General features: G+C 35.5%; 2 protein-coding genes across 2 annotated transcripts; both read right to left on the minus strand.

The window, feature by feature from the left end:
* Positions 1-476: 476 nt before the first annotated feature.
* Gclc (glutamate--cysteine ligase) lies at positions 477-163,129 on the minus strand. The gene is made up of 15 exons (XM_090392798.1): positions 162,903-163,129; positions 147,116-147,225; positions 125,945-126,064; positions 115,987-116,052; positions 110,172-110,285; positions 105,155-105,213; positions 93,394-93,611; positions 87,427-87,543; positions 80,167-80,305; positions 60,006-60,118; positions 41,927-42,019; positions 31,736-31,840; positions 26,881-26,962; positions 19,476-19,697; positions 477-1,571 (listed from the first exon to the last, which is right to left on the minus strand). Exons 1-15 carry the CDS (start codon positions 163,050-163,052, stop codon positions 1,333-1,335), a joined length of 1,947 nt encoding a protein of 648 aa, XP_090248924.1. The 5' UTR covers positions 163,053-163,129; the 3' UTR covers positions 477-1,332.
* A 53,343-nt stretch (positions 163,130-216,472) lies between these two features.
* LOC150106892 (sialin-like) lies at positions 216,473-231,437 on the minus strand. Its single transcript, XM_090393497.1, has 9 exons — positions 231,330-231,437; positions 229,765-229,995; positions 226,584-226,767; positions 225,975-226,108; positions 225,363-225,512; positions 221,073-221,205; positions 220,822-220,977; positions 218,879-218,964; positions 216,473-216,709 (listed from the first exon to the last, which is right to left on the minus strand). Exons 1-9 carry the CDS (start codon positions 231,435-231,437, stop codon positions 216,473-216,475), a joined length of 1,419 nt encoding a protein of 472 aa, XP_090249623.1.
* Positions 231,438-280,758: the final 49,321 nt, after the last annotated feature.

Raw genomic sequence — 280,758 nt, forward strand, 5'->3', positions numbered from 1 at the left:
TGAACCTTAATCTGAAACAAATCAAATATTTATAAGTGGATAATTAGTATTATGGAGAAGAAAGAATAGAGAATGCCAAACCTTCAAGGAATGCCCCCCCCCCCTTTTTTTTTCATTGCCTATTAAAAACAGGTTCATAAAATAATTATACGTATTAAAACATGGATAAATATGTTTTTCCATAATACTTAGGTTCACAAATAACGTAATTCATACTTATCACACAGAAACTAATCAATCAAAGTTTAATTTTTAAAAATTTAAACATTAGAATTAACACTTTTGAATAAAATACCTTCCCTTATTTAGACAGTGGAATAAATACAAATGACTAACAAATCTCCTTTGTAGGGAGAAAAAAATTATAGATGCTGCAACAGTTGTGACTGAAACAATAAGATGAAATGAACAATCTTGGGAATGAAGCATAAAAGAAACATCTCTGCAACTGAGATAAAACATAATATCTGATGAAATGCAACACAAATCTTTATATTCACTGCATTAACATTTTAAAGTGACAACCTAATAAAAAAACAAATGTAGTCAGTTATTGAGGTGAAAGAAAATATTACATACTGAAGTGGAAATAACAGCTCAGTATCCCTAATATCAATATTTCAAAACAGAGAACCATGGCGGCTAGATTAACTAGAACCCATTTGTAACATTTCATCTTATTTTGATGATGTGTACATGCAAAATTCATAAAATATCAGGTAGATTTAAAATCTATAAATAAATTGATCTCATGACATGTGCTTTACTAAAATGCCAAATATTGATATATATACAAGTATACAAATAATCATCTTCCATTTAGTAGGAATGAATCTCATTAGAAAGTTAATCTAAATTACAACTTACTAGGATTTTAAATTTAGAATTTAATCACTGAAAATAAAATTAAACTAGCGCTACGTCTTCTTTAGAAAAATAAATTATCTTAAATTATCACATATATTATTTATCTCTTTGCTATATTTTTCTCATACAATTTCCAAATAGATAAAACTTAAATTTACATAGGCACATCATTTATCATATCTAAATTAAACCACTAATTAACAAAGTAAAAAAAAAATTCATTTTTACAGATATGTAGGATATACTGATGTTACGTGTATATTAATGCTTACTTTTATACGTATATTTTAAAATGTGAAACAAAGTATTATTCCACGTGTCTTACAATAATCTAGTAGTCACCTTAATATTGTTTCAAAGAATTCCAGAACTCCAGAAAAAGAAATCCTTCATTTGTTCATAATAATGAAAGACCCACCGGCATTGAATCATACATTATATAATTTTAAATCCCATTCTAATTCTTCATATATTTAATCCAGAACTTTGTTCTTCTGCTTTGCTTACGGCATTTGGAATGTGTTCATTTGTTTTAGAACTAGGATGGCCTATCAGTTCAGGACATTTTTCCAACCCTCTCTGGATACTATCAGCAAGAGTCAGAAGATCATAATTTATCTTATCTGATACAACTGAGTCCTTTTGATAACATGGATGATTTTGGATGAAATTCCTTATCCACTTAGCAGTAGTAATAAGTTCACCTAAATAAACAACCAAATAAAATGAAAATTATTTTATTCAGAGATGCATATCTCACATAACATCAAAATAACTTTAGTAGTGCATGCATACAGCTAATGCTGCAATCACTACTTTGGGAATGAAATAGCAAGATAATCAAAGTAACTGAATGCTGGGGTGGGGCATTTTTGAAGAGTACAGTAACATCCAGATATTCAATGATGGCTGAATGTTATTTAAATATATCTGTAAACATAACATCTCTCTCAATGTATAAATAAAAACAATAAGGTAGAATATTAGGTTTACTAGATTAAGAGTTTATTAGTAAAATATATATCCACCAAGGCCATTATTTTCAATATTTCATCTAGATAAATTCTTAAAGCAAGAGATTACAACATAGACATCAGATTAAAAAAATTAATAATCAAAATTTTAATTTTATATCAATGAATTTAACTGAGAGTATTACCTACTGATTATTATTATTATTATTATTTTTTTTTAAATACAGGATTCCTAAAAATGCATACACAATTCAGGTGAAAATTGGTCTTTCTCCAGTCTACTGAAAACTCTTGACTCTTATTCAAGCTCGAGCACTCCCAATTGCACCAAAGCAGTTCAAACCAAAATTCAGCATGTCTAAGATTTAAGTTAAAAACTCTAAAAGTTCCCAGTTTCTCACTCTTGTTATAGGTTGTAGTGTAACCTGCAAAAAAAATCAGCAAATCCTGCCTAAACAACATTCTGGTCCCTGCCAAGACTGTGGGAGCAACATCTGTCCTTCCACATTTCTATCTCTCTCCCTCAACCTCATGGTACAATACAAATGTCTCCTAAAGATAAGGCTGAATTCTTGGCATCAGCTTTTTTCCCTCAACTCTTGTACAGATGACCGCGACAGATTTTTTTCCCACTATTTCACAAGCTACCCATAGTATGTCTCCTCTGAACTTCTGCCAGATGGACAGCAGAAAATGCTCAATGATTTTGATCCTAATAGGTCTCCTGACCCTGATGGTATTCCTCCAGTTGTACTAAAAAGCTTGCTCTCCAGAACTAGTCCCCATTTTGTATTGTCTCTTTGCTCTTATACTCATCTGGCATCATCAACAACTTAGAAGCAAGCTTTAATCTGGCCTTTTCTCTAAAAAAAAGGCAGATAAAAGTCACTGATCAAACTATCAACCTATTGCTCTGACTTCAATACTCTCAAAAATAATAGAAAAGGTCATCAACAGCCAGCTTCACTACACGGAAACCCATCAATAACTTTGTGATCACCAATATGGACTCCACCATTTTTGTTCCATACAACTCTCCTAGATAATCTCAGCCACCTTTGGACACAGGTTATGGCAAAGTTTGGAGAAACTCAAGTGGTTGCTCTTCATATTTTCCAAACCATGTGATCAAGTCTGACACTGTGGCTTTTTCATCAAGCTACAATCTTAGAGCATTTCTTCTACCCTTTGTGAGTAGATTACCAACTTCTTCAATTATTCATTGCAGGTGAATGATTTAATTACTGCAGAAGACCATGCTTCACTCTGCCTCATTTTTGAAAATACACTCTTGCAAACATTGGCTTTTTCTCTTCTTGAGTTACTGACCTTTCACATCTAGTCTATCATGGCACAAAGACATTATGTCCACAGCCTCTTCAGTTTCAAATAAGGCTGGTATTATTTTTTTTTGTTCTGAACAGTACTTCTCCTGCTTAATTCCTGACACAAAATAAATCTAAAATCCACCTGACCTTAGAATATTGTTCTCACATTTGGTGTGTGGTGCACCTAGGACCTCCCTCAGAATGCTTGATTGTATTGGAGAGAGCTAATCACTAATTAATGATCCTCCCATCTATTTTTTTCACCTAACTCCCTCCAGTTGCTTTCTCTGTTGCTACTTTACTGAACTGGCCACTACTGTCTATTCCTTAAATGGATGACAGTGGCACTTTCCTTAAATCATGTACAAATATAAGAAGTTACCGCTGGTCAACACCCATATAAAGTTCAGCTACAAACATAATGAACTAACTTCTCATTCTCCTTCATTCCCCATATCTCTGATATTTGGAATACTCTTCCCTATACTGTATTCCCTAATGATTAAAACCTTCAGCAATTCAAGAAACACATCAACAAATTCCTTTCTTCTCTCTAACCACTTCACATGGCACTCTCATGTAATAGGACCTCTTGTGTATGGAGCCAATTAAAAACCAGTTTAAAATATTACATTTTATGAAAACCAAAGACTGAAAAACCACATTCATCTCACACCAAGAAAACCCAAGTATTCATCGCCCAATCACTGTGCCAATAAATTTGTGACTATTACATGAAGTAGTGCTTTTAAAATTATTCTACATCTTCTATGCTAAATTATAACTTTCAACACCAAATTCCAAGAATTTCAAAATATACATTTAAAATTTTGCCTTCAAATTTGAGGGAAAAAAAATATTTTTGACAGTTATTTCAAGGTAGTTTCTACAGAGATAAAACTGATACATGAAATTGGCAATAATTTTGAAATACCATGAAAAAAAAATTGCTATTTTTTTTTTTTTTTTTTACTATTCAAATACAAACTATTTTTATTTTTGAAAATCTCTGAAACCCTTACTTCATGACTGATATTAGTGACGTTGTGAGCCACTATAACAGATAAATAATCAAATTACTGAATAACAAAAACTTATCTCTATATGAAACAAGTGAATTTAGAACAGCTTCTAGCTTCAATTTTTTATATAATACTTTACACCATTCACTGAAAATATTTTTTGGTAACTTCCACAAACAAGTTCTCTGATGTGAGGCTACCAGCAAGTGAGCAATCATAAATTGATCTTTGAGCAATGGTGAAAAAAACTTAAAAAGATTTTAAACAATCATAGTTTTAAAAGAGATTAGAAATTAAACACAATACAAAAATAGTTTAGCATTTAGAAATTTATCAATAGTAATGTGATTTGCTCAACTTGTATGAATATGAAACCACTTTATTATGAAAAGATCCATTCTTTCTTGTTTCACACATCATGTGAATAAGGGTATAACCTGAAGTATCTAATAATTTGGTTTGCATTTATACAGTTTGCATTTAACTACAGAAAAATGCTATTATAACAGACTACTGAAAACTCCCAACCAGCATAGCATAGATATATGCTGAAGGTTTTTCCACTTGGTTATACTATAAATTAATGACGCCAAGATATTATATATTCTTGGTTGCTCAGTCCTGAAGTTACTTCAGGCACACTGTTTGCTTATACTTGGATAAAGGACTAAACCAAGAATATAATTTCTTGGAATCTTTAATTTAAACATAGACTTTAAAGGAATATGGAGAACCGACCAGGGCTTCTGACCTAATGTCCAATCCTCACCTTCTCGTGGTGCACCCTGTTGGGTATCTACTTGAATACTGAACGAACGAGGCTGGGCTGGCAATTTGGGATTTAGCTGACCAAATTGTATTCTTATTGGCTTAAACCAATATACAAAATGATCGTACAACATGACAAAATTTCATGTTGTACCATGAAATTTTGTCATGTTGTACCATCATTTGTCTACCCGTACCGCTGTCATGTTGTACCGCTTTGTCTAACCAGGTGATGCCGGCTGGGGCATCACCCGGTTAGACAAAGCCCTCGTTGTTTTCGCCAGGGAACGAGGGCGAACAGCAGAAAGTCAGCTACTGGAACAAATCTGATAGCACACCCCCAACTCAACATCACCAGAGTTAAAGATTGGTACTATCAACATAAGAAGCCTGAATGGCAAAGAAATGGAGCTAGCTGAGGAATTAGATAAGTACCATATTGACATAATAGGGGTGATTGAAACAAAAAAGACAAAAACTGGTGAGATTTTTCTGAGCAATAAATACAAAATGTTATATTCAGGCAATGACAATCAAGGAAAAGAAGGAGTAGCCATAGTATTCAACACAAAATACGAGGCTAATCTTCTTGAATAGCAGGCAGTCTCAAGTAGAGTGATATGGGCTAATATCAGAATGGGGAATTGGACAATGAGATTTATTTGTGCCTATGGTCAAACAGAAGGTTCTACTAAGGTAGAATTGGAGGAATTTTTTGATGCTTTAGAAAAAGCAACGGACACAATGAAAAAGGAAAAGTTGGTCCTCATTGAGGATCTAAATAGCAGAGTGGGAAATGATTGTGAGACATATAAAAATATTTTGGGAAAAGAGCAAAGCTAATAATAATGGCAAATACCTGTTGGATTTCTGCTCAGGACATGGACTGGTTATTACTAACACCATGTTCCAACATAAAAATGTGCACAAATTCACATGGAGAGAAGAAGCAAGGAATAAGAAAAGTCTCATTGACTATGTTATTGTTGATAGTGATGTTTTCTCACTGGTGCAGGACACCAGAGTGTACAGAGGATTTGAAATTGGAAGTGATCACTATTTAGTCTTGAGCAGGATAAAATTGAATGTCATATTGAAAAGAATAACATGTAGGAAAGTTTTAAAGCAAATAAAAGTTGAGCAGCTCTCAGATGTGAACTGTAGACTAAAATACACAAAGATTATTGAAGAAAAAATGAAAGAGTTTGAGAACAGGAACCAAACTTTGGAGATTCAGTGGCAAGCCTTGAAGAAAACCCTGATTGATTCAGATGGAGAGGGGATACCACTGATGATAGCAGATGAAACTACAGCTAAAAAGAGATCACTAGAGATGTAGAAGGCAGTGCATTTGAGGCAATTTGGAGACAGAAGCTAACAGGAGATACTAAAAATACAGTTGGCTGCTACTACTATAGACTTGGGGGAAGAGATGTGAATGATATGCATAGGCAAATTATGCATGATGAGTGCAGGCTGAGTAATTACTATGGGGACTTTAACAGGCCAACATTGACTGGAAGGAAGAAAAACATGAATTTTTCATTTAAGAAAGGATCACTACAGGAGAGGTGATTATGACAAGCTTAAGAGGCTGCTTGAAGCAGTGATGCGGCATAAAATCTACAATGGAAGATGGTCAAGGAGTCTGAAGAAAGCAATATCAGACTACACTTAAAAATCAGAAGATAAATCAGGTAGGAGCTGGACTAATAGTATCATTAAGTAGGAGCTTAAAAAAAAAAGTGAGTGTATACAGGGAGATTAACAAGCTCACAAAAAGGCACAGACAAGAAGGGCAAGGAAGATGAGAGATATTAACCAAGTAAGCCATAGAGTTCTTTCACTATGCAAAAAGTAAAAAAGAAGAATGACTATGGAAAGATAACTTTAACGAATGCTTATAGTAAGAAGTTGAAAGACACACAAAAATATGCATTACCAAGTGACCTCTGTGAAGATCCATCATCCAAGTGAAAAAGCATAGTGACAGATAGGAACTGATGTGGGAATAGAAGATTTACCAAAGAAACTTAATGTGAATAGTCATGGGATCAGATAAGATACTGGCTCAAGTAATAAAAGAATATACAAAGGAATTGTCATTACTTTGCATTGTCATGACTAAGTTGTTTACGTTTCAGCTGGGGTAAAGTCCCAATACAGAGCAAAATGGTCCCACTACAAAAAAAAGAGGCTCAAGACAGCCATGATGCACAATATATGGCCTCTCCCAGTGAAGTCAACCCTATCTTCTCAAGGTGTGCACTGTTTTCACTAAAAGGGCTCTGACAACTTCAGTAAGCATTATGGCTGTAAAAAGATATCTTCCTAAATTGGAGGGACACATTAGATGGTGGATAATCATTGCTCAGTGAAAACACACCACCTTACTTACTGAGGACTTGAAGCAGCTGTTGCCACATTTGGGTTCCCAGAGAAGGGTATCAGTACCCCCCCCCCACTATCTTTAAAGAAAGATGTGAGTTTCAGTATACAATGAAACCCATAACACCTGCAAGTCCATCCTTAACAGGGCTAAGTAACTGAAAGAGCTAAATGTAGAAAACTCACCCCTTGTGCCATTGGTAGGCGTGCCTTCTGGTCCCACACAAAAGATCTTGACTGTAACTTTTGTCCATCTGTGCTTCCACCTCTTTTACCAGATGGCATACTGCAATATCATCTAATGATAAAGCTGATCTCCTGGCATCGTTCTTCTCATCCAACTCCAGAATAGATGACAAAGGCAAATCAATGCCTTTAATTGGATCACTGCACCACACTCCTCCTGTGACCTGCCAGAAAGACATCAGAAGAATCTTGAAAAATCTGGATATCAAAAAGGCTTCTGGTCCTGATAAAATCTCACTGCTGTGCTGCTGAACTAACACTCGCTCTTTATAATTGATACAACATGTTATACTCAGCTGGCGTCTACCTTACAGCAGGGAAGTAAGCCTATATACAACCAATAAAAAAAAAAAAAAAAAAGGGGGGGGAGGGGTGGATGATGATGAATGCCAACCATTCAACTATTCTTACCTGTATTGTCTTGAGTAATGAAAAAGGTCAAACAGCAACTTCTTTGACTCCTAGAGAAAGTCGACTAATTATTGACCATCAATATGGATTCTGCTAATCAAGATCTACAGCAGATCCCCTCACCTACATCACCCACCTCTGGACATGTGCCATGGAAAGGTCTGGAGAAACCTGCGCTGCTGCATTTAAAATTTCCAAGGCATTTAATAGGGTTAAGTGCTGAAGAGTTCTCAGCCAACTGCCATCTTGTGGTGTCTGTCTTCTTTCCTTTACAAGTGGAATCATTCACTATGTATAATGGTGTAAGGTGTTCCTGAGGATGCTCTGTTCTCACACCCACCCTCTTCCTCATTTACATAAAGGACTTGCTCTCATTGACCTCAAATCCTCTTCCTCCCTATTTTTGTTGATAACTACTCAATTCTCCACATATCTTACTCAGGCATAAAACCCTATAGTGCTCAATCATGTCAAGCTGCAATCATCATCTATAATCATGTAGAATTTCATTGTTCAGTGTAAGACAACTGCCATGCTATCAGAGGTCTGAAGATGGCTTGAAAAAATTCCATGTTTGGTCTCTAGTTCCTGGAGTAAGTAAAAAAAAAAAAAAAAAGAAAAAAAAAGATAAATAAATACAAAAAATTCTCACCCTTACAATACTCATGTACTACAGATTTACATACGTGTGTGTATGCATATGATACACACACACACGCACGCACGCAAGACAGTGTTGACTTGCAAACCCAAAGAAAATTAAGGAGTTAATAGATGGCATCAATGGTAGAATCACATTAAAAATGGGGATATTATAAAAAAACTTGATACTGTTAGCTAAGAACGTGCGAGTAAAGTTAACGTGGTCACTAAAAGAAAATGGAAGAGCAAAGATTAGTAAAATAGATGTCTGAGGAGGATGGCACAAAAAAGACCCAGAGGAAGTAAACGATTTAGGTTGATGGATGCAGTTAGTAGTGCCTAGATGAGTGAAATGTTAGACAGATCATATAGATAGATACAGTAAATAAAGACTAATTTAGAAGAAAACTATAAGTAGCAAATAATAATGTAAACTTAATCATGTGTTACAGGTATTTTTTATGTATGTTCTTTGGTATTAATTGATGTACATGTGCATGTGAGGTATCTAAATTCTTGTTCTGTAATTATCCTTAAATTGTACTTCTTTAGTTGTAATGGAAACACTACTTGTACCTCTCTTTGTAGTATGCCTACTCAGTATCTCCTTTTTGCTCTGTGGCCGTCACTTAGATTGATCACGTGTGTGAATTAGATTAACAAGGGGATTGCCTTTGGCTAGACTAATTCCCTTGATACAAATATCTGGAGTTACCTCCTTGTTAGGTTCTTGAAAATTTATTTGTTATTGCTGTGCCATCCAGAACCCTTAGATTAGAAAAGCTTCTTAATCAAGGAGTTAACTCTCAGACAGACACACGATTAATCATTCTATTAAAATTCTTAGTTTCAAATTAGCTAAATTTCCTGTATCAATTCTAGTTTGCAGTCGTGGTCTCCGTTAAACAATTAAATTCCACTCAGGTTCTAATTAATAACTGGTGCATTGGATTCATTTATCAGGCAACTAAAAGTACAAAGGTTCATTTATTAAAACTTATGCAATACACTTTCACCAAATATACACTCAGCTAAGATGATCACTTTCTTAAGTTACAGAACTAAATATAACAAACTATAATTTATATAGCTGAATCTTGTCATCAGACACTGCTATCAAATCAATTAATTCTCTTTGTATTCTTTGATCTACAATTCCGTCCAGGCATTAATTCAATTAACTTCACGTACGATTATACTATAACATACTAAACATAATCGACATTCACAACACAATAGACTATACTCCTGGAGCTGTAACACTTTGCTATTAGACTAAATACTAAAGTCCTGCCTCTTACATAATATGAGCTCTACTAATGAATGTTCCTGTTCACTATCATCATCATCAAATTCCTGCCATGTACCCTCAAGGGGTGTACAGGATATGATAGTACTACATAAAAAAATTACATCATTATTAATTTCCTATCTACAATTTTCCTCCAAATCAGTCTGTTACTTGTCAAGACTCCAACATTATCAGCTCTTATATTTCTATCGTCTAAAGCACCTTGTACCGTATCAATCCACCTGTATCTCGGTCTTCCTCTGGGTCTTTTCGCTGCCAACCTGGCAGAGAACACTTGTTTTGCTAATCTTTTCTCGCCCATTCTGTTTAAGTGACCATACCACCTGAGATTAGCTCTGCTAACACATTCCTGGATGCTGACAATGTCAAGTTCTTTCCTAATATCGTCATTTTTAATACGATATTGCCATTGATGCCATCTGTTCACGCCTATAATCTTTGTCAGGACTCTCATATCTGTGGTCTCTAGTCTTTGGTCAAGTGTTTTACTTCTGACCCAGCTCTCAGATCCATAAGTTACAACTGGTTTGAACACTGTCTTGTATATAGCTAATTTAGTGTTCTGACTAATTTCTCTCTTATTCCATATGAATTTATTCAATTGACTTCCCACCATACCAGCTTTGCTGATTCTGTTGCCTATTTTCATATTTAATTTACCATCTTCACTAAAAATCGTGTCTAAATAGCTGAAATGTTTTACTTGTTCCACAGGTTCTCCATTCACAACAGTTGACATTTTCAATGATTCTGCCTATTTTCATTGTCTTTGTCTTTTTATTGCTGACCTTCATACCATATCTATTACAACAGCTATTCAATTTAGTCAGAGAATCTTGCAGACTTGTAGCGGATTTATTTAGAAGTATAACATCATCCGCATAAAGCAAAGAGCTGACATTAACATCTCCAATTTTGATATCATGTTAATACCACTTTCCTTCATAATGTGATCCATATAGATAATGAATAATAGAGGGGATAATGTACATCCTTGTCTCACACCAGATTTAACATTATACCATCTCTTCCTGTACTTCTTTCAGTTCTAACTGCTGACTTACAACTCAAATAAAGACTAAGTATTGCTTGATATAATGCCCCATTGACACCATATAACTGCAGCGTATTGAATAGCTTCTCTCTTTTCACCTTGTCATATGCCTTTTCCAAATCGACAAAACTTAAATACAGATCTTTCTTATATTACCATGCTTTCTCAACTATTTGTCGTAAAGTGAAGATCTGATCCTGACAGCCTCTATTTGGACTGAATTCAGCTTGTTCTTCAAACTTTTCTTCCACAATTCTTCTCAACCGTTTCTCAAGTATACTTGCATAGATCCTGCCAGGAACACTCAGTAGGGAAATACCTCTGTAATTCTCACATTCAGTTTTATTTCCCTTTTTATATATTGGTACTATGAGAGCTCTACTCCAATCATCGGGAATTCGTCCCTCTGTCCAGGCTTTCTGAACTATGCAGTGCAGCCACTATAAGACTCTTATACCACCATACTTCAGCATTTCTGGTAGGATATCATCTATTCCTGCTGCTTTTCCACATTTCAAGCCTTTGATGGCTTTTTCTACTTCAAGTATGGATATGTATTCCTGACTGCATGCCTGGTCAGTGTTTTTTTACCACTGTGCTGTCATCACTGCTTGTTTCATTTAGCAGTTTTTCAAAGTAATTACTCCATACTTCAAGGATATCTTTTTTTCTCCCGTTTTCATGTCACCTTTATCATCTCTAACTCCTTTTACAGCACTCTTTCCTCCATCCCTAAGTTTCTTCAACAACCTCCAGAATGTTTTGCCACCTTCTTGATATTTATTTTCTATATTCTTGCCAAAGTCCTCCCATGACTTTTGTTTAGCTAGTTTTACACAGTGTTTAGCATTCTTGCATTTGTCTCTATATTCTTTAAGAGCACAAGCTGACTAATTTGACATGAACTTTTGATATGCTTTCTTCTTTTCCTTCACTGCTTCTTTAACTTCCTGTGTCCACCAGGGAGTTCTGATTTTTTTTATCCTTACAGACAACCTCACCACATGCCTCTCTGGCAGAATCAATCAATGTTTTCTTCAGAGTTTGCCAATGAATCTCCAAGGTTTGATTCCTGTTCTCAAACTCTTTAATTTTTTCTTCAATAATCTTTGTGTATTTTAGTCTACAGTTCACATCTGAGAGCTGCTCAACTTTTATTCGTTTTAAAACTTTCTTACATGTTATTCTTTTCAATATGAAATTCAATTTTATCCTGCTCAACACTAAATAGTGATCACTTCCAATTTCAAATCCTCTGTACACTCTAGTGTCCTGCACCAGGGAGAAAACATCACTATCAACAATAACAGTCAATGAGACTTTTCTTATTCCTAGCCTCTTCTCTCCATGTGAATTTGTGCACATTTTTATGTTGGAACATGGTGTTAGTAATAACCAGTCCATGTCCTGAGCAGAAATCCAATAGGTATTTGCCATTATTATTAGCTTTGCTCTTTTCTCCAAATTTTCCCAAAATATTTTTGTATGTCTCACAATCATTTCCTACTCTGCTATTTAGATCCCCAACAATGACCAACTTTTCATTTTTCATTGTGTCAGTTGCTTTTTCTAAAGCCTCAAAAAATTCCTCCACTTCCACCTTAGTAGAACCTTCTGTGGGACCATAGGCACAAATAAGTCTCATTGTCCAGTTCCCCATTCTCATATTTGCCCACATTACTCTACTTGAGACTGACTGCCATTCAAGAAGATTAGCCTCATATTTTGTGTTGAATACTATGGCTACCCCTTCTTTTCCTTGATTGTCATTGCCTGAATATAACATTTTGTATTTATTGCTCAGAAAGATCTCACCAATTTTGGTCATTTTTGTTTCAGTCACCCCTATTATGTTGATCTTTTACTTATCTAATTCCTCAGCTAGCTCCATTTCTTTGCCATTCAGGCTTCTTACATTGATAGTACAGATCTTTAACTCTGGTGATGTTGAGTTTGGGTTTGTTTTCAGATTTGTTCCAGTAGCTGACTTTTCGCTGTTCGCCCTGGTTCCCTGGCGAAAACAACGGGGGCCTTGTTTAACCGGGCGACGCCCCAGCCGGCATGAAATTTTGTCATGTTGTACCATCATTCTATATTTTGGTTTAACCAATAAAAATACAATTTGGTCGGTTAAATCCCAAATTGCAAGCCCATCCTCATCCGTTCAGTATCCAAGTAGATACCCAACAGGGTGCACCATGAGAAGGTGTGGATTGGACATTAGGTCAGAAGCCCTGGTCGGTTCTCCACATTCCTTTAAAGGCTATGTGGAGGTCTCCTGTCAGTTATACAGCTTTGACCCTTAAGCACCCCTTCCTGTTCACTATTGTATAATAATTCTTTCTTTCTTCCACAACAAAAGAGACTAAGGTTTGTACATTACCGGATCTTTAAGACTTCTTCAGGTCTGTCCCTCAAACTTCAATTCCCTTCACAGCTTACTTATTCTTTATCCTAACGATCGTCTCACCTACTCCTGGTTTTGAGCTCACTATCATGATTTATCCTCTCCGATGTGGATGAAAAACAACTCTGCTTAAGTTGGTCCACGTGGTCTAGCATGACGGTCAGGTTGTGTAGGTTTTCTCTGTACGCTGACAAAATGCCCACACCTGGCTCGCTACTATGCCACTTATCTCCGTCGAGACATCGTTCCATTGGCTGGGGTCACCTACACATCTCCGGGAACAACTCGAGCTGGGGCCCTCGAGCGATGGACGCTGATGCTGAACAGGAGAGCACGAGGAAGAACTGGAATCCAAGAGAAAAAAGTAGCTGACTGGGGGAGCCAAGCCTTTTTATATTGTACCTATAGCAGCACCCCTTCTGCGCCACAGCTTTTCACCCGTCACCATTCTTTTGCACGCAGTTCTGTTCTTCTCTTAGCGTCTTCCGGAAAGCGCGTGCACACATGCTCCATACGTAAGTGACTGCCGTAGGCTCTGGTGTAATCCGAGTGTCTCACTCGCATTCCTTGGACTCATAATTTTACACGCTAACATATATTTCACAAGTTATCCTTCCCTTCTTAAACATACTAAGATAGGTAATATTCCTTTATGTCAAGATACAATATCTTTAAGGCTTTCCAGTAATTTACAATTCTACTTATATACAAGTATATCCTTGTTGGTGTGTTAAAGCTTGTTAAATCCCAAATGAAATATTTCTTAGTGAAATCTCTTCATTCCATATTTAACACATGTAGTGGTACTGTAATACTATATCTAGAGGGTACTGATAATAACAGTGAAGGTACTATGCAAACCCTATCTTGCACCTGACAGTACAAGAATTTGGAAATAAGCGGAAACCAAAGCATAAGATGCAGAAGTATAACTATGCTGTATACAGCTCCATTTACAACGTGCATTTTGTGTTTGAACAGTTCCCTCCCCCACCCCAGAAAGGTATCTTATCACATAGCTTTTTCAGATCAACAAATTTAAATATAGGTCCTACTACACTCCCTTGATTTCTCAAATATTTGTCATTAAATAAAAATCTTTACAATCTATGAGACATAAACCAACTTGTTCTTTTATCCATTTTCTTGGCATTTTCTAAAAGTATGTTTGCATAAATCTTTGCTCAGCAATGAAATTTCTCTATAAATTGGTATGATGATAGCTCTGTGCCAATCTCCAGAATCTGAATTTCTGACCAAGGCATGTGAACTCATCATCATCATCATCATCAAATTCCTGCCATGTACCCTCAAGGGGTGTACAGGATATGACAGTACTACATGAAAAAATTACATCATTACTAACTTCCTATCTACAATTTTCCTCCAAATCAGTCTGTTACTTGTCAAGACTCCAACATTATCAGATCTTATATTTCTATCGTCTAAGGCACTTTGTACCGTATCAATCCACCTATATCTTGGTCTTCCTCTGGGTCGTTTTCCTGCCAACCTGGCAGAGAACACTTGTTTTGCTAATCTTTCCTCTCCCATTCTATTTAAGTGACCATACCATCTGAGATTAGCTCTGCTAACGCATTCCTGGATGCTGACAATGTCAAGTTCTTTCCTAATATCCTCATTTTTAATATGATATTGCCATTGATGCCATCTGTTCACGCCTCTAATCTTTCTCAGGACTCTCATATCTGCGGTCTCTAGTCTTTGGTCAAGTGTTTTACTTCTGACCCAGCTCTCAGATCCATAAGTTAAAATTGGTTTGAACACAGTCTTGTATACAGCTAATTTAGTGTTCCGACTAATTTCTTTCTTATTCCATATGAATTTATTCAATTGACTTCCCACCAAACCAGCTTTGCTGATTCTGTTGTCTATTTCTATATTTAGTTTACCATCTTCAGTAAAAATTGTGCCTAAGTAGCTGAAATGTTTTACTTGTTCCACAGGTTCTCCATTCACAACACAGTTGACATTTTCAATGATTCTGCCTATTTTCATTGTCTTTGTCTTTTTATTGCTGACCTTCATACCATATCTATTACAACAGCTATTCACTTTAGTCAGGGAATCTTGCAGACTTGTAGCGGATTTATTTAGAAGTATAATATCATCCACATAAAGCAAAGAGCTGACATTAACATCTCCAATTTTGATATCAGTTTTAATACCACTTTCCTTCATAATGTGATCCATATAGATAATGAATAACAGAGGGGATAATGTATATCCTTGTCTAACACCAGATTTAACATTAAACCACCTTCCTGTACTTCCTTCAATTCTAACTGCTGACTTACAACTCAAATAAAGACAAAGTATTACTTGACACAATGCCCCATTGACACCATATAACTGTAGCATTTTGAATAGCTTCTCCTCTTGGCACCTTGTCACATGCCTTTTCCAGATCTACAAAACTTAAATAGATATATCTGTTATATTCCCATCATTTCTCAACTATTTGTCGTAAAGTGAATATCTGATCCTGACAGCCTCTATTTCGCCTGAATCCCACTTGTTCTTCACCAAGCTTCTCTTCCACAATCCTTCTCAACCGTTTCTCAAGTATACTTGCATATATCTAACCAGGAACACTCAGTAATAAAATGCCTATGTAATTCTCACATTCAGTTTTATTTCCCTTTTTATATATGAGTATTATGAGAGCTCTATTCCAATCATCTGGAATTCGTCCTTCTGTGCAAGCCTTCTGAACTATGCAGTGCAGCCACTGTATGACTTTTATACCTCCATACTTGAGCATTTCTGGTCGAATATCATCTACTCCTGTCGCCTTTCCACATTTCCGGCTTTTGATGGTTTTTTTCTATTTCAAGTATGGATATGTATTCCTGACTGCGTGCCTGGTCAGTGTTTTTTTTTCCTCTGTGCTGTCATCGCTGCTTGTTTCATTTAGCAATTTTTTGAAGTAATTACTCTTTTTCTCTCCAGTTTTTATGTCACCTTTATCATATCTAATTTCTTTTACAGCACTCTTTCCTCCATTTCTGAGATTCTTGAACAACCTCCAGAATATCCTGCCAATTTCTTGATATTTATTTTCTATGTTCTTAAAAAAGTCTTCCCATGACTTTTGTTTAGCTAGTTTTACACAGTGTTTAGCTTTCTTACATTTGTGTCTGTATTCTCTAAGAGCACAAGCTGACTTATTTGCCAGGAACTTTTGATATGCTTTCTTCTTTTCTTTCACTGCCTCTTTAACTTCCTCTGTCCACCATGTAGTTCTGATTTTTCTATCCTCGCAGACAGCCTCACCACATGCCTGTCTGGCTGAATCAATCAGCGATTTCTTCAGGACTTGTCACTGAATCTCCAAGGTTTGGTTCCTGTTCTCAAAGTCTTTCATTTTTTCTTCAATCATATTTGTGTATTTTAGTCTACAGTTCACATTGGAGAGCTGCTCAACTTTTATTCGCTTTAAAAAACTTTCTGACATGTTCTTCTTTTCAATATGAAATTTAATTTTATCCTGCTCGAGACTAAATGGTGATCACTTCCAATTTCAAATCCTTTGTACACTCTGGTATCTTGCACGAAGAAAACATCACTATCCATAATAACACAGTCAACGAGACTTTTCTTATTCCTTGCTTCAGAATTTGTGCACATTTTTATGTTGGAACATTGTGTTAGTTATAACCAGTCCATGTCCTGAGCAGAATTCCAACAGGTATTTGCCATTATTAGCTTTGCTATTTTCTCCAAATTTTCCCAATATATTTTTGTATGTCTGACAATCATTTCCTACTCTGCTATTTAGATCCCCAACAAGGATCAACTTTTCCTTTTTCATTGTGTCAGTTGCTTTCTCTTTAAAGCCTCAAAAAAATTCCTCCACTTCTACCTTAGTTGAACCTTCTGTGGGACCATAGGCACAAATAAGTCTCATTGTCCAGTTCTGCATTCTGATGTTTGCCCACATCACTCTACTTGAGACTGCCTGGCATTCAAGAAGATTAGCCTCGTATTTATGTTGAATACTATGACTACTCCTTCTTTTCCTTGATTGTCATTGCTTGAATATAACATTTTGTATTTATTGCTCAGAAAGACCTCACTAGTTATTGCCTTTTTTGTTTCAGTCAACCTATTATGTCGATCAGGTACTTATCTAATTCCTCAGCTAGGTCCATTTCTTTGCCATTCAGGCTTTTTTTATGTTTAATAGTACTGATCTTGAACTCTGGTGATGTTGAGTTATTGCCTTTTTTGTTTCAGTCAACCTATTATGTCGATCAGGTATTTATCTAATTCCTCAGCTAGGTCCATTTCTTTGCCATTCAGGCTTTTTTTATGTTTAATAGTACTGATCTTGAACTCTGGTGATGATGGGTTTTAGGATTTGTTCCAGTAGCTAACTTTTTGCTGTTTGCCCTGGTTCCCTGGCAAAAACAATGGGGGCCTTGTTTAACTGGGCGATGCCCCAATCGGCATGAAATTCTGTCATGTTGTAACATCATTTTTTTATTTTGGTTTAAGCCAATAAGAATACAATTTGTTCGGCTAAATCCCAAATTGTCATCCCATCCTTGTTCGTTCAGTATCCAGGTAGATACCTAACAGGGTGCACCATGAAAAGGTGAAGACTGGACATTAGGTCAGAACCCTGATCGGTTCTCTAATTCCTTTAAAGGCTATGTGGAGGTCTCCTCTCAGTTATATAACTTTGACCCTTAAGCACCCATCATTGGGTAGTGTACTAAAAACCTTCATAAAAAATTGCTTGATGTTATTCAGAAGAAGGTAGTCTGCTTAATAGCTTACTCTTCTCTCATGCTAACTCTAATTGTTTTCTTGTAGAAGGTGTTTCTGCTTTATGTCTTATCTTTAGGAATTCTCACTAGTACTGTTTCACTGAGCTGGCCACCACAATTTCTTTGCTTTCCTCTGATCATGTAAAAACAGCAACTACTCACCAACATTCACATGCAGCTCAGATTCAACATTATTGAATCAACTTCCTCTTCTTTCATTTCATTTACATCTGTACTTTAGAACAACTTTCCCAGATAATTTAACCCTTAACTCATCAACAGTACTTCATTTTTCAGTGACTATATCCTTCAGCTGTTCAAGAAACATATTACATTCACTCACTCTCCCTAAACACTTGCCAACTCACAGAACTATTGTTTTGTAGTTTTGCAACTTCTCATGTGTGTGTTGAGTAATGTAAAAAATTAATAAAAAATTTTCCAGTTTCCCCATTGAGAAATTTCTCCAGCTTACAATTAAAACAATTTTCATTCAAAAGTTATCATTTTAATTCAGTATTTAAATTAAAAAAAAAAAACTTTACTTCATTTTTAATATTGCACATAGCTATCCTCCTCCTTTCAATAATAACTAGTGTCTGAATAAATCACCTGTTTTCAACTTTATTTGAATAAGATCAATTTTATTAACAAGTTATTTCTGAAATTCTTCTGTTTGCACCAATCTGCACATAAATGAAAATACTTAATTTTGTTGAGGTTGTTTCAGTAACCACATTTCAACCAGAATGACAATTGTGCTGTATCATCAGATATGTTATGATGGATATGAATAATTTTAGGAGATAAAGAAGAAAATCTAGTCAGCAAAGTGTCAAATTTACAAATCCATCCTCACTTTTTCAGAATCCAAACAAACATTCAATAACAATTCACATAATGGGAAAGTGAAATTTGGATATTAGGTGAGAAATCCCTTCCTCCAAGACAGTCTTCAGCATTCTTTATAAGATTATGAAAAGGTCTCCTCTAAATTATCTAGATTCTTGAACAACTCCAATAAATAAATAAATAAAACATGTTAACAAGGTGAATAGATTCAATTTTTAAGCAGTAAGAAACGTACACACACAAAAACAATTGGCAGGACAAATAACTAGTGCAGGTAGTAGATAGTGTAACTCCCTATATCACAAATATTAGTAATTCTTAATTCATTAAAATTTATTTTATCAAAATAAATTTATTTAAAAACAACAATTTAAAATATGTACTCCTTTTTAGTTTTAAAAGAAATACCTGATGCCCTTCCTTCAATTAATCGAAGATACTGTTGAATAGTACACTGAGTATCAACATCCACATCAACACTAGTGAGGAATTTTTTGATTAAAGGAATCAATCCAGGAAACTCATTGTCTTTCCCATTGATAATTTCATTTATAGTCATTAATGTATATTCACACTGCTCACAGCTACCACAGCCTGCCATACATGCTGCTGCCTCTGGAGGACTGCAACCTACAAGAAAAAAAATGTATTAAGAGAGGTAAAATACTGGAAATGGGGTAGTTTAGAAATTACCAATTTTTAGTGAGTTGTTATCACAGACTGCCATATTAGTCAACCAGTATTTGCAAATGCAGCACAATTAGAGCATTCAAGTTAACAATAACGACGTATCACACATCAAGAATCCTGATGGAAAAGAATATGAAAAGATTTGCATATTCCTCCCATTGTGCATTAGTGGCTTTTTTCCTAAGAGGAGTTCTTGGGCATTTACTAAGTAATAATTTATTACTCAATAAATACCATCCCCGCATTGTGATTGTGGAGCTCAGAGACAAACTGTGAACCATGTTGTTACTCAGTGTTATCTCAGAGCATATTCAGGAGACAAATTGGACTTTTTAAGTGCTACACCCGAAGCTATGAACTATCTGACCAATATGGATGTAACCTTTTAATTTTATTGGGTTTTAAAATTACTTTTGACTTTTAATTTTATATGTTATTAAAGTGACAGTGTATTGTACTGCATGTTTTGATATTCATGCCATACGAATAAATAAATAACTCAATAAATTATTAAGTAATAACTTTCTTTTAATTCAGTACAAACCAAAGTATAAACAATGGCAAGTAATAGCTTGTTTATACTGTGAAGCACTGTCATGGTGGAACATGTTAGTAATGACTAATCCATATTCTGACAGAACTTTTTTTTCCTATTTTTTTTTTGAAACTAGTTCTTTAACATGATTACTTTCAGTCAGAATATAAATAAGTCTCATTTTGAAAGTCTTCCATTCAATAAATTTATCTTCATGTTCTGTGTACTATAGCCTTTTGTTGAATGGCTATAGTATGCATGTTTTCTGTTGTCTGATTAAGTTATCCTAGTTACTATTTGAAAATCTTGCTTTTTTTTTTTTTTTTTTTTTTGTATTTGCAATATTAATCATATACCTCTAGCCATATCTTCTGTTCGATGCTTTTCATGTTGAATTCCACTGAGAACTTTTTCCTTGTTCCTTAATTAAGACAGCAACACTTTTGTTAAAACAGGCAGTACCCAACTGACATGACATTTTATTATGTTGTACCATTATATTGCACACATGGTTTCAACCAATAAAGAATGCACTTTGCCTATGTTTCAATTTGCCAACCTATCCCAATTCATTATCTAGATGGATATGTACTAACAAGGGGAGCTGCAAGATGGTTGGACATTGATTCAGAACTTCCAGTATGTTTTCACATTTCTTCTGTACTTCCACAAGTCTCCTCCTTATCTACCTTTGATACTTAAGCAACTTTGAGTCTGAAATAATGAGTATAATCTCAAAACAAATATTTGGTGAGAAATAAACTGAAACTTAAGTATTCCTATCAAATAATTAGTCACATGCTGCATGATTTCTTTTACTTCATGTGTACATGGTCATTTAAGCAAAGATAAAATGTCATGAAAACTGGTATGTCTAGTGTTTTGCTACTTATTAGAGTAAACCTTTTCATTTCAATAAAATTTCTGGCATATTACAATAGAGTTTCCCAGACAGACATTAGAAACTGCACCCAACCTGGGAATCACATAAAATCCCCACACTCCTCTCTGTCCATCTCCACACACAATATTGCCTAGACAAATTGTCACAAATCACTGGAAAAATATTTATGTTAAAAGAGTTAAAATTTCTATGGCTTGTTGTATCCATGTTTTGTTAATTACTGACAAAAACAGTGTAAAAATTGAAGCTTTTCATCATCATCATCAAATTCCTGACATGTACCCTCAAGGGATGTACAGGATATGATATACTACATGAAAAATTTACATCATTACTAACTTCCTATCTACAATTTTATTCCAACTGTCTGTTACTTGTCAAGACTCCAACATTATCAGATCTTATATTTCTATTGTCTAAGGCACTCTGTACCGTATCAATCCACCTATATCTTGGTCTTCCTCTGGGTCATTTTCCTGCCAACCTGGCAGAGAACACTTGTTTTGCTAATCTTTCCTCGCCCATTCTATTCAAGTGACCATACCACCTGAGATTAGCTCTGCTAACGCATTCCTGGATGCTGACAATGTCAAGTTCTTTCCTAATATCCTCGTTTTTAATATAATATTGCCATTCATGCCATCTGTTCACACCTCTAATCTTTCTCAGGACTCTTATATCTGCAGTCTCTAGTCTTTGGTCAAGTGTTTTACTTCTGACCCAGCTCTCAGATCCATAAGTTAAAACTGTAATAAATTTAGTTTAATCCTTTATCCACTTCTACCTTAGTAGACCCTTCTGTGCGACCAAAGTCACAAATAAGTCTCATTGTCCAGTTCCCCATTCTTATATTTGCCCCCATTACTCTTGAGACTGACTGCCATTCAAGATTAGCCTCGTATTTTGTGTTGAATACTATGGCTACTCCTTTTCTTTGATTGTCATTGCCTGAATATAGCATTTCGTATTTATTGCTCAGAAAGATCTCACCAGTTTTTGTCTTTTTTTGTTTCAGTCACCCCTATGTCTATCTGGTACTTATCTAATTCCTTAGCTAGCTCCATTTCTTTGCCATTCAGGCTTCTTATGTTGATAGTACTGATCTTTAACTCTGCTGATGTTGAGTTGGGGTGTGCTCTCAGATTTGTTCCAGTAGCTGACTTTTGACTGTTTGCTCTGGTTTCCTGGCGAAAACAACGGGGGGTCCTGTTTAACCGGCGATGCCCCAGCCAGCATGAAATTTTGTCATGTTGTACCATCATTTTGTAAATTGGTTTAAGTCAATAAGAATACAATTTGGTCAGCTAAATTCCAAATTGCCAGCCCATCCTTGTTCGTTCAGTATCCAGGTAGATACCCAACAGGGTGCACAACGAGAAGGTGAGGATTGAATATTAGGTCAGAAGCCCAGGTCGGTTCTCCACATTCCTTTAAGGCTATGTGGAGGTCTCCTCTCAGTAATACCGCTTTGACCCTTACATTTTAATAAATTAATTACTTGTTTTGTACAGTACTATTATGTACTTCAGACAGGGCCAGAACACAAATAAAAAGCAGTATTTATAAAGTGATTTCTGAATTAGTTCATTCAGCATGGTTTACTGTTCAAGATATGGTATATCATTAATACGTGTAGATCCTTGATGTATGCTGTCCAGAGTTGATTTAATAATAGTCCTTGGTTTTTCATTACACTGGGTGAGACATCTTATCATCTCAATTGACTCCTGTGTTCAGTCTCAATCTGAAGACACACACACACACAGTAGTATTTACAGTTTGAGGGCAGATGGCCCAAGATTTTTTTCCTTTTATAAGTTTGTCCAATGGAAAACACATTGGACAAAATGTCAACTGACATTTCATCCAATCTCAACTCGCCGGTCGGACATTTTGTCCAATCTCAATTTGTCCCATCGATGTCAACTGACTATTATTGTCACCTGTGTCAATTGACTAACCTAGTATGCCAACTGACTAACCTGACCAACCAATGTGTCAACTGACTAATCTACCATAACATGTGACAATGGACCATGCATATTGTCTTGCGCCCTTCTCTTTTGTGTCAACTGACTATTATTGCCAGCTGTGTCAAATGACTAACCTAACACATGAGGGTGGACCATGCATATTGTCTGGCGCCCTTCTCTTTTGTGTCAAGTGACTATTATTAATAATCACAAGTTACTTATAACTCTTTGGACTAATAGGACTGGACGAAATTCCTTCTAGACAAGAAAAGTAATAGGATCGGACGAATAACCTCAAACTCAGGTGCTTTCAGCGCATTTCGTCCAATTATTTTCCACTGAACAAATAGCATTGGACGAAATGTCCTACTGGATGAGAAAAGTAATGGACGAGATCTTGATTGGACGAAAATAATTGTATGAACTGCCCTGAAACCATATTTAATTTATTAAATACGTGTTTTTTGGAAGTAATTAACCGAAAAATGTGTTTAACAGATCTGATGCTTTTGTCTGAGACCACTGTGATAGCAGCAAGAGGTCTCCATATTTTCTGAATTAGTATTTATGAAAGTGGCTGCACATTCTTATAATTTAAGCTCCTTTTGGAAGTTTATTCTTCATAGTTCTGTAATCAGGCATTAATTAATTAGGATCTCTTTTTTCTTTTCTTTATATATGATTTGATAGCTAAATCAACTTAAGTAGAACTGCCTTTCAGAACAAATGCATAAGTGTATTGTGATTATTATTATTGTATGGGCACCTCCACAGAGTCTGAAGACTCATCATGGGAGACCCAAACAATCTATCATACTGATCCTTGAACCCAGACAAAGCGCTTACAACTGATTCTGGCAACCCATTCCACTCATTCACAACTCTCCAAGCAAAAAATCTAGTCCTCACACCCCTACTAAACACACCTTTATTCACCTTCCAGGTAGGGCTTTTTGTTCTGACCCCTTTAGCCAAGTGCTGAAACATTTTCCCTGCATCAATAAACCCTTTAAGTTTTATAGGATTAATGTAGGACTGACAAAATCCTAAATGTTTCTATCACATTCCCTCTTTTATTCTTATAAACTAACTTCTGCAATCCACACACCCTCAATCTATTTTCATAGGAAACATTCCACAGACCACTCACCATCTTGGTTACTCACCTCTGAATCTTCTCTACTACCTCCTCATCTCCAAGAAACCCAGGAGACCAGACCCAAACACAGTATCCACACGTGGATGTATCAAGGCCTTATGAAGTGGAATAACAACTTTCTTATCTCTACTTTAAGTTAAAGATGACAAGAAATTATACTCTTGGTTTCATCCTTTATCCAAGTGTAAGCAAACAAAGTTTGCATGTAAAGTAACTTCACAACTGGGCTACTGGAATATAGAAGCTAATGACTTCACATCAAATTGCCTTAGTATCCCGTAATGCAAAACACATATCATTATAGACAAGTATAATGCTATGCATTATGGGAAGAGCCACTATCCAGACTAGTTTAGACCTTTATTGAGGTCTCATCAGTAGGGGCCAGACCCAGAAGTAACAGTAAGGTTGAAGTAATGCAGAAGTCATACTTCCATATATAAGTAGTCAAAAGGTGTCACACCTCATTACTGTGAAATACTTTGGATTAGAGACAGATGTTGAAAGTTTTTTTCACTTGGTTTCATCCTTTATCCAAGTGTAAGCAAACAAAGTCTGTGCATGAAGTAACTTCACAACTGGACTACTTGTATATAGAAGCTAATGAATTCACATCAATTGCCTTAGTATCACTTCTGGGTCTGGCTCCCACTGATGAGACCTCAATGAAGGCCGAAACTGGTACGGGTAGTGGCTCTTCCCATAATGCATAACATTATACTTGTCTGTAAAGATATGTGCTTTGCATTATGGGACACTAAGGCAACTGATGTGAAGTCATTAGCTTCTATATACAAGTAGTCCAGTCATTAAGTTACCACGCATAATCAGTTAATCCAGACTGACCTTCTTGGAACATGATGTAATGTATCAATTTCCACAAAGTTGCTACTGTCAAGTTCCATGAAGCATGATTAGCTGACCACACCTTTAATCTTCCTTCACTGTAATTTATGCAAGTCCACCTGGCTTTTAAATAAATAATGTGAGTGTCTCTTTTCACAGAAGTTGTCATTAGGAATCATATATTTCATTTCAACAGTATTAAAAAAAATTGCCAGATCACTTATCAGTAGGACTTGACCACAGAAAGTGGACTTTGCAAGCTGCCAAGTAGCTGAAGACTGGACAAAATAGAATAGAATCAACAATAACGTCTTATTATTCTTAATTTTTCATAAAGACAAACTATGAAAATAGGTAAGAGATTTTCTGGGCATTTTGCATGCAAGACTGAGGAAGTTTGATTGCAGAACTGATTCTAGTAATTCAGTCCTCCCTCTCTTCAACCACATAATGGATCAACACATCAAATTAAAAGCCACTGGTTAAATAGCAGACTATATAATGACAGATTACAAACACGGCTCAACAAATACGCTTGTCCATGGCAAGTAAATTTTGTCAGTTAGTAAGTAGTTGCAGACAGAACAAAATAGAATATTTTTATTGAATAACTATTGTAATAAATTTGATACAAAAATCAACAAGAATGTCTTATTATTGTTTTTTGATTTTCATAAAGACAAAAACTATGAAAATAGGTAAGAACACTGAAAACACCAACTGACTGAATGAACAATTCAGTTCATTCAGTTAAATTAAAATTAAATTTAAATTTTAAATACTTCAAGCTGTTTAAAAGCACAATTTTTAGTGAAGATTGGAAACTAAATATGGAAACAGACAACAGAATTAGCAAATCCAGTATGGCAGGAAGTTAAATGTATATGCAGTAAGAGATAAATTAGTCAAAACACTAAACTAACTGCATATAAGACATGTTCATATAAGACATATCAGGAAATCGATAATGATGAATATGAGAGCTGGGTTAGAAATAAAATTTGAACAAAGACTGAAGACCACAAATATGAGAGTTCTGAGAAAGATTAGGGGAGTGAACAAATGGCATCAACAATAGGATCATATTAAAAATGAGGATATTAGGACCTTGTGTGTTAGCTACAGATCATAACTGTAAAAAACATTAACAAATTCAGCACAAACTGCAGAAGGACCAAAAAAGCAAACCATTTTTCTGGTCCCTTGTTACAGCAAACGGGAGAACTTCTGCCCTTCCTTGTTTCCAACTCTGAGTAATCCTGATTATACTACAGTAGCATCATCTAAGGATAACATATTTTCATGCAAATGCCTTCACATTATAATCACGAACTTCTCACAGCATGGTCTTCTCTGATCTTTTCCCAAAAAAGACATCCAGCAGTCCTTAACCCTTAGCAATTTTAACGCTAATACTAATATACAATATGTGTAAAAATGATAAAAGAATATATACTTCCATGTTGTGTTTAAATCTTTCATCATATTATCTAATATATAAGGTTGCAACATATTACAAACAATGAATTGAAATCTGAATATATGCATATCCCTTTCATAAATACTGTTTTTTTTTTTAAATGAAAGTGCTGCAAATATTCAATATTTATAGTGATTCAAGTACTTGCATGCCCTCGTCAGTTTCTCACTCTGTCATCTTGTCTTCATAATTCCAATTTCTACCTAAACTTACGAATGAAACTTACTAGTCATTAAATCCTTCCTAAACCAAAACCGTCCATTTTGCACAGCATCACGTTTTTGAGCTTCTTGCAAATTTTCATCCACCTGAAATATTTAAATAAAGACAAATGATGAGAAAATATGAACAATCTAGAAATACAGACACTAAACTAGTAAACAAGGTTAACCATTTTTGAAATAGGAATACTAAAGAATCTAACTCAATTATCAGCAATCTCTCAAATCGTTAGGACTGTAATAAGGAAAATTGCATTTTTCTTACGGCAGTTCATGAATTTTTTTTTTTCTTCCCAAAAATACACTAGCATGATTTCATAGCATGTAGTCAAGTGTGCTGAATGACCTCATCTTCCTTTTACACGTTAGGTTCAATGATCTATTACAGATAAATAACTTGGCTTCCTGTAAACTTAATTTCTGGTAATAATAGGACAGTTAATCATATCTCCACAACCAGCCTGTTGATGCATGTATTCCCTGCATGGTTTGTTTTTTGGTAAGACTTGAGTTTCTGAAAGGCAAAACATTGTTATCTCCACATGAAGGCAGCTAACTTGCCTTCAGTTAAAAAGACCTTTTGTTGTAGATGGGATATGATTTGCTTTTCAACTAAAGGGTTTCATTAGTATTGACTATACTCTCATTTGGGCAGTATATCAGTAGGGGATATAGCCCAAATTAGTGATGAGTACCTAATACTTATAGAATTTCACTCTGTTTCATGGCTAAGGTTTTCAAAGGTAATCTATATCCCAGATAAAACAGATTTATCTTCTCAAGAAGATAAAGTTGCATGAAATTTTAAATATTTTACAGATTACAGATTAGCACGAGTGCTATGAGAGCTCTATTCCAATCATCTGGAATTCAACTCTCTGACCAAGTCTTCTGAATTATGTAGTATACACTATAAAAAATTTTATATCACCATATTTATAAGACAGATAATGTGGAAGGAATACCAAGTGCATAAGGATGATGTCCATTATGAAAATTATAAGCAGGAGGCCAGAAGAGTAACAACAGTTGCACAGAAAGCTAAGTGCAAGTATGAAAGAAAAAAAAACCAGATTTGCAAGCTAAAGACAACCCCAAAGAATTCTATCATTAAACTGCAAGTAAAAGAAAGAACAAATATGAAAGAATAACTACTGAATGCAGATGGTGTAAGAATGACACAGATGCAGAATGAGTGATCATTTTGCTAAAAGCTATTAATCTGGTGTGTGAGGAGGAGGTATTAGAGCTGTTGCACAAACTGAATAAGAATTCAGCAATAGGGACTGATAGGATATCAGCACAGGTGCTAAAAGAGTGTTCAGTTAAACTGGGCTATATAATTTGAGTCTCAGAACAGGAAAGATTCTGCAGGAATCTTTCCTGTTCTGAGCAGAGATTCACTGTCAGCCCATTTCTGAATGCAATCCCTAACCAGTTTTTCCAAAATCTTCACCATCACTCCTGAAATACGAGTGATGGTGAAGATTTTGGAAAAACTGGTTAGGGATTGCATTCAGAAATGGATTGACAGTGAATCTCTGCTTTGCAATTAACAGCATGGGTTTGGAAGGTCATGTTTTAGCAACCTGCTCACATTCTATAATATTTGAGAATAATGTTACCAATGAAATAGACCAGGGGAATGGATACACCAAGATAATTTAGAGTTTTGCTAAGTTTTTGACAGAATACAGCATGGCCGACTGTTGTATAAATTAGAGAATATAGGTTTGGATTATAAAATATTAGTGGAGATAAGAGGAAGTCTGACTGAAAGATATCAAAAATTTGTTTATGAGGGATGTCAGTCTGCAAGGATTTAAGGTAACTAAGGTAGTGGTGGTGGTGTACTACATGGATCAATCTTTGGTCCACTGCTATCCAATCTGTACATTGACATTGGGAAGGATTTGACAGGTGACATACAGCTATTTGCTGATGATGCAAAGATAGGTAGGATATACAGGCCTGATTGGCCTAGCGGTTAGCGTATCTGCTCTCCAACCAAAAGGCTGTGGGTTTGAATCCCACCGTGGGCAGATGTTTGCGATTATCTGTGGAAAAATTAGTAGTGGTGGTCGGCAGTAGATGGCATTGGTGGAGGAGAGAGCTGTAGAGCAGGTGCCTCTCTCGATGAGTCTTTGGCCTCCCTGCAGGTATCAACAACAATAATAATAAGGAAATGTGACTGATATGCAGTACTTGCAGAATGATTTGAATAAACTGGAATTGTGGGTATGGGAAAATGGATGTCAGTTCAACGTCAGTAAATTCAAGTCATGCACTTTGACATAATTAGATATCCAATGCCGTATTATATTGGTGAGATTATGCTAGAAGAAACTGATCAGGCTAGGGATCTTGGAGTGTTAATATATAAGATGTTGAAGTTCAGGGGCCATGTAACAAAGACTGCAAATAGAACTCAAAAGATAATTGCAATGCTGAAATGAACTTTGACATATAAAAATAAGGCTGCCATTTTGTCTCATTACAAGGCCTTGATAAGACTTCAACTTAGACTATTGTGCACAAGTCTGGTCTCCTGGTTTCCATTGCGATTCTGATACAGTGGAGAGAATGCAAAGGAGCGTGTTAAAAGGATATCAGATTTGTGGAATACTATTTATGAAGACAGATTGAGAATTTCTCCTGTTTACTGTCTACAGTAAACAGGAGAAATAGAGGTGATATGATTGAGACTTACAAACTTCTGAAAAGGTCATATACAGGATTTCGGTTGATGGAATTTTTCATTTTATGGAGGGTGGAGAAAGGATGATTCTTGGAAGCCGAGAATGAATGCCACTAAGAAGGGGATAAGATCTAGATTTTTCTCTCATAGAGTGGTGCGTGATTAGAATGGATGTTGTGTGTGCACAAGTAGTGTAAATGAATTCAAGAGCAAGTATGATAGCTGTGCATGCAGTATGTGGTCTCCCCTGAGTCCCTAACTGCCTGGAGGTCTCTCTCTGAATAATAATATTTAAACATTTCTGGTTGAATATTATTTGCTCTAGCTGCCTTTCCATATTTTTTGATAATTTTTTAACTCAACTACTGTATACACTCTTGATTGCATTCCTCTTGAATGCTTTCTACCAGTGTGCTATTACTGCTTGTTTCATTTAGCAATCTTTGAAAAAGATACTTCAGATGCCTGGAGTAATTACTATCTTCAGTTTTCAAGTTACTTATCTCCAATTCCTTTCATAATACTCTTTCCTTGACTTCTTTTAATGCAAACTTGACACACACACACACACACACACACACCATACCCTTATAAGACCATACAAATGCAACTTCAGATGTGTCAACCCTTCGTACAACATATAAGCAATTATACCAAATTGCATTCTACAAGGTCAATTTTAATGTGCACTGGTTAATAGATACCAACCAAATGCTGAATCACATACACGTAAACATGGCCGTACTTATGCACAAGGCTCTAGTTGGGAAGGGGTGAAAAATTAGAGCCAATTTAAGGGCCTCAAAATAACAATCAGATCAACATTTTGTAATGTGGAAACAATACTGAAAATTTTTCTAACAATGTCCATTAGTAATGACAGTGGAGAACATTCATTTTCTGTTCTTAAAAGGGTGAAAAATTATTTACGAACCTCTTTGTTTCGGTATAAAATGTTAAAATTTATCACTATTATTTATTGAAAATGACGTGAATAATTTGAATTATGATGTTATTGATACATTTGTGAACCAGAAGCCTAGGAAAAAACAGTTGTAGTGCCTTTACTTAGCACTACTTTAATATTTGTGTTTGATATGTACTGTCTTTAATTAGTATAAGTTTTTTTGTATATAGTAATAGTTTTTATTTGTCTTTATTCATTTTGTAAGGAGGTGAGTGGAACACTCTAAAGCCTTGGGCCCTGAGAAGTGTAAGTATTGTCCTGGATATGAAACAAAACATGACATTTAGAGTGGTCACCATATCTCCTCTCACCAGACAGTAATGCATACATGTGATGTGATGATATAATTCTTGCAGAGCTGCATGTCCTAGAAAATACTGACCCTGAAATGACTCAATACAGCTCAATGCCGATGGCTGAAAACAAGTTATTTTCCTAAGTAAATCATGTGGGTGACAGAAAAATATGTATGTCATTTTTGTAATCGACTGCAGTATTATATGACAGTGAAATAGGCAAATTTCAGTGTTTATTATTATAGTATTATAAATTACAGTATTACAATTCTAAATTAAGATGGATTTGTTTTTGCCCTACACCCCTGACACTTTCTTTTCCACAATTTTTTTCAGTGTGGGGATGGAGATAATGTCCTAATCCTTTCTTCTTACTACTTCATCATTTTCATTTGCTGCACAATTATAATTTCTTTCAGTACTGCCTTAACACACACATTTAGCATAATAACATCAGCTTTAAACAAATTCATTAATATGGCTTAACTGCTTAACTAACAACGGGAACCAGAACAGCATAAAGTATAATTGAATGTATTGAATATTTTCAAACTACTCATAATATAAAATCAACATTTCTCAGAATTAATCTGCAACTTAGCTGGGAAAATAGAGAAGGAAATTAATAATCTAATAAAACCCATAAAAAAAAATTAAAATTAATTTAAGTGTTATATTTCTTATAAATATTTTGTTCTAAACTGTGTACAAAAACAAAGACCTAGCACTTGCAGAATAATATCTGAATAAGGGCACTAATAAGTAATTTAAAACAATTTGCATAGAATTTAATGCTGATATAGCAATGTAAAATATCATTTACATGAGAACAAAAAACATGATTCTTATTGATAAGAAAAAAACATCTTCATTATTAAGTAAAGATAAATTATACTTACTTTAGATATTGGAATGAGAAAATCTAACTGATATGATAATATAACTCTTGTTAAAAGAACAATAAACACAACAAAGGCAGCATTTTCAAATTCAGTCATCTGGACCTGAAATTATTTGAGAAATGAGAAACTAGAAGTATCTTATTCCTTATTTATATCAAATAAAGATAAATAAATAAATCAAATATTCCATTTTAAGTACAATACCAATGAAAAGTGCATGAAAACATTAGTTCTTATATTTCACAGAGATGTCATGATAATTAACACTTTAACTGTCATGATACTAATTTTTTTTTCCATCTTCACAAGAACTGAGCTTAATCATCATATTTGCTATTCTAGTGATTATTTCACTTAACTGCACTGTGCAAATAAAAACAAAAACAATTTTTTGTTTTTGTTGAAGTGTTTATTCAGTGTGACGCATGTACATTTCACATGGCCTGCTGAGCAAAGTAAGACTGTGCCAACAATAAAACACCATGTGAGGCATGCACGTTTCACATATAACCTATCTACCAAGTTTGGATTTCTTAGTATATTTGTTTACGAGTTGTTGTGACTTTGTTTTGTTTGTTTTTATCGCTAGCTAAGTGATATAGTGAAACAAAAAACACGTACTTCTTTTCATTAGGTAATTCTGAGTAAAATATCGAATGTTTCGAGAACGTCATTATTTTAGTAATATGGGTGACTACGAGAGACAGAAGCAAAGATTGCCAAAACTTTTGGATGAATTGATGTCCAAAGAAGAAGACTCATCTGATGATGCAGAGTATGAGCCAAGTGAAGCAGGTGGCTCATCACCATCAGATAGCGAAAGACCGCTCTTGAAAAAGAAAAAAACATTGCCAGATGTTTTTCCATCTTGTTCCTCATCCACAAATGTGCCTACCAAAAACTATTTATAGACGACCGCATCACAGAAGCTATTGAGAATGTTGTGAGTAATTCCTACCTAAATGATTCCTCAGAAAAAGAAAATGAATCACCTTCTCTGGTGTGGGGCAAAGTAACAGGAAGGTATTTGAAGGAATTTCTTCGAAGGTGAAAATGCAAGAATACTTGAACTTTCTGAAAATATGTTTGAAAAGTCGCCCATCGATTTTTATAGATTGTTCTAAGATGATCATTGGTTGGAACTCATGATTAACGAAACTAATCGTTATGCTTCTCAGAAAATAAATGCAAGTTGTTTGTCCAGTGTGAGAATCAACAAATGGGAAGATACCAACATACAGGAAATGAAGACTTTCATTGGATTGAAGCTTTGGATGGGTCTTTTCCGTTTGCCTCACCTGTCTGACTATTGGTTTAAAAAAATAATGTATTCAAATAAAATTAGTAATGTCATGTCACAAAATCGTTTCGAGCTGCTGCCAAACTGGCATTTTTTGAATAATGAAAATGCAGATGTTTCCAATAGACTGTATAAGCTCACACCACTAATTTCAAACGTTATTTCACACCCAGAGAACGAGTCTGTATAGACGAGACATTGGTCCCCATATCGAGTCAGGATAATATTCCTGCAATACATAAAAAACAAATGACATAAATTCGGAGTCAAACTATTCAAGTTATGCATTGAAGGTGGCTATACCTATGACCTCAGAATTTATTACGGGAAAGAGGAAAAATTTGACAAATGCCAATGAAAATGTCTCAACTACTGTTGTTGTGAAATTATGCGACCCACTGCTGGATTGTGGCAGAACAGTTTATGTAGACAATTATTACACGAGTGTAGATCTCGCCCATAAGTTACTTGAAAGAAAAACACACCGCGTCAGTACTTTGAGGAAAAACAACCAGGAGAAGTAATTAAAAAAAAAAAAAAAAACTAAGAAAAGGTAAATGTATCTCTATGGAGAGCAATACAGGAATTGTGGTCACGAAGTGGCAGGACAAATTTGATGTCCTAACTCTTTGTACAAAGCATGTTGGTCAGATGATGATGGTCAGCCCCGGTTGAAATTCTGAAGTAAATAAGTCTGATGCCGTAATAGAGTACAACAAATCTAAGACTTTCATAGATTTATCTGACAAGATCAAATCTTACTCAACAAGTTTGAGAAAGGGTATCAAATGGTACAGAAAAATTGTCATCGATATGCTTCCAGGGTCGTCTGTCGTAAACTCTTATTTCCTCTAAAGGTGTGACTGGTAGAAACATATCAATAACTGCTTTTAGAGAGCAAGTTGCCAAATCTTTGTTAGATCTGTTTAAAAATAATCAAGAACATCAATCCCAGAAGATGAACAAATTAGAATACTGATTATAATATGATTGTCGTGCATGTGCACAAAATTACTTTGAGTAAGTGACATCTCATAAATTTGATACTTACCAGTAATTTGGTTTGCAAAAAAAAAAAAATCTGCATTTAGATATTAGTGTTCTGTCATGAAGCATTGTGTATAATATGGATTGCTAAGCACTACTTTCTGTTTAACACTTTGACTGCCATATGCAACAAGTGTTGCATACGGCAGTTATATTAATATTTGAAATTAATTTATTCATTTTTAATTCATCATCATGCATATCAAGGATTTAGGCCTAGCATGGCCTGTTCTGGCATTAGAAGTCATCACTGAATCTTTTAAGAGGACGTCCTGGTTTTCTTTTTCCTAATGGCTTGTACTTTAAGGCTTGTTTTGGTAATCTTTCTGTTTTCATTCTTTGAACGTGTTCCATCCATTTATGTTTATATTTTTTAATTTTTTCTATTACTGGTTCTTGGTTTAATTCTTTCATAATTTCTTTTGTGATCAAATAGGGTATACTTTGCAGTTTTGCTCATAAACTTCATTTCTGCTGTTTTTAATCTTTGTTTGTCTTTTTGTTTTATTGTCTAGATTTCGCTTCCATACATTAAGACTGGTAGGGCTAATGTATTGTATACTTTTAGTCTGGTTTGTTTTTGAACTAAGTTTGGTTTAAATATAGAGTTAATTACACCTGTTATTTTTAAATATTTTGCAATTTTTATGTTTATATCTTTTTCATTTTCATATGTGATCATACATCCTAGGTAGTTAAATGAATTCACCTGTTCTAAGATCTTGTTATCTATTACTATTTTAGTTCTTGCTAGATCTTGTCCTTTAAAAGCTATAGTTTTTGATTTTTCTGTTGATATTATCATACCATAATCTTTGGATATCTCATTTAGATCTAAAATAGCTTTCTGTAGTTTATCTTCAGAATTTGTAATTATTATTTGGTCGTTGGCAAAGAGGAGAGTGTTTAAGTTCACTGTAGGAGAAAGTTTAATTCCTTGATGTAAATTTTTATTCCATTTTATTATTATTTCATTTAAGTAGATATTAAAAAGAGTTACTGAGAGGGTACATCCCTGTCAGACCCTTTGGTTTATCTCTCTTGTATATGATAGCTCGTGATTTAATCTTATTTGTATTTGATTATTGTCGTATATACTTGTGATAGCTTTTAGGATATTATTTGGTATTTGTCTTGCTTTTAATATGTTAAATAACATGTTTCTTTTAACTTTGTCAAATGCTTTTTTAAAGTCAATAAATGCAATATGGGTTTCTAAATTGTATTCTCTTCTTTCTCTATTATTAATTTTAGGCAAAAGGCAGGGTTTATACATGATCATCCTTTCTCAATCCATTCTGTACTTCTAAAATAAAGTTTTCAGAATATTTCATTATTTTGCTATTTAAGATTTGCTATATATTTTGTAACAGGAATTTAGCATACATATACCTCTAGAGTTTTTAGGGTCATCTCTATTACCTTTTTTAAAGATAGGAATCACAATTGCTTTTTTCCATTCTATTGGGGGGATACCAGTTGAATAAATTTTATTTAAAAATAATAAGTCTTTCTTCAAATCTAGTTCCTGCATATTTATATAGTTCTGAACCTAGTTTATCTTCTCCAGGCGATTTTCCGTTTCTTGTTTCTTTCAGGCTGATTTCTAATTCTTCTTTAGTTATTTCCTTTTCATTTTCGTTAATTGTCTGCCAGTTGTCTTTTTTAAAATATTTGTCTGTCCACAATTCTGTGTAGTAATTTAGAAATTCTTCTAATTTCAATTCAGTGTTTAATTTTATGTTTTCTTTGGTATCTGCATTTAGGTGTTTCAAAATTTTATATACATTGGGTCTTATTTTATATAAATCATGTTCTAAATTAGAAACAAATTTGTTCCATGATTCTCTACGTCTTTTTCTGACTTCTCTTTTAGCTACGGCTCTTATTCTTTTATATTCTATTTCCTCTTCTAATCTTTTACTGCTTAACCATTTGTGATAGGCTTCTTTTTTCTTTTTGATTATTTCTTTCATTGTATCATCGCAGATCTTCAGTTTTTTCCTTTTATTGAATTTTTTGGTCTTTCCTAAGCTTTCATTTGCTGCTGCATTTAGTATCGTTCTTATATTAAGCCATTCTATTTCTATTTCTTCATTTTGTTTTATTTTATCTAGATATTGGTTAATTCTTTGTTCATATAGCCATTGTACATTTGTGTCATTCAATAGTCTAGTTTTATAAACAAATATTTTAAAATTTCTTTCTGTTCTTGTTACTTGTAGCCATTTAGGTGGTAATCTTAATTTTATTTTAAAAAGGAAGTGGTCACTGCTTATTTCATATCCTCTGTGAACTCTAACATCTAGTGAAAATTTTGATGTCATTTTTTTTAGTATAAAGTAATCTAATATTGATTTCCATCCTCTTGCTGCCCAAGTATATTTATGTATGTCTTTATGTTTATAAAAGGAATTCATTATTTTTAGGTTATTATAAACTACGAAGTCAATCAATTTTTTACCATTCCTGTTTAGAGTATGTTTTCCATGCATTCCTATATTATTATTAATTTTCATGTTTCCAATTCTTGCATTTAAGTCTCCTGCTAAAATTATGTAATCATTTTTATTTATTTTATTATATATGTTTTGTAGCTGATTATAAAAATCAATATCTTGTTCTCTTCCCTCTTCTGGGGCATATAAACCAATTATTGTTAAATAGCCTCTATCTCTTTTTATTCTAGCTTCTATTATTCTTTCATTCCATAATTTATAATGTTTTAACTGTTTGAAAGGGAGTTATGAATCCAAATCATGACTCCTGCTTGTGCTCTTTGGTCTCTGTCAACTCCACTGTATATCATATTAAAATTTTCAGTTCTCATGGTTCCTTTTAATTTCTTTTTTGTTTCAGTGATTACTGCTATTTTAAAATTTCTTTCATTTAATAATTGGTCTAATTCTATTTCTTTATATACTATTCCTCTTACATTCCGATTTGCTATGTGTATTATATTCTGTCGTTTCCATTTTTGTTTTACCTTTTCCATTCCAGGGTCGTTTCCTATAGATTCAATCTGATTATCTTTTTCTGTCAGCTTACTAGTAGAATTATGTTCTCCATGTCAGGGGACTAGCCTGACGATGGAATAGTTCAGTGGCAGGGCTGCTACCTTAAGGCTTCTGAACTAGCCTTCTTCCGAATTTAAACCCATAGACGGAATAGGGTATATTGAAGGGGGAAAGAGTAGATTATAGAAGAATTATAGTAAGGTTTATAGAGAGAGCATAGTTGTAAGACCAGAAATGAAAAGACCCCATGGCCCTCGAGTACTCTAATAGCATAGGGGTCATAAAATAAGAAGAGTTGGCTGATAAGGCCTTACAGGAAAGATTAAAGTAAGTGGATCTTCCTCAAAGTAGTAGAAGGAGAGGATTCATTTAATTAATTAATTTTTAATTAATTCATTAGGGGGTACTTGGTAATAATGAAAATTTAAGAAGGGGTATGCGGATATCTGAAGTTTGAGAAACACTGACCTAGAGATTCACTCCATTCATCACGCTTTTAGAAAATCTGTTTATCTTATTGCTTCAGTAGGTATTTTCATGGTTTTGCTGAACTTGCCACCATTTCTCCACACGATAGTAAGACTAAAAAAAAAATTAGACTGCTGGTCAACATCCATTTACTGTTCAGCTTCATACCTACCAAACCAAATTCTCTTTCATCTTTTTCATTCTATCTACACCTCTGTTTTTTTTTTGGATTAGTTATCCGTATATCTTCTTTAAAGACAATTCTCTCCAACTGTTTGAGATACACATCAACAGATTGCTACTTTCCTCTAAACCTTTTCTAATGTTCTGTAGGTTTTACAATGTTTTGGGTTGATATATATATATATATATATATATATATATATAATATATATATAATATATATATATACACACACACACACACACTCATGAGCTGTTGAGTTAGAGATACCTGCCTAGTAGCGGGTAGCACCCCCTTTCGCCTTGATGATGGCAGCGATGCGGCATGACATGGACTCCACAAGGCACCGGAAGCGTTGGTGAGCCAAACTGATCCATGACAGCTGCACAGCCTCCCACAATGCACAGAGATTGGTTGGAGCAGGGTCCAGGGCATGTATATCTCTCTCGACAGCATCCCAGATGTGTTCAATAGGATTGAGGTCAGGGAAACTCGGGGCCAACCAAGCATCCTCATGTCCATGGAGCGTTCATCCACCCACAATTCGGGAGTGGTGGGCCGGTGCATTGTCTTGCTGTAGGTGCAGAAATGGGTGCACATGATCTGGCAGCAGGTCCCTGTATCGTTCACTGGTGAGGGACGATGGTAAATGTACCAGGGGACCCATTTCATCCCACGTAAAGTCCCCACACAAGGATACCACTACCACCACCGGCCTGAACTGTAATGATCCCTGCTGGCACAAGGGATCCATCGCTTCATGTGCTTGGTGATGCACTCGTACCTGCCATCGGCGTGTACCAACGTGTACCTTGACTCATCAGTCTAGGCGACCTTTTTCCATGCATTGAGGGTCCAATGGTGGTGTTCCTATGGCCATGCTAATCGTGACGTGCGGTGAGCAGAGGTACCCTAGTCGGGCAGTGGCTTCTGTACCCCATAGCGAGGAGATAGTTCTGGATGGTGTGGCTGCTCACACATTGCTGTTGTCCAGCATTGAATTGGCGAGTGTTCTGCGGCACTGTGGCTTGTCTATCTGCTCTTACCATCCGAGCTAGCCGACAGCATCCCATGTCATCGACACGTTGTACACCAAGGCAGTTTTCCCTGGCAGCTGTGGTTTTACCCGATTCCATGTACTCACGGTACACTCTTGACACAGTGGTCCGTGAAAAGCCCAGTGCCTGCATGACTTCGGAGATGGAGTGTCCCATACATCTGGCTGCGATCGAATTCACTGAGATCTCGAGTCTTCCCTATTCTGTGCTCGACTATTACTCAGACGGTCAGTACAAGGTCTGACGACATCTCTGTCATGCACCATTTCGCCAACATGGCAGGTATCTCTAATTCAACTGCTCATGAGTGTATATACATGCAATCCTTTTTATTATTATTGCTGTTCCCTTTCATTCTTTTACCTTATAGCTATATATTTAAGCTTACTTTCACTTAACTCGTTCATCTCTACCCTTCATTTCATTGTCAACCATCTAATCCTGTACTTGTTTATATAACTGCATGCACCTGCCATCATCACTTCTAATGTCAAGATACTTAACTATGGTGTGTGTACACACACCATAGTTAAGGTTTGGTTGTAATTACAATTCCAAGCAACTAAGGATATAAGACTAGTAAGTATGTTTGCTAATTATGAGTATTCTCTATCTGTTTTGCAAGATGAAAAATCCAAATTTTCCCTTTGCTAAATCATGTCATATCAGACTGAGTAACAACTTCAATTTATTCATAAAAAAAACCCTTAGAAAAGGTTCCTTTTATCCTAGAGAGGTTCAAATGTAGGTTTTTTTTTTTTTTGCCAACTTTGGTTGGTAAATGAGTCATCCCAACAATGAATATAGTATCAGTACATTATCATCCAGTTCCTGATATAGATACTCTCAAGGAATGTACATACTCATTTCACAGGCTAAGGACTGATGCTGTACATATATATCAAATAGATTCTCATACTTTCCATGATAGGATATCCACCTTTTTTTGCTATTTACTTTTGGTATTCAATCTTGAGTAAGAAGTGGGATAGGAAAGAGGATGAACAGTCCACCATCATAACATTTATTCAAAATCTGAAAAACTGCAGTAACATGCGAACTTGGATTTTTTTCCTCTTGTTCGTAGCACAATGGCATGATCTGCAAATCTATGTACCCACACAAAACAGAATAAAATAGAAAAAGTATTGTACTGGCAAGTTTCCATAAGGACTAAGAGCTACAAGCAGAAAATAATTCAAGTTAGATCTTCTGAACAGAACTCAATGAATAAAGTCCTATGGAACAGAAAAGAGGTAAGACTGAAGCATGGCAAATAGAGAACAGATACTAGAAGAGGCATTCAGTGATTACTTCGGGGTCGGTGAGTGGCCTGCAGCAAATAAACAATGAGACAAAGGAAAAAGAAAAATCTAGAGTAAATAAAAATTATATACTACAGGAGGCAGAAATGGGTTAAAAAAAAAAGCACATTCCATGTTTCTAGACCTGTCAAACAATAACAAGTCATTAGATTAGGACAACTTGAGAAAAGTAAAGTAAAAGGAAAGATTCATCTGTCAACAGAAGACAAAAGAAGTCGATTGGTCTATTACCATTTGGTAGAATTAACAGAATTTTAATTTTTAGTAAATGAGAAAAACTTCATTCCAACTGGATCAGTTTGCCAATTGACTTCATTTTCCTTTGTAGTCAGCGTTTCAATGTCTTTTTTGTAATTTGCATTCAATGGTTCTACTAAAATGGCATAATTTTGAAATTCATATTCAGTCACTATTTTCACGCCCATCATCCCCAGAATCCAGTAGGAAGTCCAAATCACTGTCAGAGTTCTTTAATATCTTTAGTAATTTGTCAGTCATATAGTATTTTTTTCTTATGCTTTTTTTTTTTGGTTCAGATGGACCAGACAAGACCGAAAAGCCTCATAAAAGTTCTTTTCATCTTAAATGCAAATTCAGGCCTTTCCAACCAAAGACCTGTGGTTACTGACAGGAAATACTGCAAGTTGACCTAATGAAAAGAATTATAAAACAGAGAAAAACTCGTATAAAACTTCATTAATGTAGAATTTTCACCTAAGTATCAGAAAAATCACACATTCTTGAATGCCTATGATACTTGGATAAAAATTCTACATTAATAAAGTTTTTATGTCAATTTTCCTCTGCTTTTATAATTCTTTTGATTAAAATTATTACTTTAAACAGAAAGAGCCTCCATCACCCTTGTTAAGGTATCATTAAACTTCACAGGCTTCTGTACACAGGGAACTTTTTTTTTTTTTTAAAGCAGTATTTGTTCCACATGGAAAAGGTTGATAGAACATTTTTATTTAGATCTTTACTAGTTTCACATATCTTTATTGTACATTTCATCAGGAGTGAATTATGTAGCTGAATTTGGCAACAAGCAAAAAATTCCACTTAAAAAAAAATTATACTCTCAAGTCTAGTACACATCATCTAATCAGGAAAAGCCAATACTCAGGCTTCTATTTGAGATAGAAGTGGTCACCAGAGGTCAGAGGATACTAAAAAGAAAAAGACACTCAAAATATCTAGGACTAAGGAACAAACTTTTGTAAATAATCAACATTTCCTGAAAGCTACCTTCAAATGATGTGCAGGTTGCCATGGTAATACCACATAATCAAGTTTACATTATGGCTCACTTTCTATCAACAATGTTCTTCCAAATTTATTTGCTACTCACTGAGTCTCCAATATTATTAATCTTCCATTTCAATCCTCTAAGGATACTACCACCTGCATTGATTATGTACTTAGTCTTCCTTCGAAGGATGAAATCGTCCATCCAGAAGGGGATGGACGATTTCACTAATCCTCCATCCCCTTCTGCTCGCTCACGCATTCTTCAATGTTAACAATGTCAAGATTCTTCCTACCATCTTCACACTATAGAAATATTAGCTTCAATAACTTTAAAGTGTTAACTAATTCATGTTTCAACTGTTAAGTCTATTATAATATTTTAATGAGGGCTTGTAGATGTATAGCATGTACCAAAGTGGAGGGAGGGCCTTAATACTATTATAATAAATGCAAGACATTTTTTGTCTTTAATAATATTAAAATAACACTTTAGAAGAATTATTACTTCTAATGTGTTATTTTATGCGAGTAATGCATACCTCCATGGAACGAAATTCAACTCTCCAGCCTATCCCACTTTGAGGTGGAGGTGGCTTGAACCTCATAGTCTGCCAGTTGGTTGACTGAATATTCTGAAATAAAAACTTTTCCTTAAATAATGTACTGCAGTTGTTTAAAAAAAAAAAAAAAAAGAATTAATTACAATAATCTTTATAGGATGATTTCCTAAAACAGAAACCTGTTGGTGGTGAAGTTAACATTTATTACTGATCATTACTTTTGACCACTATACCTTATTCTAGTAAACTTCATGCAGAGAGAGAGAGAGAAAAAGAATACATTACCCATTGCCATGAGCAACATGTTGAAATACGTTTGACTCAAACAGCATATAACCAGGATAATCATACAAATTCACCCATCACTACGATTTTTTTCAGGGGGGGGGGACTATATTTGTAAAGACATGGCTTTTGATTAAATTTACCATAGTTCACTCTCATTATAAGAAAACTTAAACCATCCAACAGACTTAAGACTTTTTGAAGGGTTAGGTTTATTCTGAAAATAATATTTACTATATCCAGCTATCAAATGTACCACTGAAGCTTTTCTATGCTTGTTATATTTTCTTTAACTTAATTTCATTCATACATAAAAGAAAAAACAATTCTTCTGAACATTATTATTATTATTTAACTTTTATAATCTCTACTAGTGTATTACAATAATTATAGTACACTTCTGGAAAATGAAATAAACTAAACTGATGTTATGTTAACAGTTAAGTAACAAGCAAGTTAACAGTAACATTAATACAGAATATTTGAAAAACTAACAATTTTGCACAAGTGTGACGTGATGCACAAGGTTTTTGATCAAAGATGATCAAACCTGTCAAAGGATCATAACTCGTTTCTTGTTCAATGATTAGGGTATTTTTTTAACATTTCTAATGTTTTTAATGCCCTGATGAAGAAACGAGTTTCCAGTTCTGATTTATATTTTTTCTCTCCATGTCCTTCATGTGTTCTGACATGCATAGCTCTCTTGACAAGTCTGTTCATTCCCCATAGCAAATTTCACAAAAACAACTATCTTGCATCCTCTCAGTTTTGAGTTGTGAGTGAGAAAGTTTTGGAAGTTAAAGACTCGAGATTATGTTTAGCAGGGAAAAAGCCATTTTTATTCCTTGATAATGCACTATCCAAGTAAAGATTACCTTGAGATACTATCCAAGATTGATTGCATGTAAGGTAGTGATACTGATCCTTTATATTCCTGTGTTTTTCCCTCCCTTTTCTGTCCATGGTCTATAAGCTCTTTTAGAATATTCCTGACCATTTTTTTTTTTTTTGGAAGAACAAGACTGAGTTCTTTGGTTTCTTTTCTCTGTACTGATGAAATGTTATAAGCCCTGTCTCATAGTATTTTCATAACACAAATTTTGTGATGGATGGTGGTGCAAGACTTTGCATGAAGGAATCATTCCATGTGCACTAATAGTGACCAACTGCTTAACTTTCATTTGGCTCACAGATTTTTTAAAATTGAAAGAACATATTATTGATGCAGTGTTTGAATAACATCAGTGTCCAGTGAAAGGAGTTCTTGTACTAATCCTATGGTCTCTGTTCATGGTGCACTGGTGAACAGCTTGATGTCCGGGCTTCCAAGTAGACCAGAGGACCCCCCCCCCCCGGCCTACAACACTTTTTAACAAAGTGTACAGAGTTCCTTACGTAGATATCTGGTTTGCATGTAATTGGGACTATTAGTTTGTGAGATATTTAGAGATAAGAGGTTGACAAGGTCTTTAATTAATGACCCTGTCAAATGACCTGAAGATATCAAGAAGCACCTCACATCTATATTCTACTCATTCCCAGAATTTAAAGAGCTCTGAAAATAAGCAAGCAACTATTTCCGCAGTGAAAGCAAGATATTCATTTTCACACTTTTTTAAGTATCTGGCACAGTAGTAGCACTTATAAAACAGACATCTATATAAGGAACTGCACATGCTTCACTGAAAAAAAACATTAAAGGATTTCATAATAGAACTCTCTGATCTAATAGAAACCTGGATTTCATCAACCTGTTCTCCAAAGTACCTTGAACATAAACTATGTGAACTACAAGAATTATTTCCACTGGACAATGATGCTATTTGAACACACAATGCATTCTCCCAATAAGCCTGTCACTATTTCTCTGTTTTTAGACAACCTGTTTATAGAATCAATTGAAAAATAGGCCATGGGGAACAAATGGTGATCTAAACTTTGCCCATGCCATAGATGATATGTTCATCACATAAACTGGTTCAGCAAAACTAATTGATCCTATTAACAATATTCAAAATCCATGCCTTTAGACACGCTTTCCTGGGTGTCTTCAAACAACATAAAAAACTAATAAACCTACAGAATCAACACACTTGGGAAGATACCTGCATTTGATGTTACACCACAATGCATCACAAAAAAGTTGGTATAATAAAAAACCATGAGACAGAGAATAACACTCCAATAGCACAAAGAAAAAAAAAGCCAAGAATTGAATACCTTATTCTTATCCTTCAAAAAAAAAAAAAAAAAAAAATGGACACAACAATAATAAAAAATGGTAGAGAGCACCCTAAAGGAGCAACCCCACACAAGGATGGATAAACTGCCTGCTAGCTAGCCAAGTAAGTTTAAATCCTCCCATGGACATGGATGTTTGTGAGTCTTTAAGTGGTAGATGAATTTCATCATCCAGTATGAGACTACCATGCTGCTTACCAGAGGCATGAAAAAGCGTCATATTCGGTCTGTAAAACAGGGTTTCCGGAATATGTAAAAATAAATAAAAATGCAAAAAAAAATATTAATAAATTAATAAACATAAAAAAAATAAAAACAAATCTGAAAGCACACCCCAACTCAATATCACCAGAATTAAAGATCGGTACTATCAACATAACAAGCCTGAATGGCAAAGAAATGGACCTAGCTGAGGAATTACATAAGTACCAGATTGACATAACAGAGGGTGACTGAAACAAAAATGACAAAAACTGGTGAGATCTTTCTGAGCAATAAATACAAAATGTTATATTCAGGCAATGACAATCAAGGAAAAGGAGTAGCCATAGTATTCAACACAAAATACAAGGCTAATCTTCTTGAATGGCAGGCAGTCTCAAGTAGAGTGATGTGAGCAAATATCAGAATGGGGAATTGGATAATGAGACTTATTTGAGCCTAACAGAAGGTTCTACTAGGGTAGAAGTGGAGGAATTTTTGATGCTTTAGAGAAAGCAATAGACACACAAAAAAGGAAAATTTGGTCCTTGTTGGAGATCTAAATAGCAGAATACTAAATGGTTGTGAGACATACAAAAATATTTTGGGAAAATTTGGAGAAAAGAGCAAAGCTAATAATAATGGCAAATATCTGTTGGATTTCTGCTCAGGACATGGACTGGTTATTACTAACACCATGTTCCAACATAAAAATGTGCACAAATTCACATGAAGAGGCTAGGAATAAGAAAAGTCTCATTGACTATGTTATTGTTGATAGTGATGTTTTATCCCTGGTGCAGGACACCAGAGTATACAGAGGATTTGAAATTGAAAGTGATCACTATTTAGTCTTGAGCGGGATAAAATTGAATGTCATATTGAAAAGAATAACATGTAAGAAAGTTTTAAAGCGAATAAAAGTTGAGCAGCTCTAAGATGTGAACTATAGACTAAAATACACAAAGATTATTGAAGAAAAATGAAAGAGGTTGAGAACAGGAACCAAACCTTGGAGATTCAGTGGCAAGCCTTGAAGAAAATCCTGATTGATTCAGCCACAGAGGCATGTGGTGAGGTAGTCTGCAAGGATAGAAAAATCAGAACTCCATTGTGGACACAGGAAGTTAAAGAGGCAGTGAAGGAAAAGAAGCATATCAAAAGTTACTGGCAAATAAGTCAGTTTGTGCTCTTAGAGAATACAGAGACAAATGTAAGAAAGCTAAACACTGTAAAACTGGCAAAACAAAAAGTCACCAGAGGTTTTGGTAAGAATGCAGAAAATAAATATCAAGAAGGTGGGCAAAATATTCTGGAGGTTGTTGAAGAAGCTTAGAAATCGAGGAAAGAGTGCTGTAAAAGGAATTAGAGATGATAAAGGTGACATGAAAACGGAAGAAAAAGATATCATTTAAGTATGAAGTAATTACTTTGAAAATTTGCTAAATGAAACGAGCATTGATAGCACAGTAGTAAAAAACACTCAACAGGCATACAGTTAGGAATACATATCCATACTTGAAGTAGAAAAAGCCATCAAAGGTTTGAAATGTGGAAAGGCAGCAGGAGTAGATGATATTCGACCAGAAATGCTGAAGTATGACGGTATAAAAGTCTTACAGTGGCTGCACTGCATAGTTCAAAAGGCCTGGACAGAGGGATGAATTCCTGATGATTGGAGTAGAGCTCTAATAGTACCCATATATAAAAAGGGAAATAAAACTGAATGTGAGAATTACAGAGGTATTTCTCTACTGAGTGTTCCTGGCAAGATTTATGCCAGTAAGTATACTTGAGAAGAATTGTGGAAGAAAAGCTTGGTGAAGAACAAGCTGGATTCAGGCCAAATATGACAAGTAGCTGAGAAAGCATGGGAATATAACAAAGATCTGTATTTAAGTTTTGTCAATCTGGAAAAAGCATATGACAAGGTGCCAAGAGAGAAGCTATTCAATACGCTACAGTTATATGGTGTCAATGAAGCATTATATCAAGCAATACTTAGTCTTTATTTGAGTTGTAAGTCAGCAGTTAGAATTGAAGGAAGTACAGGAAGATGGTTTAATGTTAAATCTGGTGTGAGCAGGGATGTACATTATCCCCTCTGTTATTCATTAATTATATGGATCATATTTTGAAGGAAAGTGGTATTAAGCATGATATCAGAATTGGAGAAGTTAATGTATGCTCTTTGCTTTATGCGGACGATGTTACAAGTTTACAAGATTCCCTGACTAAATTGAATGACTGTTGTAATAGATATGGTATAAAGGTCAGCAATAAAAAGACGGAGACAATGAAAATAGGCAGAATCATTGAAAATGTCAACTGTGTTTTGATGGGGAACCTGTGGAACAAGTAAAACATTTAGCTACTTAGGCACAATTTTTAGTGAAGATGGCAAATTAAATATGGAAATAGACAACAGAATCAACAAAGCTGGTATGGTAGGATATCAACTGAATAAATTCATATGGAATAAGAGCGAAATTAGTCGGAACACTAAATTAGGTGTATACAAGACAATATTCAAACCAGTTTTAACTTATGGATCTGAGAGCTGGTTCCGAACTAAAACACTTGATCAATGACTAGAGACCACAGATATGAGAGTCCTGAGAAAGATTAGAGGTGTGAACAGATGGCATTAATGGCAATATCATATTAAAAACGAGGATATTAGGAAAGAACTAGACATTGTCAGCATCCAGGAATGCGTTAGCAGAGCTAATCTCAGGTGGTATGGTCACTTAAACAGAATGGGCGAGGAAAGATTAGCAAAGCAAGTGTTCTCTGCTCGGTTGGCAGGAAAATGACCCAGAGGAAGCCCAAGATATAGGTGGATTGATATGGTACAAAGTGCCTTAGGCAATAGAAATATAAGATCTGATAATGTTGGAGTCTTGATAAGTAACAGACTGATTTGGAGGGAAATTGTATATAGGAAGTTAGTAATGATGTAAATTTTTCATGTAGTACTATCATATCCTGTACACCCCTTGAAGGTACATGTCAGGAATTTAATGATGATGATGATAAAAATAGAAGAAAAAAAAAATCCTTAATGCACTTATGTAAAATACTATATGCTAACAACTTTTTACGAGTGGGAATCACAAAAAAAAAAAACACAAACAAGAATATGGAGAAGTGGTATCATTCCTTGCAAAGCAACAATCTCATGGATAAAGTTTGAAAGATACGTTTTAGCAAAGTAAGGAATAAAAGTAGCTTTCTCCTTCCTAAGCATGATCTCACATCTCCTTAAACCTCCCTACATTCACCACTCAAAAAACTGGGACATGGTACAGAAATGGCTTATGTTGATTAAAACTCCTCTGTAATTCAAATTTATTTAAATTATTTATTCACATTCAAATTAATTTGAATTAACTTTAGCAAGGAATGATAACAATATCTGCTTTGTCTTCAGTTTAGAATCTTATAGCCTCACACTCAATACATAGTCTAACTGTGCAGTCGAAAAAACAAACAAATTTGTTAGACGAGCATGAGCAAAAATAAGATATAGTAGAATATAGTAAAATGGCGGCAGCTGATATTTAAGGCAGTCGACATTTTAAGACACTTAAAGAAATAATTGAAAAAAAGCAAGATCATTACAGTATTCTTTCTATCTGTTTCTGATTTCCAGCTCTTCAGTTAGTACTGCTCCATTCCTGTCTTTGATGGAATTTTGGACTTAAACTTGTGCTTTAGGTCCCAAACTAAACGAAACCCTATTTTATAATTGTGCCTCCTCACCTGGAACCATCTCTTCATATTTATTAGTATAAAACTTTTCCTTGTCCTGCCTTCTTTATGTAATCTCTTATATTCTTCCGTCCTTGTGTCTGTTTCTCCAAAGCTTCTTGGCTATATCCTGTATAGCCAAGAAGTATTATAACCTTGACTTCCCAAAGCACTTCCACTGACTCCTCCTCACTAGTTTCCAAAAATCATCCAATCGAGTATTTTCTGACATCCAGTCTAGTGGGACATGCTTGACTTGGAAGGTTTTGGAGTCTTAGTCTTACTTTGGCTCTTACTATCTGCCACAGTGTGCTCCAGGACAAGTATACACATCAGAGATGCTTGTCTTCCACTGTTAGAGAGCCAGGATGCAATCAATCTGGAGCTTTGACCTATCAATATTAGTTATCAAGTATAGGTCGGTCATGGGTGCTTCTAGAAGTAGAGTATGCAATGTACTAACCGTAAAACTTTCATACCTCCATAATTTGAGCATTTCTTGTCCAATATCATCTACTCCAGCTGCGTTTTCACATTTCAGGTTTTTGACGGCTTTTTCTACCTCAACTATTGCTATGCATTCCTGTTGAATGTTTTCTATCACTATGCTGTCACTGTTTGTTTCATATAGTAGTCTTTTAGAGTAATTACTCCATACATCTAGAATATCTATCTTCAGTTTTCATGTCACTCTTTTCATCTGATTCCTTTTTACAATAATCTTTTGTCCATTTCTAAACTTTTCAAATTGCTTCCAGAATATTTTTCAACCTTCCTAATATTTATTTTGTATGTTCTTACTGAAGTGTTCCCATGGCTTCTGATTAGCTAGTTTTACACATTGCTTCACTTTCTTACATTTTTTTTAATATTCTCTCAGAGCACAAGTTGACTTACTTGACAGGAACTTTTGATATGCCTTCTTCCTTTCCTTGACTGCTCCTAACTTCCTGATTTCACCATGGAGTTCTGATTTTTCTATCCTTGCAGACAACCTCAGCACATGTCTCTTTGACTGAATTAATCAATGTGTGTTAGTGAATTTCCATGGTTTTGTTTTCTTTTCAAAATCTTTTTTTTTATTATTATTATTAATAATATTTGTATATTTGAGTCTGCAGTTCACCTTAGAAAGCTACCCAACTTTGATTCTTTTCAAAAACTACTTTAGAAAGGCACTTTGCTGTTCAATATGAAATTCAATTTCATTCTGCTCAAAACCTGATTGATCACTTTCTATTTCAAATTCCTTTGCATACTCATGTCCTGAACCAGTGTGAAGATATCACACTAAGAGAAGGTACGACAGCTGGTGTTGTGTGTGTGATATAGCCTCCTTCAATGAGTCCTTGACTCCGTGGAGGTCTAATAATACTAACAATAATCGCAGTTATGAATATTTTGTTGGTTCATACTTTTTTTTAAACAGCTGGTTCAGCCAGAAGAGCAAGGTTGGTAGAGTAAGGATTAGAAAGAAGAGGGTTATTGACATTTCTTTTAAATAGCTGCAAAGTGTACTGGTGTTAATGTTTTTGCTGGGTTTGAGAGTGACAGAAAATTTTCTTCTTTTTCGGGAATACCATCTACAAAATGTTATGACCTAAAATATGTTAGTACTGTGGTTAGGCTAAAGATTAGATAACTCAAACATTTCTCTAAAGATCAAACATGAAGCTTTCTCAAGCTATTCACACCTCCAATAAGCATGAGTAATTGGACAGCAAGATTATGTTCTTATGTTCTCATAGAGAACATAAGCACATAATCTTGCTGTCCAATTGCCCTTATGTGCTTATGATCTCATAGTAAGTTCTATTAAGGAAGTGTAGGAATTTTCCCAAGTCACTAGAGAAGGCAGTGAACACAAAGAAAAAGTTGGTTCTTGTTGGAGATCTAAAGAGCAGAGCAGGAAATGATCATGAGATATAAAGATACGTTTTGAGAAGATTTGGAGAAAAGACCAAAGCTAATAATAATGGTAAGTAGCTACTGGATTTCTGTCCAGGACAAGGACTAGTCATTACTAACACCACATTTCATCGTAAAGATGTGCACAAATTTACATGGAGAGAATCTGGACTGCATTGTCTGTACTCCACGTATTCTCAATCTATCTTCATAATCTACATTCCATAATCCCGATATCATCCTGGTAATCGTGCCATACTTCCCAGGTCAGTATGGCATGATCACTATCGCCAACTAGTGGCAAAGTCATGTTCTAAACTGAGACACCTCATACTAAGAACAAATCTCACATTCTTTGTCCTTGAGGTGATTCTTTCATATGCTGCTTTAGAAAGCTGTCATGCAACAGCTCAATAAATTCTCCTTTGTTCTTGTCATAAGTTTACTCTACTACCTAATCAATATTTGGATAATTTAGGTCACCCATAATAACTACTTGTTTAGTACTCACCGAAATAATTTGGAGAGGCATTTCTTCATCCTGAACTAATGAACAAGCAGGTCTGTAGTAATACCTCACCATATATTTCTTCTTATTAGTCTCCACTTCATTCTAGATAGCTTAAAACTCAATGTTACATGGGACATTATTACCATTTGTCCTTCATGCGCTTCTAATCCTAATTGGACTCAAAAGTTATCTGATATCATTAGTAGTACTTCCCCTTCACTCCTATCTCTTTCTGTCATTCCTAAAAACCGCCATAACCTTTGTGCTCAATTCAGTTTACATCAGAATCTGAGAGCTACGTTTCACTAATGCCAACAATTTTAGGCCACAATATATTCACCAAAGCAACAAACTCAACCACTTTGTTTCTAATACTCCTGGCATTTGTGTATAGACATATCTGTACAATCTACAGTCTGCTTGGTCCAGTTGGGCAACTTTCTAATTTCCCTTCCTACACAAATTCAAAATACCCAACCTAAAGTGTAGTCCATAAAAATATTTGTGTGTGTGTGTGTGTGTTTGGAACCGTTATAAAAATTTTCATAAAAAATTATTGGAAAGTAAATTATGACAATAGTGACATGAAAATATTTTAGTCAAGAAAACATATGATATAAGTGATAAAGCATAAGTGCTTCAGAAATAAGTCAATTTAATAAAATATTTTCCCTACATCAAATTCAACTTACATGCTGTTTCATTCAAAAGGCCATTTCCTGTGAATTTTTACCCAAACTTTATAAGGGATAAACTGGTCTTCAATTTTTTTTATTGTTATGACTGAAGAAAGATTTCCCAACATATATTCTTCATTCATAAAAAACACTTATGCTGTTTACTCATATCAGTAAATAAATTTCATAAATACAACTAGGTTGCAATTAATGCAAGTTTAAATGATGCAACATTTGATTATTTTGGAGCAACTTTCACAACATCAGGTCACATTTAATGCAAACCTAACATTAAAATTCACTTAATGTGAGGCTAGAGCATGAGAAGTTGAGGTAACTGGATTACTGTTAGGGTTTTAGATGCTGCTACTCCAGACTGTATGTTAGTTTTTGTGATTTGTTTTAATCGTTTTAAGAAGTAAATGGACAAAAAGAAGATTCCTTTAGATAAAAACTCTATGAGCACAAAAAAAATGCTTGTTATTATTAGAGCAAAAATTTGATGCGATTGAATGATATTTCATAGCAACTTTAAAATATGATGAGATGTCAAAAAGCCTGAATTTACAATATGGAATATTTTAAAATATGCAGGGGAAATAAATGTATGGATTGAGGATTGCAATTAAAAATGCATTCCCCCTTAGCTGAGCAGCCATTCAAACAAAAATAATGTTGCAGAAGAAAATGTTTAATGCAAGTTGGTTGGTTACTTCGATTCAATTTAAAAATAGAGTTTAGCTGCATAAGGTTAAATATACTGGTGATGCAGCAGTACAAATGAGGACATGGCATCTAAATGTCCTGATGAAAAAGCAATTCAAGATGGTGAATACACTGGATCAACAAAAAGATTTAACTGAATGAAACCAGTTTATTAATAATAATATTTTTGGTTTACAGATCAAGCGTTGATCAATTTTATTAACTTAACCAACTAGTTTCGCCACACTTTAACTGTTGTCGTCTTCAGGGCACTTACATATAGGCTGAAACAATCTCACAATTATGTGTAACTATAAAACTGACAAGAATAACTGTAAAAAACTGACTAGAATAATTACAAATAAAATATTATTATTATTATTGTTCCGGGCAACTCCAAGGAGTCAACAGACTCATCGAGGGAGGCCCTAACACCATGTCAAGAACAACTATTCGACATTCACACAGTATCTATCATACCTTGCCTCGAACTCATTCACGGTCATAGCACCCACAACAGACTCTGGAAGCTCTTATTCCACTCATTCACTACTCTCCAAGTAAAAAACCTAGCTCTAACACCCTTGTCAACCATGCTCTTGCCCAGCTTCCATTCATGGCCCCTAGTCCTCCCACCACCAGTCATATTTTCAAAAATATCTTCTGGATCAATCTTATAGAAACCCTTCAGTAATTTGAATGTTTCAATCATATCACCCCTCCTTAGCCTATCGACCAATTTCTGCAACCCACAAATCTTCAACCTATTCTCATAAGGTTCATTCCACAGACCTGCTATCATCTTGGTCACTCGTCTCTGGATCCTCTCCACTTCCTCCCCATCACGAAGAAACCCTGGTGCCCATAACTGGGCACAGTAGTCCAGATGGGGTCTTATCAAGGCTCGATACAGAGGAACAACAACTTGTTTGTCTCTGCATGTTAAAGTATTTTTCAGAAGCCAAGTGATTTGGTGAGCTGTTTTAGTCACTTTTGCAATGTGCCCCCAAACTTCAATTCCCTATCCACCAATACTCCCAAAACCCTGGCCTCATCAATCTCCTGGAGTATGGTTCCACCAATGCGATATACTGCTGCTATTCTTTTCACCCCAAAGTGCACAACCTTACACTTTGCCACATTAAATTGACATCCATTTTTCCTAGCCCAGTCCTCCAAACTATCCAAATCATCCTGTAAAATTTTGACATCCTGTGCACTCATAATTGCTCTACCCAACTTTGCATCATCAGCAAACAAGTGAACACTTCCTCTCAAATCCTTTCCTATATCATTGATGAACAAATTGAAAAGCAGTGGTCCAAGAACAGAGCCCTGTGGCACTCCACTAGTCACAAGCCATCTTTTAGACTCCACTCCTGAATAAACCACTCTCTGGTATCTCTCCTTCAACCACCCTCCTCCATCTCAGCATCCCTATATCTATCCCCATCTGCTCCAGTTTACTGATTAGGGTTCTATGTGGTATCCTATCAAAAGCCTTGGCAAGGTCCAGTAGTATTACTGTAAACCCATTACCCCTATCCAGTTCAGCCATCACTGTGTTATAAAACGTGAGCAAGTTACTGAGGCATGATCTACCCTTCACAAAACCATGTTGTCCCCCATACAATATCCCATTTTCATCTATCCAATCCTGTATTCTTTTCTTGACTAATTTCTCTAAGACCTTGACAATGATTCCTGATATGCTAATCGGTCGGTAATTTACAACAGCAGTCTTGAACCATCTTTATGCAGTGGAACTATTTTCCCCTCTTTCCACCCCCTCGGGACTAACCCAGACCCGAGACTCAAATTAAACAAAATGGTCAAGGGTACTGACAATTCTTTAGCTGCTTCTCGTACAACACGAGCTGGTATACCATCCAATCCCACAGATGTATTAACATTGAGGTTGATATATTCTTGCAAAGTGCTCACTCAGTAACTCAACTATATCAACTAATTCAGTTACCTTCCTACCATCGGCACTCTTTAAAATCATTCTGCCATGTACATTTTCCCTTTTACTTGCTACATATCTAAAAAACTGTTTAGGATTCTCTTTAGCCTGCACGGCCAATGTTCTTTCGTAATCCTTTTTTGCTTTTCTAACCACACTCGTTACCCTTCTGGCCTGCGCTTTATACCGTTCATGTGCCTGCTGGTCACCTTTCTCCTTAAATTCCCTCCATAGTTGTTTCTTTTTTCGCAGCTCAAGCTTAATGGTGTTATTCATCCATTTAACCCCTAGTTGATTTATTATTTGGACTCTAGGTATACAGTCCGCCATTGCTTCATGCAAACACTTCTTAACTACCTCCCATGCACTATCGACTTCTAGTCCTTGCAGTTGTACATGCCATGGCACTGAACCAATCAAACTCCTAAGCTTGTCATACTTTCCAGCCCGATAATTCCACATGTACCCTGTCTTAATTGAAAATTCTACACCTTTAGCCACCTCCCAAGTCAAGACCCTATGATCACTCTCACCGATTGGTGGCAATGTGGTCATATTTGTTACAGCCAAATCCACAGATGTAATTACTAGGTCAAGCACTCTCTGACCCCTAGTATTTTCCATTGCATGCTGTCGCAGATAGTTATCCCTTAATAACAGCATAAAATCCAATTCCTTCCTCCCGTGTGTCCTCTCCTCACTCCAATCAATGCGACCATAGTTGAAATCTCCCATAATAATCACCCTCCTTCCACTCATTTCTTCTATTTGCTTGTGCATACTGTTACCACCATCTTTTCCATCACCTGGTCTATAGCAGCACCCAATTGTATATTTAGTTCTGCTAGCCACAATCTCACACAAAATGGCCGCAAATGTGCTCTTTTCTCTATCCTGCAATTCAACTTTTATTCTTTTTGGCTGCAGCTCATCAGTTATCATCAACAATACTCCTCCCCAAATAGTATCGAACATGCGTGAAACACGTATTGTGTGTACAAGATTAGCTAGCTGTTGCTAAGGAACTTTCTGTAGTTTGTATTAAAGTTCATTTCTTTTGTTTTTAAAGATTTGATTAGGGTTTTCCATATCTCTGGGAGTATTAGGCCTTGATTTCTGTTAAGGTTGACAGTAGAACGGGCGACTGTGGCTGCTTCTTTGAAAATTCTTGAATGGTAATCTTCCTCTAAGTAAGGGGAACAACTTTTGTCCCACTCGATGACATGAAACGATAGGCCAGAAATATCCTGTCTGTTGTTTTTGACATAGCCAATGTGCTCTTTTTGCTGATTTCAAGGCTTCTCGAAGCCTGTCTGATGTAACTTGAGCCACATGAGCATGGAATATTATAAACTTCAGCATATTTATAGAAAGGCTGGTTGTCTTTTGAAGATCTTAGTAGTTTACGAATAGATTCTATTGGTTTAAATGTTACTCTTATTTTGTGTTGTTTGAGGAGGCTGGCTAGCTTGTAGGAGATGCAACTTACAAACGGAATTGCAATAGTTTTTATATATTGAATATCTTCTTGTTCTCTTTGTGGTAGTTCAGAAAAAAGGACTTTATTGACTAGTCTTCTCGGATAGCCGTTCAAGTACAGATTGTTGGAAATAAATGTTAATTCATCTTGAAGGGTCTCGTTGTCTGTTGTGATGCGAATCGCTCTCTTCTTTAACATGTGTACAAAGTTGAGTTTATGTGAGATGTGGTGAGAGGAGCTGAAATGTAGGTAGCGACCTGTATTGGTCGGTTTTCTCTACACCGATAGATTTATACTGCCATCAATTTGTTTTTTGATTAAGATGTCTAGGTCTAAAAACGGTAGTTGTTTTTCTCTTTCATGTTCCAGAGTAAATTTAATAGAATGATGGAAGGAGTTGATCTTTTTGAGAAAATCATATAGGTCATCTTTGTTGTTGTTCCACACAATGAAGATATCGTCCACATATCTGAACCAAATTTTAGGTTTGGGAATAATTTGGGATAGGATTTTATTTTCTAAGTCTTCCATAAAGAGGTCAGCACATGAAGGTGAGAGTGGGCTCCCCATCGCCAAGCCTGTTAATTGTTGGTAGATCTTATTTTTCCATGAAAAGTAGTTAGAATTTAGGCAGTGAGCAAACAATGAGGTTATATCTTGTGGGAACAAGGTACTTAAGATGTCAATGACCTCAAAATTCAGGAATGTTTGTAAAGAGAGAGGTGACATCTAGGCTGGCTAGAAGATCATTATCTGATATGTTGATGTTTTTTTAGCTTTTCCATAAATGTTCGGAGTTTTTAATGTAACTCTCTGAGTTGTGGATGTTGTTGTTGTAAGAGTTTCGAGAGATGTTTTGACAATAAGTAGGTAGGAGAGTTTATTGCATCAATGACTGGGTGTAAAGGAATACCATCTTTGTGCGCTTTTGGAATGCCATAGAGTCTCGGAGTTAAAGGATGCATGGATTTTAGTTTTTTAATTAAGTCTGTTGGCCAGTTGGATAAATTGCGTAGCAATTCATCGGTATCATGGTGGTTTTTTAATGTCAGATCTTTCGTTAAAAGATGGTAAAACGGACAAGTCAGATAGTAGACGGTTTACTTTGTCCTCATAGTCCTTTGAGTTCAGTATTACAGTACTGTTTCCTTTATCTGCTTTAAGTATTATGATGTCCTTGTTGTTTTTTAAATTACGAATAGTTCTTCTATCCAATGAGAAGTTTTGTTTTGTGGAATAGGGAGAGGAAAGTATTATACAACTTTTTAGTCTTAGATCATTTGCTGAGTGAGGCAGTAATAATGAGATTCCTTTTTCTAAACTACAGATGAAATCCACCTTAGGAATCTGTTGAGGAACTATTGCATAGTTGAAACCTTTCTTGAGAGTAGCGATTTCAGGTTTCTTTTAAGATGTGGTTTGAGAAATTAAGAATAACTTGGTTGTCCGGTAGAGAAGGTTTAGACTCATTGTGGGTGGTATAAAGGTAGTTGAATTTTTTAACCTGGGTCTGTCTGCTTTTGTTGAAAGCTTTGGCGAAACTGGTATTAATCATTCTATCTAAGACTTGCCAAATTTCCTCATCTAAAGAGCTGGAGAGATCCATGAACAGTTCATAACATTGTGAGTCAATTTGACTAAGCAAATCTTGTGTGATGTAACCTTTCAGGAATGAGTAACATCGATGTCTTGAAATAAATATTTTTAGTTTGTCTAGTATTGAAAAGAGGTTTAAGAAGTAAAAACTTAGGAATTATACAGTTATCTCGGCAACATTTTAAAAAAGTGAGATGGTTAAGTAACCTTGCCTTTTTACATTTTAGGATTTCAAAATGGTGTATCTTGATTTTCACGTCACCATTGATCTATTCATAATGAAGGTTTATTTTCTTGATCATGAGAATTAATAATATTTTTGGTTTACAGATCAAGCGTTGATCAATTTTATTAACTTAACCAACTAGTTTCGCCACACTTTAACTGTTGTCGTCTTCAGGGCACTTACATATAGGCTGAAACAATCTCACAATTATGTGTAACTATAAAACTGACAAGAATAACTGTAAAAAACCGACTAGAATAATTACAAATAAAATAGTATCGAACATGCGTGAAACACGTATTGCGTGTACAAGATTAGCTAGCTGCTGCTAAGGAACTTTCTGTAGTTTGTATTAAAGTTCATTTCTTTTGTTTTTTAAGATTTGATTAGGGTTTTCCATATCTCTGGGAGTATTAGGCCTTGATTTCTGTTAAGGTCGCTACCAACATTTCAGCTCCTCTCACCACATATCACATAAACTCGGCATTGTACACATGTTAAAGAAGAGAGCGATTCGCATCACAACAGACAACGAAACCCTTCAAGATGAGTTAACATTTATGGCACTAACAAATGAAATTGTTATAGAGCTGATGTCTTTGCGGTATGTCACCAAAGAGAATCTTGTTGATGATTCTTGTAGGGTAGCTATTTAGGGATAGATCTTTGGATATTTTCATTAATTCTTCTTGTAGGTTGCCAGGGTCTGTGGTACACTGTATAGCTCTTTTTTTCAGCATATGGATAATGCTGAATCCCTAAATGGCTACCCTACAAGAATTATCAACAAGATTCTCTTTAGTGACATACCGCAAAGACAACGAGATGAAACCCAATTCATCAGCTCTATAACAATTCCATTTGTTAGTGCCATATCCAGAAAATTAGCTCTTCTTCTAAAACCATATAATATCAGAGTAACCTTCAAACCTATTGAGACCATTCAAAAGTTTATAAGATCCCCGAAAGATAGCCATCCTTTCTACAAGTACTCTGGAGTTTATAATTAATACCTTGCGGTGTTAATTACATTGGACAGACATCTAGAAGTTTTGATACAAGAAAGAAAGAACACATAGGCTATGTAAGGAATAACAGACAGGATATATCAGGCCTTTCTTCACACTTTGCCTCTACCAACCATAATATTGAATGGGATATGAGTCATATGCCCTACATAGAAGACAACTACCATTCCAGAACATTTAAAGAAGCTGCTACAGTCGCCCGTTCAACTGGTAACTTAAATAAGAATCACGGCCTAATCTTACCAGATATATAGAAAACTCTAATCAGATCATTTAACCAAAAAGAAATGAACTTTCATGAAAATTACATTAAATATCTCAACAAATAAAACGTTGCGCTTGCGAAATAGTATTATATCATTGTATTACGTACAGTGATAACTTTATATAATTTTTAGAATTGTCGGTTAGTTTCCTAGTTTGTTACTTTCTATTGCTTACCAGTGTATTCCTTTGAAAATGCTGACAGATATCAGTCAGTGAAACGTTCAATATTAAACTAATATTTACTTGACTAACATACAGAATTAAGTCTTTAATTTATTAATACTAGTAGCCAAGAAAAAAAGGTCATAATAAAAACTTATGTTTGAAATATTTTACTGCCTATTTCAGTCGAGCTAGAATCGATTACCATATTTTACTTATAATTATAAGTTCGAATAGGACGAATTCAAATAATATGAACACTTCATGGGATTCATTATCTGCACTAACATTAATGCATTCACTGCCTTGTAATATCTGGTGGATTATATCCTAGCAATGTCAGACTGTCATACACATGTAATCCCACCAGACAATTTCCACATTCATTGAGGGTGTTACCCCCCCCACACACACATGCTCTTGGGAAACCCCCTACAAGTTTTTTTCAGAATCCTCGGGTTCCATGGAACACTTCTGAAATAAACACTGATCTAAATATGTGCATTATTTTTATATAATTAAATAAATATATATATAAAATCATTTATTTAGTTTTTACCTATCTGGAAAATATCACACATCCATCAGACAAAAATCTTATCAGGGGATAAACTGTAAAAACATATTTTTCAATTTATTCTTTGTATAATTAAGCTTTAATTTATTTTTGTAAATTAATCTTTTTAATGTAGTTTGGGAAAGCAACTGTATTGGCATAGGTCATAAAAGTTCAAGAGGAAAAATAAAAATAAAAATTCATTACCTTTGGTAATGAATATATCACAGATTAAATATGTTTAAAGAAAATTTACCATACATAATGATTTTTTTATTCTTTTCTTAATGATGGATGAATTTAACGTGCTCACAAGTTTTAGTTAGAATGACAAAACTTGAATAAATAACAAATTTACAGTTAATAACATACTCTCAAATCAGAAGAATGTCTATATGATTGACATAACTTAAATTTTATGAAGTGAACTAAAGTTCAGTATTACAGATAAAGAATTTAATACCATTTTACAAGGAACTTTTTAACTACTTACTTCAAAATGGTCACTGTCTTCATTATCATTTTGGTTAATCTTTTCACTAAATAGAGCTATAGGATCTCTTATAAATAAATGGGCAACATGTTGGGATAACAGATGATCAACTCCTACAAAAAGTTATCAACAAATTTATAAGTTTTTCAACAATTTTTTCATTTTTTCCCCAATTAATAGCTTATAATGTGCTGTTTTGAACATGTAAATAAAGGAAAGAGAATTCAGCAATATTATTATTATTACATCCTCCATGGAGTTGGCAGATATCATAGGAGGTTTTTATTCAACTGACAACATATTTATTATACTAAATCTTAAAATCAGTAATAATCCCTGCATTAACAACATATTATGATAATATGTTCCATTCACTCACAATTCTCCAAGTAAAAAATCTATTCCTCACATCCCCTCCTCTTTACCACACTCGTAGGTAATTTCCAGGGATGGTGCCTGGTTTTTCCCCTCTCACCTTCTACTCTTTTTATAATCCCTTCTGGATTAATCTGATAAAATCCTTTCACTCACTTAAGCATCTCTATCATATCTCTTTTTCTTCTATCCACTAAACTCTGCAATCCACATTTTTTCAATACCCAATATTCCAGAGTCCTGATATTGTCTTAGTCACTCACCTCTGGACCCTTTCCAATGTTTCCAAATTACAATGAAAACCAGGTGACCAAATCTGAACACAAATAGTACAAGTATCATCTGACCAGTACTTTATGCAGTGGCACAACCACCTCCATATCCCTGCATGTTAGTGTAGTTGAAATATGCCCTATAAACTTCAGTCTACTGTCAACCATCACTCCCAAATATCAAATCTCATCCACTTTCTGCAGTACAGTACCATTAATATAGTAGACAGCCTTATATTTCTTCTTCTTCCCTTCACGTATTAGGCCTAGTGGCCTGTTACAGGGCTAATCTTAGCTCTTCTAAGCCGTACCTGTCCCGAGGATTAGGTGGCTAGCCCTATACCTCCCAGTGTGTCCTATGTCTGTAGATGCATGTTCACACCTATTTCTGCACTCCCAAATGTAACATCTTGCACTTATTAATATTAAAACTACAATCCTAATAATTTGTCCAAGTGAAAAGTCTGTTCAAATCTTCCTGAAGGGAATTAATATCAGAAGTGCAACTAATAATTCTTCCCCACCTTGCATGATCAGCAAAAAAATGGAGAACTCTAGTCACTTCTTCTCTTCATGTATTAGGCCCACATATATATAATTTACAAACAAGTTAAACAGCAGAGGCCCAAGAAAGGAACCCTGGATCATGTCACTGGTTAATCTACCTGTTTTGAGACACTACTCCATCATACACAACTTGCTGGTATCGTTCAGAGAACCAATCTCCAATCCATCAAATCAATATACTATCCATTCCCATCCTCTGCAACTCATACACCAAATTATCATGTGTTAATTTTTATTAAACACTTCTGCAAAGTCCAAGAATATAACTGAATATGATTCTCCCTTATCTAACACTCGTTACCTCATCATAAAATGCAAGTAAATTGCTAAAACAAGACCTACCCTTTACAAATCAATGCTGACCATTATAAAGAATGCTATGTCCATCAACTCAATCTTGTATTCTATTCATAACCAATCTCTCTCTAGCACCTTGACTACAACTGCAGTTATAAAGACTGGTCTATAATTGGAAACCCCTGTTCTAAAATCATGCTTGTGAAGTGATAATATTAGACTGTTTGTCAAGGGTATATCTAACTGTTGTGCACATTCCTTAAAAATACATAGTGATATCCATTCTTAAAAATACATAGTCATCCATTCCCACAGTTTTATTAAAATCTAACCTAATCAACCACTGATACATCCCTGATTCTTTCACTTCCTCTACCTATGTTCTCCCCAGGACCTTTTGAATGGGCAAACCACCTGGCTGGTTTTAATCACCACCCGGCTAATTAATGTTGTGAATTGACATCGCTCAATAATGAGCAAGAATGGAAAAATAGTTTAAGACATTTTTTAATTAATAGTGATGAGAAACCAAACTGGAGATTCTCGATACTCGTGAGACCAGCTCAATTTCTTGCATTGCAAGCCAATCTCGAGAGCTTCGGATATTCACTTTGATGCACACCAATCCGTATGCGGAAGAAGACAAAAATCAGGATCTTGATTACAACAGTATCGGTTGCAAAGAAGATCTTTTACGAAAATGACATAATTTTGATGTTTGAAAGAAATAAATTGAGAAAATTGAGAGAATTCGAATCGAAACAAATTTTTGTCTTCTTCCGCATATGGATTGATGTGCATCAAAGTGAATATCCGAAGCTCTCGAGATTGGCTTCCAATGCAAGAAATTGAGCTGGTCTCACGAGTATCAAGACTCTCCAGTTCGATTTCTCATCACTATTAATTAAAAAATGTCTTAAATTATTTTTCCATTCTTGCGCATTATTTCATCATCATCATCATCAAATTCCTGCCATGTACCCTCAAGGGGTGTACAGGATATGATAGTACTACATGAAAAAAAATTACATCATTATTAATTTCCTATCTACAATTTTCCTCCAAATCAGTCTGTTACTTGTCAACACTCCAACATTATCAGATCTTATATTTCTATCGTCTAAAGCACTTTGTACCGTATCAATCCACCTATATCTTGGTCTTCCTCTGGGTCGTTTTGCTAATCTTTCCTCGCCCATTCTGTTTAGGTGACCATACCACCTGAGATTAGCTCTGCTAACACATTCCTGGATGCTGACAATGTCAAGTTCTTTCCTAATATCCTCGTTTTTAATATGATACTGCCATTGATTACATCTGTTCACCCCTATAATCTTTCTCAGGACTCTCATATCTGTGGTCTCTAGTCTTTGGTCAAGTGTTTTACTTCTGACCCAGCTCTCAGATCCATAAGTTACAACTGGTTTGAACACTGTCTTGTATACAGCTATTTTAGTGTTCCGACTAATTTCGCTCTTATTCCATATGAATTTATTCAGTTGATATCCTACCATACCAGCTTTGTTGATTCTGTTGTCTATTTCCATATTTAATTTGCCATCTTCACTAAAAATTATGCCTAAGTAGCTAAATGTTTTACTTGTTCCACAGGTTCTCCATTCACAACACAGTTGACATTTTCAATGATTCTGTCTATTTTCATTGTCTTTGTCTTTTTATTGCTGACCTTCATACCATATCTATTACAACAGCTATTCAATTTAGTCAGAGAATCTTGCAGCGTATTTATTTAGACGTATAACATCATCTGCATAAAGCAAAGAGCTGACATTAACATCTCCAATTTTCATATCATGTTTAATACCACTTTCCTTCATAATGTGATCCATATAGATAATGAATAACAGAGGGGATAATGTATGTACATCCTTGTCTCACACCAGATTTAACATTAAACCATCTTCCTGTACTTCCTTCAATTCTAACTGCTGACTTACGACTCAAATAAAGACTAAGTATTGCTTGATATAATGCCCCATTGACACCATATAACTGCAGCATATTGAATAGCTTCTCTGTTGGCACCTTGTCATATGCCTTTTCCAGATCGACAAAACTTAAATACAGATCTTTGTTATATTCCCATGCTTTCTCGACTATTTGTCGTAAAGTGAAGATCTGATCCTGACAGCCTCTATTTGGCCTGAATCCAGCTTGTTCTTCACCAAGCTTTTCTTCCACAATTCTTCTCAACCGTTTCTCAAGTATACTTGCATAGATCTTGCCAGGAACACTCAGTAGGGAAATACCTCTGTAATTCTCACATGCAGTTTTATTTCCCTTTTTATACATGGGTACTATGAGAGCTCTACTCCAATCATCGGGAATTCGTCCCTCTGTCCAGGCTTTCTGAACTATGCAGTGTAGCCACTGTAAGACTCTTATACCACCATACTTCAGCATTTCTGGTAGGATATCATCTATTCCTGCTGCCTTTCCACATTTCAAGCCTTTGATGGCTTTTTCTACTTCAAGTATGGATATGTATTCCTGACTGCAAGCCTGGTCAGTGTTTTTTACCACTGTGCTGTCATCACTGCTTGTTTCATTTAGCAGTTTTTCAAAGTAATTACTCCATACTTCAAGGATATCTTTTCCTCCTGTTTTCATGTCACCTTTATCATCTCTAACTCCTTTTACAGCACTCTTTCCTCCATTCTTAAGCTTCTTCAACAACCTCCAGAATATTTTGTCACCTTCTTGATATTTATTTTCTATATTCTTGCCAAAGTCCTCCCATGACTTTTGTTTAGCTAGTTTTACACAGTGTTTAGCATTCTTGCATTTGTCTCTATATTCTCTAAGAGCACAAGCTGACTTATTTGACACGAACTTTTGGTATGCTTTCTTCTTTTCCTTCACTGCCTCTTTAACTTCCTGCGTCCACCAGGGAGTTCTGATTTTTTTATCCTTACAGACAACCTCACCACCACATGCCTCTCTGGCAGAATCAATCAATATTTTCTTCAGAGTTTGCCAATGAATCTCCAAAGTTTGGTTCCTGTTCTCGAACTTTTTCATTTTTTCTTCAATAATCTTTGTGTATTTTAGTCTACAGCTCACATCTGGGAGTTGCTCAACTTTTATTCGCTTTAAAACTTTCTTACATGTTATTCTTTTCAATATGAAATTCAATTTTATCCTGCTCAAGACTAAATAGTGATCGCTTCCAATTTCAAATCCTCTGTACACTCTGGTGTCCTGCACCATGGAGAAAACATCACTATCAGCAATAACATAGTCAATGAGACTTTTCTTATTCCTAGCCTCTTCTCTCCATGTGAATTTGTGCACATTTTTATGTTGGAACATGGTGTAATAACCAGTCCATGTCCTGAGCAGAAATCCAACAGATATTTGCCATTATTATTAGCTTTGCTCTTTTCTCCAAATTTTCCCAAAATATTTTTGTATGTCTCACAATCATTTCCTACTCTGCTATTTAGATCCCCAACAAGGACCAACTTTTCATTTTTCATTGTGTCAGTCGCTTTTTCTAAAGCCTCAAAAAATTCCTCCACTTCTACCTTAGTAGAACCTTCTGTGGGACCATAGGCACAAATAAGTCTCATTGTCCAGTTCCCCATTCTCATATTTGCCCACATTACTCTACTTGAGACTGACTGCCATTCAAGAAGATTAGCCTCGTATTTTGTGTTGAATACTATGGCTACCCCTTCTTTTCCTTGATTGTCATTGCCTGAATATAACATTTTGTATTTATTGCTCAGAAAGATCTCACTAGTTTTGGTCTTTTTTGTTTCAGTCACCCCTATTATGTCAATCTGGTACTTATCTAATTCCTCAGCTAGCTCCATTTCTTTGCCATTCAGGCTTCTTATGTTGATAGTACCGATCTTTAACTCTGGTGATGTTGAGTTGGGGTTTATTTTCAGATTTGTTCCAGTAGCCGACTTTTCGCTGTTCGCCCTGGTTCCCTGGTGAAAACAACGGGAGCCTTGTTTAACCGGGCGACACCCCAGCCGGCATGAAATTTTGTCATGTTGTACCATCATTCTATATTTTGGTTTAACCAATAAAAATACAATTTGGTCGGTTAAATCCCAAATTGCAAGCCCATCCTCATCCGTTCAGTATCCAAGTAGATACCCAACAGGGTGCACCACGAGAAGGTGAGGATTGGACATTAGGTCAGAAGCTCTGGTCGGTTCTCCGCATTCCTTTAAAGGCTATGTGGAGGTCTCCTCTCAGTTATACAGCTTTGACCCTTAAGCACCCCTGCTCATTATTTAGCCATGTCAATTCACAACATTAATTAGCCGGATGTTAAAAATCTACATTTTTTCTTAATAATTCTTTTTTGTCCGAAGATTGTGAGTCAAGTATTTAATATTTTATTTTGTAAAAGTAAATAGGCCTGCACATTAAATATAGTTGTGATCTCGGGGAATTCTCAAAACTCTCGAGGACTATGACATCAGTCTCTAGTGATACCAATTCCCATTCCTAGTAATTAATACTTATAAATAGTAAAATTGCGACATAAAGAGTGTTATATGTCTCAGGTATTACTGCCAGTGCACAATTCAGTGATTTGTTCTGATTAAATTAATAACAATGATATTTTGTATTTATTAAATTACCCCATAATGAGTGCAAAGTCAAGTCAGAAAACCACACTCTTAAGTTATTTTAAGAAAGATAAAACCGATAAACATAGTAGCGAAGGCACCAAACCAACAACAGAATCGTCGATTTCAAATGTAAAACGTGTGTCTAAACACCATCGCTTATTGGGTATTAACAATAAGTAGTTTAAAAATTTCCATTGGTTAGTTGTGAAAGATAATGGAATGATGTGTTCCACATGTATGCAATACGGAAAGAGACGACCCACAAACAAGGAAGTGACTTGGGTAACTATGCCATGCACAAGACTTTGAAAAGAAAGCTTGGTTGACCATGAACAAAGCAAGTTACACACTGATTCTTGTTCAGATATTATTGAAAAATGTATACTAGAAGAAACTGGAATAGGGCAAATTGAAAAATTAATTTCAATTTTGAATAACTTGCAGAGAGATGCTTTTCTGGGAGCTTTAAGATCTATGTATTGGTTAGCGAAAAATGAGTTGCAATATCATTGATGGCAAAGCTGAGACTATAACAAAGTAATTGAAAACCTTGACAGTCTAGGCTTATAAACTTGTAATCTGGTGGGCCTAGGATCTGATGGAGCAGCTGTCCATGATTGGAAAGCAAAAGGAAGTTGCAAAATTGCTCAAAGATAAAACAGATGGACTCATGGTCAACTGTCATTGTGTAAACCACCGACTGGCTCTTGCTAGTGTCCAAGCAGCAGCTGAAGTGCCTTATTTAGTCATGTTTAATAATATCTTAAGGCAATTGTTTTTTCTTCTTCCAAAATTCCTCAGTCAGGATGGCTGGTTTAACCCAACTCCAAAATATACTGAACAGTCCTCAGATTAAACTTAAAATGGCTAGTGACACTAGATGGCAGTCTCATGATTCTGCAATACAGTCTCTAAGAGAATGCATGGCAAGTGTTACAGCTGCATTGGAAAGACTACCGAACAAAATGATATCACAGCTGAAGGTTTAAGTAAATATATCAGAACAAACAATTTCGCAGCTTCACTAATGATGCTTTCAGATGTATTACCGCATTTATCTAACTTGTCTAGATCATGGCAAAGGCAAAATGTTGACTTAACTGAAATAGAGAGTCTTAGAAGCCAGAAAACTATTCATCACAGAATTGAAAGACACTCCTTGCAGTCATTTTCAAAATCTTCATCAGCATCTTTCAGGTGAATAGTCAGACCTTCACAATATATGATAAATACATAGGCACAGTTATTCAACACCTAGAAGCAAGATTTCCAGATATGACAATCATTTCTTGCTTTTCAAGACTTTTCAATGCAGAAAGTCATGATCAACGTGAGGCTTCTCAGATTCTTTTTAATTATTATTCTAGAAATGGAAGTCCTGCAGTTTTAAACTATGAAAGTACTAAACTAGAATGGCAGTTGCATCAAAAATGATTAATGGACAGTTGTACAAAAATCTGGATCCAAGACAAATACTGCTGAAATTAGCAACAACATCTGAGCTCAAAGAGTCTTTTCCAAATTTAGCAAAACTAGCTGCTGTTGGACTGGCCATACCTGTGAGCACAGCTGAATGTGAAAGGGGTTTCTCTGCACTAAAAAAGAAAAAAACCTGTATGAGGAATTGCATCAGTCAGAACACTCTAAATAATCTGATGCTGATTTCATTGGAGGGACCAGATTCAACAGATTTTAATTACGAAAAAGCTGCTGACAACTGGACTTATAAGAAGAGAAGAATTAATGTATAAAAATTTAACCTGTGAGCATTACAAGGTTTTTCATTACTTAATGAGAAAATAAGAAAAATCCTAGTCTTGTTTGTTATAATTACTATATAAAATATTATCCTTGTTTGAAGTAATTTCTAATAAAATTACTATTTTAATTTGTTATGAAAGAGGGTCTTTCTTAACTAATTCAAAATTTTTGTACGCCCAGCTAGGGAGGGACCAAACTAATATGAGGCTATCAGGATCTCCCTATCTAGATGTCCAAAGGTTGGGCTGCATAACACAACAGCAGGGCATTAGATCTCAATGACGATGATGGTCTAGAAAAGAGCACAGTGAAAAAAGACTCAGGACAGTTGTACAAAAATTTTGGAGAAAAGTGAAGAATATTGGAAGAAAAGAATAGACAAAGGACAGTTACACACTTCTGCCAAGAACAAGTGCCCCGCATGGATATTATTCTAAGGTTCAGTGAATTTGGGATTTACATGGTGTTAGTAGTTGCACAGGTTAGAAGTAATGTCTTGAATAGAACAGGATACCAAGTTTTTTTTGGAGGTGGAAGAGATTATGGATGTGACATGCTTGTGCCAAGAAAAGCTAGAGGTGTAAGTCAGCCCAAGAAGAGAAACCTGATCCCAAATGGAGAATTGAATATTACTGAAAAGTATAGGGAAGTGAGATGAACCTTCATGAGAAATAAGACAGGACAGTGTTTTGGTAACAATCAAATTTACTATCTGAAACTATCTATTTTTTACTATCAATTTACAAATCTGAAAACGCGCCCCAACTCAACATCACCAGAGTTAAAGATCGGTACTATCAATGTAAGAAGCCTGATGGCAAAGAAATGGACCTAGCTGAGGAATTAGATAAATACCATATCAACATAATAGGGATGACTGAAACAAAAAAGACAAAACCTGTTTAGATCTTTCTGACCAATGAATACAAAATATTATATTCAGGCAATGACAATCAAGGAAAAGGAGTAGCCATAGTATTCAACACAAAATACGAGGCTAATCTTCTTGAATGGCAGGCAGCCTCAAGTAGAGTGATGTGGGCTAATGTCAGAATGGGGAATTGGACAATGAGACTTATTTGTTCCAATGGTCCCACAGAAGGTTCTACCTTCTGTGGGACCATAGGAACAAATTCCTCCACAATTTTTTGAGGCTTTAGAAAAAGCAACTGACACAATGAAAAAGAAAAAGTTGGTCCTTGTTGGGGATCTACAATAGCAGAGTGATCTACAATCTACAATGATCGTCAGACATACAAAGTATTTTGGGAAAATTTGGAGAAAAGAGCAAAGCTAATAATAATGGCAAATATCTGTTGGACTTCTACTCAGGACATGGACAGGCTATTACTAACACCATGTTCCAACATAAAAATGTGCACAAATTCACATGGAGAGAAGAGGCAAGGAATAAGAAAAGTCTCATTGACTATGTTATTGTTGATAGTGATGTTTTCTCCCTGGTGCAGGACACCAGAGTGTACAGAGGATCTGAAATTGGAAGTGATCACTATTTAGTCTTGAGCAGGATAAAATTGAATTTCATATTGAAAAGAATAACATGTAAGAAAGTTTTAAAGCGAATAAAAGTTGAGCAGCTCTCAGATGTGAACTGTAGACTAAAATACACAAGGATTATTGAAGAAAAAATGAAAGAGTTTGAGAACAGGAACCAAACCTTGGAGATTCAGTAGCAAGCCTTGAAGAAAACCCTGATTGATTCAGCTAGAGAGGTATGTGGTAAAGTTGTCTGCAAAGACAGAAAAATTAGAAATCCATGGTGAACACAGAAAGTTAAAGAAGCAGTGAAGGAAAAGAAGAAAGCATATCAAAAGTTCCTGGCAAATAAGTCAGCTTGTGCTCTTAGAGAATACCGAGACAAATGTAAGAAAGCTAAACACTGTGTAAAACTAGCTAAACAAAAGTCATGAAAGAACTTTGGTAAGAACATAGAAAATAAATATCAAGAGGGGTGGAAAATATTCTGGAAGTTGTTGAAGAAGCTTAGGAATGGAGGAAAGAGTGCTGTAAAAAGAGTTAGAGATGATAAAGGTGACATGAAAATGGGAGAAAAAGATATCCTTGAAGTATGGAGTAATTAATTCGAAAAATTGCTAAATGAAACGAGCAGCGATGAGAGCACAGTGGTAAAAAAACAATGACCAGGCATGCAGTCAGGAATACATATCCATACTTCAACTAGAAAAAGCCATCAAAGGCTTGAAATGTGGAAAGGCAGCAGGAGTAGATGATATTCGACCAGAAATGCTGAAGTATGGTGGTATAAAAGTCTTACAGTGGCTGCATTGCATAGTTCAGAATGCCTGGACAGAGGGACAAATTCCCGATGATTGGAGTAGAGCTCTCATAGTAACCATACATAAAAAGGGAAATAAAACTCAATGTGAAAATTACAGATGTATTTCCCTACTGAGTGTTCCTGGTAAGATTTATACAAGTATACTTCAGAAACGGTTGAGAATTGTGGAAGAAAAGCTTGGTGAAGAACAATCTGGATTCAGGTCAAATAGAGGCTGTCAGGATCAGATCTTCAGTTTAACAAATAGTGGAGAAATCATGGGAATATAACAAAGATTTGTATTTAAGTTTTGTCGATTTGGAAAAGGCATATGACAAGGTGCCAAGAAAGAAGCTATTCAATACACTACAGTTATATGGTGTCAATGGGGCATTATATCAAGCAATACTTAGTCTTTATTTAAGTTGTAAGTCAGCAGTTAAAATTGAAGGAAGTACAGGAAGATGGTTTAATGTTAAATCTGGTGTGAGAGAAGGATGTACATTATCCCCTCTGTTATTCATTATCTATATGGATCACATTATGAAGGAAAGTGGTATTAAACATGATATCAAAATTGGAGAGATTAATGTCAGCTCTTTGCTTTATGCAGATGATGTTATACTTCTAAATAAACCCGCTACAAGTATGCAAGATTCTCTGACTAAATTGAATAACTGTTGTAATAGATATGGTATGAAGGTGAGCAATAACAAGACAAAGACAATGAAAATAGATAGAATCGTTGAAAATGTCAACTGTGTTGTGAATGGAGAACCTGTGGAACAAGTAAAACATTTCAGCTACTTAGGCACCATTTTTAGTGAAGATGGTAAATTAAATATAGAAATAGACAACAGAATCAACAAAGCTGGTATGGTAGGAAGTCAATTGAATAAATTCATATAGAATAAGAGAGAAATTAGACGGAACACTAAATTAGCTGTATACAAGACAGTGTTCAAACCAGTTTTAACTTATGGATCTGAGAGCTGGGTCAGAAATAAAACACTTGATCAAAGACTAGAGACCGCAGATATGAGAGTCCTGAGAAAGATTAGAGGCATGAACAGATAGCATCAATGGCGATATCATATTAAAAACGAGGATATTAGAAAAGAACTTGATATTGTCACCATCCAGGAATGCGTTAGCAGAGCTAATCTCAGGTGGTATGGTCATGTAAACAGAATGGGAGAGGAAAGATTAGCAAAACAAGTGTTCTCTGCCAGGTTGACAAGAAAATGACCCAGAGGAAGACCAAGATATAGGTGGATTGATATGGTACAAAGTGCCTTAGACGATAGAAATATAAGCTCCAATAATGTTGGAGGTCTTGACATGTAATAGACTGATTTGGAGGAAAATTGTAGATAGGAAGTTAGTAATGATGTAAATTTTTCATGTAGTACTATCATATCCTGTACACCCCTTGAGGGTACATGGCAGGAATTTGATGATTATGATGTTTACTATATATTCCTTATCCCACTGGAAGTTCATTGTTTAAGGCATTGGTTATGGAAGGTCTCGAAGCATCAATCACTTCAGCAAGGTGTATCACATAAATGACCAAAACTATGAATAAAATTTGTGTCCAGTGATAAAAGGTTGTTAATGTGCATGAGGCAAGATATGGGTGATGGCACAGAGCCCTTGGATATCCAAGCAAGGACAGGGAAAGCCACAGAGAGGAAATGGGCAGATTACAGATGGAAGCTTTGTAATGGCATTCCCAAATCAATTGAATGCCCTGGAAATGTCAACAGCAACCATGAGTTTATGCAAATCTTTTCACGGATTGGGTCCAAAGGTTAACAGTTGGCTAGGAGATCTGCAGAATAGCAGAATCCATATTCCATTCTCCTTGCATGTTAGATTCATTGGTTTTCATTGTCAAGTAATGGCATCATAGAAATCTAGTTATTGCTGTGATAGGGCAGTTCATCTTATCTGAAAAGCATGCCATGTCTGTCAATTGCACATATTCTTTGACTGGTTTGCATATTTTGCAAGATAAAATACCCTGCCAACCATGTATGAATAACTAACTCTGATTCAGATGAAAAGCCTAGTGAGGGTTTTTCACAGCTCACATGGGATTGGAAGCTGAGTCTTTACAACCAAAGGACATTGCCAAAGTGAGATATGGACTTGGAATCCAATTGGCAATCATTAATTAATTGTTTAATAACATGTAATTAACAGTTTAATAACCAACCCATCTCCCTTTTTAAAGATAGGCTGGATAAAGATTGTTTCCATGCTGTTTGGTAGCTACTAGACAAGTATGATAACTTGAACATGGGATATAGAATTGGTGTTAATTGTAGTGACATTTGAGAGGGGAGAAGATAACATCTGAAACAGGTTATTTATTGATGTCCAGACTAACAAGGATTTTTCTGATATCTTTCCAGTGAAATATGAGAGGAAGTACACATGGGATGTATAGTATAGCAAGAGGTTACTTTCTGATTACCTATAAGCATCATCTCAACTGGATGTGAGAGACAGAGGCATAGAAAGGCAAAAGTTGCAGATTGTAGTGTAGGCTGAATGTGAATCTAGGGTTTTTGACTTAAGCCATTTGAGATATGCTGAAATTCACTTTAGACAGTAATGGGACTCTGGGTGAGGAATTTATGTCGTGTGAGAAATTAATGCCCTAATTCTAGGATTACATATGGTTGGAGTAGATGATGGGGAGAAAACAGTAAACAGACTATGAAAAAGAGATAAATCATGCAGGTATTACTGAAGTACTAAAGAACACAGAGCTATGAGCAACTGGGTGAAGATTACTTCACCCAGCTGCTCTCAAGAAGCAATATGTAGAATGCTCCTTTCAGGGAGAAAGAAGTTTTCTAAAATACAGTGCGAGTGTGCATTTTTTCTCAATGAGTAATGACTAGAAAACTGTTTAGGAATAAAACGTCTGTTATTTTCATTTGATTATGTCCATTATTACTATAAGGGTGTTTTTTTTTTTTTAATGAATACTTTGAAATTATTATTATTATTACATGACACCTCCAGAGAGTCCAATGACTCATTGAAGGAGGGCACCTACTCTACAATACTCTGCCTTCATCATTCAATTCACCAACCAACCGCAACTACAATCATCACCTACCACCCACCACAACCACCAACACCACCACTGGTCTTTTTACAGACAATCACAAACATCATGCCCATGGCAGGATTCGAAACCACAGCCTTTTGGCTTGAGAGTGGATATGCTAACCAGTCCGGCATTGTAAAGACCATTTAATTTATTTCATGCTCGCTCATTGATCATGTTAATATGTATATTCTCGTAGAAAGGCTTATACATTATTATCGTTGTGTCCTGAATAAGCATTAAAAAGGTTTATATTAAAATATTCAGGTCACAACATTATTTCTACTCAGGCAGAGAACATGGAACGTTGGCAATAGAAAAAATAAGTTGTTTGTGAATACAAGTCAAGATAAAGTTTAAGGAATTGTATAAAATTGTATAAAATGTTTAAATATAATCTGTATTTTGTGTGGGCCTGATAATAGAAATCCATGTAACCTGGCAAAATCCATTTGTAAAAAACCAGCCTCTTGCACTGAAATAGTAAAGCCTGTGAGTCAGGGTTCAAGGGTCACTTTTACCGTCCTGCATTATGAAAGTACTGGAAAGGGAAACCTAAGCGTCTTCCAGGAATAGGAGGCAGACACACGTGACCGAGTTGGCGCGTATCGCAAATATCGAGATTTAACGAGAGGAGAAAATTGAACAAAAAGGCCTTGCATGAAGATTCGCTATCTTATCTTTTTTCTTCCTGGATTCCTGATCTCTCGGAGTGGTCCTGCTCGTCGTAGGAGGGAAGTCCCTGGCCAGTCGCGGAAGGCACTTAGTTCATCCGTCGTAGCGTTCGTATTGGGCCAAGCTATGTCCGTGTTCTAGGATAGCTGTGATGTTGTCGTACGACGGAGGGACTAAATTGAGCTGTCCATTCAAGGCGACGTTACTGTGCCACCTCCCATGTTTCCCTCGGATATTCTACTTGCACAGATCTACGGAAGATTTCCTCCAAAGCGATTACATTTGAAGGCCTTGATGATTAGACAAGGCAGGAACAAGTTTTAAGAGTTCAAGGACAGAAATGGTAATGTAGACTTTTGAAATACTAATTCCAGTTGTAAGAAGAGTGTGAATTTCCTGTGTGAACGTTTAAATTGGACTGAACTTAAAGAACTGTAAGAGTGACCTACAACTAGATACGTGTCCGAATAGATACAAGATTATATTAAACTATAAGTGTAATTGTGCTGATGTGTTCACTGATAGCCACGTGTATCCGAATGGCTTAATGATAATCTATGAATTGTATTTAAGGTTATTAAGATTTAGTATGTGTGATAAGTACAAGCCTTTGATCTGAGTTGAGTGCAACCATATTATCCTGTTTTGAAATGTATTATAGTGTATCACCTTAAAGCTAATTAAATTGTTTCACTCATGTACTTGCCTGATCTGCCTATATTATATGAATTCAAAACTACCGCTCATAAAAATAACAAACGAACCAAGTGGGATAAACCCATGAATACTAATGCAATAAGTAAGCCGCAACTGTAAGAAAGAAAAGGACAAGCGGGGGGGGGGGGGAGATAAATTTATGCTTGATCAAATAATCATTAACTCTCTAAAGGGGTCACCCTGAACAAGAATCCTTTCTATACCTAGGTATTAGCTGGCGCAGCATAAATATAAATGTGTTAATACTTATAGGGTGAACTTCTTCAGATTGTTTGTTTAGGACATAGAGAGGCCAATAGGACTGCAAAGCACTGATTGAGAGAATATTTGATTGTAGAGTTTAAATTATAAGGGATAAATGTGTATAAGTAAGGTACAGTGTTAGACGAGTTTTGAATTTAAGAAAGATAGAATATTGGATTAGTTAAGAAAGTATAGAAAAAGGTTAAATAACTAATTAAGTAAAGAAAAGGCAAACAAGATAAGAAAAGGGCAATAACGGAGTCGAGAGGATAGTAAAGACAAAGGATAAGAAAAAGTCACAACATAAATTGCGCAGGTGGTAGGATAAAGGAAAGATATAAAACAATAGAAGTTAATCTAAACGATTAGAGTACAAACATATTATAACAAATAAATAATATAAAGAAAAGAACCAACATAAATGGTGAAGTCGGTAGGATTATAAAGAATAAGGAAGTTAACCTAATCGAATATAGTATAAACATCATAACTTAAATTGCACAGCCAATAAGGCTAAGATAGAAAAAGGTTTAGGTTAGAAAAGATTGAATAAAATACAACCATTGTATAAATAAAAACAAGAAAACGCATAACATTATACATGATTATTAATAACTTAAGGAATTCACAATGTACACTAGAATGTAAATTAAATTTTAATATATATTTCCAATATTTTCCAACCAGTAAACTGCAACCCCCCCCCCCCACAACAAGGATTAGTCCAAATCCATCACCATTCCCTACATCTGAGGCACCTCGGAAAAAATTACCAAAATCTTAAAAAAACATAACTTGACCTCTTGTTACAGATTATATAGAAAATTGGCATCCCTTATCGGCTCCACTAAAGACCAACCACATCCCCTAGACCTACCTGGTGTATACCAGGTCCTTTGCAGCTGTAAGCTGTCCTACTTTGGTCAAACAGGCAGGACAGCGAATATCAGAATTTCAGAACACAAGGACTACATCCGTTTTCACCAGTATAGCCACTCTGGTCTTGTGGATCATGCTCTGGATACACGTCACAGAATATGGTGGAAGAAAGCCACAATAATATACCATAGCAAGTTCAAATTTGAAAGACTTTTCATGGAATCAGCCTCAGCCCAAAGAAACATGCCAAACCTCAACAAATTTGGTTGCATGAGACTGCCCCAAATTTGGGAAACATACATCAGAAGACCAAAATAAAGACTTATTGTTACATAGATCATATATTTATAACGTACTTGTGTTCTTACAAATTGCCTACTGGTTTCGCTAGTAACTGACTAGCTTTCTCAAGGCTTGCATAGTACAAAAAAAGGTAAATGCAAAAAAGGTTTAAAAATACAAAGAATCGTTAGTATCTGTTAGGTAGCTAGGGTGACACGTTCGCGTGATATGATTATTTGCGTACTGTAGCTCTGTTGAACTGAGGGAGTTAATTAGATTTTTCCAGGTATCGTTCAGAATGGCCCCTTGATTTCTGTTTAGGTTACTTCCTGTATGTAGTACAACTGCCGCTTCTTTAAATACTCGATGTCTGTAATCCTCGTCTATGTAGGGCATGGAGCTGTTATTCCAGTCTATAGTGTGGTTCAAAGTTGAAAAGTTTAACACTATAGACTGGAATAACAGCTCCATGCCCTACATAGACGAGGATTACAGACATCGAGTATTTAAAGAAGCGGCAGTTGTACTACGTACGGGAAGTAACCTAAGGGGCCATTCTGAATGATACCTGGAAAAATCTAATCATTAGCCTCTATATACAAGTAGCCTAATCGTGAAGTTACTTCACAAGCAAACTTTGTTTGCTTACACTTGGATAAAAGATGAAACCAAGAATATAATTTCTTGGCATCTGCAATTTGTAATTAATAATAGTTAATCATAAAAGGGCAGTTCATAACAGTGCTTCACCATATAACATTCCTTCAACCTTAGTGATACTAAGGTTGAAGTAATGCAGAAGTAATACTTCCATATACAAGTAGTCAAAAGGTGTCACACCTTATTACTAAAATACTCTGGATTAGAGACGGATGTTAAACTGATGAGACCTCAATAAATATTGAAACCAGTCGGGGTAGTGGCCCTTTCCATAATGCTTGGCATTACACATATCTGTAAGGTTATGTGCATTGCATTATGGGATACTAAGGCAATTGATGTGAAGTCATTAACCTCTATATACAAGTAGTTCAGTCATGAAGTTGCTCCACATGCAAACTTTGTTTGCTTACATGTGGATAAAGGATGAAACCAAGAATATAATTTCTTGGCATCTCCAATTTGTAATTAATAATCATATTACGCGAATAATCATATTATACGAATAATAAATATAGAAATAGACAACAGAATCAGCAAAGCTGGTATGGTGGGAAGTCAATTGAATAAATTCATATGGAATAAGAGAGAAATTAGTCGCAACACTAAATTAGCTGTATACAAGACAGTGTTCAAACCAGTTTTAACTTATGGATCTGAGAGCTGGGTCAGAAGTAAAACACTTGACCAAAGACTAGAGACTTCAGATATGAGAGTCCTGAGAAAGATTATAGGCGTGAATAGGTGGCATCAATGGCAGTATCATATTAAAAACGAGGATATTAGGAAAGAACTTGACATTGTCAGCATCCAGGAATGCGTTAGCAGAGCTAATCTCAGGTGGTATGGTCACTTAAACAGAATGGGCGAGGAAAGATTAGCAAAACAAGTGTTCTCTGCCAGGTTGGCAGGAAAACGACCGAGAGGAAGACCAAGATATAGGTGGATTGATACGGTACAAAGTGCTTTAGACGATAGAAATATAAGAGCTGATAATATTGGAGTGTTGACAAGTAACAGACTGATTTGGAGGAAAATTGTAGATAGGAAATTAATAATGATGTAATTTTTTTCATGTAGTACTATCATATCCTGTACACCCCTTGAGGGTACATGGCAGGAATTTGATGATGATGATGATGATGATCATATTACACGTGTGCATGTAACGCGTGTTCATGATGCTGAGTAGTTATGTCAAGCGAACGTGTCACCCTAGCTACCTAACAGATACTAACGGTTCTTTGTATTTTTAAACCTTTTTTGCATTTACCTTTTTTTGTACTATGCAAACCTTGAGAAAGATAGTCAGTTACTAGTGAAACCGGCAGGCAATTTGTAAGAACACAAGTACGTTAGAAATATATGGTCTATGTAACAATAAGTCTTTATTTTGTAACACTTTATGACCAAAAACATGTACAATTTACATCAGAAGACCTTCAGCTCAACAGTCAAGAATACCTACATAGCCTGCTAGGGGGACACCATCAGGACTTTTAGGAGAAACAATAGCTTCCGTGCTTCGTCCTCATTTACTGTGTGTAGTGCCTGCGTGCACGTGTCTTTATTTAGAGTTCCTTTGAAGATGGCAACGTGACGTTGCCGAAACATTGGAAATATATATTAAAGTTTAATTTATATTCTAGCGTAGGTTGTGAATTCCTTAAGTTAATTAATAATCGTTAATATGTATAGATAGGCTTAGGTGTTGGTGGTTATTCATAACAGTGCACTTCACAATATAAACAACACCAGAAGAAAATAAATAGTACAGCAAGTCAGAACTGGCAGACCATGCTCTGAATACACCTTTATAAGGTGTATTCAACTGAATCAGACAACTGTGCTATATGAAAGTTGCTAGTTTGAGAGGCTATTTTTAGAAGCAAGAGTTATTGAAACATCCCCTAAACTCAACAAGTATGGCTGCATTAATTTGCCAAAGATTCTGAGAGACAATCATTCTAAGACCACATTTAGCCTGACTTCTCTGAATTAACTTCATTTGGATCTGGTCAAGAGAGTACCTTGATAGGACATTATTCCTCTACAATTACAATATGAATACTTTCTACAACCTAATTGAGCAATGTTTATGTTTTAAGACAGTTCTAATTTCTGCTCTGAAGATGCTGGCTAGAGATCCAACAAAGATAGTATAATGTTGAATCATAAGAAATGATTTTCTTCGTGTGATGTTTATATGGTGAAGCACTATTATGAACTGCCCTTTCATGGTTAACTATTATTAATTACAAATTATAGATGCCAAGAAATTATATTCTTGGTTTCATCTTTTATCCAAGTGTAAACAAACAAAGTTTGCGCATGAAGTAGTAACTTCACAATTAGGCTACTTGTATATAGATGCTAATGACTTCACATCACTTGCCTTAGTATTCCATAATGCAACACGACTTTACAGACACGTATAATACTATGCATATTGAGAAGGTCAACTACCCAGAACAATTTCGATCTTATTGCAATCTCTTCTGGGTCTGGGTCCCACTGATGGGACTGCAATAAGATCGCAACTATGCATATGCATATGCATATAATACTATTCATATTGAGAAGGTCAACTACCCAGAACAATTTCGATCTTATTGCAGTCTCTTCTGGGTCTGGGTCCCACTGATGGGACTGCAATAAGATCGAAACTGTCCTGGGTAGTTGCCCTTCCCAATATGCATAGTATTATACATGTCTGTAAAGTTGTGTTGCATTATGGAATACTAAAGCAAGTGATGTGAAGTCATTAGCCTCTATATACAAGTAGCCTAATCGTGAAGTTGCTTCACATGCAAACTTTGTTTGCTTACATGTGGATAAAGGATGAAACCAAGAATATAATTTCTTGGCAACTCCAATTTGTAATTAATAATAGTTAATCATAAAAGGGCAGGTCATAACAGTGCTTCACCATATAACATTACTTCAACCTTAGTGATACTAAGGTTGAAGTAATGCAGAAGTAATACTTCCATATACAAGTAGTCAAAAAGTGTCACACCTTATTACTAAAATACTCTGGATTAGAGACGGGTGTTAAACTGATGAGACTTCAATAAATATCGAAACCAGTAGGGGTAGTGGCCCTTTCCATAATGCTTGCCATTATACATATCTGTAAGGTTATGTGCATTGCATTATGGGATACTAAGGCAATTGATGTGAAGTCATTAGCCTCTATATACAAGTAGCTCAGTCATGAAGTTGCCTCACATGCAAACAAAGGGATAAAGGATGAAACCAAGAATATAATTTCTTCGCATCTCTAATTTATAGCATAATCAAGTGAAAAAACTTTCAACATCTATCTCTAATCCAGATTATTAATTAATAAATAAAATAGTTTCAAGAAGGATAATGGGAAACAACTCACCTGCTTCACGCAGCCTTAAGTACAAGTCTTTATCATAAACTAGGTCAATATCATTGAATTTTTCCCCTGCAGGGGATAGGTAAGAATCGATTGAGTCATAGCGAGATTTATAAATGCGAAATTTATTGGCCTGCAGGGGCTGTAAACAAAAACACCAAATTACTGTAATGTGTGCATAAATAAAGGAATCCTGTTCAAACAATCCACTGAAATTTAAAAATAAATATAATTAAAATGATATTAAAAGGGAAAAAAAGCCTGTACTGAAATATCAGAGATTTTATTCTATATTCCCAATAATGATCAAGAACAATAAACAGGCAGGTTGCTGCAGAATCTGCAACCACATACTTATTGTTCCTGCTATTCTGATAAATCTTATGAAAATTAATTTCTTGTAATTTATAGTAAAATGAATCATTTTAATAATACTGGAAACCTTGACATTATGTAGTCTGCAAACTTGATGTACTTTAGAAAAAATAATCACCTTTTTTTTAGCTCATTTAGCTCTAACTTTTGGAAATCAGAGTAGGGAATAGGAGTCTCCACCCCAATCTTTATTTTAGAGGCATCTAGATGAGAGTACAGCAAAGTTCTGCTATCACATGATCTGAAAACTTGCCACTCATACTTGTAATAATACATGTTTTTACAGTCAATTTTTCTGAGATAAGGAATTAAAAACTTGAATTTCCATATAACAAGCAGGAAAAACCTCTGATTAACTCAGGAAATAACTGAACAAGTTCTACTTGTTATAATGGTCAACTATAATAGTCTTTCTGTCAGTTGGCATTATGATGCAACATTACCATAAGCCGCACAGGCCTTTGTGTTTTATTTTAAAATTCAAATAAGTTACTTCCACTAATAATTTATTTATCATTTAAATGAAACTGATTGAAAGTAACTTCACTTTATATAACAAAATGAACTCTCACAGTTCGTAGATAATCTTCACTGTCCAGTGTGAGACCACTGTTTCATGTTTATACACATACCAGCCACTGAAGTAGAAACCTTTATGCAGATGTACGTAATCACTTACACAGTGTGCATGCAAACTACTTGATCAAGATCATCACCACCACATGTTCTAGGCAACTATTTAAGAATGATGCTGGTCAGCAATTGTCAATAGTGTTGATCACAATGGAAAAAAGAATGGAAAAAAAAGTCTATTACTGAAAGATTACCCACAATAAGCCCATTACATTCAGTAATGGGCTTATTGTGGGTGCTTGGTTGGGTGGAACCATGATTTTGAAAACAGCATAGCTGACTGGTTTTGCAATAGGTGAGATATCCTGGATGTTTAATCAATGGAAAAATAACCCACATCACTTGTTTAAAAGGCGTAACTATGGTCATAAGACAGTCTATCAGAAATGAGATCGCAGTGGTCTAAGAAGGCTTGTGTGAGCAAACAGAACTTCCTGTGTGCAGCAATTGAATAAAACATTTAATGAAGGCTATACCCAACCCATATCTCACCTAACTATGCACAGGGAATTGAAGAGGATTGGTACTGGCAATCATTAAAGGAGGTCCAACATGGTATTAAATAAAAGTTTTGAATTCAGTGGCCAGTATGTGTAGGTTTATCCTTTTGTTGGAACAACTCATAAAGTGGAAGCTTACATTGAATTCATGTCATTCAATAAAGTCTTTATGCATAATCTTCAGGTAAAGAGTACTGTATTTGGAAACTTTTTTTTCAAGTGAATCCCATAACCATGAAAAGTTGTAAAGCAACAGTAGATTAGTAACATACGCAGACAAAATAGACATCCCAGAATTCCTGATCTACAGACCATACAAACACAGTCAATATAATTCACGTATAAAAGATGAATTACACTGATTCCATGCCCATATAGAGACTGTATGAAATTGTATAGATTATATCCTAATTAGAAATAAATGGAAAATCTCAATCAAAAACATAAGAACATTCAAAAGCCTAGAGCTGGATACAGACTATGAACTCCTCTCTGCAACAATGCAGATAAAGTTCAAAGTCAACTACAAAAGAAATCGAATTGATAAACTCCACATGGAAAAGTTAAACAAATAACCAAATCAGATTAGACTACACTATGAAAATTGAAGAAATAAATAGGACTCAAACAGATGAAACCAAAAATCTTTGGAAAACAGGAATCGAAATATTAATTAACTCAGCAAGGGAAATTTTAGGAATTTATAAGAGACCCAATAATACATGGATAACATCTGAAATTTTAGAAAAATGTGAAGAAAAAAGAAAACTAAAAATAAAAAATAAACAGACATACCTCAGAAGAAAACAAGAAGAAATACAAACAACTCAAAAACAAAATTGCTAAACTCTGCAGACAGGCTAAAGAAAGCTAGCTAAACAAAAAAGCTGATGTAAAAAATGCAATGAGGCATATAAACACCATAACTCAAAAAACATTACATAACACAATCAAAGAAATTACAAAAAACATTTCACCACTACCTCTAACAATGATCAACCAGGAAATTCAAATATGATAAAAGCAATATGGATGGAATGCTACCAAGAAACCTTTAAGAATGAAAGCAATAACTACCTAATAACAAGGCCCCACACTAACTTAAGACATGAGCCTTAATGATCCTTTCATTGGAAGTAGAGAATGCTCTAAAGCAAATGAAATATAACAAAGCACCAGGGATAGACCAAATTCCACCAGAACTCTGGAAAGGAAAGAAAGCAAACAATTTTAAAATTCCTTACCACACTTTTCAACAAAATCATTAAATCAGGAGACATACCAGAAGATTGGAGAACAGGAATTATCATACCAATTTACAAGAAAGGTGATAAGAAAAACTGTAAAAATTACAGACCAATCGCATTACTCAGCCATGCTTACAAAATATTTACAAGAGTATTACAGAACAGAATAAAGAGCACATATGAGATCATTCTTAGTGAAGAACAGGCAGGCTTCAGAAAGAATCGTTCCACATTACATCAGATCTTCATAATACAAAGACTAACAGAATTATACTGGGAACATAAAAAATATATCTATTACTGTTTTATAGATTTTAAACAGGCATTTGACTCAATAAACAGAGTAACTTTATTAAGAATATTAAAACAGAAAAAACATAATAGAAAAGATCAAAAGAAGACAACTTCAATGGTATGGACATGTCAAGAGAATGCCATCAAAAAGGCTATCCAACCTTGCTCTGTATGCAAGATTAAAAGAAAAAAGAAAAAAAGGAAGACCAAGAACTAAATGGATAACATCAATAAAGGTCAACTCCTGATTACAAACATATAGACAGCTCACCAGCCACGCAAGAAACCGAGACTCCTGGAGGTTGTTGTGGAAACATGGAGGACTCAACCCATCCCCGACAGAAGAGGACAGTAAGTAATGCTATCCACTCATCCAACCATGTTGGTTTAAACGGCATTGTTGAAACAAAGGCATATTTTTGTAGTTGGAGGAATGCCAAGTAGACCTCTAGATGATAGATAACTTTCATCACACATAGAAATATCATCTTGTTTATTGGAGGCTGGAAGTAGCTGCCGAACAAGGGCTCCAGTTTCTCTCTGTCTCCTCTTCTTTCTCACATGCAGTATGGTGAAACTCCTTCAATGAGACTGAACCTGATGATAATGAATCAGAAAGTTCCACAACCAGCTAGCAAATAATCCTGCTTCCACTTACTCTACCAGATCATACCTGCATACAGTGGTATACAGAGAGAATTGTCAAGACCCCACATGGGCTAGAGATTATGTGGGCAGCAAGTTACCTCTGATTGCATGTTTTATTCTTGATTCGATTCTTCCTCCCCACACCACTGAAAGACAGCACATTCAAATGAAGTCAACCAGAAACCTACAAACAGTAATATTTGCAGAATTTTTCATATTTGTGTTACCAACATGCATCTTAACAGCAATTTAAATGATGTGCACCCAACAGAATTGTCATTCCTAACAGAACCACAGCTGGTGACAATTACTGTATGAGTACATCTAAAATGCCCATACTAAACCTTCCACAATTCCTTCCGTCACAATTGCAGCATATGTGCATTCATCACAACTGATATCATAAGTCAGAGAATGCTAAACTATGAATCCCCACCACCACCACCACCACCACATCTGATCCTCACTGGATCAAACTTTCCTAATTAAACTTTGTTGCATTCATTTTTCTGTCTCTATCACTCTTCAAATTATAATAATCAATCTGAATTTTTCAATTAATTACCTCAATCTTTTTATGCAGTCAAAATGCCTAAGCAATGAGGTCATCTTTGCTGGGGAGCTTTAATGCTGACAACTCAAATTGGTTTCCATACTCTTATTCCAGTGAATAAGCTAGAACAGATATTGACGTATGGGTTAGCAAAATCCAAACACAGACAGTCCATCTACCTACAAGAAGATAAGATAATCCTCAAAAATGCTCCATTCTCACTCCTGTCCTTTGGCATTATAAAGGTGCCAAATAGAATGACCTCCTCCGTTACAGTGGATTACTGGTTTTCTCTCCTGATCCAAACAACTACTTAGATTCAAACTTTGGTTTTCCAATACTTGAGCCAAGGCAGCAAGAAAGAAATTTAGTATATCATAAGTGAGAATGAAATTCCAGCTTATACAGCAATTCATAACAGCCAACAAATCTAAATGGGATTTCAAAATGGGAGAATGCAGAAAGCTTGCATCTTGTTTAAATGGCAGTTGAGCCACATGGTCCCTTGCCAAAAGGACCATGTGGCTCAACTTGCCACAACTTTTATCCACCCATTTTCTCTCCCCTCTCTCTCTCTCTCAACATCCAAATGGTACCGCTGCTATTCTCCTCCTTCAATACTAACTGCTGACTTAAAATACAGATTGTGCATTTGTGTGGTACAATGTTCCATTTACACTAATGTGTTTTAACTTTTATGATGGAACCTAGTCATATGCTTTTTTCAGATCTATAAAACTTAAATACAGATTCTTGTTATATTTCCAAGATTTCTCAATTATCTGTCTTAACATGAATATCTGATCCTGAGAACCCATTTGGGCCAGAAAGAGCTTGTTGTTTTCCAAGTTACTGACTTTTTTTTATTTATTTTGGTCTCTTATCAGTCTTTCCAAGACCTGTTTACTTTTAGACACTGCTTTGATTTCTTGCATTTTTCTCTATATTTTCTTGGATTATCTACTGATTATTTGCTAAGAACTTTCAATATGCTTTCTTCTTTTCCTGGACTGCCCATCACTTCTTGCATTCACCATGGAGTTCTGATTTTCTCTATCCATGCAAACAACTTCACCTCGTACCTCTCTAGCTGCATCAATCAATGTTTTTTCCAAGGTCTATCAGTGAATTTCAAAGGTTTGGTTTTTGTTTTCAAAATCCTTCATTTTTCTTACAATAATATTTCTATACTTAAGTTCACCTATTAAAGATGCTCAACTGATTCATTTTTTAGAAATTTATCCCCCCCACCACCCCCGATATGCTATTCAACTTCATTCTGCTCAAACCTAAATGGTGATTCACTTCCTATTTCAAATCCCCTATACTCTTGTATCCTGAACCAGCATGAAGACATCGCCATCAACAACATAACCCGTGAAGCCTTTTGACTCTCTATTTTAGTAAATAGCCCATGACTTTTCTTATTTTTTATGTCTTCTCTTCATGTGAATTTATGTACATTTTTATACTAGAACATGGTATTAGTAATGACTAGTCCATGTCCTGAAGTGAAGTTCAGCAGGCACATACTATTATTTTTAGCTATGCTCTTTTCTCCAAATTTCCCCCAAACACATTAGTATGTCTGGTATTTACTCCTTATTCTGCTGTTAAGATCTCAAACAACAACCAACTTTTTCTTTCTCATCTCATTTCGCTAATAACAATAATAATATGGGACTGCAGGCATAACTAAATCTTATTCTTGAATTCTCCATTTTAATTTGCCACATCATTTTGCTTGTTATTTCCTGCTATTAAAGGAGCTTATCCTTGTGATTAGTGTTGAACACTATAGCTACTCCTATCCTTTCCCTGATAATTATTGCCTGAATATAACATTTTGTAACAGTCATTCAGCAGAATGTCACTATTTGCATTCTTTGTTTCAGTAATATCAATTATGTGGAGTATTTTTTTTTAAAATTCTTCTGAGTTTCACTCCTTTTTCATCAATATTTCTTATGTTCATAGCAGCTATCTTGATTCTGTTGAATTTGAGTTTGTTCAAGTAGCTAACTTTTTTTTTTGCAGTGGTTGGAAGATGAAAACTGGTGGTTTGCCTTTTAATCAAGCAACATCCCAGTCAGCATGACTTTTCATCTTGCATAATAATTGTATTTTGGTTTAAGCCAATAAAGAATACAATTTGATTAGCTACACTCCAAATTGCCAGTGTATCCTCATTCATTCAGTAGCCAGCTAGATACCTACTACCAAAGTGACTGAATTTTGAATAGACTAAGCAGCATCTCACATCAAACAATGAATGGTTTGTATCTAAAGACATTCATAAACATCTATGTCACAATAGGATATGAACCTGTGATCTATAGGTCAGAAAGGGAGACTATCCATTTGGCCAATTTGTTTAATTATATATAACCCCTCCCCCTCAAAAAATTTTAATCAGGTGTTTTCCTCCACAAACTATTAATAGCTATTAGATTTCCTAGTCAGAGAGTAGTGAGAAACACTGTTCTAGCAAGATGAGACTTAATAGAGCTGAACGACTTAACATAGAAATTAACTTGCAAAACATGCCTTTGGGTCTAATATGCTAATTGAAGATTAGATGTTTAACATTCAAAAAATTTAATTGCAAACATTTATAATATTTAAATCTGTAAGCTGAACATTTTTTTTTAACTCACATAAAACAATCCAGCTGTTCAAACTTCTAGCATATTTATTTTGAAGGTTTGTAGAGTTTGCAGCATTTCCTGTTTGATTTTTTTTTTTTTTTTTGAACCAAAATTCTTGTGTTAATTAAACACATACACACATTAGTTCTAAGGATGGAATCAGTAAGCTGAGTGTCTCCCCACCAACAGAAATGGTATGAATATGTTATACCACCAGAATGACAGGAATTTAAGAATATGACTTAACACAGAAATTAACTTACACCACTCCACCATGCAATGTACATTATTATTCAAAAAAAAAAAAAAAACATTCAGCTTAATAAGATTTACAAATTATAAAATAAAATCTGTTTTATTTTTACCTGAAGCCCACACTCTTCATCAGTTCGGTCATCTACAGAAGCAGCAACAATACTCCAGCGGCAGTCTTTATCTGTCAGATAGCCATGATGCACAGGTGATGCAGCACTCAGTGCCAACTTAAACAGATAAAATAAACTATATCACCATTAAAATCCGGATATACAAGGCATCCACACAGAAATGATAAACTTTGAAGAAGCTTTAGAACTTTTTCATGAAGAATAAAAAAAAAAAAAAAAAAAAAAAAAAAAAAAAAAAAAATAGAACATTCACATAGAGCATACAACTTCAGTTTCATATGATATTATGGGAACATAACATCCAGGTATATTAGAGTACATAATATAATGCTTATGATGGCTGAACAATATATGTGTGTGTGTACACGCGCACAAGTGCATCATTTCGTTCAATACATATATAATTTCTGGAACAGACTAAGTCATAATTGGATTCAGTTTCTTTTCACACAATAATAATCATGGAATGTCTTGTGCACTTTCACGTAAACAATGTCCTTATCTTTGTGGAATACCCCCCACCCATCCACCCAAAATTAGTGGGGTTAACATCAGGTGATCTGGAGTCCAAGGAATTGGTCCATCTCTACTCTTCCACCAGTCCAATACAATGCATCAAGGAAGGTGCATCAAATCAACAAGGAAAACCCACGTTCTGCGGGAATACTAGAGTACATTAGCAGTCCGCGAACTCTGGTACATCTATAAGTATACAAGATGTCACTTTTTTTTTTTTTTTTTTGCAAATAATGGACAATACTGTTACATATGAAGCCACACCAAACATTAATTTTTGGACTGTTTCCTTCAATCCTTATAACTCAATCCACTAAATTATTTTGTATTAAATGTTCCTTTGTCAAAGAACACGACTTGGCTCAGGTGGAACTCTATATTGTGATCCAACCTGTCCAGCATATGCATTGAATAACTTTTTCTTTGCTATAATCATCATATGTTACCTACTGAATCAGTTGATGCTTATATAAATAGAGCTGTGGCCACTTACACAAAACATTATGATAACTGTGTGCATGTGTAATATGCTCATTGATTTTCTAGGTACTGTTCTACTTTCCTGTTTCAGAACACTGCATTTTCGCTCAAATTTCTTCATCCATAGATTCAGGCCTCTTCAGGTTGGTGGAATCTTTGCCAAACATAATGGAATCGTTGTACTAAGAGTATCGACTTTAATTCAGGCACCCAAAGAACACAGTTGTTTGTCTTGTTGAGATCACTATAATTCATCATCATAACACTAATTACGGGTATAGACCATATTGGTCTGTTCGGTCTTATTATCCATCCAATATCCTTTTTTGAGGACCATAATTCAATTTGAAATATTATATAAAATAACATACAAACAGAAACATATCCCCTGAAGCAGCCACCAATGTACTAATTTCATCCATTAACATCTCACCATAATCATTCTTTCTTCCTTCTACCTGCCACATATCATCATCTTCTTTGAGTGCCATCTATCAGAGGTCGACGACCACCATGGTAAATTTTGAGTGATCATCAGCCACTCTGAACAGTCCCTCAGAGCTCATACCAGTCCACTGTCTGATGTCTGCCAGCCAAGATTTTCTTCGTCTTCCTTGTCCTCTTCTTCCATTTATTTTCAGTTTTATAATCAAATATTTTTCATTACGAAGTAAGTGACCAAGATATGCAGTTTTCCTTCTTTTTATGGTATCTAAACGTTCATGTGATTTCCCCATTTGTTCCAGTACTTCCTGATTGGACGTTTTTGCTGTCCATGGGATTTTTAACATTCGTCTGTATGACCACATCTCAAAGGCTTCAAGTTTTTTTTTATTGACATTGTCTTCAAAGTCCAAGTTTCTGCACCGTACAGCAGAACAGACTTGCTTTACTTGCTTATGACCATGAATTTAGTTTTGGTGATATTTATTTTTAATCCCATTTTTTCACTCTCTTTGTTCACTAGTTCCAGAAGATTTTGAAGATCCTGAATATTGTCAGCCAGGAGAGCAGTGTCATCAGCATATCAGATGCTACTGATGATTTCACAATTCACATTAATCCCTTCCTTTTAAGATTTTTTTAATGGCTTCTAAGTATAGGTTAAAAAGAGGTGACAGCACACATCCTTATCTTACTCCTCATTTGATGTTAATGGAGTCTATAATAATGTCATCAATTTGAACAGATGCCTTTTGGTTCCAAAATAAGTTTACAATGATTCTGATGTCTTTTCCATCTAATCTAATTCTTTTTAATAGTGCAATCACTTTAGCATGTTGGACTTTGTCAAATGCTTTCTTGATGTCAATAAAGCAAATGAATACTTACTTCTTTTGGTCACTACATTTTTGGAATAAGATTTAAGAACAGAAAAGGGCCTCTCTCGTTCCCAAACTGTTTCTAAAGCCGAATTGGGTATCACTGATGATGTCTTCACATTTTCTGTATATTCTTTTTTTTTTAATTATTTTCAGAAACATTTTGAGAACATGACTCGTTAGGTAGAGAGGCATGTGGTGAGGTTGTCTGCAAGGATAGAACAACTCCATGGTGGACACAGGAAGTTAAAGAGGCAGTGAAAGGAAAGAAGGAAACATATTAAAAGTTCCTGGCAAATAAGTCAGCTTGTGCTCTTAGAGAATACAGAGACAAATGTAAAAAACCTAAACACTGTGTAAAACTGTCAAAAAAAAAAGTCACTGGAGGTTTTGGTAAGAATGCAGAAAATAAATATCAAGAAGGTAGCAAGATATTCTGGAGGTTGTTGAAGAAGCTTAGAAATGGAGGAAAGAGTGCTGTAAAAGGAGTTAGAGATAAAGGTGACATGAAAACAGGAGAAAATGATATCCTTGAAGTATGGAGTAATTACTTCAAAAAAACTGCTAAATGAAACAAGCAGTGATGAGTGCACAGTGGTAAAAAAACAATGACCAGGCATGCAGTCAGGAATACATATCCATACTTCAAGTAGAAAAAGCCATCAAAAGCCTGAAATGTGCAAAGGCAGCAGGAGTAGATGATATTCAACCAGAAATGCTCAAGTATGGAGGTATAAAAGTCTTACAGTGGCTGCGCTGCATAGTTCAGAAGGCATGGACAGAGGGACGAATTCCAGATGATTGCAGTAGAGCTCTCTCATAGTACCCATACATAAAAAGGAAAATAAAACTGAATGTGAGAATTACAGGGGTATTTCATTACTGAGTGTTTCTGGTACACTCAGTAACATTCAGTAATGAGTGTTACTGAGTGTACCAGGAACACTCAGTAATGAGTATTCCTGGTAAGATATATGCAAGTATCAAGAAAGATTGTGAAAGGGAAGCTTGGCAAAGAACAAGCTAGATTTAGGCCAAATAGAGGCTGCCAGGAGCAGATTTTCCCTTACGACAAATAGTTGAGAAATCATGGGAATATAACAAAGTTCTGTATTTAAGCTTTGTAGATCTGGAAAAGGCATATGACAAGGTGCCAAGAGAGAAGCTATTCAAAAAGCTACAGTTATATGGTGTCAGTGGGGCATTATATCAAGCAATACTGGAGTTGTAAGTCAGCAGCTAGAATTGAAGGAAATACAGGAAGGTGGTTTAATTTAAATCTGGTGTGAGAGAAGGATGTACATTATCCCCGTTGTTATTCATTATCTATATGGGTCACATTAAGTAAAGTGGTATTAAACCTGATATCAAAATTGGAGGTGTTAATCTCAGCTCTTTGCTTTATGCAGACGATGTTATACTTCTAATTAAATCCGTTACAAGTTTGCAAGATTCCCTGACTAAATTGAATAACTGTTGTAATAGATATGGTAAGAAGGTCAGCATTAAAAAGACAAAGACAATGAAAATAGGCAGAAACATTGAAAATATCAACTGCATTGTGAATGGAGAACCTATAGAACAAGTAAAACATTTCAGCTACATAGTCACGATTTTTAGTGAAGAAGGTAAATTAAATATGGAAATAGACAACAGAATCAACAAAGCTGGTATGGTAGAAAGTCAACTGAATAAATTTATATGGAATATGAGAGAAATTAGCCAAAACACTAAATTAGCTGCGTACAAGACAGTATTCAAGTCAATTTTAACTTATGTATCTGAGAGCTGGGTCACAAGTAAAACACTTGACCAAAGACTGCAGATATGAGAGTCCTGAGAAAGATTAGCGGCATGAACAGATGGCATCAATGGCAATATCATATTAAAAACGAGGATATTAGGAAAGAACTTGACATTGTCAGCATCCAGGAATGCGTTAGCAGAGCTAATCTCAGGTGGTATGGTCACTTAAACAGAATGGGTGAGGAAAGATTAGCAAAACAAGTGTTCTCTGCCAGGTTGGCAGGAAAACAATCCAGAGGAAGACCAAGATATAGGTGGATTGATATGGTACAAAGTGCCTTAGGCGATAGAAATATAAGATCTGATAATATTGGAGTCTTGACAGGTAACAGACTGATTTGGAGGAAAATTGTAGATAGGAAATTATTAATGATGTAAATTTTTCATGTAGTACTATCATATCCTGCACACCTCTTGAGGGTATATATCAGGAATTTGATGATGATGATGATGACTCATTATTCTGATCATTCTATAGTCATTACAAGTTTTCGTGCCATATGTCATAAGAACTACAATTTTCCTTGACCATATTTGCTAATTTCTGCTCATGTTGCACTTTTGCTATCCTTACCGAATCATCTTCCTGGCTTGCTCTTTATACACTCTTCATGCAACTGACTTATCATTATTCATCTTGTGTTGTCTCCATAGTACCATATAGCACGTTATTATTATATATTAGTCTTGTATATACACACATACAAGAGTATATACAATTCCTTTTGTATATAGTGTGTACATATATAACTTCATGCAACTGACTTACCATTGTGTTGGCTCCACAGTACCACAGTTAACTCAGAGAGAAAACTCACATCACCTCTATGCAAAACTGACTAACTCACCTTCTGTTGAAAAATCTTTATAAGAGTTCCTTACATCACTAGTAATACACTATGAAGGCACTCTAAATTATCATATCACAAATTAACTGTTTATCAATGTCAGTAAGTGCAATTTAAGGAAATAATAAGCCCTAGATATTATATGGCTAATAAGCAATAAAATTTTATCAGACTTTTATATTCTCTGAGAATGAATTCGAAGCTAACTTTTGGAAAATGGAAAACCGATGTTTGCTTCTGAATGAAACTAGAAATATCAGAAATATAAATTACATTTTATATAAAGACAGTAAAGGATTCCTCTTGTATCAATCTTAATTCTTAATTTTTTTCCCTGATAGTGAGCCTAGATGTCATAAAAGTATTGTGAATGCATAGTCATTACTTTTGAACCAATCTTTTGATAACTTTTTAATTCAGCCTGTCTATGTAAGTGACTCATTAAAAGACCAAATAAATATCACTTGAAGCTCAGCCTAACCTATAAGCTGTATATACATGTGTTTCACATGTACACAAATTGTGAAAGTTTCAAAGTCAGAGGAGCAGTATGTGGTCTAGCATTTTTGCAATGTAAGTTTATCTGAGAATTACATTAGCCCTCCCCCCCACCTCCCTAATTTCACAATGTTTATTCTTAATAGTATTACCAAAATTTAAAATTTGTCAATGTTTGCACTATGCCAAATGATATAACCAAAATTTTTGATCTGACTTAGAAAGTGTTTTTTAAGACTCTGTGTGGTATGCCTTTTCTACAGACATTGTCTGTCAGACTATACAGTATTAATAAAGTTTTATTAATACTGTATAGTCTGACTTAATAATACTGTATAGTAGTTATTAATACTGTATGGTAGGCATCTATTAATCTTTATTAATAGATGCCATTCTATTAATATAGAATGACAATGCTGACACAGATAGCTTCTATTTAAAATTTAATTTATCTAAAATTAAAAGAAATAACTTACCGCTATAGCACTAACAGGAGTAAGCTGATCATACAATACCCTTGCTTCTGTGATATTACAAGCTTGGAATGTCACCTGAAGACAAGAACATCCCATTCCAAAACCCATAGCATCCATATATACATGGTCAGGTAAGGCAGCTTTTGCAGCTTCCCCATTATCTCCAAGATGTGTATAATCATGAACAAAAGGAGATGGTGTTTTGATGTCCCTGAAAACTAAGGATTCTTCTTAGTAGAATTCCTGTTAGTTTTTATGATTAACAAAAACAATGATAAGAATTACACATATCACAAAGGGAGGGAGGGAGATTCATTGAAATACAGCTGAATTTCACTACAGTAAACACCACTGTAACAAGCTCACCCACTAAAACTATCTAATGGTCACAATCTACAGTATGTATAGTAAAGGAAATTCACTACAGCAATAACAAGCTATTGCTGTAGTCCCTGGACATTTGCTACAGTAAGAGTTGACTGTATACAGCAAACAGCTGAATATTATTATTATTAAGAGAGAGACCAGGAGTCAGGGTCTCATCAAGGGAGCCCACATACTACATGCACCAGCTATCATACTTATTCTTGAATTCATTCACACTGCTTGCACACACAACCCAAAGGTAATCCATTCCAATCATGCACCACATAAGAGAAAAATCTAGCCCTCAACCTCTTTCTTAGTGGCATTCATTCTCAGCTTCCAAGGATGCCCTCTTGTCCTTTCCCCACCTTCCATAAAATGAAAAATTCCATCAACTGAAATCCTGTATAACCCTTTCAGAAGTTTGTAAGTCTCAATCATATCACTCCTCTTTCTCCCGTTTGCTAGTGTCTGAAGTCTACAAATTCTCGATTTGTCTTCATAATCAGTATTCCACAATCCTGATATCATTTTTAACACTCACCTTTGCACTCTCTCCACTGTATCAGAATTACAATGAAAACCAGGAGACCAGACCTAAGCACAATATTCCAAGTGATGTTTTATCAAGGCCTTATAAAGAAGCAAAATGACATCCTTATCTTAACTTAAAATGTTAAAATTCGTTTCAGCATTGCACTTATCTTTTGAGTTGTATTTGCAATCTTTGCTACATGGCCCCTGAACTTCAACTTCCTATCTACTAACGCATCGTGACCCCCCCCCAACCCGATCAGTTTCTGATAGCATAATCCCACCAATATAATATGACATTGGATATCTAATCATGCAAAAGTGCATGACTTTGCATTTACTGACATTGAACTGATGTCCATTTTGCCATGCCCACAGCTCCAGCTTACTCAAATTATTCTGGAAGTACTGCGTATCAGTTGGATTCCTGATTATCCTACCTATTAGCAAATAGCTGTATGGCACTTGTCAAATCCTTCACAAAATCATTAATGTACAGATTGAATAACAGTCGACCAAGCACTTGTTAATATTTATTGAATTTATTTATCCTGTAGGCGACTGCGCCATTGTTAATATTTAATGATTTATCTTATATCCTATATAGGCTGCGCCATTAGTTATTTATAATGTGTATTATAAATAATATTTCATTTACTAACAATTATTTTTATTTTTGACTCCGAGTGTCCCTATATGTTATTATATTTGCACAAAGAGTTCACTCCAATTGGTGCAATGACTTTAACTCACTCTTTCAGAATCCAACTAATCATTGACTCAATACCAAGTACAAAATAAACACATTTAATAAAACTTAAAACAATATATATACACTTCTAGTAAAATACATAACTACAAATACAGATTATATGGATCCAAGGCCTTATTAAAAAAATACAAACTTACTCTTAAGACAAAACACTTTTTCTTTACAATCACAAAAAAATGTTCATAGTCTTATTCTCTTCCTGTTAAGGCTCTTTTCAAGATCCCTTTAAAAATTCTTTTTTACTGCCTCACACAAAACAAAATCAAGTTCCTTCCTACTTGAATATATCTTGGCCAGTTTATAAAAACTTAGTTTCAAGATTTCCTTTTTCTTCTGTACTTATTCCTTCTTGAAACATATTATTTCCACTATTCCTTTTTCGGAATACAATATGAAATTTCCTTTTGACTGCCGCACACAAAAAATTCAAGTTCCTTCCTACTTGAATATATCTCGGCCAGTTTATAAAAACTTAGTTTCAAGATTTCCTTTTTCTTCTTTACTTATTCCTTCTTGAAACATATTATTTCCACTATTCCTTTTTCGGAATACAATATGAAATTTCCTTTTGACTGCCGCACACAAAAAATTCAAGTTCCTTCCTACTTGAATATATCTTCGGCCAGTTTATAAAAACTTAGTTTCAAGATTTCCTTCTTCTTTACTTATTCCTTCTTGAAACATATTATTTCCACTATTCCCTTTTCGGAATACAATATAAAATTTCCTTTAACTGCCGCACACAAAAAATCAAGTTCCTCCCAACTTGAATATTCCTCGGCCAGTGTTCTAAAAAACTCTTCGAACGCTCTCTTGTTTACCACTGTAACTTGGATACGCAACGCTTTCTTGTCAGCTGTCAATCAAACATCAAGTTCACTCCGGGAGCATGCGCACTTCAACAACGTCAGAAACTACGCATTGTAATAATATGGCTGACTCGCTGTATCCACCAGCGCTGAAGAAAGTCTTTCATAAACACAAAATTCAACATTTAAAATACAACAAACTTTCTTATAAATAATACAAATAATCAATTAGTAAGTACTTCAATATTTTTACTTCTTTACATGTTATTTCTAATATAATATTTTCATAACGAGCACATCACAAGTGCAGACACTGCGTGTATGAAAACAAAAACTAACAAGCAAAATTAATACGTAAAAATATTCAGAATTTTTAATATGATTATTTTTACATCAGTTTCATTTTTCTGTGAAAAAAAAAATTTTTTTTTTTTTTTTAAAAAATTTTTTTTATATTTAACTTGCATCCAAACAAATTTTTAATATTTATTTCTAAATCGTTATATTTTAAGTTCTAATCTAATTATCTAATCATTATGTATATCTTCTGAATCACTAGTTTCAGAATCATCTGACACTAGAGATAATTCTGAACTTTCTTCTTCCAAATTAGTATACTTAAAAATTTCATTTTTATACCTTTCAAACACTTCATTTAAACTACTTGAATGATGTCCTAAATCTATAGAATCATCACTATCAGAATCAGTTTCTACGGGTTTTTGTGATTCTAAAAGTTTCTGGGATTTCTTATCCTTACTAACTAAATTTGAGGTATCTTTAACTTCCCTTTTCTTATTTAATCCTATGTTTATCAACCTATGAAATTCCGCTATACTTTCATCAATATTAGAATCAATTTGATTATCATTTTTCCTACATTGTACATCATCTGAAATGTGTGTCTTGGGAATTCTAAAATTTCTTGTATTTTGGTTCACTTTACCAAAGTTTAATTTTTTCTTTCGCTGCATATTTGAATTATGAATATTAGATCTATTCCCTTTCCTATCATTTAACTTTGAATAAGATTCACAATTAGTATTAGGAAAACTACATTCATCCTTCAATATTTTATTCATATTATCACCTAAAGTAACTAAATTTTTATTTCCCAAAAAGTACCTTTTTAATCTATCAGAATGTACATTTAAAATTTTACTAGGATTATTGACATCTTGAATTCTGAAATTCACAGGAGAAAAATTGTCTAAAATTCTAAATGGACCTAAGGCTTTCTTTCCTAATTTCCCAACTCTTTTAATACTAGATTTATCATCTAACAATACTAAATCACCTGGTACAAAAGATTTATATTTTCTAAAGCGATTTATATATTGTCTAGTTTTCTGAGCACTTAATTTACTTATCTCACCTACTAGTCTATGAGTAGTGGAAAACTTATCTATTACTAATTCTAAATATTCATTTATATCACTGTATCCTGTATTTGGAATAACTGAAACAAGTTCATTAGGAAAAACTGGATCAAAACCATATAATGCAAAAGATGGTTTTTCCTTGATAGCAGAATGAAAAGCAGACCTACATGCAAATAATGTTTGAGAGATATGTGTATCCCAATCATTCATTTTGGTGTTTGCCAACTTTGAAAGTATTTGCTTTATGTTTCTATTTAGTCTTTCACACATACCATTACATTGCGGATGATAAGGTGTTGTAAAAATCTTCTTAACATTAAGCAATTTACATAACTGTAATAATAGTTCAGATGTGAAATTTGCTCCTTGATCTGAAAGTAAGGTCTGAGGAGTTCCATATCTACAAACTATCATATTCAAAAACTTTCTTGCAATAGTTTTTGCAGATTGGTCTTTCATTGATACTGCTTCAGGAAATCTAGTTAGCATGTCTATGACTACTAGAATATACTTATTTCCTTTTTTAGTAATTGGTAGAGGACCTACTACATCAATAGCAACAGCTTGAAATGGTCTAGTTGGAATTGGAAATGGTTGTAAAGGAGCTTTTCCTCTAAAAGGGGATCTTATTTGGCACTTATGGCATGACTTGACATACGTGAGTATATCACTCTTCATACCTTTCCAGATGTAACGATCCTTTATTCTTTCCAAAGTTCTAGAAAACCCTTGGTGTCCTGCTAAGTCAGAATCATGGAAAGTATACATAATCCAAGGAATCATTTCAGTTGGTGCCAATATTTTCACCTTCAACTTTCCATCTTCCATTTGTCTAGATAAGAGTAACCCATCTTTATCTAAATACAAGTTTTCCAGATTCAAAAATGTATCTAGTTGAGTTTCCTCTTTCAATACTGCTTCATAAATAGTTTTTAGTATGAGATCATCCTTCTGAGCTTGGATAATCTTATCCTTTTCCCAAATTTGTATACTAGGATCTTTATTCTTTGGAGTTTCAATATTAAATACTTGATCACTATCACTAGTATCTAGAAAAATTTCAGGAGACTGCTCTAATTTTCCACTGTCACCTGAATTCCTATCCAAACAGCATTCTACTCCACACAATGATACTGTATTATCAACAAAATTACACACAAACCCATGACTTTTCAGAAAATCAATTCCAAATATTATTTGTACATTTGGATTTGAAGATTCTGGAAGAACAATTAATGAATGAGAAACTTTTAATGGAAAACAAGGAATTGAAATAAAGACATTAATTTGCTTATAAGCTGAAATTTCAGATTCAAATATTCCTTTTAACTTAATTGGATTGCTTAAAACTGAAATATCATTTGGAATTAGAGATTTAATTTTGTTAAATAAGCTATAAGAAATGAGTGAAATGTGTGCACCTGTGTCAAGTAAGATATCACAAGGTACATCTTCAATAAATCCTTGTAATACTGTTAAAGGATTACTTTCATTAGCATAAGGAGCTAATGCTACATCAAACTTTCTTTTATGGTTATAGCTGTCTTTGGCTTTACCCATGTTTAGTGAATAGTTTGACATTTCTGTCCTTGCCAGTATAATATTGGAATAATAACTAATTCCAGATTTACTTTTATTCTCTGATTTCTTATTTTGAAAACAAGATCTATCTCTAACATAACAATCTTTAGCAAAATGACCCTGTTTATTGCATCTAAAACATTTTGGAATGTATCTTCTATGAGATGCTTTATTCCTATCAATGCCATCAGATTTACAAGAAAAAGATTGATTATCTGTAAGATTTTTGGATAATGTTAAATCCGACATCATCTTAAACAGAAGTTCCTGTCCTTGTATTATGGGTCTCTGTTGTCTTTCTATTTCTTCACTCAGAAATGTTTTCAGTTCCTCATATTTTTCCAAATCATGTAATTTTACCCTGGAATCAGATTCTGGAATATCTTTAGTAAAATTCACAGAAGTTTCCTTAGACTTTTTCTTTTTATTTTCAGCTTTACCCTTTTGATGCTTTTCTTCTCTCATTTTATCAGTACCCACAATGCTAGAAGAATGAGTTTGATTATGCTGAAAAGAATTTACTTGCTTATTGCTTGAGGAATGAAAAATATCTCTTAATCTTTCTTCCTTTTCTTTAACAAGCTCAAAACATTGTTCAAGATTTCTAACTTTTTTCTTATACGCTGTTTATTTTAAATTATCCTTGAGGCCAAGCCTAAATTGATTAAAGAGCAACCATTCTAAAGAGGATTTCTCTTCAGATGAAATATTAAATCCATGAGCAATGGTCCACAATCTATGATAATATTCAGAAACAGATTCCTTATTACCTTGGATACACTGTTGAATCTTCCAAATGTTAGGCCCTAATTCTCTTACATTTGAAAATTCTGATATTAGCAAACTTTTAAAGGTTGCATAATTGTCAGTATCTCTTAGTAAAGGAGATGTATTTAAGAATGTTTTGGCTTTTCCCAACAATTTATTACGCAGTATAATTAACAAGTGAAAATCTGACCAATTTCCTAAATCTTTAATTTTTTCTGCATACCTAAAAAATGTTTCTATGCTTTCACTACTATCACCTGAGAAAGAAGGTATTACTAAGGTTGGATTTATTAACCTAAAAAATTCTTCATCATTAACTGAAGGAACTTTACTACTAATATTACTATTTTCTGTAGCCATTTTTTTTTTTTTTGATTTGAGTCAAGATTTGCCTTTTGGATTCTAAAATAGTTTAGTCATAACCAATTATCCTGTCGTCGACTGCGCCATTGTTAATATTTATTGAATTTATTTATCCTGTAGGCGACTGCGCCATTGTTAATATTTAATGATTTATCTTATATCCTATATAGGCTGCGCCATTAGTTATTTATAATGTGTATTATAAATAATATTTCATTTACTAACAATTATTTTTATTTTTGACTCCGAGTGTCCCTATATGTTATTATATTTGCACAAAGAGTTCACTCCAATTGGTGCAATGACTTTAACTCACTCTTTCAGAATCCAACTAATCATTGACTCAATACCAAGTACAAAATAAACACATTTAATAAAACTTAAAACAATATATATACACTTCTAGTAAAATACATAACTACAAATACAGATTATATGGATCCAAGGCCTTATTAAAAAAATGCAAACTTACTCTTAAGACAAAACACTTTTTCTTTACAATCACAAAAAAATGTTCATAGTCTTATTCTCTTCCTGTTAAGGCTCTTTTCAAGATCCCTTTAAAAATTCTTTTTTACTGCCTCACACAAAACAAAATCAAGTTCCTTCCTACTTGAATATATCTTGGCCAGTTTATAAAAACTTAGTTTCAAGATTTCCTTTTTCTTCTGTACTTATTCCTTCTTGAAACATATTATTTCCACTATTCCTTTTTCGGAATACAATATGAAATTTCCTTTTGACTGCCGCACACAAAAAATTCAAGTTCCTTCCTACTTGAATATATCTCGGCCAGTTTATAAAAACTTAGTTTCAAGATTTCCTTTTTCTTCTTTACTTATTCCTTCTTGAAACATATTATTTCCACTATTCCTTTTTCGGAATACAATATGAAATTTCCTTTTGACTGCCGCACACAAAAAATTCAAGTTCCTTCCTACTTGAATATATCTTCGGCCAGTTTATAAAAACTTAGTTTCAAGATTTCCTTCTTCTTTACTTATTCCTTCTTGAAACATATTATTTCCACTATTCCCTTTTCGGAATACAATATAAAATTTCCTTTAACTGCCGCACACAAAAAATCAAGTTCCTCCCAACTTGAATATTCCTCGGCCAGTGTTCTAAAAAACTCTTCGAACGCTCTCTTGTTTACCACTGTAACTTGGATACGCAACGCTTTCTTGTCAGCTGTCAATCAAACATCAAGTTCACTCCGGGAGCATGCGCACTTCAACAACGTCAGAAACTACGCATTGTAATAATATGGCTGACTCGCTGTATCCACCAGCGCTGAAGAAAGTCTTTCATAAACACAAAATTCAACATTTAAAATACAACAAACTTTCTTATAAATAATACAAATAATCAATTAGTAAGTACTTCAATATTTTTACTTCTTTACATGTTATTTCTAATATAATATTTTCATAACGAGCACATCACAAGTGCAGACACTGCGTGTATGAAAACAAAAACTAACAAGCAAAATTAATACGTAAAAATATTCAGAATTTTTAATATGATTATTTTTACACACTGATCCTTGTGGTACACCACTGGTTACCTTAAACCTTGCAGACTCACATTCTCTGTATACCACTTTTTGATATCTGTTAGTCAGCCATCCTCATATCTACTTTAACATTCTATAATTCAAACACATATTCTTCAATTTATGCAAAAGTCTACCATGCTTTATTCTGTCAAAAGCCTTAGCAAAATCCAAAATATGGTGTATCCATTCCCCTTGTCTAGTTCAATGGTAACATTATTACAGAATAACACGCAAATGTGTGGAAAGGCTTATGTGTTCGTTGTACATGTTGATTGAATTTTAACGGTATATATGCGAACACAGATTGATAAGAAAATAACCATTTTCTGACTTAAATGCTAATATTTCGCTGGTATTCTATCCAGAATCTTCAGATCACACAAACAACGTTTGTTACAGTAGCGAGACAACCACAATCCGGTGTAACAGTGGGATTAATATGAGCAATTGTAGTGTACAACACAAAGACTAAAGTCCTAATTAGGTGCCATGTAAGTTGGTAAAAAATAAAAATAATAATAAAAAAAGCAGGTATTAATTTGGTCTTAGGATGATTGTCTCCCAAATCTTTGGTAGATTTATAAAGCCATACTTGTTGAGGTTTGGAGTACGTTTCAAGGCTTCTGCTGATTCCAGGAATAACCACTCTGACTTGTAAAAGCTTTTGTGCAGCACTTTTGTTTCTTTACAATCGATCCTGTGTGCGGGGGTATCCAAAGCATGGTCTGCTAGACGTGACTTGCCATAGCAAAAATGCCAGATATATTTTTTGTGTTCACTGAGGCGGATGTCCACAGTTCTTCCCGTCTGTCCATAGTAGGCTCGATGACATGAACATAGCACTTCATAGATTCCTGGATGTGATAAAGGAGAGAATCTGCCTTTAGGTAAACATATGAGAGTTGCCAATTTCACATAATTGGCGTGGCAACTGAACAGGTTAGCCTTCTTAAAAAGGTGCAAAGACACCAACTTAATACCAAACTGTGTAAAAATTAAGAATGAGTTTCACTGAGCCAAAGCTCAACATATTTATAAACGAGTGAGTTTAGCACTATTACAGGAACAGTTAAATGCAGCCAGGAACTATCTAAAATAAATTCTTTCATCAATGCCCTATGTGATAAACTATTTAACATTTTAAACCCAGAACTATGGGATATCCTGGACAGCATCTCCGACTCTACAGCCAACAAAGTATTCGCCAAAGTTAAAAACCAGCACCATAAGAAATTTGAAATCCTCCAGCAACGCATTGCTATGCAGCAACCACAATTACAACAATATGGTGTCGTTGTGAACTTATCATCGATAACCTTAACCAAAGAAGCCACGAGTGCATTAAGTCAGGGACACAAGTTTACCGTTACTCCCAAAGAAGTTCCAAAAGCCAAAATAATGGCTTGCATTGAACGCGAGATACACGACCTGCCTCCAGCAATAGCCAATAACATTCGGTTAGACGTGGCCAACATCCTAATCCATTCTAAGCCTTCCAAAAATAATATAAATATAAAATAATATAAATAGTATGAGCAATTGTAGTCTGCAACACAAAGACTCAAGTCCTAATTAGGCACCATCTAAGTTGGTAAAAAAAAGAGAAAGCAGGTATTAATTTGGTCTTAGGATGACTGTCTCCCAAATCTTTGGTAGATTTATACAGTCATACTTGTTGAGGTTTGGAGTATTTGCAATCTTTGCTACATGGCCCCTGAATTTCCTAATCCATTCTAAGCCTTCCAAAATAATATAAATCTAAAATAATATAATATAAAAGAGCTATGCAATAATAACCACATTACCATAACCAAAGCAGACAAAGGAAACGCAACTGTGGTGATGGATACAACAGAATATGAAAGCAAAATGCACACACTTCTCCAAGACCAGTCAACATATCAAATTATAGATAGGGATCCCACCAACTCACAAGAGAACAAGGTGTGCAAATTATTGAACAAAGTCACTTCCTGGCCCAAATAAACAGTCAACAAACTCAAGCCCTTCCACATAAAAACACCCAGAATATATGGTGCTCCAAAAATTCACAAACAAGGTACACCTTTATGCCCTATTGTAGATAGTATAAACAGTCCTACATATAAACTTGCTAAACATTTAGCCAAACTACTAGCCACTTTCACAAACAATTCTCCCTCTTTTGTTAAAAATTCTACCCAGCTAAAAAGTATTTTAGAAAACCATACCTTAAAAAGTTCAGACTTAATGGCAAGTTTTAATATCACCTCACTATTCACGAATATACCATTAACTGGAACCTTTAATTTACTAAATTCACAATTTCCCTCTGATATATTTCAACTATTTAAATTCACAGTACAGGCAGGTTATTTTACATGGAAAAGGAAAATACACAAACAATTAGATTGGACAGTTATGAGATTCCCCCCCCCCCCTCTCTCTCCTTAGCCAACTTTTACATAGAACTGGAAAAGCTAGCTATCAATACAGCCACTCTCAATGTGTCTGGGCCATGTGACCAAATATCAAACACATCATCAACATAGCGTAGCCAGAAACTAGGTCACGTGGCCCAGACACACTGAATACATTTTTAGTGCATTTAAATAGCCAGCACCCAAAAATCCACTTTACAATGGAGCTAGAAGCCAATGAGTGTCTGCCCTTCCTGAACACACTAATCACACATCTTCCAGAAGGTTCCTTATCATTCTCGGTTTACAGAAAACCCACTTATTCAGTTTGTGCAACAGCTATGATACTGCCTCTTCATACACCCCAAGTTTCTTCATCCAGTGAAGAGGTAGTGAACTCAATGTTGTGTACACAAGGTTGATAGCTTCTATCAAAATGGGTGCTCATTAGTTGAACAACCTTTTTTGCATCTGTCAGCTTCACACCATCCACATTCAGCAGAATTATTCTTTTTCTTTCTTTTACTTGCAGAGCCAGTTTCTTTTCATACTCACACTTGGTTTTCATACAACAGTTGTGACTTCTGGCCTTCTGCTTATAATTTTCATAACGGACATCATTCTTACATGATATTCCTGCCACATCATCTGTCTTACAAATCTCTTACTTAATAGGATTATAGATCCATTTGACTCCTACCCTATTTAATCTTTGAACTCTTGGGACACATTCTGATATTGCATCATTTAAGTATTTTTTAAATGCTTCCCATGCACTGTCAATATTCTTCCTATCCAGCAACCAATTCGAATTCATTGAACTAAGTATACTCCTCAGTTGGTCATAATTTCCTGCGTTGTAGTTCAGCATGTGACCTTTTAATAAACTTAGTCACTTCCCATGTGAGTACCGCATGATCGCTGTCACCAATCAGAGGCAGAATAGGTACACCTTTAATTGAAACACTCTCCGACGCTATAATCAAATCTAACATCTTTGATACTGTTGCAGATACAATATCATAAATTTGTTTTTATTGAAATATGTCATTACAAAAATTGCACTTTTAATAATATCTAATAATTGAGCAAAAGTAATAACAGAACATCAATAATTATGCGATAGTGATAAATCACTCATAGTAGTAAAAGCAGTAATGCTAATTTTATTTTTCTCCCTTAAGTTTTTGAGGACCAATGTGTAATATGAAGAAATTAAAGCAACTTACTAGGAATGTTAATGGAAACTTTTTTCCCCCTTCTTTCTCTGATATTACGAGCCAAAGTCCTGTAAATAAATAAATAAAATAAATTACTAAATACTACTGAACTTTTCTGTTTTTTTTAAACATATATGTACATATGTGTGTGTGTGTGTGTGTAAACCTGTAGACTATGTGATGAATTTGAAACCCAAATCGATAAAGCCACATACTGACTATTGAGTGGCCAACCATTCTCACTTTATTATATGTCACAACAAACCTGGAAATGGTCTCTAATCAATCTGACTTTGTTACTCATATTCTAAATTTTGTACTAGTTGGGTACATTGCATTGTTATTCTTATTTCTGTTTCCTTTCATCAAGTTTCATAACTTTTCCAAATATAATTTCAACTGCAATCTTACAAATAAGCATTTATACCATCTGACACTAAACTCTAACATATGTTTTATATAAAAGTAATACAACAGCCAAATTTCTTCTCCTCTTAAGGGGAGAAGCTAGATAACCAGGAGGAGGCTTCCATATAGCATGCAAGAAATGTGGAGAACCAAACCAGGGCTTCCTATCCTCATCTACTTGTGTTGCATCTTGTATCAACCTAGATACTGAATGAATGAGAATGGGCTAGCAATTTAGGACTTTTTCCAACTAAATAGTATTCTGTACTGAATTAAACCCAAAAACAAAATGATAGTACATGATGCAATTTCATGTTCACCTGATGTTGCTGGTTAAACAAGGCACTCCATTTTCAACAAGCAAAAAGTCAGCTAATGGAACAAACACATCAGCAGAAATGAAGATAGCACCATCACTGCAAGAAGTATCACTGGGGAAAAAAAAGCAGAGCTCACTGAAGAATTAGAGAAGTATCATGTTGATATAATTGGTGAAACAAAGAAGCCTAAAACAGATGGGATGTCTAAATAATAATTATCAAAGTTACATTCCAGCAATAATGCTGATCATTATTGCTGGAATTACTGTTAAAAACAAACTTTTTAAATGGCTGGGAATTTCAAATAGAGTACTGGGAACAAATTTCAAGATGAGATTGGACAATTAGATTTGTGCCTACGGTCCCACAAAAGGTTCTCCTAAGGAAGATGTAGATGACTTTTTCAAATCATTAGAGATGGCAGCTGACAAAAAGAAAAAGCAGGTTCCTGAAGGAAGATTCAAATAGCAGAGTAGGAAATGAATAACAGACATTAGCCTATTTGGAACATGGGTTAATCATTACAAATACAACACTGCAACATGTGCACAAATTCACATCACATCAGCAAAAGACCCAATATTAAATGTTACAGTTAATAGTGATATCTTCAGACTTGTTCAGAACAAGAGTATACAAGGGATTTGAAACAGAAAGCAATGATTTAGTTTTATGCAGGATAAAACTTTCAACATATTAAAAATATGTTGAAAGTTTTAAAAACAAACCCTCATTGATTCAGTCAATGAGGCATGTGAAGTTGCATGCAAAGAATAATGTTGTGGTAGACTCAAGTTAAAGAGGCAGTCCTACAAAAGAAGTTCAGAGAAACACATTATACAGAGTTATATATAATCTTACAATTTTAAATATTTAAAGTTGTAAATCAGAAGTTAAAGCTGATGTAGATACAGGAAGCTAGTTTGATGGAAAAATCAGCTATAAAATCAGCATACTATCTCCACTGTTATTCAAAATCTATATAGACCATGTTATGAAAGAAAGTGGCAATAAACTGATTTCAACATTGGAGATGTTAACCTCAGTTCTTTACTTTACACAATATTATATTCTTAAATAAGTCCGGTACAAGTCCATAACTAAACTGAATAACTGTTGTAATGGATTTGGCACAAAAACAAGTAACAAAAAGACAAAGTATGAAAACAGACAAGAATATATAAAACACGAACTGCATACTGAATGTAGAATCTACAGAACAAATAAAATCTCTAGTAAAGATAAATTAAATCTAAAAATACATAACAGAATAAACAAAGCTGGTATGGTGAGGAACCAGATGAATAAATTTATATGAAATACGAGAGAAATTAGCCAAATCACTAAACTGGCAGTATACAAGATGGTATTCAAACCAATTTCAGTTTATGGATATGAAAGTTGGTTTGGAAATAAAACAGTTGATCAAAGACTAGAGACCACAGATATGAGAGTTCTCAGAACAATTAGAAGAGAACTGATGGCAGTATCACATTAAAAGTGAAGATATTAGGAAAGAACCTGACAGAAATTAGGATTGTGCGAGCAGAGCTAATCGAAGGTGGTCAAAGTATGGATTTAAACAGAATGGGAGAAAGGTAGCAAAAAAAAAAAAAAAAAAAAAAAAACATCTGATGCTAGAATGCAGAAAAAAGACAGAGGACAACCAACCGAATCAGTTAAAAGTGCTTTGAGAAAGGCTGAAATGTTAGATGTGACTATACTGAAGACTACAGCTTTCTTTAACAATTTCTCTTTCTCAAATTCATATATCAAAAGTATTAAACATATGCTGCTTTCTTATGTTAGTATGCTTAAACAAGTGACTCCAGAAATTTCAAAAACATAGAAAAACTGTTCAGCATGCGATTTTTAAACACAGATACTGGTTTCAAGGATATTTGCTGAGGACAGCTTGTAGACTTTTATTATGGCTTGTGTGCAACTGGTCAGTTAATGAAAGAATAACAGAAGTCCAAAGTGACACTGTAGGCTATAATTAGGCATTTCCAAGAATCAATAATCATGCATAGAAGACAAAGCATATCCCACTTTATCAAATTAATTTGTATAAAATGGCTATACAAAATAAAATGTAAACTAATTTATTTATATTTGCTGTATGTTAACAGAGAGAGAGAGAGAGAATTTATTATTATTATTAAGAGAGACCTCCAAGGCATCAGGAACTCATCGAGCGAGGCCATACTATTTGCACTAGCTGTCATCATACTGTTCTTGAAATTCATTCATGCTACTGCACACAAAACATCCAAAGGCAATCTATTCCAATCACGCACTACTCTACGAAAGAAAATTCTAACCCTAATTCCCTTCTTGACAGCATTCATGTCCTTTCCTCACCTTCCATAAAATGAAAAATTCTGTATAGCCCTTACAGAAGTTTGTAAGTCTCAATCATAACCCTTTTCTTCTTCCTGTTTGTTAGTGTCTGCAGCCTAAAAATTCTCAAACTTCTTCATAATCAGTATTCTGCAATCCTGATATAATTTTTGACACTCTCTGCTATATCAAAATCACAACAGAGACCAGACCTAAGCACAATATTCCAAGTGAAGTCTTATCAAGACCTTGTAAAGAGGCAAAATGACAGCCTTATCTTTACATGTCAAAGTTGATAGCCAAAAATGAGCAGCCATTTTTAGCAAAATGGCTGCTCATTAGCCAAACAATTACTTCTGCATCAGTCACCTACATACCATCTGCATTTAGAAGAGCTATTCATCCATATTTATACTTTCTTTTACTTGCAGCATAACAATAGAATTCTTTTGGGTTGTCTTTAACTTGCAGAGCCACTTTCTTTTCATCTTTTCATACTCAGACTTATCTTTCCATACAACAGTTGCAACTCTTCTGGCTTATAATTTTCATAATGGACTTTATCCTTATGCACGTGATATTCCTTCCACATCATTTTCTTATGAATCACTTGCTTTATTAGATTACACATCCATTTCATTCCTACTCTATTTATTCTTCAAACTCTAGGGACACATTCTAATATTGCATCACTTGAGTATTTTTTAAATGATTCCCACACACTGTCAATATCCTTCCCATTCAATAACTGATACCATGGCACAGAATGCAGCAAGCGTCTCACATGATCCAATTTCCTACTTTGTAGTTCAGCATGTAACATTTTCTGAATGGAACATTTATAAACTTCGTCACTTCCCAAGTGAGTAACTCACGATCACTATCACTAACCAGAAGCAGAATAGTTATGCCTTTAACTGAAACCTCCTCTGACAATATAATCAGATCTAACACTCTTTTATCACAAGTTCCTTCTGTCATATGCTGCTTGAGGAAGTTGTCTCGCAACAGCTCAATAACTTCAGTTTCATTCTTCTCGTGCGATTCATAGCTACCCAAATCAATGTTAGGAATAATTAAAGTACCCCATTATGATTACTCTTTTCACACCCATTGTATTTATTTGGTGATGCATTTCTTCATCACTAGCAATTGATCCACCAGGTCTGTAACAATACCCAACTACGTATTTAATCTTGTTAATCTCCACTTCACACCAGATGGTTTCAAATTCACTGCCACATAAAAAATTGTTACTAATATTGCGGTCAGAGATCTCAACTCTAACTGGATTCAAATCATCTAGTACCATTAGCAGCATGCCTCCTCTCCTACCCTATCTATCCTTCCTAAGAATACTGTACTCTTTGTACTTCATACCAGTTAGTATGTCTGCTTCTGATAGCCAGGTCTCATTAATGCCTACAATATGAGATCCCAGTATATTAACCAAGGCAACAAACTTTACTCCTTTGTTTCTGATACTCCTGGCATTTGTGAACAGACAATAAATTATCTGCATGATCTTTTGTATACACTTGTCTGCATGACACAGTTCAACAACTTGCAGATCTCTGTTTTTATCTAATTCCTTACTTATGCAGACATTGTTACATATGCTTGATAGGTCTGAACTGGATGAACACAATGTTTCTCTCTTCATAATCATTACCATACTAATAACCATCCCCATCATTAACAGTTATCTAACAATGTTGCTCTTACACACAGATTCTCACGATTCCTCCCATCAGAATTCCGTTTTCCCAACTTTGTGTTAGGTCTTATATCAATTAATAATTATAATCTGATTTATCAAATAAAAGTCAACAAGCTCATACAGAGATAAAAATATATACAAACACTGGCTATAAACTAATAAGTTATGAGCAAATTTTTTGATCCAGACAAAGGATATTAATTTTATAGGCATTTTTAAATTAATTTAAATATACCTGAATCGAGGATGGGCATTAAACACAGCTTCATCAGGAAAGAAAAGAGATTGTAAGGCACCTTCCTTGGGATTAGGCTTATATGGTGGACTGGTGAAAGTGTTGCAACCTAGTCTTGGTAAATATTAAACAGAATTAATTTTCACAATTAAGAACATATCTATTTCTTTCTAAATATTGAACACAAAATAGAGAAACATCATTTTGAATTGATATTTATAATTTTTCAAAGAATGAATATGTGTGTGCATGAGAGGAAATAGAATCCTACAAAGCCACATGAAAAGTTGTTTCAAAAATTTCTCAAATGTAACAATCTAGCATTGCAGATCAAAATTCAAAATTCATTGCAAAGGATTCAAACCTTGGATGCAGATTTGAATCCTTTCTGTGGGGATGGATGTTAGTGATTGTCTTTAGGTGGGAGATGAATTTAATTGCCCAGTGTGCGACCATCACCCTACTTATTGGAGGCCTGAAGTGGCTTGAAAAAGTTTTTCAAGCTCCAAATTATGATCAATTAATCTGGAGGATGTATATATATCCTCCAAATTAATATCATCCAATACCTGATATAATGAGGATATATGTCACATACTGGATGAAATTCACATAAAGAAGAAGATTAAAAAAAAATGAAACTCCAAAAACAACCAAAAGATTATATGGTAAAATCTGAAGAAAACAGTGATCTACCAGGGAAGCATGTGAAGTGAGTTGCAAAGATGGACAAATACCTTATAGTGGATAAAGGAAATTAAACAAATAGTCTTTTAAATGAAATATAAAGTCCTGGCAAGTAAATCAGTATGTGCTCTTTGAAAATTTAGAGAAAAAAAAATGCAGGCAGGAAATATAATCATGTAAATAACTATACAAAAGTCATGGGATAATTCTGAAGAAAATAACACAGAAAGTACATATCAAAAGTGGTAAAATGTTTCAGAAATAATAATCCAGAAAGCTTACAAATGAAGGAAAGAGAACCACAAAGAAAATCAAAGATCATAAATGTAGCATAAAAGCAGAAGCTAAGGATATTCTAGTTGTCGGAAATGATTACTATAATTCCAGGAAAAATTTATGCAAGCATACCTTCAGAAAAGAATAAGAAAAACTCAAAGAAACTGGGGAAGAACAAGATGACTTTAAACAAAACAACAGTTGCTAACACCAGATCATTTCCTTTACAATAAATAATCAAGGAATCATGAAAATATAATGATTTGTATTTAAGCTTTGATGATCTTGAAAAAAAAAAAAGCAAGGTAAGGTAGCAAGTTAAAAACTATTCAAAACACCCTATTAGCATAAATCAAAGTTTAAGAAATATATATGTACTTTACAAATCTGATATGGCTGTATATTTCATTATTATTTATATGAACACATAGATCTAATAATAGATTTAATATAGATAAATCTGTATAGATATATCTATATTAAAGGAAGGTGATATCAGCATTATCAAATTCTTGATATGTACCTTTAAGGTGTGCACAGGATAAACTAATTTGGGGAAAGATTATACTATCTATAAACTTATATTTCAGTATTCTTAAGCACTTCTAAATGCATCAATCCTACTAGTTTTTGTCTTTCACTGGATATTTTGCCTTCCATCTTAGCATCAAGCACTTGTTTGCTAATATTCCTCATCTATTCTATTTAAGTAATCTTATCACCTCGCTCACTGATTCTTGAATGCTAACATACTAAGTTTCTTTCTAATATGCTTAATATTTAATATGATTCTGCTACTGATGTCATCTGTTCATTTTCCCAATTTTGTTCAAAATTCTTCATATCTATGGTGTCCAGTCTTTGATTAAGAGTTATTTATAATTTTCCAACTTCTCTAAATTTTATGCTTAAAACAGAAACACTTTATTTGTTCTATAGATTTATTTACCAATAATGTGTTATATATCTGTTAATGAGTTTTTTTTTTTTTTAATATTCTGAGTATTTATTATTACACACGGGTTCAATTCTGATTGGTGCAATAACTTAACTATTTCTTTTAGAATCCAGAAAATCACTGGCTCAAGACCAAGTAAAAAAATATATACATTTAATGAAACTAAAACATTATTATACATTTAAATAAAATTACATAAATAACTCCAAAATTAACTGGATCCAAGGCCTTCTAAAATAAATATACCTTTAGAGATTTTATTATCCAAAATATTAAAACCATTCATTCTTTGACTCATTCTATTACTGGATTGTTTGACATATACTTAATCACATCTACCAGTCTAAACAACTTTTTTACAACAACAAAATGTTCAGAGTAAGTTTCTTTGTTAAGCTCTTTCCGAAAATACAAAACTTTCTTTTCTATGGAATCCCTTTTTATCTCCCTTATGTAGCATATAATATTATTCCTCCTGTCTCACTGAAGCATAAATATTCTTAGCTCTTGAAGTTCTATTTGATGCACAATTTACCAAATTTTGTACCAGAGAAAGAAATTTTTTCTACTACTTCATAAACAATATATCTAAGTTGAGCTCTTCATGCTAAGCCACTTCACCAATTGCCTTTTGCATAGTAATCCGGTGTCCTTAAAACCGAAGATGAAACTTTCCATTCAGCGTTTCCTCAAACATTCGATTAAAAAAATCGACTGCAATATATTTTATTATTATTATTATTCGTGACACTTCCAAGGAGTCCGAAGACTCATCGTGGGAGGACACCTATTTTACAACTCTCCATCTCTACACTGAACCTCTACTACCAAACATCAACATCAGTGCCATCTACTGGCCACTACTAACCACTACCACAGCTAGGTTTTTTTTTTTTTTTTTGTCTGTAAATTGCGTGTATTCTGAAGGGCCAATTTGTCTGTATGCAGGATGAAAAACCCGAGTTTCCAGAAGGAAAAATCCTGCTATCTCTCTGTGAGATTGGCTGACTCACCTTCGACTGAAAAATGTCCACATAACGATTCCTCCCGTCGTGACAAGAATCGAACTTAGGCCTTTTTTCCAATCGAAGGGCGCAACGTACAATTGTTCTTCCAATTGCGCTATGGAGGTGCTTACACAGACAATGTGTTCAGTATCAGGGTAATGAGAAAAACAATGACAGTCTCACAGTCCTTGCTGACAGTCAGTCTCAACTCCTCCAGTTTAAAGACTCACAGTTCAACGATTCCTTTTTGGAATCTTCTATTAATATTCTCCCAACTGTCATGTAAAACTTAAGCTTCCTAAGAACAAAATTCGCTAGTTGTCGTTCTCAAAATTTCCCTTAGCTCTTCCTCGTTTTTCTCATTGCCCTGATAATGAACACATTGTCTGTCAGCTGTCAATCACCCATCAATCTCCTTGGCAAGCACACACTTGTAAATGGCAAGTGAGAAGTTACATGTAACCACTGACACGTTGTCTCCATGACAATGAGAACTTCACAAAACACAACAAATATCTCAACACTTACCAATTTTAAATTACAATAAAAAATTGAAAGTAACACAATTATTAATTACTAATAAGTACATCAATTTTCAATCTGTTTATATTTAATTTTTACAATAATATCAATAACTGGCACATCGCAAGTGCTGATATACCATGTTATGAAGATTCATAATTGTAAATTATGACTATTTTTACAAATGGACTTTTTTTCCCATGTTTCTGCTTATTTTCATAGTTTGTCTTTTTAACTGCTGATTTCACATTCCAAATTTGCCACAGCAACCATTCCGTCCAGCAAAGGAGTTCTGAAGCTTTGAACTGGATTTATTCAGGAATATAATAGTACTCGGGGGGAGAGAGGAACTGAGCTGAATATCTTCTGCTTTGATATCAGGCTTAATGCTACTTTCACATCTGACCATCTTCCTCTACATTCTTCACTTTCCTCTGAATTACAAGGCTATAGATAATATATAGCATTGTAAGTTTTATACTCTGTGTGTGTGTGTACAGCTTTAAGTAAAGGCTATGCATTACTCTGTACAATGTCCTATTCATCCCCCTCTCTCTGCACAGGATGTAGAAAACTTACAAATTCTTGTTATATTCCCATGATTTCTCAACTATTTGCTTTAAAGTAAAAATATGATATCCTGATAACTATTTCTCTGAATCTAGCTTTTTCCCTAAATTTCTTTTCCACTTACTCAAGTATGCGTGCATAAATTTTACCAAGAATACTCAGTACAAAAATTCAAATTCTCATTGTTTTACTTTCTCTCTTTTTTTTTTTTTTTAACAGACAAATGCTATTAGAACTCAAACTGTCCAGAAATCAGCTTTCTGAATAAGATAGTGCAGCTACTGTGAAACTTTTATACCTCCACATTTAAATATGTTGGATTGAATATCACCTACTCCAGCTGCTTTTCCACATTTCACTACTTCTCCCACATCTCAAGTAATGGTAATTGGTATGTATTCCTGATTGCATTCCTCCTGAATATTCGTCACCACTTATGAGATTTAGCAATCTTTCAAAGCATTTACTCCGGATATTCAATATCTGGATCCTCCATTTTTATGCCATCTCTGATTTTATTAACAGTACTTTTTCTTCCCATTTCCAAGCTTTTTTCAATAGCCTCTCAGGACATTTTGATCTTCTCGATACTCATCTTTTATATTGTTACCAACTTAATCATAATTTTTTGTTTAGATATACAATTTTTGAAATGGTTTTGCTACTTCTTGTGTATTTTGTAAGAACAACCTTTTCACTTATTGTTAGGAACTTTTAGTATGATTTCTTCTTTTTGAGGAGTGTTTCATGAACATTGAGTCTACCATGAAGTTTGGATTTCTCTGTCTTTGTAAACAACTTCACCACATTTCCTTGGCTGAATCAACTAATCCTTTATATAGATTTTGTCAGCATGAATTCGTGTTTTTTGTTCTTTTCAATCTTTCAATTTTTCTTCAATAATGGCAAATGTGAGTCTTCTAACAACATTTCTAAAAGCAACTCACCATATTCTTTGTAAAACTTTAATATACATTTTTCTCTTCGTGATATTTATTTTTATCCTGCTCAAAACTAAATGGTAGTCCTCTACTATTTAACTCCCCTGTTACACTCTTGTACACTGAACCAGTGTTTAAGATATCACTATTAATTAAAAAATGCACTCATCAACTCAAGATTAGCAAGTTATATGGATTCTGAAAATGAAATATTTATTTAGCACAAATTCACAAATGATAATAGCTTACCATTTATAAATTTAACAATAACTTAATGATGATTATTATAAAATTTATTCAATCTGAGATGTTGTTTTCTTTAAGTAGTTTTTTGTATTATTATTTAAAAATGCATCATATTTTATACTGTTCTGTTGACTGATTCATTCCTCTACTCATATATATCTGTATGTGTGGGTAGAGAAATAAGTCATTCAAACACAGAAAAACATAAGATATGCAATTTTTAAAATAAAAATATCTACTTAAAGAAAACATTTTAGCTTGAATAAATTTTCAGTAAAAATAGAACTAGAAAAAGTTTTGTAGAGAACCTTAGATTTTTATTTCTTTAAGAGGAAGCGACTTTATCAATAAAATCCTACTAAAAATAAAGATGACTGTTGTATATATTAATTATACTCTCAAGATATACATTTTAAGAGTAGTAACATGTTTACATATTACTGAGACTGCATTCTTTAGATGAGTTAAAAATAAATGCATTACATTTTTGCAAATATAAATCTTTGTAAAACATTTAAAAAATATATTTAAAAACATGTATTTCTAACAATCAAATGTTTCTTATAGTCTTATTTGCATTCAAAATAATTTAAATTCAGAGGCCCTACCGAGGAAAGCTAGTCAAACACAGTAGGCTTTCTCCTGGTTCCAGAAGTTCCTGCACTTCTTCTCTCCTACAGGAAAAAAAATCATTATGATCTCTAAACCATCTGACTCCTAATTATTAGATACTATTATTGAATAGTATGTTTTAAATAATGGCTTTGCACATGTATGAGAAAACTAAATAGAATTTATTACTCCTATATATTTCACTCAATATAACATGAGCTTCATTCATGGAGGAGGCAGAAGACTTCTGCCTTCTCCATGAATTCTTCATAATTTAAATGCAAGCATTTAAATTATGAATACAAGAATGTGTCATGCAGTATGCATATAATATCATGTGTCTCGGTTGCAGACGTACAGTAAGAGGAAATACTATTAGGGTTCAGAGAAGTGGATATAGACATACCATTAATTAAAAAAATTATAAACAATTAACAGCAATCACTTCCCAAAACTTAGAGAAACAGTCTGTCTGATTAAGAATAGAACGGTACGCATAAGGCTTCACAAGATTCAAAAAATAGACAATCAAATTTGAACCTACTGTAGTAAGCATCTTGGTCCATGTGATATTATATGCAAGCTGTATGCCTTGTTCTTGTATTCATAATTTTAATGTTGTTAACAATTCTTCTGCCTTCTCCCTGAATGAAGCTCATAACATATTGAGCAAAATATATAAGAGTAATAAATTCTATTTAGTTTTCTCTTACATGTTGTGTGAAGTCATTTAAAACATTATACTATGTCTAATGTACATGTCTCAATATCAAAGCTTACTGGGAATAGAACTGTACTAAAGTTATCAACTCAATATGAGTAATAAATTTTAAAATTAAAGATCATCTTTGATGGATCTTCTTTTAAATAATATATGCCAGCATACAAGGCTATTGGGCATATAAGATGACACTCCTCCCCACATCCCAAAAAATGTCTTTTCAAAATGTTTTAGTGGTGCTATATTTGTCATATAAGGTCACCATGAACACATTACTTTTACTTTAATACACTAAGCACAACATCAAATCAGCTGATTTTCTTCACTGTAATTTATAAAAACGATGTCTTCTCATATGAGATGATCAGCAAAACTGTTATGTTCACACTTTCAGTTTCATATACCTATGTAATTCAACTGATCATCAGGAAGGTTTTGTTGGAATTTAAATAAAAATACTACATGCTTGTCCTACTGAATATACTTACTAAATATAAATATTTATATATAAAATATATCACCATGGAGAACCTGCAGAACAAGTAAAACATTTCAGCTATTTAGGCACGATTTTTACTGAAGATGGTAAATTAAATATAGAAATAGACAACAGAATCAGCAAAGCTGGTATGGTGGGAAGTCAGTTGAATAAATTCATATGGAATAAGAGAGAAATTGGTCGGAACACTAAATTAGCTGTATACAAGACAGTGTTCAAACCAGTTTTAACTTATGGATCTGAGAGCTGTGTCAGAAGTAAAAAACTTGACCAAAGACTACAGACCACAGATATGAGAGTCCTGAGAAAGATTATAGGCGTGAACAGATGGCATCAATGGCAATATCATATTAAAAACGAGGATATTAGGAAAGAACTTGATATTGTTAGCATCCAGGAATGCGTTAGCAGAGCTAATCTCAGGTGGTATGGTCACTTAAACAGAATGGGCAAGGAAAGATTAGCAAAACAAGTGTTCTCTGCCCGGTTGGCAGCAAAACGACCCAGAGGAAGACCAAGATATAGGTGGATTGATACAGTACAAAGTGCGTTAGACGATAGAAATATAAGATCTGATAATGTTCGAGTCTTGACAAGTAACAGACTGATTTGGAGGAAAATTGTAGATAGGAAATTAATAATGATGTAATTTTTTTCATGTAGTACTATCATATCCTGTACACCCCTTGAGGGTACATGGCAGGAATTTGATGATGATATATATCACCATAATGCTCAATAAAGATATAGATCTTATGTCTGTTCCAATCTTCATTTTAATCTAATAATCCTCATTTGAGATCTATCCAGCCTTCTCTTTCCAATTGATTTATATTTTATTAATTGTTTAGGATATCAGCATCGGCCATTCAATTTACATGTTTTATCTAGTTTTGTTTATATGTGTTTAAATTTTCTTCTATTGATTTAATTTTTAGTTCTTTTAATTTTTTTTAGACCAGATCGACATAATAGGGGTGACTGAAACAAAAAAGACCAAAACTGGTGAGATCTTTCTGAGCAATAAATACAAAATGTTATATTCAGGCAATGACAATCAAGGAAAAGAAGGAGTAGCCATAGTATTCAACACAAAATACGAGGCTAATCTTCTTGAATAGCAGTCAGTCTCAAGTAGAGTCATGTGGGCAAATATGAGAATGGGGAACTGGACAATGAGACTTATTTGTGCCTATGGTCCCACAGAAGGTTCTACTAAGGTAGAAGTGGAGGAATTTTTTGACGCTTTAGAAAAAGCAACTGACACAATGAAAAAGGAAAAGTTGGTCCTTGTTGGTGATCTAAATAGCAGAGTAGGAAATGATCGTGAGACATACAAAAATATTTTGGGAAAATTTGGAGAAAAGAGCAAAGCTAATAATAATGGCAAATATCTGTTGGATTTCTGCTCAGGACATGGACTGGTTATTACTAACACCATGTTCCAACATAAAAATGTGCACAAATTCACATGGAGAGAAGAGGCTAGGAATAAGAAAAGTCTCATGACTATGTTATTGTTGATAGTGAAGTTTTCTCCCTGGTGCAGGACACCAGAGTGTACAGAGGATTTGAAATTGGAAGTGATCACTATTTAGTCTTGAGCAGGATAAAATTGAATTTCATATTGAAAAGAATAACATGTAAGAAAGTTTTAAAGCGAATAAAAGTTGAGCAGCTTTCAGATTTGAACTGTAGACTAAAATACAGAAAGATTATTGAAAAGAAAATGAAAGAGTTTGAGAACAGGAATCAAACCTTGGAGATTCACTGGCAAACTCTGAAGAAAACATTGATTGATTCTGCAGAGAGGCATGTGGTGAGGTTGTGTGCAAGGATAAAAAAATCAGAACTCCCTGGTGGACACAGGAAGTTAAAAAGGCAGTGAAGGAAAAGAAGAAAGCATATCGAAAGTTCCTGGCAAATAAGTCAGCTTTTACTCTTACAGAATACAGAGACAAATGTAAGAAAGCTAAACAGTGTGTAAAACTAGCTAAACAAAAGTCATGGGAGGACTTTGGCAAGAATATAGAAAATAAATATCAAGAAGGTGGCAAAATATTCTGGAGGTTGTTGAAGATGCTTAGGAATGGAGGAAAGAGTGCTGTAAAAGGAGTTAGAGATGATAAAGGTGACATGAAAATGGGAGAAAAAGATATCCTTGAAGTATGGAGTAAATACTTTGAAAAACTGCTAAATGAAACAAGCGGTGATGACAGCACAGTGATAAAAAACACTGACCAGGCATGCAGTCAGGAATACATATCCTTACTTGAAGTAGAAAAAGCCATCAAACGCTTGAAATGTGGAAAGGCAGCAGGAGTAGATGATAGATTTGACCAGAAATGCTGAAGTAGATGATAGATGACAGCACAGTGATAAAAAACACTGACCAGGCATGCAGTCAGGAATACATATCCTTACTTGAAGTAGAAAAAGCCATCAAACGCTTGAAATGTGGAAAGGCAGAAGGAGTAGATGATATTCGACCAGAAATGCTGAAGTATGGTGGTATGAAAGTCTTACAGTGGCTGCACTGCATAGTTCAGAAGGCTTGCACAGAAGGACGAATTCCAGATGATTGGAATAGAGCTCTCATAATACTCATATATAAAAAGGGAAATAAAACTGAATGTGAGAATTACATAGGCATTTTATTACTGAGTGTTCCTGGTTAGATATATGCAAGTATACTTGAGAAACGGTTGAGAAGAATTGTGGAAGAAAAGCTTGGTGAAGAACAAGCTGGATTCAGGCCAAATAGAGGCTGTCAAGATCAGATCTTCACTTTACGACAAATAGTCGAGAAAGCATGGGAATATAACAAAGATCTGTATTTAAGTTTTGTCGATTTGGAAAAGGCATATGACAAGGTGCCAAGAGAGAAGCTATTCAATACGCTACAGCTATATGGTGTCAATGGGACATTATATCAAGCAATACTTAGTCTTTATATGAGTTGTAAGTCAGCAGTTAGAATTGAAGGAAGTACAGGAAGATGGTTTAATGTTAAATCTGGTGCGAGACAAGGATGTACATTATCCCCTCTGTTATTATCTATATGGATCACATTATGAAGGAAAGTGGTGTTAAACCTGATATCAAAATTGGAGATGTTAATGTCAGCTCTTTGCTGTATGTGGATGATGTTATACTTCTAAATAAATCTGCTACAAGTCTGCAAGATTCTCTGACTAAATTGAATAGCTGTTGTAATAGATATGGTATGAAGGTCAGCAATAAAAAGACAAAGACAATGAAAATAGGCAGAATCATTGAAAATGTCAACTGTGTTGTGAATGGAGAACCTGTGGAACAAGTAAAACATTTCAGCTACTTAGGCACGATTTTTACTGGAGATGGTAAATTAAATATAGAAATAGACAACAGAATCAGAAAAGCTGGTATGGTGGGAAGTCAATTGAATAAATTCATATGGAATAAGAGAGAAATTAGTCAGAACACTAAATTAGCTGTATACAAGACAGTGTTCAAACCAGTTTTAACTTATGGATCTTAGAGCTGGGTCAGAAGTAAAACACTTGACCAAAGACTAGAGACCGCAGATATGAGAGTCCTGAGAAAGATTGGAGGCGTGAACAGATGGCATCAATGGCAATATCATATTAAAATTGAGGATATTAGGAAAGAACTTGACATTGTCAGCATCCAGGAATGCGTTAGCAGAGCTAATCTCAGGTGGTATGGTCACTTAAATAGAATGGGAGAGGAAAGATTAGCAAAACAAGTGTTCTCTGCCAGGTTGGCAGGAAAACGTCCCAGAGGAAGACCAAGATATAGGTGGATTGATACGGTACAAAGTGCCTTAGAGGATAGAAATATAAGATCTGATAATGTTCGAGTCTTGACAAGTAACAGACTGATTTGGAGGAAAATTGTAGATAGGAAGTTAGTAATGATGTAATTTTTTCATGTAGTACTGTCATATCCTGTACACCCCTTGAGGGTACATGGCAGGAATTTGATGATGATTAATTTTTTTTTTTTTTTTGCCTAATGTGTATTTTTCATGAATCTCATTTCACTTGGTTTTATTCTTTATCTTGTTTATTGCCCAATTTCACTGCCATATTAAAATGTAGATCACAAAATATATTAATATGCTAATATATCAGTATACTAACATGCCAAAAGCTTAGCAGAAACAGTACATTACTTTATCTTTAAAAATAAACTTTAATTTGTAATTTTATAATAACCGATTGGCCAAGACTAATAAAATAAGTTATTAGCTTTGGCAGCCAATAAATAACCTTGGAAACTTTAGGACAGCTTCATTCCCAACAAGTTTTGCTATTCAATAGTGGTATATCATAAATACGTATTCTTGCTATAGTGCTGACGATGCATTATTACTTAAACTTTTTGCAGTTTCAAGTATGCCTAATTTACTTTAATAAACACAATGCAAAACTGTCTTTATGCTGATATTATTTATCAATTTAAAAAATTTTAAAAAATAAACTGATTAAATTTAGGTGGCAGATGAATTTCATTACCTGGTGTGAGACCACTGCCCCACTTTATTGGATCCTTCAAGTGGCTTGAAAAAAAATGTTCTATATTTGGTCTCAAGAGCAGTGTTTCTGGACCAGATAAAAATGAATAAAAAATACAAAAAAAAAAAAAAAAAAAAAAAAAAACCTTAGTTCACTCTCAGTACTAATGTACTACAGGTTTAGAATCTTTTGCAGTTGGGAGTCATAAAAAAATGATAAATACTAATTAGTATGTCTATGAATATTTAAAGCCTAAAACTGATACAGTAATCCATGTATACTGAATTCAATATGGAACATCTGACAATCTTTTGAAGCCTTTCAACTTTTTTCAAAAAGCTTATGCTGAGGATTATATTTATCCATATATTATTGATATTTTCTGAACTTTTAGTAGATTCATGTCCAAACTACTGACTAATAAATATATATTTTGCAATCATAAAATCATTTTCAGGCGTTTTACATATTCAGATTTTTTTTTTTTTTTTAACAGTCATATTTCACATACACAGGCATTATTCTCTAGCAGGGACAGTTCCTGCATGACTTCTGAATAAGTCTTAAAAAGGAAATGATTATTTCCTTTTTAACTAATAAGAGTTCTTATCAATACGGTCAACTCTAAGTAGCAAACTTATAGGGATGAGTAGAATAGCTTGCTATTAAAGAATAATTTCCTATAGTGAATTTTTCATTAGAACAGCAAAGTATGGATTTTTTAGAAGTTTGTTTAGGGAGTATGTATGATTGTATACGAGGTCTAGCATAAAAGTAATTGTTTTTTTTATTGCAACAATTAGTTGCACTATGAAATCGACAATGAAGTAATACATTAGAGTGATTAGAGTTGGAGACTTCATGTCAGTAGGGTAAACTGCTGTCAAAGTATTGTGGTTTTACTAGGCATGTGTCAGGTGTGTTTGTCACGAAATTGGAGAAGTGAAATCGTGAACAACATTGTGTGATTAAATTTTGTGTTAAACTGAATGACAGTGCTACTGAAACGTTCGATAAAATTAAGTGAGCATGTGATAATGATTCCTTATCATGTGCTCAATGTTGAATGGTACAAGACGTTTTTTTGAAGGGGAGAGAAAACATGGAAGATTACCATCAAGAATTTGTACCTCCTGAAGGACTGTCAATCAAATTTACTACAAATGATCCTTAAACAGTTGCAAAAATGTGTGTTATGGGTGCATCCAGGAGATTGCAAATGAATGTATCTTGCATCATAATGTGCCTTCTCATTCTGTGCTGTCAATTCATAAGTATTTAGCCAAAAAATGCATTTCAGTGTTAGAAACCATACTAGCCCAACACTTGAATCTGTCTGGTGTTTTTATTTTCCCTAAGCTCAAGAACCAGATGAAAAGATACCAATTTTACTGCATAAAACATCCAAAGAGCCATGACAAAAAGCTAATAGATATGAATTGTCTCTGTTAGACCTTGTATGCTATGGTGAAAGTCAAGTGTAACAAGGTTCCATGAATACATTAAAAGTTCCTGAATGCTAATATGAGTGAATGGAATGCATTGCTGGAATATGTTATTAATGTAGGGAGTGTTAAGGATTTTAAGATTCAATATGATAAATATGTTACCAGTTGAATGAACTTCCCACGATGAGTATGCTGACTCCATGGAAGTTGTAATGATAAGTTTCTATAACACCAGTACTGGTTTTGAAAGGTTAATGCAGTCCTAAAATATAGTACATGGATATAGAACAGAAGTTTGTATTTTAATTAATGTAATACCAGGGCAGCTTATAGTAAACTGGCTTTAATAACATGGATCAACTTCATCATTTTTATAGCTTATCTATATTCTAAGATACTTATACTTATTACTACTTTACTGTATGGTATACTCAGTAAAATTTGCTTCAAAGATGCTTATCCTTTCTAAACTAAAAAATTAAATTCATACATCTACAAACTTTTAGCTTCAACAAATATCTACATGATTTTAGAAAACACATTGATGGATTTATGAATACTTCCAGATACCACTGTAAAGAAAAATGTATTAATATAATAAAAACATCACAACATATCATTTACTTTTCATTTAAACAAATATTCAAAGGTTTTATATAAATATAAGTATCAGATTACTATATCAAGACTTCACGTTAGTCAGTACTCACTGGTATTTTCCTCTATCACCCATTCACAAAAATACACCCTACTGAGCCTAGGCTGATCAAGGAACAAAGAAAAATTATCCCTGGTTTTCCACATGCCACATGATAGCACTTTCATTCCTCCTACTCACATGACAAATCTTGCAGTGTTCAAACATCAAGTCTGAAAGAGTGGCCTAAACTATGATTTTTATTTCATCCTTCAGTGAGGATGATAAGTCACATCAAATGCTTCCAAAACAAAACAAGGTCTGTCTGATATTTGTTCCTTGCATCTTGTGTTATAAACACTTCAATTACATCCTCAGCTTCCAAAATACTTAATGTTCTTTTTCATTCAATCTAACTCCATATAAATCACAAATCTGCCCCCATCCTCAAATATTGTTTTCACAATTGGGGTGGTATACCAAAAACCTCTAAAAATTCTTGCTGCTATCCAGAAGACAGTAGTTTAATTGGCAATCCCCCTCTTCCACTGACTCTCTTTTTCCTGCCACTCTCATAGTTTCTGCATTGTCTCTCTTCTACAGATATATCCACAAATACCGTTCAGCAGAACTGTTCTGTCGTGCCCTTGCATTTCTGTTTAACTCATAAGAGAACAAACAACAGCATATATTGAGTAATTATCACTGTTGTGGCCATACCAATGCACATAACATGAGATTCACCACCTCAAGGTATAGTGTGAGATGTGTATATTTACAATGTTTATCTTCTCTCTCTTCTTCACTCTTGCATTTTAAAATATTTCTTGGATTATTTTAATGTACATAATTTATATACAAATACACAATAAAAAAAAACAAATATGTTCTGTAGTGCTACATCAAATAATCATTATGCATAATTTTTAATTAACATATTCTCTAGTCATAAAAGCTATCTAGAATTCATTTTTGAAATTGCATAAACTTACTTTATCCTATGCTGAAGGCCAATCAACACAGTTTGAAATCCTCTGACAGTAAAAAACAAAACTCTACAAATTGGTATTGGTTCTAACTCTCTTCACTATCTTTTATGATACCCTCTAACAGAGACTGTTACCACAACAAAATCCTGCTATCTTACATATGTCCTGAATTAACTTTTAAAATGCCCAAGCAAAGCTTCACAAAATCGAATCTATAATCTGCTAAATTTTACCAGCTACCTGAAAAATATTATAGTTTTAATCCATGAACACACGACTGTATACGTAAAGGAATTCCAATTTAAGTAAATGCCCTACTGTTTTTTTTTTTTAAATTCAATTCCTATTGTTGTTCGATAATTGTACTGATGATGTCTTATGTACATAAGACATCATCAGTACAATTTACATAATAAAAAAGTTATTTACTATGGCATACGTGTTTTTCTATAGTTAATATAACATTTTGTATTTGTTAATCAGAAAGATCTCACCTGTTTGTTTTCTTTGTTTCAATCACACCTACTATGTCGATCTGGTATCCAATTCTTCTGCATCAATGGAAAAGAAATGTTTAAATGTTTCATTTCTTTTCCATTGATGCTTCTTACATTGATAGTACCTGAGTTGGGGGGGGGGCTAGATTAACTGGACAATGCCCCAACCGGCATGAAATCCTAACAGGGTGCACCACAAGAAGGTGAGGACTGGACATCAGATCAAAAGCCTTTGTCAGTTCTCTGCATTCCTTAAAAGGCTACATGGAAGTCTCCTCCCAGTTATACAGCTTTGATCCTTATAATGATCTTGATAATAAACTTTAACAAGATTTAACTGCACATACACATCATGTACATGCAGTTTCATTGCATGTATATGATGTGTATGTACATGATATATATTCAACAATGACACATTGCATGTGTCATTGTTGAATATATATCAGTTTCTGTTCTTGTTTAATTTAGAAGTTATGCAGAAGATGCCCTTGATACTAGGGCAAAAATTTTATACTAATAAATATATCTGTAGTAATCTGTTTTATTTTATTTATTAAGTGAAATCAATTCTGTTGTATTATTGCCACGTAACTGTAATAATACAAGATAGAAATATGTAAAAAAATAACTTTCTGTTTACCTAGTTCTCATATTAGCTTCTACTATATTAAAATGCGATGTAAGGCCACCATAAGGTTTTCCTGGTGTCCCTTCTATCATATAAGCTCCAAATTCAGGTCTCCACAATGCTTTCACTTGACTGAAACAGAAATTTGTCGTTATAACTAAAATTATAAAACTTATTATGTTAAAGAATACAACTATATCTGATGAATTTTTATTTTATAAAAAATATAGCAACTGTGCAATATTTTTCTTGTTTGCAAGCTGCAATTACAAACACACCATATTAACATATTTAAAAATAACCTTGACTAAGGTAAATTCATGTCCTTGATGAGAATGAGTACTATCATTCCCATCAAAGATTCATTTCCATGGATTGAATTTTCATTTCAATGGAATGAAACTTTCAAGTCCTGTAGTTATGGCATTAGAAATATATTGTCAAGACCCTCTGTGGGTCCTTTTAACAAAAAAAAAAAAAAAAAACTTCTTTGACCCTGTTATTTAACTTAATTATTAGTGATATTTTATATCTTTTGCTTGACAAGGATATTCAGTTGTTTGCTGATGATGCACAGCTGAGGAGAGTTATAAGGAGTAATGACAATGTTAACTTCCTTCAGGAAAATTTAATTAAATCTTAAACTTAAACATTCTGAGTGAGTTGCATACTTTTAATGTTAAATTGCACTTTGGAGTGCAAAGATATAAGGCTTTTTTTACAGGTACTGGTGGAATTATTCTTCAGAAGATGAACTAAATTCAGGGTCTGAAGTTCAGAGGACACATTACAAGTTACAAAGCTTACGCAGTTCATTGCTATTATGATTGGAAATGGTTCTGCCGCTGTATAAAGCAGGGGCCGGCAACCTTTTCAGACTCACAGGCCACATTCAACTTTTATTTTTAATAATTGGGCCACAAGTGTAGCATGAACAACGGATTCATTATCAATACTTTGCATCTTAAATATGTTTCGCTGAGCAGTCAAAGAAACTTGTAATTTATTAATTTGATTTTTTCAAAGTTCACAGTTCAAATCCTTGTATTGGCTTTCAAGTTGATTCTCGTAATGAAGTCTGATATTATATTCTTTCATAACATCAACACTTATGTTTTCATAACGGCAACATTAAACCTTCTTCCTTTATCTGTAATTTTACATTTTCTTGAACACATTTTTGAAATTATTTTTTAACTATATATCTGAAAATAATAGTTGATGTAGTTGATGTTATTGAATTATATTAAAAGACGGACAAGGGAATGCGACTGTAAAAGTGCGACAAAATCTCAGTTGAAGTCGCATTTGGTATCCCCACTCATCATGAGTGGGGATACCAAATCATGGTTGATCGCACCAAGTTGAGATCAACCATGTCATGAACTATAGGTATAAAATTATTTTTAATTTACTATTCATATTATAAAATGTATTATTTAAATAATTCAACATGTCATGTAAGTATGGTCAACCTTTTATGGGCCACCAAATGGGCCGTCGGTTGCCGACCCCTGGTATAAAGCATTAGACCACAAAGGAACCATTATGCTCAAATTTGGTCACCAATTTTTCCTGTGATGTGGGAGTTCTGGAGAAGTGTCAAAGATGAGTAAGACAATTGAAATGTTAAGGCTGCAGAAATGTAAATTGCAAAGTTTGGTGGATATGTAAATAAGAGGTGATATGATTTACAACCTTTTATGGGTAGGAGTCATAAAAATTTAATAGTTCATTTTTTCATTAAAAATCAACAAAATTATGTTAAACGCAAGCTAACAAAAAATTAGTACAAAAATATATGGAGTTATCCTCCTGAAATCTAAGCATTTCAATCTAGATTTCAAGTGCAATTCTAATTTTTCTTTTTTCATTTGCATTCATTTTCATTTGAGGCTTGAGAAACTTCCTCATTTAGCTTCTAGAGAAAAATTTCAAGATTATCTAGTCCACCAGTGGGAATGTCTAATCTTTGCAAAATGGGATTATAAGTTTAAATATATTACTTCATTAGCTATTTCATAACTATTAATGGCTGCATAACAACTTTCTATGGGTGCAAAATATATACAATATATACTGAAATCAGGATGAAAAATATTATAATATTCTTTTAATACTAATTTAAATAAAATGATTATTTGAAATCAGTAAGAAACATATCTTTAATATGTCATTTAACCTTCCTACCAGTCACATGGATGAAATAGAGAGACCAAATTGCACTTCTCATCTATGTTATTCAATAGGTGTTACAGAATCGTATCCAGATTTAGCTGGACACCTATAAACGTCATGGCCGGTTGGGGTGTTAATCATACAGAACAAAAAAGTGCTCCTACAGTTTCAAACTATCAAAATACAAGTCCATCAGGCGAAATTGTGTCTTTTGCTGTAAATTTTTAAGTGCAAACGTCTTGCAGAAACATTATTATTATATTGTATCTCCATGGAGTCTCACCAGAGATGACCTAAACTAAATATTTTAATAAACTAAATACTCATTCACCATCAGAGAACTCACAACCAATTCTAGCATATCATTCCACTCATTCACCACACAAAAAATCTAGTCCACACACCTCCACTAACACACTTACACAATCTCCATGGATGGACCCCCAGTTCTCTATTTCTCATATATTGAAAAATTTCCTTTGCATCAATTTTATAAAAACCCTTTAATATCTTATAAGTTTCTATTGTCCTCTCTATCAACCAAACAGTTTGGTTGATAGATGGAAAAGAGAGGACCACACCTTCAACCTATCCATATAAAGCATTCCACAGACCTGTCACCAGCCTAGTTACTTGTTCTCTGAATCCTCTCTACCACTTACTGATCTCCAAGAAACCCAGATGACCAAATCAATGCACAACAGTCAAGATGCAGCTGAATCAGTTTTATAAAGAGCGATAACTTCCCTAGCTTTACTTGCTAGCATGTTTTTTAACATTCAAGTAATCCTTTGAGCTATTTTACCAATGTTCACAATCTGCTCTCTGAACTTCAACTCTCTGTCCACCATTATTCCTAAGGCCCTAGCCTCATCAATTTCCTGCAATATGATACACTGCATGTTACCCTTTCAACCCAAAGTGTCAACAATCATTATCCTTTGCCCACAATGTCAATTTATTTAAATTATTCTGCAGTATATCTACATTACCTTTATCAATTATTACTCTCCTCAGTTTGCATCATTAGCAAAAGCAAACAACTGAAATCCCCCCCCGCCCTTAAATCTTTCCTATATCATCGATATATACATTAAAGATAGTGGCTCTAGTACAGAACCCTGAGGTACTCCCTAGTCATAAATAATAATTCTCATTGATTCCACTCCACCATATACTACTCTCTTGTGTCTGGCAGCCCCCCCCCCCCCCCCCCACACACACACATCCTTGCTACTAGCTTCATGTCCATTCACATTTGCTCTAACTTTTGTAAGTTTTTCCATGTGGTATTCTGACAAATGCCTTCAAAGTCCAGCACTAACATGGTGTAGCCATTTCCTTCATCCAATGCTATTTTCACCTTATTATAAAATGTGAATAAATTACTAAGACAGGATCTACAAAGTCATGCTGCCCACTACAGAGTTCACATCCCTATCTGCCCGCTGTTGAATTTTACCTTAAACCAACTTTTCCAATACTTTAACAATCACTCCTGATATATTAATGAGTCTATAGTTTGCTGTCTTGGAGCCAGCAAACCATCTTGCTCTCTTTCCACTCCCCTGGAATCCTGCCGGAGCTGAGACTAAAACTAAACAATTTCATCAGAGGCAATACCAATTTTCTTGCATATTCATGTACTACACAGGCTGACATGCTATCCAGTCCCACTGCTGTATTTTTTTAATTCTGATATTTTTTAATATGCTGAACACTTTCTGTTCATCCACCTCAATTTTGATATGCATCTGTCACATCTGCAACTGCAAAATCTCCACCTGGATGGTACATCTTTGCAATATGATCACTCAACTCAACTATTTTTTCTGCCTCTGTTGCCTTCCTACCATATTCATTTTTCCTCTTACTTACTACATAATGAAAAACCTGGATTTACTTTGGCCTGCTTAGTTAATTTTCTCGCATAATTTGATTTGGCCATTCTTATTACATTACTCACTCTTCTTGCTTGCACTATGTACTGCCCATGAGTATGCTGATCATCTTTTTCTTTATATTCCCTCTATAGTGTTTTCTTTTTTGGCAGCTCTTGCTATATATCTCTGCTCATCCACTTAATCCCTACTTAGTTTACCCTCCTGACCTTGGGTATGACATTCTTTCCTTGCAGCTTCTCAAGCCATGGACTGATCGAAGATACCTCCTAAGTCTGTCACAATTACCAGCTTTATAGTTCAACATGAACTCTTTCTTGACAGAGAATTCCACATGTTTGGCAACTTTCCAGAATAAGACTGCATGGTTACTCTCCCAAGTTGGAGGCAGAGTGTCTACTTTGATTTTGGACATATTTTGTAATGATATTATCAGATCCACTCTAAAACCCCTGGTCCCCTCTATAACATAGTTTGAGATAATTATCCCTTAGCACCTGTATAATTTCCACTTCCATCTTGCCTTGCCCCGTTTCCTTTCTCTGGTCTATGCCTCCGTAGTTAAAGTCCTTCATAATAATTGCTTGGCTTGCACTCATTGTGCTAATCTGCTGATGTATAGCAATCGACATCTTGCTGTGTATCCCCTGGTCTATAGCAGCAACCAATAATTTTGTCCTATAGGCCTATTGTATCTCACACTAGACAGCCTCAAATGAACCATCTCCCCAGACCTAAAATCCTCCAACTTCTAATTTTGTAGGTTATAGGTCTTCAGCTATCATCAGCAATACCCCACCTCCATTCCTATTTCCTCTATTATCCCTAAAAATACAATACCCTTTACAATCTATCCCTTTAACTATATCATTTTCTGTCATGCAAGTCTCACTGATGCTTATAATTTTTGGCCAAGTCGAGCTGACCAATGACAAAAACTCCTCTCCTTTATTCCTGATACCTGGCATTCGTGTACAAGCATTTCAACATCCCCTTGTACCAACAATTACCCATGTGGAATGTCATTACCAACCTATTTGAATTGGAAACCTGTGAAATGCATTCAGCATTGAATAGTCATTTCTGTACACATGCTCATTTATCCCAGGGATAGCCAGACACATGCTTGATTTCCCCCCCTCCCTCCCAAATATCTATCATTTCCCTGGTTTCACAGTTCTGAACTCTCACTAAACAACACCAACACTTTTTCCAAACATCGAACTCCCAACATGCTTCTCTTACAGGTACTCCGTCTATTGCTATTACAGTGGTGCCTTGTAGTTTGTGTTTAATTCGTTCCAGAAACCCGTTCAAACTATGAATCATTCGAAGTCCAAATCAAGATTTTACATAAGAAATAATGGAAAGCGAAATAATCCGTTCCCATATCCAAAAAATTTCAATAATTTTTTTTATTTCATCTATTTTAGGATTTTAATGTTAATAACTTAGAAAAAATTAAACAAAATAATCTTATATTTATTTTATTAATTTTAATTATTACAACATAAAAATAACAGTGAAGAATTTTTTTTTAACATAAAAATCACAAAGACGAAAATAATGCTCCTGTTGTTAAGCATCTGCTTTCTGCTTCTTAGCTGGAGTTAAGAATGCTGATTCATGTTCTCTTTTTTCTGCAGAGAAGAATCTATCTAATGTTGTTTGGCACAGAAGATTTTCTTTGATATTTTTAAAATAACCCATCACGTTGTCATCAAATAAGTTGATATACCTGGTCACTACTGTCTTACTAAGGTGCCATTTTTCCACAATAGCTTGTGTTCTAACCAAAACAGAGAACAATTCTTGAAGGTCAGCATTGGAAATGCATCCTTTGGTGTCCTTCTCTTCCATAAAAATTTCTTTTTCCACTTCTTTTTGTTATTGATCGTGAAGATGTTGAAGTTCTTCTGTGCTGAGTTTGATTTTATGATAATCTATTACTCCTCTATATCCTCATTACTCACCTCTAATCCCATAGCTTTACCCAAAGACACAATTTCATTTACAACACACTCTTCTTCACAGCTTACTACTTTATTGACTGAAATACAATCTGGCCAGAGTTTTTTCTAAGCAGAAATCATTGTTTTAATGGAAACTTCTTTCTATGCCTTATCGACAATCCTTAAGCAATGAAGAATATTGTAATGCTCTTTCCAAAATTCTTTAGGAGTCAGTTCACTTTTGAAACATAGCCTTAATATACAGTATTTTGCAGTTTGAAATCACTTGCTGGTCCATGGGTTGTATGATAGAAGTGGTATTGGGCAGCAAAAACTTTATCTTGATGAAACTGAATTCACAAACTAAATCCCCCTCTAAATTTTGGGGATGAGCAGGAGCATTGTCCATCAGTAGAAGAGCTTTTAATGGTAGATTTTTTTTCAGTAAGATAAGCTTTTAGAGTGGGAGCAAATTCTTGATAAATCCACTCAGTGAAAAACTCTGGTAACCCACGCTTTCGTGTTGGTCCTCCACATAACACCGAATTTGCTCTTTATGACATGGTCTTTTTAAAAACGTGTAGATTTTTAGAATGGCAAACGAGCAAAGGCTTTATCTTACCATCTCCACTAGCATTACCACAAAGCAATTCCATCTTTCATAGGTTTATATCCTGGTACCATCTTTTCTTCTTTTGTGATATAGGTCCTTTTGGGCATTTTTTTTCCAAAAAAGACCAGTTTCATTGCAATTAAAAACCTGTTGAGATACAAATCCCTTATCCATACTCCTTAAAGGTTTTTAAAATTTGTCCGCTTCTTCTACATCGGCACTCGCAGCCTCTCTGTGCATGACAATACTATGGATCCCAGTTTGTTTTTTGAATTTATCAAACCAGCCTCTACTTCCTTTAAACTCCCCATTTTCAGTACTGGTCTCAGGTGTGCATTTCTTAAGTTCACTATGCAGATGTTTGGCTTTCTCACAAATAATTCTCTCAATAATAACGTCACCATGTAATCACTTTTCGTTTATCCACACTAAAAGGAGTTTTTCCATCTCTTCAATAACATGTGATCTCCTGGAGGTCAACATTGTCACACCTTTAGCCACATTTGCTGCTTTTATTGCTTCATTATTCTTAAGAATGCCACTTATCGTTGACTTTGACATTTTAAACATCGTAGCCAGATTCGTCAAACGTGTACTGCTTTCGTGTTTCATGATAATTTCTTTTTTCATCTCAATTGTCAATACTATAACTTTTCTTTTAGGTTTTGTTCTTTCTACATTCTTGGATGCCATAAGCAATAAAAAAAATACCCAAAACCGTTAAAAATTCTCTACACAAACATATCACACAATGACTAGGCTGTGTAAAGTAAGGGACAACACACAACGGACTGAGACAGACACACACTGCAGGGGCATGGGGGAGTGAGTGAGGGAAATTAGTTGGGGGAATGCCCAATGGCGTGCCGAAACTGTCTAATGCTATATGACTGAGTACCTAGACTATAGTTCGAACTTAGAAACACCATTCGAATGGTGGTTCAAATGGACGTTCCATAGTTCAAAGGGCTTGCGTTCTCAAGCGTTTGAACTCTGGAACATCCGAAGTTAGAAGTGTTCGAACTACGAGGCACCAAGGTACTTTGCAATTAAGTCATCATCATTGTTAACTTTCACTCACTGATGAACTTTTTTGTCTGAGGAGAGAGAGATTAGATATTTTCACTGTGAGGACTGATTCATTTTCAGTTTATAATTCTGCTTGTTGGTCTTCTGCCAGCTAGTATAGAGCAAGCCCTCCCCTCTCCCCCAAAAAAAAAAATTTTCAGTCAAAATTCTGAAATGTTTGCTCTTGTAATTTCATCACATTCTGAAATGATCTTCTTCCAGCAGGTCATTGATAATAAATAACAACTGATGCATAATCTATAGCTATCAATGGCCTACCACTTACTGGACCATCTTTAATACTGTCCAGATAACAGTCATATTGCTATCTAGACAGTACATGTGACATCATTGATTAATACAACAGTTGTATGCTTCAGGAATCTAACTGCTTTCAGATTTTTTGTAGTATGATAATATACAAGAATCATTTCAAGACTGTACACCATGTATGTGTACAGGTTTCTTTCCATCCTCATGTCATTTCTAAGTCAGACTGAATAAAAAAACCATATGCTCATATTTTGGTATTCTTGTTCCATGAGACAAGACTTCAAAATGGAGAAAAATCAGATTTATGATGTATTTCACATACTGATCAGCATATCTAGATCAAAATTAAAACCTTATTTGGAAATAACCATACATGACGGTCAGACAAGTATTAAAGATAGCCCAGTAAGTGGTAAGCCATTGATAGTTATAGATTGTATTGTATATAGATAGTGATAGATTACATAGATTGTATGATTGTATAAATTGTATGCATCAGTAGTTATTTATTATCAATGGCTTGCTGGAAGAAGATCATTTCAGAATGTGATGAAATTACAAGAGCAAACATCTCAAACACATCTATTTTCAGAATTTTGACTTAGAAATGACTGTGCAGAAATAGCCATCCCTGAGGCAAATGAGTATGAGTGCAGAAATGACAGTGAACAATGGATGCAGTTACCCAGGATTCAAATTTGAATGGGCTATAATCACATTGTACAAATGGCAATTGTGGGATAGGAAGATATTGAAATATCAAAAACAAAGGAAAGGAGTTTTTGGCACTGATCAGCTGGACTTCGCCAAAAAATATTGCAATCAGCGACACCTAGTTAACAGAGTTACAGAGATAGAATGTAACTGGGAATTGTATTTTCAAGGATAGAGAGAACAAGACAGGAAGGAGTATTGCTGAAGAATTTCAACAAACAAAAATAAAAGTTAAGGAGGATTTTAGTTCTGAGGGGAGATGGTTCGTTTGAGGCTAACTAGTGTGAGACAGAAGCCAACAGGGCAAAAACTATTGTTAGCTGCTGTAGACCTGGAGGTCCAAAGGAAGATCTGGATGCCAATGCATCAGCAGTTTTGCACAATCAGTGCATGCCAAGTATCTACTGGTATGGCTCACTCACATCTCATGCACTGCTGCGGAGTAGCAGTGTACGAGATGTCATATAACTGCTGCGGATAAAGAATTTAAAAAAAAATAAGAGGTCAACATATTAAAAAATTTGAGAATTTAAAAAAGAACTTGACCTCCGAACCAAAACTTCCTACTAACACTGTAGTCAACCTTTCTTCAGTTAATTTGAAGCCTGAAGCACACAACGCTCTCTCACGTGGCCAAAACTTCGCCATTGCTCCCAAAAAATTACCAGCTGAGGATATAATGATCCAAATTGAACGCGAGATCCACCATCTTTCAAACCACGTCGCCAACAATATTACACTAGATGTAGCTTGTGTTCTCACCAAAGCAAGACCACCAAAAACCAACATATCCAATAAGGAATATAAATCTCTATAGGAATTGAAGAAAAAAAAAGAAATAGTAATCACCAAAGCGGATAAAGATAACGTCACAGTAGTACTTAACCAAACGGATTATGCAGGTAAGCTTAATATTCTATTATTAGATCGGGCTACTTACCTCCCTATTGAACACAATCCCACCAACTCACAAATTAGAAAACTCCACAGGCTCCTTAAGAAAGTCACTTCTTTGTCTGTAGAAGTCACTAACAAATTAAAACCATTTAACTCCATACCCCCCCCCCCCCATATATTTGGACTCCCAAAAATATATAAAGAAAATGTGCCATTACATCCCATAGTGGATGGCATTGATTCCTCCACATACAAATTAGCTAAACATTTGGCCAAAGTGCTCACACACTATACTGGCAACACACCATCACACATAAAAAACTCAGCCTACTTCAAAGCCAGCATTGAAAACCTTACACTCCAAAATACTGACATAATGGTCAGTTTTGACATCTCCTCCTTGTTTACAAATGTCTCACTAAAGAAACCTTAGAGCTAATCCAAGCTAAATTTCCTTCCGATATCTCAGCCCTATTTCAGTTCACAATGAGCTCAGGCTATTTTGTTTGGCAAGGAAAATTCTACAAACAAATAGAGGGGACAGCCATGGGTTCACCACTCTCCCCACCCTTGGCCAACTTCTTTATGGAGACTTTTAAAGAGAAAGCCTTAAACTCTGCCCCACAAAAACCAACCATATGGCTTCGCTACGTTCATGTTTTTGCTTTTTGGCTCCAGAATCAAGTTCACCCTGGAAAAAGAGAAAAACAACAGCCTCCCTTTCTTAGACACACTAGTCACTTGCCAGCCTGATGGAACCTTGGTTTTCTCAGTTTATAGAAAACCCACCCATACAGGCAGACCTTCACCAACAATTCCCCCCCCCCCCCAACAACAATATGGAGTTAAGACACTACACAACAGGGCTAAACTTATCTGTTCAAATGACAATGCCCTAACCACAGAACTAAACCACATCCTCAACACTTTCTCAGCCAGTGGCTATTCCCCCCCCCAAAAAAAAAAATTCAAAAAATATTGAAACCAGTAACTCCCCCCTTCACAACAAGGATGATTCTAAATCCATCACCATTCCCTACATCTGAGGCATCTCGGAAAAAATTACCAAAATCCTAAAAAAACATGACTTGCCCTCGTGTTACAGACCATATAAAAAATTGGCGTCTCTTATCCGCTCCACTCAAGACCAACCACTTCCCCTAGACCTACCTGGTGTATACCAGGTCCCTTCCAGCTGTAAGCTGTCCTACTTTGGCCAAACAGGCAGGACAGCAAATATCAGAATTTCAGACCACAAGGACTACATCCGGTTTCACCAGTACAGCCACTCTGGTCTTGCAGACCATGCTCTGGATACATGCCACAGAATACGGTGGAAGAAAGCCACGGTAATACACTGTAGTAAATTCAAATTTGAAAGGCTATTCATGGAATCAGCCTCAGCCCCTAAGAAGCATGCCAAACCTCAACAAATTTGGGAGACTTACACCAGAAGACACCTTCAGCCCAATGGCAAGAATACCTACATAGCCAGCTGGGGGGGGGGGGGACGATCAGGACTTTAAGGAGAAACAATAGCTTCCTGCTTCTTCCTCATTTACTGTGTGTAGCGCCTGAGCTCACGTGTCTTTATTTTAAGTTCCTGTGAAGATGGCAACGTGACATTGCGAAATATTGGAAATATAGATTAAACTTTAATTTATATCCTTTGTACGTTGTAAATTCCTTAAGTTATTTAATAAGCATGATATCACGTTTCTTTATAATGACTGTTTATTTTTTTGTTTAGTTTATAATGACTATTGTCGATGACATGTTCTGTACATGACGTATGTCATATCCCAGGTCTTTATAACAGTTTTAATAAAATAAACAATATAACCTAACAAGTTTATAAGTTGTCAGACTTACATCATCAGGGATACTAAAACTTATATTTAAAAAGACTGGAAAAATTAATTACATGTGACAAATGTTATCAGAACTTCAAAATTAGAGATTAATTCAAAATTAAACCAGAAAACTGTTGTATTAATCATTAATCACTCTATACTATATCCATTGGAACAATGACTGTTGTTGATGACATGTTCTGTAGCATGACACATCATATCCCTGACATGACACATCATATGCAGTTGTTAGATGTTTGATGAAAGCAGACCAAACTTGGTGTAGGATTAACCATTGCTTTTTATTATATTGTGTGGGGATCCAAAGCATTTCTGAAGCTTCTTTGAACTTTCTTGTAAAACAATTATGATCTATATATGGCATTTCTGGGGGTGCTTAAGGGTCAAAGCTGTATAACTGAGAGGAGACCTCCACATAGCCTTTAAAGGAATGCGGAGAACCGACCAGGGCTTCTGACCTAATGTCCAATCCTCACCTTCTCGTGGTGCACCCTGTTGGGTATCTACTTTGATACTGAACGAACGAGGATGGGCTGGCAATTTGGGATTTAGCCGACCAAATTGTATTCTTATTGGTTAAACCAAAATAAAAAATGATGGTACAACATGACAAAATTTCATGCCGGCTGGGGCGTCGCCCGGTTAAACAAGGCCCCCGTTGTTTTCGCCAGGGAACCAGGGCGAACAGCGAAAAGTCAGCTACTGGAACAAATCTGAAAACAAACCCCAACTCAACATCACCAGAGTTAAAGATCGGTACTATCAATGTAAGAAGCCTGAATGGCAAAGAAATGGAGCTAGCTGAGGAATTAGATAAGTACCAGATCGACATAATAGGGGTGACTGAAACAAAAAAGACCAAAACTGGTGAGATCTTTCTGAGCAATAAATACAAAATGTTATATTCAGGCAATGACAATCAAGGAAAAGAAGGAGTAGCCATAGTATTCAACACAAAACACGAGGCTAATCTTCTTGAATGGCAGTCAGTCTCAAGTAGAGTAATGTGGGCAAATATGAGAATGGGGAACTGGACAATGAGACTTATTTGTGCCTATGGTCCCACAGAAGGTTCTACTAAGGTAGAAGTGGAGGAATTTTTTGAGGCTTTAGAAAAAGCAACTGACACAATGAAAAAGGAAAAGTTGGTCCTTGTTGGGGATCTAAATAGTAGAGTAGGAAATGATTGTGAGACATACAAAAATATTTTGGGAAAATTTGGAGAAAAGAGCAAAGCTAATAATAATGGCAAATATCTGTTGGATTTCTGCTCAGGACATGGACTGGTTATTACTAACACCATGTTCCAACATAAAAATGTGCACAAATTCACATGGAGAGAAGAGGCTAGGAATAAGAAAAGTCTCATTGACTATGTTATTGTTGATAGTGATGTTTTCTCCCTGGTGCAGGACACCAGAGTGTACAGAGGATTTGAAATTGGAAGTGATCACTATTTAGTCTTGAGCAGGATAAAATTGAATTTCATATTGAAAAGAATAACATGTAAGAAAGTTTTAAAGCGAATAAAAGTTGAGCAGCTCTCAGATGTGAACTGTAGACTAAAATACAGAAATATTATTGAAAAGAAAATGAAAGAGTTTGAGAACAGGAATCAAACCTTGGAGATTCAGTGGCAAACTCTGAAGGAAACATTGATTGATTCTGCCAGAGAGGCATGTGGTGAGTTGTTTGTAAGGATAAAAAAATCAGAACTCCCTGGTGGACACAGGAGGTTAAAGAGGCAGTGAAGGAAAAGAAGAAAGCATATCAAAAGTTCCTGGCAAATAAGTCAGCTTTTACTCTTACAGAATACAGAGACAAATGTAAGAAAGCTAAACAGTGTGTAAAACTAGCTAAACAAAAGTCATGGGAGGACTTTGGCAAGAACATAGAAAATAAATATCAAGAAGGTGGCAAAATATTCTGGAGGTTGTTGAAGAAGCTTAGGAATGGAGGAAAGAGTGCTGTAAAAGGAATTAGAGATGATAAAGGTGAAATGAAAACAGGAGAAAAAGATATCCTTGAAGTATGGAGTAATTACTTTGAAAAACTGCTAAATGAAACAAGCAGTGATGACAGCACAGTGATAAAAAACACTGACCAGGAATGCAGTCAGGAATACATATCCATACTTGAAGTAGAAAAAGCCATCAAAGGCTTGAAATGTGGAAAGGCAGCAGGAGTAGATGATATTCGACCAGAAATGCTGAAGTATGGTGGTATAAGAGTCTTACAGTGGCTGCACTGCATAGTTCAGAAAGCCTGGACAGAGGGACGAATTCCCGATGATTGGAGTAGAGCTCTCATAGTACCCATATATAAAAAGGGAAATAAAACTGAATGTGAGAATTACAGAGGTATTTCCCTACTGAGTGTTCCTGGCAAGATCTATGCAAGTATACTTGAGAAACGGTTGAGAAGAATTGTGGAAGAAAAGCTTGGTGAAGAACAAGCTGGATTCAGGCCAAATAGAGGCTGTCAGGATCAGATCTTCACTTTACGACAAATAGTCGAGAAAGCATGGGAATATAACAAAGATCTGTATTTAAGTTTTGTCGATTTGGAAAAGGCATATGACAAGGTGCCAAGAGAGAAGCTATTCAATACGCTGCAGTTATATGGTGTCAATGGGGCATTATATCAAGCAATACTTAGTCTTTATTTGAGTTGTGAGTCAGCAGTTAGAATTGAAGGAAGTACAGGAAGATGGTTTAATGTTAAATCTGGTGTGAGACAAGGATGTACATTATCCCCTCTGTTATTCATTATCTATATGGATCACATTATGAAGGAATGTGGTATTAAACCTGATATCAAAATTGGAGATGTTAATGTCAGCTCTTTGCTTTATGCGGATGATGTTATACTTCTAAATAAATCCGCTACAAGTCTGCAAGATTCTCTGACTAAATTGAATAGCTGTTGTAATAGATATGGTATGAAGGTCAGTAATAAAAAGACAAAGACAATGAAAATAGGCAGAATCATTGAAAATGTCAACTGTATTGTGAATGGAGAACCTGTGGAACAAGTAAAACATTTCAGCTACTTAGGCACAATTTTTACTGAAGATGGTAAACTAAATATAGAAATAGACAACAGAATCAGCAAAGATGGTATCGTGGGAAGTCAATTGAATAAATTCATATGGAATAAGAAAGAAATTAGTCGGAACACTAAATTAGCTGTATACAAGACTGTGTTCAAACCAATTTTAACTTATGGATCTGAGAGCTGGGTCAGAAGTAAAACACTTGACCAAAGACTAGAGACCGCAGATATGAGAGTCCTGAGAAAGATTAGAGGCGTGAACAGATGGCATCAATGGCAATATCATATTAAAAATGAGGATATTAGGAAAGAACTTGACATTGTCAGCATCCAGGAATGCGTTAGCAGAGCTAATCTCAGATGGTATAGTCACTTAAATAGAATGGGAGAGGAAAGATTAGCAAAACAAGTGTTCTCTGCCAGGTTGGCAGGAAAACGACCCAGAGGAAGACCAAGATATAGGTGGATTGATACGGTACAAAGCGCCTTAGACGATAGAAATATAAGATCTGATAATGTTGGAGTCTTGACAAGTAACAGATTGATTTGGAGGAAAATTGTAGATAGGAAGTTAGTAATGATGTAATTTTTTCATGTAGTACTGTCATATCCAACACCCCTTGAGGGTACATGGCAGGAATTTGATGATGATGATGATATGGCATTTCTGTTTCTTGACAAACTATTTGGTGGCCTGTGTTTGTTGTATGGAAGACTAATCCTGATTTGTGCTGTCTTCTGTTTTCAACATCTTTTATATGTTAAGACATGCAAATCACCCCAGACCTTCCTGTTTGGCTTACATAGCAAATGCTAGAAGAGCAGTGGATTTTGTAAACTCCTGGTTATTTCTTGGGAGAATGTGGAAGTTGTAAGAACCTCGAGATTTTACACATCGGTAAAAAAAAAAAGACTTTAACATTGTAATCATAAAGCAATGTTGCAACTTTGCTTGTAACATCCTTGATGTAAGGTAATATGCTTGCATTCTTGAAATCTTATGTAAAACGCACTGTCAGAAGTGTATTAAGGATTTTGTTAATCATCTTTAGTTCATACTTATTAAGTCGAGAGTACGTCTCAGCACAGTTCTTCACTCCATTTTTTTGACGTACTGGACATGTCTCTATCATGTAATGTTTTGATTGTATCTATCTTTTGTAATGGATGATGGTGTGAAGCAGCATGTAAAAATCTTCCAGTTGCAGGTTTACTGAAAATATCAATCTTTCTTTTTTTTTCATAAAGAAAAAAAATAGATCGATTTTCTTTATGAAATTCAAAATAAAGATATTTGCTTGGGCTGGTGATGGGGGAACCCATGGCAAGTCCTGTTTATTCCCAATATTTATCTTGAAATGTGAAGGAAGTGCTTTCCATTCAGTGTTTGAAAAGTTGGAATGTGTCCAGTGGAAAAAGTTTCTGAAGAAGATCCACTGTGTCATCTCTAGGGACATTGGTGAACAGACTGACATCTAAACTAGCTAGGACGTCTGAGGGAAAGCTCTAATCTAGTAGCCTGAGATCCTTTCTCTTAAGATTGCCAATTTTGTTTTCTTATAGATCCTGTCTGCATTGGCTGAATGGAATGTTTAAATCTAACAAATTTAGATGTAATACCATTCTCCCCACAGGTTAACCAAAAATGTTAACCTGTTGAAGAAGTTTTTTTTTTTTTTTGTTTAATGAGCTTCTAGATGAATGGTAATGTTTTTTTTGGTTTAAGTTCTGCAGTTAATTTTTAGTATTGAGACCATAAGTAATATATAACAGTTTTTAATAAAATAAACAATACAACCCAACAAGTTTTGTAAGGTGTCGGACTTACATCATCGTCAGGGATACCAAAACTTATATTAAAAAAAGACTACAAAAAGTAATTACACATAGAAATATTATCAAACTACACAATTAATACATGCAAACAAGTGATCAGACAACCATTGTATTAATGGCTCTATACACATCGGAACAAAGTTAGTTGTTGCTGTCACATTCTGTAGCATGACGAATGTCGTATCCCAGATCCATGGTTGTCGATTTTTATTGAAATTAGAACAAATTTGGTGTAGGATTAAGCTGCCATTTTTGTTACATTTCATGGGGATGCGAAGCATTTCTGAAACTTCTTTGAACTATGTTTCATTAAGAACAAAGTATGACTTAACTCAGTTTAAGGATTATCTGAACAGCTGCACCGAAACATAAAATTCACTCTTGAACTAAATGATCAGAAAAAAATTACCATTCTTTGACAGTCTTCTCGAAGTAAACAAAGAACAAAAACAATCTTCACAGAAAATCAACTGCAACTGGAAAATTTTTACATACTAATTGACACCACCATTCATTACAAAAGATAGTTATTATTTAAAACATTATGAGATACAGATTGCAAGATTTCTAGTATATCAAGAGTGCAAAACTGCCCTGAAACATACTCGTCCTCAAGATGATTAACAAAATTTTTAATACACCTCCAATAGCTCCCTTGCATCAAGAATGTTACAGGCAAAAATACAATGGTGTTTCATGATTACAAGTCAAAGTAGTTTTTTTTTCCAATGTATAAGATCTAGAGGTTCTTTACATCATCCCAAACCTCTTTATCTTCCAATGGAAAAAAACTAGGAGTTTAAGAAATTCACTACTCTTGTAGTGAATTTAAGAAATTCACTACAAGACAAATTAGAATTAGTCTTCCATACAACAAACTCAGAACACAAAGTAGTTTTGCAAGAAACATAAATGCCATATATTGATCATAACTGTTTTACAAGAAAGTTCAAAAAAGCCTCAGAAATGCTTAAAATTTCCATATATAACAAAAAAAGCAATGCTTGATCCTACATCAAGTTTGGTCTGCTCTCATCGAAAATCTAACGACTGCAGATCTAGGATATGACATGCATCATGCTACAGAACACGTCAGCAACAACAGGCATTGTTCCAATGGATATAGAGCAATTAATACAAGTTTTCTGGTCACTTGTTTTTATGTACTAATTGTGAAGTTATAACATTTGCATAATTAATTATTCTACTCTCTTTTTTTTTTTTTTTTTCAAACTATTATATGTTAAATATAATAGTTTGAAAAATGTGGTCTCAATATAATAATTAACTGAAAAACTGCCAAAGCACAGAAGTATCTGCATTAAAAATTGCAAACTTTGCTGTTACTAAAGTGAGGATTGAGGTAGATGAACTGGGGTGCCCATCATATTGAAAAATGTCAATGTGAATATGGCAGTAGGACTGGATGGTATGTTGGCTTGTGTGTGCTATGAGAATGTGCAAGAGAACTGACAGTGTCACTGATAAAGTTGTTTCATTTAAGTCTTAGCTATGGCAAGATTTCCAAGGGAGTGGAAAGAGTAAAACAAAGTAAGATAGATAGCCATTCATTATATATAGGTGGCTCCAAGACCCTACTCCAAGATATGAATTGTTCTGTAATATATTACAGAACAATTCATATCTCAGGAGTAGTGGTTAAATTATTGCAAAAGTTTGTTAAAGATAAAATTCAGGAATGGACAGACAGAAATATGATTCTCTGAGAGGGGGTAAGCACAGATTTTATAAAAGGTAGGTCCTGCTTAGTAATTTATTCATATTTCATAATAAATGTGACAGAAGAAATGGATAAAGGAAATTGTTATATCACGACACTGCTGGACTTTGCAAAGACATTTAACAGAATACTTCAGTGAAAATTATTACAGGTTGAAGCAAATGAGAACGGATACAAGACTGGTGCTATGAATAGAAGGTAGCTTAGAGACATATCTAGTGGAGTGGAATTAAGGCAAATTGAGGAGCATCTTTAATTTGTATATTAATACTAGGAGCATCTTTAATTTGTATATTAATGATATAGGAAAAGATTTAAAAGGGGGTGGTGATATTCAGTTCTTTGCTGAAATGCAAAACTGGAGATGGTAATAGTTGATAAAGGTGATGTAGATATCCTGCATGAGCCTCTGTAATTATCCCTCTTTAGATGAGCCCTTTAAATGAAAAGACCTGGGTTGAAATTCTGTCCTATGATGAGTGAACTTTATCAAGTGTTTTCAATCAAATGGTGAGTTAGCTAGACTCATGAAGGAAAGGGTTTTTTGTCAATAAATTCTTGTTTATCATCCCTCAAAACAAGCAAACTAGCCAGAAAAATATGTGCAATATACAGAACAGAGGACACTAGGAGAATAAGTATTAACCATCCTATTTCAGATTTGGTTTTGAATGCCTGCATGGTAAATTGTGGGTCTAAGGGTAAGTGTAAATCACGAAGTAAGATATGCTGCAGGATGATTAAATAAATTGCAGTGTCGACAAAGGATGATGCTTGTCAATTTAATGTTGCAAAATGTAATGCAATGTACTTTGGGATGAAAATATTACATACTTTATATCATATTGATAGTATGGGATTATAGGAAATTGATGAGAGTAGGAATCTGAGGATGATTCTATTTAGTTTTCTCTTATATGTGTGAAGTCGCTATTTAAAATATTGTATTAAAGATAGAGAGGTTATTATCCCATGTTGGAGGCTTAATGAAGTGAAACAGCACTGAGAAAGGAGGATTAATATTACTATTTAATTCTTCCAATATTCACAGAGACATCTTCAGGGAGTACAATATGAGACTTCTAACACACATACGGATGCAAAATAAAACTAAGTTAAACATGCAGACAAAAGACTGGAGTTCTAACTAGGTGAGTGCGGCCTGTGGGCACCTGTTGGTAGATCAGGATGCAAAATGGGATCTTGAAGTATTAGTATTTTCCATATTTTGGGAAGTTTTATGCATCCATATTTATTCCAATTAGGCTAATTTTTATGAGAGCAGATGCACATATATTTAGAATCTGAGATCTTAGTTTACATCCTAGGCTGCTAATAGGTGCCCACAGAGGGGCATCCCCACCTAGTCAGGACTAATTTTTCATCAACATTTCACTTAGTTTCATGTTGGATTTGTGTGTGTTTTACAAGTTTCATATTGTACTTCCTGAAGATATCTCTGTGACTAAGACAAAATAGTGGAAGAATTAAATAGTATTTTTAATTTTCCTTTCTCAGTGCCTTCACTCCATTAAGCTTCCTAAATGAGTTTCTGCAAGCAATTAAGCCTTAACACACACGAAGATTATCCCTCTTTATAAGGCTATGATTCCACCACATTTTGACTACTGTGTACAGATTTGGTAACCTATTTCTTGAGGATCAGGAGATGGTAGAGAATTCAGAGACAGTGACCTAGCTGCTGACAGGTCTATTTAATGCTGCCTATGAGGAAAGATTGAAAGGTGTGTGGATTATAGTTTAGTTGACAAGTAGAGGAGAAGGGACATGACTTATAAGTTACTAAAGGGATTCCATAAGACTAACACAAAAAATTTTTCAGTATATGACAAACAGAGAGAGAGAACTATGGGTCACCTCCTGGAAGCTGTGTAAGAAAGTCAGGACTATGCTTTTAGCTCAGAGAGTGGTGAATGAGTGGAGTGGATTACCAGAGGTAGTTGTGAGTGCCCCCAGTAAATGAGTTTAAGGAGGGGTAAGGAATATTGTGAGAATAATGGTTAGTATGGGTCTTTTGATCCCATGGAGATACCTTATATAATAATAACATGCAGTACCTGAGTGAGGTAACTAGCAAGAGAGGTGTCACTTTATGATTTTCTTTGATTGCTTCCATATTGTTCATTAGGATTTGAAGATGAAAGTTAATTTGAGTGAAATTTGTAAATTTATACATACAAATCTATCCCATTACAAATTTCTATAGACACTTTAAGCCTAAAATCAACAAAGTGATGATATCTAACCTTTATGAAACTATTTATCATATCTAGCCTTTATATAACTTTTAAAATATCTGCAATTTTAACACAAATTAAAATTTTTACTGCTAATATAAATAAATGATAAGAACAGTTGCATACTTTTTTCTTTTCCTTTGGGGATCCCAAACCCAACAGCACACTTGGAGTAGACCTATAATTGAACCTATAATATTAAGTGCAAAACGAAAATACACTTGATAAGAAATCCTTCATGTATATGATTTTAAATACCTTACCTCTATTTATTCTGAACTACAATTTAAACCAAGATTTCAATTTCATATTAAAAGATAATTTTCTGCACTGGGCAGAAGATGTAAATGCATCACACTGGAATAAAATATAAAAGCAATCATTATGGTGAAGATTTTTTTTTTTTTTTTTTTTTTTTTTGAGATAAATGCAATGTACTGCCAGAATGTGTTGTCAATGACAGGAACATGAATGCATGAATGACTAAAGTTCACTATAACATGTGACAGATGTTGCTGACTAAGTGAAACCTCCCACAAAGTTTACTGACTTCATGGATATTTGTTAATGCTAATGATGACAGTTATGATAACTGTGAATGTTCAAGTATGCTTAATAAATTACTTACTGCTATGAATGACAAAGGTTCACTATGGCATGTGGCAGATGTTGCTGACTAAGTGAAACCTCCCACAAAGTTTACTGACTTTATGGATATTTGTTAATGCTAATGATGACAGTTATGACAGTTGATAACTGTGACTGTTCAAGTATGCTTAATAAATTACTTACTGCTACAAAAGACATAATTACTCAGGACTCACTCAGGTTGTTCCTTTTCTTTTTGCTGAAGCTTTTCTAACACATCATTTGCTCTTAGACTGACAAAGGCTTTCTTCTGAATATGATCAAATTTTATGAGCATGTATTCAACCTATAAAAATCAATTTAAGAGGGAAAATTTTTTTTAATAAATTGAAAAAAATCAAGTTAAATTATGGTAAGAATATAACTAGTCAAACTTTTATAACTATTTAGGCTTATGAACATATACGAAGTGAAAATCTCCAAAAATCTACATTGAATCTGATTATCAGATTTTATTCTAAAATCAGATTAATTGTCACTGTGGCAATTGCAATAAACAATAATAATTTACAAACCAGCCAATTAAGAATAAAACAGAATAACTAAATTCTAAGTGCCGACCTGAATAAGCAATTTCATTATTGTTGTTCTATTTCTCTCTCTTTCTGTTATTATCATAACAGGTACAGCTGTAATAATAATAATAATATAAAATGATAACCCAGAAAATCCTGAGTTAACTTAAAGGAAGTTCAATCTTATTGTCACAATATCATAAAGCAAATTTATTTGCCATTTGTGAATCATCATTTTTCTTGCCTTCCACTTACCAACCAATCTTTATACTTATTCAACTATTTGAAAAGTAGTTTTTCTCATTTTTAAATAAAAAAATTAAAAAAAAATGCTGGGGATAAATATCACTAATATGCAGTGCTTATTAACTTTGTGATGTAGTAGCTGTTTATAAGCTTGTAAAAGAAGCTAAACAAGTATTCTGAAAATTAATTTTGTTTTTCTTTTGGTGAGATATCTTCCTTTTACATCTAAATATTCTGTGAAATGTTTCAAGATTTCGACATTTGAATTTGCAAGTACCATGGTGAAGTTTGAAATTGGCTGATATTATGCACGGATTCAGTCAGTATTTTATATTTTACATTTTTGTAAAGATCTTTATTACTTCAAATCTTAATTCCGGATAAAACATAAAGAACGAGCATTGAGGCTTATGTGCTGGTTTTCACTCATAATACAACAAAATGGAATGACTACAGTATAAAGAGAAATAATTCAACAGCAGGTTTAATCATTTCAGTATTTCATCTCTGTCACAGAAATATCTTCAAGAATATAGTGTTAGAAGTGTAATAACACACACAAAAAAATGATAAGCAGAAAAAATGAAATCAGACTATATAAAAACTGAATCAATTTTAAAGGGAGAATTTTTTTTTAATAATTGGAAAAAATCAAGTTAAATTATGGTAAAAATATAACTAGTCTTATGAGGGGTGCCACCTTCATTTTGTGAACAAATCACTGCTACTCGTGCTTAATTATCTACTATTAATAGTCATTAGCTCTCTTCAAGTTGAACTTTCTCATATTTCCAACCCTGAACTTTGGAGTATTCTGTTTCATATTTCTGAGAAATCTGCCTATAAAGAATTTCAGAAGATAAACATACTAAAAAAATTAATAATCTTTGTAACTGTTCTTCTTAGCTTCAATAAGTTGTTATTAACCTGTTGTCAAAAAGACTCAACAAAACAGCCACTGGTGTGCATTAGTCTTGGTCACAACTTCCAAGTAGCACCTCAGAAAGTTCCTAGTTTAGAAATCATGTGGCATATAGAGTGTAGTGTGCACAACTTACCTTCCAATGTTGATAACATCTTATCACAAACGTCAACATTTTTGATTAAAAAAGAAATCTCTCAAATAGCCACCACCAAGCATTATGTAAACTCTGCAAAGTCAACAACATAATCATTACCAGCTGATGCTAGACTGCACCCCTTATAAACCACTAGATTATGATCCCACAAGTCTCAGAAAAAACATTAAAAGGCTTCTAAAAATATTATCACATCTTGGCCTGAAGTTGTTAAAAAATTCAAACCTTTTAGTTTTTTCCCCCCTTCCCCAGGTATAAGGATTGCCAAAAATTCATAAATTCGATTACCCTCCCCATCCCATAGTAGATGCTACTGACTTCCCCTCTTTTAAATTAATCAAACATCCAAAATTTTTAATTTCACTTACTGCCAATTATATAAACACTTATATAAAAAAATTCCCCACATTTCAAATCCTTAATCCAAAATTTAGTTTTAAACAATAATAATATCATGGTGAGCTTGGATGTCACTTCCTTATTCAAAAATATTCCTCTTTCTGACACTAAATTTAGTGAAAAATTCTCCCCCCCCCCCACATTAATCGTTTTAATTTTGCTATTCATGCTGGAAACTTTTTTTGTAAGGGCACTTTATATAACCCCCCCCACCACCACCTCTGGCAATTTCTATATTAAGCATTTTGAAAAACATACTCTTGATACTGCCAGTCTAAAAATCTATTTGGTTAAGATATATTGATGATGTGTTCTATATTTTGCAATATGGCTCAGACACATTTAACTCTTTCCTCCTCTACCCCAACAGTCAGCACCCCAGAATCCAGTTCATTATTGAAAAAGAAAATAACAGCCTGCTGTTTTTTTTTAGATATTCTAATTACACATCTCCCCAATAGCACCCTTTCTTTTGTAGTTTACAGAAAAACCACCCACCCATACAGGTGGATACATAAACTTTCCCATCATCTCCCTTCTCAACAATATGGCATCATCAAAATCCTTGTCAATAAGAACTTGCCTTTATTCACCAAACCTTCCTATCCAATGGTTACAATGTCAAAATGATCTACAAATTATCTGTTGAATGTTTCTTCCACCTACTCACATCCCTCTCATCATAAATACTATAGTAATGCCATTATTATTCCCTATACCCAGGGAACTTAAAAAAAATAGGCAGAACATTAAAGAAATATAATCTCTGCATGGCTTTCAAACCTCATTTGAAGTTGGCTTCCCTTCTCTGCTCTCCTAAGGATTCTCTTCCTCACTTCTATTCCAGGTGTTTAAGGTTCCTTTGTTCTTGCAACTTATCACATTATGGCCAGACTGGGAGATCTGCTAACATCTGTCTAGATCAGGGGCCTTCAATGCATGGCCCGTGGAGCTCTTTGCTGTGGCCTGCCGGCCATTTTGAAAAAAAAAAAAAAAAACTACTTAACATTAAAACACGATTAAATAAAAAATAATTTCAACGAAGCCCACATGCCACTAAGTTATACTGTGGTATTTAGAATTGTAAGATGCTTTCCAGATTCACAAGGAACGCTGTGCATTTGATACTTTACATAAAATCCTATAAAAATAAATATTAAATAGACATGCTTCTTCAGCCACCTACCAGCGGCAAGCGGTACTTAAGCACTAGTACTAACGTTGCAGGTAGATGGCTGAAGCAGTAGTTCATTCGAGTGCGTTGTTTAGTGCCTTCCAGATACATCTCGAAGGTTCTCGATACTTTGTTATTTTCACATAAATACAAGAGGATCTCATCCACAGTCAGTCAGCCAGTCATGAACAGTGTAACATTCATGTATAAGTACATGCAGGTTCGTTGTATCAGCCATAGCCTATTGTGGTTTTATATTGCCAGACTTTTTTTTTTCATCAGTGCAAGACATATTCAGTGGATAATAACCGTTAACAGGGCCATTTGGGATCATTTTTTTGGTTCATTTTCCATCACTATGGCGTCTACGAGTAAAAAGCTTAAATCAAGTGATTGTCGGGTTTTTAATGAAAAGTGACAAAAAATTGACAAAATATTTGTACTTTTTTGTGAATATCGACGATAAGCTAGTGTTTAATTTGTCGTGAGTCAGTGTCAGTATCAAAAGAATACAATATAAAACGACACAATGAGACAAAGCATGTATCCAATTTCGATCACCTTCAAGGCTGGCTTCGTAGACAAAGTGAACCATCTCCAAATTGATTTAAAATGCCAGCATGGTACGTTTAAAAGGCAGAGGGAAGAGAGCAGAGCATGCATCAAAGTAAGTTATGTAATAGCTGAAAAAACTGCTAAAAAATCAAAAGCCTTCTTGGACGGCAAGTTTGTGAAAGAGTGTCTCATCGTTGCTGGGGATATTCTGTGCCCAAATAATAAGGAAGTGTTTAAAAACAGATTTGTCTGGGGCTGTAGCATGATGTGTCAAAGAACTTGCCAATGACATTGAAGGAACTTTAAAAAAAAAACGGTCATCCAAATTTACATCATATTCACTTGCTTTAGATGAGCACAGATGTGAAGGATACAGCACAACTGGCTATCTTTGCCTGTGGCCTTGATCAACAATTCAATGTGACAGAAGAACTGCTAGCGCTCGTACCTATGAAGGGAACAACAAAAATCACCGATATTCTTGAAGCCGCTAAGAAAATGCTCCAGCATTTCGACCTTAGCTTAACCTCGAGAGTGTGGTAAGTGATGGTGCCCCTGCTATGGTGGGAAAGAACGAAGGGTTTGTTGCGCTGCTACGGAAAGAACCGGAACTAGAAGGAAAAGATTTCATCCATTACCACTGTTTAATCCACCAGGAGAATTTGTGCATGAAACTATTGGATTTGAGAATGTCAGGAAAGTTATTGTGACTGTCGTCAACATTATTAGGACAAGAGGATTAAATCATCGTCAATTCCAAGAGTTTTTGACTCTAGAGTGCGAAGCAGATCACGGCGATATGGTTTATTACAGTGATGTGCGTAGGTTGAGCAGAGGGAAGGTTCTTAAAAGACTTTGACTTAAGGAGCGAAATACAGCAGTTCATGCAAACCAAGGGGAATCTGATTGTGGAATTTAACGATCCAAAGTGGATGACAGACTTTGCCTTTGTGACCGACATCTCGTTACATATGAATGACCTAAATATGTGGCTATAATTCAAACATCAACTGGTGCACACTCTGTTTGATCACATCAAAGCTTTTGTGGCCAAGCTCAAACTTTGGGAGGCACAACTTGCAAAAAAAATACTTAATTTTTACCTTCTCGCTGAGTCCAACTGTTCGTCTCTTGATGAATACGCTACAAAATTAGCCGTGTTGCGAAGTGAGTTTGAAGAGAGATTTAATGATTTTCGTAACCAAAAGTCTTCTTTAGATTTATTTTCAATGCCATTCAGTGTCAATGCTGCTGAAATGCCAGGCTCAGTACAAATTGAGCTGCTTGAACTTCAAAACAACTCTTCTCTGAGAGAAAAATTATTCCATGTGCCCTTGCTTACATTTTACAAAGACTACATTTCTGAGGATGCATTCCCTAATCTTCGCTGGCATACTTTGAAGATGTATGCTTTGTTAGGAAGCACATACTTATGTGAGCAGTTCTTCTCCAGAATGAAGCATGTGAAGTTCAAGAGACAAGACTCAGATTACGGATCAACATCTCGAGAATACTCTGCGCATAGCGACTTCCAACACTGATACTAACATTGACATTGTAAAAAATCAATGTTTTCTTCATTAAATTATCTTTTTTTTTTCAAGTATTGATTGTATTTCATGAACACGGCTAATGCCTACGCTCTTAAAGCTGAGTTTGTTTATTTTTATAGGATTTTATGTAAAGTATCAAACGCAGCATTCCTTGTGAATATGGAAAGCATCTTACAATTCTAAATACAGCAGTATAGCTTAGTGGCCCAACAGGCTTCACTGAAATTTTTAATGCAGCCCGTGTCTGAAAGGTTAAAGACCCCCTGGTCTAGATGAACACAAAAAATACATCTGCCCCACCACAATTAGTGGTGGGTCAGTCAAGTCTAGAAGACCATGCTTTGGATATCTGGCATAGAATCAGATGGAAGAAACTACAATGCTCCATCACAATAAATAAAAACTTGAAAGTCTCTTCTCAGAATTAGTAACAGATGTAAAAAAACCAGCCTAACCTTAATATGGTTTTATTGAACTTCCCAAGATTTGGGAAACTTATTCTTAGATCTCCTGCCCAACAATTAAGGCTAGTGAACAGCACCCATAGAGGGAGCCCTTCATCAGACTAGTTTTTATATAGTCTAATTTCATTTCTTCCACTTATTGTTTCTTCTGTGTTTTTGTGAATGTTATTAAATTTTTAACATTGTGTTCCTGAAGATGTCTTCGTGACAGAGACAAAATATTGAAATGATTAAACCTGCTGTTTAATTATTTCTCTTTGTGCTGAATATTTCCTTATGAAAGCATAAGGAAATTTTCATTTATGATTTGCTTATGGGTTAATGGTGATCACTGTTCTGGAATGATAGACTGATTGATTGGACCTGTGGTTCCCTCTTTTTGGATTAAATCCAAAAGAAATTAATCTATTCTAGAAATTTGTTGTTCAATGGAATTCTTCCAGAATCCAAATAAAATCTCATCAGGGATGAAATTTAATTCTTTCATGATTTTTTGCAATCTTGTTGAGGTTAATGCAATTTCATACAAAATTGTATATAGATTAGGCAGTGGCTGAAATGCATAAATAAATGATACTACTGTAATAAAATAACTCCAGATATAGAAAAAGCATCTTAAAAAAGATTTGTTTGCCTAACAAGATAGGAAAAATAACGTGGTAGAAGAAATTGCCACAAAATAGTTCATGCGAAAGTACCAGCACAGAGGCAGTTTCCAAATAATAGCAGATGCTACATTACGCCAGTATGAAAAAAAATATTTGGCAAAGTTTTTTGTCTCCCCTCACTCTACCCATTTTATCTCATATGGCAATACTCTAACTTGCAGCCATAACGGTTTATACATCAATTTATGCCAGGCTAAACTGACATTTCAGGAATGAATGCAAGCAGAATCCATTACACACTGAATATCCTTCATGTGAATAATCAAGTTCAATATTTGAAGATTTGAACATGAATATTCACACGAAGTGCATGTGAAATACATAATTTCCATACAACATCAAAAGTCACTGTATGGTGTAGTTCATAGTTGCCTGATTATGGAACTGATAATCTGTTCTGTTAATGGGTGTAATATAAGTAAATATTAACTACCATAACTATTCAAGATTCCATGTGAAAACATTTAGGTGCTAACTTCTTCATTTTTGATTTAACTTTAAATCAATGTAAAAAATAAACGAATGTTTATCAGGACTGCTTCTATTTCATTGGATTTCAATCAGTCATCTTTAGAGCACAAAATAATAATACTGTGTGTATGTGTACACACAGTGTGTATGTGTGTGTGTGTGTGTGTATATATATAGTGTGTGTTGAATTAAACACTTTATGATTCTTGTCTAATTCAATGAGCTAAGACTAATTGTTCAACTTCCCATCATTTACAGAAAGGACTCTTAAATATCAAACAATATATGAAATTAAATGGTTTCTCAAAAAGGACTACACAACACCTGTTTGACTCCTACACACCTAACCCAAACAACAAGGAATCAATATGTCAAGTTCCCATTCCATACATCTTCAGCATTTCAGAACTGATTTCAAGAATTCTGAAGAAATACGATTTAGTAGCGATTTTTATTATTATTATATGATGCCTCCAAGGAGTCCAAAGCCTCATCAAGGGAGGGCATCTACTCTACAACTCTCCATCTCCACCAACATCAATCCATCAACTACAGCGAACCACATCACCTACACCAACGCCATATACTGCCCACCACCGCTAGTATTTTCACAGACAATCACAAACATCCATGCCATGGCAGAATTTCAACCTGCAGTCTTTTGGCTGAGAGCGGATACGCTAACTACTCGGCCAACTTGAACGGGCAAAATTTCTGTGCTATCATTAAAATACCCCTCCTCTTTTATTTATTTTCTGTTTCTGTTCCCAACATTACCATCAGATTGTAAGAATTTATTCTTGCTTTAAGTAACTTTATGAAAATGCTTCCATACTGAAAAAAGTGGCTTCACAATGAGTTTCTTTTATTATCTATTAGAATTATCTAATTATAAAAGATTCCAGTCTGATTGGACAAGTTGATATCTCTGCTTTTCCAGCAATGGGCTGTGGATTTGTCTTCCACTGTGGCAAGGATGTTAGTGAAAGCCTTTAGGTGATAGATTATTTTCATTACTTGGTGTGAGGCTGTCCTGCTTTTTGAAAGCCTGGGAGGGGTTTGTAAAGCTTCACATTTGGTTGTCATTTTTGAATTATGGGCAAAGCAGCTAAGACATACAGCCAATGTATTATTTTTGTTAATTGCTTATGTTCTTTTGGTAGTTTTGCCTGTTTAGCAGAATAAAATAAAAACATTTATATGAGACTGGCTAACTCACCTTCTTTGCATCCTAGATAGATGAGATTCAAACCCAGGTCTTTCCCAGTAGTAATATACCACAGCCTTGGAGCCTTTCGTGGATTGGATTCACATTAAAAAATAAGATACTGTTAAACTAACTGATCATCCTTAACTGATTCGGTAATGGCTATACCCTTTGGTTAGAATGATCTCAGTTCAAATCCTCTCTAGGATGCAGAGAATCTTAATTAAATGAAGGTAATTTAGCTAGTCTCATACAGAGGTGTTAGGATTTTTGCCTCTCAGAAACTAGTTTCTTTTTATCCCACGAACAGGTCAAAAGAATGCATGCAATTAACAGACTATGCAGGTAGGATTAATGGCTCTGTTATATCATTAATCAGGTTTCCAAGATGCCAAGTTACTTATTCATGACAGACCACTAAGCCTAACATGTAAGAGGATGATGAGATGAGTTAACTCCAAGCCATCATTTAATATACAGAAAGCAAAATTGTATATCCATCCAAAACTCTCCGGTTTAGTGTAAAATAAATTTTATTTATGCTTGGTATAGAAATATCTTGGAGGATTTTGATACATACTGGCTAATGAGAATTAAAAACAATCATCATAGCTGATGAATTAAATCTGTGAAAGGATATTATATTTTCTAATAATAGTAGATATGCAGAGGAAAAAGTATTGTGAAGTCATCACTCTGTTATGAAAGTGATATCATGGGTTTACTTCATCTACAAACATCTAGCTTGTGAAATAGCAGGCTTTTTTTTTTTAATGATAATCCTGCAGAAGGGTTGAAATTAATGGTATGTTAGTATGATGAGTAGGTAGGCCAAGAGTAAGGCAAACATGAACTTTTCTCTACAGAACAAACAATACATTTTTCCCCCACAACAGCACTTGTCCTCCAGTAAGCAGGGTAATATCACAGATGGTGAAACTCATCCACCACTTTAAAACTTTCACAAACATCCATGCAATAATAGGATTTGAACAGCTGTTAGTTAACTATCCATCCACCTGGCTATCTGTCCATTTGGTCATACAGGTAACCAATTGTGTTGCTTAGAATTGGAGATTACCATTGGGTTTTGTCTGACTATACCCTATCCATAAAAATTGATCTGCAAAGTTCCAGAGTTTTCCTTTTAAAGTATGGAGGATTCTGGATTTCAGCTATGAGATGAGTGAATATCAATTCACACTACATTGCTGAAAGGGTAAATAAAGATTTCAGCCACTCCAAGAGTTAAATTCTAGATGTTCCAAAATCACTTGGTATGGATCTTCATAATAGGCTGTTTTCAGGTTAAAGTTGGAAATTGGTAGAAAGCTAGTAAGGAGAGTAACACATTAGGTTGCACTCAGAGATATGGTAGAAAATCATCAAACAGAAAAGAAGTGATTAAGTCACTTTTAGGGTCTCTCATTTATTCAACCTTCATGAACCAGCCAACAAGCTGCTTTGGTACTGTGATTAGATAATTAAGATATGTATGCATGCATACGTATATTATTAAACCAAACCAAACTAAACCAAAGGGTATAGCCATTACCATGCAAGTCAAAAAGGTCTCAAGTCAGAACTCACTATATGAACCATAAAAACATGCAAACATTTAACATGCCTGAATTTTACTCTATTTAAATCAAAATAAAACACTTCACTATAAATATAAACATGATTGTACAGCATCTGCACTTACCAATAAAATAATGCTGGAAACATATGGAGCAAGATAATTCTTAAAATATGCTGCTTTATTAATTGGATAATTGATTGGAGGAAGGGAAGGCTAGGGCATCAACAACAAATTATTCAAATTAAGGAACTGCAACAAAGAATTCTGAGGAAGGTTCACCAGGTACATTACTTGTGGAAGGATGATGAGACAACAGAAGTGGCCTTTTTAAAAATTTTATATATAACTGGCTCTTTTGTAGTGCCAGAGTGTGTGAGGTTGGAATTGGTTGGAAGAGGGGTGTTCTGTGAAAGAGGAGACTTGTACAAGATTGTGGTCTGAGTTACCGAAAGGAGAGGAAAGGTTACTTCTATGATATATCTGGAAGGAGAACGGGTCTAAAAGATCCAGAGTAATTGGAGAGTGAAAAGAGTTATCAGGAATTTGAGTAGGTATACATACAATCTGTGCTAGTTCATTACTTATAGCAAAGATTTCTGCTTCTTGTAGAGCTTGGTCTGGTATTAGAATAGGGGGACCAGCTGTAATTGTGGATGTTAAGGTCACCCAAATAGTGAGGTCACCTTTTTGGGTCGAGTTTCATGGAAAGGAAGGTGAAGAGGGTTGATGGTTATCAGTGTTTGGAGACCAGTAAATGCAACATTACTAGATGGGACAAGGAAAACATGAGCCAGAGAAGGTCCAAAGCAGGGGATTCTAAATTAGCCATTCTCTGGCAGACAGTGTTAGATTTCACAAAGGCACGGGTGTCATTCTTGTGGAAAAACGAATCATTGAGCCTGTAGTTTTAGAGGCAGATAGTAGTAGATGTAGTGATCAGGGTTTCTGTCATGAATAAGATGTCTAGTCTGGAAGACTGTGAGTGATGGTGAATGTCATTTATGTTAATGCCATGGATATTAGCAAAGTGGATGTTAAAGTGAGTTTTTAGTGAAGAGGTTCTGGAATGGTTTGCATGTTGTGAGTGGTTACAATATGGCTTTTTTTTTTTTTTTGATGAGATTGGCTTATAGGGGGAACTTGTGAAATTAAGTGCTCTCCCTTTCACCCCGCCCCCACCACCAATCCTCATCATCATCAAATTCCTTTGACACCATATAACTGAAAATAACAAAATATAATATAACAAAATCTCCATTGACACCATATAACTGTAGCGTATTGAATAGCTTCTCTCTTGGTTTGTCATATGCTTTTTCCAAATCGACAAAACTTAAATACAGATCTCTATTATATTCCCATGCTTTATCGACTATTTGTCGTAAAGTGAAGATCTGATCCTGACAGCCTCTATTTGGCCTGAATCCAGCTTGTTCTTCACCAAGCTTTTCTTCCACAATTCTTCTCAACCGTCTCTCAAGTATACTTCCATAGATCTTGCCAGAAACACTCAGTATGGAAATACCTCTGTAATTCTCACATTCAGTTTTATTTCCCTTTTTATATATGGGTACTATGAGAGCTCTACTCCAATCATCGGGAATTCGTCCCTCTGTCCAGGCTTTCTGAACTATGCAGTGCAGCCACTGTAAGATTCTTATACAACCATACTTCAGCATTTCTGGTCGAATATCATCTACTCCTGCTGCCTTTTCACCTTTCAAGCCTTTGATGGCTTTTTCTACTTCAAGTATGGATATGTATTCCTGACTGCATGTCTGGTCAGTGTTTTTTTACCACTGTGCTGTCATCACTGCTTGTTTCATTTAGCAGTTTTTCAAAGTAATTACTCCATACTTCAAGTATATCTTTTTCTTCTGTTTTCATGTCACCTTTATCATCTCTAACTCCTTTTATAGCACTCTTTCCCCCACTCCTAAGCTTCTTCAACAACCTCTAGAATATTTTGCCACCTTCTTGATATTCATTTTCTATATTCTTGACAAAGTCCTCCCATGACTTTTGTTTAGCTAGTTTTACACAGTGTTTAGCATTCTTGCATTTGTCTCTGTATTCTCTAAGAGCACAAGCTGACTTATTTGACAGGAACTTTTGATATGCTTTCTTCTTTTCCTTCACTGCCTCTTTAACTTCCTGTGTCCACCAGGGAGTTCTGATTTTTTTATCCTTGCAGACAACCTCACCACATGCCTCTCTGGCAGAATCAATCAATGTTTTCTTCAGAGTTTGCCATTGAATCTCCAAGATTTGTAAGTCTTATTCGCTTTAAAACTTTCTTACACGTTATTCTTTTCAATATGAAATTCAATTTTATCTTGCTTAAGACTAAATAGTGATCATTTCCGATTTCAAATCCTCTGTACACTCTTGTGTCCTCACTAGGGAGAAAACATCACTATCAACAATAACATAGTCAATGAGACTTTTCTTATTCCTTGCCTCTTCTCTCCATATGAATTTGTGCACATTTTTATGTTGGAACATGGTGTTAGTAATAACCAGTCCATGTCCTGAGCAGAAATCCAACAGGTATTTGCCATTATTATTAGCTTTGCTCTTTTCTCCAAATTTTCCCAAAACATTTTTGTATGTCTGACAATCACTTCCTACTCTGCTATTTAGATCCCCAAGAAGGACCAACTTTTCCTTTTTCATTGTGTCAGTTGCTTTTTCTGAAGCCTCAAAAAAATTCCTCCACTTCTACCTTAGTAGAACCTTCTGTGGGACCATAGGCACAAATAAGTCTCATTGTCCAGTTCCCCATTCTTATATTTGCCCACATCTACTTGAGACTGACTGCCATTCAAGATTAGCCTCGTATTTTGTGTTGAATACAAGAAGATTAACCTCGTATTTTGTGTTGAACACTATGGTTACCCCTTCTTTTCATTGATCGTCATTGCCTGAATATAACATTTTGTATTTATTGCTCAGAAAGATCTCACCAGTTTTTGTCTTTTTTTTCAGTCACCCCTATTATGTCAATCTGGTACTTATCTAATTCCTCAGCTAGCTCCATTTCTTTGCCATTCAGGCTTCTTATGTTGATAGTACCGATCTTTAAGTCTGGTGATGTTGAGTTGGAGTTTGTTTTCAGATTTGTTCCAGTAGCTGACTTTTCGCTGTTTGCCCTGGTTCCCTGGCGAAAACAACGGGGGGCCTTGTTTAACCGGCAACGCCCCAGCCGGAATGAAATTTTGTCATGTCGTGCCATCATTTTTTATTTTCGTTTAACCAATAAGAATACAATTTAGTCGGCTAAATCCCAAATTGTCAGCCCATCCTCATTCGTTCAGTATCCAGCCACCAATCCTTTCACCGAACAATCTACTTTTTTTTTTTTTTTTTTTTTTAAATGTCTTAAAGGAAGTAAGCAGAACTTCCAGCCCTGGAAATTAGTAGGCAGGCCCTCCAACCTTAGAACAACATTAACAGTCCACCTCTACAAATAATTTATAAACTTACAGTGGTGTAGCAGACTGCTGCTAGTGTTATTTAACTGGTATCACTCTCTGAAATATTATTATTATTACGAGAGACCTCCAGGAAGTCAGGAACTCATCAAGGGTGGCCATACTATTCACATCAACTGTCATATCTGTTCTTCAATTCATTCACACTACTTGCACACACAATATCCAACAATAATCCATTCCAATCCCACATTACTCTATGAGAAAAAAATCTAGCCCTAACCCCCTTCTTGACAGCATTCATTCTCAACTTCAATGAATGCCCTCACCTTCTTTCCCCGCCCTAAAATGAAAAATTCCATCTACTGAAATTCTGTATAACCCTTTCAGAAGTTTGTAAATCTCAATCACATTACTCCTCTTTTTCCTGTTTGTTTAGTGCCTGCAGCTTACAAATTCTCAATCTATCTTCCAAAATATTTGTGATAAACCACTGATTACCTTAAATCTTGCAGACTCACATCCCCCATATGCCACTTTTTGATATCTGTTAGTCATCCTCTTATTTATGCCAATAATTTATATTCCAATCACATATTCTCCAATTTATGCAACGCTGTATTCTGTCAAAAGCCTCAGCAAAATCCAAAAGTATCATGGTATATCAATTACACTTGTTTAACTGAGATAACATTATTATGGAATGTGAGCAGGTTGCTAAAACATGACCTTCCCTTAGTAAACCCATGTTCTTCATTGCAAAGTAGAGATTCTCTGTCAACCCATTTCTGAATGCGAGTCCTAACCAACTTTTCCAAAATCTTTACCACACCTCCTGAGCTTCTGAATGGTTGAGTTGAATACATCAGTCTTTGCACCACCCTCTATGATCAAATTTTGAGAAGTGGTGTTAAAACCCGAGTTACTGGAAGTTAAAAATCATTACTTGCCTGTGCCAAAGATAGAGTAACTTAGTTCCTCTGGTAGGCAACTCAAGTCTACAAGTCTTATTAATGTTTATTAGTGCTTTAGACATTGAAACATTCTGTGCACTAACAAACCTCAATTAAATCTCAAATCAAAACTATATCCCAGCTTTGAAGACATCCAAAGAATTTTAATTCTTAAATATTTTTGTATGTACATCTTAAAGTACAACAACAATACATGTAGAGCATAGAGAGAAAATTTCTTTGTAATGTTAAAAAAAAAAAAAAAACCATTCAGATTTATAAACCTGTAAATATTATAAACTTAAAATAAAATAATAAATGCAGACATATGAAGAATTTATCATGTTGGAAAGACAATAGCTCAGTCAGTAACAATGATGCCTCTGGGTTTGAACTGATCTACAATTATGAATATCCCCCCCCCCCCAAGGTGAGTTAACAGTTCTCATATGGAGGTGGCAGGGTTTTCCCCCAGAAATGCTGGCTTTTCATGCTGCAAAACAGATAAACTGGCTTGAGAATACATGCACCTGATGGATATAGAATACACCAAATAAGATTCATAACGACAGCATTAATTTGCTTTATAAGAACCAAAGTTATTTGGCTTTTCGGTAACTTTGCAATAATAATTTTGTAAACATCACATGTAAACTATGTAAAGATCATATTCTAAGAATAAACTCAATATAAGTTTAAACTAGTGTAGTTTATTTAAATTATGCTTTGAATTCTTATAATTACAGCTCAGTTTTGTAGCACTGAAATTTTTATACAATCCTTATAAAAGATCATCTGTTTACGATAATCACAACTTGAAAGGTTGCAAACCATAGGGTGGATCACTGATGAACTAATGTTAAGATACTCTAGGGAGCCTTGCTCTAGAGCCCGAACATAACACTGCTTCAAGACAGTTCACAAGCTTTCAATTGGCAGAGTGATGATCTCATACTGGATGATGATATTCATCTACCAGCTAAGTGAAATTCCACCTAATTATATGCAATCTACACTAAACTGGTTAATAACATTTTTATCTACTAGTTTCAGTAACTGAAATAATTTATTGCTGGAAAGATTATGCTAATAGTGAATTGAAATCTGGATTTCAATAGCAAAGACACCTCTTGTTTTGCTAAAAACTTGATCACATGTTGTTAAGTTCCTCTACCACTGAAGAGTTCTGTTCTTCCATTTTTATTTTAACATTTAATGCCCACTCATAAGTCAACTGGAATTTCATTTATAACACATTTACAAAATTTTATAAATCTCTGCATATATCTGTTTGCATGCAAAACATATTTAAGTGTTTTATCTTTTATAATCAATATGTATTTGGCAATATTCATGTAGTTTATCTTTTAAAAGCAATATGTAATTTTCAACATTCATGGGATTTGTCGTTGATATATAATGCTCCACAACTTATTCAATAAATGTAAACGTTTCCACAGGTAGAAGCCAAACATTATAATAATTAAACGATAATTGTAATTTGCTTAAAACATGAAACAATATTTCGGCTAACCCTGAATTCTTTTTTTATAACACAACTAACAGATTGCTTTTCTTGACAATTAACGTAACAAACATCTCATGGACGAAAGGTTATGCAATCATTCTAGAAGGCAAAATAATATACTTAATAAAATGTTACCTCATCGCCCCACAAGAGACAATCATTCTGTCTGTCTTTCAATCGATGAAACAAATTAATGAATTGAATGACGCCATGTTCACGAACGTGATCACCTAGTTTTTCAGTTTCTTCCCAGGTAAGCGGCGATCCTTCGCTTAATAGTCCCATCTTACATACATTCACACTTGGATATAATCTCGTATTAAACTACAGAACTATGCCATTATCAATCCTCTCAAGGAATACCCGGCATGTTCACAAACCATTCGCGCAAGCGCTTCATGTTTCACGTTTAGTCACATGGTTGTGCATGTGTATTTATTCACTAAGATGGCATTGCAACTTCCTCCTTTGGCAGCGAATAATGAAGTCGTATTAAAAGAAATTAAATATATATTAGCTGAACTAGAAAATAAATGAAATATATATATATATGCCTTAAACACCGAGAAAAAATACAAGAGATTTAAGGTTTCATCGGAAATGCTGGCTTCGTCAGGTGAATGCAATACCATGGAGAAAACAACATCTTAAAAATATATTGTACTTTAGACAAAACAGAATTTAGAACAAGTAGTAATTGTGTTTGAAAATTGAGTCCGAGCGTTTGTAATGGCATGAAGCACTGTGCATGTGGATGATATTATGAGTACGCCAAAACTGGATTACAGCGCTATGTGGATCGGGCAGGCTGTAAGTGAGATTGCTGTTTAGATGGACAGGGTCGAGAGCTATTTCTTTGGATTCCAATATACGTCTTTCTAATCCATCGGAACATTTATGGATGTTTGAAGTTGAGTTCCAGTCTATTTGATGTTGTCGTCCTTTAACATTGGTATTGGCCGAGAATAAAATGCAGCTGGATAGGGCACTAGCACAGACTCTGTTATAAGAAATGTCACGTTGGTGTACTTCTAGGCGGAGAGAGAGATGGACTTTTCTGTCTGGCCATAATATAGTTTGCTTCAGCTGCAAATGATTTTGTGGGAACTGAAGAAGGTTGTATTTTACTTTAGGTTGACTGAGGTAAGATCGGAGTTTTTGCAAGGTTGAGAAATATGGTTTAACATTAAATTTCTGCAGGATTTTCGCTAATTTAGGAGAAAGAGAACTTATTATTATTATTATTATTATTATTATTATTATTATTATTATTATTATTATTATTATTATTTCGGGCGACTCCAGGAGTCCTTAGACTCATCGAGGGAGGCCCTAAACATCATGTCCACACAACTATGCGATTACATTCTCACAGTATCTATCATACCTTGTCTTGAACTCGTTCACCGTCATAGCACCCACAACAGACTCTGGCAGCTTATTCCACTCATTTACCACTCTAAAAGCAAAGAACCCAGCTCTAACACCCCTGCTAACTTATATACGTAAGGAGATGAAGGGTTTGATTATGTACTCTTAGAGGATTATAGATATTTTTGGGAGAGTGATCATTATTTAAGAAACTCCTTTTGAGGTAACTAAGTTCTTGTTAAAGTTTCTCACCTTCTGACAACAAGGATCTCTCCTGAGGAACTAGTGTGGAAATAATTCCTAATTTCTGAGGGGGGGGTTAGTGGTGAGACAAAGCATGTAGGTATCTATCGGTGTGTGTGTGTGTGTGTGTGTGTGTGTGTGTGTGTGTGTGTGTGTGTGTGTGTGTGTGTGTGTGTGTGTGTGTGTGTGTGTGTGTGTGTGTGTGTGTGTGTGTGTGTGTGTGTGTGTGTGTGTGTGTGTGTGTGTGTGTTGGCTTTCTAAAGATAGAAATCTTGAGGCCATCCGTTGTTCTAATAAGCGTTATATCTAGAAAAGCTAAAACACCATTAGCATCTGGTTCGGATGTGAAGTTTATATTTTGATGAAAATTGTTTAAATGATCCAGAAAGGTTTATAATTTTTCTGGGTAGTGCTCTCAAATTAGGAAAATGTCGTCCATGTAACGTAGCCAGATTTTGGATTTCAGTGTCGCTGAGGAAATGACTTTTTCCTCGAAATCTTCCAGAAAAACGTTGACTAGTACCGAAGACAACAGGCTACCAATTGCCAAACCACTGTTCTGTTTGTAGCTCTTGTCTTCAAATGAGACGTAGCCCGATTCCACACAATGCACAAGTAAGGCGAAAATCTTTTTAGATAACTTACTTTTTAAAAGACTAAGGATTTCCTGGGTTGGAACATTGGTGAATAGTGAAGCTATGCCGAAGCTTACCATTCTGTCTGCTTTGTTAAGTTGGATGTTCTTTATCTTCGAGACAAAATCAGCCGAGTTTTTGATATATGAAAAGGATTTTCCTGTGAGATGTTTTAAGGAGGAAGCGAGATATTTCCAGAGATTCTATGTATGCGCATGTGCTTGCATGTGATTATGAGATTGTATGTGTTTTGCCTAAAGTACAATATATTTTTAAGATGTTGTTTTCTCCATGGTACTGTATTCACCTGACGAAGCCGGCAATTCCGATGAAACTAGAAGTGAAACCTTATTAAATCTCTTGTATTTTTTTTCTCGGTGTTTAAGTCAGTTAATAATTTTAAACATATATACACCCTCTGTCCAAAAAGAATCCGAACGTTTCGAAAATAGAAGAAACTAGTGGCGCCACCTGTTGTATCTTTTTGTTATCGAAAGCAGCAACCTTCATTAGAGTTGTGTCAACTGTTTGTGACATTTGTTTCATTAGAAGCCGCGTTATAGTGACAAGAGGGACAGTGAGTTTTGACGAACGGGCGGAAAATGAGTTTCAAATAGAGAGCTGCGATTGACTTTTGTGTTAAACTTGGTAAAAGTTTTACCAAAAGGCACCAAATGCTTCAAAAAGCATACGGTGATGAATTCTTATCCCGTACTCAAGTTTACGAGTGGTTTAAACGATTTCAAAGTGGTCATGACACGCTTGAGGCCGACGAAAAGCCGGGCCGTTCAAAAACTGGGCTGAGCTAAGTTAACATCCAAAAAGTGTGTGATTTCAACGGACGATTTCGGGTTTTTCAAAAGAAAAACCCGAAATCGTCCGCGCGATTGATTTAAGATGAATTGGGGATTCTAAAATCAGCTGTGCACAACATTTTGACCGAGAGTTTGGGCTTTCGTAAATTGAATTCGCGATTTGTTCACCACAAGTTGACAGACGACCAAAAAAAGTATCGAATTGAATACTGCAAGGACATCACTAACACTTGCATTGCCAAGCTGAAAATTGGAATTTCGTGTGGTGGCCAAATTTTTTTTTTTTTTTTATTTAGTTAGCGGCGATAACGCGTGATCGGCCGTTTGGTGAGAACTCGCATCGCGTGATCGGGCGATATCGTTCATTGCCAAGCTGAAAATTGGAATTTCGAGTGGTGACCAAATTTTTTTTCTTTTTTTATTTAGTTAGTGACGTCCACGCGATAACGCGTGATCGGCCGTTTGGTGAGAACTCGGATCGCGCGATTGGCAATGAGCGTGTTAAAACCGCTCGTAAGGACTCAAACTTCCTTGAAACGATCGTTACTGGTGACGAAACGTGGTGTTTTGAGTATGAGCCCAAAACAAAACGCCAGAGTGCTGAGTGGAGACCACCAGAAGAGGGGCATCTGAAAAAAAGTCGCTTGGAGAAGTCAAAAGTAAAGACAATGCTGATTTGTTTCTACGATTCCAAGGGCATTATCGACAAGGAATTCGTTCCGCCTGTCCAAACGGTCAATGGTGAGTTTTATCTCGTGGTTTTGAAGCTATTGATAGCGAGAATTCGTCGCGTACGGCATGAATATCGTGATGACTGACCGTTCGTCAAAACACACTATCACTATAACTCGGCTTCTAATGAAACAAATATCATAAACAGTTGACACAACACTAATGAAGGTTACCGCTTTCGACAACACAACAGGTGGTGCCACTAGTTTCTTCTATTTTCGGGAAGTTCGGTTTCTTTTTCGACTAAGGTTGCGGTTAGATGAATACATAACATATATATATATATAAAAATTTTTTTTCTTTTTTTTAAATCAGCTAACGCCTTTTTATTCCCGTATACGGGGAGTAGGCGTGGCCATTTAGCCCTATCTAACTTTTGGAGACTGAGTGGGCAGTTCAATCTCCACTGGTACCAATCAGAGATAGATGGCCCAAGGCTATAACTAATTAAGCGGTACGCAGTGAAGAGAGACTGCTCAAATGTGCCGCCATCTCGTGATCCCTAACCCTAACAGAATATATTTAATGTCTGAAATAATGTGGGTTCTACGGTCGATTTTCTTGAGTTTACAGGACGAAAAACCCGAAACCTGCTTGCCCGTACCAGAAATCGACTAACTCGGGAACCGGTCGAAAAAAGGCTTAGAAAAATTTCCTCTAGTCGCCGACTAGACTCGAAACTAAGTCTTCCTTCGTGCGGCCAAGCGCCGTGGTTGGCAAACGCCACATCCACTGAGCTACACAGGCTCTCTCTCTCTCTCTCTCTCTCTCTCTCTCTCTCTCTCTCTATATATATATATATATATATATATATATATATATATATATATATATATATATATATATATATATATATATATATATATATATATATATATATATATATATATACTAGGGGGTCCCTCCCCTGGCGTCTGTGGAGCCAAACTCCCTGACTTCTGGGCTGGTAAGCCGGTTCCCCATTGTTTACGTCTAACAAATTGTTGTCTCGGTTTATCAGGTTAACCACTTATCAGTTTAACCCGACTCAAAACAATGGAGAGACAAAAAACGTAACATAAAAAACGTTTCAAATTTCGGCTTATCTTTTTAGATATATATACTGTATATGTCGTCGTATAAGATGACTCTCAAATACTACAGAAAACCCCTCGAAATCATGGGTCGTCTTATGCGGCGAGTATAAAAAGGGAAGCTTTATTTCTTGGATGAACATTTAGGTAGTTACAATAAAACAATGTTGTGAATTGATTTCGCTTTCATCGTCATCAGTTTCCCACAACAGATCATCTTCCGTACGATCCATAAGATTAGATATATCACACTTTTTAAATGATATTATTACAGTCTCTACTTTTATTTTATTCCATGCTTGATTACAAAATTGCACAACATATCAAGTGATTCAGCGCGTCTAGATCTACTGTTTGTAAATGCTTTTTCACTAGTCAACATCCAATTATTCCACTCTTTTCGCATGTGATCTTTAAATGGTTTGTTCAAGCAGATGTCTAGTGCTTGCAATGTAGAAGTTAAACCGCCTGGTATAATAGCAATTTTTCTGTTATTTTTTTCTAGAAACAAAAAAATCAAATCAACTAACGCCTATTTGATCAGTCTCCAAAAGTTAGATAGGGTAAACGGCCCCACCTACTCCCGTATAGGGAGTAGGCAGGGCCGTTTACCCTATCTAACTTTCGGAGACTGAGTGGGCAGTTCAATCTCCACTGGTAGCCAATCAGAGAGATTAGCTGGCCCAAGGCTATCACTGATTCATCGATACGCAGTGAAGAAGGCGGCAAGCTAGTGCCGCCATCTCGTGGTCCCTAACACAATATTTTTAATGTCTGAAAATAGTGTGGGTTCGACGGTCGATTTTCTTGAATTTACGGGACGAAAAATCCGCTATCCCGTGCCAGAGATCGACTAACTCAGGAATCAGTCAAAAAAAAAGGCTTAGAAAAATTTCCTATAGTCGGCGACTAGATTTGAACCACCAAATCCCTTCTTCGTGCGGTTAAACGTAGAGTGCAAACGTCACTTCTATTGAGCTACTCAGAAGACTTTTAGTATTCTCAGTGAATTAAATAACTAAGAAACATACCCCATACCAATAAACTGCGTTTCTTCATTATACCTCCTGGTCGAGTGTTCCACACATTATTTATCCATAATTTCACACAATTTTCGTCCATCCATTTTTTTCATGAAAATGTACAAAAACATCTGAAGGAAATTTCATCTTAGGTTTAGTTTTACGTTTGAAGATGATCATTGGTTTTATCTTGGTCCCATCAGCCAAACATGACCTGTACTTCGAACTAGCACACTCTAACTACTTTTAGACAACAATACCGAACGTTGCATCAATAAAAGAAAGAAGAAAGTGGGGTCACTTATACAACCGACATAAGCTTAAAACCTAAAAATAGCCTAAAATTTAGGCCTTATCTTATACGCCGGTCGTCCTATATGCTGACATATAATATATATATATATATATATATATATATATATATATATATATATATATATATATATATATATATATATATATATATATATATATATATATATATATATAGTGCGTTGCTAGTCAAGCCTTGTAGCAAAAATGTATTGGACGGAATTTAACCAAACTTGGTGTAAGTACACTCTGGAGCATGCGGGTTTTGATTTACAAAAAGGAAAAAAAAAAGAAAGTAGAAAATTCTCCCACCAGCGGACAATTGGCGCAAGAATAGCGAGAGATTTGAATATTCTCACTGTTTCTACTCACGAGTTAACGGATTCGGGTCATTCTGATAAGACTGAAGTGCTATGCATCTCATCTTATCAGAACTAGTCAAGTTTTACTATCAATAACGGCAGTAAATGTTAATGCCTCCCTTCGAGAATTCAGGCGTTCGAAGGATAGGAGAAGAGGTCCAATTACAATAACAAATCTTAGAAAAATGATTTTCGTCGTCTGAGCAATTCAGGTATATTGGCTTTTTATGTCCTGTTCCTGCTCTGCAGATGAAGTTGATCTTTCCACCTTGGACGTCCGCTGTCTCTTCTCAAGGGCTCACTTTAGTGAGTATGGGAGGGGAAAACCCGAGGCACCTGATGCTGTACCGTGCCTTACTTCACGTAATATACATCGATATATTATCTGTAGACCGGTCCCTACTCTTCTTTCTTTCTTTCTTTCTTTCTTTCCTGTTGTTCCACTTGCTCCTTCCCACCAATGCTAATAGAGTAGTCGATGGCAAGGGCTGAATCTTTCCTGTTATACTATGTTATTGTCGTCTTACGCAGTGGGAGTCTGCTTTCCTTCCCAAAAGGCAGGTTTGTAGGCCTTAAGGTGACAGCCCCACCACCGAACTCACGCTGCGAAAGGTTGGTAGCCTATCCAGGAGAAATTTACAATTACTTGCACAGCTCTGAAGAAGAAAAACAGGATGGATTTTATCGGACAGAGAAATCCCTGTCCAGCTAATGGACAGGGATTTCTCTTTGAGAAGTTAAAAACAGCTACTTGGAATGTCCGTGGAATCACACACGGAATTGATGAGCTAAACAGAGAACTAAAAAAAAAATAAAAAAATAAAGAACCATTGATATAGCAGCAATAACTGAGACAAAAACACCTCAATGGTTTTTTGTCTTTTTTAACCCTTCTTTACGGTTAAAGAAGGTACCAATGTACTTTTCCATAGTTGAAATACCGTACTTACTCGAATATAAATCGCCCTCGCGTATAGCTCGCACAACGCCTGATTTTACTTTTCGAAAAAAGAAATTAAAAAGTTTCACATATACATCGCACATGAAAAATAGCTTACACACGTGTGCACATTGGGGCGATAGTAACTGCTCCCGCGGTAATCAACACGCCCTCCCCAATAGCCACTATATTGCAGAGGCAAGAAAAACAATTACTTTTATTATATCAGTGAATAAGGTATGAGCAACCTGTGTAATATATTTCTCAACAAATAGTGTAATTAGAGACAATTTTGATAAAAACGACACTAATGAATGCATAACATGTTCCCTCATACAGAAACTATGCTATATAGACTCAAGCAAAACCATATAGCAAACACAATATCTAACTAAAAACTATGGTTAATAATTAGATGTGTGTGAGTTCGCAAAGCAACAATGAAATTCAACCGAACGTGTTAAAATTCGTAAACGTGTTAAAACTAAGAAATATGTATATAGTGAATATTGTTACGACAGTTTCACATATGGAATTCGGTTGAAGAGAGTTAGCATTTCAACTCAACTTGCGGTTGACTTTTATCTTTCGATCGCGCAATCTTTTGTTAATACCGCACCAATCACATGCACTTCTTAATAACCTGTCATTGCAGTCTGTTTCGCGTTAGGCTTAATTACCGTAAAGGAAGAAAATTCACAAAACAGAAAAATGTTCTGAGTCCGGTGTATAAAAAAGTTCCGGGGCCAGAACCTGGAGAGCCCTCGCTGAATTTAATCAATGATTCCAGAGTATAAAAGCTGCTGTTTCACTACTACAGTATGTTGGAGCTGCTACCGTGAATATATTCCTGCTTAGATATTTGAAAGCGAAGTTCTGCACTGGAAATTTCAAAATAAACAGTTTTTCGTAACGTGTTCTCAGAAGTCCGATCCCCGACATTTTTTTCTTTTGGTAAGTGTTTAAAATTTCGAAGTTCAAGAACCAACTTATAAATTAATGACAATTATTGCACGATGCCTCTGGAATTTATTTTAAGCGCCTCCGTAGCGCAATTGGAAGAACGACGGTACATTGCGCCCTTCGATTGGAATAGGCCTAAGTTCGATTCTCGTCGCGACGGGAGGAATCTTTATCTGGTCGATTTCAATCGAAGGTGAGTTAGCCGATCTCATACGGAGGTAGAAGGTTTTTTCTCCCGGAAACTCGGGTTTTTCATCCCGCATACAGACAAATCGGCCCTTCAGAACACACGCAATTCACAGACAAAAAATACTAGTTGTGGTGGTGTTGGAGGTGGGTAGTAGATGGCGTTGATGGAGATGATTCGTAGTAGAGGTTAGGTGTAGAGACAGTTGTAGCTGTCCTCCCGCGATGAGTCTTCGGACTCGTTGGAGGTATCAGGAATAATAATAATAATAATAATAAGATGAAACTTTAATTGAGTGATAATGGTCATTTATTTATAAAAGACAAAGAAAATGAAGAAAATATTTTTTGGAAATGTAATCAGCTTCAAAAAATGCATTGCCTTGCGTGTATTCATACAGCTGGCGACAACATTATCAGACGAATTAATTAACATAATCATGTTGGTAACATGGCACGGGTTGAAGCAATGAAACTATCTAATGAGATTAAAGATCGAGCCCGTACAACTAGCGATGGGACTCATCGAATTATCACGGAAGCATACACAAAAATATCTCCTACCGTCATCGGCCAAATGCTGAGCAATGCCTCTGTAAAGAAGTCTAAAGAACCCGAAATCAAGCAAGACAGGTACTACCAAATCCAAATTCGTTAAGTAATATAATTATTCTGCCTATATATAAAATCACCTATGAATGAAGAGTTCCTTTTGCATGACAGCAACGATGGCCGCTTCAGATTGCTTATATTTTCTACTAAAGGAAATCTTCAGTTATTGTCGCAATCGACAACATGGTATGCCGATGACACTTTTAAAACAACTCCACCTCTTTTTGAGCAGCTGTACACAACTCATAGCATTATAAACGATAACGTGATTCCTGCTGTTTATGCATTGATGCCTCGAAGAAATGAAGATACATACCGTAGAGTCATAAACACGTTAAAAAATTTGGAACCAAATTTGTCGCCAAATTTAATCATGACAGATTTTGAAGTGGCTTCAATAAATGCTTTACGTGAAGCATTTCCAAATAGTCAGCAAAAAGTTGGCTTTTTCCCCTTTTCCCAGTGTATATTTAGCAACATTCAAGCAAATGGTCTTCAACAACGATACGAAACTGATTCCGAATAAAAATGCGCATGATATCGGCAATTGCTTTTGTGCCATCTACAAATGTTGTACGTGCTTTTGAAGGGTTATGTGAAAATAATGACTATCCTGCTGAAGATCAGTCTGTTCTGTACTACGTAGCAGACACCTGCATTGGCAAACCTGATCGTTGTCCACCTCGCTTTCCCCATGCTTTATGGAATTGCTATCATGCTGCTCTGGAAGGGTTACCTTAGATAAACAACTCGTGCGAAGGGTGGCATCGTGAGTTCAGCGAACTAATTGATGCTTCTCATCCGACAATATGGAAGTTTCTACAAACTTTGAAGGATGAGCAACATTTCAAGGAGGGAAAATAGAGCAACACATCCAACCTCCTCCTGGTAAGAAACGCTATCAAGATACTGCAAAAACACTTTAGCTCATCGTTAGTGATTATGAAAATCATAAAACTCTTGCTTACTTAAGGAGTTGCCCATAATTTTTTATTTTGAAAACTGTAGCTGTGCATTCACCTTTATTGTTTATTTTTTTTTTCTCATACTGCTCAATTTTGAATAGTATGAAATGAAAGTGTTCCTTTTCATGATCATCAAAACAGTCCATTTCAGGACTACAAATATTGATTGAGAGATGTCTGATTGTACTGATTTCAGTTCCTCTTGAAGATAAATTTTTAAGTTGTTTTAATAACAACAGAATAATAATTGTTCCTTCGAAGTGGCTAATAATACGATTTTGAAGGAATGAAATAAAAACAAAACATCGCGATATTCATGCCTTCTAGGTGCACAACTTGTTTTAACGTGCTCTGGCGGATAACAAATAATTTTAATTTTCACTAATAGATTTCATGTTATCATTTCATGTATAACATCGTTTACGGTGTTCTTTTACCCCGTAAAATAAGTCTCGATTATTACAACTGCTGATTGTTGTCAGAAATCTGACAACAATCTGCAGTTAGTTGGATATAACTATTCTCCCTAATTATTCTTAAATAAGGGGCTCTTTCTCCCTCACTATCCTATCCCAGTTCTATAACATTCCATCTACAGAGCCTGTAGTAAGAAAGAATATGAATAACTTTATACGTAATTTTTTTTAAAATATTTTTTTTTCACATATATCCGCGATGAATTTTAATGCGATTAATTTTCCCCAATTAAATTTCCAGCGATGAATAGTCTCTGCGATGAATTTTCCTCCGCGATGAATTGTCGGCGATCAACTGTCCGGACACGTTTTTCTAGGACTCTGTTTTTTTTTCAACGATTCTTTAAATAAATTGGATAAAATCTGAGATTGATGTGAGCCTTCTGCAAAACCCTGGATTTGTTCAAAGTATTTTTTCTTGAAACTGGAAATTGAAAAGTGGAATGGTATCCAGATTTTAGAAAAGATTTTAAAGCAGTTCTAAAATCTCTTCCTTGAAGAGATTTTAGAACTGCTTCAAAAATTTATTTACTCTTCCTGTAAATAAATTGCCACAGATTTATTTACTCTTCCTGTAAATAAATCTGTGGCACGAAAGCCTCAGTTTCTATCATCAGTTCTTTTTCGTTCAATAAAATGTGAACTGTTATTTTAATTATTATATTATAAAGAACTGTTCTCTCTCTCTCTCTCTCTCTCTCTGTGTGTGTGTGTGTGTGTGTGTGTGTGTGTGTGTGTGTGTGTGTGTGTGTGTGTGTGTGTGTGTGTGTGTGTGTGTGTGTGTGTGTGTGTGTGTGTGTGTGTGTGTGTGTGTGCGCGCGTGCGTGCGTGCTATTAGCTGTGATAGATATTTGAAGAAATTGGAGGCAGGTGAATCTGGCGTCTACAAGAAGTATTAACGGCCCGTTTACTTTATGTATCTTCGCAGTTCAATAAATTCTTGAAGTAATGGGTATTTGGAAGATGGAAGAGTCGCCTTTTGATTTTCTCAGGACAGTCGATGAGGCTTCTGATCAAATTATTGGTCCTGTTATGTGTGTGTATCATTTCAGATCTGTGTCTAGTAAATAGTTAACCTATTAATGCCCTCTAATTAATTATTCGTTTTAGATGAGTATTCCTGGGCATCCATAACTGCTGTGGCATTTCGTTTGTTAGCTTTGTGTAACTGCGATGTTGCCATCAGGAAATAGCCTCTGGAGACATAAATTCGAGTCAATGGACGAACGATTTTGGAAAATCGTTCGTCCATTGATAAACCAACGTTTCAACCATTGATTTGATGCCTGTTAGTTTTTATACTGTAAATGTCTCATATAATTCAACTTATATCCGAAAAAAAATCTCCAGCAGTATGCAGAAAAGGTAGATGAAACAAACAGACTTCAACCGTCCGATAAGTCCAAAAAACGGTCCAATAACAATCGACCAACCTTTGCTGGCAAAGGTTGATCGATTGGTAGAGCCTCTGCTGCTAATGGCTCGCAAAAAGTTAAGAAAGTTTGAGTGCGGTTAGTAGTTGGAAGCGGATCAATCGTTCGATGCTGTTGGCACACTCTTCGTCGATGAATCTTTGGACTCCCTGGAGGTGTCACATAAAAAAAAAAAAATAATAATAATAATAACCGTCCAATAACGTGGGCTGATCTCTCACTAAGCGAAGAAATTCGTCTGCAATGGGCAATCACTGGTGTCCATGTGCATGGCGGGATTCAACCTACTGCCATCTGATTGCAACCACTCGGCCAATCAAGCAGGCTGTTTACAAAATTATATTTCATTCTATAACTTAAATAAATAAAATAATAAATAATAATAATATCCGACGTCTAATACACAGTATTAGGTTAGAATTATGAACACGAGATGAAGGCAGTTATTTTCAATAATCTCGTATCATCATTCATCTCACACAGTAGCTACAAAAGCACTTTTTGTAGCTACTGAAATCCCCTTTTTGGGAATGAAAAGGTATTAGAGGATTACTTTTAAAATACATTTTATTGCATATGATTTCTACATTTGCACTGCAGTAACAAAATCCAGGAGATTTTGTCTCTGTAATAGAGCAATAATAACAAAACGTGTCAAAATTTATTATGTGTACATGAAACCTACTTTGAAAGATTCTTTATACTAATATAGAGCAATAACATTAATTTAGAAAAAAAATTAACTTGGTAAGTAGACTTTATAGATGAAATCGTTGTAACAATAGTTTATTTTTGTTATATTTAATCATTTATTATTTTTATTTTATTTATTTAATATTTATTTAATATTTATTTAATATTTAATAAATAAATATTTATTAAATATTTATTTAATATTTTAATGTATTTATTTATTTAATATTTTTATTTATTTATTTATTTACTTCTATAAATTAAATGTTTATTCACTGAAGTTTGAGTGTCAATAAAATGGAAATTTGTTTCGCGGATATGAGAGCGAAATATATACTGTATGGTAGATTTCTCTGTTGGATACTTATAAGAAATTAAGTACTTCTGTAAAAGTTTATTTTTTCTAGTCATGCCCGTGAAACTTTATGTGGGGGTGCTGCCCAAAATAATTAAATAATAATAATTTTTTCGTAATTAGTAACGAATTTATTAATAAATAAATCTATAGATTTATTTATTAATAAAAAAATGAAAAAATGATTTTTTTAGGCAGCACCGCCACTTAAAGCTTCACGGGCCGCCACTGATATATATATATATATATATATATATATATATATATATATATATATATATATATATATATATATATATATATATTGGTTGACGTAAGGATGTGACGGGTTATAGAATTATGTTACCAACAGGAAGAACAAGAAGGAATAGTCGATTGACAATTACCCAGCGCTCAGGAAATTATAGCTCGTAATAGAAATAGCGAAATATTTATTTATTGAAAACTTTAGAAAACTCATAGAATAGTTAATGCTACTTCAAAATAATCCCCGAAGTTCGAAAATGCATTATTTACTTCCTTTAAGGGTATGAAAACAGGTAGTACAGTATAATGCGTATACATAATATTTGTAAAAGTTGCAACAAAAGTGACTGAAGAATGCCTTATAGAATTGATGAATGTTGATACTAATTTCTGCTTGTGTTATGCTATCAATCTAATTCCACTGAACAGTATTGAAGGGTAGAAATTGGATACTGAGCTATGCGTTCTTGTGCTGTGCAACTTATTCCATTTAAGTTTAGTTTATTTATTATGGAATGTTGAAAAATGCAGTTAGATTAAAAGTCATTGATTATGATAAATGTATTTATCAACAACTCTTACTCAGATAAACACTTTTTTTTTTTCGAAATTCCGTGTTTATATGAGATAAGCAATATTTTTATTAATAAGAACTAAGAAAATATATATAAGAAAATATCCATCCATTTCATATAGCATCAAGAAATGCCGTAAGGTCACTCAGATGCTCGGTGATGTCATTGACGGTCTACCCTTTCCTATTTTTCCAGGAACTTTACCTTCTATTACTGAAAAGTAATAGTTCTGAGAAGTCATCCTTCCATCCTTTCAATGGGTCCAAAATATTTCAACTTTCTTCTAACAATATTTTTAAGGAGAATTAAAGCTCTACTGGTCCTTTCTAGCACCCATTTTTTGGATCGCCTTTCAGTATATAATATCTTCAATAGCTTTCTGTAACACCACATCTAAAAAACAGCTATCCTTTTCTTATCTGACTTCTTTAGGTTCCAAGTTTCACATCCATAAGTCGCTGTTGGATAAACAGCTGAATCCAAAATCCTCAGCTTATTATATAGAAAAATCGTGTTCTGAACTATATTTTATATGAATTCTATCTACAAAACGTTCGAAATTCATAGATTATTTTAATATCATAGATGAGATAGAATTAGAAAATCCAGGAACCCTATTCTAGAGGCAAAACATAGTATATATGTTACGGTTAAAGTGATAATCCGGTTATTATTAATAATTACCGGTTAAAGTGAATAATTAGAATTAATCACTTTAACCGGTTAAAGTGAATCATTTCTAGAGGAGTCTGGTAAATGTAATAAAAGCATGTTTATAGGTTTTGTATATAGGCAGGCCCGGTTGGTGGCGTGTGCGAAGTGTGCAATATACACAGGCGCCGCAGAAGAAAAGGTGCCTAAATAATGTCAAAAAATATGAGATAACAGTTTAAACGAACAACGAATGGTACATATAATTATAAATGTACGTCGTCTTCCGTTCAGGCCCCTTCAGATCTTCCAGGAAAAACGAACAAATAAATTCTGGAATTGTATCCTGGACCCGATTATATCACTGTAATTTTTGATTAAAATTTACCAAAATATACCTAAAATAGTTCTTCTTTATTTTTTGATGTATCATAAATCAACTTATGATTTGTATAAGCGGGACTAATCCGTAGGTAACATTATACTGTAAAGCGGTTTTCATTTGTTTTTCATTTGCTGTTCGTTTTATTCACACTTTATTCAAAAAAAAAAAACTTTTTTGGAAAGGCGCCGAACATTAATCGCACACACAAGAAAAATACTAGGCGCCGGTCCTGTATATAGGTATTAATTCTCAATAGAAATTATAACAGCTTGGTTAGGTTAGTTTATAATGAAAAAGTAAGGAAAGTACTTCTTTTGCACTCAATGAAATCAGAAATCATTATAAACGAAACTAACCTAAACTAACCTAACCTAAACTAACCTGGATGTCGCATGTCGAACCAGAGTGTAGTCGTAGTTTGTCATGGGAAGATTAATGGGGATAATAGATAAAAGTCGTTTTGTACCTCTTTCTTCATCAATTGTTTGTTATCCCCAATCATCAAGCTAGGTCCACAACAACTTTTATCTTTCATCCCCATTAATCTGCCCACGACAAACTACGACTACACTCTGGTTCGACATGCGACATCCAGGTTAGTTTAGGTTAGGTTAGGTTAGTTTATAATGATTTCTGATTTCATTGAGTGCAAAAGAAGTACTTTCCTTACTTTTTTCATTATAAACTAACCTAAGCTAAGCTGTTATAATTTCTATTGAGAATGAAAACCTATATACAAAACCAATAAGCATGTTTTTATTACATGTACCAGACTCCTCTAGGAATTATTCACTTTAACCGGTTAATTCTCGTAAATTATTCACGTTAACCGGTAATTATTAATAATAACCGGATTTATCACTTTAACCGTAACACACACAGACACACATTACTTTTATTTATTTTTTAATTTTTATTTATTTATTTATTATTATTATTATATATTTTTTTTTTTTTGAAGCTCCTGCAGGCTTCTTAGACATAGAATGGCAGTTTCCTAACCGGACGATGAAGGTCACCTGCAACCTATCGACATTCGCAAATACCCATGCCACATGGAATGATTCGAATCGATGGCCCGTTGATTGAAGAGCAGAGATGCTATCCACATCGTCAATTAAGTTTACGAGAACGGAAGGAGAAAAATATATATCGAAATGGAACGCTAAGAGAAGACCACATGAATACATAAGTAAATATAAATAACAAAAGAAAGTCACCCAGTAAATAAATCAATAAATAAACACACTGAAATACTGTATGACTGTCTGTCGCCATTTACATTCTTTAGTTGAACGCGTATTAAAAGCTATGATCAAAGTGCAATATTCTACATTTATGCAGTCGTATTTGAGTAGCAAGTTCCGATTGTATGCTATAATTAAATTCATGTATACGGAGAGACGAGTGAAGCAAGCAGAAGCTCTTGTTTAAAAAGCATGCATGAATTTATATAGTATTGTTCAATACTATACTTATGAATGTTCCCAAGGTTACTAGAAATACGCAGTTACAGCGCAGCAATTTTCTTTCCGCTTTCTATGCAATAACGAAGACGCAGACTGCCAAACGATTTCCAAAGCTAGAGAGCGCTGCCTACTTCCTGTGTGGTATATAAAAAAAGGAGGTAGATGAGTTATTATTATTGTTATTTTTGTTAATAGAAATGATTTTCTATTTTAGTTTTTGTAAATATTTTCAGGCGAAGTTATTAAGATATTAATGGAAATAATTCGATGCTGATTTCGGCTCGAGATGTTTATTCCGTTATTTTATGCAAACATTTAATTTTTATATATCAATTTTTAGACTTGGTAGTGCAAGTGGAAGAAATAACCTTATTTATTGGATTGGAAAATACTTGAGTTTGAAACCTAAACAATAGAGAGAGACCTGAAGAACATTCTTTAACTTTTTTTTTTATTTTGTTTTGATCAGGTGAGTAATTTTGCCTCAGTTGAATCATCTTAAAACAAAAAGTCAAGTATTTTTCTATGAAATTGGCTGAAAACATAAGAAATTAACAGACAATTATCACTGCCTTATGACATCATAATTTAAGAAATAAATGGTTCCGACTGTTTTGTTTATGATAGCTGTTTAAAATCATTTGATCTAAAATAAAAGCGAAATCTATTTCACGCAGAATATCTATGATAAAAAAACGTAATACATCTTCACTGGCCTGGGATTTTGTGGATGCCGGAGAACCTGGAGGAAAAAACAGTTCTGTAACTACTATCAGAAACCGGATATCTCATTTATGGAGAGATAATCAAACAAAACAGTGTTATTTTGTAATATTATGGTGCCATATACTGAATAGATACTGAATAGACACCAATTTTGGACAGATGGGAAATCTAATACGCTATTCTTCTTGCTATACGTTGGATTCTGCGTATTAACATTCATAGCTCAACTTTGACCTCTCTTTCATTCTCTTATCGTGTTTTATATTTTACATCGGATTTACTTTTCAAAGAATTAGGAACTCGTTCTTGGAAAAAAGGGGAGGAGACGAACTCTACACGCACCGACCTACATAAATGACACATGAGCGACAATTCTATTACATTATTCAGATAGCTGATATATTTGAATGTACCGCAGAATATTCCAATGTAGTTTTATATTTAGTTCTTTACATTTCCTTCTTTGTACGCCACTAGCAACAGCTGAGTTTGTTTTGGTCATTTCATTTAATGGATTTTAGTTTTGTTACTTTAACAGCAGACAGTTGCATGCAGGTAAGCATTCACTACCTGATCCTCATTGATTTTTCCCTAAAGAGGCAGTTCGAATCAAGGTTATAATCTTTTGCGTGAATGATCACGTAATTGGTAGAGATTACAATAAGAAGCAACTGCCAAACTTTGAATAAAAAAGTTGATAGATCAAATAATGATCCTAATTCATCGTTAACCTTGTGCTAAAAACACAAGTAAATGAAGTTTAAAAAAAAATCAGTAGCCTGTGCATTAATGTCAGTGGAGCCTGCTAAACTTGTCCTTCAAGAAAGGTGAGGTACGGTTGTTTTCAACCCCGCAAACCCCCCCCCCTTTTTTTTTTCGAACAAGCATAGCGATTTGTTGAATACTGAGCTCTGTAGATGATGTCCTAGGATTGAAATATAGACTCTTCAATATTATGGTAAACGTCCTACTGTGTCCATCTTTAATCATAAATATGACCACTGGAAAGCAGTTTCCTCATCCTGCTCAGTGCTGTTGCATTGGCTGTGAAGTCGATTTATCTTCACAGAATTTACAGAATAAAGTTCATATATTTTTCCAATGGTCCACCAATATCATGTGTTACATAAGCAATGTTTATGAATTCATGGGCTTCATGAATTTACTTGTATTAATAAATTCATGAATAACAACGATTAATAATTTCAGAAATGTGAACCAGCCATCACAGTTCACTTTAAATCTTTCTCTCTCTGTGTGTGTGTGTGTGTGTGTGTGTGTGTGTGTGTGTGTGTGTGTGTGTGTGTGTGTGTGTGTGTGTGTGTGTGTGTGTGTGTGTGTGTGTGTGCGTGCGTGCGTGTGCGTGTGTGTGTGTGTGTGTTCGTTCATTTGATTATTGTGATTTTGCATATTACTGCAAAAGTAATACTATTTGCCTAATGAATAAAACTTAAAACAAAAATTGTTCTCTGGTAATCTTTTATAGATGTGTGTAATTGAATGAAAAATGGCTTTGCTAAAAGTAATGATGGAATGAATGAATTAAGAACTGCGACAGTGTGATCTTCAGGATAAGAAATTAAACATCCAAACAGCGAAATATTATCTCCCAGAGATTCTCCGGTACCGAAAAACTCTACAACAAAAACCACGCTACATAAATGCGATGCCGATATTTGCCTATGAAAATATTCTTCTTTGGCACATTGTTCATCAGATACATAGTCAGCCGATGATATTATTGCTTGTAATCTTCATAATTAAGACTTAAAAGCTACCATACTTGGTAGCTTTTAAGTCTCATGGTGCCTATTATAATGTATGATCAGGAAGCTATACGGTAAATCCTGTAAAGTGACTTCATAATGGGATTCAGGAATACAGGAACACTTCCTTGGAGGCAAGATTCCCGTTGATGAATACATTCATTTTTTGCAGAAATTTCGTTCCCAGAGAGGTAGGGATTTCTCAATCACAATGGAAAAGGGTTGTGCTGATGGCTGGCGATCATACTGAAGGAGAGCTGTAAGTATATGGAGAGGAGAAGAGAGAGGAAACCTTGTTGTCACTTCATCTTAATTAATCGAGAAAAATGTGATTCATCAATGATTTCTTAAAGTATAGCAAGGCATGAAAAGTTTTAATATTAAGATAACAATCTTATCGTTTCGGAAGTCTTTATTCTTAATAGTAAATGTTCCTATGTTTACAAATATCACAATATTATTAATGAAAGCACGCAACCATAGAACGCACTTTGATAAAGGTCATTTTTATAAACTCACAAGACTTGTCCAACAACCTTGAGAGCTGTCTTTCGTAAAAAAAAATGTCGCAACAGTTAAAAAATTAAAAAAGAAAGAAATTTTCCATTAAACCGGGATCGAATTGTAGCTGTAGACCTTGAGAAAGGTGTCGATTCTATGGACTTTTTTTATTTAATCTTTTGATATCAAACTAGAAAATCGAAAGCCTTGACATAGATGTGACGTGATCGTAGTTTATTTACGACGGTTGATTTATCAGTAACTGATAAAAGCAAGGAGAGGCACTTCATAGGAAACTACCAGAAAGTTAGAATGTCACTATACACGCTGCGTATTCGTTATCATAAAAAAAAAAGAAATTGGAAAAAAAAAGTTGTTGAATGCTCTCTTATAATCTAAACTATTACTGGGAAGTGCTTGTCATTTTTTTTTTTAAATCCCATTTTAGAAAGGTTCCGATAACAAAAATAAAATTTTAACCATTGATTCCAAGTCATACACAGGATCAAGAAACGGTCTAGAACCTATCTTTTTGCAGCTTTGGATGAAATGAAGTTCGTTGTAATTGTTTCAATCACTTCCATTAATGATATCGTTAAGTATTGATGTAAACTTCATTCTTTGGAAGAAGTAAAGGCTACAGATAGATTGCAAATCATGTTAATCAACTTATGCTACATTCTTTATGTTTTCGCTTCATGGTTAGAATTCCTGGTACCAAATGCATGACGAATGTTTAAATCATGATGGCTATAGCCTGACAACTTCCATATGAAACAATCAACAGTGATGATGGATTATGGATCTGTCTTCCCTTTTTTATGTGGTTTTCGGAAGCCCACGAAACCTATTCGTATCGTGAGCGGGATAACATTTTTTAAAATTTTTATTGATTATATATATTTTTTGTATTTTTCATTTATTTTAGGGAACACAGGGAAAAACAATGAGGTCGGCTGTTTGTTTTCCTCTGACGATTGTCAGGGGAAAACAAACAGTAAACACATCATTTTAAATTTATAAGCAATTCAGCATTTGCTGTTACGAAAATTGGAACTGTGAGAGGTAAGTCCAACCTGAATATATATATTTTTTAAAAAAGTCATTTTGTAAAATTACTTTTAGCATTATTCTACTTAACATTATTTCTACTAACTTACAGTTCAATTTACAAGGCAGATCGATGAGTATACCTGCTGACTTCACTGTTTCAATCTTTAGCTAACAATCGCATCCTTGATGCTTTATTTACTTTTCCCATCCCACAAATTAACATTGTAGGCTTAAGGACAGATGCTAGTGTTGTGAACTATGTTGGGAATACTAGTGTATCTATTTGTTATCTCTCTCTCTCTCTCTCTCTCTCTCTCTCTCTCTCTAGTATTCTACCAGTTGGTGTTTCAACGGACCCTTATATCGGGCCCCTTATATGCCACAAATAACTTTCTAGACATTGCAGGCTGTTATTATTATTCCTCTGGTTCCTACCGTTGTGCCAGAGGAATAATAATAATAATAATAAAAAATTTTATTTTATTTTATTTTATTGATCTGTTAATATATTTACACGTACAATAAACATCTTGAGTGACATTGCAACTTATAGTTTTACAGAATTCAGCAGAGTGCTACATTTTCTACATTGGATTTCAATTAACATTTTTAAAGATACTTTATATAATAATAATAATTATTATAAAATAATATAAAATTATATAATAATAATAATAATAATAATAATAATAATAATAATAATAATAATAATAATAATAATAATAATAATCTGTTTTCACCAACCGAATTATCCGAAATATTTTTGATTGAACAAATTAAATTGACATTATTGAATATATTAAAAATTTTGAAAATGACCTGTCGTTTAAATCTCATGTTTTTTCATGATTTTAAACCCCGTAATTAGTTAGTCCATAAGCAGTTAATCTTAGCTCATATTGCAATTTAATAAATAGCTTTGTTTTGTCAATGCGTCTGCTAACATAGATGGCGTTTCAACTTCAGCGCAAATTTGCTCATTGTAGATTTGCCGGTACTTCGCTTCGTACCGGAAAATCTCGACTCTTTTGTAACAAATGTATAAGGGGTCATGTGAGTATTATTATCACTGCAAATATTAATGAATAAAGATCTTTCCCCTCAACACAGATTACCCATACAATTAAAAGGCTAATATTATTCATCACTTTGATTTAGGGTCTTTCTAATCGTCTTTCATCACTACTAAATTCCTTTGTTACAAAATACAAATGCAGTAGTACTGAACATATGCATTGCAATAATAATTCATCATTATGTTTTCGTACGTCGTAGATAATACAGAAACTTGTCGCATGAGGTAATCCGTGGCTTAGTTAACCTCTATACTTAACAGAGGTCGAAACAATAAAAAATAAAATTAACATCTGAAATATGATGAATATATGTACGTGGGTTTAGAATTCTAATTAAGCGAAAAATAAATAAAAGTATGACAAGGTATTATTACATTGGAAATGAAACAGGTATATAACTGTACTGACGTATGAAAACTTGTTAATGTTTTAATCAAATTCTCATATATGATTTTTTTCCCGTTAGATTTGATGGAATCGGGCACTGTAGAAGAATGCAACTCAGTACAAGATTTTTTTTTTTTTTGGGGGGGGGGGGTCAAGGACTCAGTCCATGACTGAGTCCTTGACTCTTCATCCTTTCATCTGATTGAATAAAATCTGCGTGGATGGGGTGTTATTAGCTAAAGGCTCTAGTCATGCCTCAGTTAAAACTTCATTGGCTACAGAATTGCCAACCGTTACCCTGGAAAAATCTTGTATATATCAACTATGTGCCGAAATTTCAGTATGCTGTTGACTGTTGACTTCTATGGCGAGATGGACGTCAATCCCTTGGACTACTATCCTTCATCGTTAGATTTGGATTATTTATATAGAGAAATTTTTTGAGCACCTGACTCGCCCGAGTTAGGGCTGTGTAGAATCGTTTGAGTCGATGGTCAGAACTGCCTTCGGGCGTTTGTGTCTCCATCTGTCGTTTTCATCGTAGTTTGATGATTCTCGAAGGAGTTGGTTGGGATGGAGTGATGCCTGAGGGAAGTACTTGGCAGCAGTCTGAATGAGAAACGTAGGTAATGTCAGGTATGTCAGGTCTTGATGGAGGAGAGTGTTCCTAACAATCCATGGGGCGTCGAAGATCATTCGGAGGCATTTATTTTGCAGTACCTGTAGTCTTTTGACGTTGCTGGGGGAGGTGTGGCTCCACGCCGGCGATCCGTACGTTAGTGTGGGTCTGATGATTGCTTTGTGTATTCCTAGTTTGTTTTCTGTGCTGACTTTGCTTCTTCGGTTCAGAAGAGGGTAGAGTTGGGCTATTGCTGAGTTGACTTTGTTGCAGGCATTCGAGATATGGGGGTTGAAGCTGAGTCGGTTCTCACAACGATTCCTATGTATTTTACTTCTTTTTGCCATGGGATATCAGTGTTGAACATCGTGACTGCTCCGTGGTGGGTTGCTTTCCTTCTTGTAAAGAGTATGGCCGTGCTCTTGTCAGCGTTGACGTCTATCCTCCATTTTTGAAACTATTTTTCGAGATTTGTTGTTGGGTTTTGTAATCGTTGTGTGGCTAGGTGTGGTCTGAGTGATCTGGTCAGTATCGCCATGTCATCTGCATAGAAAGCCATGGTGATTGATGCAGTGCTTGGGACGTCTGCGTGCAGATGTTAAAGAGTAGCGGCGAAAGGAGGGAGCCTTGCGGGACACCTGCTGTGTTCTCGCGGAGGATCTGAGGCCACGTAACTTGACTTGAAATTTTCGATCTTTCAGATAAGATTCTATGATTTTGGTCAGGTTTAGTGGGTATTTCACAGTTATTAGTTTGTGGATGAGGCCTTTATGCTGCACTTTATCGAAGGCTTTCGCCACGTCCAGGAAGATTGCACCTGTGTGTTGTTTCCAGTTGAATCCGGTGATTATGAATTCTATAAGTCTGTGGACCTGTTCAGTTGTGCAGTGGCCTGTGCGAAATCCAGATTGTTCTTTCGGGATTAGGTCGATCTTATCTGCTTCGTCTTGTAAGCGGTTTAGTATTACTTTTTCGGCGATTTTTCCCAGACCTGATAGGTCTGTAATTCTGGGGGATTTGAGGTGCTTTCCCTGATTTATGGATGAGAATTATGTCTGCCTGTTTCCAGCGAGTGGGGAAGTAGTTGAGTCTTAACATCGCATTGATGATAGCTACTAGATGCATAACTGTTTTATGAGGGAATGTTTTTATGATTTTGTTTGAAATTTCATCAGGACCCGGGGCCTTTCTGTTGTTGAGGTTTTTGATGATTTGGTATACTTCCTTTCGTGTAGCATAGCTTATGTTTTCTCGGCTGCTGGGTTGATGGAGTACATAGTGGACATGCCTGTGGATTTTTTCAATGAAGCGCAAGTCCGTATGCGTGTAGTTTGGACTGAATTGCAACTCCAGGGCATCAGCGAAAGCGTCGGCTTTCTCGTCGTCTCGTTAAACTATGCCCTTTTCTCCATGGATTGGTTGTATGTTGGGGAGGTCGCTGCGAAGGGCTTTAGTAATTTTCCATAGCGAGTTGTCTTCGGTGTTTAAGGAGTTAGCTTCCTCTCCCACGGTTGGTTTTTGTGATCTTTGATCGCATATCGACTAGATTTGCTGCCCTGTTTAACTCTTGTCTATCCTGCGGGACAGTGTTGCATGGTATCTCGACATCTGATCCTGTTCTTGCTGCGGATAAGCTTTAGAATCTCTTCTGGGTTGACTTGAATAGGTTGACTTGAATAGCAGCGGTAATGGTGGAGGCTGCTGCTAGGCCAGCTTGGACTGTGCTTTCCAGCTTACTGATCCCTGTATCTACTTCTTTGGATGAGGAGATGGTTGGGACGGGGCCTGTGAGGTTGCAGAGAGTGGTGTTGAACTTTTTGAAATTTGTGCAGGACTGCCTGGGGATTTCTGTTTCCCCGCCTAGGCTTAGTAGTACCGGGTTGTGATCGGAACTAAGATCATTGACAACCTGTAACTGGAATTAGTGTGAGGTGTTCCTGAAGATGGCTATATCCAGCACATCAGGTCTGTCCAGCGGTCCGTAGTGTGTTGGTTCGGTGGAACCTAATATGGTGTTTAAAATGGAACTTAAAATAATGTTTCTAGAGTTTCTACTGTTCCTTGCGGGATGTTTTGCATTTAGGTCTCCAGCCGCTATTGTTGCTTCATTTGTGTCGAGGAGCTGGGAGAGATCCGTGGCTAGGAGTGGTTTGCCTGGAGGGTTGTAGAGCGAATATAGCTTTAGGTTACTCGCATTGTTGGTGTGTATCTCAATTCTAGTTTCTTCCAGGTTTGTAGTCATTATCTTCTTCTCAATGACTTATCTTGTCTTGATCTCATTGTACCCTAGTTCCGATGGCACGGTTATCTTTTTTGATAAATATAGCCGTGTCACCTCCTCTGCCGTTAGGTCTGTCATTCCTAAGTAGTGTGTAGTACCTTAATTTGGGGTTGTCACAGGGCCGAAGGTGCATCCCATTGATTAAGAGGATGTCTATTCTATATCGTACAGTAAATTCTTGTAGGAGATTGTTCCAGGAGATTGTTGCTTAGGCCATTAGCATTCCAGAATGCGTCTGTATGAAGTTATTTCAAGTAGGCGTATTAGTCATTGCTTATCATTGAGAATATTACTTGAGTGTTTTTTTAGGAACTTGTTTGTATCACTTTGATTAGCATTGGTCTTGCTGAAAGCCGTTAGCATCTCCCCTAGGGTGGCGGCTAGGATAGCAGCTGAGTTTTGATTGTTGGGAGTAGGTTCTGCTGGTTTGATCTTTGAGGTAACTGCTGCAGCATATGAGCTATGTGCTGCACGTTTTTGAGTTGGTGAAGTGCCTGCTTTTCTGTTTCTTGCCAGGATATCTGGGTGGAGAGTGCAGCCTTTATAGTTCGCTGGGTGTGGTTCAGCACAGTTTGCGCATGTGGCTGGAGATGTACGTGGTTTGGAGCATGTGTGAGAAGAGTGACTGTCCCCGTATTTTACACATTTGTATTCTTCTCTGCAAAGTTTTTGCGCATGTCCGTATTTCTGGCAACGGTGGCATTGTCCTGCAGTTGCTTTCCGCCTGAGTGGTTCAGTCTTCATTACTAGATTGCATACAGACTTTAAATCATATATTTCTCCTTGGTCCTTGCTGATTTCAACCAGCATCAGGGACATGGGATCCTTGTCCGCCCTATGCATTCTAGAGACCTTAGCGGTTCGAGGCCTTGTGATTTTAGGTCAGAGGCTATTTCTTCTGATATTATAGTTTCTACCAGCCCCCTTACGACTACTTTTAAATGTCTCTCGCTCTTTAGCTTAAAATTATGGTACGGAATTTCTAACTCATCCATGTGTTTGATAAGTCGGCAGTAGTCCGATGCTTCTGATTGAATTCGGACTCCTTCATCAGAGTTTTTAGCTGAAATAAAATTAATTTCTGAGTTTTTCATGACCTCCACAACTGTCGACCATTTTTCCTTATCGCGTAGAATCACCGGTGGGATTCGTTCTTTAATCTGTGCAGCTGTGTCCATCGGTGCTTCATGGTCTGCAATAATAGCCACTTCTGCGCTTCTTCCTACTTACTATCTGATAGTCATCAGGGTCCTCTAGTGAATGAGTATCAGCTGTTGAGGTATTTCCTCTGCTGTTGTCTTGCAAGGTGCTGGGAAGAGGGTCACGGGGTTGGCAGTCCTTTGATTCAACCTCTGATATCTGGTGGATTTCTACCCTTCCTGGCCATTTCTTATGCAGCAGGTATCCTACATGTTTGAAAAGTTGCTTAAAGTTAAGCTCATCATACGGAGTGTTCATGATTTGGCCTAGTTTGTGATTAGAGAAAGAATAGAGATTGCTCAGGCGTCCCGAGTATGTTACAGATAATCCTGTGGACTTTAGAGGATCCACTAGCAAATTCCGTACACACACTGGTGTCTACCAGCAGAACGAAAAGTTATAATTTAGTATGCCCTGTAAATAGGCTTAGAATATGGTTTCCGATGGAACTAAGGATTTTGAAAGAAAAGTATTTACTCACCTTAAACTTACAAAAACTTTGCGTAGTCAAAATACTTTATCAACACATGCTAACACAATTCTCATCATTAAAGCATAAGACGCTAAAAACACATATCAATCAAATTCATAAATTCACCATCAAACTAATATATTATCTTTTTGAAGAATAAAATTTTATCTATCAAATTTCAGTATAGTCCTTTAGTCTTTATACAGTCCTTATATATACAGTATAAGGACTGGCTTAAAGGGGCGAAGCAAGAATGCTTTTCATCTTCCCCGTTATATGTAGAGGACATTTTAGGGATAAGGTGTTATTGGGCTATTAAAGCTCTGATCATGGCAGGAGGGTAACAGCAATAGGTGAGCCTCAGTTAGAACTTCATTGGCTACAGCATTGCCATCCATTACCCTCTGTTTAAGTAAAGGGGTAAAATCTCAAAAAATCAGACGATCTCTAGGCCACTCATTCGTGGGCGAAAGACCGTCCAAATCTCCGCGTTGGTTCCACTCAGTGAAACTCGACCACTGAGCAGAACCGCTCATTCCGAAGAAAATAATTCACCGACAAGAACCCCTCGGCGGGCCGTGCCGGAGAACACTTTCCCTGGAGACTCAAATTGCTCCCTTAAGGCAAAAACCCTAAGAAAGCGAACTCTCGAAACTCGACGGGGTAACAGCAACAGCCGAACCTCAGTTAAACTTTATAGGTACAGCATTGCCATCCATTACCCTCCAAGGGTATTAATCAACCAACCACCTCAATCCAAATTTCACTATAACAACAACAACAACAACGTTACTGGCTTGCTGGGTGAAGCATAAAATGCTTTTTATTTTCCCCTTTATCTGTGTGGAGAAGCTTGAGAGGTTGTGAGACTTATGCTCGCACTTTGTGAACTACGGAGTTAGCTCTGAAAGCAGGATTGCCTTGGGTCTTTTGTGTTTTTGATAGTCATGTTCACTATAACTGGAAGCTTGTCTGATTAGTGGATTGGGATCAGAATGTGCCTTGCTGAAGAACTTTTCCGCATGGTCATGAAGGAGAGAACGGATGTCAGGGGTTCCGGTTTCTCTGTGGATCTGCGTGTTTCTGACGAACCATGGGGCGTCTAAGATCATCCGCAGGCATTTGTTTTGTATCCTCTGTAGTTTCTGGATGTTAGATTTGGATGTGTGACTCCATGCCGGGGATGCATATGTGATTACTGGTCGAATTACCATCTTATATAATAACAGCTTGTTGAGTTTATCCAATTTGCTGTTGCGATTGATCAGGGGATAGAGTTGGGCTATGGTTCTGGATGTCTTTGTGCCTATGAGCTTGAAATGGCTGTTGAAATTTAGCTTTTTGTCTAGCTGTACTCCAAGGTATTTGGCTTCTGTCTGCCATGGTATCTTTTTTCCGAGAAGTTCAATATCATCTTGGATGAAGGCTTTGCGTCTGGTGAACAGTATAGCTGAGCTTTTGACGGGGTTTACTTGTATCCTCCAGTCGGAGAATATTTCTCTAGCTTTGTGATAGTATCCTGGAGACGACTGATTGCCAGGTGTGGGCGGAGAGATCTTGTCATTATGGCTGTGTCGTCAGCATATAGGGCTGTGATGATAGTCCTCAGGTTCTGTGGAATGTCAGCCACGTAGATTGTGAAAAGTAAAGGAGCCAAAAGAGATCCCTGTGGTACTCCTGCCAGGATTTTGCGCCTAGTTGAGATGGTGCCATTTATTTTTATCTGCATGGATCTGTCAGTGAGCTATGATTTTATTAGACGGGTAAGGTTTGTTGGAATGTTGGCCTGAATGAGTTTATAGAGTAATCCTTGATGCCATACCTTATCAAAAGCCTTGGCAATATCCAGAAAAACTGCAGCTGTGTAAAAGTTCCAGTTGTATCCTTGAGTGATATGCTCCACTAGTCGGTGTATTTGTTGCACTGTTCTGTGCATACGGCGGAAGCCGAATTGTTCGTTTGGAATTATTCCTAATTGGTCTGATTTTTCTTGTAGTCTTGAAAGTATAATTTTTTCAGCAATCTTTCCCAGGTTGGAAAGCAGGCTTATTGGACGGTAGCTTTGCGGGAGTTGCGGATTGTTTCCTGGTTTTTTATTGGTATGATGTCTGCTGTTTTCCATGCAGAGGGGAAGTGTTGTATCCTCAATATTGCATTGGTTATGTTAACCAGGTGCATTATAGCTTTTCTAGGAAGTAATTTGATGATTCTGTTAGTAATTCCATCTGGCCCTGGAGCTTTTTTGTTGTTTAGATGTTTTATGATGTTGGTTATTTCAACTGGAGTAGTGGGGGTGATGCTGGCTGGTTTGTCTTGGGACTGACTTAAGGTACGCTTGACCTGCTGGTGGACTTTATATATGTGGGTGATGTTTATATTATCATATGACGGGCTGCATTGTTTTTCTAGGTTTTCTGCTATTGCTTCTGCTTTTTCTTTATCAGTGTGCGCCGTTCCATGAGCAGTTTGCATGGGCGGTAGGGGATTGTGTTTAGTGCGCAGAATCTTCAGAAATTTCCATATTGTGTGATCTTCTGGGTTGAGTGATGATAGTTTATTGTCCCAATCCTGGTTCCTGTGGATTTGAAGTGCTTTTCTGACTTGGTTGTTCAACTTGCTCAGAGTTTTCTTGTCCTGTGGGGCTCTTGTGTTGTGGTATCTTTTCCTGGCTTTGTTTTTTGTTCTGATGAGGTCCATTATGTTTTCTGGGAGCCGACCGGATGGGTGGTTGGTTGTGGTTTTGGTGGCTGCTTCTAGTGCTTTTTTAATTTGGCTTGTTAAATTGCTTATTGCTTCATCTATGTCTTCTTTTTTGTGGATGATTGGTACAGGACCAATGTATTCTGGTAGGATTTTAGCTAGCCTATCCCACGATATGAAGGTGTGCTGGTGGGCCAGTTGGTCTTGCGTGCCAAGTTTGATCAGGATTGGGTTGTGGTCGGATGATAGTTCACTGAGCGTCTCTAGTTTGTATTGATAACTGATGTTTCTAAGGATAGCTATGTCAAGTACATCTGATCTGCCTTGAGGGCTGTAATGAGTGTGCTCAGTGGGTCCTGCTACCACAACTGAGTTAAGTGTTGAATAGTTGTGTAGAATGCGACCACTTCTGTTGTTGGTGGTGCTGAACCATGCCGTGTGTTTGGCGTTCAAGTCACCTCTATGATGGTGGGGTCTGTGGTGCCGAGGACTGCATCCAGGTCTGTTGTCAGTAGAGGATTGCTTGGTGAGTTGTAGGCAGCAAATATCTTGAGGCTTCCAGCATTGTTTGTGTGGACTTGTATTCCTGTGGTTTCCAGGTTTGTAGTCTGTGGGTTGGATATGGCATTGTGGTGGAGGTATGGTTTGATGTAGATGGCAGTGCCTCCCCCTCTGGAGCTGAGTCTATCCGTTCGGTATATTGTGTATCCTCTCACTTTTAGGTTGTTGGCAGGTCTTAGGTGGGTCTCGTTGATCAGCATTATGTCCGGGTTGTGTCTTTGTGCGAATTCCTGTAGTTCTAATGTTTTGTTGGTGAGGCCATTGGCATTCCAGGCTGCAATTAGAAGCGAGTTAGGTTTTACGTTTGTTTTATTCATAGTTGAGTGCTGTGAGTATGGAATGGGTTCCTTGCAGGAATCTCTTTGTGGAGGATGGAGTTGGGTTTGTTCTGCTGAATTCCTGCAGCATAGTGGCTAGCGAAGCAGTCAGTATTGCTGTGATGTTGGAGCCTATTTGATTGCTTTGTGTTGTGTCCTTTGGGCGGGCTGCTTCTGCATAGGTCTTGGTGGAAGGTTGAGCCCTTTCCTGACTTTTATGGATTGGGTTTTGATGGTTTGATGACTGTGCAGCAGAGATGCTTTGAGTGGTGGTCCAGATTGGGGGAGGTTGGACGGGTCTTGTAGTTCCGTGATTTCTGGGATGGTGGCTGCATCCTTTGTAGTTTGCTGGGTGGGGACCTCCACAGTTGGCACATTTGGCTGGTGTGGTTCTTGCGTTTGTGCATGTAATGGTTTGATGCTTCTCGCCACACTTCAGGCATCTGAACTCGGCTTTACAGAGTCTTTGGGCATGGCCAAACTTTTGGCAACGATGGCATTGCCCTGCTGATGCCCTTTTCCTGAGTGGCTCTGTTGATATTTTAAGTCCACAGACCGCAGTTATGTCATAAATTTGTCTGTGTGTGTTCTGTATCTCAACCAATACTAATGGCATCGGTTGTTTATCGGATCTGTACATCCGGCTGACTTTGATAGGTGATAGGCCCTGCTGGGTACGGTCAGCCGCGATCTCCTCGGAGGTAATGCCTTCGGTGACACCTCGCAGTACAACCTTTAGATTTCTTTCGCTGCTTAGTGCGAAGGTGTGGTACTGTAGTTTGTTGTTATCCATCATTTTTGTTATTCCTCTGTAGTCTGTGACTGTTTTTGTTTGAATTTTTACTCCTTCGTCGGTGTTTCTGGCCCAGGAGTATCCAATTTGATGTTCTCTTAGGTTTCTTGCAATTGTGGTCCATTTTTATTTTTCACGGAGAATTACCGGGGGGACATTTTCCCTTTTTTCCGGGACTATTTGTGAGGGTGTTTCGTTTTCCACAAGATCATCCTCGATTCTACGTCTCTTGCCCGTCTGTTCTCCTGTGAAGACCGTCTGACTGAGGCTCTCGGGCAGGGAGATGGATGTGTCATTGATCTCTTCCACTTCGCCCTCCATATCTTCGGATTCTTCCGGCTGTGTGTACAGGTTTAGGAAACCTGGCCATTCAGTATCAAATTTTTTAAGCAGTAATTTAAACAATTTTAATGCTTGCTCTTTGTTTAGATGCTCTAGCAGATCAGTAATATTATCCGTCTGTTTTATTTGTTGTTATATCTAGTAGGTAGTGATTGGAAAATTGCTTATGGTCGCAATTAGAAATCCCGCAGGTCTTGAGACCTGCCAGCAGAAATTTTGTAGAGGATATTGCAGATGAAAAGGATTGCCAGCAATATCGAGCGATTAGCTAAATGCTCAAATCAATAGCATATGAAATTTCAGAAAATGAAGAACGCTTACCTCTATATATATCATTTATCATTCAAAACTATCGCACTGAACTAATACGCAAGCCGCCATTTGCATTTCCCATTACCAAAATTTCACTATAATTATCCTTATAAGGACTGGCTTAAAGGGGCGAAGCAAGAATGCTTTTCATCTTCCCCGTTATCTGTAGCGGACAGTGTATGGATAAGATGTTATTGAGCTATTAAAGCTCTGATCATGACAGGAGGGTAACAGCAATAGCCGAGCCTCAGTTAGAACTTCATTAGCTATTAGCTACAGCTTTGCCATCCATTACCCTCCAAGGGTATTGGATGAAATTTCACTATAAGGAATATGAAATCATTCTTAGAATAATGTCATGATTTTAAAAAAGAGGTGTGTAAATTATAATTGAGATGTTTTAATTTTATTCTCATAATTAGAAAAATTTTAGCTAAATCTCAATTTAAATTAAAGATAATACCGTTTTATATGGTTATTTGGTGAAATATAAGAATAAAGAATATTCTCTTTTCTAGGAAATATGTAATGATGTCTGTTAGTATTTTACATTTTCTCTGACACCATTATTATGGAAATTCAAAGAACACAATTGCATTTAGGGAAGTGAATTTTTTCCTTTCATGTATATAAATGAATTTTTTAACAGTATTTGTTTATGAATGATCATTAACCCCGTTATAGAGGGCGTATACATCAAATGAAATTGGAGCAACAGAGTGCTGTTTTTATATGCGATAGTTAATGATGTGACTAGAAAATTTACCACTGGGATTGAAAAGGTGATTAGGGAGTGAGAAGAAGAATATCAATTAGAAAACTTAATTTCCGGGTTTTCATTACATAATAAAAAAATACCACTACAAGTTTTCAATTAGCAGAACTGATAATTTTTTGTTTCGCCTCAAAAGCTCTTTCACTAGCGAAGTCCAGAAGTCCACTGTGGCAACTGTAATTTTGTTCAGAAGATCGATTCGAATCCTGTCTAGTAAGTGAGGAATTTGTGTAACAGAAGATTAAACTCTACTGACAACAACAACGAAATTTGAAATCGCTTATTACATTTGCCTTAATGGATGTCGTTCTGAGGTGTCACGAATAATAATAATAATAATAATAATAATAATAATAATAATAATATAATTCCTATATTAGCACTCTCAAAATGCCCGTCAAATTTGCAGACGTCACATGAAATATATTCGCTTGAAAACAGTGTTATAAATTAGCATCCTGTGAAGCGTGAATTCTTCCGGATATAAACCTCCACCAAACAAATAAAGACTTTTATGGCTTTGCCTTAAATGATCACCTATAAAATAAGAAGCGAGAAAATACGAAAAATCAAAGAGAAAACTCATCAGAATATTTGATAAATGAATATGGGAAAAGTAAGCCTGTTAATCTTATATCTCTTACTAATAAACAGATGATCTATCGGCATTTACTAATAGTAGAATGGATGATAGGAATATTTTTGGTCTTAAGTTTTCAATGTATTCAATTACTTCTAAAAATTCTATTAGATTTTTTATGCAGCACAGAAAAGACTTTAAACTCCTATTTCCTTCCAATTTGAAAGTGCTAATTTTTTTTTTTTTTTTTCACTCATTTGGCATCGTGTTCGTGTTGAGACTCAAATTTAACAACCAGATTAGGGCTAAAGCTAATTCTCTAGAAGATTTCTTTAGCACGCCTGCTGCTCATCAGACCGAACGAATGGCAACATTGAAACACTTCATTTTGAAAGAATTCTAATAGTTTTCGCACTTAACACACAACAATTAGCCGATAGTTAATCCTGTTTTAAGCCTCTCAAACTCAGGATGTCATTGATACTAATACTTATAGTTCATTTTATTGCTCTACATTCAATTAATGTTTCCATGAAAGTACTGCATTTTTTTTTTTTTTTTGTCTTAGCTTTTCTTTACAAACCGAACACAGAGTCCCTCAAGGTACAATATTATAACCCACTCTTTCTGACATATACATAAATGACATTCATAACCTCCGGGTACAGAGCCAGGCATTAGTATGCAGACAACACTGCATTACTAACAATTCGCAACGACATTAAAATCGCCTTCTCCAAAACACAACACGATCTAAACGAATTAACGCGATATTTTCACAACAATCCAATCATAATAAACAATACCAAAACCCAAATGAATCCGAGAGTCCAATATCTAGTACCAATTCCACTGCACGATCACACGAATCATTGTATTATCAATTACCAAAAACTTAAATGGAACAAACACATTGAATACCTTCATAAGAAACTTTGCATAATTTCAGCTAAGGCCGCATTTATACTCGGCCTACTATTACTAATCTCCATACCACTATAAGACACTTCAATAGTACATACGGAGCAACTATGAGAGAGCATCCAATACCTACTCTAATCAACAATCTTCCACACAACTTAAAACACCCAACCAGTTATTGAACGCTAAACAAGAACTATGAAGTGGTACCAACACCATTAGCACAACACATCCGTAGAATTGAAAAGCGACACAGGTCAGTTATCTAAGAGATTAAAGGGAAAACATCCGCACATATACACCAAAACAGAAAGAAACAGCAAACAATAATTCCACTGTCTTCACAAAATTTAATCTAGCTTCGAAGACAGTAGGATTGTAATGCCACACTGTAATCTTACTACCACTAGTCCTCATACTACCTTACCTTGCTACATGATAAGAATCTAACTCTTCTTTTCCTATGAACCACAAATCTTCAATCTGTCCTCCACAGACCAGTCGCCATTTTGGGTTGTTCACCTTTGGATCTTCTCCAACAAACCCAGGCAACTAAATATGCGCAAAATAATCAAGATGTTCTTCAATATCCAATCGATTCTTTGAGCTTCTCTGTACTTCAAATCCCTATTCATCAGCTTCTCCCAATACCTAATCCTCAATTTCATCAATTTAATATACAACATGTAATCGTTTGATGTCAATTTCGTATTACCAAAGTGGTTCATTACTCATCTCTTCTATAAAACCTTTTTTTCCCTGTGTTTTTACTGGCAATGTCATATGCAGTACTGTATATTAGTTTGATATTATAATATGTATAAATGAATATCATGATGTTTGAAGTTTCGTGTAATTCTTACGTGAAAACTGATAAATCTGAACTATTACATCGACTGTGACATAACGGGGAAATAAAATTGGGAAACCTTGGAAATGACATTAGATCCAAAATATCTAAATATAATCCTAAGTTTCAGTTTGTCTGAACAGAATCGCTAGCCAAACGCGTGTACGTCCAATGCGTAAACACGTCTCTAGCACGTAATCAGATTCTCGTATAATTACATAGTGGTTGTCACCTTTGTTAGTCTTTACTTTTTGTCTAATAGTTTTCGTGTTTACCACTGAAGAAATTCTATGTAATTAGGATGAAACGTCGTGCTTTTAATTAAAATAATTGTTGCCATCTTATTCCGGTTTTGTATGTATCAATATCCGCGACTCACTTTTTCACCCCTCCGCCAGGTTGATGCAGTTTTCAGGTTTTTTTAATAAATATTATATTGAAATAAATTATATTAAAATAAATATATGTAATATTAATATTAATATACAGTACTTACATTATTAAAAATAAATATATGTAAAACAATAAATATATATGTAATATTCAATGTTTTGTTTTCACAACATTTCTACAATAGTATGTAATGTAGCAGCAACTTTCTTAAAGGACTAGCTTAAAGGGGCGAAGCAAAAATGCTTTTCATCTTCCCCGTTATCTGTAGAGGACAGTGTAGGGATAAGGTGTTATTGAGCTATTAAAGCTCTGATCATGGCAGGAGGGTAACAGCAATAGCCGAGCCTCAGTTAGAACTTCATTGGCTACAGCATTGCCATCCATTACCCTCCAAGAGTATTAATTAATCACCGCATCTCACGGTCGATTCAGTTTATAACTTAACTCCCCTCTCACACTCCCCTGTAGCAGCAACAACAACGTTACTGGCTTGCTGGGTGAAGCATAAAATGCTTTTTGTTTTTCCCCTTTGTCTGTGTCGAGAAGCTTGATGGGGGAGGGGGGATGTAGCAGCAACCTTATAAGGACTGGCTTAAAGGGGCGAAGCAAGAATGCTTTTCATCTTCCCCGTTATCTGTAGAGGGCAGTGTAGGGATAAGGTGTTATTAAGCTATTAAAGCTCTGATCATGGCAGGAGGGTAACAGCAATAGCTGAACCTCAGTTAGAACTTCATTGGCTACAGCATTGCCATCCATTACCCTCCAAAGGTATTGGATTGAATGAATCAATCACCGACTATGTAAGTAAAGGTGAAATCTCAAAAATACGGACGATCTCTAGGCCACTCCATAGTGGGCGAAAGACCGTCCTAATCTCAGCGTTGGTTCCACTCAGTGACGGGCTCCCCGACCACTGAGCAGAACCGCTCATATTCCGAGGAAAATAATTCACCGGCAAGTACCCCTCAGCGGGCCGTGCCGGAGAACACTTTCCCCGGTGACTCAATTGCTCCCTTAGGGCAAAACCTAAGAGAGCGAACTCATTAACCCAGGATAACAGCAACAGCCGAACCTCAGTTAAACTTCATTGGTTCAGCATTGCCATCCGTTACCCTATATGGGCATCTCATATAAAATCAATCACCGCATCTCACGGTCGACTGATTCCTCGTAGCAGCAACACACCTATATGTGGAACCTTAGTCCTTATATAAGGACTGGCTTAAAGGGGCGAAGCAAGAATGCTTTTCATCTTCCCCGTTATCTGTAGAGGACAGTGTATGGATAAGGTGTTATTGAGCTATTAAATTAAAGCTCTGATCATGGCAGGAGGGTAACAGCAATAGCCGAGCCTCAGTTAGAACTTCATTGGCTACAGCATTGCCATCCATTACCTTCCAAGGGTATTGGATTGAATGAATCAATCTATTCGTTCCACTCCTATGTGGAACCACATCTATTTGTGGAACTTATTTAGACATATATGAAAGGTAAAATGGTGTTTTCTAAAGATGAAAGATATTTATTTTTATTCAAAAGATATTTTATTTGAATTTTAGAAATTTTATTTGAATTTTATTCATCTCTATGTGTTATTACTTTTTTAAATAAAATTTTTAATTTAATTGCTGACTAATCTAGAAAACATGGCTCCGAATATATCATACAGGCTATAATGGTAATTAGTATATTTTGTTTCGGGAATGTCACCATTGTGGAAAATAACAATCCAAGATACATATGAATCATTCCCTATAAATGACAAGCATGTTATGTTTTCAGAACACTCGGTCAGCTAAAGTTTTGAAAACTATAACATTGTGAATGGTAATAAATGTGTTTGTAGATTTTAAGATAATGTTATTGTCGTAAATCGCAAAATTTATAAATAAATATATAAATTTAAATTAAGTAAAAAATTCAACGTTTTGTACAACAATTACAACTGGCTTGTTTGGAGTTTTTGAAAATACAAGAATTTAGAAAAATTGCTAATGTCATAAGGTATGTGCAGTTTGTCATCCTCTCATAATAATGTTTCTTGTTGGCTGCTAAAATTAGCTGAATAGACGAAATTCATTTTGCGATAAGAAGCTAAATAATGCGGATAAAAATCGTTATTTTTAACAAGAGACAAACCGAAGTTACAGATGCAACTATCTGTAAATTGTGAATTTTATTTAGCTATTTTATTGTTATTATTATTATTATGAAAGTACAGGCATCACTACAGTGATTTGACAGAACGTCACCAGAGTGCGCTTGCGTGTGTTCAATGCTGATAACTGTACTCATGGGAAACGTAAACAGCTAGTTAAATATTAGATCAGCGGTACACGTACAGGCGTAGGGTAGTGAAGTGGCCAACGTCAAGTAAATCACTGAAAAAAATCTGTTTACGAAAGAATAACTCTAATTAAGAATCCAGGAGGAGAGAGGTTGTACAAAATGCTAGTGGTTTTCAAGTGTTTGTGGGAAAATGAAAGCGAATGTGAAATACTTGTTGAAATTGTGGAGAACTATTCATCTTTCTTACATATTTCCACCCTTACACAAATCCTAAAAATAACACAGTCATTGCTTTAAAAATGAAGGAAATAGATTATAGTAATTATGACAATATAATAGTAATTATAGTACATATGAAAACGAAGATGCATAATAGATACCAGATGGAATGTGTGGTTTTTTATTATGAACTATAAGATAAATCTGATTGTATGTTTTTACTAGGTTTATACTCATGAAATGACTACCACTTTTGTCACCAGTCCAATAAGATATAATAAAAACAAAATAAAATAAAACATTATTGTAAATTGTAATATATTATTACTAATTATTTAAATTAAGGGGATATTGAATCCCACATTGTTTCAAAACCGAATAAGAAACTCACAGATCGGATTCAAAGAGTTTCATGCCGAATATAGTAACTATAAAAGTATCGACGGATACTAGCGTGAGCCAAAGCACGTAGTACAAACTAGGGCAACTCGTTGCAAAGGTGGGTAAAGCTCTGATCGTTATTCTTAGTATTTCCCATAATGTAAAGCACATCTCTTAGGAGATGTATGATGTTATACATTACGGTGGAAGGTCACTACCCAGACTTAGTTTGTACTACGTGTTGGCTCACCCTAGTATCCGCCGATACTTTTATAGTTTACTATATTCGGCATGAAACTCTTTGATTCCGATCTTTGAGTTTCTTATTCGGTTTTGAAACAATGTGGGATTCAATATCCCCTTAATTTAAATAATGTTACATCGCCTAAATGAAGCCTATTGGCTCTTTATTTAAATATTATTACTAAACTGGTGTGTGTGTGTGTGTGTGTGTGTGTGTGTGTGTGTGTGTGTGTGTGTGTGTGTGTGTGTGTGTGTGTGTGTGTGACTTGGCTCATAATGAAGATAATTTGTTTCTTAACTCAATTTTTGAGGGGAAATTATTATATTGGACAAAAGTGCGGGGGTATATAGTTTAATTAGAATTATGAGCAAAGCAATTTAGCCATGATCTCCTAAATTACGTCAGCAATTGCATGTGCTCTCCTGTTCTGTTAATAATTCTTGTTATATTACCAGAAAAAATTTTAAAAAATTTTCTGGTAATATAACAACTTTTTTGTAATATAATATATTACATCTGTTTCCTTAATAAAAATTTTGTTTATGGTTTAAAATATTGAACACCGTTTATATTTTTATATAAATTTGATATAGGATATAAACTCATTGTAGATAATTTCTTTTGTGCTTTCGTAGCCCGTGTGGTGTCCGGGGTCGTAAATCCATGCGTGTCGTAAAAGGCGACTAAAATGGACGCTGAGTTTCGAGAGTTCGCTCTCTCAGTTTTCTTCCGAAATTTTGCTTCCGGTGGGGGGGGGCTTAGATTTCATGGGGTTTGCCCTGAGAGAGCATTTTGAGTCTCTGGGGAGGGTATTCTCCGGTGTGGCCCGTGAGGGGGCCATGTTGGTGGATGCTTTTCCCTGGAATATGAGCGGTTCTGCTCGGTGGTGGTGGTGGTGGGGGGGTCATTGAGTGTAGCCAACGCTCAGTTGGACGATCTTTTGGCCACTATTAAGTGGTCTAGGGATCATTCTAATTTTCATACAGGGATTTATAAAAATCATCTCCAATGTATTCCATGAATATCGTAAAAGGCGACTAAAATGGACGCTGAGTTTCGCTCTCTCAGGTTTCTTCCGAAGTTTTGCTCCCGGTGTGGGGGGGGGGGGGCTTAGATTTCATGGGGTTTACCCTGAGAGAGCATTTTGAGTCTCTGGGGAGGGTATTCTCCAGCATGGCCCATGAGGGCCTTTTCGGTGGATGCTTTTCCCTGGAATATGAGCGGTTTTGCTCGGTGGTGGTGGTGGTGGGGGGGGGGCGTCATTGAGTGGAGCCAACGCTCATTTGGACGATCTTTCGGCCACTATTGAGTGGTCTAGAGGTCGTCTTAATTTTTAGAGACGACGTTACTTAAATATAAGCCCCAATGTAGCTCATGCATGTCGTACGAGGCGACTAAAATGGGTACCGTGGGAGGGTAATAGATAGCAATGCTGTAGCCAATGAAGTTCTAACTGAGGCTCGGCTATTGCTGTTACCCTCTTGCCATGATCAGAGCTTTATAGCTCAATAACACCTTATCCTTACACTGTCCTCTACAGACAACGGAGAATATGAAAAGCATTCTTGCTTCGCCCCTTTAAGCCAGTCCTTATAAGGACTTTAAGGATAGTTCCTTTTCGGAAAAATTTTTGTTTATTTTTTTATACATAATTTGTTTGTTTGTGCGCATGTCAGAAGTTCTTGTAATGTTAATAGTGCAGATTTTCTGAAATAAATAAATAGCTCAGCTTTCTCTTTCCATTTTGGTTATATATCTAGTGAACGCGATAAAAATGGATACATTTGCATTAGAACTATGAGGAAGCGGTCAATTGTAAAAGCCTGCAGATTCTGAATTCTGTGGATGGTTTAAAATATCAAACACCATGAAATGAATTTATTTTATATCTTAAAAAAAATAAATTCATGTCATATATGTTACGATTTAGTGTAATATATTTTATTTTGTATATAGATTTATATATATATCCACTTTATATGTTAACATTTATAGAGGAAATTTGTAGAGGAAATAAACCAGATTTATTTTGCAAGTTGATTTATTACTCGCATTTCTATTCAGATGTGCCAATCTGATGTTGTCGTTATACCTAGAGGATAAATGTTGCAAAGGGATACTAATATAATAACATAGAAACGGACAAATATATCGCAAGACATGCATAATAACATAGAAACAGACCACATATACAAAGCTTTAATAGGAGTTAAAATGACAGCTGAAGTGAAGAATGTTTGTATCGATTTCTTTCTAAAAAAACAACATGAGCGTATTCCCAGAAAGCTGGGATCCATGTTGGAAATGACATTCATCAAATCAGAAAATATTTCAGAGAATGAATTCTAACTTTTCACTGTATTCACACGACTTTACAACAACATTCACTTTTACTAATGAATATATATACAGTATATATATATATATCATAGTTAATTTTCCTTGATGTTTTTTAAATTCCATTCCTCATTTATGAAATCCAGGAGTTTTAAACACGCAGCAGAACGCAGGAAAATGGACTCCGGGATTCTACGGGGTAAACTGGGACAGTTGACTATTCTAATCTACACACAAGTAACTTTCTGCAGAATTCTCTCTACTATTTATGACAATTATACTATATATTTTATATCCGTTTGTCCATTTGAAAAAAAAAATAAATAAAATCCATCCATTTCCGTACGTAATATGTAAATGGTAAATGGTAGTGTCACATCGGACGATGAGAATCATCCACCACCTATAAATGGCGAACATTCCAGCCATAGTAAGATCCAAACACACAGTTAATTGAGAAACTGAGATGCAATCCTCGTTATCCAATCTGTTTGTTGCTCTAATATAAGAAAACTGTTGCTGAAGTATTATGCACCAGTTCATAATGCTGATGCAATACTGGACTTTTTTTTTTTTACTGGAATAAAACTCCAATAAACCCACTATCTCAGGATGAATATACCTGTTAGGGCTCAGAATCAAGGAATAACAGCAGTTCTGTGCTGCAGTCGCTCTCTCTCTCTCTCTCTCTCTCCCCTGATGCCTATGAAATTATTGATAGTCCTAGACTCAACTATTTTATATAATTATAAAAGTATATAAATATGTAATTGTAACACAAATGTAATTATTGGAGATTTGAAATAAATTGTATTGATAAAAATAAAAATATTTAAACCTTAGTATTTATCAGTCGACTATGCCTAAATTAACGTATGATCTTCTATCTGGTGGAGAGTGAACACATTCGTTATTTTTCTGAGTTCGGTATTTACTATTACGTAAAAAGATTTAATATCCCAATACTGTCTTCGGTTTAGAATCTAATTAAGTTCGATGTTAGAATTTCGGCAAGTAACCTGCATTTCAAGTCGGTGAACCATTTTCATATCCTACTACATAATTTATAAGATGTGCGAAGTCTTCGGGAAAAAAAAAATCAAAATAATGTTTAAAATATACATGATTCAGTTATAACAATTCTATTTGGTTGAGTAAATGAACGACAGGTTTCTAATATTTTACGATAGATGGCGCCATGCAGTTATCGGCATCAGCGTTATTAATGTTATTATGAGAACTTGAATATATATATGCTGTACTGTATTTTAGTATGTATATTACTGTATGGAACTCCTTTTTTTATTTCCATATTTATTTATTTAAGCAATTCAAGGAAAAAGGGCACGATTAACAATCTCTCCCTTTTTCCTTGAATTGCTATTAATCTTTATTCCTTTCTTTTCTTTTGTCTTGTTTGTTAATAAGTACAGTTATGGCTTCATCTTACTTTAGGTTTTTTTTTTATTCTTCGATTAAAAAAAACTTGTTTATTCTCTTTCTTATCATTGGGCGCAGCAGGAAAGGAGTGTAGGGTCTATTGCTTATGTAATCACTGTGTGCATATTTTTACTCATTTTCGACCTTGAATGCAGTTGACTGTGTTAAATTATTTCACATCAACAATGAGTTGCTAGTATGTTAGTAATATTTTTAGTCCTTCTGGACAAAATAAATCTCGCGTTACATAATTAATTGATTATAATGAAAGAATGAAATATATCTATTTCAATGATACAAAATTAAATAAAAATATTTAAACTTAATTATTATATTATATATTTTGAAAATTTTAGTATTTTATACTTGTATTTAAAAATAAAATAGATTTTAGCTTATCTACCAATTTATTTTTTATATGAGTAATTAAAAGTACCATGCTGTATTTCATGAAATTGATATTGGTTGGCATTCAGAAGATTGAATCAATCGACCGTGAGATGCGGTGATTGATTCATTCAATCCAATACCCTTGAAGGGTAATGAATGGCAATGCTGTAGCTAATGAAGTTCTAACTGAGGCTCGGCTATTGCTGTTACCCTCCTGCCATGATCAGAGCTTTAATAGCTCAATAACACCTTATCCCTACACCGTCCTCTACAGATAACGGGGAAGATGAAACGCATTCTTGCTTCGCCCCTTTAAGCCAGTCCTTATAAGGATAAATTGATATTGGTCGACCGTGAGATGCGGTGATTAATACCGATTTGTTCTTTTATTTGTCTACGATCAAAGTGTAGTATCTGTTCTTAGGCTAAGAACAAATTGTAGTACAACCCCTCTAAACAGTTCTAGTTCTGTCTCATATAAAGTTGAACTGTTCAACACTGCTAAGTTATTAGGTAGTATCTGTTCTTTTCAGTACTGCTGCCTATTATATTATATTATATATATTATATTATATATATATTATATATATTATATTATAAAGCAAAGACTATATTGTATCTGCTCCTATCCTACCAGAGCTGTAGATTATTTATTGTGACAATCATCTTTTCAGTATTGCTACCTATTATAAAGCAATAACCATATAGTACCTGCTCCTACCTCCAGAACTGTTGACCATTTATAGTTACAAACATGGCAAATAGGAAACTCTCCAGAATTTTAACAGTTAGATATGCCTTAAAGAGAGCTTTTCAGCCAGAAGTTATAGCTGACGCTCTAGTGGATGTTGTCGGTGCTGACAATCTAAAAAATATAAATTGCTGGGACTTTCAGAAGGGTCTCTATGAAGTAACCACCAGTAATCATAACCCAAAAGACAAGTTATTAGAAAACGCAATTGTTCTAGACAATGAAAAGTTCTTTCCTGTCAGGATAGATGGCGGTGGTCTCAAATTTGTTTATTTGAGGAAACTTCCTTCGGAAATTGATGATCAAACTTTGAAGTCAACATTCCAAGAATTTGGCCCAGTCTTAGCAGTTGTCCGAAGTAACTTTACCAAGTACCCTACAATTGAACAGGGAGATAAAATTTATATAAAAATAAATATGAAAAAAACAATTCCAAATTTTGTGACCATTAAAGGTTACTCTGTAATGGTCAATTACTCAGGAATGACAAGACTCTGTAGTAGATGTAATAAAGAAGGTCACTCCGCAAAAGACTGTCCTTCGAATATATGTAGCAACTGTTCTATAGTAGGGCATTCACAATTGAGTTGCGTCGCACCATGCAATAATTGTGGGAGCCTTGATCATAAGATATGAATCAGATATGAAGTCTTCTGGAGTTGAAGAGGAAGGAAAATCTTTGTATACTATAGTAGAAGAAGGAGATTCTCATTCTCCATCTGTGCCCAATGATAAAGACTCTGTGAAAATTTGTATATTTAAAGAAAGTCAAAAGTTAAGTAAGGTTACAGATGACTGTGCATCAATGTTGGAAGAAATGTTTAATAACCCCAAGCCTGGTGACGACATCGAAGTTCTTAACCGTCAGTATGAGATGTTTGATGAGTTACTAAAGTCAGATGAATATTTTAACATGTCACAGACCAAGAAATTCAAAAAGTTAATAATAGAAATGTAAACTTAATTAAACAGTGTACAGTCATTGTTGATGACATGGCTGTTCAAAATCCTGAAAATGTTGGTCCTAAGAGACCTAAATCAATCAGTGGGGAAACTGATATTTCCCAAATCTCAGACCAAGTTAAGAAAAAATATAAAAAGAAAACAAAACAATAACAATTTTTCTTAAAGTAATTTTCATTTTAAGTTTTCAGTTTTAATTTTGTAACAATTTAAAAGTTAACTGCACTTTATTAAACTCCTTGCTAAATTTTTAATTTTAACTTTGCATATCCCTGTTCTTCTCTCGAGTGGCTGCAATGCATGCTCCTCCAGAAAACAGGGTCAATTCCTTTTTATTCCAACTAATAGCAGGGACAGCCAATGAAGTGATACACTATACTTAGTTATTGTTTTTAAGGTTAGGTCATTGTTCATCTAAAGGTTTTACTGCAACCACATGGATTTGGTTTTCTCACCATTCCACGAAATGCAGGAATAGGCTAAAAGTTAGGCTAATGGATTTTAGAATCCTTTTTTCTCAAAGTTTACCCACATTTCAAGAGCTTTTTAGCTCTTAAATAGAAATGATGACTGGGTAAATAAACTCACCAAAGTGATCGGTACTAGTCTGATCTGTTCTTAGGCTAAGAGCAAATTGTAGTATCTGTTCTTCACCGTTGATATCGATACGAGTCCCATCGGGGCTCTAGATATTTAACCGGCAAATTACAGATCTTCTTAAACCCCGGACTGGGGCAATAATAAACACTCGGTGGTGAGAATAGTTAGCCCCCCCCCTCCAATACTCCAACGATGTCATCTGTTGATACTCACGTCCGAACCCTCGGCTTTGAGGTGGATGCGTCAACGCCAGTTAGGGCAATAGCACTCGTGGACCATGTAGGAGCCGAAAATATATTCGATTTCACTCCTTATGGCGGCGGAAGATACCAAGTAGTCACCAAGAACATCGCTTCCAGGAATAAGATACTTGGCGGATTTGAATGTGGAGGTAAAACAATTTCTCCCTTCATGGTAGGGAGCATCCTTAAAATGCTCAAAATATCGAGATTCCCCCACCCCCCCTAGCGCGGAGAATGAAAACATCATTCGGAGCGTGTTCTCAAAGTGAGGTAATGTAAAAGAAATCCAGATCCTTAAACGATGCTGAAAACCCAGAGTGGAAATCAGGAGAAGTTAACATCTCCCTTGAGATGAAAACAGAAGTGCCCAACTTCATTCTCATTGGATCTGCCAGGGTAATGGCCAACTACCCTGGCGTGAAAAAACAATGTTTCAGATGTGGTACCTTCAGTCATCTTGGGGCAGACTGCCCTCGAATAAAATGCAAAAATTGTCTGAAAACAGCCCATACAATAGATAAATGCAAGGCAGCTTGCCTCGAATGTGGTACCCTGAACCACAAAGTGGACACCTGCCCGTCCAAAACCCATGCAGAAAGGATGGGAGGCACGATAAAGCCAACAGCTACGACAGAACAAGAGTCGGGAAACTCGGATTTTCCAACTCTAAAAGAGGCATACGGCAAAATAATGGCCGTAGAAGAGAAGGCAGTCGCCACAGAAACCATAGCATCCAAACCCAAGAAAGAGAAGAAGCGAGAAATCCATGAAGAAGAAACAGCCAAAAAACAAGCTGCCACACATGACGAAATCACTGCAGAATAAGAGAAAGAAAATGAAACAGAAAGTATGGAGGCAAACAGCGCCCCCTTCAAAAGACCACTCAGTCCAGAGGAAAAGGAGATGAAAAAAATAAAACCAGCAGAAACAGAAGAATTAGAGACCACTCCTCATGCAAAAGCAGGGGAGACTCTAAAGCATTTGCTAAAGGTATCCCTGGAGTGGCAGAAAAATTTAAAATTGCAATGGTGAGAATAGGGGAAACCTGAGCTCCTCCTCACAGGGAAATATGGTCCCAACGTAGTTAGTGCAAAATGGGATGATCTATTTGTTGAAGACCTCAGCAAAATCACCCATAAGCAAGTACAGGTAGCCCTGGACATAGACGAGGAGGAGGCATCGGCGTTCTTCATAGCTCTCTCCAAATTAGACATGGCCAAGGGAAGCGACGTGGCTAAAAGAATAATGACTGCCCATAACAAGCGACAGTCACAATAACCATCCCATGGTTTCCATAGCTATACTGTTCTCTAGTTCACACAAGCGGGGGATGGCCTGAGAACCTGAGCGGCGAAGGCTTACAGCGAGGCGGTGCAGCTCCTTGCGAGCTGCATCACTCAGGCCAGACCCTTCCCCCACCTTTTTATTTCGGTTTCCAGTCCTATCTATAGTTTTGTTTTTTCTGTACTTCATGTTTTTGTTACATATTTCCTTTTTAGGATTTTTCCTTTCTAAAAGTGAAAAATCAACGACCGTTTTAGAATCGCCCCTGGGGGAGGGGGGAGAACAACTAAAACAGGTCAATTGAGGCCTCTTTTACCTATTTTACCACTATGCACTCTATCTTTATTTCCTCTCATACTATCTTCATCATTGGCCTGTAGAGTAAGATAGGCTGACTCTCAGCCTATCTTACTCTACAGGCCAATGATGAAGATTTGTTGAACTCACAAATTATTATTATTATTATATTAATACCCTTGGAGGGTAATGGATGACAATGCTGTAGCCAGTGAAGTTCTAACTGAGGCTCTACTATTGCCGTTAACCTCCTGCCATGATCAGCGCTTTAATAGCTCAATAACACCTTATCCCGACACTGTCCTCTACAGACGAGAAGATGAAAAGCATTCTTGCCTCCACCCCTTTAAGCCAGTCCTTATAAGGACTTTGATAAAATAAAATAGAAACGAGAGACAGAGGGTAACGGATGGCACTCGAGATTGATTAATACCCTTGGAGGGTAATGGATGGCAATGCTGTACCAATGAAGTTTAACTGAGGCTCGGCTGTTGCTGTTATCCCATGGGGTGCAGAGATTCGAGAGTTTGAGTTCTCTCTGTTAAGGTTTTTGCCTTAAGGGAGCAATTTGAGTCTCCGGGGAAAGTGTTCTCTGGCAGGGCCCGGTGAGGGGCTTTGTCGGTGAATGCTTTTCTTCGGAATATGAGCGGTTCTGCTCGGTGGTGGGTGGAAGGCCATCACTGAGTGGAGCCAATGCTGAGATGGACGGTCTTTCGCCCACGATTGAGTGGCCTAGGGATCGTCCGAATTTTTAGAGACGGCTTTACCTTAACATATGGCAATGCTGTAGCCAATGAAGTTGTAACTGAGGCTCGGCTATTACCGTTACCCCGCCATGACCAGAGCTTATAGCTTGGAAAGTAGTAGCTGTTCAACAGGCAAGTAGCTTACTTAAATTATGGATAATATTGATACTGATGACTTGATCCAAAAGTTGGACATAAAACCTAGCGCTCGATCTGTTTAAAAAACTATTAAATTAAAGAAATTTGAAGTCCAGGTTACTTAAACCTGGACTTACATGGGAGCAGAGAGGGAAAAGATAGACGTGCTGGTTTCCCCGTCTAAAGAATTGCAAGAAGTACATGCGCGTAAAAAAGGCAAAAGTGAAGAAGTACGCAGAGACAACAAAATAGATGATGACACCCCTAACACTGACCCTTCAAGCACTGTTAAATGAAAAGATTCCTCTAGTCATCCTATGACACAAAAACAAATGGACAACGCTCATGTCAATAATGAAAGATCAAAATATTGCCTACTCATGGGCTAAAATTACAGATGAGTGTATAAAGATTCAGCCGACTACAGTCGGAGACTATAGCCATCTAACCAGAGTAATAGACAACCTCAACGTGCAATATCACACATTTCCCTCAGCTCGGAAAAAAAAAAATCTAAAAGTAGTTCTAAGTAGAGTTACCCAAGATATCACTACAGAGGAAATAGCGACAGATACCAGCTGTCACGATTTGCCTCCGATCAAAGTGAGCAGAATGCATAGAACTGACAAGAGACTGATGCCACTTGTCTTGGTGGAAATTCAAAACCCTCATAATATATATTTATGAATTAACATCGATCTGTGGGCTCAGAATAATCCTTGAATCTTCAAGAAAAAGAGCACAAATGTCTGAAATATGGCCATGCTCAAAAATTATGTAGATCTGATTACAGGTGGTTGAAATATGGAGAGAACCACCCTACTAACACCTGTGCCAACTGCAACGGTGCTCATCCTGCAAATTACAAAGGATGTAGTTACTACTCAAAAAACAAATTAGCAATAAGAAATAATCAAACTTCTTCTCAACCTTGCACGCAGTTAAAGGAAGCAGAATTTCCTCAGACTCAAACAATATCAAAAAATCAAGATACACATCAAATTAAGAAAAAGGTATGCCGAAGCGGCATGCCCCAAGAAAGCAACATGCCATGATCAAACATATTCTAACCTGACCGCGGCTATTATTCTCTCTCTCTCTCTCTCGCTACCATGGTTCAATATTTTAGTAAACCAAGCCCATCACTAACCTCTACAAAAAGATTCCTTTAAGAAACTCACTCTATCCTAAGAGCACTTATGATTAGAAATAAATTTCTTCCAAACTCACTTTTAATTTCTTCTTGGAATGCTAACGATCTCTCCAACTAGACTATTGAACTTCAAGAATTTTCACTAAGATACAATCCACATATACTCATCAATAAAACTCACTTACGACCTGCAGAAAAATCGAAATTGAGAGGATACCTGTTCTATAGAAATGACAGACTGGATTACACAGCCTGTGCCATTTTTTGTTAAAAATTACATTAAACACAATTCAACAACCAACGCGCTAACCACAAATTTAGAGATTGCAGGCATTGAAATCTACACCAACACAGCCGGTAAGCTCAAAGGATGTAGCTACTATCCAAATACAAAATCTATGCTGCTTACAACTCACCAACCAAAACTTCATTGTTGGCTGATTTAGACGCCATTCTAGGCATCGGAGAATCCATCATCATTGCTGGGGATCTGAATTCCAAGCATCCAGCTTGAAACAGTAATACAACCAATAAAAACGATCACATACTTTATAATTACACAAGAGTCGAACTACATTGTAGTGGCTGGTCCCACTGAGTCTGCTCATCACAGTCCTGTTGGCAATTCAGATGTTTTAGATATTTTTGTCCTACAGAACGTCAAATACCAATAACAGGTCTAATCCCTAAAAGCTGTTCTCTGTTCATAACTCTATCTTACTTTAATTAGGCAATCAAGACCAATTATCTCTTCCTCATTCCTTCATAGCTTGGGAAAGATTATTCAAAGTATTTTGGGAAAATAAATTATCATTTCTTAATCCTGAAGAACATAAAAAAAATAAAATAAATAAAAAAATCAGCTAAAGCCTTTAATTCCAGTATAAGGAGTAGGCGAGGCCATTTTTAACCCTAACTTTTGAAGACTGAGTGGGCAGTTCAATCTCCACAGGTACCCAATCAGAGACAGCTGGCCTAAGGCTATCACTACTTAAGCGGCATGCAGTGGAGAGAGATGGCTCAACAAGTGCCGCCATCTCGTGGTCCCTAAACCTAACACAACATATTTGATGTCTAAAATAGTGTGGGTACTACGATTTTCTTGAGTTTACGGAGAAAAAACCCGCTTGCCCGTGCCAGAGATCGACTAACTCGGGAACCAATCGAAAAAAGGCTTATAAAAATTTCCTCTAGTCGCCGACTAGATTCGAAACCAAGAAGTTTTCCTTCATGCGGTCAAGAGCTGTGGTGTACAAACGCCACATCCACTGAGCTACACAGGCTCTCCTGAAGAATATTTTATCTGGAAATTCATAAAAAATAAACACAAATCTCCCCCTTCTCCCAATGCAGTGAGATCAGGGTTTAGCACACAAACAAACACACTGATGCTGAAAAAGCAGATGCCATTGTAGGTAATCTGTAAAAACAGTGCAGTCCTACATATGAAAATTCAAACATCAATCATGTTTTCAAGGTGCATCGCCTTGGCCCACCTTTACTCGTGGTAAAGGTGGACCAAGCTCTCATCACTCCTTGTCTTAGTATCTCCCCTAATGCAAAGCACATATCCCTGCGTACATGTATAATGCTATGCATTAAGGGAAGGGCCACTATCTACACTGGTTTAGACCTTTATTGAGGTCTCGTCAGTGGGAGCCAGATCCAGAGGTGGAATAATGGAAAAGTCATATTTACCTATACGAGTTTCCAAAAGCTGTCTCACATATCGTATAGGTAAATATGACTTCTCCATTGCTTCCACCTTAGTATCCCCACAGGTGGTGATAATAAGGGAGATACTAAGACAAGGAGTGATGAGAGCTTGGTCCACCTTTACCACGAGTTGCCTCAGTCCTGAAGATACTTCAGGCACAAACTTTGTTTGCTTACACTTGGATAAAGGATTAAACGAAATTCATTATAGTCTAACCTACTGGAAAAAAACTTTCAAAAACTATTACTTGATCAGATGGTGATTCGACCAATAATTAGCTATGCCTCCCCAGCTTGGAGCTATATTTCCAAATTCAACTTACTAAGATTACAACGAGTGCAAAGCAAGTGCTTGCGAATGATCCTAGATACTCCTTGGTTCATCAGAAACGAACAGATTCACCGTGATGCCATTTTTCCACATATCTCCTCATTCCTCTCTCTCTCTCTAGCAAATAAAGTTCTTTTCAAATGCGGCTTAGCATCCTAATCAGCTGATACAACAAACTGCAGACTACAACGAATATGACATGTAAAAACAAAAAAGACCTAAAGCCATTTGACTTTCTAAATGATATCACTTAATACCTCAGCTCTTACAGGACAAGGCGTTAAGCTTCACCCTTTTGCAAAAGTACCGTTATGTGATATGCGAGGCTGATAATCGATTGCATTGCTGGAGGATTAGGATTTGACTGATTCTGGTGATTTGGTGAGGTGTAAGAACCAATATTATATTAAGTAAGCGTACGGTTATTCGGAATTTTTTTTTCCCCGAATGTTTTTTTATTATAAGAGGAATTTCATGTTTGTTTAGCTGAACTAGGAGTACTATAATAAAACAGGTAAATTTTGTATACTTTGAAATCTAATATGAACGATAAGGAAGTGAAAACTGAAGTTCAAAATTTCTGTCGTAAAGACTTTCAAATTGCACAAGAAATTCATACACCTATTTGATGATGAATGGCTTCGATATCTGAACTTATCCACCGCCATATCAAATACAGAAGGAGATGAAAGCGACTCTGATAATGAAAATATTCATTTAGAAATCTTAACTCAAAAAAGAAACTCATCAGTTAGTCTCGGGATGAGCATGTAAATATAAAGAAAAAAAACTGAAACTAATGCCATGGACGAAGACAAAAAAAAAAAAACTTTTACTGGACAAAAAATACTGGTGAGGTCATCAGAATACAACTACATTTCCGGAACTTAAAAGTTGTTTTAAGAGGCGTTACAGAAACTCAACAGAAGAGGTAGCTGCAGACCTAATTTAAACACGAGCTTAACCCTATCAAAATAGTAAGATGTATAGATCAAATTATCCCCAAATAATGCCACTTGTTTTAGTTGAGATTAGCGAAAACAAAACCAGAGAGAGAGAGAGAGAGAGAGAGAGAGAGAGAGAGCTCTATGATATTACATCAGTATATGGCCTTATAATCACTCCCGAGCACATTCGGAAGAGAGCATTAACAGGACAGTGGCAATGATGCCAGAAATTTAGTCATGCCCAGACTGACACCAATAAAAATCCTCAAACCAGAACTACCAAGTGCCCAAATTGCGGTGGACCTCACTCAGCTAACAATGGAGATTGTAGTCTTTCCCCCAACAACCGATTTGCATGGAGACAAGTACAATCCCACTCACCCCCCCCCCCCCACACACACACTTCTGGTAAATAAGATGCTCCTCGACTTAATAAAACCAGAACTTAACAAAAAGGAAACGAATCTCCAGCCGTACAAAACATACTTTAAATTAAAAAAGATCAAGGAAATCGACACAACCAGGACAAACTTACAACACCAACTAACTACTCCTAACTGCTTCTCTAACAAATATGTTAGCTAACTTCAGAAAATCCAATTAGATAATTAGATCCACAAAAAGATATCTGGAACACACCAACTCCATCCTGACCGCAACAATGAATCGAAACCTAATCATACCAAACTCGCTTCTGATTGCCTCTTGGAATCCCAAGTCACTGAAACAAGATTCTTGAACTACAAGATTTCGTCATCCACCAAAATCCAGAAAAAAAAATCCTAATTAATGAAACACATACCTCCTACCAGTCAATAACCGAAACTAAGAGGATATATCATCTACAGAAACGACAGACTTGATACCATAGGTGGTGCTGGTACTGCCATTTATGTGAAAAAAAACTACTTTAAGCACAATGTAACAGTTAGAAACCACGGGAATTGAAATTCAAACCAACGACACTGGAAACCTCAAAATCTACGCAGCCTACAACTCACTGAGCAAATATCTACTGACAACAGATCTCGATACCATAATAGGTACCACAGATTCCATTATTATAGCAGGTGAGCCGAACACCAAACATCATGCTGGAACAGCAAAAGATCAACAGAAAGGGCAAATACTCAACGCATATGCCACCTCTAATAATATAGTAGTAACCGGTCCATCCGAAACAACTTTGGATCCTTGATATTGTTATCCTACAAAATATCAGACATCAGCATCAACTGCAAACGATACATGAACTCTCCTCAGACCACAACCCAACTTCATAGCAAGGATCATATCCATTCACTGATAGTCGCAGTGCAGAGCAAAAGATTTTTCCATCAAGAAACTCGTTTTTCATCACACAAACATGTAAATCGTTCAGAGAACACACGCAATTAGTAGATGTAATACACTAGCTTCGTAGCCTAATTGCTTCTGCTGTAACTCAAACCAAACGATCCACTTTCAACTGAAAAAGTCACCACGAGAATAGAATCGAAGGACGCTTTGATTAAAACATATCATCGCTTCTATCATAGATTTCGAAATCTCGCATTATAATTTTATTAGGATAAAATATATCCATCAAAGTTTTTAATTACCCTTTTAGATCCTGAATATTCATCACGTCTTAGAAAACTCTTTGACGACACAGAAAAAATTGAAATTTAAAAAAAAAAAAAGAAAAAAAAAGGAGCACATGATAATTTTAAAAATAATTTATTTTTCTATAAATAGTACAAAGTTATGAAGGCAATGACAAAATACGAGTGAGTTCGTACAATATTAACCCGGTTGAACCGTGCTAATCATCGTCCAATTCGTCCAAACCAATATGGATTCATTACAAATTATATACAACGATATCAACTAGATAACTGGATTCAATGACAGGCTACGCTTCCATCATAAATGATATAAATACATATAATAAATAAATAATCACAATAAAATACAACGTAAATGATATAATATACATTATGAATATACAAATGATTAAACATTTCACGTGTTTTGCTATTTCGATTTTTACATTTGGTATAAAAACATCTTGGCAATTTCAAGAGAATACGACAGGTAAAATGAATGTAAAGATAGCTCACACTTCACATTCATCAATTTCAATCACGGATATCTTTAAGTTTAAAATGTTTTCCTGTGATCTTAGTTCTCCTGTCGATGGGTTATTATTGTTGTTATTGTCCATGACTTCTGTTTCAATTTTAGCCCAAGACTGCTGTTCGGCTGATCCAAACAGGAGAAATACTACAGCACCAAAGAGATAAAGACCTGCAGATGTATAGAAGACGTAGTTCCATTGTTCAATACTTCCATGCTATTGAAAGAGAGGGAAAAATTTTTTTTTTTTTCTAAAATGTCTTTTTCACTTATAAATGCATGCACAAATCATTTATTGTAATAATTATTATATAAAGTGAATTATTTCATGCATGAATACACAAAAATCCTGAATTAAGTTTCTCGTATTTAATTTTTTCCTAATTTAATATTCTGTTTATGTAAATCCTGCTTGTTACCAATCTTCATATTTTTATCCAATACTATTTGCAATTGTACTGATGCCGAAGATATTCAGATACGTATGAATGCCCATATGGTATATCCTTCAACTTTCACAACACACACACACACACACACACACACACACACACACACACACACACACACACACACACACACACACACACACACACACACACATATATATATATGTCATCTTTTTATGTCTCGGTATCAGTCATTAAAGCTTGTTCATCATATATATATATATATATATAATTAGAGTTAATCTTGAATTAAATAACACTATTTTAAAATATAAAAATTTTTTTTTAAAAAATACTTTTTAAGAGAAATTGATAAAATAATTCAAATGTTTAATTTAGTCATATTAATTTTTTAACAATCACTGTTACACCTTTTAAAATAAAGCATAAATTTAGTATAATAAAATGATATTTACAAATGCAGGTACGCATGTATGTATGTATGTACATGTATGTAAATGTACGCAGAGAGGATGGGTGGTGCAGTCACATCAGCAACAAAACCAACTAATGAAAAGGTCACAACACAGGAAGAGTTTCCGCCTCTTGAGGCCACTCCTGATCATGCCGCCATGTCTAAGACAACGAAAAGGTCCCGTAAGGGAGGGAAACCTACCAGAATTGCAGATACCAGCCATACGATCCCAACAGAAGAGATTGACAATGCAGAAACCATCATGGTAACTCCCACGGACGAAAGCGAAGCTACCACTGCCAATATAGACATCGCCAATTCAGATACAGTAGAAGAAGCTATAGTAGAGATGGAGACGAACACCAAAACTTCCAAACGGCCATTAAGTCCGCAGGAAGAAGAGCTGACAAATCTCAAAACAGCAAAAGTATCTGAAACCGAACACCCAGAAGTCCCTCATGCAAAAGCAGGGGAGACTCTGAAACATCTCCTTAGAGGTATGCCCGGGGTGGCAGAAAAGTTTAAAGAGGCAATAGATAAAGTAGGAGAACCTGAACTCCTCCTCACAGGGAAATATGGACCCGACATCGTCAGTGCAAAATGGGGTGACCTCTTCGTTGATGACATCAGCAAAATCACCCCTGAGCAAGTAGAGGTAGCCCTGGATATAGACGAGGAGGCAGCTTCGGCGTTCTACATTGCTCTTTGCAAACTAGACATGGCCAAGGGAAGTGAGGTGGCCAAAAGAATCATAACAGCCCACAACAAAAGAAAGGAACCGTAACCACCTTGTGGATTTCTGTACTCAGCTTCACTGGTTTTTAGCTCCCACAGGTGGGGGAGGACCTGAGAACCCGAGCGGCGAAGGCTTACAGCGAGGCGGTGCAGTTCCTTGTGAGCTGCATCACTCGGGCCAGATCCTTCCTCCACCTCTAAGTTTACCTTTCAATTTTTGCTTTTCTCTTTACTTTTTTTGTTTGTTTTGTTACATGTTTCCTTTTTGGATTTTTCCTTTTTGTAAAATGAAAAATCAACGACCGTTTTAGAAACGCCCCTGGGGGGCAAACAGCTAAAACAGGTCAACTGAGGCCTCTTTAACCTACTCTACCACTATGCACTCTATCTTTATTTCCTATCCTACTATCTGCTGACTCTCAGCCTATCTTACTCTACAGGCCGATGATGAAGATTTGTTGAACTCACAAATTATTATTATTATCTCTATCTAATTGATAGTCTTGGCATTCACAGATTTTTCGAATCGCTCTTATAAATGTTAGCATATGGATTAATGAAGTATTAGCTTATGGTTTAATGAACTAACGAGACCCATTTCTCAGTGGATATGAAGCAATCTATTTTCTCCAATAAAAAACAGTGCGAGAAAGTTTTCTAAATCTTTGTTTATGTTGAAAGAATAGCAGAATATTGTACTACCAACACCAACCAGTACTTTTACTATTTGTAATTATACTCAAGGGGGAAATATTTGCAGTGATCCAAGTAACAGGTAGATACTTACGTTTCCATCAAGGAATACTCCAGCAACATAAGGAGAAATGATTCCTGGTACGCTGGCAAAGGCGTTCGAAACACCAAATATTTTTCCTAAAAAGGAAATAAGAAATAAAAATAATAGAGTTAAATGAGCGCATTTATTACAAGAATAGTATTTTTTCTTTCATAATGAAGCAAATACACACTGTTACTGAATGAAATATATTAATTATATAAAGTTAGAAATATGTACACATAAAAGTGTTTGGAATAACTCAAGATTTCCAAAACAAAGACCGTTGCACGTTCCATTCTAACTTAGAGGAACTTTTTCTAAGAGTTTATTTTCAGCTGGTTCTTGAGTTAGTCAACCTTTGGTGCAGGCAGTTACGTTTCTCCCTGCCGTAAACTCGGGATTTAACTTCTTATCTAAAAAAAATTGACCATAAAACTTGCACTGTTCCAGACAATAATATACCAAGTATGATTTATGAAGGCGAAATGGCGCAAACTGTCTGCAGCACTATCTTCCCAAAGTTTACAAATGGTTGTTGCCATTAATTCAACTACTGGCGAAGACTAGGGATGGAGTTGACTGCCTACCAATGTGCAAAAAAAGCTATTTTAAACTAATTTTCTTATTCCCTTTGTAGAATGAAATGTGTTAGATGATTTAATTATAATTTATATTCCGAAATACACATGAAATATTATAACCAAGTAATGTTATCTGGCAGCAAAAGCGACACACACACACACACACACACACACACACACACACACACACACACACACACACACACACACACACACACACACACACACACACACACACACACACACACACACACACACACACACACACACACACACACACACACACACACACACACACACACACACACACACACACAGAGCGAGAGAGAGAGATAATATTGATTATCGGGAGTGGATTAAGCCGCCTTAAGTAAAATTTACAGGGTCCTAAAAATTTCTACATTTAGAAAAGTTGACCTTTCTATTGCGGGCTGGTATACTTGTGTGGCAATAGTATTGAATTTGTCTTTATCTTCCTTTAAAAATGGCAGAAACTGTTCCAGTTTTACACTAAAATGCGCAATATCTATATTGTTCTTATGGATCTCTTTTAATTTTTCCTCATAGCTCAGGACCTCTGGCGGCCGCCAGATCCGACACCCACATGAACCGCCTCTGTGTCTTGTACTGTCCTCTACCTGATCTGAGGACTTCGAAGTTCTTAGATAATTACTGCTAAGTAACAATTAAAAACATCTTCCTCAAATGACATCCAACTATTATCCCTCCTCAAGCAACGATATTACCTCTTTCCAATATTCCTTGTTTTGTATACAAGAGGAAAATTCATTCGGGGTAGCCATATAACCTTTATAGGCCAATGACTATTGGTGGATTAGCGTAATTGAACGTATAAAGGCAGAGAGATTCAAAATAAAGGGATGATACCTGTATGAAATGTGCTAAATGCATTATTCTAATGTTATTAAGTAACTAATATAACGTATTAGTACGGATATTTATAATTAATTTTGTACTAGAAAGTGTTTGACCAATTTCACATCTACCCCACCCCCATGAGATTTGATATGTTTTGTACATTAACTGAACAGACGATCTTTTATTTCTCCTAGGATTTGAATTTGCTGCAGAATTCGAATTTCATCGTCACAACTTTGCTTATTGGAGGACTGAAGTGGCTTGAAGTTCAATAATGTACTATGAGCTATAGATTTGTAACCATTCGTAGATGAGATTCACATAAAAAGTGGGTAAATTATAAGAGAAGAAAGAAAGAAAAACTCATTTTTATTTGAATTACATTCTTATTGAAAAACCCTATAGGACATTCGTATTGTATGTGGACTAAGGGTTTTTCCTATATATCTATATGTATTTAGATTTATTTTAAAAATTTAAAACTACTCTTACCAGCATACTGCGGAGCCATATCAACAATTACCGAAACATCTCCACCGCCACACAGACCGAACAGTGTCATGGCTACGGTTAGAAGCAATACAACCATGTTGCCGTTACATCCAACCTCTGGAACAGCCATCATACAAACAGCGGGTCCAAATAGAGCTGTGATAACAATTGACATCGATGAATATATAGACACCATACAAGGAAATATGAATAAGTTGGCTAATCAAGTGTGAAAGTAAAGGATTACTTACCAAAAGTTTCAAACAATTTGCGAATAGTGGTTGTTTTCAGGAATCCCCGACTCCTTAGATAATCGGACAAATAGCCTGAAGCCACAATCGATACACATAAAGCAGAGAAAGGCAAGGCATTCATTAGTCCATTCTACAAATTAAAACGAAATAAATTAACAACACTTACAATAAATTAAATTAAATGATACTAATAAATAAATAAATAAAATAACATAAGTTACATTCAATAATTATATCGACGAAGTTGGCCTGATCATTTGCTGTTGTGTGAATTACTGATGGAAATAAAAAAAACAACAACTATAACCTTTTTCAGACAATCGCTTGTTGCATAGTGCAGATCTTTTGCTAGTGGTCAATAGTTGTCAATTTTTGAGTGGTCAATAGGCAGCACGTGACATCACGTGAATTTACAAAGCAAGGATATGAAATGTAATTTAGATTACATAATGGAGTGCACTACTTTAAATACTAGGAAGCTATCCAAGAGCCAGTACATTCGTCTTTTAAGTTTCATTTTAGATGCCTATAAAAAAATGATGGATCTTTAATATTCTTGTAATATATTACTTAAATAGCTAAATTAAAGCCTTTGATGTTCTATATCATAGTTCTTATATCTATATCTCTTTTATTTTGGAATTAAATAAATAAAAATACTTTACAAACTTCCAGTTCCTAATTATAAATAAAATATTTATAAACATTTAAATATAATAAATATTAACATTTATTAAAAATAATAAATGAATTTAAGTTCTAAAATTTCATACTAATAATCCCAAAAATGTTTATTATTCCCTCTTACTGTTCCAACACCCTTTAATTTCTTACATAGATTATAGTGGTAAATAAATTGCTTTTTGGACTCAATTGTGATTTAAAGTAGAATTGTTGACAATGAATCAATAAAGATTGCGATTCAAAGTAGAATTATTGATAATAATTCAATAAAGATCTACAAACGAATCTGATTTCTAATTGAAATCAGGTGTGTTATGTTATTTTTAGGTTGAGCCTGATTAGATTTTATACAAGGTTTTTCGGGCACTGGCGCTAACACAGTCTAAAACCTACTGTCTCCCCCCCCCCCCCCCAACTCTGCATGAAAATTGCACGCGGTCTGATGGCCGCATAGGCCCCATCCGCAACGAGGACCAGTGGTGGATGAATGGTACCTTAGGGAGGTAGGTTTCCGAACAGCGGCCAAGTGAGTTCTTGACACTCATTTCCCCTCTTTTTAGGGCATTATAAACTTTAATATATCATTTTGCTGGTAGACACTGTGTGTGTGTGTGTGTGTGTGTGTGTGTGTGTGTGTGTGTGTGTGTGTGTGTGTGTGTGTGTGTGTGTGTGTACGGGATTTGCCAGTGGATCCTCAAAAGTCCATAGGTTTATCTATAATTTGCTCGGGATACCTGAGTAATCTTTATTCTTTCTCTATCAGTGTCTTTGCACATTTTACACTTATTACTATCATGGCAAAACTTTTGAATGAGGCCATTCAGAGGTTTTGCCATGAGAGTAATATGGCATATTTTAGGAGATATATATAAGGAATTCTCAGACCTAGGAAAGCTACTGAGTGACAACTGGCCAGGAAAAGTTAAGCTTTTTGATACATTCCCCCCCCCCCCCTCAAGAGTCATAGAAGACAAAATGGATGGCACAAGTGACGAATTCATTACACAGACACAATCAGACTTTGTACACTCCCGAAATCTAGAAGATGCTGCATCCCAAGACAGCATCTGTCAGACTTTGGAAACACATACAAAATTCCAAACGGCCAAAAAGAAGAGAAAAATCTCTACCACCACAGAAGAACCAAAACGACAGAGATGGAATCAGTCAATGTACCTAAAGAAAATGTATCACCAGTCATCTTAAGAGATAAAGAAAAATGGATTTCTGTATCATCTGCCCTCAGGAAACAAAACATCACATTCTCATGGGCCAAAAACTCCGATGAAGGAGTTCAAATTCAACCTGCCACAGTGACTAGATTTATGGACAGTATGAATCATCCCCCATACCACACCTTTGCTTTACCTAGTGAAACGAAACTGATGGTGGTTCTTCGTGGGGTTGCCGAAGGTATCGCCCCCGAAGATGTAATCACCGACCTCACCAGACAGGGCCTGTCCCCAGTTAAAGTGAGCAGGTGCTCAGGTCAGATAAAAGACCAATGCCTTTGGTGCTGGTGGAGGAAAGCAAATCTATGAACTGACAGTTGTATGCCGACTCAAACTATCAACTGTGCCGCTCAGGAAGAAAGCATCAGCAGGACGGTGTCATAGGTGCCAAAAGTTTGGGTATGTCAGGCAGCCTACAGGTGCTTGAAGTGGGGCGAGGGACACCAGACCAATACCTGCACCAAGCCACGACCTACTCCTGCCTGCTGTGCTAACTGAAGAGGACCTCACCCTGACAACTAAAAGGGATGTCTTTTAATCCAAAAAATCGAGGGTCAGCAAGAGTCAATCTTGCTCCTCGCAACGACACCATAAGCAACCAAGCAGGTCGCCCCCCCCCCCCCCCCAGTCCGAAACACCTCACCTTCAACCACGTATGAAGGAACACGATCCACAACCACTACAAAACATATGCCATTGAAAATACATATGCCACCATCATGCCATTGAAGAAGCCTGGAAAAAACCCTGAACTCCCCGAAAGCTACAGACCTACCAGCCTGTTGTCCAGCCTTGGAAAGGTGACCGAGAAAGTGATCCTCACAAGGCTTCAAGCAGAAACAGATAAGTTTGGAATTTTATCCAACGAGCAGTTCGGCTTCCGCAAGGCCCATAGCACAGTTCAACAAGTATACCGGCTAGTGGAGATTATCACAAAAGGCTATAATTGGAAACCCTATACAGCTGCCATCTTCATCGATGCTGAGAAGGCGTTTGACAAAGTATGGCATCAAAGCAATCTTTACAAACTCATAAAATTTAATCTGCCAATCAAGTTAACAAAAATAATCCACTCATACCTGAAAGACAGATATATACAGGTCAGGGTCGGCGAACCGGTTTCGTCCAGACGCAAGTCTTGGCAGGCGTGTCTCAGAGCTCTCTTCTGGCCCCTCTCCTGTTCTCAATCTACGTAGCAGACATCCCTCTGAACCCGAGAGCAACATTCACTGCATTATATGCAGTTGATACTGTATTAATGGCAATGCTGGGTTTGGTTTCAGATCTCTGAACCCAAACCTGCAACCAGAAGACATGAAAGCAGCATACATATACTAGAAAAATGGTTAGCAGACTGGAGGATCCAAGTAAACCCCCGTAAGAGCTCAGCCATATTGTTTTCTAGAAAGAAAATCCATATTATGAACCTTTTGGGAGTTAAGATTCCATGGCAGACTGAAGTCAAATATCTTGGAGTGATACTTGATAAAAAAAAAAAAATCCAATTCAGCAATCATATAAGACACACAGCCTCGAAGACATCCAAAGTATTTGCACAGCTCTACCCTGTGATCAACAGAAAAAGCAAACTGGATACACAAACAAAGTTAATAATATACAAGATGGTAATAAGACCAATCATCACTTACGCATGGAGCCACACCGCGAATACAAATATTCAAAAACTACAGAGATTACAGAACAAGTGCCTGAGGATGCTTCTAAGATGCCTCTTGGTTTATTAGAAACTCCCAGATTCCATAGAGAAGTCAACATTCCTTCCCTTCTAGATCTAGCTGAGACGTTCTTTATCAAGACAAGCAACCACCCAAACCTGCTGATCAACCAAGCTTTGGAATATAATGGAGCGGAAAGCTACAAATATAAAATGCCCAGGTCAATCGTACGTCTAATTTCACTGGGCGAGCTTATAGCTCATAAACACTCCATTGAAAGTTCTTCCTTTACATACAAAGTGGAATATGAAAAGCATTTTTGCTTCATCCAACTCTCCAGAAACGTTATTCGTCGACGCAATTGCAACCCCGTGTGGTGGCCGGAATGAGAATAGCTCCATTGCAGCCCATGCATGTCGTACTAGGCGACTAAAATGGGTACTCAGGGGGGGTAATGGATGGAAATGCTGTAGCCAATGAAGTTCTAACTGAGGCCCGGCTATTGCTGTTACCCTCCTGCCATGATCAGAGCTTTATATAGCTCAATAACACCTTATCCTTACATTGTACTCTAGAGATAACGGGGAAGATGAAAAGCATTCTTGCTTCGCCCAAAAAAAAGACGCAATCGCACTATCTACATTATTGAATAGTTGTAAAAATGCTTTGGAAAAAAAACTTTCTTTGGGACTTACCTGTTGAATTGGAAAATGGAGAGCGTCTTCTAAATAAGCTGGCAATTTAGCTTGCAAACAAATAAAACTCCAAGCTCCAGTAAATTTGGCTATAGAGACAGCCCACATAGGAACGGATGTTAATACTTTATTCCATGGAGTTTCTTTAATCTAATAAAGTAAGAATACTTCAGTATTATATTCATGCATTTTGTATTAAGAACAGAAGCCAAAGTATGTGTAAAGATGTACATTATGCAATATTATTATTATTATTATTATTGCAATACAATAATAATAAATAGTAAATTGCCATATTTAGATGGTTATTTAACATATTAATTAAAATTAGTTCAAAATATTATAACTGTTATTGAACTAGCAAACAAATATAAGCATCTTTTTACCAAGTTGTAAATTTTGTATTGAGTATTTTTTATTTTATTTTTACGAGATTGATTAAGAGAAATGTGATGTTTCTTTTCCATCGCCCTATCAACAAATGCTTCTCCAACCAGGTGTCGCATTAATCAGTGTATATTTCCGCTTCCAGCAGTATAAGCAAAAGCTATTTTATAAATTTTAAATCAACTTAATATTAATTTGAAAGAAAGAAATATCCATACATCTCACCTTTCCTGCTGTTGTTATGCTGGGTAAATTCTTCTGTATGTACAGAAATTCGTTTTCTGAGATTCGTGGGTGTTCTGATGGGGTGTTATACACTAAGCAAACCCATAAAATAAACCATACACAACCAATAGTTCCTGAAAAAAATATGAAAATATTAATAGCACAACCAAAAGAAATTAATTATGGTATGAACAGAATAATTCTATTACTAATAGTCCTTATAAGGACTGGCTTAAAGGGGCGAAGCAAGAATGCTTTTTATCTTTCCCGTTATCTGTAGATAACGGGAAAGATAAGATAAGGTGTTATTGAGCTATTAATGAAAGCTCTGATCATGGCAGGAGGGTAACAGCAATAGCCGAGCCACAGTTATAACTTCATTGGCTACAGCATTGCCATCCATTACCCTCCAAGGGTATTAATCACCGCCTCTATTACTAATATTACTAATATAACAATGTAAACCCAATTAATAATTTATATGTATTATATATAAAAAGGTGCATTTAATTTCTTTAATTAATTCGACGAAAATTGTAATTTTTTAACACTTCTAATAAAATTTAGCGATGTTTTAAAATAATTCATTAATTAGATAAAGATTTTTACCTAGCACATAAAATGATGAAGGCCATCCGCCGGCAAAACCATATTCGCACAGGTAGCCTGTCAGAGGCATAGAAACTACTGTACCAAAATGAGTTCCTATTACACATATCGATAGCATTGTACTTCGTTCTTGTAGCGGAGCCCATCGAGCAAACAAAGTGTAAGCACTAGGATAATTAAATCCCTATAGGAAAAACAAGAACTGTTTAATATTTTATAACAATTCTAAGTTATACGCAATATAAAAATATAAAAAAAAATCAAACTGAAGTAAAAAATCTGGTAATTTTTGGTGTTCATTCTACAGATGGAATCATATTTTATTATATATTTTTATTAATAATAATAATAATAATGGTGACAATGACGGCATTTATTATCATATATACAGAGTATTTACATATATATATATACAATTAAAGCATTATTATTACATTTTATGTTAAAATTGAGTACAAAATGATAATATATTCTTTATTTATATATATAAATTTGCATAATAATAAGCGCCATCTTGATATTCATTTCAATAGTGACTAATCTACGGAGGTTATTTTATTTTATGTATATATGAACGCCTAACCTCCTGTGCTGCCCTCTTTAGGGGATATTTGAAATTAAGTACGTTTATGTGACGTATCTGAGAATAGCAGTTATATGTCCTGCTTTTGTTTTATTAATTGTTTTGGCGCACTGCTTCGCTGTACGCGACCCTCATTCACCGTAAATTGGTGGGGAGAGGTTTGCAATCAGTGAAAAGAGCCTTTATCATTCTCCACAGAAACTGTTCCGTGTTCAAAATTGGAGTTTCGACTCCCTTTGCTGCTTCCGAAGCAATGTAATTGGTAGGATACACACCTTCACAGTTTGCACACTTGGCTGGTACTTTTGATGTCTTGCATGATTCAATAGGATGCTTATCTCTACATTTCCCACAACCGAAATCTGCTTTCCAACACTGCTGTGCCTTATCATCAACCACATAATTTTTCCATCCTTATAAGGATGGATTACATGCTTAAAGGGAGGAAGCAAGAATGCTTTTCATCTTTCCCGTTATCTGTAGAGGACAGTATAAGGATAAGGTGTTATTGAGCTATTAAATCTCTGATCATAGCAAGAGTGTAACAGCAATAGACGAGCCGCAGTTAGAACTTCACTGACTACAGCATTGCCATCCATTACCCTCAAGAGGGGATTAATCACCGCATCTCACGGTCGATTCCAAAATTCACTATTCAATGCCACTCTAATTTTTCCATAATCAACATAATTTTATTTCATTTATTAGCTTGCAGATAAATAAATGGTGTCTGAATAATTTTAGTGAAAATTAAATTAATTCCAAATATTTGAAAAAGTTTATATTGTTATTTTTTATAATATTAATTTATAATTAATATTTTATTATTTGTTTATATATATGAAGCTGAAAGACAATAAACCATATTCAGAATATAAATTTATTCTTCTTCTTCTTAACAAAGAATTGAACTAACGTAGTTTGGCGAGCCATTCTGTTTCTTTTTTTCTTACAACTGACGGTATGACCCTATTGCCTCTTCTGCAAATTTTACTGGGTCTCTCTTCACCAGGGTCAGCCTCTAAGCATTGCTGCTTAAAAACTTTGATTGTACGAAAACCATTTTCAAATTGATTCTGTGAAACCTCTTTGGAATTGTCAGTGATTAAATTTTCTGCATATTCTTCAAGATGTTCCCTGTGTGTATCTAAATTTAGGAGGTCGGAATCACTCAACTTCTCAGAATGAGATTTAATTAAATGAGATTCATTTGAAAAGCCTCTAAAACTATTTGCACAATGTGGAAAAATGTGCTTCCAAACGGCTCGCATATTGCTAGCAGTCATTTCATTCGACTTTGCGACTTTATAACCAGGCTGAAATTTCTCTGATTTGGCTAGAAAAGTCTTAGAAGGCATTCGCTTCCAAAAAAAAAAAAAAAAAAAAAAAAAGACCGGTTTCATCGACATTAAATATTTGTTGATTAAATAGTCCCTTTCTTACACAATTTTCTTCAAAATTTCTGGATATCTCCTTATCTGCACTTGTAGCTTCTCCTGTGATTAGAACATTGTGTAGGCTATTTCTCTTTTTTAAAAAGGTTCAAATCACACAGCACTAACGTGGAATTCTTCTTCTTTTCCATCATTGATAGCCCTTTCTTCCCAAGTCACAAACAGACAATGTTTTTGATTTAATATGGCCAGCGTTTAGCGGGATCCGTTTTTGGTTACAATCTTCGATCCATGTAAAAAGAAGTCTCTCTAATTCAATCATTATAATACTTTGATTTCGATTGCATGCATGATGAACCTGAAGCAGCCTTGCCGTTCTCTTTGTATTCAGCAGTTGATTCACCCATTTTTGTGTTCTTGTTCTATCTCTGCTCTGGTCTCGCCTTGTTCATTTTTCTTTATTATTTCAAGTTTTTCTTCCAATCAGATTACTTTTCGAATCATTTTCACATTTCTATTCTTGCTCACTAATTCTTTTATTCATGATTAAAGGTTAGGAAAATAATTTAAAATAAAAAAAGTAAGGAAAACAATTGCACGAGATATGATCAGCAAAATGCTATGTAAAGCAGACGACATAAATTTTGGTAGTAAATTTGGAACATAGTGTACATGGAAGTAGTGTAGTATGCCATTAAAAAATAACTTTGTAAAATGTTTCAAATCGGTAACTAAATTATTTCATCTTGGTGAGTGATTTTTTTAAAATAGCTAGCCATAAAAAAATGTAGAGATCGAAATTTAAAATCTGTAACATTTATTTAAAAGATGTATATAGGCGTACTAATCGAATTTGGGTATCGAAAAAAAATGACGCACTAATCGAAAACGCACTAATCGGGGACGCATTAATCGAGAGATTGCTGTATATTTTCTGTGGTTGCGATATTATCAGTTAAATATACTACAGCTTAAAAAAATTTAGAATAGGCGTTTGGTATTATTTTGCCACGTGTTTTTAAACGATGGTTTTACTTTTTCTGCATTCTCCCTTCAATTATTATTCAGATCAAAAAAAAAAGTGTGTGAGAGATGCATTAAAAAAAAGTATAATTATTGGAAATGTCTGACTTCTGTCAATGTAAATTTCTGCTTTTTATTATTGAAAATTTATATAATTATTTATTTAAACTTAATTACTTACGTGTACTAGTCCAAGTACAAATCTGGTTATAAACATCACTATAACGCCAAAGTCAGCTAGGGTTGGAGTCAAGAATGTAAGAATAGTGGAGAGTAACGTTCCAATACCAAACAGCCATTTGGGACCAACAAAATCTGCGAGCCTTCCTCCTATGATTTGAGTGAACACGTAACCATAGAAATAGGCTCCAAGTATAAGACCTTGGATGGAAGGACTCCATGCATAATTACCCTGTAATATTAGTAAAATTTTATGTTTCGTATAAAATACAAAAGAAAAATTAAACTAAATGACAATTATTTAAGATATTTTATTAGTTTTTTTTTAATTTACATGATATTATAAGTTTAAAGTATCCTATTTATTTATTTATATACCTTTAAGTATTAAACTCATAATATTCCACTGCTTAGCAATTTTTTATAAAAATAAAAATTGCTAAGTTATGCAAAGGTTCATTTGACTACAGAGGATGCGTTATTTGCTCGACATTTACTGGAATTAAAAATTAGTCTAAGACGAACAATAATTTAATATTTCAATATTTTAATTCAATTAAAATAAAATATTTGCTCGACATTTGTTGGAATTAAAAATTAGTCTAAGAGGGATAATAATTTAATTTTTTAATCCAATTAAAATATTCTAATTTTAATTACTAGCTATAAAAAATAACAGAAGACCCTGGCTCAATTAAAATTAAAGTTATGACCACCATAAATAAATAAATAAACAAACAATACATAACATAACATAACATCATTGGCCAGAAGGGTGAAGCAAGATGCTTTTATTCCCCGTTGTCTGATAGGGAGGACGAATTGAAGGAAAGATTTATGAGCTGAGAGCTCGCCCTGGGGGGCACGGAGATGGCTTTTGGCCTCTTGTATTTGAAGAGGTCAGTCTCTTCATAGTTTGCTGCTTGTTTAACTAGATCGTTGGGGTGTGTAGAGATCTTTGAGAAAAATTTTTCTGCTGTAGTTAATAGGAAGGAGTAGATGTAAGGGATGTTTGTATCTCTATGCAGTTGCACGTTCCTTACAAACCACGGTGCGTCCAATATCATGCGTAAACACCTATTTTGCACTCTCTGCAGTCTGAGGATGTTGGAGTTGGATGTGTGGCTCCAGGCTGGAGAGGCATATGTCATCATTGGGCGGATCGTCAACAGGTAGAGGAGCACTTTGATTCTGGTATTCAGTCTACTTTTTCTATTTATTAGAGGGTAAAGTTGTGCAATAGTTTTAGATGCTTTCGTACATAAGGCTTTGGTGTGTGGGTTGAACGTTAATCTTTTGTCCAGAATTACTCCAAGATATTTTGTTTCTGTTTGCCAGGGGATTTTGGTGTTGAAAAGATAAAGGTCCCCCATGGGAGTTGCCATTCTTCTGGTGAAAAGTATTGCTACACTCACTAGACTAGAAGAGACATGACTTTTTCAAGGCATTCCCAGCACGTACCTAGAAACTTCAAATTAATAATTCAGTACTTTATATTGGAGGTGCTGTATGTATTCATTCAAATATAATTATAGTATAGAAATAATTACTGTACTTTGTACTCACCCCTCGATTAGTGGACGTGCCATTTTCATTCGAATACATTGCAGGACATTCTCCATCATCTGCTGTTGCATTGTTTTCTATGATCTCCAGAGCTGATTCATTTACCATTGCAACTATTGCGACGTTGAAACATACTCTGTGTGCGAACATCAGACACATACCCCAGAATACCAGGAAAGTCAGAATCAATCGGCATGGAATTAGATCTGAAAGAAATGACACGTTTGTTTTATTATTATGTTGTTGGTTTGTACAACACACGACGCAGTAATAAAAACATAAACAGGAAAAATAAAATCAGAAGTTAGAAAGTTATCAAAAAGAAATTAAAAATGTATTATAGCAAGGAAATGAATTCAAAATATTGATAAAAATAATACATTATGGATAAAAATTTTATTTTTAGTTCACATTCTGAAACGATAACAGCATCTGACATTCTCACTATACGTTCCGAGAACATTGCACAAAATTAAAATCAGTAAATCAGTACTCAGTTTGATGTAACCACACAGCAAAGCCTTATATCCTTATAAGGACTGGCTTAAAGGGGCGAAGCAAGAATGCTTTTCATATTCCCCGTTATCTGCAGAGGACAGTGTAGGGATAAGGTGTTGTTGAGCTATTAAAGCTCTGATCATGACAGGAGGGTAACAGCAATAGCCGAGCCTCAGTTAGAACTTCATTGGCTACAGCATTGCCATCCATTACCCTCCAAGGGAAATTTCCGCAAAATCACAGCAAAGCCTTATCCTTATCCATATAAGGACTGGCTTAAAGGGGCGAAGCTAGAATGCTTTTCATATTCCCCGTTATCTGTAGAGGACAGTGTAGGATAAGGTGTTATTGAGCAATTAAAGCTCTGATCATGGCAGGAGGGTAACAGCAATAGCCGAGCCTCAGTCAGAACTTCATTGGCTACAACATTGCCATCCATTACCCTCCAAGGGTATTTTGGATTGAATGAATCAATCACCGCATCTCACGGTCGATTGATTCCATTCCAATGGAATCACAGCAAAGCCTACGTGTGCTTTGAGTTTTTAAAGATATATATTTTGATTTCCAAATACTGTTGTAGAATTATACAAAATAATATGCACATATAAAAAAGACTAATTGATTTGTTTCAAATTTTGAATAAATTATTTTTATTTAGTTATTATTTTATATTCTTTTATTATTTTTAACTAACATAACTATTTTAGTATATTATTATCCATTCAAAATAATCAACAGGAAAACTAACCATGCAATTTCCCTGGAAGTGGGTAAGGTTTATAAGACAACTTTGTCTCCTGTAAACGAGGTTGTTCTCCCTGACAGTGATAGCTATATATTTCCAAATCGAGACGGTACAGAAAAGAGTGTGCGTTGTTCGATAATTGGTATATGTGTGTTTGAAAGATCCAGTAAATGCTTCGTTAGTGGCATAATTGTCACCTGGATGAGTATAAATCGATCCTCTCCTAAACAGTTGGAAATATCATCTCGACAGACTAACTTGGCCGATTAATGGGCATGGATGAATCTCAAATTGGCCAATCACTTTCTGGAGAAGTCAAAGGAAGGCATATAATCGACATAAGGAAGGGAGTTTTGAGATTTTATTGTTATTGCAATTTGGTGTGTCTCCGCATGTCGTAGGTGATGTTATGCATCTCTGCTCAAAATAATTCCTGCTACTTATAACGGAAGTGATATTATTTCTAAAATATACAAGATGGATTACTTTCCCGCGTCTACGAAAAAATTTCAAATTGTAGAAATTAATTTGAGATCAGACATTTGGGAAGCTCACTTATTTCGTTCCTGGAAATCGGTGATTAAACTTCACTTCAAGAAAAGAGGATGAGCTACTTAGATTACTCAAGGAATCAAGCAGGGGTTAGGAATAAACCAGAACGTGTTCAAAGGTCCTGCTTTCCAGCGTGGAGGAGGAGCGTTAGGGGGTTTGTTTAAAAGTGTGTTCAGGCTTGTGGCCTCTTTCGTTAAACCAGCAGCACGTGTTCTTTCAAAACAAGAATTGAAAAACAGGAAAACTAATAATAGGAGATGTAGTCAGAACATTCGTGAGTCAGCCAAGCGACGTGCGTTGGAGGCGGGTATGGATTTACTCAACCAAAGGTGCCAAATGTATTCACTGTACACTGTGTGATTCATCGTCAACATTTAGTTGCCAAATACCTGAGCGATCGCCCACACAGGTCATTACATGATGTAATTACAGCAGTCAACAAAATCAAACGTCATTCATTGAATGGCAGGTTGTTTGGACATACTTTATCGTATTGTAAACGAGCATTGAGGAATTCAATCCCCTGCTGCTCCATATGGAAGTTTTTTGGATATCAAAGGGTGCCTGTTTGAATCGATTTTATAAACTCTTCGACTCAGTGCTACAGTTTTTAGAAAACAGAGATGATTTTTTACGACTCAACTTGATTAATTTCAAAAGTGACATAAGACTGACTTGTTTAACAAATTCCATGAAACAAATCTACAGCTCCAAGGAGATGAGCTGAATTTAATAAAAACAAAAGCTGTTATTTCTGCGTTTATATCAAAACTTGTCCTGTACAAACGAAACTTAGGACGAAACGAATTCAACCAATTTTCAAATCTATGAACAGTGAAAAAATGTGATGGAGACGTACTCAACTATTATCAGCACTTGGAGGCTCTCTATTGTGATTTTAACCAACGAATTAAACATTCTTGAAATGAAAATACACAATTGGGTTTGGACCCATTAAGTACAAACACAGAAGAATCTTTACAATTACAAGAAGAACTGATAGAAGTAACAACAAATGAGGAATTGAAATTAAAATTCAAAAACGGGTACCGAAAGTTCTGGTTGCCAAAGTAGATGCGCAAACTTTATCCTGGATTGTGGGCTGTAGTTTATTTATTTATTTATTCGTGTGGGGTTCCCCACACGAAAAAATTCCTCGACCGCCCCCTTGGGACTGATTGAGCCCTTCTAGTGAGGGATTAGGTATGTATTTTATGACTGTAGATTCGTGTGTGTTCACAGGCCGGTTTGCCTGTTCTGAGGGAAGAAAAACTCGAATTTCCGGGCGACAAAACCCACCCTCTATCTCCGTAAGAGACCGGCTAGCTCACTTTTAGTCGAAAGAGACCAGGTAAAGGTTCCTCACGACATGGACGGGAGTCGAACCCAGGTCTTTCCGACCAAAGGGCCTCGTCTATACCGACTGAGCTACGGTTAGCGGAACTTGGGTTGAGTGCGGTCACAAATCTTTCAACTAAAAAAAGAAACCGACTGCAAATAGCTGATCGCGGTAATTTAAGAATGCTGTTGACAAATATAGAGCCAAATATCAATGTATCGGTAGCAGCACACCAGGCTCATCATTCTCATTAGGACTGTTTTTTTTTTAATATTACTGATTGTTATTTATTATCATATCATAACATATTAAGATATGTGCAATTTATGTTTGTTTTCTTAATTTTAACAATCTTATTAAATTTTCAGCTGCAACGTGTCCTATGTTTACGTGCAATTTGTGTTTCTTTTGTTGACAATAAATAGTTTTAAAATTTCAGTTCCGATCTGTCTTATTTCGAAACTTCAAAAATCTCTACTAGATGCAAAATAAAACTCGAGAGCTGCTGATCCGTTTTTCATACTATTTTCTTTTATAGGTATCAGGTAGAGCTGGTCTGGTATTAGAAAGTATTTTACACTTTAATTACACACTGTCTATTTGAACATAAAAAGCAAAACAAAAGGAGATTATTAATCTTAATTTTTTTGCATAAGAAATCGCAGAGGAAGGAAACACTAGATTGCTAAAAAGGGGAGAAATAAACTAATAATTTATTTCTAGAATGCTTACCACATAAATATATATATAAATATGAACACACACACACACACACACACACACACACACACACACACACACACACACACACACACACACACACACACACACACACACACACACACACACACACACACACACACACACACACACACACACACACACACACACACACACACACACACACACACACACACACACAGAATCTTTTACATGAAGGTTCACTGCTGAACATTCGTTCCCATAAATGCTGACTGGTTGTAAAATTACCATCTGAGTTATTAACTCCAAAATAGCCTGTTCATCCAAACAAGATATCTTAGGAAAGGGAAAAATTCATTCAGAAATATCCCTACAGTTGCCTTACCCAACCATCCTCAATACGCTTTCAAGATAACTTGGAAATCTGATGACATATGACCAAGAATATTATTCTCGTTAACGTATTCAAATACACAGTCAAGCCGCTTCCATCTCTCTGTTGAAACGACTTTAACTTCGAGAATAAGAAAACCAGGCCCGTTTCTACATTTTGCGGGGCCCTGTGCGAAATGGAAAAGCGGGGCCCCTGAAAGTTAGATATTATTGCCAGGGACGACAAACGTTCTTGAGACATAGAAGATCGCAAATAGGTTTTTATTAATTTTAATTTGGAAAATGACCTTTCTGCTGATGCGACCGTAACTGGACTGGTCAATAATATTTTACATGTCGTAGTAATATCTGGATAAATATCCGACAAATTATCTAAAATTATGAATTTTAAAATATTAATGGGTGCATCTTCTGGAACAATATTTCTAAAAATAATTAATTCATTGTAAAATTCAGATTCATCAATATCTGAATTTAATTTTTGATACAGCTGTTTGCTGCAAAATTTTAATTCATTTTCTCTCATTTTTCTTATTAATTTCATATCATAAAGAAATCCAAATGATTTTTCGTGAATTTCATACAATTCAAATATTTTTTTGACAGATTGCACAGCAGTATCTAAAATTACAAAAAAGAAATTTATCCTAAAATTATCTTTTTATCACCTATGTGTAATTCATCAGGCGTTTCATAATCAAAAAATACTTTTCTTCGACGTACTGGACTTTCATTAAATTTAATTTCTATTTCTAATAGATTTGACAGTTCTTTAGCAATCTCAAAACAGCTATCGAATCCTGATATTCTTTGCTCTTCAAAGTACTGCACTAACTCTTTAATATGTTTAGTTGCTACGTCTATGGGAATATCTGCATTTTGTAATACTTTACTTACTAAATTAACTTTTGACAAAAGCTCATACGAAATAATTACAAGGCTTAGTATAAACTCAAATGAATCTATTTGTTCATATATTCAAACCACTTCTACTTTGATAGTATTATCTGATGCAGTTTTAAATAATTCTTTTAGTGCATTAAAAAATTCTGGAATTTGGAAACGTATAGCTCAAACTGATTCTATTCTACATTCCCATCTTGTGTCACATAACGGTTTTGGAGTTAATTGTTTAACAAAGTTCGTTAATATGTCCCAACGTGAAGTTGAGGCAGCAAATAATGTATATTTTTTGTACAACATTAAAAAAAAATTATAGCTATAATTGACGATTTAACGGCATCCCCTAAAATCAAATTTAAATAATGACAGACGCAAGGAGTATAAAATGCCTTTTCGTTTTCATTTAAAATGTAAGCACAGACTCCCTTATATACTCCTTTCATATTCGCTCCGTTGCCCTCTACAATCTGACAATTTAAGATTTAATTTATTCGAAAGTGATTTTATATTTTCATATATACCTTTACAGTAGTGTCATTAGTCAAACGTCAAAAAAGTGTTCACGAATTTCAATATCTGCTTTAAATATATGTAAAAATCTAAATATTAATGAAATTATTGAATAGTACTTTGCTTGGTGAATTTTGGTGAATTTTGGTTCCCATATCAACAATTAATTCATTTTGCACAATGGGTGATAGATACGAATTTTATTTCTTACCTATAATCTTTTTTTTCTCGAACATCGCATAAATGATCTTTTAAAAGTGGATCAAATTCTGCAATTAATTCTATGCTTCCTAAAAAATCACCATTACGGGCTGTGTACAAAGTATCAAAATTACCTCTAAAAGCTAAATTATGTTTCGATAAATAACGAATTGATACTATTCGTCTTAAAACATTTCTTAACCGTTCTGCTTCAAATTTTATGACATTTTGATTTGCCTGATCAATTGTATTGTGATTTTTTAAATTCCATTCCATTTGTGTCCATGAATACATGCATTTCATGTGCATTGGATTTCGTTCGTGCGACTTTAATCTTTCACTTACATGTCGCCAGTCAGAAAAGCCATTATTAGATAAAAAAATTATCATCAGAAGAAAATAATTTGCAACAAAAACAAAAAATAGAGTTTGAATAGCTGTGGAAAAACATCTCTTGTTGTCATCTTTTGGAAAATCATTTTCAGTCGGAGGAGACGGTGGACCACGTTGTTCAATTTGCGTTAGTGTTGCGTTGTTCAAAATTTTGGGGCATGTTGCTGGATCATCAATAGTAAATAGTTCACCTTCCTCTGGTGTTTCAGTTTTAAGATCTTCAATACTCATTGTTTGACCAAACGCGTCATGTTCTCCGCTTCCTTTGAGTATTTCAGAACTCTCATTATTAATTAATGTTGAAGCCGAAGAACTGTTTGTAGTTATTTCAGAACTCCGGTTATCAACTGATATATCTGAACAAATATATGAGTTGAACTTCATAAATTTAAACAGTGAATTTCTTTGACGTTCCTCGGCAGCTTCTTTTTCTTGTTTTCGCTTTCGTTTTTCATGCCCACTTGAGTATTTTCTTCCATAATAATCTCTCTCACGACTATTCATACTCTAGAATTAAATACGATAGATTTAATTATAAAATAAGTTAATAAATTAAAACAAAATTACTTACCCGATAAATAAAATATATCTAAAATAGATAATATTAGAAAATAAATAAATCTAATATAGATTGAAAACTGCTATTGAAGAAAAATTCTGATGTCGGATAACCTAAAACCAGTTTACAAAATATATTTTTAAGATGGTTTGCAAGTAATGTCACATACAAAAATTGCCATGACAGTACGTGTATATACTTACTTGTTCAAAAAATCATAAACTAAAATAAAAAAACTCCTTGAAATTATTAAAAACACCTGTTTTAAAATGCACCTTTCCCTATTTAGCACTACGTTGTACGATATTGTTATATATCTTAGAGTAGTTTTAAATACTACCACTCTAGAGCTACGATCTTAAAATTTATTCCCTATACCAATTACTGTTTATCCTAATGTTATTTCATGGAACAATAGAGCCAGATCGCCGGTCTGGCTCCGGCCATGAGATACTGGGCGAGCAGTAAAGCGGTGCAGTGCCAACGAAAGAACGACGCGTCGTTATCAGTATAATTTGAATGTATTTTCATGAAAAAGTCGGTGTTTATTTTACCAAGAAAATACATAAAAACTGTGCGGTGGCGCGGAACCCTGTGCCACCGCACAGTTGGCACACCCATGAACACGGCTCTGAAGAAAACAAAAGCAGTTTTACATAGTAAGGGTTATACAGCGTTTTTAATGACAAAGCCAACAATTAACGATCGGTGGATGACCATGCAAATGTGGAAATGTAGTTTTGTCCCCATTGATGAAACCGCATTGATGACAGTCCATCGTAACGATGAATGGATGACAGAGCATTTGTGGAAAAGAAGCCATTTGAGAGAAAGTCATGACGTGAACTATCATGTGACGTCCAGAATCGTTACTTCAACTACAGCGAACCACGAAACGACACACGTCAGGACAGCCCGAGAATGTCAAGAAGCGACGAATTTAATTACTTTTTGATAAGGGAGAAATTAAAACCATCGATCAAAACTATGTGAGTTTTCCTTACTTTTTTTTATTTTATTTTAAAGTATTTTCCCATCCTTTAATCATGAGTAAAAGAATTAGTGAGCAGAATAGTGGAAGTGTAGCAATGATTCGAAAAGTAATCTCATTGGAAGAAAAACTGGAAATAATAAAGAAAATGAACAAGGCGAGTCTCCTGAGCAAAGATAGGACAAGAACACAAAAATGGGTGAATCAACTATAAGAGCAATTTTAAGCAAAGCTGCTGAATACAAAGAGAAAGGTAAGGCTGCTTGAAGTTCGTCAGGCATGCACTCAAAATCAAAGTATTATAATGATTGAATTAGAGAGACTTCTTTCTACATGGATCGAAGATTGTAACCAAAAACGAATCCCGCTAAGCACTGACCTTATTAAAACAAAAGCATTAAGTCTCTTGACACCTTGAAAGAAAGGGCTATCAATGATGGAAAAGAAGAAGAATTCCATGCTAGCTAGTGCTGGGTTGTTTGAGCGTTTCAAAAAGAGAAATAGCTTACATAATGTTCTAATCACAGGAGAAGTTGCAAGTGCAGATAAGGAAGTGGCAGCAAATTATCCAGAGATTTTGAATAAAATTGTGGAAGAAGGGGATATTGTGACCAACAAATATTTGATGATAAAACCGGCCTTTTTTGGAAGCGAATGCCTTCCCAGACCTCTCAGCCTGGTTATAAAGTCGAATGAAATTACTGCTAGCAATATGCGAGCTGTTTGAAAGCACATTCTTCCACATTACGCGAATGATTTGAGAGGCTTTTCAAATGAATTTCATTTAATTAAATCTCATTCTGAGAAGTTGAGTGATTCCGACCTGCTAAATTTAGATGCACAACGGGAAGATCCTGAAGAATAGGAAGAAAATTTAATCACTGACAATTCCAAAGAGGTTTCACAGCAACAATTTGAAAATGGGTTTCGTACAATCGAAGTTTTTAAGCAGGAACGCTTAGAGACCGACCCTGGTGAAGAGAGAACCAGTAAAATTTGCAGAAGAGGCAATAGGGCCATCCCGTCAGTTGTATGAAAAAGAGAAACAGAATGCCTGTCAAACTACGTTAGCTTAATTCTTTGTTAAGTAGAATAATAAATTTATATTTCTGAATATGTTTTATTGTCTTTCAGCTTCATGGTTTTCCTTTAACTAGGCCCTGGAATATACCCTAATTCTTTTATAAAAAAAAAATTAAAGTTCAAAAAATAAATTTCAGGAACGAATTATACTTTTTCCTATATTATATTCGATTAGTGCGTTTTCGATTAGTGGACCTGTTTTAAAGAACGCATTAGACGCATTAATCGAGGGATTGCTATACTGGCTTAGACTTTCGATAGCTGTTTCGTTGTCTACATAAATGTAGAACTTTTAAACCAACCTGCTTCAGTGGCTTAATCCACATTGTTTAAGAATCAACGTCGCTTCCTCTGCAGACACTTCTATAACTCGCATTGTTCAAGCGAGTTTGACCAATGGAATATTGTTGTTTTGTGCATTGCTAAATGTTGAGAAATTCACTCTCACCATACTAAACCGAAGGAAACTACAAATCGCATCTTTCTCCTGATTTCTCCCACTAATCATCATTACGTGTCTTCTCCGTCCAGGAGGTTGGCTACCATGATGCGACTCATGATTGGCTCCAGATGTAAAGAGAATGTAGTGAGGACCCTATCTCTACGGCATGATTGTAAGTATTCATGGCTGTAGCCGTGTGTGTGTGTGTTCACGAGGCTGGTTTGCCTGTTCTGAAGGACGAACACCCGAATTTCCGAGTGAAAAACTACCTACTTCCGTACGAGACTGGCTAACTCACCTTTAGTCGAAAGAGACCAAACAAAGGTTCCTCATATCATGGATGGGAATCGAACCCAGGTCTTTTCGGCTTCGTCTATTGAGTTACGGAGGTTCTTTTCTCACCTTAGTATTCCTTAACTGTGTTCAAGAATTACTTATTTAGACTAAAAATAAGTAATATCGCATGCAAACTTGTGATGATGTTCAAGAAAAGTGAATGAATAAACCCGGAGAATGGCTACAATTTATACATAGTTGTTTGGCTGCCATTGTTATTTTAACTGCTGAGAATATAAATTGCTTCTCTGAAAATTCGGGCGGTACCATAACCATAGGAACCTCCTTAGTTGTGTTGGTATGCACGGGCCCTTTGACCGGAAAAATACACGTAATATACAGATATAGGACACTTCGGGAATAAGTATTAACCGCCTATTCCGAAGATTTGGTTTTGAAAACGCCTCTACGATAAAGGCCTCATTCAGGAAGGAAGGTAGGATCATAAACATACTGTTAATCATAATCATAATCTTACGTTATCGTTATAAGAATCATTAATTCTGGTAAGGGTGCTTGAGACACTTGTTTCAGATATTAAAAAAAATAAAATTAAGAATTATTCCTTAGTTTTTTTTAATTTTTTTTTTATTCATTATGGTTCATTAACTTAAAACGAATTACAAGGAAAAGAATGACTTACTGAATTTTGAATCCTCCTTCAAACCGCTTTCGGCTTCGAGTGCTTTTTGGGTCTTCTTGTTTGCTTCCATTAGGAAATGCTATGGACATGATCGCAATGCGAAGGTGATTCTCTTTTTATATTAGCTGTGCGTCATCACGTACGCATCCTCCCCAGAGCAGTTCAAAGTTCGTTTCTTTTACCTATGAAGAAATCGCCAAGAAAATCCCCCTCCTCCTTTTTCAGACAGTTAAGCAAGGATGTAGATAAGGTGCGTGGATTGTCAAGATTACAAGATAAATGAGATAGATATTTGTAAGTGATTAATTTGGATGCAGAGAAAGAGAGAGAGAGAGAGATTTAGGGGAGTCCACTGAAGTTAAAATTAGATGACCCAGAGTAGTCTTTAGTAATACATTTTTTTTTTTTTTTTAAATATTTGTCTGCTAAGTCCAGTGGCGTAGGAATAGATGATAACTACACATACAATAAACTATATTCAATAAAAGGAATTCTATGCGATTGTTTTTAAAGAGGATTTCTATTTTTTTTGTTTACATAATAAATATGCTGTTATTATGATTGACTTATATTAGAGAATGTGCATGCTTTTATCGAGTCATTCCAAATTCAAATGATTTGTTTCGTAATCCACTGTAACACTTACGTGTTCCGTACTGGATGGACAAAAAAGCAATGTAAAATTACATTGATGTAAATATATTTGAAACTAAAATATATTTTGTGTAATTTTTTATAAATAAATATACAAAATGAACTAGTGTACGCAACATTGAGTTCACTGCTACCTCTTCACTGAATGAAGATACTCAGGCGTATGTGGAGGAGGTATTAGACCTGTTGCACAAAGTAAATAAGAATTCAACAATAGGGACTGATGAGATATCAGCATGGATGCTTAAAGCGTGTTCAGCTGAACTGGCAATCTCTTTGACCAGGCTGTATAATTTGAGTCTCAGAACAGGGAAGATTCTGCAGGAATGGAAGGAATGTATGGTAATCCCATTGTACAAGGGTAGTCCAACTATCGACCAATCACTATCTCAGGCGTAATGGTGAAGACTTTGGAAAAATTGGTTAGGGCTCGCATTCAGAAATGGGTTGACAGTAAATCTATACTTTGCAATGAGCAACATGAGTTTATTAAGGGAAGGTCTTTTTAGCAACTTGCTCACATTGTATAATAAGATTACCATTGAGCTAGACAAGGGGAATGGATATACCATGATACTTTGGATTTTGTTAAGGCTTTTGACAGAATACAGCATGGTAGACTGTTGTCTAAATTGGAGAATATGGGATTGGATCATAAAATATTAGCATGGATAAGAGGATGGCTGACTAACAGATATCAAAAAGTGGTATAAAGATTTAAGAATCTTGGGAATCCAAGATTTGGGAATCCGAAACGTTGTTGTCTTGGCTTGCACATCCCCTGAGACACTTCGCAAGTGCGGCAGTAGGCGGCCTCCTAGTGGCGATTCCTGGACACCTTCGGGTGGCTCACTGGCCTGCTACGCTATTCCTCCCTTCCAGGGTTAGCAGCCCTGGTAGGGTTAAATTTCCTCGCTTGCAATAACTCATCAGATGAAAGCTCCGACTCCTATAGGCCGGAGCCAGGAAACTCGTCGAGTGTGAATCCAGATGTCTGTTTCTTGTTTGGTAGTGATCCTACCACCCTCATAGCGGTGTCCTCAGAAAGAAAGTTAAAAGAAAGCACTGCAAAGACTGTCATCAACCCATTTATTCAAGTTCTCATCATGCTTGTTCTGGCGGTAAAGGAGTTCCCAATCTCAGACACTTCACATGTCAGGTCTGCGATCGTGCATTCTCTACCGCAGTTGACCTTGGCGTGCATCGCACCTCGCAACATCCAGCTGAAAACCAACTGCAATAAGAACAGAGCGCGTCAAAGCACTTTGGACTGCCGAAGAAGAAAAGATCCTCGCCACTCATGAGATCGAATTGACGGCTCAAGGGCTAAAGAAAATCAATGAGGCTTTATTCAAGGCGTTCCCATTAAGAGCCTTGGATGCCATCAAGTGTCATAGACGGAAAGCCAGTTGCAAAGCCTTACTTCAAGAATTGGCAGCCCATCCGCCACAGGTAAGGACAGGTAATATCTTCGTATCTCCTGTCCCTGCCTCTCCATCTTCCAGCCACCACCCTGCTGTTGAAGAAGAGGCTTTGATTCTCAGACATCATCTCTAGATGATCCTCCTCTTCCAGAATATAACCATCAAATTCTTAATTCTCTCATCCAGACTCACCTTCTGGGAATGGATATCACAGATCAGTTGAATGACTACCTCCATGCTGAATTCTCTAAACATTTCATGCCTCGTCAACATCAGCCTACGTCTCATTCTACAATGACTTTGTCAAATAGGAAGCAGACGAAGAGGGCCTATGCAGCTACGCAGGCCCTCTATAAAAAGAATAGAGGGCAATGTGCCAAAATCATCCTTGATGGTGCTTCCCCTCCACCTCTAGCAGACTTACATGATGTTTGTTCAGTTCTGGAGTACAGTCTTTTCTTCTTCACCTCCACACTTTCCTGATTATGATGACCAACCTACGATGTTGAGGTCTATTCCTGCCCTTCAAATATACCAACCTGTCTCCATCCAGGAGATTAAAGCAGCTCTTCCATCCAATTTGTCTGCCTCCAGACCTGATGGCTTCCCTGCGTCTAGGCTTCGGAAGGTGCTGTTGAAGATTCTTCAAGGCTTATTGGACATTCTACTTTCCAGTAACACAATACCACCATACTTACGTGCTTCAAGAACTATCTTCATTCCGAAGAAAGAAACTTCAAGCTGTGCATCAGACTTTAGACCTATTACCATCTCCCCTGCGTTACTTAGACTCTATCATAAAATATTAGTTAAACGACTTCAGCAACATATACAGCATAATTATAGACAGATAGCTTTTGTCCCTTCGGACGGCTGTGCCGAGAATATACAGTATATCTTATTTCTTCTCTTCTCTCTGATTCCCGACGCCACCTTAAGCCTCTATATATGGCGTCGCTGGACCTCCAAAAGGGCCTTTGATAGCGTCTCCCTTCCTGCCCTCCTTCGAGCGCTGTGTATTGCTGGATGTCCGGAACCTTTTCTTTCCTATGTTATGGACCTATACTTGGGTAGCTCCATCACTATCACTACAGGGTCCCGTGCAACTTCTATTCTCCCAGTGCGGGGTGTTCGCCAGGGTGATCCTCTATCTCCCCTTTTCTTTAACTTCGTCATAGATGAGTTTCTTCATTCTCTTCCTAGCTATATAGGCAACTCTCTAGGCGCTTCTTCCTATAATGCTATGGCCTTTGCGGACGATTTTATTCTCGTAGCATCTACTAAGATAGGCTTGCAGGAACTCCTTGATCGGGCAGTTGACTTCTCTATTGGAGGCCTTTCTATTAATGTAGAGAAGTCTAAGATAGGCTTGCAGGAACTCCTTGATCGGGCAGTTGACTTCTCTATTGGAGGCCTTTCTATTAATGTAGAGAAGTCCTTCTCTTTAGCTCTTGTCCCCTCTGGTCGTGAAAAGAAGTTTAAGGTCGAGACGATAGAGTTTTCCCTGCACGGGAGGCCGTTGGATGCTTTAGCCATCCTGCAAGAGTGGAGATACCTCTGTATCATGTTCACCCCAAAGGGAAGGTCTTCTGTCCCTTCTATCCTAGAAGCTGGGACCGCTTCTTTGAGGAAAGTTCCTCTCAAGCCCCAGCCAAGACTGTTTCTCCTTTCTTAGTATCTCCTACCTCGCTTTTACCACAAGTTATGCTTGGCAGGACATATATTTCAGTACTGTCCCGAATGGACAGGGCTATCCGTTCAGCCGCGAGATCATGGCTCCGACTGCCTCCTGACACTCCTACTGCATATTTCCATGCGAGAGTGAAGGATGGAGGGCTTGGGGTTCCATCACTTAGATAACTAATCCCACGCCTGCGGCTGTCAAGAATTGCGCAATTAGAACTGTCTTCTTCCCCTATCTGCAAATAGGCTGTCTATAGCCCATTAATACAAGAAGACTTTAGGCGGGCTAAAGGCTGGTCCCATTATCAAGGTACTTTAATCAAGTCAGCACCCACAGAACACAAGAGATGGGCATCTCTGTTGCACTGTTCTGCAGATGGTGCTCCTTTAAAAGAGTCATATCTGGTGCCTCTAGGTAAGGGATGACACCAGACTCCTCCCTGGGTTCGAATATATTGACCTTATCAGGACGAGGATCAATGCCCTGCCCACTCGAGCCCGCACAGCTCGATGGGGTAGTGACGACTCCAATTGTAGGGCGCGCTGCCACTACAGTGAGACATTGTCTCATATAGCCCAGTGTTGCTTCCGCACCCATGGGGTCCGCGTGAGGAGGCATGATGTCGTGGTCTCCATTCTGAACAACCGCTTCAAGAACAAAGGTTGGGAGACTGCGGTGGAACCACATTATAGGACCTCCGCGGGTTTGCGTAAGCCAGACTTAGTGATTAAAAGAGATGGTGACGATTGGGTAGTTGATGCCCAGGTGGTGAGAACAGGCCGCCGACTAGCCTATAGCAATAATAATAAAGTAAATTATTATAAAAATAACCAAGATCTAGTTAGTAAGATACGGGAGGAGCATGGGGCAACTCCGAGGTTTACCAGCGCCACCATCTCTCTTTACATGGCGTATGGAGTGCAGATAGTTATAAGGACTTAAAACAGCTTGGGCTTACGCAGAAGAATATAAAAGTTCTTTCGTTGAGGTCCCTACAGGGCACACTGGTGGCATGGCATTGCCACCAGAGAATGACTACAATGATAACTAGAACAGGCATAGGATAAAACACTTGTAAAAGCTTAGGCCTATATCAAGTCTGGACGACATGTCTTGATGTGATGTAAGGGTAGTACTGCCCATAACCAGTACAAAGATGAATAAAAATAAATAAATAAATAAAAATAACTAGTGGTGTACCACAAGGATCAGTGCTTGGTCCACTGTTATTCAATCTGTGCATTAATGATACTGAGAAGGATTTGGCAAGCGACATACAGTGTTTGCTAATAGGTAGAATAATCAAGAATCCAACTGATATGCAGTACTTGCAAAATAATTTGAGTAAGCTGGAACTGTGGGCATGGCAAAATGGACGTCAGTTCAATGTCAGTAAATGCAAAGTCATGCACTTTTGCGTGATTAGATATCCAATGTCGTATTATGTCGGTGGGATTATGCTAGAAGAAAATGATCAGGCTAGGGATCTTGGAGTATTAGTAGATAGGAAGTTGGAGTTCGAGGCCTATGAAGCAAAGATTGCAAATAGAACTCAAAAGATAATTGCAATGCTGAAACTAACTTTCACATGTAAAGATAAAGATGTCATTTTGCCTCTTTACACGGCCTTGATAAGACCTCACGGACTATTGTGCGCAGGTCTGGTCTCCTTGTTTTCGTTGTGATTCTGATACAGTGGAAAGATTGCAAACGAAAGTGTTAAAATAATATCAGGACTATGAAATACTGAGTATGAAGACAGGTTGAGAATTTGTAGAATGCAGACACTAGCAAACAGGAGAAAGAGGGGTGATATCATTGAGACTTATAAAATTCTGAAAGGATCATACAGGATTTTAACTGATAGAATTTTTCAATTTATCAAGGGTGGAGAAAGGACAACAGGGCATCCTTGGAAGCTGAGAACGAGTGCTACTAAGAGGGAAGTGAGGGCTAGATTTTTCTCTCATAGGGTGGTGTGTGATTGGAATGGATTGCCATTGGATGTTGTGAATGCAAGCAGTGTGAATGAATTCAGGAATAAGTATGATAGCTGGCGCGTGTGTACCATGTGGCCTCCCTCGATGAGTCTCTGACTCCGTGGAAGTCTCTCTTAATAATAATAATAATAATAATAATAATAATAATAATAATAATAATAATAATAATAATAACTATGCCTCACTCAATTCATGATGCTCAGGGTGAGTACTTCTTTGTAAAACATGCTTCTTCAGATAACACATTACTTAGTGATATTTAAGTCACGCATTATATTAGTACTGTGAATTTCCGAGATAAGGATTAAATATCCAGAAAGAGTGCTTTCCAGGTATGGGAACAGAATTCTTTGACTATGGAAGGGCTAATTATCCATTCAGAAAAACTTATCGTAAATATGAATTAGTATGGCTAAGCATGATTTTGGTAGCGTTGTTCTCCTAATACTTCAGACTGTTAATAAGGTTAAAACACCTTATGGTAACTTGTTCTGGTAAAATACTTATAAGCTCTGTATTACTAAAAGCTTGGTATTTCTAGCCTGGCTCCCACTGAGGAGACGGTGGAGCATTTTTTTTATTTTTGTCCACCGGCTCAGCGCGTCTGGCAGAGAATCAGCGCAGCACTGGATATCCTGATGTTGTCGCTAGAGGAGGTCGTACGTCTACAATTTCCTCAACCGGTTAGCAAGATCCAAAAATTTACCATCTTCTTAATAAATGTTTTGAAGTATCACATCTGGAAGGTACGGCAGAAATTCCCGGTACGCGACGCAGACTTAATGTATGTTAGAATAAAGAAAGGTTTTTTCTTCTATTTATCTCTTTTCTTGGCGCAAGAAAGACACATACTGGGCGACTTTAAATTTGTAAATAAATACTGTAAACCGCCCAAAATATGCTTCCTCATACAGGGACACATCAAACCATGCATATTCCTGTAAATTCACAACAAGCCGTCTAGCTCCCCCTTGGGACAATATATGGTTTTTCCTTTCTAATTTACCACAATTCTTAGTTCACATGGTTTTTCACATTCCAAAAGGGGTAGATCTGAGAACCCGGGCTGCGAAAGCCTACAGCGAGGTGGTGCTGCTCCTTGTGAGCGGCATCTTCCAGGCCAGATTCTACCCCAACTCTGAGTCCCAATGGCACAAGGTCTGGTAGTTCGCCACAATGTTATTAATACTTAACATCTAATATATAGGATGTAGTAGTAAAAAAAAAAAAAAAAAAAAAATATATATATATATATATATATATATATACACACACACACACACATTAATTTTAGATTTAATCTATTTATCTTTATTTAATTTTAATCTATTTATTTAAATTTAATCCATTTAACATATCCATCTCTAAATCCATTAGTATTAAAAAAAAAAAAAAAAAAAAAAAATAATAAAAAAAAAATAAAATAAAAAATTATACATAAATCTATTTATCTTTTCCTGGACCTTAAGCCTTAAGAAATCCCAGAACAACAAGTAATTTTAAAATTTGGAATAAGAGTATGGTTATCCAATTTATTAATCAAGAAATTATATAATAATTAATAACAACAATTAACAGCTAATAGTAAAATTCTAAATATCGGTCTAATGCAGGGGTTGACGGACATCCTCCATAAACACCTGATAAGGTTTATTGATTTGGACAAACTTAAATGCGAACTTCAAGGTTTTTTTTTTTTTAAATTTGATTTATGTATGGTAATTTTTCTTTAAAAAATAAGAAAAAAAAAAAACAGATGATAGGAGATGATGTGTATAGACTTCTTAGCCAAACCCAGAATGTGGAACTGCTAAACAGGTCGACTGAGGCCTCTTTTACATCCTACTATCCTATTCTACCCTTCGTTCTTTCCTCTCATACTGTCTGCTGATCTTCAGCATGCTTTTTACTCCAAAGGCCGATGATGAGAAACATGAACTCCCATTCTACCTCAATAAAGGTCGAAACCGGTCTGGGTAGTGGGCCCTTGCCTTTAATGCAAAGCATCATACATCTCCTCCAGAAGATGTGCTTTGCATTAAGAGTAAGCTCCGATCACTAATCTCAATATATTAAGATAAGTGATCGGAGCTTATTCTACTTTTCCCATGAGTTGCCTTGGTCTTGCACTACGTGTAGGGTCAGTTAGACTTGCAATACCCAAGATAAAATACTTTTTACATATATATATATATATATATATATATATATATATATATATATATATATATATATATATATATCTGTATGAATTCGTTTTCCCACTGTTGTGATATATTATATAGTTATTGAAATTAGGATTTACTCGGGATGTATACATTTATAAAAATAAATTTAACTGACTAGAAACCGAGAAAGTATAACAAAAACCTTTAATACATCACGACTAATTTCATCGGATGTCTCACTTCCACAGAAGAAGACCTTCAAACATAGCTTAACTTCCTGAAAAACACCTTCTTAAATAATGGATATTCGTCTCGTAACATCACTAAACGTTTGAGACCACTCCAACATCCTCGACAAGAAGATGAATCCAACCCTATTACTCATATACAGTTACCATTTATCAGCTCTCTTAGCCCAAAACTATCTAGGATTTTGAAGAAATTCAACATAAAGACCGACTATACTACTCTGCCAAAACTTCGTTCTTTTCTGAGTCGACCAAAACCAAAACACAACCAACTGCATTTTCCTGGTGTTTATAAAGTTTTGTGCGACTGTGGTCGACCTTATTTTGGCCAGACAGATAAATCTGTTTCACTTCGTCTTGAGGAACATAGACGTGACATCTCCTACAGTAGAACACGAGCGAGCGCCCTTTCCAGTCATGTCCTCTTCTCGGCAAACTCTAACCTTGAAGAACAGCCACATCAAGTTGACTGGGATCGCACTACTAATTTATATATATGCAAGGATGAATTCGAAAGAAGAATTATCGAATCAAAAGAAATAGTTCTGGACCGTTCACATTTGAACAACAATCTAAGCTACAGTTTGCCTGATTCCCATAGCGCAGTAATCCAGTACTGGCGCTCTAAAATTAGCTGTCACACACATTCAACTCATGCCGATATATATATATATATATATATCGGCATGAGTATATATATATATATATATATATATACAGGGTGTTCGGGATAAATTTGACATATTTATAATTAATTATATTTTTCCGTAAGTTACATGTATTAACACACACTTCCCTTCATTTAAAAGTTTGGACCCTTCTTCATTCATATACAAGATGTCAGAAAGGATGGATAGCTGGAACCCACCTGAATCATGGAAGAGAATAACTTGTATCATGATGATTCGTGCCCGCCATCAAAATAAGGATATTACGACTGCTGCCCAATGCTCCCTGAATACAGTAAAAACAATCAGGCATGAACTAGAGACTTGCAATGGTGACTACGAGGATGTAGCAAGAAGAAAGATCCCTAGCAGACGATCTGATTGCGTTCGTACAGCAGAATTCCTCGCAAATCTGCAGGAACAGGTGTTGAAGAACCCTGGCATTGGAATTCGGGCTTTGTTCGTGGAGTTGCTAACTGTAGTCAAGCCCTGGATAACAAGGGTAGCCAATGGTAGGCCGTATGTATGGCAGCAGGATTCGGCCCCTTGCCACACCTCTGGGAAAAGTCAAAAATGGTTGTCTGAAAATTTCTACGACTTCACCAGTCCAAATGTTTGGCCTCCAAACTCCCCAGACCTTAACCCCATGGATTATTTTGTATGGGGCGCAGTTGAAAAAGACACCAATCGCACTTCCAGTAATACAAAAGCCCAGTTAATGGATAAAATTAAAACAGTTTTTGCGGCCCTTCCCAGGGAGACTGTAGCATCAGCTTGTTCGAGGTTCCGAAGCAGAATTGAAGCTGTGATCGATGCTAATGGTGGTTATTTTGAGTAAATCTTGTTGATAGTATTGTAATTAACTCTGCCTGTAATGTTTTTTTGTCAATTCATTAAATTTAATAGATACAAAGAAGATTTTCTTTTTCCTTACGAAACTGTCAAATTTATCCCGAACACCCTGTATATATATATATATATATATATATATATATAATTCGTTTTCCCACTGTTGTGATATATCTCTTCTGAATTGATCTTTTTGAAACCAATAATTAAAAATTCCAAAGCGACGACAGCGCCACACTGGCATTCTAATATTAATGAAATTAATATTAACTTGCATAAGTTCAATCAACGACAATGACATTGAAACTAGATGATATATATATTTTTAAAGTTCTTATCTCTTCCAGCCTAAACCGGTTTTTCCACAAAATAATTCTGTTTTCTTAAATATTTCGTTACACGTGTTACTAGAATTCTCTTAAATAATTGTGTCTGTTGTGGGGCTATTATCTCCGTAGTAAATCCCGCTCGTATCAAATACGCTGATAAAGAACAACAAGTCGCAAGCTATTTAGTCGAACGTCTGCTTTTGGTGTGAGAACGAAGAGATTATCGCTCGTCAAAGTTTTGGCAAATTTAAGAGAAGTCGGGATTTATTACATGCCCTGAAAATGTAGGATTTCGCGTCACTGGGATCAGCAGATTTCTCTAAATATTCTCTTAAATTTTCCGATGACATTCTTAGAGTTAGGCACTAAAGGTTATCTCGTTTTACTTGTTGGGCAAGTCTAGGGGTCACAGTATTACGAATCTGTAAACTAATCCACAATTGACTGGGTTGATACTCTTAAATTTCAGTTATGTAACTTCGGGCTGACAGCACACAACTCCAGGATGTTAGGGGGTTGTGGGAGGGAGGAAGAAAGGCTTCCCACCTGGCTAAGAAACGAAGTCTCAACTAAGAAGCTGGTAATATCAATCAGGTTAATTGTATTCATTATACCTACATTATTAAACTTAAGACACTTTTAGAAAATATTTGAATGATGAGAATTATCATTAGATTAATGTATTTTATTAGCCAACTTGTCCTTATAGCTGTGATTTGTCCTTATATTCTGTACAGTTGTTTTGTAATTTACAGATTTGATTTTTTTTTTTGTTTACGATATGCAGACTGACATCTGTAAATGAGCAATTATGAATGGTTTGCTAAAGATTTTAGTCAAGTTGTGTTGATATTCAAAACCCTTCAGTGTGCAATACGTTTTTATTTTATGTGTACGTTGACGGAGTAAAGGATAGCCAAAAAAAAAAAAAAAAGGCTATCTTCAAGCCGAACGATTTTTTTTTTTTTTGGTTAAATAAATTACATATATTTTTTTATTTGGATTTTAATTTAAAATAATAATAATAATAATAAATTTCAAATAAAAAAGTCCGTTTTTTATTTATTAGAAAAATAAAACTTCTTCTTCTTCTTCTTTTTTTTTTTTTTTTTGATGAGACACTTGTATTACCTATGTATCAGCTTCCGAATAGCACGAAATGTGATGGGATGGTGGTGGAAAGGACACGCATAGAAATGATTGAAATGAAAAAGCAAGGATATCAGATTATCATAAAGAAGGTAAGAAGTGATTAGAGAAAATTATTTGTAAAGAAATTTTACGAGATATAATCCAATCAGCGAGCGAATATTATTATAATTTTTAATCATTTTGCAAATGAAAATAATACAGTTAGAATACCAAAATTTAAATTACTTAAAATATTTTGTGAACTTCCACCAAATAATATTTTTCAATACAGTAAATCTGGTCAGAAAGAAGTTTTTATATATTAGATTATTTTTTACCCAAACAAGGAAAATAAAAGGCCGTTTGGAAAGAACATTCTTATCAAAACTGCTTCGTTTATTATAAAAATGTTGTTATAATGAAAAAAAACAACTCACTTTTAGTTGCTTTTCGCAAGATGCGAAAGCAATTGACTTGTCTGCGTGCTCATCCAATTCCAGGATTATGTTTGGATAATTTTCCTAAACTATAGTATTTGGAGTCATTGTAGAAATTTACCGAGACTAAATTTGTCATACCTTTTTTAATTTTGCTTTAAATCGGATCATTTGTATTGTCGAAATTAGTTAAATAATTTATATGTATCGCGTACACAAATTGAAAAAAAAAATGTCAGCATAGTGATTCATGTCATTTAAGTATAACTTTTGACACACTTCAGATTTCAGAAATGTACCGCCATCTCTCATGGAGTTCTTTGAATCAAGTAAATTTCTATCACACCTGAAACTTATTTTCAAAAAACAACAGAAATATCGAAAGTTCGACGCTGAACAATTTCAAATATATATTTTGTGTGAACATTACAAGAATTTGTGATTGCAACATTCGTTTTGATTGTGTGTAAGTTTCATTGTTGTTGCCAATATGAAATTAAATGTCTGTGATTCAAAGCTTATTCATAAATTATATTGTTTTTCAATATAATTTTATCTTCTTTGGCAAAACAATTAAAAATCGCAAAAGTAATTCCATTTATCTATATGAAATTCGATGACATTTGAAATATTTATTAAAATATTTTTTATTTAATCTATACTGTCGTATTAACAAAATAAAATAATTTATATACAATACACCTTTTATTTTCATAAAATATTGTCATACAAGAGAGCAATCACGACAGCTACTCTATTTTTTTTATTTACATTATTTCCTTGTCTTTGATTTTTTTTTTTATTCTGCATAATTGTGATACTAGAATCGCCCATGGTGACTAGTACTTTCGTACTAGATCAACGTTAATGAAATTCCACCCGGTCAGTTAGTAGTAAGTGCTTATGCAGTTTGTAAACTTCTCTAAAACATGTCTATCAATATAGCCTTTATTATAGAAATATATCGGTGGGTTGGACTGTATTATATGTTATTAACTGTTAACGGGCCTTCTGCATTAATATATCTGAGTTGAAGAGATGATGACATGAAAAAATAAATAAAACTGAGATGTCATTTTTGTAGTACCTTATAAGTGCATATCATTTAATTGTAATTGTGATTTGCTATTGATTTAAGAATGTTATAGTCTGTTTTTGGTTCTTAGAGATTTTTTAGAGTTCAAACTTGGTTTACTATATTTTTTCAGTTTTTATATATTTTTAAATACGATTTGTAATACTCTTTACAGTTATGTGTCAATTCTTCTAAAAATGTAAACTTTTTGGTAAACAATTATATATTTATTTAGACACCATTAAATTATAAATATAAGCTTCTGTTATGATCTTTCTAAAAAAAAAATTAAATCTTCGGAGAAAACTGTTAGTACGATTCCTGTTGGCGTTTAGTTTTTCGCACTGTTTTTTTTTTTTTTATTACTAACACATTTTTTGAACAGATCGTTACATCATTCTTCCATTTTGTCAATCTTCGTAGGACTGCCAGACAATTCTGGATCAAAAATGTAAAATATCGCTACTACAGTGTACAGTATATGGCTATATACATCACGACCATGGGTCATACGTGTATAAAAGGAAGCAAGAGGTCTTGAAATCCTCAGAGATAAACATTAACAGTAAACTGGGGTATACTAAGAGCCCAGTGACTTTCGACGTGGCACTATTATAGAATGCCACCTTTGAAACAGCTCAATTAGGGAAATTTCTGTCTTGCTGCAGCTTCCTCAGTCAACTGTAAACGATGTTATTATGAAGGGGGGAACGTCTAGAAACTACCAATTCCGAAATCTCCCTAAAAGCAACGTCAACACTACAGCTGTTCATCAGGAGCCGAAGAACACGGGTTTCCATGGATGAGCCACCGCACACAAGATTAACATTAGCAAAAGCAACACAGCAATGAAGTCTTGGTTTGGTGGATGCCAAGAGAACGCTATCGGCTCGAATGTGTTGTGCCAACTGTGAAGTTTGGTAGAGTAGGCATCGCGATCTGTGGCTGTTTTTCATGGTTCGGACTTTATTACGAACTAATGAAACTATTTAATGACCCTAATAAATTTAATGCTATTTATTATTTGATTTATACATTGATCAGTGTGTCTCTTAAATATAAAGCAATTATATAATAATAATAATTTGTGAGTTCAACAAATCTTCATCATCGGCCTGTAGAGTAAGATAGGCTGAGAGTCAGCAGATAGTAGGAGAGGAAATAAAGATAGAGTGCATAGTGATAGAGTAGGTAAAAGAGGCCTCAGTTGACCTGTTTTAGCTGTTTGCCCCCCAGGGGGCGTTTCTAAAACGGTCGTTGATTTTTCACTTTACAAAAAGGAAAAATCCTAAAAAGGAAACATGTAACAAAACAAACAAAAAAAAGTACAGAGAAAAGCAAAAATTGAAAGGGAAACTTAGAGGTGGAGGAAGGATATGGCCGGAAGGCTTATAGCGAGGCTGTGCAGCTCACAAGGAACTGCACCGCCTCGCTGTAAGCCTTCGCCGCTCGGGTTCTCAGGTCCTCCCCCACCTGCGGGAGCTAAAAAGCCAGTGAAGCTGAGTACAGAAATCCACAAGGTGGTTACTGTTCCTTTCTTTTGTTGTGGGCTGTTATGATTCTTTTGGCCACCTCACTTCCCTTGGCCATGTCTAGTTTGCAGAGAGCTATGAAGAACGCAGAAGCTGCCTCCTCGTCTAAATCCTGGGATACCTCTACTTGCTCAGGGGTGATTTTGCTGATGTCATCAACGAAGATGTCACCCCATTTTGCGCTGACGATGTCAGATCCATGTTTTCCTGTGAGGAGGAGTTCAGGTTCTCCTATTTTTTTCATCGCTTCTTTGAATTTTTCCGCCACTCCTGGGATACCTTTAATGAGATGGCTTAGAGTCTCCCCTGCTTTTGCGTGAGGGACTTCTGGGTGGGCGGTCTCAGATACTTTTGCTGTTTTGGGCATTACCAACTCTTCTTCCTGTGGGCTTAATGGCCGTTTGGAGGTGTTGGTGTTCACCTCCATCTTTCCTTCTTCTATATTAGTATTAATGGTTTCAATAACGACTGTTTCTTCTTGTTGGATTTTACTGCTTGTGGAAGTTTTTTTCCCTTACAGTTTTTTCCCCCTTACTGTTATATCAGGAGCAGCCTCGAAAGGAGGAGAAGCTTCCTGTGGTGTGTCATTTCCATTGCTTGGGGCGTGATTGCACCACCCATCCTCTCAGCAAGGGTTCTGGATGGGCATGTGTCCCCTTTGTGGTTAATGTCCCCACATGTCAGGCAAGCTGACTCACATTTTTCTTGGTTGTGGCCTGCTTTGAGGCAGTTTTTACATTTCACTCTAGGACAGTCTGTCCAAAGGTGAGTGAAGGCACCACATCTAAAACATTGTTTTTTTACACCAGGGTAGTTTATCATTACTCTGGCGGATCCAATAATAATAAAGTTGGGAACGGGCGTTTTCATCTCGAGGGAGATGTGGACTTCACCCGACTTCCATTTGGGGTTTTCTGCGTCATTTAGGACTTCCACCTTGTGTACAACGCCCCATTTCCCGAATATTTCGTGGATAATCTTTACATCAGTTTCAATATATTCTAAAGGGAATCTGGGGATTCTAAGTAGTTTGGTAATGCTCCCTACCAAAAATGGAACTATTGTTTTTCCATCACATTCGAATCCTGCAAGTAGTTTGTCTCTTGTTTGTTCACTCCTTACTACTACTTGGAAGCGGCCACCACCAAAGGGAGTAAAACCAAAAATCTGCTCAGCGCCGACGCTTTCGATGAGGGCTTTGGCCAAACATCGAGGTCGTAGGTCGGCTTCAACTTCGATTCCAAGGGTCCGCGTACGCGGCAAAGCCATAGCTGGTGGGGGGGGGGGGGGGAGGTGCCTAAGCTATTCCCACCACCGAGTGTTTTATTCTTGCCACAGTCCAGGGTTTATTCTGTATCTGCTGCTGTAGTTTATTATCAAGTGCCTCTATGAGACGCTTTGCCGATAATAACTGAGCTAACAGATACTACAATTTGCTCTTAGCTAAACAATTTGCTAATCACCTATACACTCGCTAACCACACTACAGAAATGATCCTGTGAAGTATGATCTTCATTATATCACAGCAATTATATTACACCTCTGAATTGGAAAATGGAATATTCCCAATTGGTTTTGAAGAGAGTATAGAAATATCATGTTTCAGTAGCTGTGGACTGTTTCTTGTGTGAGATATCTTTTATGCGTATTTCATTTAATCATTTGCTAAACATGGGTTGAACGAGTGACATGTGGGAAGTTTCGTATGATGTCTCTACACAAAGAAGGCCAAATTCAACATTTTATAGCTAAGGAATTGAAATGTTCTCAAGCAAGGGTGAGTAGAGTATTGAGACAGTATTCTAATAACCGGAGTTTGCAAAAAAATCACTGCAATAGCGGTCGAAAGGTAATAACTACATCAAGAGATAATAGGAGATTGAAGAATATCACGAAGAAACACCGCTTCCGAAGTGTAAAGTATTTTCACAGGAGATGGAAAGAACTAGGTGTGAATGTGTCTAAATCTACGACGTTGAGACGATTTCACAAACTGGGTTTTAAATCACGTGTGCCTAAGATGAAGCCGCTTACGACTTCCAAGCAAAAGGCAGCTAGAGTGTGCAATGGTGTAAGCAAAGATTGTTGCGGGGTCAAGAGGACTGGAAAAATGTATTTTTTTGTGGGTTCCATGGTCATCAAGGGATACGTATTTGAGATCTTAAGCAGGAAGCGTTTGATGAAGAATGCATGACGCGTTCGGTGAAATTTGCAACCTCTGTTATAGTATGGACTTGTAAAGGATCCGGGTAGGCTGTGTTATTGTGTGCGAAAGAGTCAATTCCAAAGAAATTCTTGAGCACTTTATGTTATTGGCATCGGAAGATTTATGTGATGGTGATTTCCTCTTCAGCAAGATTCAGCTTCTTGTTACACTTCCAAGACCACTACTAGATGGCTTAAAGAAAGGCAAATCAATGTAATTCCTTGGCCGACAAACTCACCAGATTTAAACTCCATTGGGAATATGTGGGAATTATGGAGAAACGTTTTCAAGAAGTTGCTCAAAGAGGCAAAATGAACTTGTTTCTGGTCTGCAGACCATGTGAGCATGTTTTGATAAAAAAAGACTGCGAACCACTAGTAAATAATACTCCCAACCGTTTACGAAATGCAACAAAGTACTAATTATCATACTGTTTCCCTTTCTCTGTAATTTTTGTGCATTTATTTCCGAATTATTCTAATATTTTGAACCACGTTAAAAATTATTCTAATTTCGTGAATCGTTTTCATAGATTCACGAAACAAGTACAGTTTTCTTATCATTTATATTACATTTTTATGTGTTTACTTAGCTATATAATCTATAAAGTGCGTAGATTTAGATGATGCTAATTCATATTTGATAATAATTATTTTCTATTCAATGAATTAGAATTACAATCATTCGACAGATTTTCTTTGATTATTGTTATTTCTTGATTCGGAGGTGTATTATATGATTATAAATCAAGTCTCACGAAACCGCTGCAAAGAATTTTAGCCACTTCGAGTAAGTTCATAGCACCTAACAACAACCACGTAAAAACAGGGGTCATTCTGACCCCACGTTATTACGTAGTTGGTTAGTTTAACGGAGGGAAAATGTCACCGAATAGCGAAAAGAATAACTTCACTATGCATTACAACATTTGATGTTGTAATGTATAATGAATTTATTATTTTTTCATTTTTATTTTTAAATTAGAATTACATTGGGTAACTTGTTCGTAAGTTAAAAATTAGCTTCAAAATTGAAATCAATTCCATAGTTTAGAACCACTTTAAGAAATTTAAGAAATATAAAAATGAAGTAGCAGTCAGTGCAGGTTTTATCGAAAATGCATTTGAGATAGAATAATATTTTGTGAGTTCAACAAATCTTCATCATCGGCCTGTAGAGTAAGATAGACTGAGAGTCAGCAGATGGTGGGAGAGGAAATAAAGATAGAGTGCATAGTAGTAGTCAGTTGTCTTTTTAGCTGTTTGCCCCCCAGGGGCGATTCTAAAACGGTCGTTGATTTTTCACTTTAGAAGAAAAAGGAAAAATCCTAAAAAGGAAACATGGAACAAAAACAAAAACATGAAGTACAGAGAAAATAAAACTATATAGAAAGAACTGGAAACCAAAAAAAAAGAAAGGTGGGGGGAAAAGGGTCTGGCCTAAGTGATGCAGCTCTCAAGAAGCTGCACCGCCTCGCTGTAGGCCTTCGCCGCTCAGTTTCTCAGGCCCTCCCCCACCTGTTGGAACTAGAGAGCTATTGCTGTGGACAGGAAACCATGGGATGGTTATTGTGACTGTCGCTTTTTGTGGGCAGTCATTATTCTTTTAGCCACCTCACTTCCCTTGGCCATGTCTCATTTGGAGAGAGCTATGAAGAATGCCGATGCCGCCTCCTCGTCTATGTCCATGGCTAGCTGTACTTGCTCAGGGGTGATTTGGCTGATGTCTTCAACAAATATGTCACCCCATTTTGCGCTAACTACATTTGGACCATATTTCCCAGTGAGGAGGACCTCAGGTTTCCCTATTCTCACTATTGCGTCTTGAAATTTTCCTGCCACCCCAGGGATACCTTTAACTAGATGCTTTAGAGTCTCCTCTGCTTTTGCATGAGGAGTCTCCAATTCTTCTGTTTCTGCTGGTTTTATTTTTTTCATCTCTTTTTCCTCTGGACTCAGAGGTCTTTTGAAGGGGGCTCTGCTTGCCTCCATGTTTTCTGTTTTATTTACTTTTCCTTCTGCAGTGATTTCATCATGTGACACAGCTTGTTTATTGGCTGTTTCTCGCTTCTTCTCTTTCTTGGGTGTGCAGGCTATGGTTTCTGTGGCGGCTGCCTTTTCTTCTATAGCCGTTATTTTGCCGTATGCCTCGTTTATAGTTGGAAAATCCGTGTTTTCCGACTCTTGTTCTGTAGTAGCTGTAGGCTTCTCTACTGAGGAGACTGTGACTGGTATAATAGCACCTCCCATCCTTTCTGCATGCGTTCTTGATGGGCAGGTGTTAACGTTGTGGTCTTTGAACCCGCATTTGAGGCAAGCCATAAGACATTTGTCCAGTGAATGACTTGTCGTTAGGCAGTTTTTGCATGTCAGTTTTGGGCAGTTCGCTCCTAGATGGTCGAAGGATCCACATCGGAAGCATTGCTTCTTAACGCCAGGGTAGTTTACCATTACCCTAGCGGATCCGATGCTGACGAAGTTTGGAACCGCTGTTTTCATCTCGAGCGAGATGTTTACTTCCCCCGACTTCCATTGGGGGTTGTCTGCATCGTTTAAGATTTGTATGTTTCGAACAACACCCCATTTACCAAACACTTCGTGAATTATTTTTTCATCACATTGTATATATTCCAAGGGGAATCTGGAGATTTGGAGCAGTTTGATAATGCTCCCCACCATGAACGGAAAAATTTCCTTTCCGTTACATTGAAAGCCTTTGAGCAACTTGTCCCTAGTCTCGGCGCTCCTAACTACAACTTGGTATCTGCCATTACCGAAAGGAGTGAATCCAAATATCTGGTCCGCACCGACGCAGTCAATCAGGGCTTTAGCCAAAAGTCGGGGTCTCAGATCAGCGTCAGTCTCGATGCCGAGAGTCCGCGTGCACGGCAAAACATTGGCCATAGCTGGCGAGGGGGGCCTAGCTATTCCCACCCCCAAGTGTTTATTATTGCCCCGGTCCGGGGTTTAGGAAGATCTGTAAATCTCCGTTAAATATATATCGTGAGGCCCGATGAGACTCGTACCGATATCAACAGATGCTCAGTTTGTTTGTTTCACGAAAAAACGCGAACTCGCTAACCACACTACAGAAATGATCCTCTGAAGTATGTACAAAATAATAATAATAAAAATAATAATAATTTGTGAGTTCAACAAATCTTCATCATCGGCCTGTAGAGTAAGATAGGCTGAGAGTCAGCAGATAGTAGGAGAGGAAATAAAGATAGAGTGCATAGTGATAGGGTAGGTTAAAGAGGCCTCAGTTGACCTGTTTTAGCTGTTTGCCCCCCCCCCCCCAGGGGCGTTTCTAAAACGGTCGTTGGTTTTTCACTTTACAAAAAGGAAAAATCCTAAAAAGGAAACATGTAACAAAACAAAAACAAAAAAGTACAGAGAAAAGCAAAAATTGAAAGGTAAACTTAGAGGTGGAGGAAGGATCTGGCCCGAGTGATGCAGCTCTCAAGGAACTGCACCGCCTCGCTGTAAGCCTTCGCCGCTCGGGTTCTCAGGTCCTCCCCCACCTGTGATAGCTGAAAACGGTGAAGCTGTGTACAGAAACCCCACAAGGTGGTTACTGTGTCTTTCTTTTGTTGTGGGCAGTTATTATTCTTTTGGCATCCTCACTTCCCTTGGCCATGTCTAGTTTGCAGAGAGCTATGAAGAACGCCGAAGCTGCCTCCTCGTCTAAATCCTGGGATACCTCTACTTGCTCAGGGGTGATTTTGCTGATGTCATCAACGAAAATGTCACCAATTTTGCACTGACGATGTCAGATCCATGTTCTCCTGTGAGGAGGAGTTCAGGTTCTCCTATTTTTTTTATCGCTTCTTTGAATTTTTCCGTCATCCCTGGGATACCTCTGATGAGATGGCTGAGAGTCTCCCCTGCTTTCGCGTGAGGGACTTCTGGGTGGGCGGTCTCAGATACTTTTGCTGTTTTGGGCGTTACCAACTCTTCTTTCTGTGGGCTTAATGGCCGTTTGGAGGTTGGTGTTCACCTCCATCTTTCCTTCTTCTATATTAGTATTAACGGTTTCAATAACGACTGTTTCTTCTTGTTGGATTTTACTGCTTGTGGAAGTTTTTTTCCCCTTTCGGTTTTTCTTGGACGTGGAGGTATGGATTTCTGTTATATCAGGAGCAGCCTCGAAAGGAAGAGAAGCTTCCTGTGCTGTGTCATTTCCATTGCTTGGTGGAGTTGCTGGCGTGATTGCACCACCCATCCTCTCAGCAAGGGTTCTTGACGGGCATGTGTCCACTTTGTGGTCAATTACGCCACATTTCAGGCAAGCTGACTCACAGTTTTCTTGGTTGTGGCCTGCTTTGAGGCAATTTTTACATTTCACTCTAGGACAGTCAGCCCCAAGGTGAGTGAAAGCACCACATCTAAAACATTGTTTTTTTACACCAGGGTAGTTTATCATTACTCTGGTGGATCCAATAATAATGAAGTTGGGAACGGGCGTTTTCATCTCGAGGGAGATGTGGACTTCACCCGACTTCCATTTGGGGTTTTCTGCGTCATTTAGGACTTCCACCTTGTGTATAACGCCCCATTTCCCGAATAATTAAACGATTGACAAGCACGTCTTGGTTGGAAGAACGTTGTTCCAATCCCATCAATAATGGTAGGAGCATTTTCTAGGGTACTTTCAACTAAGACTGAGTTGGTCTCAAATGGAGGTGACAGGGTTTTTTCTCCTGCTACCTTCTTTCGGGGTTTTTACTGCCACTAAACATATAGGAATGGCTTCTTCGGTACATGCATAATGGGTAGATATAACAGAGACCTACTGGGAATTTGTGACACAAGAGGAATGGAGTTTCCTCAATGTCCGTTAAGTAGCTGCTAAAACGCAGAGAAAAAAGAAACACCATTTAATTGTTGTTGTTTTTTTTTAGAAAATTCCAGCGATTGTTTAATCCATTAAGATTCATAACTATGAAGGTATCTGGATGTGTATCAAACTCACGGTAAAATAAAGCACATTTTCACTTTAGAAATGACTGTTATTAGTCTAGACTTATACTCTTTTTTATTTATACATCCGTTACGTTAGATGAATGGATAGAGGATACGAATGTAATCCAAAACTTTCGATTCAAATGGCACGCTCCAAAAGACATGAAATTACTCTTTGGTGAACACTAAAAAGTTGAACATTAAAACGGTTTCTAAGTATGCATTATTATTTTAAGAAGTGCAATACCAAGGCAACTCATTTCTACTTTCAAATGTGCTAGGTTTTGAAACATTATTTGACTGTTGTTTATAAAAATGAACATTATTATTCTGCCTTTTAGCAACACCAATAATAATAATAATAATACAGCTAATCATAATAAACTATACGTTAGAAATTTCATTGAAACTACATAGGAAATATTTTATCCCTATAAAAATACTCTTTTCGTTTTATACTTTAGTTGAAAGAGTCTTTATGAACATCAAATGGAACGTTATATATATATCGATGGTTTTAATTTCCATGGGCTGATCCTTGAAATCGTGCACAGGATCCTGTCAGAAAAATTCTGGAACCCAGAATTCCGCTTGTCGGGATTCTTACAAGTATAGAATTTTATGTTAATAATTCAACAGGGAATATATTTCATTTATATTGTAAAGCATTATTATAGTATACTTGAAAACATTTCGCCATTTATACAATGAAGAAAACCAAATACTTGTACTTAAGTTGTTCTATTAAACAATGTTTATTAACAATTCTATATTATTTCATAGTGGATTCGAAGAGATCAATAATTTCACTGTCGTGATGATGCTCTTGACGAAGATGGCTTCTCACCTTATCTTTGAAGATTCGAAGAAGATGATCAGATGCCTCTCTCACTTAAGATGTAGATGTCTGTTCTGAAGTGTTAAAGGTTGTATGTTGCTTCTTTAACAGTGATGATCTTTGCAGACCACGTGATTTCTTTGTCTGTGCACAAACCAGGTTGAGGTATTCTTCTTCTGGACATCAGCAGATTCAAGTAGAGTTGAAATTTCTCAAGACAGAGAGATCAATTGTTATTAACCAGGAGCTCCTAACAGATATGTCGAACATTTCCAGTTGAATCACAGAAGAGAAAATTCTTCGGTAAGTCCGGATTAAATTTGTGTCCTATAGGAGTGGTGGGGAGGACTCTGGCACGTTCTCCATTGTTGGCCAGAGTAAAGTTTGGCGATTCTACTCTACTAAATTAAATCCTATTTGAGTGATATTTACTGAGATGACGAACCCTTATCCGAGGAAGACACTTGGGATGTCTGTTGGATTTAGAATAACATTCGCATGTAATTACTCTTGATATTATCCATATTACCGGTTACAGCAGATATGTTGGTTCGTTAAGTCTTCTGTTGATGGTTGTTGACTGCCTGCTTTCGGTGCGATTTCTGGCATTGCCGATGAGGAGCAGATTTAACAATGGCCAGGGATTGGGGAGTGCAATGCGAAGCTCCAAGATAGGATAACTCTGACTCTCGTATTGCGGCAACTGCATGCATAAAATAAGAACTAATTTTATGTGCTGTGGCTTCTTATCATAGTACTATGGAAGAGAGTCTCCTTGGGAATTTCAGGAAGTGAGGAACCTGAGTTTTTTCTTCTTTCAAAACATCCTTATAAAAGGTGGTTAGATGTATTTTCCTATGGCTGATGTTCCTCTGAAGCAGTTGATGTGCTGCTTGCTGCTATTTTCATGTTGAAGAAATACTGACTGCTTGCTCACTTTCAACTGGCGGCTGTACTTCTGTGTGAACATCTTAAGTTTGGTCTTGGAGAGCAGCCACAAATGTAGAACTTTGGTTAGAGTGTCCACTACTGAGGCTGGTTGATATCTGATGCGATGTCGTTTTGGTGTTTGATGGCGGTTGCTATTGCTGTCCATTGATTTACAGGATTTGCGCCCATGGCGGTTTCTTATGTGACTGTTTTTGAGATGCTTCAGGATAAGTAGTCATGTCCTGGATTATAATAGTCGGTTGACTGCTGTAATTTTCTAGGATGCTGTCCTCCTCATTCCGGATGGGCGATGAGGAGACGAACTGGCCACATTTTTTCTCTTAGTAGTTTGTTCCCGTCTCCTGAATAGGTTTAGGGCTTGGTCAAAGTCATCCCATAATGTTCCCAGTCTATCACAAATTTGAGTTGTATCTGCAGAGATCAGGACCAATGCTGAGCGATAGTTATATACACCAAACTAAATCGTTCTTCATATGAATTCACGATGTTGTACCTCATTTACCTACGCTATCCTTACAATTCTCTTTTCTCGGATTACGCCTATAACCATGTTCACATCACAGTTCCATTATGATTAAGGAAGGATTTTGTATGCCGTACCGTTAAACTCAAGACCATTCTAACGCAAGATCAATTACGATACAACGATTAACGATTAACGTTACTGGCTGGATGGATGAAGCAAAGATACTTTTCATGTTCCCCTTTATCTGTACAAGGGATTGTATGATTGAGGTATTGTTGAGCTTAAAGCTTGCCCTTATAGGGCATGAGGTTAGCTATGTTCAGTTTGTAGCAGATTTGATTTTGGTCTTTTATATTTACAGTGTATTGCTTCATTGTAGTTGACAGCTTGTTTGATCAGTGCATTTGAATGAAGATTTGCCTTGGTGAAGAATTTTTCTGCTAAATCACGAAGAAGAGGAGAAATGTAAGGAATATTTACTTCTCGGTGGATCTGGGAGTTTCTAATAAACCAAGGGGCCTCCAGTATCATTCTTAGGGACTTATTTTGAATTCTTTGTAGTTTCAGTATGCTAGCTTCGGAGGGGTGACTCCATGCTGGAGAATCGTAGGTGATAACTGCGCGAATTACCGTTTTGTACAGAGTTAGCTTGTTTTGTATATCCATTTTGCTTTTGCGGTTGATCAGGGGGTAGAGGTGCAAAATTACTTTGATATCTTTGATCCTATTAGTTTGATGTGACTGTTAAATAAGTGTTTATTATCTAGTTTCACTCCAAGATATTTTACTTCTGGCTCCCATGGGATCTTGACTCTGTTGAGCTGAATGTCGTCCTTGCTAGGGATCTTTCTTCTGGAGAAAAGTATGGCTAAGCTTTTTAGAGGGTTCCACTGCCTCTCCAAATTATCTATAAGGGCTTCTGCCTTTTCCTTATCTGAGTGGGCCAGTCCTTGCGTATTCTGTATGGGAGGTAGAGGTTGTCTGTTGGAGCGAAGGATTTTTAGGAATTTCCAGAGGGAATGGTCTTCTGAGTTGATTGTGGCTAATTTGGTTTCCTATTCGTGGTTACGATGGTTTTGAAGCGTTTCTCTGACTTTTCTATTGTGATTATTTAATACTGTTTTGTCTGGTTGGGCTCTTGTATTGTGATATCTCTTTCCAGCTTTGTTTTTTGTTCTGATTAGGTCCATGATTGCTTATGGATCCGATTGGTCGAGTGGTTAATGGTAGTTTGCACAACTGAAGCTATCTCTTTTTGAATTTGGCTTGTTAGTTTGTTTACAGATATGACTATCTCCTATTTATTGTGAATGATGGGGATTGGGCCGATGTGCTCTGGGAGAATTTTGGAGAGTTTGTGCCAGGCTATAAATGAGTGCTTGGGTGAGATTTGTTCTTGAGCGCCTAGCTTCAGCTGGATGGGGTTGTTGTCTGATGAAAGTTCTTCTATTGTTTCTAGTTGATATTGGTATGGGATGTTTCTTTTTAGAATAACGATGTCCAGAACATCTGAATTTCCTGTTTGGCTGTGACGAGTGTGCTCGGTAGGTCCAGTCACGACAGTAGAGTTGAACATTGCATTGTTGTAAAAGTGTGGCCTTTAGTGTTCATTGAAGAGCTGAACCAAGCTGTATGTTTGGAATTGAGGTCTCCTTCTAAGATGATGGAGTCATTTGATCCGATGAATGAGTTCAAATCAGATGTCAAGTTGGATGCTAGGAGGGATTGTAAGCTTAATAAATTTTGAAATTGCACCTTCCCCCCCCCCCGGTTACCTCCAAGTTCGTAGTTTGGGGGTTGGGTATTGTATTGTGTTGTGCTTCAGGTAGCTTTTAATACAAATCCAGTGCTTCCATCTCTTGCACCAAGTCGATCGTTTTCTGAAAAACCCACGGATTCTTGGATTATTTGCTGGTTTTAAATGCGGCTCGTTAATTAAAATGCCGTCAAGATGTATATGGACAAAAATTTTTGGAGTTCCATTTTACAACTGCTGTCAATTATGCCAAAATAAAGTTTTTGCTGTTATGTTCCATCGAGTCGTTTTCGACTCCTGCTGATTCTATGAACATACATTCTCCATTCAGATATGTTCCTGGCCATATCTTTCAGAAATTCCAAGCGCATTCCAGTTGCTTCTTTAACTCCATCCACCCATCCAATTCTTGTCCTTCCTTTTCTCCTGCTTCCACCAACTTTAGCAAGTATCGTTATCTTCTCCAGACTGTCATTTGCTCTCATAATAAGTCTCCGAAGTATGATAATTATTGCTTGATGATCATAGCTTCGAGGGAGCAATCTGGCTTTTTTCTGTCTATCACTAATTTATTGGTTTGCTTTGCAGTCCATGGTATTCTTAGTAAGCGTTTCCAAACCCATAATTCAAATGTATCGATTTTCTTTCTTTCACTCTTTCTCAAGGTCCAACTTTCACATCCATAGAGTACCACGGGTAATATCATTGCTTTCACGATTCTGATTTTTGTTGCGAGACTAATATATTTATCTTTAAAGATCTTGCTTAAATTTGTCTTTATTTCTTTGCTTTTTTCCATGCTTTCTTTCCGAGTAATAATCTTCTTCAGTACAATACCCATCTTTATCAATTCGGGATCCTAGGAGCACAAAATTATTAATTGCTTCCATTTCCCCCCAATCTACGTCAAAATCATCAAGTTCACATGTTTCCATAACTTTTGTCTTTTTGAGGTTAAGTTTAAGACTATATTTAGCACTTTCTTCTTTAACTTTCATAATAAGTCGCCCAAATCTTTTGCATTGTAGTTATGGTGGTATCATCTGCATACCTTAAATTATTAATCCTTATAGTCCTTATCAGGACTGGCTTAAAGGGGCGAAGCAAGAATGTTTTTCATCTTCTCCGTTATCTGTAGAGGAACAGTGTAGGGATAAAGTGTTATTGAGCTATTAAAGCTCTGATCATGGCAGGAGGGTAACAGCAATAGCCGAGTCTCAGTGAAAACTTCATTGGCTACAGCATTGCCATCCATTACCCTCCAAGAGTATTAATCATCGCATCTCACGGTCGATTAACTCCCTCTCAAATTATTAATATTTCTTCGACCAAAATAAAGTTTAGAAGATATATTAATAAAAAAGGTGTACTATGAAATCTGATTAATTTTTTTAGAAACTTGTATTTTTTTTTTTCAATTTACTAAACTAAATTTTTATTCCTTTATTTTAAATATATTTTTATATATTTTGTTAATAAAATAAGATTCTTCAAGCTAATTGAATAGCTATTGCAAAACGTAAATTCTACAGCACTTATATTAATATATATGTATTAATATATAGCTGTATATATTATATAGTATATATATATTAATATATATTAATATAGCTATATTAATGTATCTTCTAAATAAAGTTTAGAAGATATATTAATAAAAAAGGTGTACTATTAAATCTGATTATTTTTTTTAGAAACTTGTATTTTTTTTTTCCAATTTACTAAACTGTTTATTTTTTTTCTTTATGATAAATATATTTTGTTCCCTTATTCCAAGAGTGTTAATAAAATACGATTCTTCAAGTTCAAGAATAGGCAATCCCAAAACGCGAATTTTATAGCAGCTATATTAATATTAATATATATAGCTGTATAATATTAATAAAGGTATATATAACTTTATTAATATATCTTCTAAATAAAGTTTAGAAGATATATTAATAAAAAAGGTGTACAATTAAATCTGATTAATTTTTTTAGAAACTTGTATTTTTTTTTCCAATTTATTTGTTTTATTTCTTTATTGTAAATATATTTTTATATATTTTATTCCCTTATTCCAAGAGTGTTAATAAAATAGGACTCTTCAAGTTCATTGAATAGCTTTCAGTCTTCAAGGATCATTGAATAACAAAACAAGAATTTTACAGCAGCTAAGAATTGAATGTTGCATCTGTTAATACAGTATGAAATTAGTGCGAAACATTCATTTCACAGTGAATAAAAGCATCCGGGGTCCCCACCCTTTTTTCCGTAGCGTTCCTCTCGATATTTCTCCCTCAATTTTCATTTCATATATTTTACTTAGCATTTTTTTTCTCAATTTATATATATATATATAATATAATATATATATATATATATATATATATATATATATATATATATATATATATATATATATATATATATATATGGGAATAAATTTTTAACTTGGGTATATTGTATATTAGGATAACCAAGCAATTTTATATGCTTGGTTATTTTAGCTCCTAAATTAGATTAGGAGCTAAAATAACCAAGCATATAAAATTGCTTGGTTATCCTAATATATATATATATATATATATATATATATATATATATATATATATATATATATATATATATATATATATATATATATATATATATATATATATATATATATATATATATATGTATATATATATATATATATATTGATATATATATATATTGATATATATATATATATATTGATATATATTGATATTGATATATATATATATATTTTTTTTATTTATTTATTTATTTTTTCTTTCTATCTTTCCTTCTTTTTTGCCGACATCATTCACCTTTATTTCCGCTGCTTGAATTCTACTTGTGTCTCTTTCTTGTTGGCGTCCGTCTCGCGGAGTATCGCAGTTAAATTTCCATTTATATTTTTAATTAAATAATTTTTGAATCAATACTGTTAATCATTTAACACGGTTTATATTTTAATAATATGTTAATAATTAATTTTTTAAAAATGTTAATATGGGAGCCTGTGTAGCTCAGTGGATGTGGCGTTTGCATACCACCGCGCTTGGCCGTACGAAGGAAGACTTGGTTTCGAGTCTAGTTGGTGACTAGAGGAAATTTTTCTAAGCCTTTTTTCGACCGGTTCCCGAGTTAGTCGATCTCTGGCACGGGCAAGCAGGTTTTTCCTCCCGGAAACTCGGGTTTTTCGTCCTGTAAACTCAAGAAAATCGACCGTAGAACCCACATTATTTCAGACATTAAATATATTGTGTTAAGGTTAGGGACCACGAGATGGCAGCACATTTGAGCCGTCTCTCTTCACTGCGTACCGTATAAGTAGTGATAGCCTTGGGCCATCTGTCTCTGATTGGGTACCAGTGGAGATTGAACTGCCCACTCAGTCTCCAAAAGTTAGATAGGGCTAAATGGCCTCGCCTACTCCCATATACGGGAATAAAAAGGCGTTAGCTGATTTTTTTTTAATATGTTAATAATTAATTTTAATTAATGTTTTTGATAGAGGACTCCTATGTAGTGCTGTGAAAACGGCTACCTGCTTCTATAGTAATCTACAGTGGATCTGCAAAATCAGAATCGTATTAGGTTCAATTGCAGTCTTTTTTTTTTTTAATCAATTCCTAATCAGTCAATATAGATTTTCTTTCAGAAACTCAAGGTTTTAAAAATCAATGTAGTCTGTGTAGCTCAGTGGATGTGGCGTTTGCACACCACGGCACTTGACCGCACGAAGAAAGACTGTTTCGAATCTAGTCGTCGATTACAGGAAATTTTTCTAAGCCTTTTTTCGACCGATTCCCGAGTTAGTCGATCTCTGGAACGGGCAAGCGTTCAGACATTAAATATATTGTATTAGGGTTAGGGATCACGAGATGGTGGCACTTGTTGAGCCATTCTCTTCACTGCATGCCGCTCAATTAGTGATAGCCTTGGGCCAGCTATCTCTGATTGGCTGCCAGTGGAGATTGAAGTGACCACTCAGTCTCCAAACGTTAGATAGGGCTAAACGGCTAGCTGGTAATAGCAACAGTTGTCCATCCTCCTCTATTCATTGATACCCATAAATAAATTAAATTCCGTGTGATGATACAGTGTTCCCCCCCCCTTTTTTTTTACGGGAGTTCTCGGTACCATCTAGGCCCCCCAAATTTCATCCGGGCTCCGGAACCGGCATAGCTGACGAATCAGACCTATGGCGGGGTCAGTATTCCTTACTGTAATCCGTCCCAAGACCGGCTAACTTGGCTATGGATAAGGAAGAGCCTTAAGCTGCTTACGTCGTCAACGGGAATCGAACCTAGGACACTCCTTCCCCAGGCATATAGTTGCGAAGCGCATAGCCAGTAGGCTAACCGCGCGGACCATGATACCATTGAAATCACCGATAACCATAGGCGCATCTTTGATGATAGCTGAGGACAGAGACCGATTTCTAATCTTTTTTTTGAACAAGAGTTAGTTAGGCCCACTCCCTGGGGAATAAAAGGCACTAGACCACATCTATTTCATATCGTTCTGTGTGCAGAATAAGCATTTAAATCCTAATACAACCTTACTAGCGTGAGGATCACGTGGATTTCAACATACGATGCCGATGATTTGTATAAATATATTAAAGAATGTGTGATTTTTTATCAAACAATAAACATATCGTCTCATACAGGATGATATCATTCATAAATTACAGTAACGCAAATACTCGCTGTGATCTTACATGTTTCATATTTATATTTAATCATTATTACTTTTACTTATATTAAAGTAAAAGTAATGTAAGAATCTGCCAGTAATATGTGTAAGATTTGTAATTGTCATATAGAGTGAACATAAATTAACATTAGGAAAAGAATTTTTTTTTTTTTTTTTTGGTGTGTGTGTGTGTGTGGGGGGGGGATTTTCTTATATATACAGTCGCACTGTACGCCAGCGTGTACGGTAATTTGAAACTTGTTACGTTGTTTGGAATGGCTATCGAAAAAAAAAAAAAAACTGAAGCGAATTAGTCCAGTGTGTATATGGCGGTGTTCTTGAAGTCCTTTACAAGGACTTTTAAGTTAAAAAACTTTTAAACCTAAGTGTTTTCAACTAAACTAAATGTCTTATGAAGAACCACACATTTAGACAAACAATTTGTTATTTTAAAGTACAAAAGTGTGAAAAAACTTTTAAACCTAAGTGTTTTCAACTAAACTAAATGTCTTATGAAGAACCACACATTTAGACAAACAATTTGTTATTTTAAAGTACAAAAGCGTGAAACAACAGGATATATTTATTTACTAGGAAGGAAAAATTAGTGAAATGCCATTTAAGAGAGCAAGTAGCCTATCTTGAACAATATGGCTGCTTGGCCATGTAACTGTTCGCCACCTGACGGACAGTTTGAGAAACCGGTTAATATTCTGTTTGAACGTATTCACAATTCTCAACTACAACACCTTCTTGTCACATATCAATCTATAAATATGTACATGGAAAATTAAATTCAAATGTAAACGATGAAAAAAAAAAAAAGGAATAGTTTGTAGCAACCTAGGTGCAATTCAAAGCAATTAAAAATATTTAGTTTGTTTAAATTTTATTAATAATATTAATTTACAGAAATCTTAATAATAGAAAACCGAAATTGCTTATGCAGGATTTACTCCTAGATTTAATATTTATTTAATTAATATTTCATTATTATTATTTTTTTTTTTTTACGGATTTGAAAACTTATTTCAGTCTGTCCGACGTAAGCTTTGACACAACGATAGAATCTTGTATCCCCCCTCTCCTCCTTCCCAATTTATTTATTTATTTATTTATTTATTTTCAAAATGTGCGCTTTCTTTTGGTAAACGTAGAAAATAATGTAAAATAATTTAAAAGTAAATGCAATTTTTATGTTTTAGATATTGTAGTTTATATACTGTACCAATGTATATTAAGGAAATCGCACCTTCAGAATCTGTTTATGCAATCCTATGAGTTTGTTTCTCAGAGAACAGCAATTTATTTAGTAAACTTTTTTTTGTTTATGCAATCCTATGAGTTTGTTTCTCAGAGAACAGCAATTTATTTAGTAAACTTTTTTTTGTTTATGCAATCCTATGAGTTTGTTTCTCAGAGAACAGCAATTTATTTAGTAAACTTTTTTTTGTTTATGCAATCCTATGAGTTTGTTTCTCAGAGAACAGCAATTTATTTAGTAAACTTTTTTTTTTTTTGAATAATCATTTTGAAGGAATTGGTAGGATAGAGTTAAGTTTATCCTCTATGTTGATCATCTGGATTTTGATACTGAATTTGAAATAAATATGCAGTTTCATTTAGGATTGGATTTTGTAGTGGATGATATCATCATAAAGATTCAGCAGTGTCAGCTAACGCTCTAAGTCTGACGTAAAAACTTGTACCCTGCGAGATTGTTGACTCTTCTTTGGATCTGTTGCAATTCCAGTGGATTTTGGACTGTTCCACAATTAATGGATACAACTGACAAGTTATAAAACATTTCAGTTCGTCATTCGATCTTTACACTCCTGGTGTTTATCTAGATGGGTTGGACGATCAGCCGAAATTTGTGGTGCTCCACCGATTCCTGTGAGGGGGTTATCCATTTGCAGTACAGCAGCAGGAACATTCATATACGCTTATGATTTATCACAAGCGTATATTAACATATACGCTTGCGATTTATGAGAAAATTATTGTTATTAATTGAAGCACCGTTGCATGTGTCGACCATTTTAAAATGCTGTCTAGAAATTGTGATATTTATACTGTTTAAGCTTGAAACTGACAAACTGATAATAAATTAAGTTTAATCCTTTATCTAAGTGTAAGCAAACAAAGTTTGCGCCTGAAGTATCTTCAGGACTGAGGCAACTCGCAGTAAAGGTGGACCAAGTGCTCATCACTCCTTGTCTTAGTATCTCCCATAATGCAAAGCTCATCTCCTTGCGGACATGTATAATGCTATGCATTAAGGGAAGGGCCACTACCCAGACGGGTTTCGACCTTTATTAAGGACTCGTTAGTGGGAGGCAGATCTAGAAGTGGTGATATTCCCATCAATATGACTTCTCCATTGCTTCTGCAATGGAGAAGTCATATTTACTTACACGAATTGCCAAAAGTGTACCACCTTTTGGGCAACTCGTTTTACTTTGCCTTGGTATTCAACATCTCTAGGTCTGGCTCGAAACCGGTCTGGATAGCGGCCCTTCCCTTAATGCATAGCATTATACATGTCTGCAAGGAGATGCTTTGCATTATGCGAGATACTAAGACAAGTAGTGATGAGAGCTTGGTCCACCTTTACCACGAGTTGCCTCAGTCCTGATGATAGTTCAGGTGCAAACGTTGTTTGCTTACACTTGGATAAAGGATTAAACTAAATTTATTATAGTCTAACCAAGTGGAAAAAACTTCCAAAAGCCAAACTGATTGTTTCAATATTTGAATTAATGTTTAATTTTGTCCGCACAAAATTCAAATATAACGATGTTTTCCCTTAGCACCATTTTACATGGCTCCCTGTATGAATCCTAAATCGCAAAAGTTTATAAGCCAATCGCTCAATTTTATGGATAGCGGTTCCATAAATTCCATAAACCAAACTTGGAAAAATTTCAAACCCATTCAGATGTCAGTAAGATGGTCTCACACCGAGCGATGAAAATTATCTCTCATTTAAAAGCATTCACAAAATCCATCCATGTGGAATTCGAACCCGCAGCTTCTTGGCTGGACAGCAAAGACAAAAGACAGTATTCACTTGCCAGGCTGGCTAATTGTGTATTATTATGTTAATACGCACAACTGGGTAGCTTTCCTCAAACTCTCATGATGTGGGAGGTGGTAATGAATTCAGAATTTTCCAGAATGTTAACATAACGTCTCCAATGCTCATTTTTCCGAGGCAGTATGAAAAACACTTTTAGTCTAAACCAGAAACATTCTGATAAATAACGTTTTTCTGCCAGCTGTGTGGATGTGTACCGAAACACTTATCGGTGTGACACTGCTAACCGACGATTTAAAGTCCAATGACAGCGAGCTCTGCACCAGTCCAATGAAACAAACTGCCTTGGGATAATGTTTAACGTGTATTCAGAAGACGATGGAATTCAGCAGTTCATTGTATAGCACAAACCCTTACTCATATGGAAGTCTTGAAATATTAATTCAGGAAATCCACCTCTCGCAAATTTGCATGGGGGAATTTCTCTGAACGACAAACGACCCTAAGAAATCAAGGTAGACTTTGGAAATCAAAGTAGACTGAGGGCAGAAATTTTTTTGAGAATATAAAAGTGACATACACAATACAGATTCCTCACGAGTCTCATTATCTTCTAAATAATTGTGCCAATCTTAACTATGTTTCGTTTATGATGGATGTGAAAAATATTTTCTTTATAATTAGCAATTAAATTTTTGTTTGTATAGAAAAAAATGTACATAGATTACGAAATGATTGTGTATTTGTTTTTGAGATAAAATCGAAGCAAGTGTTTAATTAGTGATGACGGTTTTTTGATAAAGATAATAAAGCAGAACAAAGTTACTTCCGCACCCAATTATTGCTACAAACCACTTCGAAAGTCTAAGCCATGGGAAGATATTCCCCAAACCTTTCTCTCTCTGTGTACATATTAAAAAAGTTCGCTGCATGAAGCAGATGTACACCGCTTGGAAAGAAATCAACGGACACCATAGTGTGAGGACCAAACAACCATGGAGCCCGTCTTAATAAGACGTGGGACCTTCTTTCACTGTGATAACGGGAGCAATCCTACGGGGCATATTTTCCACAAGAGTACGATAGCAATCAATGGGAATCTTAGACCATTCTTCCTGTAGGCATGTAATGAGGTCCTGGACTGTTGTGGAAGGAATGTCCCCTGGCCTCTCCTGCAGTTCCATTTCATCCTAATGAAATGGAACTGCAGGAGAGGTCAAGGTTCAATAGAGTTGAGATCAGGACTCTGTGGAGGCCAGTCCAGTGTGGTGATGTTCATGTCCACAAAGCACGCAGTTACAGAAGTAGCCTTATGACACGATGCATTCAAACTCAGTCACCTCGCTTACCACAGCCGTTTCACCCGGAAACAGTTGCACTGACTTGGGAGCATCATATTCTTCCAATTTATACCGGCTACAAACACGTGACTCGTTACAAAGCGCGATACTCCTTGCCCATGGGAGTGTCCGTTAACTTCTTTCCAAGCAGTGTATATCGAGAACAATGATAGTCCACATGTGTCCTTAGAATATGGGATTCCTTTCCCAGGATATAGTGTTCTATTTATTTTTTAATTCACCCCACACAGGATGTTTTGAGACCTATAACAACACAGTACTGTGTGTGTGTGTGTGTGTGTGTGTGTGTGTGTGTGTGGACAAGTGATAATGAACACACACACATGCTTACTTAATAAATAAATATATATTTTTTTATTTTATTTATTTATTTATTTATTTTTTTTTGTATCTGAATGTAATTTCAGTTATGATGAAAACAAACAAGTGAATTTAGTATTTGATTTTATTTCAACGAGAGAGACATTTATCAGTTACCAAACATTGTACTGTAAATTACACTGTGCCGGTATTTCTTCGTCAAGGCTCAAAGGCCACGATTATTCTATACCTTACTGTTGTGTCCTGCTCTCAAAGAAAATAAAATATTGACATATTGCGAGGTCGCAAATATTTTAGAGTAACGATGGCAACTTAATAGGGTCATTTGAGCTCCTTGTAGAACAATTTTGAATTCAAGCAGTAGCAATATGAATTATGATTTATCCACAATAATTTATTGTGGATAAATCATAGGTTTTTGTTTATTTACATATAGAAAACAAGAACAAAGCTCTTGGCACTTTTTAGCATTAGCTAAAGGATACAGCTCACAAGACTGAACCGAATAACTTCTGATTCAGTATACAGAAAATTCTTAACATAATTATAAATAAACTGTTATAATTATGTTAACAGTTTTTATCATGTAAACATGTTAAAAATATTCTTAATATGTATGGCCAATAAAAAAGGCTAAGCTCGCTTAGAAATAGAGCTATTCTCTTTTAAATGTTGAAATTAAAATCTATTAAATGTTTACGTTACTGATTCATATTTATTGATTCAATTTATTCAAAGAAAATATTGATATTCACAATTATTATTTTATTACAGATGAAATATTGATATTCATAATACCTTATAGTCCTTATAAGGACTGGCTTAAAGGGGCGAAGCAAGAATGCTTTTCATCTTCCCCGTTATCTGTAGAGGACAGTGTAGGAATAAGGTGGTATTGAGCTATTAAATTAAATTTTAAAGCTCTGATCATGGCAGGAGGGTAACAGCAATAGCCGAGCCTCAGTTAGAACTTCATTGGCTACAGCATTGCCATCCATTACCCTCCAAAGGTATTGGATTGAATGAATCAATCTCATCTCAATCACCGACTATGTAAGTATAAAGGTGAAATCTCAAAAATACGGACGATCTCTAGGCCACTCCATAGTGGGCGAAAGACCGTCCTAATCTCAGCGTTGGTTCCACTCAGTGACGGGCTCCCCGACCACTGAGCAGAACCGCTCAAATTCCGAGGAAAATAATTCACCGACAAAGCCCCTCAGCGGGCCGTGCCGGAGAACACCTTCCCCGGAGACTCAAAGTGCTCCCTTAAGGCAAAAACCCTAAGAGAGCGAACTCAAAAACTCATCGCCCAAGTGGGTAAGAGCAACAGCCGAACCTCAGTTAAACTTCATTGGTACAGCTTTGCGTTGCTATCCATCACCCCCAAGGGCATTAATGAATCAATCACCGCATCTCACGGTCGATTGATCCAGCAGTCACCTCTCCTATTCATAATACCAACAGTTAAAAATTAATTTAACTATAATTGATAATAAAATATTTTTGGCTTCTTTGATTTAACTTATATATCAAAACAAATTTCAAAAAAATAGAATAATTCTTATTGTTCTAAAATAATTATTTAACTTAACATTTTATTTTATAACTTATTATCTTCAAAAAAAAAAAAACAATTTTTTAAAAATATTTAATGTGTTTTTATCTTGCTGTTATAGCTTTCGTGTTATTTCAATTTCTTAAATACAAATATTGATTTCTTTATTACGTTTTTTTTTTTCTGGATTATTATTTTCTTTACCAAATTAATATTTGAAATAGACTTGATTTTGATATTTTAGCGATGTAATGCAGAGTAACAAAATTGGTTTGGCATTTTATTTTAATCATTATAATTATTGAAAAAAGAGGTCAAAGGTTTTTTTGCATTGAAAACTACTAGTAAAATTTATTTAACGATAATAATTATAATATTATTGCTATTTGTTTGTGTCATTCAGAGTCATAATATACAACAATTCTTTTGAATATTAAGTACTTTTAAAAATAATGGATAATATCGAATGAACTTGTAATTTTAAAAACCACAAAATTTTTAAATTTTGGTCTGTTTAATATAAAATGATGTAATAATATTTGAATTTAAAATAAATGATTTAATTATATTCTAATCGCTACATGAATAAGTGCGAAAATATAATAATAATCTAATATTCATTTATATATTTTTCAAAAGTATCGATAACAAACATTTTATAGGGAAAAAAAAACGAATCAACAATATGAAAGTATGGTTATTATGAATATCAATATTCTCTTTGAATAAATTTGAATCAGTAACGTAAACATTTAATATATTTTAATTTCAACATTTAAAAGAGAATAGCTCTATTTCTAAGTGAGTTTGGCTTCTTTTTTATTGGCCATGTTAAGAATTTTTAACATGTTTACAGTGTATTTATAATTATGTTAAGATTCATTTCTTTTCTTTATAATTATATTAAGAGTAATACCTCTAAATTTTATTTATTTTATAAATTATATTAAGAATATTTCTTTACATTTTTACATTTCATTTATTTAAATTTATATGTAGATACCGATACATATATAATATACATATATAGAATTATAGTATAGAATTATATTATAATTTTCCTAACAATATTTAAACGTATTACTACTCCTTACTTAAGTTGAACTATGAAATATGAAAGACATAATAATAAAAGTGTTCAACGGATGCACTGACTTTTTTTTTGGGGGGGGGGAGGTGTCAAGGCCGTTGTCTGTGTATTGACAGGTTATAAAGTCAAAATAATATATTTTAAGTTACAACATTTTTTAATTTTTAAACGATGGTTTAACTATAATTTTTAACCAGTAAAAATTTCAAATAAATCCATATAAATAAATGAAAGGTGTATAAACCAATTTAAATAAACAATTAAAAGTTCTTAGAATAAACATTTTTATTTAAATATAATATTCAACTTTATTTAGATTTATTTAGATTTACATATAACATTATGATAAATATTTAGCAATTTATGAAAATGGCTGTTTAATTACATTACTGTATTAAACTATATTCCTGAGATTATGTAGTTTTACTTATATGAGATACTCTTGCCTATCATACATGGAACATTTCGAAGAAATTCTTGCTAAAGTGCTATAAAATAAAATCCTATTCAAAATATTCTTTTCTTTGCATGATTTCAAAATATAGATATTTAGTTGGCTTTGTGTATACCAAAGAAGAATCTACACCTATTCTGCTTTTTAATATCATAAAACTAGAATGCCTTTTATCGTTTGAAGTTTAGTTTAGTTTCTTTGTTAAACATGTTTCTTATAAACCTTCTATAGTACCCACTTTTGACAAATCGTAAAGTATTCGACGATAATGATTAGAGTGGCTATATCTCGTTTATTATAGTAAATGGTACGATAAATTACACGCATTTATATGATAAATATAAATGTAAAATAAATGAAAACTACTAACGCTTATATATATATTTAATACAGGCGAAAATCGTTTTGTATTCTTTTGAAGAATTCATAATTTACTTTGAGGACGGAGGTTGCTTTTCTCACTACTTAGCTATGAAAAATGAATGATTAACGCAGCTACTAAAGCATCTGTACGTGATTGCGTTTATTTGGAGTAAATATTTTTCGAGAATTCCACACACACACACACACACACACACACACACACACACACAAAAAAAAAACCTGCCACTTTTAGAGGGAATATAATTGTCACTTAGTGTAGATGTACCTCGCTTAAAAATATATTCCCTTACCGATTTATTTTCCTCTAATTGTTCGTCAATGATATTCTATCGAGAATTTTATCAGTGTTTATATATTCGATACGGAAATTTATATTTTCAATATTCTAGATTCCTTAATTCAATAATAAAAAATAAACAAAAATAGTTAGCATGCGCGATTCTGACTTTTGAATTTAGTAGTAGATATTAATTTTAATTTTATTCTTTACATCTTCTTAAAATTCATTTTAAGAATCTAATTTGGATTTTAAAAAATGCAAATATTTAATGATTCTATAAAAAATTGAAAAAATAAGTAAGACTGGAAGACTTCATATATTATACCTACTACAATTCTACTGCAAAGTGCTGCCATCTATCGTAATTATCAAAAAACGCAACTCAAGAAAATGCGTTACTGTCGTATACACACGCGGAATTTAATGTACAAAAGCGTTACTTTAAAATAGAATTATTTAAAGAACACACTGATTTTTGGGAATGAACTAAATTATGTCAGTGCATCAATAAAATTAGTATATGTGGGAACTTATTAAACTTCCGATTATTTCCTACATCAGTGCTTACATTTGCA

This window comes from Typopeltis vanoorti, chromosome 5 (genome assembly GCF_054136105.1).
Source record: "Typopeltis vanoorti isolate ZY-2024b chromosome 5, IOZ_Tvanoo_1.0, whole genome shotgun sequence".
NCBI lineage: Eukaryota > Metazoa > Arthropoda > Arachnida > Uropygi > Thelyphonidae > Typopeltis > Typopeltis vanoorti.

Excerpts from the sequence above, each read along its gene's own strand:
- Gclc (XM_090392798.1), bottom strand. The coding sequence starts at position 163,052 with ATGGGACTATTAAGCGAAGGATCGCCGCTTACCTGGGAAGAAACTGAA. Across the intron at positions 126,065-147,115 it reads AAAGAAAAGGAACAACCTGA|TCAAGTGAAAGCATTGTGGA; the intron begins GTGAGTCCTGAG and ends TTTCTGTTTCAG. Across the intron at positions 80,306-87,426 it reads ATGAAGAGTGTGGGCTTCAG|CCCCTGCAGGCCAATAAATT; the intron begins GTAAAAATAAAA and ends TTTTGTTTACAG.
- LOC150106892 (XM_090393497.1), bottom strand. The coding sequence starts at position 231,437 with ATGGTAAATGAATCAGCTCTGGAGATCATAGAAAACAATGCAACAGCA. Across the intron at positions 229,996-231,329 it reads GCACGTCCACTAATCGAGGG|GGTAATTATGCATGGAGTCC; the intron begins GTGAGTACAAAG and ends CTAATATTACAG. Across the intron at positions 226,768-229,764 it reads TTGTACTTGGACTAGTACAC|GGATTTAATTATCCTAGTGC; the intron begins GTAAGTAATTAA and ends TTTTTCCTATAG.